We start from the raw sequence: 257412 nt of genomic DNA on the forward strand, positions 1-257412 counted from the left end.
GACTCCAAGGAAACTCCACCCTTAAGGAAGGTTGGGTACAACTTTGACCCAAAGCTTGATAGAGATGAAAATAAAATGTGAAATTATTTTGGCATATTACATCTTAAACAAACTTATAAACACTTCAGTATGAAATCTCTCCCAGATAATAATGGCGGATCATAGAATTGTGCATTTATGTGGCACTCATAAGCCACCACAAAAAATGAAAAAGATATTCTAACTGAAAATAACCAAAGTAAATAGAGACAAGTTGTACATTGACTTAAAATTACTCCTCTCAAAATAATATACTATATTCATCAGTGAAGCATTCTTACATGTCCACAAAATGGATTAATTAGCCATGTCGTGACCACTTCTTTTCTTCTACATAAAGAGAATGTCAGAGAGAGTTCTGAGCATGTATAACACTGAATCTCAAAAAATAACTAACATTAAGATAGACACTGTACATAATACTGCTAATCAAAACCACATTTTTTTTTGACATTTGCATCAACTTAGTACCAAGTGGAATTAATAGAGGGATTCTAATAGCATATAGCCTCGCCATCACCTAGGTTTTCTTTTCACAACTATTCCTTCAAGAATCCCATCAGTACCAAAATTACCTGAGAATTGATGAGGATCTACAGGGCCTGGTAGCTGAAATGTGATTGAGAATTGGCCTGCTGGGCAGAGGTTTTGAGTTTGCATTTCAAATACCTGAGTGCGCATTGATACAGTCTTCTCTCCTGTTGTGGTTATTCCCTGAATAAATACTTTGCCATCTGTGTCAACCTCGCAGCTGAATTCCTCTGCAATCATAAATTCAAAGTTCATTGATTTAACATATTAAGATCTCTTTAACACACTATGCTGCTGCAGAAGTGATTGAAAGACTTGCCAACCCATCATAACAACATAATGTTTAACGATGATCAAGATCTGGTTATAGTACTCAGAACCATTGTACATTGCCAAAACATCAAACAACAGATGCAATTGCCTTCTTTCCTTGTTTCTTTGTTAGTTTTAATTCTTTTTCTCCTTTTCCAATTTTGTAGTGTAAGGGCATGCCATAAGGAGAAATATCAAATCAACATAGTTGTCATTTGAAGTCATATGGCCACATCATCGTATACATAGAATATACAAACCTTTTCAGCTTTAGATAATTTTATTTCATTAACATAATTCTCAAAGCAGTGTAATGTAGAACCCAAACATGAACTAGACATTCCTAAAATAGAGGCACTTATAGCATAGAAGATTAGAACATAGAACTAAATAAATAGCAATCAAGTGACTTAATAAGATTTAAAAAGAAACTTACTATCATCCCTCTTCACACCAGGGAGAGACATACGAAATAGGTAAGAGTCTTCACACTCTCCAATGTCCACAAGTCCCATAATGGGACCAATCTGCCCCATAGCCGCACTTCCTGTCAATGCAAAACCACTGTTGGTAGCAGCCACAATGTTAGACCATTCCTTCTTAGTAGGACGAGAAGGAAGGAATAACGCAGCCGGAGCACCAACTTTAACAGAATCACCTTCACCATCAAGACCCATACCACCATTAAACGGCACACAGCTAATAGGGGTCACAGCATGGGCATGTGGCAGTTGGTACTTAAGATCAGAAAAATCATCACTTTCAGTCACTTTTCGAGAACTAGTTTTCCTACTAGAAGATTGAAGCTCAGGCAAAGGCAATGGGATAATTTTTTTATGCTCAACCTTCACAACTGACTTATTACGCAAACCACTACCATCCATACAATTATATAATCTAGCAACATCTTTGTCCACAACAAAATCCTCCAATCCACTCAATCTCTTGAACCTTTCAATATCCTCTTGACTGAAGAAAAACACTTCCGGGTTATCAATAAACACAATATTTTCAATGATCTTAAACCTATTACCTTTGAACATAGACTGAGGGTGTAATTCAAGTGGGAACAAATCAGTAAACTGAGGGTAATTGCAATTGGAGGAACCTTCCAGCCCTTGAATGAACCGGCGCAAAAAGGTTAACTTTACCGTTAATGATTTATCAACATTCCTAAGTATATAATAGTAAATTCGTTCCAATTCAGATACTTTCATATAAGAATTTGTTAATTGCTCACGTGTGTATGAAGGTAATCCTTCAGCTACTATCTGTAACACTGATTTTTTGTCACCATTGATATCAGGACCAAAGTACGTTCCCATAATGAAGTAAAGGAGAAAACATTGATCATCATTAAGGTTATTGGAATTTAGGTTTTTGGGTTTGGGTTCTAATAGTGCTAAGGTTGTTTGATATTGGTTAGGTTGTTCCATTCTATTTTGAGACTTAGACATGTCACACTAAAACCATGATTCTGCAAGAAAAATAATGAAAATGAATGAAATAGTAATGTAAATGGAAATATTGAATTAAATTGAAGGTATATGGTGTTTGTTTAGAGTTGAAGAAATTAAGTAACAGTGACATTGTTGAAGAGTGGCGAAAAAATAGGAACGGAAGAGTGTAGAGAGAGAGATACTTACATGTGATGTGAGGTTTGAAGAATTATGAATCGCATGCATGCAGTGAGAATTAAGAATGAGAAATTAGAGAAGCTGTTTGGCTCCGAACAGGGGATTTGTGAAGGTGAAATAGAGCACCGTCTGGTAGTGTTAATGGTATGTTGGTGATGCTATGAGGCTTACCTTGGGCTTCGGAGCTATTGGGCTATGATACAAAGCGTGCGTTACATTTACATAGAAAGAGAGTAAGACTTTTTTTCTTTTGAAATAGAAAAAGAGTAAGACTTGTGATACATCATCTTAGTTAATGGTATTTCTTAATTGCCAAAGGGGATAATTAAATCAAGTATTTTTGTCAATTTCGTCTACGAACTATCAATCTCTAACCAAGATCCTGATTCGAATTCAGCCTTGGGCATACAGTAGCGTTAAAACTCTTAGGGAGTGTCTGCCGCCCATTTGGGTTCCACAATGCTCGAGGGATTAGTCTCTGCAGTTGCACGCGGAGGATACCCGGTTTACACCCAAAAATATCTCTAATCAATTTAATCTCTAAACTGAAAATATATATGAATGTAAGGACTACATTGACATTTTATAATATAGGGTCTATTTAGTATATTTTTATAGTTTAGAGACTACATTGAAGAGAGAGCGGTAGTTTAGGGCTTAAATTGATGGTTTGTTAAAAAAACATGCATAAACTTATTTATCATGAAATATTCTTTATTATTGATCTTGAGAAGACTCGTTGACGACAAAGGGAGCGGCTGAGATGCAGTGAAAGACGACTTTGATTCACCAGAGGGGGTGATGTATCTGTAAGGACTCTAATGCTCAATCGAGTAAGGGTTTGAGAAATTTAAAAGGTTCAAATGAGTGAGGTAGCAACAAAAGACGGCGTGGACCGAGCTCAAAGACCTAAAATGGTTAGGCGGTTGCAACAAAAGCAATGCAAACCATGTATCACCGTATGACGGAGATCAAAGGGTCCTGATTTGGCCATGGAATGCTGGTGTAGGCTTGAGCGGTCTCTTGAGCGGAGGTCGTCTATTTCGGCCTAATTAGTAATCAGATTGGGTCTTTGTCCAGTCCAGAACACTTATGCAATATATAACTAGCAATGAGTTTGGGTCCTTCAGAATGGACTAGACCTCCGACAACATAGCAAGCCAAAGTTCAAATCTCAGTTGAGAGAGGTACCCATATTTAGTATCAAACACGCCTCAAATGAATGAAACATATGAGAAACCCAAAAAAAAAAAATGTTCCCAGGTCTTTAAGTTATTACATACCAACATTTGTCGTTAAAAAAATCAGGTATGCAGAGATAATAATAGCAAAAGTTAAATCTAAATAACAATGTAAAAGCAATTTTGTGGGATACCGGAACATGGGGAGATTTTCTCACACCAACATCTTTCTCAATTTGCTCCGAATCACACCTTTAGCTATTTGACAATGTAGTATATTGTTGGTCTAACGATTTTATTCCTCTTGTAGGAAATCACCCCAATTTATTCTCATCTGCATTTGATGATGAAATCACCCATAACTCATCAATTTTCTTCTCTCAAAAAGGTTCAAACTCGTGTTTTTCTCTTCTCAACCATTGTTCTCTTCTACAGGTTAACATGATACTAACATCTAAGCCTTAATTTAACTTTATGCCAAGTTTTGTTGTGTATCAACCCTCCGGTTTCTAGCGGAAATGAGCCCCCTAATCAAATCAAACCGAATGATACGTCCTTCGTAAAACTCATTAACCACTTGAGCTTTTTCCTTTATACACAAGCATACAGTATCAAACTTCGTCTCATTAATTAAGCAAACTTGTCAGTAATGTATCTGATGCAATAATTAATAAGGATGATATTACTCTGAATCTATTGATCAGAAAAAAATGCTACTATGAAATCTACAAGCAGGTCACTAATGTTGCTCAAGGAGGATTTATTCTTAATAGTGACCACTAAACAGGCCTAGCATTAGCAACATTGTAGTTTTACACTTTGCTAACACATTGAGAACAATGTTGCATCAATTTTAAATCACCATCATTCAGTAATACACAATGGAGTATACAAGAATCAACAATTACACAGAACAATCTTTCAAGAGTGATTGAATTGAATCAAACAATAGTGGTGTAGTAAAAAAAACAAAATAACCATGGCTCTCATTTTGATACTTTCCATTTTCTATTTCTATTCTTCAATGCAATTTGTGCAACAGGAGAACAAGTCCTAAACTTCTCAACCCAAAATTTCACATCCTCTTTTCCCAATCTGAAACTCATCATCAAAACAGCCCCCAAGAAAAACCCTAAAAACCAATCCTTTATGACTTTATTTCTTAACAATGAAATTGAAGAAACCCCAACAAAACAAAAGAACAATGACTTCAGAAACAGGTCCAATTCTGAAACCCTAAACGCCCAGAAACCCGCAACACATATCAACACAAACAATGGCAACAAAAACATCTGCTCATTCCTCCTCTTGCTCGATTTGTTTGTTTTCCTACTCCAGCCACTGATGAGACGGTTCACAATCCGATGTTCATTCGAATTGGTTTGTGCGATTTCGCGGACGAGGGAATTAAAGGGTTCTGGCAAGATCTTGAGATTGAATGCGAGTGTGGAAACTAGTTGAAGCAATTTTCGATTCGACGATAGGGGCCATTGTGGTCTTCTAGCGCAGACGATTTGTAGGTTTGTTAGAGTTTGATGGGATTGCGAAATGGCGACGGATTTGGGTTTGAGGAGATGAAAATTGATGTTGAATTTGGAGATTGGAATTGGAAGAGTGTGATTTGGAATTGAATGAAGGGATTGGGTTGTGGAAATGCAGGGTTTCAGTTTCGCCATTGTTTGCTTGTGTTGTGCTTTGTGACCGTTAGCTAGAGCAAGAAGAAATCAAGAAAGGTGTTTGCTTTTACACATTCATTATTTAATCCCATATACTTTTTTGAATTTGGATTCTACTTGTTGTTGGTTGACAATGACATACATGGTTCTTGGCCGTCCGATATGGATCAATGTATAAATTATTTAATTGTGTAAAATTCACTATGTAATCTCAACCGTTTGATCTTAAATTAATGATGAAGTAAATGCAGCATATTTTGATTTTGCTAATTTAAACTGAGAAATCTCAACCATTTGATCTCAATCTCTGTTGATTGATTGTGACATTTGGATATCAAATATCCTAACAAAATAATATGACACTAATGAAACAAGTATGTCAAGACCAACAAGAGATTAGAACATATCTCAAACCAAAATTTTAAGGCATGAATATGAGTTGTTTCTCTTCTAAATCTAACATTTAAGTCATTCATAGTTAATCACTCATGCTTGAACTAAAACACTAACCAGGATTACTCTTAAGAAATAACAAGGCAAAATAGTTGGCACTTTGTGTCTTTTCCAATTTCTTTCACCATCCAAACACAGATTATGCATTTAAGCAAATAATGGAATCTTTTTTAGTAAAAAATTTATTGCAACAGAAAGTTTCCTGACCACAAAATCATATGGCTAGAATCAGTTTTGATTAGCAAGGTGGGATGAGTTATTACTTTGGTACAACTTTGGAAACACCTTAATTGATGAAGGCGATCTGGTTGGAAATGCGTGGTACTACCACTATGTGGATGAGAAAGAATGTAATATTGACTATCTGCTAGGGTATTCTTGCATCCATCTGTCTACTCTCAAATTCTCCATATTAATTCCAATAACTACACTGACATGACGCATAATGGAAATAGGCAACAAACCCTCTTCCATGCCACAAACGCTATGTACAAAGTTACTCAGTAGGCCACAACTACATTAATATTCATCATACTATCTAAAAGATGGACCACTTTTTCTGTCTATATATAGTATTCAATTCAATTTCTATCTAAATAATATTCACCACTAAAACCTTTTCTAAGAAATATTATTATATGAACAAGTTTGAGTTTCCTGGTGTTGATAAAGTAACCATGAAAATTCTTGACTGTGAAAATGTCTTGAGTGGAGGAAAGCGTAACCGATGCGTTGTTCTACCAGCTAATGTTCCTATAGTTGCTGATTCCTTAAAACGGAAAAATCAAAACTGGTAAACATTTTTAACCTCCCAAACATGTCATAATTGAATAATATATATACGTTTTTGCGGAAGATAAATACTTAGATGTCTCATTTTCTTGATGCAGGATTGCCAGGGCAAGTTCTACTAATGATTTAATCATACAAGTTGGTGATTCCAGCTTTCACTTGCATAAGGTGGACCTTTTATTATAAGATATATATCATTTTTTTTATCATAACATGTGTATCAAAATGTGTGCTATGTATCTGATCTTAATTTAGTTATATATCACCATTGGCCATTGCTTTTAGTTATATAACATGTTAAATCTACTTATTTACTCTTTTCTCTGTTTTTACATTACTCATTCACACCAATAAGTACCTCATGTTCCTAATTTCAAACATATCATAACATGTAATATTGTTCATATTTTTAACTATAAATTAATGATTAATTCATTGATTTTCCAGCTTGCCATGGTCTCAAGAAGTGAATATTTGAATAGGCTTGTCTTCAAAAGGAGAAGTAACAACATAGAAGACAATAATCATACTATCCAAATAGACAATCTTCCAGGTGGTAGAAAAACATTTGAGTTAGTTGTCAAATTCTGTTACGGTTGGAAATTCGACATGACATCATCCAACATAGCTTCATTATATTGTGCTGCAAATTTCTTAGAAATGAGTGAAGATATTGAACAAGAAAATCTAATTTCCAAAACAGAATCCTTTCTCACATTTCTAATGTTATCTTCATGGAAAGACACATTTCGTATACTCAAAAGTTGTGAATCAATTTCCCATTGGGCCAAGGAGTTACAATTAGTGAAACGTTGCTCAGAAGCAATAGCTTGGAAAGCATGTGTAATTCCAAAACTTGAAATCAAAGTTGATGCTTGTTGGTGGTTTGAAGATGTATCACTTCTACGTATAGATCATTTTATTGAAGCGATTCAATCTGTCAAAAAACGTGGAATGAAATCAGAGTTTGTAGGTTCATGTATAGAAAATTGGACTAAAAAATGGTTCTCTAAAGTCACACTTGGAATTGATCCAAATGTGACACAGAAACACATGCCAATTCAGTTACATAAAGTTTCAACCGAGTGTTTGATTAAAATGCTTCCAACTGAAGAAAATTCTGTCTCTTGCAATTTTTTGCTTCACCTGTTGAAGGCAGGTATGATGTTGAAAATCAATCATGAGTTGTTGTGTGAGCTAGAGACAAGAGTGGTTTTGATTTTGGAGCAGTGTTGTGTTCAAGATCTTTTGGTTAAGAATCAAGGAGATAAAGATTCTTTGTATGATGTTGATGTTGTTGTTAAAGTGTTACAATCTTATGTTCTTGGCATTTCAAGTAATTCTGCTGCAAAAGTTCACATTGTTGGAAGGTTGGTGGATGGTTATCTATCACAAGTTGCAAGGGATCAGAAGCTCACAGTGGAAAGTTTCAAATTGCTTGTTGAAGTATTGCCACAAAATGCTAGAGATAGTGATGACAATCTCTATAGAGCTATTGACATGTACCTTAAGGTAATATACTAATATTATATAATTTATTCCCGAAGTTTTAAATCACAGTCATATTCGAGTTTTGATCTTTGATATTGCGTACAATCACAGTCAAATGCGGCTGATCCACCTCAATCGTGGTTGTGCAGCAGTTTGGCAACATAAAAATCTATAATGTTGTGACCCAAGTAAAAGTCGCAAACCTTTTTTTAAGTGCATGTTTGGATCAACAATTAGTTTGGCAATATCTCAATGACACCGTGGTGGCACACCATGATTCTGCAAAACTCATGGTCTTCTAAACATGCATTAATAAAACTTTGATTATATCATTGCTATATGAGTACTTCAAGTTCTATTTGTGTGGACTGCGGATGTTTAGTTAACTATTTAATTGAATGGTCCATATTGTCTTGCATTTGTCTCTATGATTATATGGTTGTTGAAATCTGAAAACTTAAAACTTAACTCAATTTTGCAGGCACATCCATATTTGACAGAAGAAGATGGAGAAAATGTGTGTAATGTATTGGAATACCATAGATTGTCACAAGAAGCGCGTCAGCATGTGATGAAAAATGATAGGTTGCCCATGAAATTATCAACAGGATTTGTCCTTTTAGAACAAGTGAACATGTCATGGACAATGGCAAGTAAAGGATCAAATTACCATAGGAGTAAGACAAGCATCAGGATAAGCAAAGATTTTGAAAAGAGACAGATGAATCAGGAGATAAAAGTAATGAGAAAAGATGTTGAGATGATGAAGTCACAACTGCTGGAACTAAATACTTGCAAAATGAAGCTTCAAAAGCATTTGAAGTTATCCACTCGTTGAAGTTATGTACAAACACCTTAACATATAGAGCTTTTCTTTGATGGATGTATTTATCAGCCTCGTTGAAACCGGTTAGTTCAAAATGAAAGAAAACTAGCATAGGGTGTCCTCTCATCCTTCTGTGAATGTTGAAGAGGATTGGCAATAAAATACGCTTTTGGTCTTGCTAGCACTTCTCTCGCGTCAAAAATTATATTGATCGTTTTGTTAGTAAAATATCTTAGTTTTTGGATACTTTTTCAGCCAAGTAAGGAAATGTACGTTTTTTTGGATCGACATGCTACTTCGGACATATGGTGAGAAAAACATATATGTTGATAACATAGGTGATCCACCGTTGACTAGTAATTAAAATCAATCAGAAATTTCAACGACGATCGACTATATTATTTAGAAATAAAAACTCAAGATTTTTTTCATACTTACAACTAAGATAGTGAGTGTATCGTTGTCTTGTTGAGATGAATACTGTTAGCTAGATCTGATTGAACGACAATGATCGATGACATGGAGTCGTGGAAAAATATTCAACGACAGGTTTCTCGGGTTATTTTTGAAAATGCTTTAAAGACTAAGAGCTAGCTTGTTCATGAATTGACATTTTGCCATTTAAAAGTCTAAACGATCAGTGTGCAACAAAGAGACTAATGTTTTTGAAACATGTGAATATAGTAAGGTGCCTTTCTTTTCCTAATCTTAAAGCTAGGGCCATATATTATCGAAATCACTTGGAATCTTAAAGCTAGTGCATGCATAATTGAAGTTATTCTCTCTCTCTCTCTCTGATCTCTACCTTAAATACAACTCAAAACTTGTTTATCAACACACACTCCCACCTATCTCCCACCACTTTTTTGTCAACACACACTCCCACCTATCTCCCACCACTTCTTTGTCATCATGCCTTCAGAAGCCTCCGTGACCGAAATGATGGTTTTGCAGATGGAAGCCGCCTCAATTCTCACCATCACCACCTCCATCCCAATAATTATCGACCGTTCTAGGGCTCCGGCACCGATCCCAGATCGGTTGACAGTTGGTGATGCCCTAATCGTGCATGAAGGGTAAGTTGATATCATGCATTAGGAAACATGACATATCATTATTTTAACTGACGCAAAATACCCCCGCGTGAGTTAACTGACGCAAGTATATAACCCAGCGTGACTTAAGTCACGCTCGGCACATGACTTAAGTCAGCGTGAGTTAAATCACGTTCCTTACACCAACGTGAGTTAACTCTTACGGCGTGAGGAAGATGAGACATACAATGTCATGGCAGGATGGTAATTTTGATGCAAAAGTGAACATAGGGACAATGTCATTCCACTTCCACGTACTCTTTTTAACATATGTAGCCATTGATCTCCAAAACTTTGTTTGGACAAAATTTGCACCATAACTTTGTGAATGCTAGCTATTTTATTGGTTATTTGAACTTTAAATTCTTTTTGCCTTCAGATTCCTATTAATCTAATTCAATGTCGGTTGTTCTAAATATATTCAGACGAGTAGTGTGTAATCAAAGTTTGTAAACGTAAAATACTAATTTACATTTGTATCATTTTAATATTATTTTTTTATTTTAAGATCTCTAACAATTGGTAAATAATGTCTATATTAAATATTATTTTCAACACGCACGTGCGCGCACTAACTTGCACACACACACACACACATACGAAGTTGATTATAGCGAAAAAGGATATACTCTTACGATGTGACAAACCAAAGTTTGATTTATAGCTGACAAAATACTCATATTTAAATATTGTCTGACCACGTCGTATAAAATTATTTTCGATTGAGGGAACTTATGGAATTTTTTTCTTATGTTTGTCTTATTCTCTCTGACACACTTAAAATGTCTCTATTTAAGTTTCATTTTAGGCCTAAAAATACATTAGTCCGGCCCTGCTTCGAATCTTAATATGCCATGTATAATTGAAGTTCTTTTCCTAATCACTTCGAACCTTAAATTGCCATATATAATTGAAGTTCTTTTCCTAATCACTTTGAATCTTAAAATGTCATATATAATTGAAGTTCTTTTACTAATCACTTCGAATTTTAAAGTGATGAATATAACTGAAGTTCTTTTCTCTTTACCTTAAATACAACTCAACAAAAGGATTTGGTTGAGCATCAGAATACAAAATTCCACTCAATACTCTTTTGTCTCTCTCACTGTTCTCAACACGCACTACCACCAATCTTCGCCACTTCTTGTTAAACATTTCCACCACCGCGTCATCATGTCTTCAAAAGCCGCGTCGACCGAAATGGTGGTTCTACAGGTAGAAGTCGCCTCAATTCTCACAACCACCACCTCCGCTCCGGTAATTATCGATCGTTCTACGGCTCTGGCACCGATCACAGATCGGTTGATGGTTGGTGATGCCCTAACTGTGCATGAAGGGTAAGTTGATATCATGCCTTAGGAACATCAGATGAAAACACGACATATCATTATCGGTGCAACACTTATTATGGAGGCATTCATTCAGCAATTCCCCCTTCTTCAAATACTAAAAAGAGAAAGTGTCATTTATCAATGACACTTTGTCTTTCATCTCAATGATTTGCTATATGATGACTCGTTACATTCAAAAGTGGCTCACTCGCCAGAACCAAGCTGGAGGGTGCTATTGTCCAAAGTTCTTTATGGTGCTTTGGGCGGTTAGCTTTGCCTCTGCATTACACATGTTTTGTTGGAAAAGGATAAGGTTATAGCGAGAACTTTATGAGGAATTTAGGAGGAGAGAATATTTGAGAGAATAATTATATATGCTACTTGAAATGATACTTTGATTCTTGTTTGCTTGCTTGGTTTCCAAATGATAAGATCTCCCCTTTTTATAGGTTGCAAGGGAGAGTTCTAGACACATCATAGGAAACTTTCTACACACTTCTCTCAACTACATGCATTTAATACTATTTATACATCCTACCAATCTAGCTCTACACCACTCTAGAACTTTCTATGGGCTACACCACTTATTTGTTAATTGGGCCTAACACTTGATTAGTCCAATGGACCAAATCAAGTTGCGGCTAGGGTTTCACAACTTTTGTGAATTAGGTTAAGCACTCACAAGAAGTCTGTCATGCTTCAACACAAGGGTTCTATTTATAGAATCACTTGTGTGGTCAGCAAGCCAAGCACTTTAGTACACCGTACCTTACAGTGCACCATATTTCACTTAAACAGATTGTACCTTATGGTGGACCGCATTTCTCTATTTTTCGTAAATTAAATAATAAAGTCATATTTAATTATTTAATTACTAATAAGTCTTACTTATTATTTTATAAATAAGTCTTACTTATTTATTTCTCTCATCTATCTGTCCTTTGTGTGTGACCCTATAGATTCCCGTAACATTGACAATAATATTAAATCACATATTTAATATTATAAACAGTGAGCAATATCTAGCAACACATCAATGTTACTCAAGTGACGAGAATGTCATGTGATCTGACGAAACCTTTTATGTGATAATGTTTGTGTGCATAATTACCCTTTTGCCCTTATGTCTATATTGAACACAAGGCATATAATGTCACCATTGTCCAATTCAATATTGGGTCCGTAGACATTGCTCATGTTATGTATGAGGGGAAAATTTCATCTAGGTCACTCATGTCCCTCAGCATGATTTGTGGAGTACCTATCAACCAACTTTATAGTTATCTTGTTACAGACAACGTTTGAATGGTGACAAAACGCTCGACTCCAACATCTAGGGTACATAGTGGTTTCAGTTCAAAGGGTGGAATACACCACCATCACTATGATAATTTTTATGACACTTTTCATAACTTTTACTATGTAGTATTCTCATGGTGGGTCAATCCAATATAAATATTACTCCTAATATTTATATCTATGTGTAGACTTGATAACTCTTTATCCATGATCTGTGAGATGTGATCATCAGTCTATCCACATAATAGTCTCTATGCTTTAATGGTATCCCACTTCTCAATAAAGCTTGACTATGGATACTTTAAGAATAATGTCCTTATGTTTAACGGAGTCTCACAATTAATTTATACTTAATGTTCCATTAAACAGACGAACTATTCTAGGGACTTCATTATTTTGAAACAAAACAAAATCAATAAAGAAATGTCTTATTATTATTATATATTCACAATATATATTTATATCATATCAAGATACAAAGCCAAACCCAATCAATATAGATTGAATATTAGGGCTTAATCCGACAAATTGCTCTTCTCCCAATAAAAAAAATGCTCCCTCCCAACTGAACTTCCCAAAATACTCCCGCGTGAGTTAACTCACGCATGTATATAACCCAGCGTGAGTTAAGTCACGTTCCGTTCACCGACGTGAATTAACTCTTCCACATACTCTTCCGACGTGAGGGAGATGAGACATACAATGTCATGGCAGGATGATAATTTTGATGCAAAAGTGAATATAGGGACAATATCATTCCATTTCCACGCACTCTTTTTAACATTTGCAGCCATTGATCTCCAAATCTTTGTTTGGATAGAATTTGCACCATAATTTTGTGAATGCTAGCTATTTTATTGGTTATTTGAACATTAATTTCTTTTTGCATTCAAATTCCTATTAATCTAATTCAATGTCGGTTGTTCTAAATATATTAAGACGGGTAGTGTGTAATCAAAGTTTGTAAATGTAAATAATTAATTTACATTTGTATCAATTCAATATTTTTTATTTTATTTTAAGATCTCTAACAATCGGTAAATAATGTCTACATTAAATATCATTTTCAACACGAACGCGCACGCGCGCGCGCGCGCGCGCGCGCACACACACACACACACACACATATATATATATATATATATATATATATATATATATATATATATATATATATATATATATGGATTTGCTAGAACACACCCACTAATTTTTATGTGAGAGTGTTTTAGCAAGTTATAACTAAAAAATTAATAAATACACCTTAAGGTGTATGTTGCTATAACACACCTTCTACAAAAAACAAGTGGGTGTGTTCTAGCAAATCCTATAGGAATTTGCTAGAATACACACACTTATTTTTTAGAATGAGTATTTTAGCAAGTGAATAACTAAAAAGTGGTTAAATTCACCTTAAGGTGTAGCTTTGCTAAAACACTCTCACATAAAAACTAGTGAGTGTGTTCTAGCAAACCCTATATATATATATATATATATATATATATATATATATATATATATATATATTAAAAGGTCACGCATTAACAAAGTTGATTATAGCAAAAGATGATATACTTTTACGATGTGACAAACCTCATACAATTGGCGGTACTTTAGTAAATTGCTTCGCTAATTTCAAACCAGTTTTAATGAGCATGAAAACTACCACCACATTAAATAAAAGGATGAGCAATGCTAAACATCACGAAATACTTTATCACATACAATTACCCTTTCCTCCTCCGAAATTGGTAAAAATAAATAAAATAAAAGATAATAAGTGGCATCTCACTTAAGGTGTTGTAACGTCCACTTTCGTTTAATTATTTATTTAATCGAGTTTAGGCAATTATATTATATTTATATAATATATGTGTGAATTTTGTTGATTTGGATGATTTTGATGAGATTATGGGACTTATTTTATTGTTAAATAAAATAAAACTTGAAAATAAAATAAAATATTTAGTTGAGAGCTGTTTTGAGATTTTAGAGAGTTTTGGGGGAGAAAGTGAGATAAGATAAGATATTAAGAGGAGATATAAAAGAGAAAGACCTAGTTTTAGAAAAACAATTGCACGTACGACTGTTTTGGAAAAAGAAGGAAAACCAATAGAAGAGCAAGAGAGACCAAGAGAGGGCTGCGATTTTCTACACTATAAGGTAAGGGTGAGACTAATAATTCAGTAATATTGATTGCTATGATTCTGATGATTAATTGACAAAGTTAGGATTGAATTAGAAAAGTTTTGAAATTAGGTCAAATCCCTAAAATTGATGATCAAACGGTAAGAATTGTTTAGATTGATGTAGAAACTGTCCTATAACCTTAGAATATGTTTAGGATGAGTTATGGAACCGAAACTAGGATTTAAACCATGAGATTAGATGAAATTTTTGTAAAAACTGCATTCTGCCCGAGCCTATGTTCATCGCTCGCCACGCGAGCCAAAACCCCTCACCTCGCGAGTTACATGTCGTAGCTCGCCACATCGAGCAACCCTACTCGCCATAGCGAGCTTGACCAGAGAGCATGTCGAATTCTGAGTTTTTGACTTTTGAGTTGAACCTTAAATGCCTTTGAGTACCTTTAGGTGCCTATTAAAGATTAGAGGATGATTTAGAACAAGATTGAACCTGGAACAACCTTAGTTGGGAATCTGGCTTGTACTCGCCATGGCGAGCAGATGCTCTCGCCTCGCGAGCACTTCCAGAACTGAGTGCATTTGAGAAGTTTGAAACCTGAGTTGCTTGGATTGATTAGGAAAGGAACTTTAGGTACTAATGAGACCTATTTAAGATATTAAATGAGAACTGTGAAGCTTTTATGAAATGTTAAGTGATTATATTGTGATTTATTTATTGATTGCATTTCTTGAATTATTATTGAATGATCAAGAAGTTGTTGAAAATGAATTTGATATTAAGCTGGTGATGTGATCTGATTATGCTGCTATTGTTAATTAACTAAGTTGCATGAGTCTGAATAAGTTGATGATGAACTCCAAATTATTGGATGTATAAGTGATTTAATGATTAAGATGTTTTGTTGATAGAGTCCATGCATTAGCATACATTGAACTTTGTCCTCACCACAATTTGAGCTTTGTCCTCACCACGATTGGAGCTTTGTCCTCCCCACGATTAAAGTATATTAATACTATGATGACGATTGATACCACATGCATATAAGAGGTCTAAGTTGCATTGTCGCATTTGTCGAGTCTAAAGATGTTATGTTATAGATGATGATTGAATGCTGTGATTACTTGATAATTGTTTATCAAAGATGCAATGATGATTAAGACTGTTTATGATGTTAATTATGATTTCGAATTATATTGATTAATATTATTGTGTTATGAAATCTCACCTTTTCTGCTTGAAAATGTTGCTCTTCGTATGAGTAACTTGCAGGTGATCGTGCTTAGTGTGCAGTTTGCTGTCGTGAGTGGCCTTGCCTCACTGAGTCGTCTAGGTCGCTCTGATACGTAACGGGATGGGGTTATATGATATGCATGCTTCATTCTCTTACGTGAACAATTACGTTATTTTTATGATGTTGATTAACTGTTGAGATATTTTGATGGGGCCTACGTGCCAAAACGATTTATGGATTTTGAAATAATTTTCCGCTGCAATGTTTAAGTTATTTTGTTAAATTGTTATTTAACTGATTTAGATATTTTAATGGGGCCTACGTGCCAAAACGATTTATGGATTTCGAAATAATTTTCCGCTGCAATGTTTAAGTTATTTTGTTAAATTGTTATTTAACTGATTTAGATTATGTTTGAATGTGATATCCCGTTTATGTTGTTTGCTCTGATAAATGTTTAGAATTTTTTTTTATATTGAGAAAACGGGGTGTTACAGATGTCACGTCAGCATAGATCGAGTCAAAATTGACATTGGACCAAACTACCACATATACAAAACTTAAGAGATTGTAGTTTTTTTTTTTTTTTTTTTTGAGGGCCAGAATCACAACTTTGAAAAAGTTAGGAGGTAAAACGGTTATTAAGCCAAAAACAAACTACCAAGGTAAAGGGAAGAAAAAAGGGAGCCAAAAAATTGAGTTTCCCTCTCTCAAAACCCAAATCAAACGAATCACAACATTTTCCTCTCACAAAATCTCAATCTCCACCACCACACAATGAAGTTCAAAGCGTTCATGACAGAAACCGGCGTAAACCTACTTGAGAAACGTTTCATCCCATCCCTAGAAAAAACCGCAAAAACCTGCCATCTCTACTTCACAAAAACCCACACACTCTTCCTCCACAACCTCCTCAACGGCGACGGAATCCAATCCATCGCACAATTCACCAACCAACTCCTCTTCGACGATTTCAAAATCTCTTCTCAAAACGACGACCGCATCGCTTTCCTTATTGATCTCTCTCTTCTTCTTCGCGCTCTTCGTAGTTCTGTTGCGGTTTGTTCTGATTATTCTGCTGTTGTTCCTAATCGTCTTCAGATTAAGCTTGTTAAGAAAGTTAATCAGAATTGTACTGTTGCGATGCCGTTTTTGACTTTTGAAACGCGTGGTTTTAAATCTGCTGTTATTCAAGATATTCCTATTTCTAAACCTTTGTCTAGGGCTCAGGTTGTTGAACTTCAGAATGCGCTTGATATGGCTCAGGATATTCCTCAAACGCTTATTCAGGTTATCATCATAATTAAGTCATTGTTTTTTGGAGTTCGATTTTCAATTAGGTCTGATTTATGTTGTATTTTGGTTTTGAAATGTTAGTTAGTTGAAATTAGTGGATTTGAAGTTCACTATATATGAAGCACCGACACACACATGGATACTGGATATGACTTTGGCACGTCGACACCAGTGATAATATGAGAAAATGAATTGATTGCATTTGCATGTAATCACACCTGTCAGTGTATTGTCGATGTCAGACAGTGGCACATGTCAGACACCGGACACACATTCGATCAGAGGTGGTACTACATAGTTTAGTATAGAGTTCAATGGTGACTAATGTATGATATTTCATTGAAATTAGTGTATTTGAAATTAGCTATCAAATGCTATGAAGCACCAGCATAGACACCGTACACGACACGGACATTGGTAAAAAGTTTAAGAAATGAATTAATTGAACACTGTCAGTGTTGTTTCATTGTTGGACACCGCGACATGCCTTCCATCACAAAGTGTCGGTGCTACAGAGTCTGATATAGTTTGATACGGACACCAGTGATAATTTGATAAAAAGGAAATCATTAAATGGAATCTCAATCTCATGTATATGTGTCGTATCGGTGTCCTATACTGACGCGTGTTTAAGGCCAAACGTGCCTTTAAATCTGAAGTGTCTGTGATACATAGCTATAGAGTTCAATCGAGACAAATTTAGGTTGTTTTGACACCGCACATGCCCTAATTATGTGTTTGCTATCATGATAGAAAGTGTCAGAACTGATTATGCCTCTATCTAATGCCATGAAGAAGCAGTGACACAGACCTGAAAGTTAGATACGATGCCAACATTGATATGTAGACACGAGTAATAATTTCAGAAAAGTGGTCCTATGTAATTACACGTGTCTCTATTGGTTGTCGAACACTGACATGTGTCGGTTACTCATAAACACCTTCAATTAGAAATGTTGGTGTTACATAGATCAGATGTGATTTTAGGAATAGTAGTAATTTACATACAATTTTATTTTGAACTGAAAAATTTACATTCATTTTTGCATTAAAGTTGCTTTTAGAAAAATAATCATCAAAACTTCAATCAGTGTTGCTGAGTCTGAAAGTCCAAGTTACTTAAAAAAGGAATAGAAATTGGAAGAATGTGATGTTTCGAGATATTTGTAGAAGAAAAGTAGTTGAAAGATCGAAGCACTATAAATAAACCGAGACAGAGAATATCTTTCCCCCTGCAGATTCTTTTTAGCATGGAATTCAATACTAACGGAATACCAAATACACTCCTCAACAGACTAGAGTAGCTGAAAGAAGAGTGAAATGATTATGGATATGGTCAGATGGCTAAAGGTTTAAAAACTGCCTAAGGGATTTTAGGCTGAAAAAGTTGCTAGCTAGTAGTTACAGCTAGTAGTTAGTTTGTTTTCTGAGTGAGCATTGATTGCTGGTTAGATATTTTTTGGATATACGGGTTAGCCACTAGTAGCAAATTGTTTCAGGTTTTTACAGTCAGCTATAGTTGTTAGTTTAATTATTCAGTTATTTTGCTCAGTTAATTTTTACTTCCAATACAGGTGCCTGATTTGAATCAGTTGCTTAACTTAGTGGATCGGATGAAACATGTGGGTGATGCAGTGAATGTGTCCATAAGTAAGTACGGGGATTTGACAGTGCAGGTTTCAACCACATTGATCAGCCTTGGAGCTGAGTTTCGAAAGCTGTTGGTGATCGGCGAGCAAGCAAATGCCCCTGCTGAGGATCAAAATCTCAGTGCTCAGACGCGGTCCTCAAGGTCAATTTTGAGAGGAGATGCTCAATCGGTGCAGGTGAGTGTGAAGCACTTTGCAAAGAGTCTGCAGTGTCACTTGGCCAAACCAGATTGTGCTTTCTATGGGATTGCTCCCCAGGGCAGTTGTTTGACAGTGATATTCCAATTCTTCATCCCCGGTACCCGTCAGACTGATAAATCAATCAGCTATCATTGCAGGCTTCCTATTCTTGACCCTGGTACTGGTTAAAATTCAACACTCTATCGACCGTGTAAATTCTGTTTGTGATGAGCTTAGCAGTTTATTTGGGGAAATGTCAAGTTAATAAACTAACTACTTGGCATGGTTTTAAATAGAAAATATCATATTAGTTTGATTTGTTTGCTGTACTTAAGGCCACATTTATGTTACATCAGTATAACTTGTATGAGTAAGCGAATGCTACGGTCACAAACTTGGACCACATTAGAATTGTTTTTTGGAGGTGATCGCAGTTTTTATCGAGTTCGAGTTTGTCATTCACATCTCATGTCATTTGTCGGCACCAGGCTTGTGTTAGTATCTTGTTATGTTTGTTGCTGGGTTGCAATTGGATGTGGGGTCATTGGGTGATGGAGCAATTTCTGTGGACTTTTGGTTTTATTGCTATTGCTTCCCATGTGTCTGAGGCGCGTGCATTGTGGCGTGGTGGGTTTTGGTTTTGTTAGTGTTTACTGTTTACTAGTTTGCAGACTAATGTTAGGTTAGGTGTAGTGAGGAATTGGGTACTACTGTATTCCTTTTTTTCTCTGATAGCCTACTTTGTTGTGCCTCTTAAGAAATTTGATTGCTATATAAGTTTATCACCCTCATGTTAAAAGTAAATCGATTAGTTCAAAATGAAAACCAGCTTAGGCTGCCCTCTCCTCCTTCTGTGAATGTTAAAAGAAATGACAACAATATATACTCTTGAGGTCTAGGTAGAACTCCTCTCGGTCAAATAACTACGTTAATATTTTTATTTTTTATTTTTTTATTTTTAATACAAACAGTTTTTAAATGACCAAAAAAATATTCAGGGATGACATTTTTACTAAACCAACCTTAATAACTATCTGTGTTTCCCACAATCTTAGAGTGCAAATGAAGCTCCACCGATCTCCTTAGCTAACTTGTGCCCTTTGTTAGCATTCCATCCAAAGCTCTGCAACATAGGCAAAAGCAAAACCCATTGATTTAGAGAAACCATATAAACTGAGAGGATCTTAACTCAAATTCAATGACCATTAGCTCCATGAAGGACACCACAACCAATCATGATTAAGCCACGCCATCAATGTTAACTCTATCCCATATATAAAAACATTTATAAACTAAAAAGAAACAATTTATAAATAATTTTCATAAAATGAACTGAAATAAAATAAATTGGATAAATAAAGTATAATGAATATTGTCCCTGTCAACATAGTTTAGTTGGCAGGGATAATATATTGTTATATGTAGAAGTTGAAGTTCGAACCTCAGACACCTCATTTATTCATCTTAAAAAGTGAATTTTAGTCATTATATTACTTGATAAAAAAAAAATATAGTTTCATTGAATTTGACTTAGTTGATAGGGATATTACGATATGCAATGGTTGGAGTTCGAAACTCAAAATCTCCGTTTATTCACCTCAACAAGATAGAATGACATGTATATTTCTAGCCACTATACTCTTCACAAAAAAAGTAAAATTAAATAGTCATTTTTTCACCGGTAGTCATCTTCTTGTTTGGTCCCTATTTTATTTTTTTTGGTATTGTGGCCCCTATATATTTATACCATTATACAGCGACAATACAAAAGTAAATTACTAATTAACTATTTTTTAATTGTATATTTTTCTAGGCAAAATTACACTTAACAAATTAAAAAAAAAAAAATTAAATTGAAATTGAAATCTATGCCTAAAATAAAATATTAAATCATAGTAAAATGCACTTTTAATCTCTAACATTTAGAATAATACCAAAAAATAAATAAATTTTTTAATTAATTAATTAATTTGTTTTTTAAAAGATTATTATTATGTTAATTGTTATGCTAGTTTCCCTCAAATTTATTAATTTGGGTAAAGGGGTTCAATCCACATCATCTTCCTCATGTTAAAAGGAAAAGAAAATGCGCGATATATATGATTTGAAGTGGAATAATTGACGATTCCCCACTGACACAGGGCAAGATAATTGTTTGCAGCAGAAACAGGTTAGGATTAAAGGAGAAAGCAATGGAAAATGAATCATCGGCTCCCAATTCGCATGATTCCATCTGCCCAATCTGCCTTGGACCCTTCATTCAACCTTCCTACCTCGATCACTGTTTACACCAATTTTGCTTCAATTGCATTTTACGCTGGATCAAAGTTGTTTCTGGAAAACACTACCATACTCCTCCACCTTCTTCTTCTGTTAAATGCCCCCTTTGTAAGGTTTGCTTATTTCTCTCTCTCCACCTTAGTTATATTAGTAATTTCATTTATCTATCATACTAATCTCTATGATTATGCAGACAGATAATTTTTCTATCATACATGGAGTAGATGGTACTTGCTTTCAACGCCATTATATAAATACCAATCTTCAAGATGATTGGTTTGTTTCACTATCACTTGCTTTTATTTTTAAACTATCTAGTACAAATTATTACAATCATTTTATAATTTGCACTTATATTTGTCCTTGCAGTTTTGTTTTGTCAAGAGCACACAGATATAGATTACAATGCTATTATACTCAACAAGGTTTTCTACTCTACCACCTTTCATTTAACTAATTTCTTACTGTTGTCCGTGTCATTTGATTTGTATAGAATATTTGATATACTTTTAACTCTATGCTTTATTTTTACCTTTTTTGAGTAGGTTGCGTGGAAGATATATTCAATGTATTACAATATTGGAAATCTCGTAAGTATAATCAGCAAAACAACTGGCTTCAAACTTGGTTAAGACGGGAAATTCAAGCTCTTACCCAGGTTAGTTAATTTGTCAGATTAGTGGCTTGTTAGTGTATTCGCTTTCATGTCGGTGTAAATTGTTCACATCCTAACCAGTTATATACTATGTGGATTCACATCATGTTGCATTTTCTTGGGTCCTACTGTTTGCATGTGTCTAATTATTAGTGATTGCATTGTCCTTCATAACTAGTATCACCAATGTAGTCAAACACAAGATTTTAAGTAGGAGTGGCAGGCTGTTGAAAGATCATAAACATGAGGGTCTTAACACGATTTGTAAGACAGGGTCGTAACACGCACATAAAAATTATAATACATGAACAAAATAACTTATAAGCAGCTCAAAAGACATATTCCATAGAAACAACTCCAATGGCCAGCCTAACTCGTTTCTTTTACACGATCCTGGTAGCAAACTCTCTATCCTGACCACAAAATCTGCAAAAACAAACTTTTGTGAAATTGCAGCACGGTTGAGGAGCCATGGCACGTAAGATCATACAATCCTATGACCCAGCATTCGACCTTGACTACACTGAGTACCAAGGTTATTACTATCTTTTGATACAAAATTGAATCCAATTGATGTGAATTCCTAGCGTATATATATTTTGGATTTGAATCTCATATTGAATCCTGATAAATCTCGATTCTTTACAATGAATCACTACCAAAAACTAGTTTACTGTAATCTGCCACTGTTTTTGTTGTTGTTGCCGTTGTATAGTCAACGACTTTTTATTTGTCATTTGATTTATGACTTGAATCTTAAATTGTTGAGATTCGTATATGATATGTAAGCTTATAATTTATCTTATCACTTGTTTTTACGAACAATATCATATTTTTATTAGTAATGTATCTTATAATTCATAATAAGATTCGATTCACAATATGGATCTCGATTTGTTAACCATGAATACTACTTTTTCTTGACTCGTACTTCACTTTGCTTAATCTTTAGGAGGAGGATGTTGACATCATTGTGCACCATATATTTGGTGTGGTCAAAACATCATGGACAGGGTAAGTTTCTTTATGCATTTTAAGTTGATATAATAGTATAAAATTATTTGAATATGAAAAAGAGTGATGTTCTTGTTGCTGTTAATTCTTATTCTCCATTAGAGAGCAGAAGTCTCACATAAAAGAACCTGAAAAGAAACAGGAGGAGTTCATGATGTCAGTCTCTGAAGCAGCTAGGCCTTTCCTGGGAGCAAGAACCGACAGATTTGTGTATGAGATTCAACTATTTCTTGCTTCGGGATTGAATATTGAAGCTTATGATGCGGTTTATATTCAACGATTAGGATGGAGCTCACCCGGGGAAAACACTGAAGTTTCTCAAAATGAGTTGGTTGATCGCACTACTGTGATTCCATACCTGTACATATTTGATGATGACTCTGATGGAACTGAGTAGATTCCTTTTTGTTCTATTTTTCTCATTTGTTTGTTGTAATCCTCGAAAGGCGCGGTGGTAAATTTTACATATATGAAAGAGCGATATTATGGGTTAGGATCCTCTCTAGTTACAGTACAGTTCCCTGTCCAAGGGCCTGAAGTTGTGAACATAAACTTTTAATGGGTTGGTATTATGTAGCAACAATTTTTACTGTCTTGATCTTATGGAGTTCTAAGTTCTAACAAGATTGCTGGAGGATTTATTTTCCGCTATTGAATATCAAAAGCCTGATTCTTTAAGCTTTTACCAGCTAGCTAACAACATTTGTTTATACATCAATTTAGACTTTGGACTTATTTCAACTTCACAAAATTGGCTTATGAGATGAGAATTGACTTAAAACGGTTGGAACGTTAAATGAATAAATTATATGTAAAAAATGCAATAAGAATAATAATATGGAGGAAAAAAGAAACGTAAGTGTTTGGAAAATGAAAATAGTGTAAATGAGTAAAAAGTTAAAATGAATGAAATAAAGAATAATATGGAAAAAAACGCAATATCTTTGTTGGATACACAGAAGGACAAAGCAATTGGAAGGTGACTGTGTCACTGACTTTTGGATTGGCCAATCAAAAATTAGATGTTTGGCTATCCTCAAAACTCAATCATACGGGCAGTGAAATTTGTACTGAGAAGAGAAGCTCCTTAATCAATCATTGTAAGTTTGTAACCCACAACACAAGTGAAGAGGCACTGCTGTTATCATCTGTGAGTGGTTGAAAACGTAATACAGTAGACATGGAAACAGCCTCAGACTATGGAGCATTCATGGAGAAATTCATTTTACCACCAAATTCTTCTTCCCCTGATTTTCCTCTGAATTCACTCACCTTTGCAGTCAAAGACATGTAAGTTTCTTAAGATTTTCGGCATCAAAATTTTCCTGACCTCAAAGTTTACTTTTACTTCATTAACTCGGTGTATTTGAATCCATGTATATTGAACTTGATGAAAGTTTTGGTTTGCTTTTGTCAAACAGATTTGATGTGAAAGGGTATGTAGCTGGATTTGGAAATCCTGATTGGGCAAGGACTCATCAGGCTGCTACTTCTACTGCTCCAACAGTTTTGGCTATCCTGAGTGCAGGTGCCACTTGTGTTGGTAAAACTGTCATGGATGAAATGGCTTACAGGTTCGGTTTTTTCTTTTTCTGTTGGTCAATTTTTTCACTCAGCCTAAAGAATGGTCAAGTTTTATAGTCTTTCTTTAAGCATTGTTATATAATTTTTTATTTTTATTACTGAGCATTATCTTCATGTTGTAAAGGACAGCTTTTATCTCTAAATGACATTTAATGTAAAACAAATGATGATTTATGCTCACTGTCATACTTATATAAATTCCGACTTGCTTGTCTAAATCAAGTTGGAAGTTGTACAACTAATTCTCACTGAAGAAGTAGGTTATGTTGAAAGGACAGGTTCTTCTAAATGTATTTGTCTCTGAATAATGCCACTAAAAAGTATATCTAATCTTTAAATTTCTAAGTTAAAACTATGATTACCTTTGGATCTAATCACAAGGGTGGTGGATACCTCTATACTTGCTCATTTTACTTATAAGCTTATCTGTAGGTATTCTTTATTAGGTAAAATATGAACCGAAGAGTAGTTGTATCTTTTGGCGTCGGGAATGTGCATATGTTAAAAATGGTACTTCTGTTAATTGTATAACACGGTACTCTGCTCTGGCAGTATAAATGGAGAAAATATACACTATGGCACGCCTAGAAATCCTTGTGCAGAAGACCGAGTACCTGGAGGATCTTCTAGTGGCTCTGCTGTTGCAGTTGGTGCAAAGCTTGTGGATTTCTCTCTAGGTCAGCAATTCATCCATTTCATTAGTTGTTTTGAGCACCACTCGGTTAATAATCAGAAGTATTATGTTTTTCCTTTAAATGTAGGAGACTCTTCTCCACCATGGGATTAATAATCTTTAGTTTTTGTTAAAATCATAGGAACTGATACAGGAGGAAGTGTAAGAGTTCCTGCATCGTATTGTGGGATTTTCGGTTTTCGTCCTTCTCATGGCAGAATCTCCAAATCAGGAGTTGTTCCAATGGCACAGAGTTTTGATACTGTTGGTAATAATCCACAATTTTGGTGGCTCTATTAAATCTCTTTTTTTTGGGTGAATTCATTGTTCTAGAGGATATGGAGAATGACAGTCACACTAACACAGTAACATTGACAGCTATATAATAGTACTTTTCATAAATTTTATTTTAAAACATAGAAGTATTGTTCCTAATGGCATCAGTTTTATATATTTTCTTGAGGAATTTAAAATTTAATTTTCTGTTTCTCTTAAACTTCACAATGCTTGAGAGATTCTTTATTCAATCTGATGCTTTAAAACATGCATATATAGTAAATATATGCATTTTCCTTCGAAAATGTAGCTTTTCAAGTTGTTGAGCCCTTATTCTCTAGATTGATATTCTTATTCTCATATTCACATCTAGGATGGTTTGCTAGGGATCCAAAGATTTTAAGTGCAGTTGGACATGTACTTTTGCAATCGCCACGCATCACACCCATTAGACCTACTCAAATTATCATTGCAGAGGATTGTTTTCAGCTTTCAAGTGTTCCTTTCGATGTAGTTTCACGAATTGTCATCAAAGCAATACAGAAGTTATATGGAGGTAAATGCTTGATCATATGTTTTTCTATTAATATCAATTCAGTGTAAGTATATGTTATTTATAAAACAAAATTTGAATGTTTCATCTCCATAATGATGTTTGATATGTATTTGGAACGATTTATTTTACTGATAATTTTCGTTGCTGTATACACTACTGCAGATGGTTTATTAAGGTATGAATTCCTTGGTGAGTATGTGAAGGCCCAAGTTCCGGGTTTGAAGCATTTCATGAGTCAAGAGAAAACAGATCAAATATACAACATTCCATCACTGGCTGCACTTTCAAGTGCCATGCGATTGCTTCAGAGGTATAGCATACTACTCCATCCCTACCTTCAGCAAAGATGACTTTTATTCTTCTAGTGATTGTGGATGTTTCCTTTGGTTTAAATTTAAGTCCTTAATTTTTTTACTATTTGTGACGTAGGTATGAATTTAAGAATAACCATGGTGAATGGATAAATGCAGTCAAACCTGAGTTAGGTCCGGGAATTTCAGAACGCGTATCAGATGCCCTACGCACAACAGAGGAGAATATTGATATCTGTCGTTCTATAATAAGGGAGTTGCGTGACGCTCTTACTTCTCTTCTTGGGGTATTTTTCTCTCACACACACCTTAATCATGCAAAGAAGCAGATTTTTTGAATCCTCAAGACATACTGATAAACAACAGATTAACAAGATTTAACATATCATATTAGTTATTCATTTTAGATGTAACCAAATCACTGCTCCTGATACAAATTCACTTTTTAGTCTTCAAATAAATTTCTAATATGCATGTTATTTTTCATAGATCAATCTCACTTTTGATGTATATATTTGAGTCACTTTTAGTTTACACATTTATTTCAATAAGTCTATTCATTTGTCAAATTAAAAATTACACCATACCTTTAATTTTTGGTATCTAGCACATATGCTTGGTTGTAACATACAATTCTGCATATGAAGATTGTAGTTTCACACAATGAATCTCCTTTATGCACCATTTTCACGATAAAAATTATAGTAGTTTTGTCATCAGTAAGTTAGTCATAGTATACCTTCTTCAAAAAGTTATCTTCATACTACTTATGAAGAATTTGAATCAACTATTCTTTGTCTTCAACTCATTCCAGTTTATGTGAAAATTTCAGGATTTCGGTGTTCTCATGATCCCCACGGTTCCAGGTCCTCCACCTAAACTACAAACAAATTCATCTGACTTGGAAATTTTTCGCGCAAGGGCTTTTAGCCTTCTATCAATTGTTGGAGTTTCTGGATTTTGTCAGGTTGTTCCTATGTTTGTTTGTGAAACACTTCAGACTCCTATTTCTTCATTATTTAAGTATTGACCTTTTTTCTCACAACACTTTGCAGGTAAGCATACCACTAGGGATGTATAATGATCTCCCTGCATCAGTTTCTCTGGTGGCCAGGAATGGTGCAGATGAATTCTTGCTTCACCTTGTGGAGAGTATTTATGATAACATTGAAAAATAGGAACCAGCAAAGCTGACAGGATAATTAAATTACTTTGTTTACAACTGCAAGGGAAGTAATTGTAAGCAAATTTTTATACTCAACTTGAAGTGAAGATTTTTTTTAAGTCTGAAAAACTTTTGAGCAAAAGACATCTTTTAGTCAGTCATTTTTTGTGTGCATGTTTGAGCAATCAATTTTGTGACTTCTTAGTGTGAGTGTCAAGAATTGCAAAGCCAAAACATATACGCCAAAGTCATGACTTACAGTTAGTATTTACTGTAGTATCAAGATCAGTAATCTTTTGAAAATGTTAACCGTGTATATATTCTATAACAAGAGTCAATTCAAGAAGTATTTTGATCTTAATACATAATGATCTGCATATACTTTTACATACATTTCACCAAAAATACATATTATAGGTTTCTACATTAAAAACATACTCCTCCCAAACCCCATCTCTAGCAGCTCAGAGGGGTTAAGAGAGTTACACATTTTGTACCATACTACACTACTATTCTACTGCTGTTTCTCCATTCATATAATAATATCACTGAATCTTCAACCATTCACCACAGTTCCACCTGAAAAAACATGTTAATCATAATCAGTAAACTTCTCCAATTAATTAATATAGAAACATTAGAAACAAGAATTTAAGTATGTTAATTACCATTGGGGTGAAGGACTTGTCCAGTAAAATAAGAGGAACATTGGTTGGAGGCAAGAAAGACATAGGATGGAGCAACCTCAATAGGCTGACCAGCTCTTTTCATAGGCACTTGACCACCAAATTGAGCAGTTTCTTCCTCCTTGAAAGATGCTGGTATCAATGGTGTCCATATGGGTCCAGGTGCCACTCCATTGACCCTTATACCCTTGCTCACCAGCTGAAGTGATAGTCCCCTTGTAAATGCCACAATTGCACCCTTAGTAGATGTATAGTCTAGTAGTTTTGCATTGCCCTTGTATGCATTCACTGACGTTGTGTTAATAATACTGCTCCCTTCTTTCATGTGCTTCAGTGCATGCCTGCATATATTTGCTACAATTGATATATACTTGATGTTTACCGATGAATAAGCAACGTCGTAGATACTATGAATTAATCAAATATAACCACATGTGCTGGACACGTAACATAACTTTTATCAGAAGTGTCGGTGTTACAGACCTGGTCATGAAGAAATATGAGAAGATATTTGTTCGGAACACCCTCTCTAGCCTTGACTCATCAATCTCCTCAACTGATGAGCACTCATATTGCTCAGCAGCATTGTTAACAAGAATATCAATGTGGCCATAAGCATTAACAATCTCATCAACCACTTTCTTGCAATTCTCATCAAACCCTAAGTCAGCTGCTACAGCCATTGGATCCTTAGCATCAGCACTTTTTGCATTCCTTAACATTTCTAGTGTGTCCTTTGCGTCCTTGTCTTCATCACCCTTTACATATGTGAATGCAACCGTAGCACCTTCTAAGGAAAATAAATTGCATACGGCTCGTCCAATTCCAGAGTCACCTCCTGTTATTACAGCTACCTTACCCTGAAATTTAACACAAGAAAAATAACATGTATAAACAAATTAATTAAGTGTTTATGTACATGTATTTATGTATAAACTATTTTTTGTAAAATAATTTGATATTTTTTAATTTTCTAATTAATTATGGATTTTTTTTATTAGAAGATGTCCAGGACATATCATAAGTTGTTTATATAAACATTCTCAAATAATTTTATTTTAACTCAAATAATTACCAATCCAAATATTATAAAAATAAAATAAAATTAATCAACCCAATGATGATCCTCAAAGTTACTATTAAAATAGGTCTATGAACCTGGTCATATAATAGTAAATCAAATAAATGATTATTTTGATACTCAAAATTATAAGCAACAAATACAAAATCCTCAAATGGAAAAAGAAATCTTTCAAATTAAGAATAATTTTCACATTTTGTAAATAAGGTGATTCAAAATGGTGAATATATACTTGAAGTTTGTTTGATGGCTTGTAGTCAGGGCAAGTGAATTGAGGTAGTGGATCCATAACATGTTCCTTCCCAGGTTGTGTGTCTTGTTTTTGTGGGGGGAATTTCTGTTCACCGGAAGCCATTCTTACAAACAAGATTTTGGGAAAAGATATGTAAGGAATTTTCTGAGTTGATGGAATAATTGGAAGAAATTGAGTCTTGTTTTTGGAAGGAAAATTACACAAAGTGGATATGGTTATTAGTGATCTTGATGATGAACAAAGTGTGCGGTTAAACGTATAGTGCGTAGTGAGACACTTGAACATATTGCACGTGTAGCATGGCACTTAATTATCAAAGAAGTTCTTATAAGGATATGAATATGCCACGTGTTAGACATTGGCAAAGAGGTGTTGACGTGTCGTGTGGTTCGAATGTAGTGGACTATATATACATGTGTGTAGAAACTAATTTATCCATAACATTTTCAAAATATTATAGGCTAATTAGTCCCCCTTTGTTTTAGGAATAAGCTAATTAGTCCTTAGTAAGTTGATACACCTGACAAACTTACAATGTAATGTGTTTGTCATGTCACAGTCTCTAATGATATAAGTTAGAAGAGAACCCATGTGATATATTTGTAAATTAGACTGTCACATATTTTAATGTCATATAGCATCTGATGACATGAGTTAGAAGATGAACATGAACTATTTTGAATGAACATATTTAATAAATGTATTAAATTGTCAATTTTAAAAGATAGAGGTGGGTATATTATATATACGTATATTAAGTTAGTTTTCATAAGATTTAGCTTAAATACCTTCTGATCTCTTTTATTCGAAACAAAAGTGAAATATTATTTTTGTTCTTTTTATAAGAAAATTGATTAAATTTCAAGTATGTTTGAAGCTAAATTTCATTTGTACCCTTATTTATTATAAGAGAATATTAAAAGTAAGTAAGTTGGTGGAATAAAGAGTAATTAATTTAGGTATTCATGAAATTTTTTAAATGTAGAAGTGTATTAAATAAAGATGACTATTTTTAATGTATTTCTTTGGTCTTGATATTTTATGCTGTCTTATGTTTTAAATGTAGTAGTTTCAAGTATGTTTTATGTTTTATTTCCTTGGACATCTGTGTTTTAATTGTTTTAATACTGAAGACTTCTCTAATTTTTTACTCCCTTCGGTCTCAAATGTAGGAAAAAAAACAAAAAAAATTATGGTCTCAAATGTAAGAAAAAGTATAGTAAAAGCAACCTAATAAATGCTACTATTCCAATTTTACCCTTGTTAAAAATCACATTCTCATAATTCAAAGCTGCATGCTCCCATACTGTTTCACGTTACCCTATCTTCATGAGTTCAAAAGTCACTTTCTTTTCATACACGTGCACAGTAATTATTACTTAAACCCACTCCATCATTAATTATTACTAAAACATGACAAGGGTAAAATTGGAAAGTTGTATATTTTTTAACATGACTTCAATGTAATCAATTCATTTTCTTAATTGGTGTTTTTTTTTTTTTTGTTCTACATTTGAGACCGGAGGGAGTACATGTTATACGTTAGAGTCTGCCACAAGAAAGAGGAATGTGGATTTTTACTTCAAAAATTGACTTCATTATTAATCATTGGAATTTCATTATACTTCATTATATGTTTAGTAAATGAAATAATTTTAAAATGCATGATCCTTATCTTGTCGGCACCAGATTTCCTAGGAGCAAGAAGAATAATAGCAGCATTAAAGCCCCTCTAGGCTCTAGTTACAAGCAAAGTAGCCATAAAGTGAAGAGTCCCACCACACCTTTACTTAATTACTATATTTCTCAATACCTCTCCGTATGAATAATTTATAACTTCACTAAAATATATTTTGCTGAGTCCTCATTTTATTCTTTTTCCATTCTCCAGACCAACGTTTTTTCCACCATGGGTTTATATATAATGTGTGATGATTGTCTTCCACATTCATATATATGATTATATTGTAGTTGCATATATAGGCCTTTATTTAGAGGGTATTTTCCACTCCAATCCAACAAGTTCTATCAATTTAACTCCATGTTGCATTCTACTACCATGTCCTCTTTCAAACATGGTCTTGGTCTCTACCTTCTTCTACTTGTCTTTTCCCACATCCTCCTTACAAGTCCAGTGACTTGTGCCTGCGGAGGTAATACACTACAGTGTCATGCTTGTTTAATTAATTACTAGTTTAGTCCTTTAAATTTACGAAATAGCAATTTAAGCTCCAAAAAAATATAAAGTCTAATATGTGTGTTTTTTTCTGTCTATTTTCCATGCAGAGAAGGAGAAGGATCTACTTCATGACATCAACACATACAGAAAAGTTCTAAACCTTCCTATCCTAGAGAAAACTGACAAGCCATCTTGTTTAGCCAACAAAATTGCAAATGATCTTGAACATAAACACTGCGAAGAATTTCATAACTACTACCCAAATATACCCGGTAAAAATCCCAAAATTCCTAACTTCGAAAAGAGTGTTGAGAAGTGTAAGATCAACATCAATACCACAAAAGATGGGGTCATTATGCCAATGTGTGTGCCTAAATTGGACCAAGATGATTTGTTTTCTAATTATACTAAAAATAGTCACTTTACAAAGTATTTAAATAATTCAAAGTATATTATAGCAGGGGTTGGTTCTGAAGATGATTGGATGGTTCTTATTATTAGCACTAACACAACTTCTGGAGATTTTTCTTCTGCTAATTCTTTGCTTGTTGGAGCTTGGAAGGGTCAATGGTTGTTGATGACTACATTCTTGAGTGTGTTTGTTTTTATGTTCAACTAAATTGATTTTTCTTTTTTGTTTTGTTTCTTGTGTGCTACATTTGATGGAATTTTCTCTTTTTATTCACATATATTTCTTTGTTATTGGATCAAGATTTTTCTATTTTGTATTTCTTTGTATATTGGATTTGGAGTGTTCTTTATTATTTTTTATGAGCAAGGATTTGTCAATTTCAATCATTTTGTAAATGTGTTGATTCATGATATGCTATCGCAAATATCAATGTACTTGTAAGGGGTCGTATTGATATTGGGATTTGTTTGCTGATATTAGAAAATTATAAATTGTAACCGCATGGTTGATGATGTAAGTATATCTGTGATTTTTTTTTTTTTTTTTTTTACAAAAGAGGGTCAAAGGCCCAACAGAGAACTAAACAATTAATTGAACATGTCTAGAAAAATAAGTCTCAAAAGATCATAAAAAAGAAACCTATGAAGCTTACTAGGTGGAAACTCCAATCTAGTAAAGAAACAACAAAAGAGTCTAAAGAAAGGTTAAAGGTCGCCAGCCAATCTGTACAATGATTATCCTCCCTCCAAGTATGACGAAACTGGATATGCCAATCTAAAGCCAAAAAGTTGCGAATACGCCGCACCAACGTGGGAATGACTCCACTAAAGTTACAGCTACCAGTAACCATATCAATAAGAGTTTTAGAGTCGATTTCCACATTAAGATGTTCTCGCCAAGTCATATCCAAACCAAAGTACATGCCCCACAATTCAGCATGAAGCGCATCACACACTCCAACCTTTCCAATGTAGCCTTTTAACCATCTTCCATCTGATCTGCGAAAAAGGCCACTACACCCTGAATTTTCTCCACCACCTTTGCGAGCACAGCCCTCATTATCTGTGAATTTTTTAATTTACATCTAAGTGAAATACATCTTGTCAAAAAGTCTTAGTGGAATACATTTGTGTTGCCTATTTTTAAGGATTGTGATTAGGGGATTATGATCACTTCAATAAAACACATCAGGACGGTTTGATCTTGATTGAACAGTCCAATTTCTATACTCAAATTTGAGATTAACTAAGAATTATCTGTCTAAATTTGTTGACTACAGTCAAACTTCACTAATATAAATCCCATCTGTACACAAATCGAATTGTTATTGTTTCAGTTTCTTGTCCCTAGTTACTTCTCTCATACTAATTGTCATTTATATAGCAAATGTCAAATGAAATAGGTGAAGGGTTTTATTTTTTTTTCACTTTTAATAAAGATAGAGGAATTAATAAAATCAATCAATATCTTAAAAGTTTTTTTTTTAGCACAAATTTAAAAACTAATATAGAAGTTTTTTTTTATTTTTAAAATCGCGCATTCGGTATCTTAAAAGTTTAAAGTTGTATTTTCAATATAATTTTCATTTTTAAACATGGTATCCGATCCAAAAACAGACTAATTTGAGGAGAATAAAAATTATCTTTTAATTTCTTTCTAATGTTTGGCAATTAAGCTGAAGCTATTAAACGTTTAGTTGCATTTTGTTCCTTGTTTGATAAAATTTTAAAAGAGGAAAGCAAATATTCAGAAAGCCTTGATCCTCAACATGATGGGAATAAGACGGGTTGGGTCGAGTTTTGCTTAAATTAATAAGGTATACGGTGGATCATTTACAATATTGGTCTATGTTAGACATTTTTAATTAAAATTAACAAAATATGTCCAAATTAACTGATAGAGACATATTTAAGGATCAAAACAGACATTTTATTAACCAGGGGACCAAAACAAAACTAAAATATTATTTAGAGGATCAAGGCTCTGTTTGGTAAAAATAGCGGATAGCTGATAAGCTAGCTGGTAGCTTTTAGCTGATAGCTTTTAGCTGATAGCTTTTAGCTGATAAGCTAACTGAAGTGTTTGGTAAAAATAGCGGTTCAAAAAATGACATAAAGGGTATTCTTAATTCATAATAAAAATTATATCATTAATTTAAGTATTTGTAATTTTGTAAACTAATTTTTCTTTAAAAAATACTTTAAATTTATTAATTTAATATATCCTATGTATTATAAATTAAATTAAATTTTATTCACTAAAATTTTATATTATATTTATTATCATTTAAGTGTTTCTACTTTATAAAGAAAATAACATTTACCTCAAAAACAAAAAAAAAAAGGTAGCACTAATAGAGTAATACTAATAAAGAGAATAAAGAAAATAACACTTACCTCAAAAAAATAAAAAATAAAGTAACACTAATAGAATAATAGTATTTTGTTTCGTAAAAAAAAAAACGAAGGTATATATTTTTTCAAAAAAAAAAAAAAAAGTCAGCTGATATATATACAAAAATTAGAATAAAGGGATAATAGTCTTTATTACGTAGCTTATTATAAAAATTGTAATAGATAAAAATACAATTTAAATGAAATAATAAGGGTAAAATTGGAAGAAAAAGTGAGAAGCTATAAGCTATAAGCTCAAACGCTACTTGGAATAGCTTCTGAAAAATAGCTTATAAGCTCGTGAAATAAGCTATAAGCTCATGGAGAAAAAGTGTTACCAAACAGAACTTTTTTTGTCAAACGAGCTTATAAGCTATAAGCTAAAAGCTAAAAGCTCTTTTTTTGGGTTTCCCAAACAGACCCAAATATGCAATTTAGTCTTTTTTTACACAGTGATCCAATTAAATTGTATTATAGCCACATTCAGCATGGTTTTTGCTAAATTTCCTCTCTCCCCTTACAGTTGTTTTTTCAGCGTTCTTCTGTTACCCACAAAGCATCCCTCTTCTCCAACCTTCTCCACTTCCATTGTTTTTCAACCCTTCCCGTTTCTATGTTCTCAATAACTCCCTGGTATAACATAGTTTCTGCATTTTTCTTTTACAACAAAAAGTTTAACAAACTAATACTGCATTGCATCTACGTTGAAATTTTTGTTGAAATGTGAGATCTAGAGGGAGAATGTGAGATCTAAAGCATGCGTTACACTGTCAGGGCACATGCAGTGCACTCTTATTGCTAACTCTTCATGATCAATGTGTAAATAGATAATTGAGTAACTTAATTCCTTGTTTCTTTTTAGACTCTATTGAATAACTTATTTTTTTGTTGCAGATAATTGCATTCTATTCACTAATTCAACCATGTCATCCTTCAAACATGGTCTTGGTCTCTACCTTCTTCTACTTGTCTTTTCCCACAGCCTGCTTACAAGTCCAGTTGCCTATGCCTGGTTTGGCCGTCGAGGTAAATACAAATTTATTTGTGTCATGTTGCATTTGATTTGCTATCATGTTGCGTGCATCTGGTTTATAGTACTGTCAAACTTATTGAATTTATTTTAAAGATAACTTAGTCTAATGTACTTAGCATTGATGGAAAGTTGATTTTTAGATTATTTGATTTTAGAAGTTATAATTTATTCTCCCTTCCGATTAGGCTCCAATGATTTCTTTCAAATTCTAGAGTTCATAATTAGTATAATAACATCTTGCTCAAAAATAAAAGTATAATAACATCTTCTATGCAACCAGCTAATGACTTTCTGGACGTAAATTCTAATCCCAAACTTTCATTGTAACTCGAGCCAAATATTTATTTTGTTAACAGCTAAGTTATTGGTATTCAAGTGTAATTACCAAATATTGTGAAGCCTATGGTTCTTTTCAATTTCCTTTGGACAAAACAACAATGAATTAGTTTTTTTCTTTAGGATTGGTGCCTTTAAAACACATTTTAAGATACCAAAGATATAAACTATCTATTGAATACTTTGTCAATTTATTTCTCAAAATTGAAATTTAGAATTAGTGTGTATATATAATATAGATATTATGAAGATGAAAAAACAGAATCAAATTGAAACGAACCGTATACATAAAATATGTATACAATGAGACAGAAATATGTTTGTTGTTTTGCTAATTGATTTTTTAGAGTAGTATTTTTATATTTTTAATATATTTTCTATTTCTTTACAACAAAAAAAAAATAGTTTGTTTTTAGAAAATATTATTTTTGTGTTACTTTTCTTATATGAAATGCCTGAATTTAATTTTAGGCTTCTGGTGGATACCTTGGTGGAGATGGGGGGATAAGGAGAATGATTTACTTCATGACATCAACATTTACAGAAAAGTTCAGAACCTCCCTATCCTCGAGGAAAACTACGACGCATCTTGTTTAGCCATCAAATTTGCATATGATTTAAAAGATAAACATTGTGAAGACTTTCATGATTTTCATCCTTTACCCAGCAGAAACCCTAGCATTCCAAACTTCCAAAAGAGTGTTTGGAAATGTAACATCACCATCAACACCACAAAAGATTGGGTCCTTATGCGAGTTTGTGTGCCTGGATTGGACGAAGATGATTTGTTTTCTAATTACACTAGAGATAGTCACTTTACAGAGTATTTGAATAATTCCAAGTATACAACAGCAGGGGTTGGTTTTGGTGGTGATTGGAATGTTCTTATAGTTAGTACCAACACAACTTTTTTAGATAACAACACAACTTTCGTAGATATTTCTTCTGCTAGTTATTTGCTTGATGGTTGGCTACTGATGATGGCTACATTCTGGAGTGTGTTTGTTTTTCTATTCAACTAAACTAATTGTTATGTTTCTCGTATGCTGCTTCATTTGATGGAATTTTCTTTTCCTTTTTATTCACTTATGTTATATGCTATTGACTCACATTACTACATGCTTTGAAAATTCAAGTTCAAACCTCCAAGAGTTTGGTCATAGATGATGGATATTGCCACAAACACAGTTGGTAATGTTTTGGATTTGTACTAAAGTCATGACCACTTAATATCTCTTTATGGCATCTATTCCATTGTAAACCACAAACCTGAGTGTCTGTCTATTCCAAGCCAGAGTTGCTATCTTTTGACTATGACCTTCAAGATTTCTACCTGGCTTGGAAGTCTTAGCATCCCAGAGTTGAAGTTGAGAGTTCACAAATCCTGTTGCCACATAATCCCACAGTCACTTTTAACAACTTAGATAGATACATCCGTGGTAACTGAGTTCCAAAAGTATAATTATTTTTCCTTTTGTTTAATACAGTTAGTTATTCCAAATTTAAAACACTTGCTCATTCATCCTTTCTAAAGGAATGTGGATATTTAGCTATATTATGATTTACTTGGAAAAATATGAGAATGCTTAAGGTACAAATGAACTTAAATGATCTCAAAATAAAATAAAATAAAATCGTATTACATCAATTTTTGCCTTCTTCCTCAAAGAAACCCAAATTATTGTAATTATGGAAAAACAAAACTTTACTAAGTAGCAGACATCATGTTCACATAAAGAAATTCAGTATTTCGAATTGATAATAGTTGGTGCAATTGATCTTTACAAAAAACTATATTGTGAAAACTTCTGATTTTACTGATTTGATGGTATGAACATTTCTATTTATATTTGCTCCTCACCAACTTTTGAAGGATACAAATCACATAATTAAAGAGAAATCTACAAAGATTGACAACCAATATAACTTTCAATTCCAGATCAAAATTGTGTCGTTTACAGAAACACGTTTCCTTTAATTGTTGATCCAAAAATAACGACAATCCAATAAAAACAACGAAGTTACATTCACAATCCATTCTAGATGCAGAGCCGTAAAACTGAATAACTAAACCCAAAAAAGCACTGATAAGTTGATCACTTGCAGAAAGTGAACAAACCGAAATAAGTACCAAGCTTCAATCGGAAGAACCGATAAAAAACAAAGAACACAATACATATACATATACAAAATAGTGAAAAAGAGAATGAGAACCACAGTGAACCCAATACATAAGTCTCAAGGAATATCTTCCCAGCTTGTGAGAGCATGTGTGTTTACTTGTCCTGCTTTGAGGTCAAGATCAAGACAGCCAGTCAAATGTTACAGAAAACTTCTTGCTGATATTTTTCCAAAATCCCCGGTTCATGTGTTATCATACCTTTTTTTAATGAGTTTTAGCGAATGATTTAAATTTGAAAATAGGAGTAATTGAATGTAACCACGTGTGTCGCACATTGGACATGCATTCGATTTGAAATGTTTGTGCTGATGCTCTTTTTCAAAACCATTATGATCCAATAGAAAAACAAAATGTTAGTAGGCAATGTAGTATTCATAATGCTGTCTTATTCTAATTGCAAGGTGAAAATTGTTTTTCTATCCTCAAAGAAAAATTGAAGCTTGTTCTTCACTGATATAGCTTTATTACTATTTTGTATCCCCCTACCTTTACTAATTTAATAAAAGCAGTCACGCCTCTTGCCAATTATTACAAATTATTTTCAATTGTCACATGTTGTAAAGTAACCTAACCTGTATTGTCATTCTAATCAATTGAGCATGCTTGTTGGTGAATCATTTTACGAAATTATATATGGCCATATCTTTTCGCTTTACCATTGATTTGTTAATGCCGTTGAACCCTGGTATTCATGTTATACAATACTTCTCAAGATGAGCTTCCAAACGAAAGGAAAATTGTCAAATTATGTGAATATGCAGCCAAAAATCCATTACGCATTCCAAAGGTATTTATTCATTTATTTCAGTCCTGTATGGGAAATTTATTTAATTTTATTCAAAGAAGAGGAGGAAAATAGGATGTGCTTGAATTAGGTCAGTCCAATTCTGAAGTGCACTATTTCTGCCAGATAGCAAAATATCTTGAAGAAAGATGCTATAAAGAACTGAGATCTGAGCACATCAAACTAGTCAAGATCATAGCAGAATCTTTCAATAAGTTGCTATCCATTTGTAAGGCGCAGATGTAAGTTTCTCATGATTGATTCTTTTGTCTTTCCATATTCTGTTGATGTTATTTTATATGCTATGAATTCTTTTCATCAGCTCACTTATGATATTGATCTCCAACATAAAGTTATATTGGACTCTTCTTAAAAGTTTTTAATTTATCGTCTGCATATTGCAGCACATATTTCGCTGTTGATGTGCTTAATGTAACTTCGGAACTCTTGGACTATTCCAAGGATGAGGCTATTCAGGCGCTTGGTTGCTAATCCCTAACAAGGTTCATCTACTGTCAGGTGAATAAGACATTAAACAAATATATTGCTCTTTGCTTATTTGGCTACTGCACGAATGTCATTCTATTAGATCGATGTATACTTGAAAACAAGTCCCTGTGCAGTATGCAAAAATGATATAAGCTAATTCTTTGCTCTTTGCTTATTTGGCTACTGCACGAATCTAATTTAGATCGATGTATACTTGGAAACAAGTCCCTGTGTACTACCGCAATGAATTAGCTGATATCATTTTTGCATCCACGTTCGTGCTACTAACACAATGAATGTGCAGGTAGATTCTACTTACACTCATAACATTGAGAAATTGGTGAGGAAAGTATGCATGCTATCACAGGAGCCTGGTGAAACTCATGAAAACGGCTGTTTGAGGGCCTCAAGCTTGCAATGCCTTTCAGCAATGGTAATTAGTGCTCCATTTGAATTGCTATACGTTTCACTTCTGATTTTGCATGTTTTCTGGAACATAATGTTTCAATTCATGGATGACTTACTTCCCAATGTTTATTTTCATCTAAAATTCTATGGTTGTTTGTTGTGACTTCATTATTGTTTCAGAGTCATCCAGAGGTGCATTGTTTATTTAACTACCTTTTATTCTTTTGGCAGGTTTGGCTCATGACTGAATTTTCACACATTTTTGCTGATTTTGATGAGGTAAGTTATTTTTTATTTTTTTTGGCAGGTTTGGTTCATTGACATACAAACATTCATTTATTATATCAAATGCAGAAAAATGTCTCTTATAATTAGATGATAATATGTGCAGATGTGTCTGCTTATATTGTACTAGTATTGGCAACATTTGTTTCATCAATTTTCATCCTGTTAATTTATCTGTTTCTCTCCTTATAGTTATCATTCAAAAAGGTTTAAGAAGAAAAAATCATCGTCAAAATCATTTGAAAAAACAGTTTTTAAATGGTGAAGACAGAATTATAAAGAGATATGGATACCAAAAAGAGAATCATAATTATACTTAAAAAATGTCATCACAAAAGAAAACCTAATAACTACGTACAATTAAAAAATAATCCTAAGGTTTGTCTAAGATCTTCTGGATGAAACTAGTAAGGTTCTTGATAACATCAGTTGTATCCACATGTCTCCGATTTGATGTTTCCATAAACTCTTGTTGCAGTTGAACAATTTTTGAGAGTTTCTTCCCTTGTGACTACAACAGAAGATCTAGAAGTTGCGGGACGATCAAACTGAATAGGTTCCTTAGGAATACCAAATGAAGATGCAACAGATTGAAATTCTTTTCTATTTACATCATCATCTAATACCTTAGATTTCTTGGAAGGCACTTGATTACTTAAAGGTGCTGATCTCTTCTTTGACTCAGGAGCAGTGATAGCACTAGCTTCCTGTGCTATTTCTTCTTCCATCTTCTTCATATACTCCTTTACTATATCTTTGTTGTCCTCATCGTAATCTTCATACCGAACAGTTGGAGATATGTAATTTGGATTTGCTCTGAGAAAATCTTCAGCTATAATTTTACGGTACTCCAATATGACTTCCTCACTGTCTTCTGGAAAAATGACAGACAATAGAGGCGATGTACCAATAGGTGGAAGTTCACCAATTGCTGTTCTTCTGGTCACTTTCCGAGTAGAATCAGATGCAACACTCTTATTCCCCTTTCTATTTTTCGTTGTTGGTGTGGCAGAAGCTTCTCTTCGTTTTACTTCATTTTCTTCTTTAAGTATTTCCACAACATCACGTGAACGAACTTTCAACCTTGCCAAAGTTATTTGGTTAAAAAGTGGACCAAAAGAGGGTTTTAAAGCTTGTACGATACTGAAGTCTTTGGATCTTTGAAGACTATCAATGATTCCAAAAGTTTCAAGACAACCAGAAATCACTCTTCCAAGGGGGATAGTCTTAACCTTTCCAGACCTTGAGGACCAATAAGCTCTCTTCAAAAAATTAAGTATCAACTCAGGAAGATTGATACTTATCTTTTTGGCATAGTGCCACATGATAAACTTGTAGCTCCGAGTTACTATTTTGGAAGAATTTCTTAAAGGTAAGATACATCCGGAGATAATTTTATATAGAACCTTGTATTCCGGATTCAAGTCCGAATAACTCTTTCCGTTTGGCTTCTCGAAAATTATTCCTTGAAGTTCCTCTTTGATTTCTTCCTCATTCCATTCATCAGAAAACTTTACACCTTCAGCATAACACTTAATAACCTGTGGCAAAAATTCCAAAGAGATTATAGCCACCTTTCCTTGAACATAACCACAGATGCTCCCATTATCAACCCTTGCACTCATCCAAAATTCTTTTACAAGCTCGGTGTAGATAGGTTTCTTTTCTGCACAGAAGTATTCCATCCAACCCATATCCACAAAATTTTCTCTGAAGTCAAATTCATTTGCAGCAAGATCATATAGGTCAACCCTTGGTTCCAGTAGAACTTCTAGTTCTTCAAATTCCATATTAGTAGTTGTTTGTGGACTTCACACGATACTTTGGAAGAAAGGGTTTGGCAAAGCTGTTTGTTCCTTTACCCGCAAACTCTCTCTCTCTCTCTCTATATATATATATATATATATATATATATAAGTAGTTGTTTGTTGCTATTTTTCACTCATATCAGTATATATATATATCTTTTATATATGGATTTAAATCAAGCCTATTTTTCGGTCACTCGATCTCTTTAATTTTGTTTCAAATCTTTTTTAAAATCACTTTAATTTTGTTTCATATCTTTTTTAAAATCTCTTTAATTTTGTTTCATATCTTATCAATTACTAGAGCTATATAAAATAAATTTGTTGTTACTGAATCATCTCAACTAGTATATATTTTCAATATTTTGTTGTTACATTTATAGCTGATACTCTCTAAAAAAAAAAGTAACAAATATCTATCAACCTATGATTTAAATCAAAATTTCTGTTCCTATAAATTAGTATCAACTACTATGATGTTATTTGTGTCAAAAAAACTACTATGATGTTATCTATTCCTATGCCCTAAAACTTTTTGTTCCGCTTAGTCGGCTCAACTATTTATCATATTACAACTAACTTTTTGTTCCCTAAGATATAAATAAGACCATCCCTCTTTTCCCCTTACTCTCACGCACATATATTCATCAGATTTTTTGAGTCCATTCTTTTCCTTCAATTTTTCACCGTGTGGCCTAAAGCACTAACTCTTTTTTCTCTTGCAAGCACTTCGTGAGATCGTAGAGTTTCCGTGCTAGGAAGAAAAAACGCTTAAGGTAAGAAAAGGTTCTAAATTAGATGAATTAAAGGAGTTTTTGTTGTTCTAAAGGAAAGCTTGGTTTTGATGTTCATATATGAGCGATATGTGAACTTTCTCATGTCTAAATATCGAAAGTTGAACTTCAATGTATTCATGTGGAAAATATGATTTTTATGCAATAAGTGATGAAAGTTTTAATCTAAAAAAATTTATACATGCAGTGTCGTGTGTGTCTCCAAGACTTTTGATTTTGAGGCCTTAGGCTAAACTTGTTAAGAGAGTACTTGATAATATAACATGAGCACCATGTATTCGATATTCCTCTTGCTTTGCTAACACACTGACCAATGAATAACTTCTTTTATTTACTTATTTTGCAGATAATTGCATTTTATTCACTAATTTAACCATGTCCTCTTTCAAACATGCATGGTCTTGGTCTCTACCTTCTTCTACTTGTCGTTTCCCACAGCCTGCTTACAAGTCCAATGGCCTATGCCTGGTATGGCCGCCGACGAGGTAATACAAACTTATTCATGTCATGTTGCATTTGGTTTATACGGTCAAACTTATTTTTGTGTTACTTTTTCTTATATGAAACACCTCAATATATTTAATTTTCATTGTAGGCTACTTGTTGATACCATTGACGCATAGACATAGGAGGAGGTATGATCCAGATGATGATCTACTTCATGATATCAACACTTACAGAAAAGCTCTCAACCTCCCTATCCTTGAGAAAAACTACAAGGCATCTTGTTTAGCCAACAGAATTGCATATGATCTAGAAGATAAGCATTGTGAATACTTTCATGATTTTCATCCTTTACCCGGTATCAACCCCGAAATTCCAAACTTCCAAAGGAGTGTTAAGAAATGTGACATCAACATCAACACCACAAGAGATGGGGTCGTTATGCCAGTTTGTGTGCCCGAAATAATGCACGAAAATGATTTGTTTTCTAATTACACTAAAAATAGTCGTTTTACACCATATTTGAATAATTCCAAGTATACATTAGCTGGGGTTGGTCATGATCTTGATAAGATGGTTCTTATAATTGGTACCAACACAGCTTCTGGAGATTTTTCTTCTGCTACTTATTTGCTTCATGGTGCTTCAAAGGGACGTCATTGGCTACTGATGACGACTGCTTTCTTGAGTTTGTTTGTTTTTTTGTTCAATTAAACTGAATGTTATTTTCTGCTCCATTTCTCGTACGCTTCATGCGTTCTATTATTTTGTCAAGTTATTGATTCAGGATTTGCTATCGCAAATATATAGTATACTTCTAAGTGACCTTGAAATTTGATTGTTACATTTTGATGAAGATAAATTATAAGCTCTATGCATTAATATGGGATTAAATTTTAAGTATAGTTTACAATTTACATCTTAGTCACATATAGGGTGTGTTGTTTGTTGCCCATCTATACATATCAATCGAGTTGTTACTGAATTATTGTTTCATTTTTTGAAGTTGTACTCCCTATTCAGGGGTGGCCCTAAGCACGAGTCTAGGGGCGGCAACTCCGGGCACCATAATTCTAGGGGCATCAAAAAATATAGTTTTACTGCCTATATATATATATATATATATATATACTTCCATAAAAAATTGTAAAATGTTAGTTGCCGACAAAATTACATGGGTACTGCAAAGTAATAACTAATAAATGACATTATTAAATGAAAACAGTCAACTACATGTACAAAAAAATATTTTGTTAAAAAAAAAATATACAAAAAAATATTAATTACGTCAATAATTTTAGCAACTAAACCAACGAGTCAGGAGTGAAAAGCAAGTGAATAATCTAATTAAGACACTAAAATTAAAAGAATGATAAGAAGTGTTAAGAATAATAAATATTAACATTTTTTGCCTTTGCATATTAAAAGTCGCAATATTTTTCCTAGTTTTTGAGTCTTCTTTCTTTTTAATTCTTATTCTCTACGACTAACCTCTCAGTGCTCCTTGATTTTCGAATATCAAACCATTAATTGATTTAAATCTTCAATCTTTGAACTCTCAACTTTTATTCGTGGGAAGGGAAAAAGTGAGTAAAAATCCCTTAAGAGACTTTGGATTCGGGGGTTGGTTTTGAATAGGGAAGGTTTGACGCCCCCTACATGACTATGGTACTCCGTAGAAACCTTTTGCCTAACTTATTTTGTGCTAAAATATTTTATTTATATGAAAATTATTGCCTAAGAGTCTAGGTGAAAGAATGGAGGGAGAAGAAGTATGTTTTTTGTTGTTTTTATTTGATTTGGAATGATAAATTCTTTGCCTACGTACCCTAAACGGAAGGGATCAAAACCGTCGTAGATCCACTCAAAAGTTCTTTTTGGTGGGTTGGATTGATTTTAAAATTTTTGAAAAAAAGTTTTTAGAAGAGATAAGAGGCCTCAAGGCATGAGAGAAAATAAGATGAGGTTGGTCAAATTTTAATTATAAGAAATCCAAGTCTAATATGGAGATTAAATTGATTAAGCATTTGATTAAGAAAATAAAAGGAAAAAAAAAACACTTGGGTTAAAATCCAAGGTTTCTTAAGAAAATATTTTTGAAGTTTTATATATGTGACTTTTTTTGGGAAAATGATTTTTCTAAGTTAAATGCAAGTTAAAAAAAAAAAAAACTAGACGCACGACGTAATGTGATAAAAAAACGAGAAGTTTAAGAAAAATTTTGAAGTCCAATCATTAACCTAAGTGTCATTAATTCATTTCGATCCTCGATCGCGGTTATAACTTAAAACAGTAAAAATAAAGTGCACGAATTAAATTACATCAATTCCTAAATACACACTAAAAAATTAATGACAATAAAAATAAATGACAAAATAAAATATGCATGAGAAAATTCTAAATAATAATGCAATTATAAAATAAAACAAAAAAAACAGTAATTAACAATTAAAATAAAACACAATATTTTTTTAAACTTTGGAGAAAAAAAATTTAAGTAAAAGAGGTGCAGAAAGTAAAAACAAACAGCTGTGAAAATAGTAAAACAATATTGAATTTAAAAGAAAATTTGGCCTCAGACTGGATGAATCTGGACCGTCTGACGAATCAAGAGGTCCAGATTCAATCACAATGAAATCTCATCACAGCCATAAGATTTAAATCAAAGAGTTAGAGAAACGAGTGAGCACGGTAAGAGTGAAAGAGAGTATGTTGATGGGATAAAACTGCAAGTGCACGGTCTTACCGAAGTAGTAATAAAAGAGTATCGTTCTGACAGGAAGTTGTTCAATTCAATTAACTTTAGTTGATGATTAGAAGAGAATTTAGTTGCACAAACAAACTATTAAACATAGAACCTTATGTTAGACCTAACTTCTAAAGACAAGTTTCTCTTATGTTCCTCTAGCAATCAAGCCTATTTCGCTGACTTGATTACTATTAGATTTTGGTTCCTTTAGCAACCAAACCTATTTCGCTAACTTGATTACTATTAGAATTCTTAAAGTTTGAAACTTATATGTCTCAAGGATTACAAAGACTATTTCGCTGCCTTTACAATCCTTGTCTAAATTCACTTGTTCGAATATCAAAACTCCACTTTCGTTTTATGAATTGATATTTGAGATGATGGATTAACAATTATCAAACCCTCTACTTTCGTTTCCACAGTTTAATAATGGTTAATTCATGTTAAAATAGTGAATTTAGATTAGAAACTAGGGTTACATAAGATTAGGGTTAAAACTTGGTTTGATTAGGATTATGTCATTAGACTTATCCAACAATCCCAAGACAAGAGAAGTCTACTCACTCATGTTCATCGTAGACATTGAGAAGAAGAAGAAAAGCATAAAATTAAATAACAAGAAAGTAAAGGAAAAGAAAAGAACTTTTATTAAGAAAGACAATTGTCACTTATTGAATTCCAAGAATAAAAGATGAATATTTGTGATGGCTAGCTACTCTATTTATAGTTGACATTCGACTTAAAATCTAAGCAATTACATCACTAGAATGTTCCACAAGCAATTACATCCGACTTAAATATTACTAATATTTATGTATTCTTTTATTAGCATTATATATTGTATTATTATGTTGGTTGTTCGTTTTTAATTTTATATACTCCCTTGTGTTTTTTTAGTGTCACTTTTGTAGAAATTTTTTGTTTCTATTTAACCGTCACTTTCAAAGTTCATGCAATATTAAATGTATTTTACCAATATTACTTTTAGTTATTTATTATAGAGTGAAATATATAATACAATATATTAAATAAGGTTGTTATTGAAAAATGATAAATTATTATATCAAAAGTAGTAACATTTATTGACTGTCTTGATTTGTGTAAAATATCAAAAAATGACAATTAAAAAGGAACGAGAGTAGTATTGAACTAATTTAAAATAATCGATAATTTTCATACTATGATTTTAAAATTTTTAATATATTCTGCAACAAAGATATTATTTTACCGTGTCTGTGCAATATTGATATTAATAAAAAAAAAATATTCTTCAACAAAAAGTAAATAAAAAATATATATCTTATATTTTGGATATGAAAAAACGATTCAAATTAAACCGCATATATTTAGTTAAGATCGGTTTAAATTTTTTTAAAATAGTCATCCAAACTTAACTGAATCACATGTGATTTTTATTTCAGACATGACCAATAAACTCGCATACTACTATGTAACTTACTTTCTGATCCATGACCAATAAACTACATTTGTTTTTGTGAATAATTTAAAAGTAATATATACATACGGTACACAGGGATGAAATAAATAAATTTACTTTTTATCTGGACAAATAATATGAAAGCTGTAGTGGACTAGTTGTTCCATTCAATCAAATGAAATCAAAGTATTCATGTAAATCTATTTTATGATTATCACTCACATTGATTGATTCATAAAAAAATATAAAATGTGTAGTGGTTCCATCATACATTAAAGTTAGCATTAACATTTGCCACTAGAGATCTATCATTCAAAAAGAAAAAAACATTTCTCACAAAAACAAAAAACAAAAAAAAACAAAAAAAACGCTATTCGCACCGAAAGATAGCAGCCATAACCGAGAGAGAAAAAAGCTCAAATCTCTCAGCTATGGCGGAAGATGAAGAAGACGATGAAAGCTTCGGTGACTTCAAATTCGCTTCCTTTCCAAATCAACAATTCTCTTCTACCTCCGTTGATTGGGGAGGTTTCGTCAATGGCGGGACTTCTTCAAAACCCTTTGATCCATTCACAGTTTCATCGGATCGCATTCAGAAGCATGTAAACGAAACCAACGGTGTTGCTGTTGAAGCAAACAAAGCTCGTGGTGCTATTCCGCTTTCAATCTTCGGTGAGGAAGATGATGAACCTGTTGTTTCTCATTCCAATGATTTTTTCTCTAGCAAGAGTAACGGCGGTGGTGCTGTGAAAAATGGATCTGATTTGAATGGTGTTGTTGGAATTAGTGATTTGATTTCCAATTTGTATTATCAGAAGCCGAAGGTTGATTCTCAAAATGGATCGGTTTTGAATTCGGTATCAAATGTTGATGCTACAAATCCAAAGGTTGATGGACCGGTGAACTCGAACTCGAATGGGAATGATTTGAATCAGCATGAGGATGAGGAGGATGATGATGGATGGGAATTCAAGTCTGCAGAATGGGAAGCTGGAAACAATAACTTGAATGTTAAGGTAAATTGGTTGAAGCTGAATTGAATGATGGAAAGTAGTATAAATTTAGCGTTTATATTAATTTTGATTGATTTGTGCTCTTGTAACTTCAAATAATGTGGATACATATTTTTTATGACTTGTTAAATGGAATCTAGTGTTTCCGTGAGCATAGTTAGTTGGTAGAGACTCTGCAATATGCAGGGTCCTTAAAGGGTAAAATTTTAGCCACCAGGCTAATTGACAAAAAAAAAAATGGAAACTAGTTTTAGGAAAGCTTTACATTGTTGTTCATATTCATTAATTTTCATTTGGAGGAAAAAGGACGAGTTGATTAAATTGTAGTGAAATGAGAAGAAAAGGGTTGGAAAGAAATGCATGTGGGTAGTGATCAATTCACTGTTTGGATAAACAACTCAACTAATCCTTAGAGGAAAAGCATTTATCATTTAAGCACTTATATTTGAGCTAATTATATATTCGGAGAGAAAGTATGGTTAAATTGATTTCATGTAAGTTATACGCCGTTTTCTTAAGCTATTATGAAAAGCTTATTGAAATTAGCTAAAACTAGCTATGGACATGTCGGAAGATGTTTACATGAACTCCCTCAAACACAATGTTATTAAGTACTTATGACAGATAAGCCCATGTTCATAAGTCAATCCAAATGTAGCCCAATTTTATAAATGCTTTATGCTTTACTTTTTGTGCTGGTGTGGTAACATTTATCTTTTAGTAATATATTTGGAAGCTATGCATTTTGGCAAGAGATTCATTTCAGGATTCATCACAGTAACACATGTTTGCTTAATTATACAGACCTTTTGTTTTTTCACGTAATGGGTTTCATTTAACTTATAATATGTATTTATTTTTAAAGGTTGAATCGCCAAAGCAGGGTAATAGTGTGGTTGGTGTTGGTGCTTTGTTGGATTCATCGCCTGGGATTTCTGACAAAGTTGGTGAGTGGCACTTGGGGTTTGAATTCAGTCCTATTTCTGCATCTCACAGCCTACAGCCAGGTCCGAAAAGTGAATCAAATGAAACTGGAGCTGGGTTTAATATGTTCAATCAAACTTTAGGGATGTTGGCGAATGCACATTCATGGCCAGGATCAAATCAAACTTTGGTTGGTTGTTTTAAGTTTTAACATAGTTTCCTCATTTTATGCAACATTGTTCAGATTATCAAGGAATAAACATTTACACAATCTAATTGTGAATTTTTGGCATTAGGAAGCACCAAAAAAGGACAATATATTTCCCACTGATATAGAGGCATTCAACGGTAATGGTGGAGCTTCACATAGTTCTATTGACCCATCTCTTGCATCACAATCTCATCAATCTAACGGATGGGGCTTTGGCTTTGATTTCAATTCTAGTTCCAAGGGTGAAGACAGTCTATTTTCAGAGTCATACTTCAAAACCGAAAACAACCACGACGAAATCAACAAAAGCAATGCCTCCCCAACCAATACAAATATTGATTCAGTTGTCAATCTGTTTGAATCAAAGGATGCAGACATGGAAATAGGAATAAAACATGAGGTACTGAATCAATTTGATGTCATATTTTATATATTGTAGGGATTGTCTTGGTTTGATTTTTTTAAAAAGGACATTCCATCTTGAGTTCTTAAACTTTGCTTGTGAATCTACTGAATATTTCTATGAATCAATCTTATGGCACATTATTTTGTCGAATTGTCAGATAGTCTTCATACTTTTTAAACATATTGTCCGTGCTACTGTTCTTTCTATTTCCAGAAGCCGCTAATAACTTCAGAGGATCGTAGGGAAGCCTTGCCTCTGTCAATTTTTGGCGATGATATTCCCGATACAAATGAACATTCTAATTCTCAAGATTTGTCTCCCTATGCACCAGTATCTCCAATGCAGAACAACTTTAATAGTCCTGGTTCCAACTTATCTATCAATGACTTGATCTGGAGTTTATATAGTCAAACTGAAAAAAAAACTTCTCCTGATGTGACACCAAAAGCAAGTGAAAATCACATACGTGTCTCCCCCGAATTATCAGGCTCCAATTTGGATAACAGTGATGATTTTGATGATGATTTTGGGGACTTTAAGGATGCTTCACCTGAAACCCGATTTGCCCAGGAATCTACACAAAACACTTCTTTTAATCATCCTACAGAATTCAATGAGAATGGATTGCAGACTTCCTTGGAAGTTTTAAATTCTGATTTGATCAATGATAATGATGATTTTGAAGATGATTCGTGGGAATTTAAGGATGCTATATCTGGAACAAGTACTCAAGATCAAGCATCTACTATAGATCACAGAGATTTATTGACGCAGTTCTCAACCAAATTAGAACGGTCTGATTGTCTGGAGTTTTTTAGCAAATTGAAGGAGGAGTTGTGCAATAATGTCCTGTTCCATCTTCAGAATCTCAAGGTAGGTAATCTTCTGTGTTCTTTCTTTCATAAAAAATGGATAATACTTACTGGCACTGAAATTATTCACAAACAAATATTCTTAGAAAGCTCAAGATGTTGCGGCTCTTTCGGGTGAAGATGCAAAAGTAAAAGCTCTTGAGGTGGAAATTCAGGTCAGTATATGTACCGGTTTATGGTTATCAAATTTTGTGTCTAATTTTTTTGTTAGGGCTATTTATTTTCCCCTAACAATTGCAACTCTGCAACCTTGGGAAGGGGATAGGGGAATAGAGCTTTCTCCATGAGAGAAGTGGAAAATCTCAAGGTAGATTTCTCAGGATTTTAGCACGAAATCTACCAGAACCCGAAGCCTAGTGTGGCATGGTTATGACTTGTGTTCGTCGTTTCAAAGGCCTCTGTTAAAAGTTAATGTGTGAAGCCATTAGTCAATGTTGTTGTGAAATTGGTCTTCTGCTTGTTAAGTTGTTATATGTGTGTGCATTTCTTTGTCATTAGCTAAATGTATATGCTATTTATGGTTTATAAGCGATTCAGCCCCGTTCCTACTAATCTTGTCCTTTACAGGAATCTTCTGAGATATTGCATCAGCATCATATGAGCGTACCTGTTGAATATCTCTCAGAAAATTATTCGCCGAGAAATGTGAACTTTGATGAGCTTCTTAAAGTTTTGAAGGAGCCAAAGTTCCTACCTCTTGAATCAGAATACCAACTAGCATCAAGGTTGTCTATGGTATGATATAATTTTGAAAATATTGTGTTGTATTTTCAAGTTTTATTCTTTTGTGTGGGCAAATATATAGTATTGTGTGAATTACTGTCCGAGTTTAATAGATATATACTAAATATATAATCACATAACTGATTTTGGCATAAGTAATGTTATTTATGAGCTGTTAAGGTTAATTGAGTGGATAAGGGTTATATTTTTCTTGTTGTATTTTATCGATACCCTTCTTTCTTACTGGACCATTTAGCTTGACAACACTTGTTATTGCATGATCATATTTGTGCATGGATAGGCCGAGACGGATATAAAATCTGCCATGGAACTCTTGAAAGATGCAGTATCAACATTAAGAATTCTGAAGTTGGGATCAGGGGAAGAACAATCTAATTATCTTACAATATGGTCCAAGATTGCCTTCGTTTGTTCTCAAGAGCTGAAACATGGTGCTTATATCTGGAAGGAAGCGGTACAAAAGAATGTCCATGACCAGTTATTATCTATCCCAAAAGGTAAGCTACTTGATTAAATCATGCACAGTCATGTACTGCTGTGCTGCTTATGGAGTATGAATTAACTTCTTCCTTTTTCTGCGGTCCTGGGTTGACATAGGTGTTCAGTATATCCATGCACTTGGAGAAATTTATAGAGTGGCAGAAATCGTTGGAGCTTCAGCCAAACTTCACAAACCATGGATGTTGTCAGGTTCCATAGATTGTACAAGTTTATTTACCCTTTTGAACGAGTGTAATAGCCTGTGGTTGGCTTCAGGACTTGAAGAAGCACTTTCTAGTATATCAAACCATAATAACTTTGACGCGGATGGCATCTCAAGGGAATTAGTTGAATCCATTAAGTACATTCATGAGTTTGATGAGCATGCATTTCAGAGCTATGTCTTCTCAGGAGAAGAAACTGTGTGCCAGTTGTCAGCCTTGCCTGCTGGTTGCATACCAGGTATTTGTTCAATAAGCTTAGCTGTCTTTGAAACCCCATCGATAAAATGTCTTGAAAGTTATGTTTTTAATAGGAAATATTTTTTCAATGTAACAAAGTGTTAACGTGTCTATCGACAATGAGAACAATCTTTTAAGCATGTAAATTTTCCGTACATTTTTCGACAAGTATTGATGCATGGGATTAGGATATCTCTTCAACTTGGCTCCTTTGGCCATCTGCCGCATAGTAGAGATTTGACCTGGGGGAGTAAACTATCAAAACACCTCTAATATATAAGGTGGAACAAAATAAGTTGGAATGGGTCTTTCTGCATTATGTAGTAATAGTTGAATATTGAACACCAATTTACATATGATTTAGTATCTATTTGGATCGGTAGCTCAGAGGCTATGCTTTTTATTAAGTGAAGTGGGAAATGGTGTGATGTTTTTCATCTTTTCATTTAAAAATGGATAGCGAAAATCTCAATTACCTATCATCCTGTTCAGCCTGTAATCTTTTTTCTCCTCTGATTTTTATCCATCAGGGCTAAATTTGGCGACATGGAACGGGAAGCACTACTTCGTCAATCTCGCAAACTTGTGGGGCAATCTAATAAGTTCGGATCCTCCCAAGTGATACCTGCCAATTCAATCAAGTCTCTTAAAACATGGAGATTCTTTCACTAGATTTTTCAGTGTGTAGTTAAAAAAAATTACACTCAAAGAAAAGTCGATCTGAGATTGTGGCAGGGTCCTCTTTTTTTTTGGTTAGTTGGGGTGAGGTGCATTGGCAGCTCGTTAACGGCGAAAGTAGATCTTTGTGGGGGATGAAAGTTATATGGTTGCAGTGCTCTGGAGTCTGATCATGCAAAGTCACCAATTAAGTTAATTCTTTCTTCGATAGGTACCATTCTTTAAGTGGAAGCATTGAAACAATAGCCGGCTGTTACAAGTGTAAAATGTATTACTAGTGATTACAAAGAACTATACTACACACAGTAGAATTCTGGATACGATCCAGTTTTGCAGAGGGAATAATACTGTTTGTTTGTCAAATTATGTTGTTATTTGTAAAGCAACTGGGATTCTTCCCTTAACCATATTTTGTAATACTAGTATTTTGGCATGATTTTATTTAATAATATAAATAATTTGATTGATTTAAATGTGTAACGAACTGTCTTCATTGTGCAGTACCTTGGCTCAATTTGACAGTTTGGAGGGGAAGGGAGAGGGCTTTGGGGGGTGAGAGTTCATTGAAGAATGATCTTGGATGGTTGATTAGTGACATGTGAACTTCACAACCATGAGTTAACTCATACATTAATGGATCTAAATAAAGAAGAGTTAAAACTTGATCACAAATTGACAGTATCACTTTGCACCCAAAAACACATTAAATTCGCTTAGACTGAGGACAATCAAAACTATTATCAACCTATAATTAAATTGAAACACACAATAAATGTAATAGAAGTTGAGAAGTACGTGTGTTGGAGGAGAAGATGTGATGACTCGAATGTTCTAAGAGATTTATTTTGGATCCATATCCAGTTCTGTCAATTTGTTTACGATGTGTCTTGTTGTATTCATACTAGACATTACCTACAAAATGAACAAATATAAACTAGTATAATTGTTTGAAATTGTCGGTGTCACATAAACAAAGCTAACATACTCTGTGGCATTTGCTTATTAGAGAAGTTAAAAAAAAAAATTATTGCATGTAGCTTAATTTCGTAACTGTCTGTGACTAACATAGACCTTGCTTTAATGAATGCACCTGGACTTGTATTTCCATCTTCATTGAATTTGTTTCGTTGGTTACATTGACAAAAATGTCGAGGTTATACACAAACAATATGTATTGAAAGACTGGTAAGAAGGGGTCTTAAAATAGTGGAAAAAAAATGTGTTTGCTCTGCTGATAAGAAGAAGAATAATTTATTTGTTTGTGACATTAGTGTTTCTCTTATTTTTATATTTATTTATCACAAATACTTATCAATGACAAAAACTTTTTTTATTTTTATATTTTTCAATGACAAATACTCGTCTTATGTTTTATTTTTATATTAGTAAAAAATAATAAAAACAATGAAAAATATCTATCTCATATTTATTTGAACAAATTCTTGTCCACAGCAGCTTTGGGTGCAAGAATGAAGTGAAGTAACTTTGGGTGCAAGATTGCATTTCAAAATTGTTTTTCACATTGAGAACATCACAACAACACAAATAATTTATTAAATAGCTCTCAGCGGTAGTTAACTACCGTTGGGCTAAGCGGCGGCTGTTAACAACCACTGGCTTCAGCGGTAGTTAACTACCGTTCATATTGATGAGAGAGAGAGAGAGAGAAGTATCTGCACTCCAATTCACTTTCTTCATTTTTGTGGGTTTGATTCTTCACACTTGTTGTTGTTGTTGCTCTTTTTTAGGAACAAGAATGGGTTTCAACCACATCAAACAAATACAAATAAATTGAATCAATATCAACAAAACCTGAACCCATTTTTTTTCTTTCTGTTTTTCTTCCACTGACATTTTACAACCAAAAATGGTGAATTGATTTTTTTGTGTCTTATGCTTTTCTATTCAAAATTAATAATTTAAGAACATAAATCAATCCTAATAAAATCCAATTGTTAATTCTTCCATGGCAGATTGTGATTGTGCTCTTCAACAAATTTTCATCTTTTGATGGATTTTAAACAAAAGTTGAGATTATGTTTTTTAACAATAAAATAAAAAAAATAATGATTCCAATTTCTAATAGAGAAAGAAATAATAAGATGAAGAAATCATCCCGCAACAACAACACGAGGAAGAAGAAAGCTGAAGAAAGAAATTTGACTCACCCATGTGTTTCTCTTTCCTACAATGTCACAGTTTTCTTTTAAGTTGTATTTTATGAACGGTAGTTAACTACCGCTGGAGCCCAGCGACTATTAACTGCCGCCGCTTAACCCAACGGTAGTTAAGTAAATTACTTGTGTTATTGTGAAGTTCTTAATGTCCGAAAAACGAAAAACAATTTTCATTGCATTTTATATTTAATAGGCCCAACACAAGCCCATTGTTAAAAACCCTAAATCTGCATATAACCTCTTTTCCTCTTCACTACACTCCATCGATCTCATCTCACTGTAATAACTCTACTCTTCCACCCTCCGATTACATTCATTCCCTCGTTTTCATCTTCGCTAGACGGCGACTCAACCCTGAAAATATGTTAGATATCAATCTCTTCCGAGTTGAAAAGGGTCACAACCCTGAAATCATCCGTGAATCTCAACGCCGTCGTTTTGCCAGCGTCGAAGTAGTTGACGAAGTTATTAATCTCGACAAAGAATGGCGAAAACGTAATAATCTCTTCCTCCTCCATTCATCTTCAGTTTACAAATTTCAATGTCATTAACCTAATCCTGTTTTGTTTATTTCAGGTCAATTCGAGTTTGAGAATCTCCGTAAAGAAGTCAACAAAATCAATAAGGAAGTTTCCAAACTCAAGCGAGTAAGCATATCTCAATTTTTTTTTTATTTTCTTTTCGATTTTTGCATTGTTGATTTTTTGTTTCTGTGTGTGTTAGGGTGGTGAAGATGCAACCGAGTTTATTGCTAAATCTGAAGAGATTAAGAAAAAGATAGCTGAAAAAGAGGTTGAGGCTCAGGAAACCCTAAACCTCTTGAATTCTAAATTGGAAACCATTGGAAACCTCGTTCATGATTCTGTTCCCATCAGCAATGATGAGGTTTGTTTTATTTACAATTCTATTGATTTTTTCTTTGATAATGTAGTATTTGTTTGAAATTCATAGGATAATTTATGTTTTAGGCTAATAATCTTGTCGTCCGAACATGGGGTGAGAAAAGAGATGAACCGAAGCTCAAGAATCATGTGGATCTTGTTGACTTGCTTGAGATAGCTGATTTGAAGAAAGGTTTGAATTTATTTACATATTTAAGTCACATTGTTTATTTGTTTTAATATTGTGAGGTTTGGAATGTGATTACTGTTCAGGATGTTGTAATCCTCTTGTTTTTGTAATCACAGTAGCTGTTTGTTTTCATGGTAGCTAGTCTTTTTTGGAGCTATATTTGTTAGCTTCAGGTTCAATGCATGGTGGCTTTTAGGGATCACACAAACAAACGCACTAATAATAAATGTTATTCTTTTTCCAGTACGCTTTCCTTCTAGTTTTCTGCTTCCGTAACTGTTTTATGTGTGTTTTAGGTTAGCTGTTGCACTAATTCATAATTTGTACGATATCTTTCTGCCACTATCCCGAATCTGGACACGGTCAAGTATTTTGATATGATTTAACATGTTGGTTGGGATATTGCATATTATATGCAGAGGCCGGGGTCCGAACCCCGGACACCCCACTTCTCCACATTTAAAATGTGTGAGCTCTGGAGCTCTAGCCACTAGACTACTTATAAAAAAAATGATTTAACATGTTGCTTGATGCCTTAAAATATAATGTAGAAGAGTATAATTTCTTTTAGTTAATTGTGCATCATCATTTTCACTGTATTTGTGTTTCCCAGCTGAAGCTTTTTATGTTAGTTACCTATGGAACACTGTTGTGATTCAACTGCAGTAGCTAAGGCTTTCAATAGTTTCTACATTTCTGGTCATATACCTATTCTGAATGTATCTAATATTTTGTCATGTTGTTTGATGTATAATAGGAGCCGATGTTGCTGGAGGTAGAGGTTTCTATCTCAAAGGAGATGGTGTTTTTCTTAACCAAGCTCTAATCATGTTTGGGCTTAATTTTTTGGCGGAAAGGGGATATACTGCATTACATACTCCATTCTTCATCAAGAAAGATATAATGTCCAAGTGTGCTCAACTAGCCCAATTTGATGAAGAGCTTTACAAGGTAAAATTATCAAGTTCATTCCATTATTGATCTAGGTGTCCTTATAAGAATTAAATTTTATTATAAGACATGTTAGCGATGCCGATATTTTTTAGATTCTTAGTAAAACCTTATAATTTGTTTTTTAGATTCTTATGTTTTATTTTTTTAATGTGCCATACTGCAAATAACATTATTGTAGTGTTTCTTTTTTCTGTTGATTGGTTTTCATTCACCACGACAAAGATAGCTTCTTTGTTTCATTATATTGCCATTTTTCAATTTTTCCTAAGGAATGATTTCCTCACTAAACTTTATAACAAGAAGCATACTGGCATGGTGCAATGGTGGCATTTTTTGTATTATACTCTTTCTGGTATCCATTTTAAGCAGAAGCCCCTAATTTCACACATACTAAGAAATTTGGTTAAGTGCAAGTAATTTTCTCGATCTTGTGAAAAATGTTATTTATTTTTGTGTGTGCATCCTAAGAAGCAATTTTGATGAAAAAATGTTCCATGAGAATAAGAGTCTTTGAAAAAGAAAACTTAGGGCTATTTTAGGAATGCCATCATTAATTATAGTGAAAGAAGTTTTTATTTTTTTGTGGCAATTGAATTTGAATAGTTTCTATATTTAATGATTACATTCGAGACTGGAGGGAGTTAAAGATTATTGAATATACTGTCTGAAATTAAAACTACATAACAAGCTAATATCCACCCCAATTTTTTCCTCTGATTTGAGCTTATCTTAGGATTTTCTTTTCTTCTTTAGGTAACCGGGGAAGGAGATGATAAGTATCTGATTGCAACAGCAGAACAACCTCTGTGTGCATATCATTCAGACGAATGGATCCATCCTACCCGTCTACCCCTAAGGTAACTTGAATTTAGTTACATGTTTAATATTAAAATTGGAAAATTGTTATTTTTAATCTTGGGAACATGCTTGCTGTAGGTATGCTGGATATTCATCTTGCTTTCGTAAAGAAGCTGGATCTCATGGTCGGGATACTTTAGGAATCTTCCGAGTTCACCAGTTTGAGAAGGTGGAGCAGTTTTGCATGACTACCCCAAATGATAATGATTCATGGGACATGCATGAGGAAATGCTCAAAAACTCCGAGGACTTCTACAAAGCGGTATGACAACGTCCTTCATAATGTTCCCTCCATTAAGAACTGAATCCCAGTGTTAGATTAACCCACTGTTATCTGTTATGTCTTTGACATGCCAAACATGTCTAATCAAAGTAATGTTTAATGCATCTTTTTATTTCTTGTAAATTTGAGATATATGATTATTGCCTATATTCTGTATTGGTTACTCATACATTTGTATTACCTCACTTGGTCGTTTTCAACCCAAATCAATAACTTTAACTTTATTTGCCATCTTTTTTATTTTTATTTTCTTCTCTTATGTAATTGCATTTTATTTATTGTAGCTGAACATTCCCTATCAAATTGTGTCCATCGTATCTGGAGCTTTGAATGATGCCGCAGCTAAGAAGTATGATCTAGAAGCATGGTTTCCAGCTTCTAAAACATACAGGGAGTTGGTGTCCTGTTCAAATTGTACAGACTACCAAGCCCGTAAATTAGAAATTCGATACGGACAGAAGAAGGTCAGTATACCTAAGTTCATCACATTGATGGCTTTATTATTTAGTATTATTGTTGAGTCAAGAAATTATTCTAAAGAGAGGAGGATCAGTATGCCTAAGTTCTTCATATATGTTAGAACCTCGTAATATCAATTTATATAACCCATTCTGGAAATTTCTAAATTCTTTCTTTTTCTGCTGACTGGTCTTTTATTGAAATTTTACTTTGCAGAATAGTAAATTTTATCCTTGTTTAATTTTTTTTTTGGAATAACTGTCAGTGATGGCGGTGCTTACTTCTATTTTGACGACTAATATTTACTTTGCAGAAGAGTAAATTTTATTCTTGTTAAATATTTTTAGAATAATTAAGTTTGTGATACTTCAGTTTAGAAGACCAATTTAATTTTTAGAATAATTAAATTTTATTCTGCAGTTAAACTCTGGCTTTATTATTAGTACTGTTGGGTCAAGAAGTTATTCTAGAGAGAGGAGGGGAGAGATGATTCCCTGTATATGTTAGAATCTCGGAATATCAGTTTATATAACGCATTCTTCCTGAAATTTCTAAATTCTTCCTTCTCTGCTGATTGGTCTTTTATTGAAATTTTACTTTGCAGAGGAGGAAATTTTATCCTTGTTAAATATTTTTAGAATAACTGTCATTGATGATGGGTTTACTTCTGTTTAGAATACTAATATAGTCTTCATTTAGACTCATAGCTTAAAGTTTGTCAATGATTGCTACTTGAGCAATATGTTCTTTTGGCTAACTGAATTCAATGCTATTTAATAACTGTAGTTTCATAATTTTAACTGTTAGGCTTTGCCTCTCTTATCCTGTTACAGAGCAATGAGCAGTTGAAGCAATATGTTCATTTGTTGAACTCCACTCTCACGGCTACTGAAAGGACCATTTGCTGCATACTAGAGAACAACCAGAAGGAGGATGGAGTAGAGATACCAGAAGTCCTTAGGCCGTTCATGTTTGGAAAAACTTTCCTGCCATTCAAGAACCAACCGAATAATGAAGCCAAAGGGAAGAAATCGAAGGCCTAATTTGCATTTTTTTTTAGTCAATGATATTTTAGAAGAAATCGTTCGGAATTGTAGGCGATGACCACTGTTATTCCTCCATCATAACCTGTTTGTGCAGAAAAGACATAGATCATATTTTGTAACTCATCAAACCTTGTGTTAAATTCACTCTGTTGTGGTAGCTTATACATTTTGAAAGATTAAGACTCTGGATCAGATGTCCAGTTTTGGTTGAAAAGTTCTGTGACAAAAAATGTCAAAGCATGTTTAATTTTGTTGCTTGAAAAGTGGGATTTGAGTGTATTCAGTGCAAGGGAGTTATGGTTTCTGGGATTAAAATTCTGAAGTCTATTGGTTTCTATCTTGCAGGGCGTTGAAACATGTTCAGTATGATCGAGCTGGTCATGTTCAATATAATCGAGCTGGTCATGTTCCATTTAATCGAGCTGGTCATATAATAAGTTCAATTACGAATTTCATCGGAAAGAAGAGTTCGGTCTGGAAAAGAATATTCAATGTATTGTAGTAGGGAGGGAATGCCGTGGTTTTATTGGTGGCTATTTTCTGGCTGATTTTTTGCTATGATTTTTTTTTTATGCATAATTTTCAACTATGAATAAGAATAATGATTGATTTTACCCTAAAGCTTTACATGTTTCTAATCTGAATCTTAATACAGTATTTTCTATGCGGTCAAAGACTTGAAGTGAATCTTTCAAAAATATCATGTACTGGTTCATTTGTTTTTTATGGATTAACCCTGGTAGATATTGACTGCGAAAGCACTATTGTTTGGAATTGGGGTTGGAGTTGAACTACCTTATCAACTTAAATTCTCCTCTCCAGCCATCAAATCACATTTATATGCAACTCTACGATATTAGATGTGAAAACTGATGATGTACACACTTTGATAGTGAAATGTAAAATAATTGCATATGTTTAGAAATTGAACCTACGATGCTTAAACTCTCTATCTCTCCCATATTATTCTCTCTTTCATCTTAACTATTTTTAAACCATAGGTATACATCAGAAAGATAAGAAGGATTGGGGTGAAGCGACATATCTCTTTCAAATCAATGATTGACACATCAACGATTGTGGCCAATATAAAAATGTGCTTGTTTTTTCTTAAATGATAACTGCACACATGTGCTCTCAAAAAAAAAAAAAACTGCACACATGTCTCTACTGATGATTTGGGTGCTTGTTAACGATTTTCTTTGTCCCACAACTAATATTTAGGTAACTATACGAGACATGTAACCGTGTATCGAGGACTCGTGAATCAGAATTTTTGAATTTGTGTATTAATTAAGAAATTGTACATTATTGTAGATTATAAATGGCAATTCTAGTTCAATAAGCCAAAAATTGATGACAAATTTGTGCGTAGATGAAGTGGCAATCACTATCTCAAACTCATACATAATTATAAGGTTTTGAGTTCTAACTCAAATAAAGTTGTCAAATCTAACAATAATGATATTTATCGGTTGAGATAGGTCTTACGAACAAAAAGATGATAATTCTTATCGATATTATTTGATGCACTCACAACCTAAAACTTTTTTAAATATGTATCCAATCAAATCATGCAAACTAAATATTTATAGACTAACATTAAAAAAAGTGGCATCAAGAAGTGATATGATTGGATGCATTAAAAAGTTTTACATCCTTCTTCTATTACTCAAGCTAACAACTCTTTGGAATTCCTAAAAAAAACTCATAAAAAGTCCACATTTAAAAACAACTGAAGGGTGCCCCTATTTCAGGATTCTTTTTATTTATTTTTGTTTGCCTTTTCTTTTTCACACTTATTGGGGTTTGATAGTAGGATTTTTTTCACTCTTTTCTAATGTAGCAACGTGTCTTCATAGTTACTTCACTTAATATCATAATCGACAATGGTGATATCCACTAAGTTTGACGTCACACAATAACATACTTATGGTCTTGTTAATAAAATGTCATAAAAAATCACCTCGGACATGCAACATAATTTTTTGTAAAAAAAAATATACTAAAATTAATAACGTGAGAGACTAAAGTTTGAAAGAAATTTTTAGAGAGATTAAAAATGAAAGTTGATATATTTAGTGGACAAATAATACAAATTTAATCCTATTTTTTATGGGAGTAATATATGGAACTCAACCCAATAATTTGTAAAATTAGTGTGAAAAAAAAAAAAGTAATTCAAGCTATAATGACATGGCCAAATTCTGAAACTTCACTTTGATTCTGATTGACACTTATGGAAAGTATCTCGTTATTTTAGCATATATTACAAAATCAAAATTATCAATCTGCATTTTACTAATCTTATTGCAATACACGGAAAAGAATCAAAGCCTCTTTTACGAATGGCCATGTTTTTGTTTTTTTAGAAAATTAATAATAAAGGATACAAATTTAGATTTTCTTTTAATTTTTACGAGATATATACACACACATATGTCTGATTTTTATTTCGTCCTTTATTATTTAAAAATTGTAACAAACTAGATGAATGACTATATTTATACTTCCTTTTTATTATTTCAATTATGCCCTTAACAACTTTTTTTATAATAAAGATTGTTATTGGTGTTATTAAAAAAAAAAAATTAGATTATATTCTTTTGTTATATTATTTGTGTCATTAAAATAGATAATCATTATTTCTTTGGTTTGTTATAATCTGAAAACAACAAACATTTATATTTTTAGTTTTAATCAAAATTAAAATTTCATAAAAAAATATATCATTCATAATTTTGAAACGTTAACACAATAAAAACAACATAAAGATGGACACATGAGTACCGTCTCTTCGCTAGTAGTATTTATTATCACTAGACCATTGACCCGTGCTAACGCACGTGTCATTTAAAAAATTAATACTCACTGAAAAAATAAAACACTGTAGTTCGCTTGAATGTAAAAATTGTCGTGAATCAAAGCAAAATGTTAATTACCATAGACTTTGTTATTGTTCCATAATTCTAGTACGTAGTTCCTGTTACTTTAACATAACATATAATTTTAAAAGGGAAACTGAAGTTCGTTGACATGCAAATAGTTTCAATAAGTAAGAAAATGAATAGTACACAAAAAAGTCCTACACATTACGGAAAACTTCTCTGTAGATCACACTTGATGCAACATTGGTATCATCGCCGTCGTCGTCATTAATCAATATCTTTAAACCACCCCTCGAAGTAACCCGTGATATTGTGACGTACAACTGTCCATGTGAAAAATAACAAAGATGAATCCAAAACGACGTCTAAAAATTTCAATAAACAGATAGCTACCTCAGTTGACTCAATCATGCTTTCAATTGTCATTCGGTTAGTGTTCAGCAAGTCATCTGATAAAGACGCGGAGCTGTTCGTTGAAATTTGGCTGACACTTCGGGTGAACTGTATTGATGCATTTTTCATTCTAATAAAAGGGCACCAATGTTAATAGAAGAGTGGTGAGACCTCCAGACAACTTAATTACGACCCAAAAAACTTGCCTTTATTCTAAAGCATATAAAAATGTAAATGGTTACCGTGTCATGTACGCAGCGACATCAAGCAAATCGCCATTAAGTATCAACTTAGTCCCATTAAAGGCATTAGCAACTCCCATAGCACCTAATTTTTTAAAAAATCAACAGCAAGTGAACATAATTTCACATTTCATTGTTGATATCAGCAGAAAGCACAAACTTAAAACACGACATACCTAAATACATGCGTGTCTTGCAAAACTGCAATATCAATATAGTAGGTGTGTCGTTGTCATGGTTGCCAAAAAAGGTCACAATTTTGTCAGCATGCTCACCCCAAAGAGAGCAATGTAAGCGGTTGTTTCTGTAATAAAATATTACCAAAATATCAATTCAGGAACATAAGGTATATTAAAATTATATTACAACCAGGTACAAAGAAAGAGACAAATCTTACTCAAGATCTTTTAAAGTGAGATCAATAACCCTGCTTTTCCTTCCGTCCTTTTCAGTTTCCCTTATATCACCTCTTTCAATTACATGACCAATAACATTTGAAATTACGTATACAAAAGCAAAAACAAATGTATGAAATTCCTAAACGAATGCTTATAGGTAGAAATAATGTACAACACACATTCAGAATTGAAGTCTTACCCGTAGATACTTCATCGGCAGTTGAAGAGAGAATTTCATTGAATGGCTTGAACTCAAAAACGTTCATAGGGATAGCAGGCAAGTGTACTTTGGTAAAAGTTGAATTGTGCATCATACTAAGCTTATGTTTGTGTGAAGTTACCTTATAAGGACTTTCATTAAAACCTACAATTGCATTTTCAAGCTGATATGTACCCCCTTCTTGAACCATGGACCTGAACTTTGCCACCAAATCTTTTCTAGCTGTGGCGTGAATACGTCCACCCTATTGACGACAACAACAACATTAAACAGCTGGTTAAATTACATAACTAAAAAACAACAATGACATTAGTTTAATTTTAAAGCTAAGAGTGCAAACATGCAGAAACCTTTTCATCGACCAGTAACATGTTCATGAAAATGATGCTAGCGGGGACCTTCTTCTCTCGAATCAACCAAATGTGAGCAACTCGCACACACATCTTGAGATTCTTTCTTCCTCCAGAAACAGCTGAGATTGGAGTGTATTTGGCAGACATCATTGGCTTGTTTTTTCCTTTCCAAGAGAGAGGATGCTTATTTAGATTGAGATGGTTTGGCTAATAGGTTATGATATATTTATAGGAAAAAGGTGGAATACGTGTGAGTATGATATGTCGGTTGAGCAATAAAGAGTATTAGTTATCAGGATAAGCACAAAATAGTGGAAAAAAAATTAGGAAATGACCAACATTTTAGGATAAAGATTAATATGAATAAAATGAAATTAATATTGTTGATGGGGCACTTTGTTTTACTTAAGAATTGGCATTTTTTTTTACTTAAGAATTACCATAGTTGATTCGCCAAAACATATTTTAGAGATGTGGATGAAATGTGTAGTAGTTACTTGAATGAGAGGAATTAGGATTTTTAGTTTGTTTCCACCCAAAACATATTTTAGAGATGTGGATGAAATCCCCTACTTATTTGAATGAGAGAAATAAATTTTAGTTTGTTTCCACCAAAAAGTTACTTTAGAGATGTGGATGAAATTTCTTAGTTACTTGAATGAGAAGAATTAGGATTTTTAGTTTGTTTCCACCGAAAACATATTTTAGAGATGTGGATGAAATCCCCTACTTATTTGAATGAGAGAAATAAGGATTTTAGTTTGTTTCCACCAAAAAGTTAGATTAGAGATGTGGATGAAATCTCTTAGTTACTTGAATGAGAGAAATTAGGATTAGGATTTAAGTTTGTTTCCACCCAAAACATATTTTAGAGATGTGGATGAAATCTTTAGTAATTACTTGAATGAGAGGAATTAGGATTTTTAGTTTGTTTCCACACAAAACATATTTTAGAGATGTGGATGAAATCTTTAGTAGTTACTTGAATGAGAGGAATTATGATTTTTAGTTTGTTTCCACCCAAAATATATTTTAAAGATGTGGATGAAATCCCCTAATTATTTGAATGAGAGAAATAAAGATTTTAGTTTGTTTCCACCAAAAACTTAGTTTAGAGATGTGGATGAAATCTCTTAGTTACTTGAATGAGAGAAATTAGGATTAGGATTTTAGTTTGTTTCCACCCAAAACATATTTTAGAGATGTGGATAAAATCTTTAGTAGTTATTTGAATGAGATGAATTAGGATTTTTAGTTTGTTTCAACCCAAAACATATTTTAGAGATGTGAATGAAATCCCCTAATTATTTGAATGAGAGAAATAAGGATTTTAGTTTCTTTCCACCAAAAAGTTAGTTTAGAGATGTGGATGAAATCTCTTAGTTACTTGATTGAGAGAAATTAGGATTAGGATTTTAGTTTGTTTCCACCCAAAACATATTTTAGAGATTAGGATTAGTAATTGTTAGTAATAATGTTAAGAGGAGACGTTACACAGCTATGCTACTAAATTGATTCTAGTAATTGTTACTAATAATGTTACTAAAAGCCATGTTACTAAAATGCTTCAGTAACACAGCCATGCTACTAAATTGATTCAGCAACACAAAAACAAACACAAATATATAAATCAAAAAGCAAAGCAAGCAAGGCTAAATTATTTATGAAATTCAAGGGACATTTGCTAAATTCAAAGACAAAAAAAATAGATGCTTCCAAAACTCTAAGAAACTAAAACTTAAAATTCAAATTGGAAAGGTCTTGCACAATTTATCTAAACATGGACTAATTGTAAATAACATCAAGGTAGATGGTATCATGTGACCCAACCATCGGAGCATCCCCTCTGATCTTCACACCTTCACGGAGCCTGCGAGCTTCCACAAACCTATTTCAACGCCGTCCTATCTTGAAATGTTCATAAGGAATAGTTGCAAAAGTTAGCTCACAAACGGAAAAGGAACAAAATAAGTTAAGGTGGACACGAAAAGTGTATCATACCATACAACCTTTTGTAACATCATACTCAGTTAATTTTTTTCGAAATCAAGAACCATGTCACTAATATTGTGACAATAAGCAAGAAGAGTGTTATTGGGGGGAGATACTCATCGAAAGTTGCTTGCAAATTCATCTTGTCAAGAAGGAAATGCATAGGGGGATCAAAAACCGGGTAGGGGATATTCTTGTGAAACCTATCAGTCAAGTGTATATCAAACTGTCCGTCACCCACAAAAACCAAGGTAATCCGGGCACCAAGATCGATTCCGTAAAAGTCACGAATCGCTTTCCATCCCTTTGTGAGAAAAAAATGCTTCGTTTACTCTGTCAACCAATACTTCAAACTTGTTGGACTTAGGATCAGTCAATATTGCATAACGCCCAATTTGATCTCCGAAATCACCGCCAAACATGTTTGGCAAGCATACTGCACCCTAAAAAAATAACAAACAAAAACATCACACACGTTGATAAAATAGAATGCAAATAATTAAGAATAGATATATTTCGCAAAAAACACATACAACATCAATGTCATATTCAACGATATATGATATGTATTTCAGTCTGAGCTTGTTGATTGCTTTGTCAAGATCAGAAAAAGGGTTTTTCACCAACGGACCTACAAAAGATTAAAAGGGATTGAAAGAATGAATTATACTTTAAAACAGCGATAAATGTTTCTGGAAGCCATGTTGAAAAGAGATTTCGGTTTAGGAGAAATGATTAAAATATATTGGTGAGGGTTTGGAGGAGAGAAAGGTATGGTTTTAAAAAGAGATTTCGGTTTAGGAGAAAAGATTAAAATATATTGGTTAGGGTTTGGAGGAGGGGAATTATGAAATTTGGTTTAGGAGGAGTGAAGTTAGATGGTTAGGGTTTGGAGGAGGAGAATTAGGAAATATGGTTAGGTTTTAAAGGAGGGAAAAGTTGCTAAAATATTAGGTTAAAATTAGGGCAACAAAGCTTTGTTTAGGAATAAGAAGATGATAAAATAGAATGCAAATAATTAAGAATAGATATATTTCGCAAAAAACACATACAACATCAATGTCATATTCAACGATATATGATATGTATTTCAGTCTGAGCTTGTTGATTGCTTTGTCAAGATCAGAAAAAGGGTTTTTCACCAACGGACCTACAAAAGATTAAAAGGGATTGAAAGAATGAATTATACTTTAAAACAGCGATAAATGTTTCTGGAAGCCATGTTGAAAAGAGATTTCGGTTTAGGAGAAATGATTAAAATATATTGGTGAGGGTTTGGAGGAGAGAAAGGTATGGTTTTAAAAAGAGATTTCGGTTTAGGAGAAAAGATTAAAATATATTGGTTAGGGTTTGGAGGAGGGGAATTATGAAATTTGGTTTAGGAGGAGTGAAGTTAGATGGTTAGGGTTTGGAGGAGGAGAATTAGGAAATATGGTTAGGTTTTAAAGGAGGGAAAAGTTGCTAAAATATTAGGTTAAAATTAGGGCAACAAAGCTTTGTTTAGGAATAAGAAGATGTCAAGCAAAACTTCCCTCGAGAAAGAAAAAAAAAAAAAAAAATAAAGCAAAAATTATTTTCCAATTCCAAGTAATTATCAATTAATTTACAACAAAAAAAATAGCGAATTATGTGGTGAAGTAGGGTGCAAGACAAGAAATAAGTCACAAATATATAAAAACCCATCATCGAAATCAAAACTCTCAAACGGCACCGTCTAGTTCACACTTCACAAACACAGTAAGATTTAGGGTTCTTCTTTTCCCCTTCGTTTTCGCTTCGTTACATCGCAATCTCACTCTAATTCTTTTTTCGATTCTAGGTTTTCTTCTTTCTGCATCATCAATGGTGAGAGCTGTACCTAACACCGTTAACCCACATGCTCGTACCGGAGTTCGTATCGTCGTTGCCGGTGACCAAGGGACCGGTAAATCAAGTCTCATCAGCACCGCTTCCACCGAGAATTTCCGTCCCAATGTTGCTCCCGTTTTGCCTCCCACTACGCTAGCTGTTGATCTTTATCCTGATCGTGTTCCTATCACCATCATCGATACTTCTTCTCGGTAAGAAAATTTCACGTTCTTCTTTAGATTCCTTCGTTAGCAACTTAATTACGTTTTTAATATTTTTAATAATTGACGCATGAATCGGAATTGATTAGGTTAAAGTACTGATGTTTTGATTTTTCAAAAGAATTAAAACTGAGAATTGAAGTTACTTTTTGTATCATTACAGCTTATTTGCAGCTTATAGCACATGCGCGTTTATTTTCATAGCAAAAGATAAAATAATTGTTATTGTTTTTGTATATGCTAAAGTATTTTTGACAAGCTATATTAGAAAACTTGTATGCCTTAAAAAGCTTGGGAAAATTGTAATAAGCTGTTTTCATAAATTCTATAAGTTTGCACAAACTATTTCAATAGCAAAAGGAAAAATAACTGTTAAATTGTTTTTGTATATGCTATAGATTGTTTTTACTTTTTACAAGCTATATTGTAGAACTTATGAACTTAAGCCGGAAAAAAGCTTGTGAGAACTGTCGTAAGCTGTTTTCACAAATTCTTTAAGATTGCACAAGCTATTTTTATAGCAAAAGATAAAATAATTGTTAAATTGTTTTTGTATGTTATAAGTTGTTTTTACTAGCTATATTGGAGCATATGAAATTAAGTTGAAAAAAGCTTATGAAAATTATAATAAGCTGTTTTCATAAATTCTTTAAGATTGCATTTGCTATTTTTACAGCGAAAGATAAAATAACTGTTGAATTGTTTTTGTATATGCTTGCTATAAGTTGTTTTTACTCGCTATATCGGAGCTTATGAATATAAGTTAAAAAAAGCTTATGAAAATTTTCATAAGCTGTATTCATAAATTCTTTAAGCTTGCACAAGCTATTTTTTATAGCAAAAGATAAAATGATAGTTAATTTAATTTTTTGTATATGCTACAAGTTGTTTTTACAAGGTACATTGTAGAACTAATGAAAATAAGTTGAAAAAAGATTATGAAAATTTTCATAAATTCGAAAAGCTTGCATAAGCTATTTTTATTGCAAAAAATAAAAAACTGTTAGTTGTTTTTGTATGTGCTATAAGTTGTTTTTACAAGCTATATTGCAGAACTTATGAAAATAAGTTGAAAAAGCTTATCAAAATTGTCATAAGTTTTCATAAATTCTCCAAAACAGTCTCGCAAAACTTATGTTGTTAGTTAAGCTTAAATAAGCCAATCCAAACAGGCCCTAAACAGTTTGGTTTTTGAGCTGTTTGTTGATCAATATAGTCATATTATGTTAAGTTTTTATTTATTTATTGAATTATGTTTATGTTATCTATTTGCCTAATAAGAGAATACATAAAAGCTTACACTGCAATATGCATTTCATGCTTATGTTTTTTCTTTATCTATGTGTTATCGCTAAGGAAGTGTTTACCCTAATCTGAATGTTAACCATTTCACTTTATTGTTTTGTGCTTATTATTGTTATTCTTTTTGCAGTGTTGCGGACAGCAATCGAGTTGCTGAAGAACTACAGCGGGCTGACACCGTTGTCCTCACTTATGCATGTGATAGACCCGAGACACTTGAAAATCTAAGTACAGTTTGGCTCCCTCACCTCCGCAACTTAGAGGTTATGATCTCTCCTGTTCTTGTTTTTGTGTCTTAAGTATTCTATACTCATTGCAATTCCTTTAGCCCCCCTTCCCCTTCCCTAAATGAATAAATAGAATAAAAAGGGACAAAATTAATATGCTACAAGAATGGAAGGGGATGACTTGATATAGGTAGGTATAAACTGCTAAACCAGTTACACTCATCTTTTATGGAAGAACATCTATTCATATGTACTTGTTTGTATATAGTAACTGTACAACTTAATCTAAATTCACATTAAATGCTTGTATTTTCATTTTCAGAGAGAATTAATGATTGACATAAATATTTGACTGAACTTCATGAACAGGTGAATGTTCCAGTTATAGTGGTCGGTTGTAAGCTGGATTTGCGAGATGAAAATCAGCAGGTGAGCCTAGAACAGGTGATGTCGCCAATAATGCAACAGTTCCGCGAGATTGAAACTTGCATCGAGTGTTCGGCATCTAGGCTTATCCAGGTATCTTTCATTCATACTATTGCAATGAGATTCCTCCTTTGTTGAAATGTCATTTCTAAGGTGCTGCAGTTATGTCTTTCATACAATTGTAATTGAATTTTCTTTCTGAAGGTCCCTGAAGTTTTCTACTATGCACAAAAGGCTGTTCTTCATCCAACAGCTCCTTTATTTGATCAAGAAACACAAACTCTAAAGCCTCGATGTGTGCGGGCTTTGAAGCGGATTTTTATTCTCTGCGACTCAGATGGAGATGGTGCCCTAAGCGATGCTGAACTGAACGATTTTCAGGTTTGACTTTTTCCTTCTCATATTGAATGTCAAAACTGTGGCTTGCTTATTATCCAAGTATTATAACATGACACCTTTATTATCTGAGTATGATAACATGACAACTTGCAACTTGATTATTAGCTTGCTAAGATAATTTTATCGTAGGTTAACATGTGTATAAGATTTGTGAAAAATCTAACCAAACTATATACAGGTTAGATGTTTCAACGCTCCTCTGCAACCAGCAGAAATTGTGGGTGTAAAGAAGGTTGTGCAAGATAAATTGTCTGAAGGTGTTAACGAACGAGGACTTACTTTGACGGGATTTCTATTTCTTCATGCCCTTTTCATAGAAAAAGGGCGTCTTGAGACTACATGGACTGTGCTCAGAAAGTTCGGATATAATGATGAAATCAAGCTTGCTGATGATGCAGTTCCACCTTTGAAGCGCACTCCTGATCAGGTGCTTTTTTTATTCTCTTTTTTTCTAGTTGAATCTTGGTCTTGTGAATTATGCTCTTTATATGTTATACCTGTTTGTGTTCAATTTCTTGACAACTTAGATCCTATATCTTATTCTATTCTCTTTGGATTTAACGTTTGCAGAGTGTTGAATTGACACATGAAGCAATTGATTTCTTGAAGACAACTTTTGAATCATTTGATGCTGATTTGGTATGTCCTTTTGCACATGTGACCCTGAATAATTTTACTTTTCTTGCTGCTCCCCAATCATTTTCAGACATTTTCACTACTGACTTTATCGCTGCACAGTTTGCAAATTAACCACATATTTTCCTTCATCTAGGATGGGATGTTGCGTCCCCGTGAACTTGAAGAATTGTTTTCCACTGCCCCGGAAAGGTAGATTGCTATCCTAATATTATGACACGGAATCTTCTGTTGGGCAATTTTTCAAATGTACACACATGACAGGGTGTGTTATATATAATATACTTCCGAGTCTTTGCTTCTTCACTGTTTAAGTCCAGCTATGACATATTTTACATGTGAGGACCCTTGGCAATGTTATTTGATATTTTACAATTTTAAATTGTAGTCCCTGGATCGGAAATCTATATGAGGATGCTGTTGAAAGAAATGCATTTGGAGGACTATCACTTGATGCATTTTTGTCTGAGGTGCACACATCTTCTATTTTTGTCTCTAGTCCCTCTTACATTTTTGTTGAACAATGTTCATAGAAGAGTGGCGGGCTTCTATGTAAAGTCTTATTACTCAATTTAATTAGTGTTTGAGAATCACGGTTGCCTCAGTTTTGCATGATGTATGACTGTATGTCTTGTCTGTGTATCTTTTCAATGCATATAACATTTATTTGCATCGCTGTTGATTTTTTTAAGATATATTTTTTGTTTGAACAATGTTCTTAGAAGAGTGGTGAACTTCAATGGTTAATTTTATCACTCAATTTAAGTAGTGTTTTTTGAATCAAGGTTGCCTCAGAGATTTACATGATGCTTGTCTGGTCTGTGTATTGTTTCAATGCATATACGATTTATTTGCATCACCATTTACTTTTTTAAGATATATATGTTCGTATAAGAGTGGTGGGCTTCTATGGATGGTTTTCTCACTCAATTTAAATTGTGTTTTGGAATCAATGTTGCCTAAGTTTCACATTTATTTGCAATAACCATTGATTTTTTAAGATATATTTGTTGAACAATGTTCGTAGAAGAGTTGTGAGTTTCTATGGAAAGTTTTATCACTCTATTTAAATAGTGTTTGAGAATCAAGATTGCTTCAGTTTTACATGATATATGATTGTATGTATGGTCTGTGTATCTTTTCAATGCATATAACATTTATTTGCATCACAATTAATATTTTAAAGAGAAATTATATGTTTTCTGGGCAGTGGGCACTCATGACACTTCTAAACCCGTCCTTCAGTTTGGAGAATCTGATATACATAGGGTTCCCTGGTGAACCATTATCTGCTGTCCGTGTGACTAGGAAGCGACGCGTAGATCGTAAAAAACAACATTCAGAAAGAAATGTATTGCAGTGCTTCGTTTTTGGGCCTAGAAAGTCCGGAAAATCCGCAATATTGAATTCTTTCATTGGAAGGTATTTTCGTTGTTACCTATAAGAGTCCTGGTAATATAGATTTACTTATTTGGCATCATGTCTTATTGTTGTTGAATTCATAATGCAGGCCATATTCTGAAGCTTATAATCCAACCAACGAGGATCGTTATGCTGTAAATGTTGTTGATATATCCAGGGTAAATGTTGTTGATATTTCTAGGGTACAATGATTACTTGCCTGGCATTTGATAATAACTTCTTACTGTGACAGGAAGACATTTAATTTATTTCACCTTTTGCCGCACCAGAGTCTCCATTTGATGCATTATTTTTTTTTGTCAATCTTTGTATTTATATCTCAAAATTCATGATTTTATTGTTTTGTTTGCAGGAAAACAGAAAATATCTCGTGTTGAAAGAGATTCCAGAAGGTGAAGTTGCAAGACTGGTGGCCGACAAGGAGTCTTTGGCCTCATGTGACATTGCAGTTTTTGTCCATGACAGGTGACCGTTGATATTAAATATTTTGCTGCCTGTGGTGTATATAAATTCGAATATTGCCACTTTTTTCTTTGAATTTTTAGTTCATTTGCATATTTTGAACATACGAAATTAGAAGGCTTTAGAAAAAACTAGATTGTGCATATGGATGAACTTCCTAAAATAATGTTAGGCTGAATACCACAATTTCGGGGTTGATTTTTCATACTCATGATTGTGAAAACCCCCTCCAGTCTCGTTTATAAGCAAAAAAACCTTATTTCACACTAGTTTTACAGTTATTGTTAAATGTAACAAAAACATTAATTGTACTTCAAGGAAATAAAAGGGTTATTGGAAAATAAAAACTATAAATTTAGGATGTTTCCGGAAAGATGTTATTCAACATGGGTGGAAGTAAATAAATTTGCTGATATTTTAGTGCATCAATGTTTGCCTATAAATTTGCTTATAAGTTAACTGTAATTTCATGTTCATGTGATCTGGACCATAAGCAACTCATACTAAGTACCTGGGAAAATTTTCGTGTGATCTGGACCATAAGCAACTCATACTAAGTACCTGGGAAAATTTTCGTTGTATAAAGCTTAGCTGATTAAAAATTTATTTTAGGTCTGATGAGTCTTCATGGAGAGTATCATATGATCTCTTGGTACAGATTGCTGGTCATGGAGAAAATACTGGCTATGAGGTGCCCTGTCTTATAGTTGCAGCTAAGGATGATCTGGATCCATTTGCATTGGCTATACAAGAGTCAACTAGGGTATTTTTCGTTAACTTATTAATTTGCATGATCATATACATAATTGTTGGATGTTTAGATAAATAGAGATTTAATGCGGCGAATGGTCACGTCACGTTTTGGAACTACGATTTCATCCAAAATTTTCTGATATGCAATAATTATATTATATAGCATGCAGTAGTCTATGTATATATGCTTTAATCTTTAAATTGAAATTTGATTAAGCTGATTGAAAACTAGTTTTATTTTTCATTGTTTCACTTTTTTTATATTGTGATGTTTTGAATTTGTGACATTTTTTTTTCCACATTTACATTTTACTGGTTTTTTACTGTATGCCATCTTTGAATGGCAGTTTTAAGCTATTAACTATGATTTTGGAAATATTGCTATACCTGTTTCAAGTTGAAGTTTTATTTGGCTCTACAAATCATCTGGGATTTATCAACTTTGATTTGGCAACCAGCAATTCATTAATTTTCAAACCAACCCATTTACTATCTATTATTTGATTGCTTTACAATTAGACAGTTTCCACTCTTATTACAACGCTTTCGTGTGCATTAGTATAGGTTTGTGTTCTGATATATGTTCAATTAAAATCTGTTAGTTGCAGACCTGTAGCTAGAAACCTGATATTGTTTTATGTCTTTGTTTGCATTTGATCCTATTATATTTGGAAAGATATATTTTTCAACGTTTTCTACTGACTTGCAAGCATAGAGTGATGAGAATACTGTTGTCTTTTCCATCTATGGGTATCATCTACAATAAATGATGTGCCAATAAGCACAGCTGAGTGTTAGAATAGATTGTCAGGAAAAATGTTGTATTCTCATGTCTTCCTTGGCATATATAATCACGGCATATCTTCCTTGTCAAGAAAAAGAGCCACCTTTACAATTAGACAATTTTCACTCTTATTACAACACTTTCACGCACATTTAGTATAGGTCCGTGTTCTATCTATGCTCAATTAATCTGTTAGTTGCAGATTTGTAGCTAAAAACCTGGTACTCTTGGAGTTCATTTTGTGTCTTTGTTTGCATTTGATCTATATATATATTTGGAAGCTACTGACTTGCAAGCTATGAAGCACGGATACGGACACGGACATAGACACTGACACGCCGACACCGCTAATAATTTGAGAAAATCACATAATTCAGTGTAATTATAGGTGTCGGTGTCTGACACGAAACATGTCCGACACGACACGGGGACACGCCTAATCCCAGGAGTGTCCGTGCTTCATAGCTTGCAAGCAAAGGTAAAGAGTGAAGAGAGAATACTGTTAGCTTTTCAATTTATGGGTATCATCTACAAGGAATGATGTACCGATAAGCATAGCTGAGTGTTAGAGGAGATTGTCAGGAAAAATGATGTGTTCTTATGTCTTCCATAGCATATATAATCATGGCATATGTGATTTCTTGACGGTGAAGTTTTTTCAAACAACTTATCTTCGGACATGGCAATGTGTTTTGTAGGTTAGTCAGGACATGGGAGTAGAGGCTCCTATACCAATCAGTGTGAAGTTGGGGGATTTCAACAGTTTATTCCGTCGAATTGTAACTGCTGCCGAGCATCCTCATTTAAGCATTCCAGAAACTGAAGCTGGAAAGACCCGCAAGCAGATTAACAAGATCTTATCGCGATCTCTTTTGTGTGTTTCAGGTATGTCAGTTTTCAGATTGATTTGTTAGTTGTTCATTAATTTCCATTTAACTTCATATGTTAAAGCTGTTCAGTCTTGTATGCTAACTAATAAAATTAGCCTATTTAACCTACTTAAATTTTGGGTGACATGGTTTAATTTGTTCGTGTGTTCTCTCTTTTGGTTTCATAGTTCATTTTGATTTTGCAATGATTTGTCACTTATAACCTTGAGGTGTTATGCAACTGAAGTGGTCGCTATTTGTGATTCAGTTAGCTTGTTTTGTTTCTATTGTGTTGATGATGGAGGACTTTTTCTGAAATCATTATTCTGATTCACCTTGCTGGTTTTGTTTCATTTTTATTTTATTTCTTGTTGGGTAGAGATGGTTAGGTAGGGCCAATGTATTATCTACAAAATCAACTGGTAGCAAATGAATAAATAAATGGCTGTTAACAAGCCCCTACTTTTGCTTCATCTTTTGACTAGTTTTGTTCTGGAGTTCCAAATACTTCAAATTTAAGTCACAAGAAAATATAACTGTGGGTTTTGTTTAATAATTTTATTAATGCATTATATTGCAGTTGGAACGGCAGTGGCGGTTGTTGGGATCGGTGCTTACAGGATATATGCTGCAAGGAAGAGTGCATCTGGTTAAATGGCGAAGGCTTTGTGCATGGGTTGTGATATATACCTTGATCTGGATTTAGTCTGCTCTTTGGCTAAAGGCTTTAACATTGAAGGCTTTTTTAAGCCATCTGCAGTAGAGTTTGCAATATTTTTTATAACTATCACCACCTTCGGTTTAATTTTTTATCAAGGTTGAATTAGGTTAGCACAAGTTTTATACACAAATTATTGGATGCTTCTTCATCTTTTTATTAGTCAGGGCCTTCATGGTGATATATATAATAACGTGTTATACTGTTAAAATGAAAACATCGTCTTGCATTTACCTTTGCCTGAGGTTGACGTTGAAATACATCCTTGAAGCTTATATTTTTTTCTTTCTAAAACGTATTTTTTTCCTCCCTTCAAATGGAAGTGATGACAAATATTATAGTATTTTCACGGCTAAGTTTCTAATTGACATATCTTAACTCTTGTATATAATAATCTTTATCAGTGCACATAATGTAAGAATTAATTCAATGTAAAAAATAGCTTGATTGCAGGGAGAGTTAAATATATTCAATTTCAATTTTTGCAAATGTGTGCTTCACTTTCACTATGAACACACTAAATTCCAGTTGCTCACTCTATTCAATCAATTTAATATTTGTTGAGACGGTATTAATTATAAGGAGAAAACTTAGGTACAATTTTTTAAGTGTTTTTCGTATGGTTCCTAACTAAAAATACATATTTTTTGGATATACTCCCTCCGTCCCTATATATAAGATCCTTTTGTCAAAATCACGGAAATTAAGATAGTGGATATTTGTATTAAAGTTGTTTGTAATCACTATTGTATTTACAATTTTATCCTTTAAGAAATGTTAGTTTATGTTTTCAACATGTTATTTATTGTTGATTGAAGAAAAAGATGTATAATAAATAGGGGCATATATGTAAAGAAATAATTAATGTAGTTGGAGTAACAAACTTTGAGAAAATTATGGATTTGAGGAAATCATGGTATTTTTAGTTAAGAACCATACGAAAAGCATCTAAGGAATTGTACCTAAGTTTTCTCCTAATTATAAATTACTTGTTAATTAAATTTTCAAAGTAGTAATATAATGAGATCTTTTCATCAAGTTATATTTTTGAAAGTCCTTGACAATTGCTTTGATAACCTTTCCTACCCTTGGAGCGCCACTAATAGAAGTATAGAACTATAATCCGGCGACTAGTTTGCAATATTTTCCAGCCACATATTTGCATTTATCACCCTATAAATATTGGATTTATGCTCTATTAAAACTAAACAATTTAGGTGACCAACTAACAAAATATTAGCGCAGATATCATTTATCACTCAATTGGCATGGGACGATTCTCTATCAGTAGTTGACACTTCAGTATATCCTGTCTATTGATTGTTAGATGCAAAAGATCAGTCACTAAACAATGTTACCACACCTCTTAACTTACCCTCATCTAAAATCCAAATCACATATCTAAAACATGATTAATTAATATAAATATGTTACAAAACTTTCACAAATTAATGCAAAACTAATCTGCAACTAAATGGCCTCTAAACCCCCTTCTATTACTTTTCTCATTCTCATGTTTTTCTCAATAACCCTCACACTCTTTGTACTTTCAATGAAGCCCAAAAGTGTCACCAACAACATATTCCAATTGGACAAAAGAAAGCCACCTTGGTTTAATGTCATAGAAAAAAACATTGATAACAAGAGGATTAAGGTAGGTGTAGTTAATATTAATCCAAGATTGAAATTTGATGATATTGGTATTTATGAACAACTAAATGCACTTTATCCACATGTAGAAACGTTGTCTATTGATTTTGATCATGCTGATGAGAGTTTGAAATGGAAAGACTTATTCCCAACATGGATTGATGAAGATGAGAAATATGGCCATCCAAAGTGCATTGATTTGCCAATGCCAATTTGGGAGAGTTATAGAGATGTGAATGTGGTAGTTGCAAGAGTTCCATGTGAGAAAGGGATTAAGGATGTTTTCAGGTTACAAGTTAATTTGGTGGTGGCTAATTTGGTAGTGGAAAGTGGATGGGTGATGAAGTTGGATTCTTATCAACCTGTTTATGTTGTGTTTATTGGTACATGCAGTCCTACGATAGAAATTTTCAGATGTGATGATTTATTGTTTCATGAATCAGGTGAGTATTGGGTGTATAAACCTGACTTGGTGAGCCTTAGACACAAAATGCTTATGCCTGTTGGTACTTGTCAGCTTGCTCCAGGTTATGCTGAAAAAGGTAGGTTTTATTAATTTGTATGTTATATAAAATCAATCATTGAAATCACATTTAATTAGTTGTAATTTCCTCTAAAAATTATGAATATAAGAAAAGGAGTAACATATTTTGGTCATGTGTATATTCTGTATAGGTAAAGAGGTATGGAGAGGCAATTATATATCACAATCAGCAACAATATTGAAATACTACACCATACATGTCCCAAATCTAGCTTATGTGACAGTCCTTCACTCATCAGAAGCTTATGTTTGCGGCGCAATAGCTCTAGCACAAAGCATCCTCGGAAACAATGATAACAACTACTACACAATAGACCTCCTCCTCCTTGCCGATGACTCAATTGGCCACGAGTCCATAAAGGGTCTAAAATCCGCAGGATGGAAGATCAAACACATTCAACGTATCTTAAATCCATTTGCGAAAAAAGGTACATATAACGAGTGGAACTATAGTAAGCTACGAATATGGCAACTCACAATGTATGACAAAATCATCTTCCTAGATTCTGATCTTCTAGTACTAAAAAATATTGATCATTTCTTTGCATACCCTCAATTATCGGCTGCTCCTAACGACTTGACACTTTTTAATTCGGGGTTGATGGTCATTGAACCTTCCATGTGCATGTTTGAGGAGTTGATGAACAAGACTTTGAAGGTGAAACCTTATAATGGAGGTGACCAAGGTTTTTTGAACGAGGTATTCACTTGGTGGCATAGGTTGCCAACAAAGGTTAATTATTTAAAAAGTTTTGAAGGAAATAATAATAATGAGATTATTCATGAGGATTTATATGTGATGCATTACTTGGGTTTGAAGCCATGGATGTGTTATAGAGATTATGATTGTAATTGGGACATGAGAGAATTACATGTTTTTGCGAGTGATTTGGCTCACAAAATGTGGTGGAAGGTTTATGATACTATGCCACAAAAGTTGCAAGCATATTGTCGGCTTACACAAAAGATGGATGAGAGGATATTGCAACGTAGAAAAAGAGCAAGAAATGCTAATTTGAGTGATGGGCATTGGAAGATTAAGGTTAAGGATCCTAGAAGAAAGCGTTATAATAATGTGAATTTTAGAATTTAGAAGCCTAACTTTATGTGGTCATTTTATGACCAAACTTGTTGTTTTTGGTAAGAAATTTAGCATTGCGAGAAACAAATACTAATGTATTGCACTCTTATTCATTTTTTGCTCTTTCTAGAAATGATCATGAACTTTTTCTCCTCACTTGCATTATTTTCATCCATATATGGTAAATTTCAGTGTTGGTTTTTAGTTGTCATTATTTAACTTCGTATACTCTAATTCTATTTTTTTTTTTTAAACTCAATATTACACTTTCATATTTATAATTCTAAAACTATGAATACAAACAGATAGGGAAACTAGAGATGATGCCATGCCATGAGGCAAACAAAATCTTGGGCATAAATATAACTTCTGAAAGAGATAGATACAAGTGAAAAATTAGACACATTTAGTAAGTTCACTTATTAAAATAGGTATCATTAATTTTTCATTTGTGTCTATCTTTTTCATAAATTAAAAATAAATAAAGGATAGATAAATGTAGGTAAGTCAAACTCTTGAAGCTGCCTTAATACTAACTTTGAGAAATTGTCCCCACAAGATAGTATTCTAATTCTATACTATTTCAAGTCTTCAACCAACGTATAAATTTTGTTTTTAACTCCATAAAACATAGTAGTTGTTGCACGTTAAAATCTTTTTAAATGAATGTAGAAAATTGTAACAGATTAATTGGTGCGAATTTACTTTTATCTTTCTAAAATTTACCACTTTTGTAACATCAAATACACATAGTAATGCGTACATTGATTTTTCTGATAGTAATGTTCATTTACTTCTAAACGAATTAAAATATTTATTAAATCAATAGGCATTTTTTTTTCCGTCTTATCAATAGTCATTTTTTTACAGTATAGCCAATAAAAAAATCACAGTTAGGATTAGACCAAAAGATAAAAATGTGGCCAAATTGTAACCATGAGATCTTGTTTTTAGTTCATTTATGTATATCTTGTTTTTAAGCATGAATAATTTAAGTTTATCTTTTGTAATGAATTTAGTATATATTATTTTGTAGAATTTTATAGTACTATTTATCTTCTGAAATGATCCTTTAGATGGAAATCCAGTATGTGGTTGAAAATAGGTAAGAATCCAATAAAACTTGACAGCTGTGTCGCAAACTCGTCTATTTTACACCACCAAAATAAATCTGCAAATTAGGGTTTTATTATCCGATTTTTCCTTTAATAATAAGGCACTGTGATTTTACAGTAAACAAGCTGTTTGTATAAGTTTCTTTAAATAACGAACGTCAATAATTAAAAAAATAAAAAATACACGAATAGGGTAGATTATTAAATTCATTCTTTGGTTCACTTTTAGATGTTTTTAAAAATGCTTTTTAATCTCCATAAATTCGGATATTATGTTATATATATGGATCGGGATTAAAACAAAAAACAATTCGAACCTTATAAAACTATGTTGGACATTTTATTGGGAAATCAATTTTGAGGCTAAAAACAATTTTACTTAAAAGTATTATTTGTAATTTTTTATTTTAAAATTAATTATAACAATAAATTTATAAATCAACTCATTTATGTGAATATATCTAAAACAAAAAACTTAAATACAATTATTTTTAATCAAAGCAAATTTTACATAATCAATTAACTCAAAATCAATTACTGCACCAATCATAACCAAATATACGCTTAAATTAGAATCGAGGGTTTCAAGTAAAAACAAATTTTCTTTTCCTTCAAAAGTAAAAAGGTTAAATTGTATTTTTGTTCCTTTAACTATTTAGGTAGTATCGCTTTGGTCTCTTAATTAAAATTCGATTTATTTTGGTCTCTTAACTTCCCTCCATTACATATTTTGGTCCTTTCCGTTATTCAAAAACGTTAGGTTTTCTTCATCTTCTTCTCCTCTTTTTCATCTTCATATCATCCCCATCAACCTTCAACAACAAGAATCCCAGAATAAAATGAAGTAAACCTAACATTTTTTAATTAAAATTAACGGAAATGACAAAAATGTGTAACAGAGATAAGTTAAGGAACCAAAATAAATCGAATTTTAATTAAGTGATATTAGCTAAATAGTTAAGGATAAAAAAATGTAATTTAGGAAAGTAAAAGCAAAGAAGACAGTAAAGTGAAGCAATCTAGTATGATTTAATAATATTATTATTAAACAATTATGTGAAAAGAAAATAAAACAGTAACAGTATACCTATGTGGGCAACGTTGTTTGTCTGAGACAAAATACACGTGACTCTTACACCAAAATCAAATTTGATCTCTGTCTCTTTTCTCATCGTGCAAACCGACACAAACATTAATAATATCTACCTACATACAAGTCGTGTTCACTAACTAAAATAGAAACACTCAAGTCACACACTAAGTCAATAACACAAGATAAGAAAAGAAGAACAACCTTATTGCATTGTTCATGTTCTAAGTAATAGCAAGTTTTTGTGTTAGATTTTTCATTGTGATAAAGTTATGACAACATCACAAGGAAAAACAGTACTAGATTCTGGTTGGTTTGCAGCTAGGTTGAATGATGTTCATATCACTGGCACACAGCTCACAACTACTAACCCTCCTTCTGGTCCCACTTTACCATGGATGGAAGCTCAAGTGCCTGGCACGTGCGTATCCTCTCTCACTCTTTTGTAGCTTCAACATGCAATGCTGCATCATTTGTTAAATCTTGCTTAAGTATTGTTCTTTATTGATTTGATTTTGACAGTGTTCTTGCAACATTGGTGAAGAATAAAGTTGTGCCGGATCCATTTTATGGATTGGGAAATGAGGCTATTTTGGATATTGCTGATGCTGGAAGAGATTATTACACTTTCTGGTTCTTTTCAACTTTTCAATGTAAATTGGTAGGATTTCTGTTCTCTCATATTAACATTTGATTCAAGTATTGTGATTTTTATATTAACATTTGATTGGATTGGATTGATTTTTCAATATGGAGAAACATTTTTATATCAAAATGTGGTTTATGGTTTAATGGTTTTTTTCTTTCAACTATGGTGGATGCTGCTAATTACTCGACCCTTTGCAGTCTAAAAATCAGCATTGTGATCTGAACTTCCGTGGAATCAATTACTCAGCCAATGTTTATTTGAACGGGCACGAAATGGTACTCCCAAAAGGAATGTTTCGGAGGCATTCTCTTGATGTTACTAATATTCTTCATCCAGATGGTAATAACCTGCTTGCTGTTCTCGTTCACCCTCCGGATCATCCTGGGAGTATACCTCCTCAGGGAGGACAAGGAGGAGATCATGAGGTAATCAATTAAATTGATAATCCAATCCATTAATATTCGTTTATGTGAAATGAATGTATCATATATCAATTAAAATGATTGATGACTTCTGAGATCTGTCATTCCTGTTTTTTTCTTCCAATTGTGTAGATAGGGAAGGATGTAGCTACACAATATGTTCAAGGTTGGGATTGGATGGCTCCTATAAGGTGACATTGCTATAACTTTTGTGGTAACATATTAGCATTCTAGCAATCTCCTAATCATTCTAATATCAACTATGAATAAAAGAATTTGATATTTGTAAGTAATTAAATAACTACAATGTTCACTCCTCCTCTTGACAACATGGAGACAGTTTTACTTTTTCATTGATTTTCACTCTAAATGCAAATTGATGTGAAAGAGGACATGATGTTTAGAATGGAAAATCAAAATAAGGCATCAAATAAGTAGAAGCTCATTATTACCAGTATCACAGTATCACACTGATGTTTATTTAGGCTTTGTTTGCGAGTTTGGAGGGGAAGGGAGGGGAAGGCTTGGGAAAAAAGGAATGAGCAAGTGGAAGAAATAGAGGAAAATGAGAGGGGAGGGCTTTGGGGGTTAACTTTTCTTCATAATACTAAACCCCCCTCATTTTGGGGAACTAAAAAATTGCATTGGAGGAGGGTTTTTGGGGGTTTTGGAGGGTTTATATGAATTTTTCAAATTTAATCTATGTTGTTATATTGTTTTTAAAATTAAAAATATAGTAATCATATGCATTAATTTATCATTCTCTAAAAAACTACACTTTTAAAAAATTTGAAAGATTTCTTCATTTTCCCTCGTATTTTCCACCCCTCAAAGTCTTTCCTTCCCCTTCCCTCCAAACTCGCAAACAAAGCCTTAGTGTTTGTTGTCTAAATTTCCTTTTCTGACTTAACTATGCCCTTCTATGCTCAATGAAGAAAAAAGCAAATATAAGGAAACTTTATCAATAACTGATGCATGCATTGAATTTGATTGCAGAGATAGGAATACAGGAATTTGGGACGAGGTTTCCATTTTTATCAGTGGGGTATGTTGCATGAACTACTTTAGATCCTTCCAAATTATTTAGTTTGTTTTTTTCCATACACTTGTAAGCCATTTGGACCAATTTCAAAGTCTTTCTTTCCTCTTCCTCGTCCTTATCTTTTCAATGTACAGTCTTTGCCCTTTACCCCGAAAGAGAAGAGTTTCAACTTGTCATCTGTTCTTATGCAATTCATGATTAAACATTACCAAACTCCTCTAGTCTAGATCCAATAATGTGTTACCATTACGAGACATAAGTTGGGAACTGTTATGTGTGAAAAATAAAACCAGAATATTACAGGGACATAAGAGAACCATCTGAATTGCTTTATTAATTGTGCTTTCAATTCATTCCATAAATTTTAAAATTTTGAACAGCCATTAATATTTTTATAGTTGATGATACTTCCAGAAGTTCTTTGGTACGATGATTCTTGTGTCTGTGTTTGGTGCAGCCAGTAAAAATAATCGATCCCCACTTGGTGTCATCGTTTTTTGACAATTATAAGAGAGTATATTTGCATGCCACAACTGAGTTAGAAAACCGAAGCTCCTGGACTGCTGAGTGCTCTTTGAGTATCCATGTCACAACAGAACTTGAGGGGAGCATTCACTTGGTAGAGCAGCTTCAAACTCAAAATATTTCAGTTCCAGCAAAATCACGGGTGCAATATACATTTCCCGAGGTCAGTGGCTACATTTATTCTGCTAAAGACCTTGATCCACTGTCTAAATGCAACCTACTTTTAAAAACATGAGAAGAACTTTATTGTTAATTTAGTTTGATAAAAAAAAAAGTCGTACCAAGTAAGAAACTTTTATTTCTTAGCTTCCTGTCTTGGTATATTTATCATCTGTTGGTTTCATGATTTGTTTTTGGACTGCTTTTGTGAAAACTTGTCTGTATTGCTTATGCCACATTTCTTTTCACTTGTTTCCTTATGTTGAGAAAATGTGCAATCCTGGATTGAAAGTATTTTGTATCTTTGTTTTACTATTGATCCTACTTGTGTAATTAGGGGTTTAAGATTTAACTCTTACTTTCAAGTTGTCTGCATTGACAGCTTTTTTTCTACAAGCCCGATTTATGGTGGCCCAATGGAATGGGAAAGCAATCTTTGTATAATGTTGTTATTGACATTGCTGTTAAAGGATTTGGTGAGTCTGATTCGTGGAGTCATTACTTTGGATTCCGCAAAATTGAGAGCCATATTGATGATGCCACAGGTGGAAGGTATGCTGTTTTGTAATATTCAACTTTTTCCTCACTAAAATTCAAGCTTTAAACTGTTTTTATAACTGTTTTTCCTGCATGTATTTTGTTTCATAGGTTGTTCAAAGTCAATGGGGAACCAATTTTTATACGAGGGGGTAACTGGATATTGTCGGATGGCCTACTTCGACTTTCAAAGAAGAGATATAGCACAGATATCAAGTTTCACGCAGATATGAATTTTAACATGATACGTTGCTGGGGTGGTGGACTGGCTGAAAGGCCAGAGTTTTATCATTATTGTGACTATTATGGCCTTCTGGTACTACGCTTTGACTCTTGCTTATATGTGCTGCTTAATACTGTTTTCCTTGTTATAATTTGTTGTGTTTACTGCATAATGCTCATGAAGTTCAATTGTGTTTCATGATTTTAATCTTATAGGTATGGCAAGAGTTCTGGATTACTGGGGATATTGATGGACGTGGTGACCCGGTATCAAATCCACAAGGTCCACTAGACCATGACCTTTTCTTGTTTTGTGCAAGAGACACTATCAAGCTTCTTAGAAACCATCCCAGTCTTGCCCTTTGGGTGGGTGGAAATGAACAAACTCCACCCCATGATATAAACGATGCTTTGAAAAACGATCTGAAACTTCATCCTTATTTTGAACATGTCAAAAATAAAGGGAAACCTGTAGGTGGCTTATCCCCGAAGTTGGGGGATCCTAGCCAGTATCTTGACGGCACACGGATTTATATAGAAGGATCTTTATGGAGTGGGTTTGCAGATGGGAAGGGAGGCTTCACAGACGGACCTTATGAAATTCAAAATCCTGAAGATTTCTTCAAGGATAGTTTTTACAAACATGGATTCAACCCTGAAGTTGGTTCTGTAGGAATTCCAGTTGCTGCTACCATAAGAGCAACAATGCCTTCAGAAGGATGGCAGATACCTCTGTTTAAGAAAGATTCCAATGGCTATGTAGAAGAAGTTCCAAATCCTATATGGAAATACCATAAATACATTCCGTATTCAAAGCCAACCAAGGTTCATGATCAGCTTCAGCTTTATGGTGCTGTAAAAGATCTCGATGATTTTTGCTTGAAGGTAACAGAAAAGAAAACTCTATCCAGGACGTTACTCGTGATGCATTTTAAGTGCTCCTAAATTTGATGTCCTATTGTTGATTTGTATGGTTTTTTATACTCTTATATTAGGCTCAACTTGCAAACTTCATACAATATAGAGCCCTTTTGGAAGGATGGACTTCTCGCATGTGGAGCAAATATACAGGTGTATTGATTTGGAAGACACAAAATCCTTGGACTGGTCTGAGAGGTCAATTTTATGATCATCTACACGACCAAACAGCAGGTTTCTATGGTTGTCGAATTGCTGCTGAGCCAATTCATGTACAGCTTAATTTGGATACATATTTTATAGAGGTTAGTGTCTGAATTAAACTTCTACGTTGGGATGAAATTACAAACATCATTGTATACTATGAATGAAATATATTGGACTCTTCATAACGTAAAAACCGAGATAGGAAGCCAAAGTTATCAAGACAAAAGGATTACAAGTATATTGAAGTGAATATTGAAATAATCACAATTTTCTGTGCAATCATTCTTTATGGTCCAGCTTTGCGTAGTTTCTTGATAGCTTTGTATAATTTTATTTTTTCTTTCTTTCTTAAAACAGGTTATTAATACTACATCCGAAGAATTGTCTAATGTAGCTGTTGAAGTTTCAGTATGGGATCTTGAAGGAACATCTCCATATTACAAAACACATGAAAATATCTCTTTCTTGCCAAAAAAAGTAACACCTATTGCTGAGATGAAGTATCCGAAGTCGAAAAATCCTAAGCCGGTCTACTTTCTTCTTCTCAAACTGTACAACAAGTCAGACAATAGAATTTTATCTAGAAACTTTTATTGGTTGCATCTTCCTGGTGGAGATTACAAGTTATTGGAGCCATATAGGAAGAAGAAAATACCTCTCAAGATAACATCCGAGGTTTTCATTGAAGGATCCACATACAAACTCCAAATGCATGTGCACAACACATCTAAAATACCGGACTCTAAAAGTTTAACATCTGAATGCGGTTCAAACTCACCGGAAACTGTACACAACGGGGCAGGAAAAGAACAAGACGTCGGTTGGTTTAAGAAGATACACAAGCACTTTGCTGGGAAAAGTGATGATGGTTTGAAGGTTTCTGAAATTAATGGACATGATATAGGTGTTGCTTTCTTTCTACATTTTTCTGTTCATGCTTCAAGTAGGGACCACAAAGAGGGAGAAGACACAAGAATTCTCCCGGTTCATTACTCAGATAACTATTTTTCACTGGTGCCTGGAGAGACCACGACTATTAAAATATCTTTTGAGGCTCCTCAGGGTGTCGCTCCTCGAGTGACTCTGAATGGCTGGAATTACCATGGACAAACGATCCACGAGGCTCTTTAGGGATGTAAAAGACAACCTTGATTACTTTAAACGGCATCAGAGAGCTTCATGAGTTGTTTCTTTTTACGTTTTCACAGGTCTAGGCCAACATCTCCGGACAAAAAAAATAGTATCTCCGACTATTTGTCACAGATAAATAATATCGTGTAATTTTTATGTTTCCATTGTTTTGTTTTTCAATTGGAGGAATAAAAAGGAAGGGTAAGATTTCATACCACGGAACGTTTCCTTTCATTTCTAAAGTATGCTAAAAGCAAGTCTCTTTCTTACTTGTGTTCTTCTATATAGTGAAACACATCACAAGATTAATACATGCATTATAGTATATGATACAAGCTGTAAGGTTTCTAAAATTAATTTGAAAAAACACAAATTTACATGAATCACGAATGAGAACAAATGTGAAAGAGCACCATCAATCAAGAATCATCACATAGACTTCATGAAACGGTTAACCGAAGAGAAAACGCCAGCCGCTTTGTCAAACAGGCTTTGTCCTTGCTCTGATTTCTGTTCTTCGTTGTTGCCAAATAACATCTGCGCAACATAGGCAGTTATATGAATGCCAAGTGATCTAGCAAATTTGCTGTTGATGTTTCTATTTATTAAAAAAAAGGAAGAATAATGGCTATCCCAACTATAACCATATATACATAGAAAATGGTTTTATAAGTAATATCTAGCAAGGTATTAAAGATGAAGCTACTAACCTCAATATCTTCAGTATCAGGACGGTTGGCATATTCTTTTGCAAGCAAATATCTATTTGGCCTATCCTTGTCATCACTGAACACTTTCCACATTCTGAAAACCAGAAAGTAGACAAGAAATAATGATGGTCTGAGCTTTACAAATTATATTTCCTGTAGACAATTATCGCAAGCCAAAATTATTTACAATGGTCCAACAATGTGCGAATTTCACAGCTTTAATCCACTTTTAAATCCAAAAGTGGTTTTTCTTATGACTTGTTTTTGGGTGATCTAGGGTTATACTATGCAGAGTTAAGTATGGATGCAGACTATAATGCAGAGTTAACCATGGATGCAGACTATCTGAAAATTAGGAGCAAGGATTGATTGTTATTCATGTATATAATAATCCTTATGGGAAGGGAAAAAGGCCTTACTCGGGATAACAACGAAATACTGCACCAAATGGCATAGGTCGCATATGATAGACAGTTGTAAAAGTGCTGTACATCAAACGATATAAGTTAGTAGTCTGGATTAATCAGAATAAACCAATTATTCAAAATAAATGTATTCAGAAAGTATAAGAAATGAATTCTTATTCAATGAACAATAAGTTACTAACTTGAAGTGAACCTCAGAATTTATCTATTGCTAGATACTCCGTTATATAACTTAAAAAGACGTAAACAAATGTATGATTGTCTGAAATTTAGGAAGTAAACGATACCATTATGTACCTGGTTAACAGTTGAAAAACTATAAACCTACCCAAACGTGAATTTGCAACTTGAAACCAAACATATCTAAATTCTTTTGGAAAGAATTAGCTTGGAAAGCATACCTTAAAAAGTATTGCCTTAACTGCCGTACATTATATCCAACCCCGACATCTTTGCTATACAGGCGTGGATTCCACATGATAAGGGGCCTTGGCTGCAAATATATGAATAGTTTGTATGAAAATTATAAATATTAAAACACAAGAATGCATGGAAATTTCTAAAATTGATGCAAAGTGAATATCTTGCAGTCTATCTTGCTCTCAAGAATGACAAATATGAGAAATATCATTAGTTCTGAAACCCTTGTCATTTATGTTTTTTTAGCTCTATTCTTATGTGGGTCACTGAATTAGAATCTAGTGAATGGAATCAATCACACATATAAAAAGTTTTCACATTTCTATCATGATGAGGAAATTCCATCAAGTTGTCACATGGCTGTTTAAATTTCAGATATCACAAGAATCTCTAACAGAAAATGATTCCGTTAAAGATAGAACCGAGGTCAGAGATTTACTGGATCATCGGAGAGAGTGGATGCAATTTTCTCGACATATTCTAACATCTGATGATCAGGAACAATCATAACCACCATCTCATCACCACTGTCTACAAGCTTTCGATCACTTAAGCTGGAGAAACAGAACAAATAATTGTGCATGTTATAACTATAGCATGACAATAAATACAATGCAAATTAAAATATACTGGACGGAATTGCATCAGCATGGCCTTCAAATTCTCAAGTGAAATGAAAAAGTAAGAATTGAGTGGTTAGAAGCATAGTCCACAGCTATTTTGTCAGAGTAAACAACAAAAGAAAACATAAAGCGTTAATCAATGTGGTGGCAGTCACCTTGCAAAACTAAACAAAGCATCTTTCCACCGATATTTTAGAAGAGCTGCAGCACCGGCATCTGGAAATACGGCTTTAACTTTCTAACAATCAAACTCATGAAACTTAGCAACTGAGTTTCAACTTAAACAATATATGTATTAACATACATATCATAAAACCAAATTACCCACTGAAATATTGTAATAGTTAATTTGTAATTATTTATATTACACCTACTAACCTGACAATTAGTTTCTTGAATAAGTGTATCCAAGAAAAGCCTTGACAATTCCCAGAGCTCCAACTGTGCGCCTTCATCGTCTAAGAATTCGAGTTGAGGAATTAAAAGTTCAACCTGTAATAAAGATGGTTAAAAATTGAATGGAAGTGAAAGAAAAAGGAGATATTGGATTGGAACATACAATGGCTCTCATCCCTCCTGAAGATACAAATGAAGCAGTAGCCTGACTTGATTGTATCACTGCACCCTCCAAGTCTGGAGGTAAACAACTGAAAAATAACAAACAGATTTCAAATAAATATTACTAAAATTGATGGTATGAAAATTGTAAAGTAGTAATACAAATACCTGTCGGTTTCGTCTTTATCTTGTGTAATGATAATTTCTAGTGAGGATGATGAAGGAGGTTCAGGTTCAGGTTCACCTTGGAATTTCTCAAACTTGGCGCGAAGTTTGGAGGTGGAGGTTGAAGAGCGAAGGGAAATTCCATTGGAAAAAGATATGGAAGAAGGTGAGAGTGTTGTTGTTGAGTGGAACTGGATGTTGCAGCAAGTTAAGCTCCGACAACTCATTTTCTCTTTACGTTTTTCTTACTCCCAACGAAGAAAGAAAGGCCGTGGATAATAATTTATTTAGTTTTTTCACAAAAACAAAACGATATTCATTCATTCAAATCGATAGAGTACATCAAATACAAATATCGCTAAATTATTGGTTGAATTTGTAATTGACTGATGTAGATCTTTCAAGAGGAACTGAACAAACCCCGCGACAAAACGCGAAATCAAACGCCCGCACAAGACAACGAAATCACACAAAACACAAAAGGAGAAACTTGATAGATGTGAAACCACTTATTTAGATCGAAAGAAAAGAGGAAAAAAGATGTAGAGGGGTGACTCTAGGTCAAAAAATGACTTAGAACCACCCCTCTTCGATGAACGGAGAAAGAAAATTTAAAGAGAAGTTGAAGTTTCTCCTAAAAAACTGGACAAGCTAACACACGGATAATAATTATTCATTACTATACTTTTTTTATATATATATAAACGAAGTCATTTAAAATAAAAATCAATAATCAAATTAGACCGATGTAACACTTAAATCAATTCTTTCCTAAACATTTCAAAAAAAAAAAATCAATAATCAAATTAAACCGAGGTGACAACACTTACCTCAATTCATTCCTAAACCTTTCAAAAAAAAAAACAATTAATTCGCAGGAAAAAAAAAAAAAAATCTTCCATCAATTCTTTAATATTTTTTTACGAATCATCAACTTCGTCCCTGAATTTTTACGGGTCGGCCAACTTCGTCATTCAATTATGCGAAATTAAGAGTCATACCTGTCCAGCATTTGCAACAACATTTCCTGCAGTTTCTGCATTCCCGGACACAACATTATTCTTGTGGCTGACTTTCTTGAGCATCACTTCAAAAACCCTAAAACGAATAATCAAAACAATTGTCTCAAAAATGCAACAAACACAAACAAAGAACAAGGCAAGCATCAACGATCACAAAAACAAAATAAACAACATGATCAAAACTTAAAACGAAAACACAAAAAAAAACGGACAAAAATAGGGTGAATACGAACACAAAAACTTGATAAACAACAGGAAAGGTGCTACCTTTAATCACAGCCGAACAAACAAACTTCAAAACTGTCAGAATCGTCGGAGATGATGATGATTTTGGAGGGATGAAAATGGAGGTAGTTTTAGCGAGAAGAAGAAGGATCAATGACGTTTTTGATGTTGTGAAATGTGAAGAAGGAGGTATGGGTAATGCAGGGGCAAAATGGGAAAAGCAGAAAAAATAAATTGAAAAGTGAAAACTCAACATTTTCCAATTCAATCAAATTCGTCCCTGAACACGTGGCTTCCTTCTTGCCACGCGTACAAGACAACACAACATGCAAGACGACAGATCAGCATGGCTAACGGAGCACTTGGACGAAGGGACCTTTTTGATGGACGTCTGACAAATTCAGGGACTAAGTTGATATTTCGCATAATTGATGGACGAAGTTGACCGACGCGTGAAAATTCAGGGACAAATTTGATGGTTCACTCATTTTTTTACACGAGAATTCCTTAATTAACAAAAGAAGTGAATTATTCATACGGAGTATGGACATCCTAAAAAAAATCGGATTTTTTGAGATAAATTGGTCAATATTTGAATGCAAATGTCCAATTATTTGTATCTTTGCAGAAACTTTACACCGTCAAAGATAACCACTTGAAAGTACATAAGTCCCTAATTATGCAAGTTTCCAAGTCCACTCATCATTTAGAGGAGTATCCAAAATTGTAAGAGGTGTTATTTGTTGAGTAGCTTGAACAGGATCAGGTGACACCATCGTTGCTAAGCTTTGTAAGTCTCAACCACCATCCTTACATTCATAATTCAGTTTGAGCTTTGTATCTAACTTGGAACATCCTAGCCCACGAGGTGTAAAAACTACAAAGTACAGCTTCACATTCTTTAACTACATTCCCACATACAATATAGTTTTTAAAATTTGAAATTTAACCTCTATATAATTTCAATAATATCTACTTTAAGCATGGAAAACTAAAATTTAGGGTTTTGTGGGAAACTAACTAAATAGTAAAATAAAACAAGTTTGGGTAATTTCATCTACAGAAAATGCTGGGGGTGTGAGTATATATGTGGGGTTTGAGTAATAACTCCTATTTAGAAATAGTCAAACGACCCGAGCCCAATACATGATTAAGACCCCATACCCGATAGAGAAGTTGAAAATCCGCTGTGCACGCTCCTGTCGAATTTAATTGAATATAGCCGTTACAAACTTTTTCCTTTCAAACCTTGTAACCACAATTCAAATTTACGAATTTTGTAATCACAATTCAAGAAGAGTTACTTCACATCTTCACCACCAAACAAACAAACAAAAACACTGTTTCTCTTATCTGAGAAAATTTTCACAAATCCTCGCTTTCATCTTTCAGAATCTTCTTCTTCTTCCTTCAGAAACCCCATGGAAATGAACGGTACAGTAATTTTCACACGATTAATTTATTAATTTCTTTTATTTTTTGATTATACAATTCACTGTTTCTTGTAGATCAAAGCGTTCAAATTCAAATGCTCGCTGAGAAATTTCAACTCTTTGTTCGTGATTGCGAACTCAAGCAATCCCCAAATGCTATCCCCTCTGGTAAGTTCTTGATTCAATTCTTTTTAATTCAACTATTTTTCATAAACCCTAATTAATAATTATTTCTACATTTGATGATTAATTGATGTTATTTTAAATATAATCAGATAATGATGAATCAAAGAAAGTAAATGAAAACTCTGATTCGGTGGATGAAAACAGTATGTCTAATGGAATTCATGAGAATTCATCGGATCTGGGTCATACGCTTCCCATTTTGAAGAAAGTCTTTGATTTGAGTACCAAAGTTCAGGTGAGTAATCATAAGGCAACTTCATCCTGCGTTTTTAAAATTTTTCAATTAACTTATTAGGGTTTTGTTCTGTGTTTTTCACAATTTTAGTTTATTTTGTGAATCTTTCTTGCATTAGGATTTGAAGAAGGAGCATTTAGCCTTAACCGATCATGTGAAAACCGCGACTGAATCCTTTACAAGCCTAGAAGTTTTGAACTCTATTCAGCTTCTTGGTATGGTTCTCATTGAAAACTGAAATAAAATTGTCAATTGAATGTTCTTTTCATTGGCTAGTTTGAGTTATAGTATTATAGATTTTTAGGATTTTTAATAACTGTTGTTATCTAATACTAGGTTCTGAATATGAACTCTTGAAAAGAAAGTATCTGGATGAATCCTCTGAGCGCAGGCGGCTTTATAATGAAATTATCGAACTCAAGGGTAATATAAGGGTTTTCTGCAGATGCAGACCTTTAAGTGAAAGTGAAAAGGCAAACGGGTTTACATCTGTTGTCAATTTTGAATCCACTCTTGAGAATGAGCTTCAAGTCATTTCCTCAGATTCTTCAAAGAAGCCGTTTAAATTTGATCATGTATTTAAGCCAGAAGATAACCAAGGTATAATAGGAGTTACAACTTTTGATATTGTTGCATTGAATTATATTTTTTTTCATTCTTGAAGCTGATCAAATGTGTGTAATATTTAATTATGATGCAGAGGCTGTTTTTTCTCAAACTAAACCTATTGCTACATCAGTATTGGATGGTTTTAATGTCTGTATATTTGCTTATGGGCAAACCGGAACCGGTAAAACATTTACAATGGAGGGAACACCAGAAGAGAGGGGTGTTAATTACAGAACACTTGAAGAATTATTTAGGTTATCTGAAGAGAGAAAGGGTGTAATGAAGTATGAGTTAAATGTTAGTATGTTGGAGGTTTATAATGAGAAGATAAGAGATCTTCTAGTGGAAAATTCTGCCCAGCCTACTAAGAAGTGAGTCCTTAGTTCTTCTTACTCTAATTGGCATTGTAGTTTTTAGTTCCTTTATTTTAAATTTTAAAATAGATAGCCATTTCATATGATCATAATAAAAACAAAATTTGCTGAGAATGCCGATTAGATCTTGCTTTGCTTGATAATGAGTTTGTGAGAAAATGGACATTATTATAGTTTCATTTCACGGTTCTAAGTATGATGTATGACCTGCATTATTATACTTTCATTTTGATGTATTTTTTCTTGAGAAATATCACTGACGAAGAAAACAAATTTCAACTTAAGATTGGAGATAAAGCAAGCTGCAGAAGGAACACAAGAAGTCCCTGGACTTGTTGAAGCTCGTGTTCATGGAACAGAAGATGTGTGGGAATTGCTCAAGACTGGAAACAGAGTCAGATCTGTTGGATCCACCTCTGCTAATGAACTTAGCAGCCGTTCCCATTGGTATGTAATGATTCTTACAGCCAGCCTTATGACATTTTTATATTTTCTATTTTAAATAACTTAATTACTAAATATTTTAACAATATTAAAGATTCTCCTTGAGTACATAATTCTTTATCTCAACGAAAACATTGATCTAGGAAGAAGTTATTGCATACTATAGGTCGTGAAAATGTGGTGGTTTTTCATGCAGCTTGTTGCGGGTAACAGTCGTTGGGGAGAATTTAATCAATGGCCAGAAAACAAAGAGTCACCTTTGGCTAGTAGACTTAGCAGGTAGCGAGCGTGTGGGAAAAACTGAAGCTGAGGGAGAAAGACTAAAGGAATCTCAATTCATAAACAAGTCTCTTTCGGCACTAGGTGATGTTATTTCTGCCCTTGCATCCAAAGCATCCCACATCCCTTACAGGTAATTTTGTTTTCGATTGCTGAGTACATTCTTGCAGAATGGTCCTTCATGTCATTAACATCTGTATCTTCTGTTTGAGACAGAAACTCGAAGCTCACTCATATACTGCAGAGCTCTTTAGGTGAGGTTTCATTTCAGAATTATAAATGACATGTCCCTTTGTGATTTTAAATGCACTGCTACAACATGTGCTTTATACTGGTAGCTAACAATATTTGTCCTGGGATTGAAATGCAGGAGGAGATTGTAAAACATTAATGTTTGTCCAAGTAAGTCCAAGCTCAGCAGACTTAGGAGAGACCATGTGTTCACTGAATTTTGCCACTCGTGTCCGTGGAATTGAGAGTGGCCCGGCTCGCAAACAAGTAGACCTCGGTGAGCTGTTCAAGTACAAGCAAATGGTAAGCTAAAGTATAATTGTGCTTTCAATAAGAATAACCATGTTTTTCTTTAACTATTACTAAAACTCACAAGTTTTTGTCATAATAAAAGGCAGAAAAGGCCAAACATGACGAAAAGGAAACAAGGAAATTGCAGGATAGCCTACAAACTTTACAACTCAGACTTGCTGCGAGAGAATACCATTGTAAAAGCCTTCAGGAAAAGGTATAAATGCAAATTTAAAGGTTTCGTTTTGCTTCCCATAAATGAAACTGTTATGTTTACCTTCATATTCACATATGTATCATACTCATCAACTCTGAAATAATTTTGACAGGTACGGGACCTGGAGAATCAAATAGCAGAAGAAAGAAAAACTAGACTAAAGCAAGAAAGTAGATCACTTGCTGCTGTTTCATCTCAACAACCTCCATCATATAAATACACATCAGCTCATAAAACCATGACCGATAAGAAACCACCACTGAATCCTTCAAATCTGAGAATGCCCCTTAGAAGGATAACCAATTTCTTGCCTCCACCGTCTCCTATACCACCAAAGAGATACACCAATCAAATGAATGGAAAGGAAAATTCTGCTAGAAGGACTTCAATGACAACAAATACTGAAGGTCTTCAAAGACCAAGAAGCAGGGCTTCCATTGCCATGAGACCACCTGCACAATCAACAACGCAGATCCTTAAGCCAAGGAGGAGGGTCTCCATTGCTACACTCCGTCCTGAGCCAACATCTGAAATTACTACTCCACTCCGTACCTCAACTTCAAGGTTTGCCGGTGGAAGCAGTGTATCAGCAGCCATAAGGAGCCAAAGGGGTCGGTATTCAAATTTGTTCGCCCCATTGCCAGCGATTAGACCAACATCGGTTGATTCAACACCAATTTCAGCTAGGGGCAGCAGTAAGTTTATGGGCAGTCCAGTACATGCACAGGGAGGTTCGCGGATGGGTAAGCATCCAACTGCGATTGCACTGCCAAGGAGATCTTTAGTTTGGAGTCCTCTCAGGCTGAGAGAAATGAAAAGCAGCCACCGAAAATCATCACTCTTGCCATCTAAACTGCAATAGACCTTGTTAAGGAGATCTTTAGTTTGTGGAGTCCTCTCAGGCTGAGAGATGAAAAACAAACACCTGAAAATTATGACTCTTGCCACCTAAACTGCAATAGAGACCTTGTTTTATCAATGCGTGCGTGCATATATTTTGTTCTGACTTATAAATCAATTCATGTTCAATTAACCTTTTTCCTTTATAAATCGAAGGATTTATTTGAAGTAGTTTGATATCTTGATATCTTGTTATGATCGTCCATTCAATTTCTGAAGCTGTATGATATCTGATTCTTTTGTTATTTCAACTCTTGTTTGGGTTGTTGTTGGATCAAATGATGTTAAGAGTATTTATTGATCTGCATATATAGTGAAGTGAACCACTCAGGTGAGTAACTATTATAGTGAAGTGAACCACTCAGTGTGTAACTATTTTTCGTGATATTATGATGTACATACAAGATATCCTTCTATATTCAAGATATCCTTCTATAAGATATCTTCTACATGCATACAAGATATCCTTCTATAATAATTTATACACATATTCACGCTACCTAGTTCGGATTAACATTCAAATGTTAACTTAATTTGTATCAAAGGCTAAATACTATTAATTTTTAAATTCAAATTCAAATTATCAATACTTAGTTGTTGGAAGAAATGTAATGTAGTGAGGAAATTGAAGTATTGTACCTCTTATCTTTATGTTCTTCCACGTTTTTTAAGGTTGTAGAAATGGTTGTAGCTCTCATCATAACTTCTAAACCATTGAAAACGTTAAGTTTTATTTCATGACAATTGGTAATATGTTCATCAAGTAACTATAAAAAAATAGGGTAGAATTACTCTTGTCATCCTATAATTTTATTTCAGATAACGAGTTCGTTCTTTATTTTTTTTCCACGGCACTTTTTTCATTTTAATCAATTTGCTTATGGATTTTTAAGATTCAAAACTATGGTTTTATTTTGATATGAACTCATAGTATTCAAATCTATGGTCTTTCACTCACATTTTCATATGAATTTTAAATTGATGCTTGAAAGTCTGTATGCAAATGGATCAAAATGACTAAAATGACGTGAAAAAAAATTTACAAAATCATTATTTAAAATTAAATTAAAGGACGACAAATATAATTTTACTATAATTATCTTTATAATCTCGCATTCAATTTTGTTTATTTAAACGTGTTCAATTTTTTAAAATATAAAAATTATTCTACTCTTAAATTTGTAAACATGTGCATTTAGATTACTCTTTTTTTTTTTTTAAATATTAACAAGTATCTTAATGATATTGTTTAAACATTAATTTTTACATTAAAAATTATGTAGTTATAATTTTTACATTTGTTTGATCTGTATTTTTATGACAAAATTCATTTTCGTGAGTTCATTAAATAATGTATTTAGAACACTTTTTGGGGTCGTCAACTTCAATGTATAATGACAGATAAAATTCAAAGTTTTGTTTTTATTTTTCCTTGATTAATGTGAAATGTTCTTTTTGGGTCTTTGAAGGTGGATCAATGCATGGCTCGGCTTCAAGAACTTCAGAACACCGCAACTGGTGGAAACAAGGTTGTGTCAGGGGTCAACCTTAGCCCACGAAGTACCATAGGTTATCTCAAAACTAGTCTCAGGTGCAAGCAAGAATCACTAAGGTACTTTTTTCTTTGCTTCATGACTCACGATTCATGACTATATTTTAGTTTAATTTTTATTTACTTTTTTACTAATTTTTGTGTTTTGTTACCATGCTGAAGGGTCAAGAATGGTGCCACGAGGAAATCTCCTGTGGGGAAGTTTCCCTCTACACCAAAGACAGGTTAGTTTGTCTTGCAAAACCAAATTAAATTTACTTACAAATATGTCTTCACTCGGACATTATTTAACATTTGTAACGACAGTATTTTGTGTATATTATATATAATATGTCCATTTTATTTTACTAATGAAGCAATAGTTATATAATTTTTATTTATTCATTGGTAAATTAGGAATAGGGACTTGACCGACTTAAATGCTTCTTGCTACACTGTTATTCTTAATTAATTTTGGGACTATCAGTAAGTTATGATATTAGAAATGTCTAGAACAAGAAATAGGAAAACTTTATTGTCTTTAAATTCTCTTAATTCCTTTTTCTAGGCAAAGTTTATGTATATTTCCTTTTGGTGTGCCACGACTAGGTGGAAGAAGTTTAATGAAATTGTTGCACCTCTATTTTAATAATTAATTTATTGTTTAGTTTTGACTTAATTTACATTATTTTATTTATTCGATGATTTATATTATGCGATGATCTATATTTAACCAAGATACATGAGAACTTAATTAGAATAATTCTTTTGATTTCTTCCTCATAATAGCATTGGACCAACTTAACTACCATGTGTTTACTTTCGGTACACAGTGATGCTAGTTAATTGGCATTAAATTCTTTTATAATTTCTTGAGGTCTTATCATAATTCTTTTATAACCATTCCTCTTTTCATTCCCAAAGTGTTTTCACGCCTCCACACCATACTCACCTTATTCATAAACAAACAACTTTTTCGGTTCTTCTTACTCTGAACTCTTGCAGGATCAAAGTGAAGTTTTGGATTCTCAATCTCTTGATTTATATAATATATTTCCACCGATCTTAGAGTCTTCTTCCATGTTAAGGAGGTAAGGGCTTTTTCCCCATACGTTCGTGTTAGGAATAAGTTTATGTTATGAAATAAATATTAGAATATTTAACCATTAAAAAGGTAATGTTATGCATTGTGTTTGAGTTGTTCTTTGATGTATGTGTGTGATTGACTATGATTGAGAGTTTCTGTGATTTATGGGTGTGATTGATTGTGAAATGGAATAGTGTGTTAGTTTTGATCCAAGTACTCTAGCACAATAAATTATTGTTAGTTAGTTTTGAAGATATGTATCATATATTTGAGACATGCATCATGTAGTATGCATGGTAGGTGCCTCCGTGGCTGAATGGTGCCTCCGTGGCTGAACTTTGCCTTCGTGGCTGAATTGTGCCTTCGTGGCTGAATTTATCCGGATCATGAGTCTGCATTTTCATGCATAAAAAGCATTCTTTTTGTTAAGAGAATTTATTATATAGAATTTTATTTAAGCATTCTGTTTGTGTTATTTGGCAACTCTTTAATTAGTTAATGACAAGACTTTCCTATTCACTTGGGAACCCTTATGTTTATACAGGTGAATGGAGGCGAATGTCGTTGCCTGCAATGCTTGTAGGAGAAACTCTTGGAGAAATTTTACAGGCTAGTCAATTTGCAAGAGAAATTGTTTCAACTGTTGGTGACAAAACTCCCTCCAAAGAGGACCCAAAAACTCCAATGTCTCAAAGGCCAAGCAAGAAAATAAACCTTGAAAACACACAACTTAAGTCTAGAAGGAAGAAGGAGAAATAAACCAAACTACAAAATGATGGTTCTCCTTCACTTCAAAGAGCTCGTTCCAGAATCACTTTCAAAGTTTCTCCTCCAAAAGTTAGAGAATTTAATACAGAAAATAACAAGTATTTGTCTTAGGCGAATAGGGTATCTCCAAGGAATAGGACATGGGCTAAAAAAACTATACTTTTCCCCAACCCTTTGTTCAAGTCAACTCATTGTTCTTCATCACGGTCATAGCAGCAACAGTTTTGCAAAACAAGGTCTTCTTTTATTTCAAGAAATAGAGGACCAACAACACCACACAAGTTTTTGATCAAATTTCCACCTTCAAACTCTAAAGTTAAGATCAAAAGCACAACAATTGTGTCTATTTCACCCACAAGACTTGCAAGTTTGAGTAAGAATTCGCCAAAGAGATCGACTGCTGCTAAATTCCGTCGATCTTTCTCTCCTTCGAGACTAGCTACCAGATTAGTTTCACCATTAAGGAGTAAGAAAACTGCCCAGAAAAGTGATGGGATTGTAAGTGGACTGAAACAGCACCCAGTATCAACAATTCAATTCCCTGCTAATAGAAGAATTTAAGGACATATAGACTTTGATTGTATTTTGTCGCTATGGTTTCCAATGTCCATAATTGTTGTATTCTTGTGAGATTTTTTTGTTGTTGAGGACTTCTCCTTGTGTCCATAACATTCTTTCTTCTGTAATATGTTCAACAAAAAATATAAAGGTGTTTCTCTGATGCAAATCTTGTGAGCTTGCAATGTTACCAAATCATAAGCATACATTTCATTTGTCACATAAACTCTATGGACTTCATCTCTCAAAAAAAAAAAAAAAAAATCGATGGATTGCAATTAAAATGGTACTTTCTGCAATATGTATTCTTTCACCATACACCATGTATTTTTTATTGAAAAAAAACAATGATATTTTGTTGCTGCCCAGGATCGAACTGGAGACCTTTAGTGTGTAAGACTAACGTGATAACCACTACACCACAGCAACTTTGATGATAATTTATCCACTATGATAGTTTGTGACTCTTGATCTTTTAATTTAACTTTATATATTTACAGTATAATGTTTTCATTGAAGTTATATAGATTAATTATTATCAACAATATGCATTTTTCGTCCCTTTATTCTTGATTTTAATTGCCCAATTTTTATCTACAGTTTAAAAATTTTAATTAATTAATTATTTTGACCATCTAATTTGATGATGTGGTAATACAAATTCACTCTCAACTATTTATCATTTCAATTTATCTTCTTTTAACTTTATATGTTTGATCATGACTGAATTTAACATTGAAGAATTTCATCAATATTGAAGAATCACAATGAAAATTCTATCAAATTTCTTTTTGGTACAGTTCAAATTTTAATAAATTGTCGAGAAAGCAATATTTTTTTTTAATAATAATAGTAATATTCAAAGAAAATGTAATAATGATTCAAAATATCTAATGCCCATTTTATCAAAAGAAAAAAGAAAATCTATATCCACGCGTATAAGATTCGTGGATTAATTTGGTCCGAAGGTGTAAAGGTTCATCTTCTGAATGGGTTGTTGTTGTGATGAAGACGACGGTGACATTCTCCGCCATCTCATGAATTCTTCTTCATCCACCTCATCCCCACCACCACCACCTCCTCCCACTTCAACAATAATCTCACCAATGAATTCTCATTTCTCCGCTTTATCCTCCACCGATACTCTCCAAATTATCTTCCAGAACCTTCCCATCCCCGATCTCGCACGTGCGAGCTGCGTGTGCCGTGTCTGGAACTCGGTTGCCTCACAAAGAGACCTGGTAACCAGAGCTTTCTTAGCACCGTGGAAATTGAAGGACGTAGTTGGAAACCCGATTTCTAGAAGCTTCTGGAGAGATAATTCGCTTGCCAAATTTGCAATCTCGCATCGTATTGTGCGTGGGGATAGTGTTGCTAGTCTCGCCGTTAAGTACTCCGTTCAGGTCCGTTAGGGTTTTTTACTTTGTTTCAGAAATTGAAATGCATAATTTGTTGTTGTTGTTGTTGTTGTTATTGATAATACACTATGCGCCGGCTTGTGCTTTTGAAAATGATGACAATGAAATTATGGAATCATCTCTGAAATTCAAGATTACGTTTGAATATAGTTCATATGAGATAATTTTATGTATAAAGCACCGAGACACGGACACCAGACACTACACTGATACAGATACATCGTGATGATTTGAGAAAATGAATTATGAAGCACAAATACGGACATGTCAAGGACACTGACACACCAACACCGCTAATAATCTGAGAAAATCACATAATTCAGAGTAATTATATGTGTTGGCGTTGTGTCAGTGTCGGACACGACCCGCGTCTGACACTGGGACACACCTAATGCAAGAGTGTCCGTGCTTCATAGATTGATGCGTCAAAAAGTAGACATGCCTAATCTTAGAGGTTTCTGTGCCTTACAGTCAGGACTAAATTAATCGTTCCTTGTTGACTACTGTGATCAAATATTTTAGGGATATCATTTTAAAATGTTTTTAATTTCATGGACCAAATTTCCTTATCACTGGAATATCAGGTTTTAGGATTAAAATTGTGATAAGCTCAAATCAAATTGTTAACATCTACTTGTTTTGTATAATTTAGCATTTTTCCTATTAAGAATTTATAAACTAGTTGATCTTTTATCTGACCATTTTTACTGTAAGCACTGAGCTATATTTTCATTGTTCTGTTCCTGGTTTTTATGTTTAATGGTTTTGATAAAGTTGGATGATAATTTTTTTGATGTTTTGACAGGTGATGGACATAAAACGATTGAACAACATGATGAGCGATCATGGTATATACTCAAGGGAAAGGTTATTAATTCCTATTAGTAATCCTAATATTCTTGTTAAAAGAACTTGCTTTATTGAGCTGGATGACAATGCAAAACGAGAAGTTGCAGTGTTGTATCCGGATGATGTACCTGACATAAAGAGTAGCTATGTATCAAACAGAATATCCTCAGAAGAAAGCAACAAAAAGGTGCTTGATTCCTTGAAGAGAAGCATGCAAGTTGATAGTGAAACTGCTCAATACTACTGGTCTGTTTCAAATGGCGATCCTCGAGCTGCTCTTGCTGAGTTTTCTGCAGACCTTCAGTGGGGTAGGCAAGTAGGTCACTCCTAGTCTTTGGAAGGTTAATTCAATTTCAACCCTTGTTTGGAATAATCAAGAGGTTTGGTTATATGCAAATGGATGATAATTGATAATAAGTAATCATGTTGGGTAAGGCAGGCAAGTCTCTACTTTAAATCCACTATTATCTAGCTCCTCTCCATCGGAGACTTGAGACTGGAGTAAGTAATTTCTTGTTATGGGATATATATAGTTCAACTACTAATGTGGTGAGATGTGTTCAGAATTTGTGTGACATGTAATTGTTTTCAAGTATATTTATACAAGAAGACAATGTATTATTGTTAAAGCTGCAATTGAAACTGTATGTTTAGTAGAATCAAAACATAAATATTTGATTTAGTTCACACTTTACACTTCTGAGCATCTTTATTTTTAGCACTACAGATCAGAATTAATACCAAGAATAAACTGTTCAAAAAAGCAATGGATACGATGGCACATTATCAATTTATCATGTCTTTTGTTGAGGATCACTTCTTTCCTAACTCTTACCCCAAGTATTATATTATGATAAGGTAGAATTTAATCTAATCAGAAGCTTAGTGAGTAAGATTATCCTGTGACTTCAAGGATAAGGATTTATGGTGAATCAGAATCTATTTATGAAAGGAAAATTTGATATTCTGTTTTCATCTTGTCTTTTTGGAATAATTTAGAATTGCTTTACTGCTTTTGATAAGTTTGTCTTATGCTGTCGGTTGCAAGAACCTTAGGATTCAGAATGGTGAATTGATGATGACAATTGCAACCTTTATTTATTGATTTCAAGTCAGAGAAATGCTATGAACACTGTTTTAACTCTTATATGCACTACAGAGGTGAATTCAAATACTTTCATGTTTCCGGATTGGTAGGCTTTGAAAACTTTGGAGCCTCGTAAACATTTTTTGTCCTTTGATTTGTACCTTTTAACAGTGCAACTATGAAAGGGTGCTCTACTTTTAAATTTTTGATATTTTAGAGTTGAGATAGAATATCAAGTACGAGGTTGAGAGTTGAGACCGAGAGATATGCCAAGTGTTATGGTGTATACTTTAATTGGGAGCTATTTATTAAGATACGTAGGGTGTCAATATTTTTGGCTTATTGTACTGGTAATTAATTTCTGGCACTATGAAAGCATTTGACATAAGGATTGGGAATCTGGGATTGGTAAAAGAAAACCATTTGACATAAGAGAAAGTCTTATCGGTCACAAAAATATGGGCACACCATTAAAGTACACACAACAATACGTTTAATTTAATTATTTTCTCTTTTATCTTTTATTTACTCAACTATGTAAATGTTTGTGACCAAACAAGTATTTTCCTTTTTTTTTTTTAAATGATACAAACAAGTACATTTTCCTTGACATGAAGACTAATGAAACGATGTATTTTTATGATCTTGGTTTCACGTTTCCAAATGGAAGCAAAATATTGAAGAATTAGAAGTGTACTAAACAGATAGAGCCAAACCCAAGTGAAATTGAATAGTCGTTCGTGAGTTAGGCATCGTGGCCCTTGCTCCTTGGGAATGAAAGTTGACTACTTGTTGGATCTTGAGGAATGAAAGCTTAGCTGACTACTTGTTGGTGGCAGCGTAAATGTAACTAGTCCAGAAATAAGAAAATTGATGTTGACACATTTTATAAGGATGAGGCACACAAGTAAAATACATTTTTGCCTCCTCGGCAGTTAACTGTCGAAGAATTCAAAAACCGGCTGCAGTTAACTGCCGAGGTTTTCCTCGGCACCGAGGAGCTTCTGCTACAAATCTGGCAGAAGCTCTCTCATTCATCCATTATTCATCTCATCTTCCAAAAAAAAATCTCAAATCTCTCTCAAAAATCTCTTGAAAACCCAACCAAATTTATTCAACAAAATCACAAGTAAAGTAATTATAATGCTATTAACTTACATTTTAGTTGTTATAAATGTTTTTATTTTTTAGTTTTTGAGTAGATTTACATAGTATAATTCATTTTTAGAGTAAATGTTAGTTGCTTAATTTAGTTAAAATGATTCTATGATGTTTATGTTATAGTTTAAAATTTTAGGGTTATATTTTAATTTGGTGTTTTATATTTATTTTTTTATTTTAGTTTTTAATTAGATTTACATGTTATAAATCATTTTTAGATTAGATGTTAGTTGATTAATTTAGTTAAAATGTTTGCATGATGATTATGTTATAGTTTAAAATTTTAGGGTTATTTTTTAATTTGGTGTTTTATATTTATTTTTTTATTTTAGTAAGAGTATATGATTTATTTTAAGAGTAAATATAAGTTGAATAATTTTGTTATATTTTACGTTATAACAAAAAAAATTATGTTAAACATAAGTTGAATGATTTATGTTATAGTATATGATTAATTTTTTTATTTTAGTAAGAGTATATGATTTATAATTTTAGGGTTATTTTTATGATTTTTAGAGTCTATGTATAATGTGCACATCAAGTGTTTGATGAAATGTTTGAATGAGTTTTTCATTGATTTTTTTTTATTTCTTATTGTGTAGATTTGAAACAATAGTCGTGTGGATTGACGTTCACGCACAATTCAACGGCGGAGAACCTCAGAGGTTGAAGGTTCGGTGCCTTAGTGTAACGTTAAGAGGTCTCAAGGATAAACTGACTCAATTCAACCAAGGAGTCAACCCTAGAGACATAAGGAGGGTGGAATACGTTCGGTGTAAACGTCCAACGCTCGACGAGGGAAGAGCATCATTCACTTGGGTGGAATTAACGAACGACGAAAACGTGACGAGCATGTTTTGGGAGCACAACATGTTCCAGTGGATCGATATGCGGGTGACGTTGCTGAGATCAACTGAAGATATCATCAAAAGTTTGATTCCGCCAGAAGATCGTCATTAGGTACAGAATGAATGCACCTTCCAGCTACAACAGTTGTCTTCCTTTGAATGGGGTAATTCAAACTTGCCAAACGGCAGGATTCCAAGGTTCGACCGACATTCCCATTGTTCCTGTCAAAAGATTAAATTCTTATTAGGCCGGTTTAAATGAAGGTATTGAAGTGTCAAGGAATGGACCTCATTCTTTTGACACTTGAATACTGTCATTTAAATCAAACCTAACAAGAATTTAATCTTTTGAATGGAACTATGGAATGTCGATCGAACATTGGAGTCCTGCTGCTTGGCAATTTTGAATTTACCCCATTCAAAGGTAACACAATTGTTGTAGTTGGAAGGTACAAACGTCCAACTGCAACAATCGTCTTCCTCTGAATGGGGTAATTCAAACTTGTTAAACGGTAGGAATCCAGCATTCGATGAGCATTTTGAATGATGGTATTCAAGTGTCAAGGAATGCACCTCATTCTTTTGACACTTGAATACCATCATTTAAAATGTCAATCGCATGTTGGAGTCCTGTTGTTTAGCAAGTTTCAATTTACTCCATTCAGGGGTAAGATAATTGTTGCAGTTTGAAGGTACATTCAAGAATGTAATGTAATGTGATAACATATATAGTTGAATATGCATAATACATGTTGTTTTGAATGTGTACTTGCAGAAAAAGTACAATAAGGATTCTAGGGTTAAGAATCGTCTATTAGGGTTTAGAATCAATATTCCCTCCCTGAGAGTGTTCTCAAAGGTGGTATTTATAGCCTTTCGTGGGCTTGAGTTTTGGTTGCTTAGTCCCCAAGTAATAGGGGTATTTGTGTAAGGCGGTTTCTAGAAGATTCTAGAGATCATTCTGGCAGCGTTATTGGTAGAGCCCGCCTTGGGCTTCTTGGCTCTTTTCAAGGGTGCTAAAGCCTTTTTGAGAGGTCTAAGAAGCCCTTTTGGAGGTCTTTAAGGTCTTAGGAATATTATGACGGTCCATAATGGAATAATAATTATCTTTTTTATTCACTTTTCGAATTTATTTTTTCATTACGCAATTTTAATTAGTTGAATTCACGATAGATTTAATTAGTTTTTGTACGAATACGCAATTATTCACAACGCGACTTTAATCGAAATTATTCCAAATGCGATTTTATTCTAAGTACCATAATGTTAAACAAAATGTGCGCGACACAAAAATAAAACATAAAAAAATCCAAAATAATTAGGCATTAAAAGTCTTTATATTCATTCTTCCTCGTCGCACAAGTCAACCGGGTTGCCGCTACAGTCCCTGGGGCACCTTGTTTTGGTTGAGGACCAAAATAGCATGTCCTCCCGCTCCTTCTCAACCTCGACTGATTGTACACCGGCACCTTCGAACCCTTCTTTTTTTTTCGGAACCATCACAAACAATTTCGTGCCATGTCATATGTGATTTTTCTTTGTTCTTCTCATCACCCTGAACGTTACCCTGATTCTGATTTTGAGACATATCTACATTAAAAAAAATGGCGATCAAAACCTAAACTAAACAACAATGTCATAAAATCGTAAAATCAAAAACTAAACCTAAACTTAAACTATCATCAAAACCTACACCTAAACTTAAACAATTCTACAACGATTCATCAAAACCTAAACCTAACAATTCAATAAAAGTTCTCTAACAATTCTAACCTAAATTATCCTAACATATCATGAAATCATAAAATCAATAAAACTTATATAATCGAACCTATATAATCGAAATTTAACAAAAAAAAAAAAAAAACAATTCGACCACAAAACAACAATGCAATAAGATTCAAAAAACTTACCTGTTTTTGTGATTGAAATTGGCTTGAAATGGCTTGAAATTGCTGAAAATCGCACCTAGGAGATCAAAAAAATGTAACAATGGAGTTTTGGAAACTCATATGTCTATTATGTTCTTATAACAAATTTTCGGCAATTAACTACAGTCGATTTTTGAATTCTTCGGCAGTACTGCCGAGGAAACAAAAACGTATTTTACTTATCCGCCTCAGCCTTATGAAATGTGTCAACAACAATCTTGAACAAATAATCACATTTGACTCTCTCATGTGAAAATTACACTTGAAAGAAACCATTCTAAAAATAGGATCCTTTTGAAACTTTCCCTTCTCCTCTTTTTATGGAGTCATTTTAGTGCATGTATTAAAAACAGAGTAAATACCTATTTTTATTTCCGACAAAACGGGCAGGTCCAAATATTCTTTTAACAAAAAAAAAAAACCAATTTAGTCCCTTACAGAATTAGACTTGTTATTCTCCGAAACAGTTTCTATCATTGAACTGATTTTGACAAATTATTCTCCGAAACGGTGTCTATCTCATGATAATTTAATTCCATTGTTGATTACATTAGATAAAGAACAATTTGTGTTTCTCTTTGTTAAAAGATAAAGAACGTCATTATTTCTTAAAGAGCCTAGAACAACATAGATCACAATCTCCGATTCTCCGTAAAATAAAGAGTGTCACATGACTATATGAGAATAATAAGATTAAGAATGTTGTAAAGAACCAAACTTGGAATGGAAGTAAGATGTCAGCATCAATGTGTACATGTAGTGGGGTTGTTACTTTAATTGATAATTAAAATATATAAAAATCATATGGAATAAAAAAATACATTCTCATCAACAAATTACATATATATTCTACAATTGTCATCCGCACAGTTTTATTATTTGAACTCCGTGAATAATCAATTCATTATTAATGTTGTGGAAAGTAGTATCATCAATAATAGATAGATAATTTATCATGGTTATAATAGAGGATGATATATTATAGAGGATGAAATCTTAAAATTGAATTGGTTTGACCCTCTTTGGGATAATGGTTTAGACAAATAAATTATAATATTTACATTTTTTTAAAGTATAATATTTATAACTTAAAATTTGAAAAAGTAGTATCATCAATAATAGATAGATAATTTATCATGGTTATAATCTCTACTCTCGAGATAGAAAGAAGAAAAAAAGGTACAAAATAAAACAAATAGAAAAGATACATGGTAATATATGTTATATTTGCAAAGAAAAGACATCAACTTAAAGGTATAAATAATAGGCTAAAATATGGTTTTGGTCCCTGCAAATATGTCTCGTTTTGAGTCCCTGTAATTTTTTTTTGTTGTTTTTGGTCCCTGTAAAATATTTTGTTTTTGAAAATAGTCCCTGTATTATTTTTATTTAATATTATTTTTAATTTCCACCTAGATTAAACACCAAAAGTCTGGAATATTGACATACCCCCCTCTCATTTCGCCCAAAACTTTAAACCTAATTTCAGATCAGATCTTACGAAGAACAAAAGGGAAAACGAAGATGAAGTGCACTTCGAACTAGATCTAGGGTTTACAATCGAAGCAAACTTTCTGCGAATCGAAGCAAGATTTGTGGGTTTCAACGAATTCGAAGCAAAATTGCTACAAATTTTGGGAAGCTACGAACGAGAAAGAGGGTTTCGAATATCCGTTTAGGGTTTCTGCGAATCAGAGAAAGCGAACTGAACGAAGAAGGTTGAAGACGAAGCTTGTGGTAAGTTTACTGATTCTCTCTTTCTCTTTATGCATGTGTGTCTTGTTGTTGTTACTATTTTTAGATGATAAAGAAATGAAGAAATAGATGATAAAGAATGGAAAAAATGTTTGTTGTGGTCCCAAAGTTTTGATGCTAGATTCCAATACCGTACTTTTCCATGTGCAATAGTTCAATTTTTAGGGTTTTTTTATTGAAACTTCTGTTTTGTCTGAGTTGTTTCTATCAACCTGATTTAAACCAATGGATTGCTGACACGTGTCAATCAGATTTTGATTAAAAAATTATTTTTTTTCCACAGATAATGAGTTTGTTTGATGTTGTTTTCCATCATGGTGGGGAGTTTGTTAGGGATGAACGCATGTTTTATAGAGGTGGGGTACAAACTGTTGTGGTTGGTATTGAACAACTGGATGTGTGTGATATTCAGAATACTGTGGTTAGTTGGGATATGAGAAGAATAAGTTTAGGGTTTGGAGTCAAATTGATAAGGTTCCTATAGGGTTTTGTCAAGTTAATGAAGACCATATTGCTGAGGAAATATCTGGGTATTCAATTGGTAATAAAGTAGATGGACATTTGTATATTGAGCACAATTTGATGGATATAACTGTCAAGGTAGATGAACCTAGCTGTCTAGATTTGGATGCAGGTTATGATGAGGAATTAGAAATGGTTAGTAGTGATGATGATGGTGTTAAAGCTGCTAGGTTTGATGATAGTGAGGATGAAAGAACCACTGCTAAGTTTAGGGTTTGGAGTTAAATTGATAAGGTTCCTATAGGGTTTTGTCAAGTTAATGAAGACCATATTGCTGAGGAAATATCTGGGTATTCAATTGGTAATAAAGTAGATGGACATTTGTATATTGAGCACAATTTGATGGATATAACTGTCAAGGTAGATGAACCTAGCTGTCTAGATTTGGATGCAGGTTATGATGAGGAATTAGAAATGGTTAGTAGTGATGATGATGGTGTTAAAGCTGCTAGGTTTGATGATAGTGAGGATGAAAGAACCACTGCACTTGAAGATGGGTTTGAAGAAGTTGAAGTTGAAGCACCTGCTAATGGTACCAACAGAGTCAAAGTTAACAACAAAACAGTAATGATCAAGAAGTGTGGTTCCAAAACACCTATGAAAAAATCACCTAAGAAGAATAATAGTGGTAGGATGACTGTGGTTGCACCAGTGTCTCTTTTGAAGAATGGGAAAAGAAAGAATGTTGTAGATGAAGAAATAGATGGAGATTACCTTAGTGAGGAGTTGGGTAGCTCAGACCCTGATGACTCAGATGATGAGACAATTAAATAAGAATTTTAAGTTCAAGCTAGATATGAAATTTAATACCCTGGCAGAGTTTAAAGAAGCAATTATTGAGTGGAACGTATTAAATGGTTACCAAATTAAAATGCCAAAAAATGGAAGTTATAAGGTAAGGGTGGAGTTTAGGGACCAATGTGGCTATGAAGTTTTATGTTCAAAGGTGGGTGACAAGAGGACTTTTCATATAAAGACATTTGAGGGGCCTCACACTAGTGCACCAGTGTTGGAAAATAAAAGTGCCAACTCAAGATGGGTTGCTAAGAAAGTTGTACCAAAAATGCAAGTTACCAAAAAGATGTTTGTACAAGAGGTATTTAATGAAATGGCTGTTAATTTTGGTGTGGGTGTTACCATGGACAGAGCATGGAGAGCAAGGAAGATTGCAAAGAAAATAATTGAGGGTGATACAGATAAGCAGTATGCAATGATATGGAGGTATGCAACTGAGTTGAAGAGAGTGTGTAGGGATAATAATGTCAAGATAAATGTTGTTGGTCCATCTGCAACTATTCAACCAAGGTTTGGGTTATTTCTGTTTTGATGGGTGTAAAAAAGGGTTCACAGCTGCTTGCAGACCCTTTGTTGGAGTGGATGGTTGCCACTTGAAAACAAGATATGGGGGCCAACTGTTGATTGTTGGAGGAAGAGACCCAAATGACCAATATTTTCCAATAGCTTTTGGGGTATTGAAACTGAGTGCAAGGAAAGTTGGAAATGGTTCATGCAGTTGCTAATGGAAGATATAGGTCAAGATAAGAGATATGTGTTCATATCAGATCAACAAAAGGTATGTTTAGATTTATTCATGTTTTATCTGTATATGTATTCATTGTTTCAGATCTATATATATTTATTGTTTCAAATCTATTAAAATATATATTTTATTATGATCTATGTATATATTTACTGTTATGTAGGGGTTGCTGTCAGTTTTTGATGATATGTATGACAATGTTGATCATAGAGTGTGCCTTAGGCATTTGTATGCAAATTTCAAGAAGAAGTTTGGAGGAGGCAGTCAAATAAAAGATTTGATGATGGGAGCTGCAAAGGCCACTTACTATCAAGCATGGTTGGAAAAGATGAATGAACTGAAGAAGATAGATCTGGGAGCTTGGGAATGGTTAATGGCTGTAGAACAAAAAAAATGGTGTAAGCATGCTTTTACCTTTTACTCTAAGTGTGATGTATTGATGAACAACATATTTGAATCATTTAATGCCACCATATTATCTGCTAGAGATCAACCTATTAAAATTATGGCTGAATGGATTAGACATTATCTAATGAGAAGGATGGAAGCATCTGCCACTAAACTTCAAAAGTGGCAACATAATGTGATGCATACGCCTAGAAAGATATTAGATAAAAGATAACCTTAGCTGCTCATTGGAGACCAACTTGGTCTGGAATAGGTGAACAATTTCAGGTTATACATGGATATAACCGTCAACAATTTATTGTTGACATTGCAAAAAGGAGTTGCAATTGTAACTTTTGGGAGTTAGTGGGAATACCATGCAGGCATGTTGTTGCTGCACTTGGTTATAGGAAGCAAAGGTCTGAACTGTATGTTGATGATTACTACTCTAGGAGTAAGCATGCCATATGTTATAGTTTTGCAATTAATCCTATTAATGGTATGAATATGTGGCGTGAGGTAGAAGCTCTTGAACTTCTACCTCCAGACTATAAGAATGGACCAGGAAGGCCTAGAAAGCTTGGGATCAGAGAGTTTGATGAAAATGGAGCTAGGATGAGAAGGCAAGGGGTGGATTATAGATGCACAAAATTTGATCAATTTGGACACAATCAGAGGAGATGCAATAGTGCTATTCAGAATCCAGAGGCTGCAAAAAGGAAGGTATATTAACACATCTTAATGTTGAATAATTATACTTACTAATTATGTGCAAATTAATGCAACTTATGTCTGTTTATGTTGTAGAGGAAAACACCAAGACAGAAGGCCACTTCAAATGCAACTGTGCAAGATGGTGCACCTGTGCAAGAACCAGCAATGGCTCATGCATATGCTTCTCAACCAAAAATGGCTCTTGCACATGCTTCTCAACCACAAAGGCCTCATGCATCTGCTTCTCAACCACCAATGCACACTGAACCTGTTCAAAGACCACCAAAGTTGACATCTGTTCAAGGACCATCAAGGTTCACATCTGTTGAAGGACCACCAAGGGAAATTGCAAAAAACAAATTTCAGATTGTGAAGACCTTGGGGTTGAAGAAATCTGTAAAACCTAAAGATAGTAGGAAGAGTTCCAGGCTGATGAAATTGAAGACCAAGGCAATCAAAGGTGTTGGTTCCAGTATTGTTGACCCTATGGTCATTGAAGAGTCTGAAGAGGGCACCTTGACTCGGGAGAACGATGGTGTCATAAAAAGTGGGACATGTATAACTGTGTTAAGAGGCTTATTGTAACACCCCGTTACCCAAAATCATTTAAATATAACATAAACATCAGAGTAAGCACCAAACGGGCATGCTACACTACATTTCAAAATTTCTTAAATAGAAAATAAAACTATTTAATTCAACATCTTTCATAACTTCGAAAATCATGCAGCGGAATGTTTGCATTTCACATAACAACAACAACAACGGTTAAGTTCTCCAAACAATATCTTGGCATTAAGTCTAAACAACAATAAATCAACCAACAAGGGCCACATCATTAAGTTCCAAAAATTGATACATAGGAAGGAAAAACAACAATAATAATAATAATTCCCATCTCACGTATCAGAGCCCTAGACACGACTCTTGAGCCACCACCAACTACTCAGGATCACCTACAATTTCAGCACTCAAAAACTGGGTAGCTCGCCTCACGAGCACATCTGCTCGCTATGGCGAGTTCACAAAACAGGTTACTCGCCATGGCGAGTTCAAGGCGAACTCGAGGCGAGTGAAAAGTAGGTGCTCTCGGGAGTTTTGACATTTTTCTCACTCAAACCTCAATTCTAAGCTCCCTATTCATCTTTTTAACTTAAAACTTGCTCCAGTCATCATTAAAATCATTTAGGCACATTAAACCATCCCCAAAACATCTTATAACAACAATTTGAAAATCCAGTTTTGATCTGGGTTACTCGCCACGGCGAGTTGGTCTGCTCGCGAGGCGAGCTATGAAGTTGCTCACTCACCATGGCGAGCACAGCTACTCGCGAGGCGAGCGATGAACTTATGTACGGGCAGAAAACAGGTTTTTCCCCAAAATCCCACTTTTCTTAAATTCACTCCCCAAATTAGTTTACAGATGTGAGTTAACTTACTGTATGCACTCAGAACCTATTTCTAACATCAGAATCACAATCTCAACTCCAATATCATCATTTCATCACCAAAAACCCAAAATCCCCAATTTTCACCAACACTCTGTTAAACTCAAAATCAGAAATTAATGTCTATACTACTGAAGTAAACCTCACCCTTACCTTAATTCAGAATGAAAAAAATAAACAGCAAAACTGGTTCTTGGCTCTAACTTGCTCTTCTCCCTTTTCTCCCAACTTGACAGTTTTCACGTACAGAGCTTTCTAACTTCTATTTTCCTAACTTCCCACTTACTTAACTCCCTTCATTTCACTTAACTCCCCATAATTCTATTAAATATTAAATAACTCCCCAAACTCCAAAATAATTATTATTTCACACTTATTCTAATTATTATTAAAATAAACTATATAATAAAATAAACACACCACATAAATCACCAAAAATCATAAATCACATATAAGACTCTAATTAAATCAAAATAATTAAATATATCGACTAGGGTGTTACACTTACCAAAACTTGTTATGAGAGCCTCCAAGCATGATCGAACAAGTGATTTTGGTTTTATGCTTATGTTTAACTAAGTTCAGTTTAAGACTTATGCACTATAAGTGTTTTTGATTGTATGATTATGTTTGTCTAAGTTCAGTTCAAGACTTATGCACTATAAGTGCTTTTGGTTGTATGCACTATAAGTGCTTTTGTTGAAGTTACAGACTTATGCACTATATGTTATGGCCTGTTTAGAATGATGCAAAGATTACTTCAAACTTTTTTCATAAATTACTTCAAACATAATCATAACATTACAATAACATTAACTTGAAAACAATTACATTAACTTGAACATTACAATGACATTAACTTGAAAACAATTACATTAACTTGAAAACAACTAAGAACATAATCCAAGGCACAACTAGCACAACAATGAGGCCAAATTTTTTCTTCTTCTCAGCTTCAAGCTTCATTTTCAGTTTCTCATGCTTCTTTGCACTTATTTCTGTTCCATGTTCTTTGGTGTATTCTTTACCAAACTCTCTCCCAAAGTCTTTGCCAAATTGTGTCAAAATCTCCACTGTCATTGCACAGTTGTTGCAACCATCATCAAACTTCAAAACAGAAGAACAACCTGGTTCATAGTACTTTCCAGGTTTTTTAAGAATTTAATCAAGTTCATCATCCCAAATGAACAACTCACAACTATACTCAGCCTGTTATAAGTTTCAGTTCGCAACTATTACAAAACTGCATATGTAAGGAAAATTTGAAACACAATATTTACATCTCCAGAAAAATAAAAAATTCACTTACCACTGCAAAAAATCGGCATCTCCAAAACTTTCTCTTGTGATTTTCATCTGTGTTTGAAATCCACATCTTCATAACCTTCTCACAACCGCATATTGGTGGTCGGTTTCCAACATTGTTACTAATTGTTGAAGTTCTGCTTCCACCCATTATAAACCCTAATTTCTCCAATTAAAAATATGAAAGGAGAAGATGGAGAAGAGGAAAAAGAGATGGATATGAAAGTATGGGTCGTACGATGGAGGAAGGAAGAAGAGATGGAGAAGAGGATTGTAATTACGATGGAGGAAGGCGGAAGAGGTGAAGAAGAAGAAGAGTGCAGCTCCGATGGAGGAAGGAAGAGAAATTTATAAACTTACTTTTTTTATTTAAATTAAATTAGTTTGGTAAACCATGAAATCTTTATATTACAAGTGAGAATCTACAAGTTTTTTTTATAGGGGTAAACCAAAAATCCCCAAAATGACATGGGTAAAGCACCATTAATATATATTAATTCTATAAAAAGTAATAATCATGTATATTTCAACTACAATTTTCAAATGTCATATTTTAACTTAAGTTCAATAAACAAAAAAATTAAGCAATGAGAACTCCGGTCGGCTTTCCTCCCATGCTACAAAACTTATGGACGAAATCTTCACCTCCATCTAGTCTAGGCAATAAGCAATGGAGTTGCTTGCTCTTAGGGACAAAGTTTTTAGAATTTACGTCTCATAACAACTAGGTTAGATTCCCACCTGAAAATATTTTAGTTTGAAACTTTTGAGTCCAACCTAATTTATAACTATAAAACTATTATGCTCATTCATTGGCATGCGCTGCCTGTCAGTGTGGGTAGCTGTAACTTTAACTCTACAAACAAGGTCACTTAAGAGAAGTAAGGTGCAGTAGTGGAGGGGTAAATTATAAATTTAGGAAGACTATTTTTTCACCCTCTTTTCATACTCACATTTTTATTATTCAAAATTAACCAGGATTGAGTCTCACACTTTAGATATGAGCGGTTTCATGTAAAATGATGAAGTTAATCTGTATTATGAATTTTACTCCAACTAAATTCTAATTGAATGAAAAACTAACTAAATTACTACCATTTACGTGATAAAAAAATAAAACACTTTAATCATTCATAAAAAAAACAACAAGTAATAATAACACTTTAATCTATCATTTGATTAAATATGTGTAAAAGAAAAATAGTAATCTCTAATTTTCTAAAATTTCTAAATAGAACTCACTATTTAGGTATACAAACATTATATTTTTAAAAAAATTCTTTAAATATCTCTCTATTTGTTAATTTGTAATATTCTTTTTAAAAAAATATCATATTCTTTCACTCTTTCTATCTATAAAAAGCAAAGTAGAGTGGGTTGCTTTTTACAATTCTCACTTCAAAAGCATTTAACACTTAACATCGCTGTTTCTGTGTTACTCTGCCACTTTTTTTCAAGGTTACTGTTTTTCTCGGAAAATGTTGCACAACATTCTCAATGCTTTCACCGGAGACAAAAGCAACCGCCACCAAGTTGAAGGGACGGTTGTGCTGATGAAGAAAAGTGTGTTGGACTTCAACGACTTCACTGCCTCCATGCTTGATGGTCTTCATGAGTTTGTGGGAAAAGGAGTTTCTCTTCAGCTTGTTAGTACTGTTAACACTGATTCAGGTTACTTTATTTCATTCCTATTTTCTCTGTTATTCTTTATGGCTCTTGCTCTCTGTTTTTGCATGTTACTGAACTATAATATTATACTGTTTTCTTTTGTTTCTGTCGAAGAAAAAAACACAAGTAAATCAAGACCTCTAATTTAGTTACTTTTTTAATGAATTTAAATAACTTTATTATTTACATTTAGTCATTTTTTTTCTCCTGGAGAAAACTAATAATACAATTATACATATCAAACTATTTTAACATTTTTTCTAAAACATATTATTTTTTAAAAAAAATATATATACAGAGATCTCATTATTTAGATTTTATTAAACATTTAATGGCGAGTCTGCTGACTTTTAATAAGTCTCTTTTTGTCATGGTGCTATCTGATTTTTATTTTTCATATGTTTCTTTTCTTTGTTCCCAAAAAATATTAATCAGAAATATAATTTTTTTTTGACAAGAATCAGAAATATTATATGTTTATTTTCTTTGTGCCCAAGAAATATTAATCAGAAATTTATATTTATATTTTATTTGTGCCCAAAAATATTAATAAAAAAAAAGTAAATCCCGACCAATAATTTTTTTTAAACTCGGTATCCGATTCAATAATCGACTAATTTGAGGGACTAATCCCACCGTCCACTTGCGGGGGGTCCCATTTAAAGCCAGATCAAAGTTTTGTATGGACTTATCTAGAGGGAATCGAACCTAAGACCTTGAGAGGAACAAATTTCAAGATCCCAAGTTAACCGGTGGACCAACCCAAATGATGTTTTTATAATTTAATTAGTTTTTTTCTCTTAATTTAAATATTCTCTTAATAATTAATTTATGACTTTGCCTTAAATTGGTTTTGCATGATGCACAAGTTTATCATTGTATCAACAAGTCTCTTCATATTTCATTTAATTTAATAATAATTTTCTTTTGACAAGTTAATGATAAACTTTATTAATTCATTTATTTTTTTGTCAAAAAATATATTTTATTAATTCAATTATGAGAATGACTCTCGGCATGATGGAAGACTTGCATGACTTAGCCATAATTTCAATAATATAACTCTCAGAGTTTCTAAATCTGTGTAGTAACATAAAAGATTCTGTTTATTAATAGAGAAAATGTTCTATTTTTTTTTTTCTGAGATAAAATATCAGAGCGAAAAAAAGACATACTAAATTATATCTCTGTAATGTGTAACTTTCTATAAAAATAAATTATATTTCACAAGACTTGTTATTTATTTTTTGTTAGAATCCAAGAAGAGTGTCTGTTTATTTATTTATTTTTTACGAGATTCTAGTATTGTGACTGTCAAGCATGAGTGGTTTCACACCAGCAAGAAGATATGGCAAACCGTAGAGAAAGTGGACCTAAGATGAGGAACAAAAATGGTATACCCTCACATGGTATAAGAGAAAGCGATTGAAACAAAAATAAAAAGTTGAGAGAATGAGTGATGTCATTGACCAATTTTAGAACTATGGTACCAATCAATCTAATTGAATTCTGATCAAATTAGTTATAATAGTAATAATTAATATAATTCTTAATATACTAGTAAACGTGAAATTGTGGGGCATTTTAAGTATTTTTACTGCCTAGTTTGAAATGTATTACTTATTTTGTGGTGTTGAAAAAAATAGTTAGTTGTCCCTCCCTCATTCATCATCCACCATAAAACCGTCCAACCACCTTTTTAGCAAAAAACAAAAACAGAACACAGGAAATAGACAATGAAATAAATACTGAAGTTGTTTGTGAACTGAGTCATGATGTTGACTGAAGGAAATAATTTATTGGAATAAAAAGTTGTCACTGCAATACTTTCACAAATTTACTTTTTTAGATTATGTTCCTCATTTTAATCTTTTTTGGTATAGTATTATCTAAATCTATATTGAATACTTTATCTAAAATTCAAACATATACCTCTGTCTTATGTGAGTGTTGACTTGATTATTAATTGGTGTTTTGATTAGTTAACTCCTAGATTAGGCAGTAACATTTGGAAATTATCTATAATCTATGATGTTAAAATAAAAACTATCAGGAGGAAAGTGAAACTTCAACTTTGGTCTTTGACATCTAAAATGTGAATGATATGATGATAAATAACACACTTAATATTTGTAGAGAATGGATTGAAGGGGAAACTTGGGAAGCCTGCTAATTTAGATTGGAGTACCGCATCAAAACCTCTTTCAACCGGAGAATCAACGTTCAAGGTTTCATTTGATTGGGATGAAGAGATAGGAACACCAGGAGCATTTTTAATATGGAATAATCATGACAATGAGTTCTACCTCAAAAGCTTGACACTTAAAGGCGTTCCTGGTCAAGATGTTATCCACTTTGTCTGCAACTCTTGGGTATATCCTGCTAAAAACTACGTAAAAGATCGCATTTTCTTCTCCAACAAGGTATAACTACAAAGACAACTTTAAGTAATAGTAACTATATTATAGCCATACCTTTGCAATGTATGTTACATTCTCCATCATATTTTGTAATTTCTATTATTTGTAGACATATCTTCCAAGTGAAACTCCGACAACACTACTTAAGTACAGAGAAGAAGAGCTAGAGACTTTAAGAGGTGATGGAAAAGGCCAGCTTGAAAAGTGGGATAGGGTTTATGATTATGCATGCTACAATGATTTGGGAAATCCTGATAAAGGTCTTGAACATTCTCGTCCTATTCTTGGAGGGTCTGCTGAATATCCTTACCCTCGCAGGGGAAGAACTGGCAGAGAACCTGCCAAATCAGGTTAGGCTTCTATTTTTGTTGTTTTGTTCTTCATTTATGTCTTTATTTTTTTGAATATTTTATAATTGAGACGTTAGCGGAACCTAATGTCTGGCTTTCTAGAATCACACTAATAATTTGCATGATAGTATACTTCAAATTTGCATTGACCAATGTACACTGCCTTAGATTGAAATTTGGTTAGTCAAGACAAGGTAGTACATTTTTGAGTTATATGCTTAATTACTCAATTCTCAGTTGTTTGACCTCTGTTATGTCTAATCTAATGAATCTCATGTTACAATGAAATTAACTCTAAAAGCACTTTTAATTTGACCTTTTGAGCTTAAGAAATGCAAATTAACTGAGTAGGCTTAAACCACTCTTTTTCTAATATGGAGTTATGAATGGATATTGTTGTTATCCTGCAGATCCTAATTATGAGACTAGGCTGGATCTTGAGATGAGCTTAAAGATCTATGTTCCGAGGGATGAAAAATTTGGTCACTTGAAGATGTCAGATTTTCTTGCTTATGCACTAAAATCTATAGTTCAAGTTCTCAAACCTGAACTTGAATCTCTATTTGATAGCACCCCTAATGAGTTTGACAGCTTTGAAGATGTACTCAAACTCTATGAAAGTGGGATTGATGTGCCTGAAGGCTTACTTAAGGATGTTAGGGAGAACATCCATGGGGAGATACTTAAGGAAATCTTGAGAACTGATGGGGAAAAGCTCCTCAAATTTCCACTGCCTCAAGTGATTGCAGGTACTATATACATGAACATTTCTAACTCAACATGTTATCTTACAAACTAGAATATAGAAAATCATGTATTTTGTAAAATCATGATTATTTAATACTAATGCTCTTAATGATGTGGATCTAATTTTGGAGCAGTCGATAAATCTGCATGGAGAACTGATGAAGAATTCGCTAGGGAGATGCTGGCTGGTGTAAATCCTGTCATGATTTGTAGTCTCCAAGTAAGTTTGCATGTTTATTATTTTATTAATGATTGGATTCATCAAAAGAGTTAGACCTCTCTTTTAATTATTAAATTAAATTTTCCAAAACATTTTAAGATCAATATCATATCTTAATGAAGAATGGACTATAATTTCTTTTTTCACATTATCCCCTAAATAACCGCAGGAGTTCCCACCAAAAAGCAAGCTAGATCACAAAGTCTATGGTGATCAATCCAGTAAAATAACTAAAGAACACATTGAAATTAATCTGGACGGGCTCACTGTGGATGAGGTAATTTTGTGAAAGCTTCAAGTTTGTTTTTCCTTCTACTCGATGTCAAGATGCATGGTATTTATTTATTTTTGTTTGAATAGGCAATTCGAGCAAAGAAGTTGTTTATATTAGATCACCACGACACACTGATGCCATACTTAAGGAGGATAAACTATACCTCAACAAAGACATATGCTAGCAGGACTATTTTGTTCTTGCAAAAGAATGGGACTTTAAAGCTACTAGCCATTGAGTTGAGTTTGCCACATTCAGTGGGAGATCAATATGGTGCCGTTAGTAAGGTTTACTTGCCTGCGGAGAAAGGTGTTGAAAAGTCTATTTGGCAATTAGCCAAAGCTTATGTTGCAGTAGTTGACTCGGGGTATCATCAACTTATTAGCCACTGGTATGAAGAAACTCAAATTTCAGTTGTGTATACAGGTTTTCTCAACAAATTGCAAAATTACGTGCTAACTAGCAGCAAAAAACCTTTAACAACCACCACTTATTTCTTATGTACTATAACCATCACTAATTTAATTATGTGCATGAGTTAATAAGTATAAGATATACCTATTATATAAGTAACCATACAATCATTAGAGTACCTCCCATTTGAGTCAATTTCCTAAATCAATACCATACCAAACACAATCTTAATTAGTTCGTACATTATTGCTATTTAATTTTGATTTTTACATGTATGGCAGGTTGCATACTCATGCCGTCGTAGAGCCATTCATCATAGCTTCAAATAGGCGTCTTAGTGTACTTCACCCTATTCATAAGCTATTACATCCTCACTTTCGTGACACCATGAATATAAATGGACTTGCAAGGCAGATCCTCATCAATGCTGGTGGTGCACTAGAGTCTACTGTTTTCCCATCAAAATATTCTATGGAGTTTTCATCCTTTCTTTATAAGGATTGGTCTTTCCCTGAACAAGCACTGCCTGAAGATCTTCTCAAGAGGTAAAAAACCATTCAAGCAAAAGACCATTGCAAAAAAAAAAAAGTTAATATCATGTTAAATTATAATATTAACTTTTCCAAAATAAGTATAACATTATAACTTGGATTGTATCATGTTAAATTATCTGTGAAATGAATATTGGTGTTGATCAATTGCTTCACCTCTTCAAATTTCAGAGGAATGGCTGTTAAGGACTCAACTTCGCCATACGGTCTTCGATTATTAATCGAGGATTACCCTTATGCAGTTGATGGACTGGAGATTTGGTTTGCCATCAAGACATGGGTTAAAGACTACTGCTCCATTTACTACAAGGATGAGGACTCAATCAAGAAAGACTCGGAACTTCAATCTTGGTGGAAGGAAATAAGGGAAGAGGGTCATGGTGACAAGAAAGATGAGCCTTGGTGGCCAAAGATGCATACTCTCGAAGAGCTGATTGAAACTTGCACTATTATTATATGGATTGCTTCAGCTCTCCATGCTGCAGTCAACTTTGGACAGTATCCATATGGAGGCTATCCACCGAGTCGTCCTTCTATGAGCCGACGACTCATGCCTGAAAAAGGAACTCAAGAGTACAATGAACTTTTGGAAAATCCTGACAAAGCTTTTCTGAAAACAATCACTTCACAGTTTCAAGCTGTTCTTGGTCTTTCACTTGTGGAAATATTGTCTAGGCATGCTAGTGATGAGGTCTACCTTGGACAGAGAGACACTCCAGATTGGACTTCTGACATAAAGGCATTGGAGGCTTTTGAGAAGTTTGGCAATAAGCTTGTTGAAATTGAGAAAAGGATTGGGATAATGAACAATGATGAGAAACTGAAAAACAGGTTTGGTCCTGTTAAGATGTCATACACTTTGCTTAAACCTACTAGTGAAGGTGGACTAACTGGTATGGGGATTCCTAATAGCATCTCGATTTAATATGGCTAAGGGTCTTGTATTTAGTTATTTTCTTTGTTAAACAATAATAGTGGTGGTGAACTTGGTAATTTTAGATTATATTTTAGAATAGGCAAGTAAAGTCTTTTTACTATTTATCTTCATTATGGTGTGCTAAAACTTGCTATAGAGTATCATACTATTTTCTTTACATCAGTGAATATTGAGTCAGTATTTGAGTTCAGCAGTATAATTTCTAACATCTACTTTACTTATCTGGTTGTTGATGAGTATGTACAATGACCCTCTTGAAATTCATTGACGATGAGACAAAATATCTAACCTTTATTTGAGCTTTGTTTGCTTTTAACAAAGGATTTGAGAGGAGGAACTAACTGGATTAGAAGAAATGAAAACAGAGAGAAAATGAAAGACAATTATTAGAGATATTAGCAGTTGGTGCTTAGTCTTGTCAGTCTCAATCATAGACCTCAGTAGTTCAAACTCGGACTTCAAAGAACGAAACTCGATTTAAATGTGATTAGTACTATCATTTTCTTCCAATGTTACTTATCTGGTTGATGAGTATGTACAATGACCGTCAAGAACTTCATTGACGATGAGACCCATTCAGCTGCTCTCCACCCTTCTTTGAATCCTCTTTAGGTAACTCGTTTGATGGTTGATGGTGGTTAGTAGTCAGTACCTATGTAATCACTAAATATCTTGGTTCAAAAAAAAATAATTTGATTTGTATGTACGAACAATGTAAAATTATTTTACACATTTATCCAATCAAATTATACCATATAGATATTTATGAAGATAATTTAGAAACTGACCTATAAAAGTGACACTATCTTGTATTTTGATTGGAAAAGTTATTTTACACTGTTAGTGTATAAAATTTAATCTCTAAAAAACTACTATATCTCGTATAAAAAAATTATTATTTCTTTAAATTTTATTGGGTCAAAAGTGTGAGGAAAGAGAATAATTTAGATTCCTTAAAAAAAAAATTTAGATATTAAATTACATTAATCGTATGTTATTTAAGAAAAAAGTAAATAAAATAAATAGTATTTTTAAGACTAGGAAAAAGCTTCACCCCTAACTAAAAAAAAAAAAAAAACTAGGAGAAAGCTTTCTATGATTCTTTTTTTTTTTTTAAATGCCAGTGGGTATCTCCGGTAAAGGTGGACATGGTTCGGTTTGAGATGAAAATTAAACCAAACTGAACTGTTAGATAAATTTAAAATAATTGATTCGAAATAAACTATTTGAATTTCGAACTGAACCGAACTGTTTTAAATTAAACCGAATTGTTTCGACTGAATTGTTATTATTGGTACCATTGAGGAAAAAAAAAAAAAACCAGACAAAATCGAATTTCATAAGGTAAAACTGAACCGAACTATTTCAAACCGAACCGAACTGTTTTGAACTGAACCGAATTATTTTAGTTCAGTTCTAGAATTGTTAGTAATGGTTCAATTTTTTTTGCTTTGGTTCGGTTTGGTTTTTTTGCCCACCCTTAATCTTCAGATGAAATTCATCGCACATATGAGACGTGCGTTTAACGAGTACACTTGTAGATAAAACAAAATAATATTTCAAATACTCGCTAATATTTTTAAACAAACTATCCATCATTTAATTGATAGATTATAGAGATGATGCTAATGGTATTCGTATCGCTCGATATCCATACACATTGATAAATTAGTAAAATTATAATAAAATTACTGATTTCCTATATATAAACTAGCATGCATGAAGGAAGAGGGCATATCAAATGAGATGATAGTTATAATGAGATGATGAGAGGAATAAATATATTTTTTTTTGAAAAAGCCAAAATGAAATATATAACAAAGCAGTCCCTAGAGCACAAGGTGTGCCTTAGAGACTACCATAGGAACCAAGAGTTACAACAATTACAAACCAACCCAATCGGACTACGTTAGCCAATACCCAAACAAACAAGAGGGCTTAACCACCACTGTTGGGTACCAAAAACAAAGATAGCTTTTTTAGCTTTCAACCAACCTAAGGACAACATCTTTACCTTGTCTAACAAACGAGGGATGGGAGTTATAACATTATTAAACAGACGATTATTTCGTTCATTCCACACAACCCAAGCACAAAGTAGCCAAATAAGTTGCATAAAAGAACGTCTAGAAACAGCACCACCTGTCAAATAAGTAAATTGAAGAAAATGATCTGAAATATTATCGGCATCCACCCCCGTGCAACCAATCCAATCACGCACCATATGCCAAAGCGAACCAAAAGTGTTACACAACAAAAAGAGATGTTGAGCCATTTCAGGATGACCGCAACCAGCGACACATAAGGACATATCAGGCAACAACACTCGTCGAGCAATCAAATTAGTCTTCGTTGGTAACCGATCCTTGAGGAGTCTCCATGCAAAAACTGAAACCTTCAAGGGAACCTGTTTGTGCCAAACCAACTCCGCATCAGTAGCCGCGTCAGAATGGTCCTAAGAGGTTAGCACATGATAAGCACCACGAACAGTGTATCCATCTGAAGGAGCAGGAAGTCAAACCCATATATCTGAAACATTTGGAAACAAGAGAACATCAAGAAGTAAAGCCCTACACTCCTCATCTCCTTTCCCTAACCCCCTCATCAAGAAGTAAACCCATCTAAATATTAGCCATAGGATTAATATCTACGGATGAGATGAAATTACTCATTAAATAATGTACTCACACGCTATCCTCCTCGTCTCCTTTCCCTAACCTCCTCATCTCCTTTCCCTGACCTGCGCTATTTTCCCTTCAGATTCACTAAAAATAATGGTTAATTTGTGAATGATGACAAATCAAATTAATTTCCAATTAATCATTTTCTGTTCTAATTAACAATAAATTCCAGTTTGCAATATCCCAACATAAGATTTCCCCATGGCTTTGCAATTACCAAAATTAAAAATCCCTATTTGGTTTTTTAGTTTTCTTTCATCAATTGATCAAACATGCTTTTGAGTCTGTAAATAAACTTTAGCCATGGCTTTCTAGTTAATGAGGTCCGCAGTTAAAAAAGCTATGGTTTTCCGATTAATGAGTAAATTTAAGCAAGATCCAGATCCGAAATTGAAAAAACAATGGTTTAAAATTGATATAGATTAAGAGAACGAAAACATTGCAATAATTTCTTAAGATAATTAGTGAATTATTGATTAGAGCATTCTAATGGATTGAAGATCTGGGAAGAATTTTTTGTGATAGAAAGATCAAGGAAGGAGAAGGGCGTGATTGTCAACGAGGAAGGGGATGCGTTTGTGAAAAATCAGGTGCAATTTAACTTATGGTGAAAGTTTTAATCTACACCGTACAATTTAATCAAGTGGCCACTATTTGTTCCTCTCATCCTCTCATTATAACTACTTCTCTCACTTGATATGCCCTCCATGAAGGAAACCTTAACCTAATATTCTAATTTATGTTTATTGTTTGATTAGTAAATTTGATGTCACAGTGAGAGCACAATGCACTCATTATTTTTATAAGTTTATATTTTTTTTTTTTGTCATAATGGGAGGAAGAAATAAATTTAGGCTAATTCATTTGACAAAGAGTTAGTTCATATCTGCATGGATGGGTTTGGGGAAGGAGATTATTGATTCGAAACCGAGATAAGATAATCAACTAACTTATTTGTTCACCAATAATTTTATCAAATATTATAGATTCAATCAACTAACTTATTTATCATCATCGAACTTATCGACTATCTGTTATAAGTTGGTTTATCAATATCAAAATGTTATCAAACAAAGTCTAATACCATAATGCCTATCAAACTTAGAAAGAAAAAAAAAAAAAGAGCAATGATATTTGAACAACCATTTTGTACAACCTTTTTGACAACCTTCTTTTTCTCTCTTTTTATTGGTCAAAAACAATGGAGAGAAAAAGGAAGAGAGAGAGTAAGAATATAATGTGAGTATGAGAGAGAAAGTTGTCTAAAAGTTTCACAAAATGATTGTACAAATATCATTTTTCTAAAAAAAATCTCATAAAACAAAAAATAATTTCAAATAAAAACCATGTGATACAAGTGTTTTACATAGGCTGAGTAAGAAGCATCTAGAAGTATTCATTTTTGAGACGAATACGATACGAGGCGATATCAACAATACAGAAAATTTAGGGTAAATATTTACAAGAATCTTTTTTAAAATTTCAAATATAATCCTATGCAACCGAGCATTCAGTTACATCCAACAACGTCTATAACCTGAACCGTTGATATGAACAACGCACACACGCGTTCATCGATCGACACTACAATCCAAATCCATATTCGATCAACGATGCACAATGACGTAAACACTCAAAAAATCTGATTGGGTAGAACACCTTTATATTCAAGTTTCGCGGCAACGCTTCTTTTCTCTATTCCCTATCTCTCTCTTTCTCTCTCTCTCTCTCCCTCTCTCTCTAAACCCTTTCTCTTGTTTTCTCTCTCCTCGCCGTGAATCGATTTAACCTACAATCGGTAACAGCCGCGGAATCACTTTCACCCTTGGATCTGTAAGCTACTAGGGTTCGATTTCCAAATTCATTGCATAATTTACGTTATAATATCTTTGTTAATTAATTTGATTCAATTTGTTTTATTCTCTCTCATTTTGCTTTTCTCATTTTCTTCATAATGTTGTCAAATTAAGTTCTTCGATGCTGATTTTACTTTACTCATGCTGTTATTTGTTTCTCACTGTGTACTTGATTCGGTTTTTTTAATTTTTTTAAAATTGATTTTGAGGTGAGTGAGGGTTATTGTTTTACGGTTTTTTTCTTGATGATTTGATTGTTTCGAAACACGAAGAAAAATTGTTGAATCTGATGCGATTGTGACAAGTTTTGGTGTGAAGATGTGTAGTTTTGTTGCTTATTGATATTATTTTATTTTTTAAAATTTTGAAGCGATTCAAATTGTTGTTTATCGTTTCAGTTTTGAAGTGTTTGAGGTGAATGGCAAAAATCTTGTGCTGTTATTTTTTTCCTGCGGTGCACTTGATTCGGTGGTTTTTAAATTTTTCTGTATTTAAATTAATTTTGAGGTGAATGAGGGTTATTGTTGTGTTTTTATTTTTATTTTTTTATGATTTGATTTTTGGGAAATATGAAGAAAATTGTTGAATCTGGTGCAATTGTGAATCAAAATGTTGTTTGTTGTTTTAGATTCGAAGTGTTTGAGGTGCATCAGAAAAGTGTTATGCTGGATTTTAGTATTTAAGATTCGGAGTGGGTTTTTTAACTTAACTGTTATGTGTTTGCTTTTGATTTATCCACCTCTTTCTGTCGATATTATGAGTATTGTTTGTGAACTGCGTTGATGCACTTGAATCTTTGGTCTCTAGCTGTATTTCCGTTTATGTAAGATCTATAGCTTGTGTGTAACTTTTGTCGTTTGAAAATGACGTTTAGCATGTGTGTAACTTTTGTCGTTTGAAGATGACGTTTGATCGACAAATTAAACAAGACAAAATATAACACATGTTCTATTTTTATACCATATATGATGCATTTTTAAAAACAGAATAGAATGTGACACAGGGTTAAAAATATGCTGCATTTTAGTTCCACTTTTTGAAGAGAATTAATTTTAACGATTGGGACTTCGCCTGTATACATACCACTTACCTAAGCCTTCATGTTAATTACATGGTATTCTTTAAGAGAAATTTATGTGTTATTTTTTATTATGCAATGTTGATCAGTAGCTCACTAGCTGAATTTTAACGAAACTTATATTGCTGTTTGTGACTATTTCTTTTTGTTTCAGTATACATAAAGGATCAATGGCACCGACCAGGAAATCCAGAAGTGTGAATAAGCGGTTTAAAAATTCAAATGATATTTCTCCTGAGAAAGATGGAGTTGGCTCAAGTAAAAACAAGCAACGGGTATATATATTTGATAGCGTTTTTTGATTTCGAAACATGAAGTAACATGGCACATAATAAAATACAGCACTGCATCCTGCATGGTATCATATTGCAATAATAGTTTCTATTAGTGGTAGCTCTTGGCTTTCACTTATGCACTAATATTGATGTCAGTATTAGTGCAGGTCACTAGATACATTGTATTATCTTTTAAATTATGTTGCATCGGTACAGGAATTTGTCATCTGTTACATCACAATACACAAGTTCAATTTTTTAAAAGTTAAGATATTAGTATGTCGATATGTATTGCATAAAATACATTAATTTATCAAAGTTTGCTACTTTACCCGATAACTTTGAAGAAAACCTGACTACAAGAGCCATTTATGTTTTGAGAGGAAATTCGGGAGAATGGACTTGGATTTAAGTCTTTCTGTTTTGGATTTTTAAAATGACATGATTTCATGGGTTGTTGGGTATTACACCAAACAAAGGATATACCTCAAATACAAAACCAAGTGCATCATACCTGTATTTCTATTGGCTATGGATACATGGTAAAAAAATCACCAATTTGGAGTATCCATGCATCATGCATATTAATTGCTGTCCATTATAGTATGCGCTGAACATGAACAAGTTTAATCTCCTGTTTAAACCTCACATTGTGAATCCTGTTCAATGCACAGAAGAAGAAGTTGTCTGATAAATTGGGATCTCAGTGGAGCAAGGGGGAACTAGAGCGATTCTATGAAGCATACAGAAAGCATGGTAAAGATTGGAAGAAGGTGTGCTTTTGTTTTGGTGTTGTTTTCTCTCTCTCTTGCTTATTCATTTCAAAACTTGAGGACATTTTGGTTTTCTCTTTCATCTTCATATCATTACCATTACCATTTTAAATTACAGCGCTTGTTATTATTCTCTTTCATGCTGATTTATTTAAATTTCCAGGTGGCTGCCGCTGTTCGTAATAGATCCATTGAAATGGTGGAAGCTCTTTACAATATGAATCGGGTAAATCAATACTATAGTAACTTATTCTGTAGTCTTGTCTCACGAGCCGTATTGTATGCATGATGCCTTTAGGTTTAGAAATTAGGTATTGTCTGGGTGCATGTATTTTTTTCCTTAAGTGATTTGGCTTAGAAAAATTAGATGACACTATTGTATGCATTAATGGATATCAAGCCATCATGAACTGGATTATTAATGCTGTGTAGATCTCTTGCGTTAAGTGCCATTGAAACCACTATTTGTGATTAACAGGCATATCTATCTCTACCAGAGGGAACGGCTTCTGTTGTTGGCCTCATTGCAATGATGACAGATCATTATAATGTCCTGGTAAGGTCAACATTATTTTTTTCGTTGTGGTGTAGGTCTTCCTTTTTTCCTTAACAAAATTTCTAAACAACTTTTGGTCTGGAAATATCTTTTAGAAAAGCAAAATATTTTCAGAAAGATGGGTGAACATATTCTGTTCAGAACTAAATTTAATGTTATCTTGTTCTTTGCCCCGATGGTCAGACCTCACTTCTGCAGTATAGTATTCCCATCTCTATTTCTTCAGCAACTATCCTGACATTATAAATGATGTAGTTCATGCTTACACTTGGATTTACATCTCTCTTATGTTTGTTGAGATGGGTTGGTTTCTGGGGAAGTTGTATTCTTCTGAATTGAGATTTACTTTTCTGTACCTGACATCGACAGGAAGAGAGTGATAGTGAAAGGGAGAGCAATGATGCACCAGGATCTCGAAAACCTGTGAAACGAAAGCGTGAAAAACTTCAGCTTAATGTCTCAAAGGATCCTGTCCAGTCTCAGTCTGTAACTTCCAGTGATGGTTGCCTCTCTCTACTGAAGAAAAGACGCATTGATGGTAAGATACATGTCGTAGTCTCACCACTCTTTTTTTTTTTTTTTTTTTTCCCCTCATCAGGGAATTGGGTTTTTGGTTTGCCTTTAATTTGTGTATAGTTAGTGCTCAGTTTACTGCAGTCATGCAATACAAAAACAATGCTTAGTTGGCAGCTGTTAGTAAAGCTGCACAGTCAGTTAGTTATGGTCTAGAATATTCTAATAACAGTAATTTGTAAAGTTAGTGGCAACTGTTATAATTTATTACAGAACTTGACAGTGTAAACAGACTAACAGAGCTATGATAACCTTCAGCCTGTGTTTGTAAGGCTGTTTGTACTGCAGTCATTTCAGATTAAATTCAGTATCATTTTGTTCACAAAATTGAGATTCTCAAATTCTTTCAAACTCAGTTCTCTAATAATACCTTTTCCACCCAAAACTTAAGATTATATCTTACTTTTTCAACTTAGTTGGGTATTTCACCGCGATCTTCATCATATATTAGTTGCCTTTGTTCAGATTTGTTATTCTGTTAGTTGTGCTTGTATTCCTGGTAACATATTTTTCATACTCTGTAAGATATTCTGCACTGGATTGTAATATTGATGGCTATTCAATTAATCAGGTCTGCAGCCTCGTGCTGTTGGAAAAAGGACACCGCGGGTCCCAGTTTACCACTCTCAAAAGAAAGATGATAGGGAGAATTATGTTTCGCCTAACAAAAGAAGCTTGAAGTCTACTGTTGATGGTAATGATGACGAAGTTGAACATGTAGCTTTTGCACTAAGCAGGGCTTCACAAAGAGGAGGCTCTCCCCTAGTTTCTCAGACACCACGTAGGAGAGGAGAACAGAAGTTCTCTCCTGCTCAGAGCCGGGATAGAATGGTATTCAATTGTGCTGCCATTATATAGTGTTTGTTGGCTATATTTTTACTTCAAAATGAGTAAATGTTCTGAATGTGTGAATAAGTGCAATATTGATGGCTATGTTACTTGCTTATGTTTGATATATTTTAGTTTTAAAAGTGATATTTTTTTGTAATTTTTCAACTAGCGCCAAATGTCAGAGACAGCTCGTGCCAAGTTTCACAATGCTTCTGTGGATGGAGAGTTTTTGGAAGGTAGTCTTGAAAGCAGGGGAGCTGAAAATGGAGAATATGTTAGAGATACTAGTTCCTTGATGGATATGGAAGGAACGAGCACTGCTGGAGTTCCCAAGGGAGGAAAATTTTACAGAAAGAAAGAAAGAGTGGAAAATGTTGGAAATTATCAGCTTGATGATGGAGGAGAAGCATGCAGCGGCACTGAAGAAGGGCTAAGTTTTAATTCTTTGAAGGAAAATAATATGGAGGTAACTAACGAAAAGCTTGAGCAATTCTCCCCAACAAGTCAGCGGAAAAGAAACAAAAAACTCCTCTTTGGAGGTAATTCTGTTAATAGGGATGTCTTTGGAGGTAATTCCTTTTCCTGCCTTAACCTTAGGCCATAATTAATGTAATAATGGTTTGACTTTTGCAAAAAAATAATCTTTCATTTACTTCCACATCTCTCTTAATTGATATTATTCTGTTACTTTATAAACAGATGAAATCCATGCCTTGGATGCTTTGCAAACTTTGGCCGATCTATCTCTAATGATGCCGTCTTCTGAAGTAGAATCTGGTAAGAATAAATTTTTTGATATATTTTACTGTGTCTTAGACTTGGGGTTGGGTCTAACAGAACCCTACAAAACCGGCTTGCAATGCAAGGACTGTCCACCACTTATAAACACATTTTCATGCCATAATACGGGACCTCTCAACACACACGCGCGCGCGCGCACACATACACACACCCAAAACTAGACATCTGGAGTGTGGGCCGATAGGGAGTGGCTCAGTGGATGTTGGATAGGGCTCTAATACCATCTTTGATTTTGGGTTGTGCTTAACACTACCCTACAAAGCCAGCTTGTAAGGTGAGAAGTGTCCACCGCTTATAAACACATCATCAAGCCACTTCTCATCCAATATGGGACTTCTCAACATAACTGAAGGTTTTGTCAAAAAAAAAAAAAACATAACTGTAGGTGAGACACAAATACCGAGAGGGGGGGGGGGGGGGGGGGGGGAGGAGAGAGAGAGAGAGAGAGCAATAACAGTCAAAATTCTTTTAATTTATTCAACTTTTCCTTGCCCGTCTAGAATCATGTGTCCAGTTGAAGGGAGAAAGAATGATGGTTGATAAAGATGATAAGTCTGCTTTACCCGAATCAACATCAACAAGCCATAAGAGAAATAAAGTTAAAATTCGTGCGGTCCCTGGACCTGACACTTCAACGTTCAAAAAATCTAAACTCAAGGATATAGCAAATGATACCAATGCTCTCTCTGAATCAAAAGATCAGCTTCCATTTGCTGATAAAACATGGAAGAGAAAGCCAAAGTCCACGGTGTCAAAGGCAAGTATAGTTTATTCCCTAATCGTTTTATCCCGCACATTTTATGTTGTGTTTGGTCTGCTTATTATTTCTCAAAAGTAATATTTCTTTTACTCAACAAGCATTTCTCTTGCAATTAATACTTGTTTATTAATACAAAAAAAAATAGAGGACAGAATTTTACAAACTAGAACAGAAACTACATCATTAGGTATACAAACTAGTATTAGAGGATGATATGAAAATAATTTAAATATCTATCTCGATATTAGAGTATCAAGATAGTTGGTGCATCACTACATGGAGTCGCCAAAAGCAGCATGAAATTCGTAAGTTATAGTTGAACTGATAATTGTCGATATTGACACCTTAACAAGAGTTCTAACATAGAACATCATAGTTATATGTCAAGTTTAGATAGTGTTTATCACTTCATCTACAAATTAGCTATATGTCAAGTTTAGATAGTGTTTATCACTTCATCTACAGATCAAACAAAAAAGAACGTGGTCAAACTACAAAATAACGTGGCCAAATTATACGAGGCTGTAATGAATGGTGTCAAGTTTAGATAGTGTTTATCACTTCATCTACAAATTAGCTATATGTCAAGTTTAGATAGTGTTTATCACTTCATCTACAGATCAAACAAAAAAGAACGTGGTCAAACTACAAAATAACGTGGCCAAATTATACGAGGCTGTAATGAATGGTGTCTTTAGACCATGGAGTAGGATCCTTTCTTGTTATAGTAAAATAAAACAAATTTAGACCATTGATTATCTCTTAGGATTAGTCTTCCTATTTCTTAGTTATTATTATCATGATTTATTTCCCTATATTATTAGAATCAAGAGTCTCTTATTAGTATGAATGAGTTTGTTTTAGTCTTTTGTATTTAATAACATCAATCCATAATTACAATTCAAAGTATTTTCTTTTCTTTTTCCTTCATCATCTAAAACCCTTCAACGTGATATTAGAGCAGTACCCAGTGTTGTTAAACAACAGAGGCCGTTGTTGTTCCGTGGTACGCTATTTAGTACAAATCGCTATTTTCTGTGATCCACAATTGACAACACTTGCAGTACCATCTTCCAAAACCTGTCTGTCAGTATTCCACTGTCCTCCAAAGTTTGGAACTTTACTAAAATTTGGAACTCCATTCTTTTTATCAGTCATACACAAAGTGTGAGACATTTTTTCACTCCTAACATTTCTATTTATTACCCATTTTTTCTATGATCTCCTCTATTGTGCCGTTTCGGATGTATTTTAAAATGCTTTTTCTGCTACTGCTACTGCTGCCACTTAGGAAAATTTTCCAATAACTTCAACAACCGAAATCACCACCGCCAAAATCCAGAATCACATATAATCGATCCACACACTCGAAGATTCATCCTGATCAGTTGAAGCTTGCGCCAAATGCTCCATGTTTTTTATGGAATCTTTGTCTTCCATGTATTCTGTTAGATCTCTAGCCACTCTTTGCAATTCAAAATGCATTCACATGTGTATCCTCATTTCTTTAATCCGTCCTACGGTTGGGCACATGTCTTTGACAGTTTTTGTGGACATTGTTATACCATATTTTCTTCCTATTCACCATACTTTGTCCATATGCACCTTTTGAATTCTCTCACTACCATTTACAACAACCTAATTCTCTTTCAAATTTTATTTTTTCAGTTGAAGCTTGGTTTGGATGTCTATTTTTTTTTTATTCTTTCAACGATTGCTTTCTGGTAGGAATTTTTCCCGCTGTAAGAATTTTCAAGGAGATTATGTGGTGGATCCATAGGTTCCATGCTTATATATGCAACGCTACAGCCATCACCTACATTTTGTGGAAACAGTAGTTTGTTCCAAAAATACTGTAAATCTTAGTTACAGAGAGTGTTTGGGCGCACATTGTGCTCTAATCATTAAGTGGTTATCATTGACCATTGTGATTTGCTGATATAGGTATATCGTTTGTCCTTTGTTGTTGGTTGAACCACATTCGGTTCCCTGTCTCTCTTCTCTCTATTCTTTGATCATTTACTGTTTATGTTAAACTCGAGTTCAAACACAATTCGGATTCTGATTGTAATTCATCATTATTTATGAATACACAAGGCTTAGGGTTTGTCTCTCAAGCAATTCAAATCACCTTATTCAACTACATTATATAGTATGTGTCCAAATGTCGTTAGCTTCTCATTGTCGATATGCTTGGAGTGTAGTTATAAGTTATTACATACTTATTAAAGCTGTTCCATGTTCTCTATAGGCTGTAGATGATGAGAAAAAAACGGTGATTAAAGGAAAATTCACTGATCAAGTTTTTGCCTCACCAAAACAAATAAAGACGGTCAAACCTTCTGAGGTTTTACTGCGTGCTGATCAGAAAGGTTTTGCAGTATCAACTTCTGAAATTCCACTTTTAAGTGAAGTTAGTTCACCAACTAAAAAAAGTAGACGCAAGATGATTTTTCAGAGACCATCCATGCGTAAAGAGAAGTCTTATGAGAATGTATTGAAAAGTCAACCTAATAAGCACTCTACCCAAAAGGTTCAAGCTTTTTCATAATTTAATTTGACTCTGCATTCTAAAGTTTTGAGGGGCTTCAAGGTTTCTTATTTTTTGAAAGTATTATAATTTTCTTTGTAACTTGCAGGAAAAGCTTTCTAGCTGTTTGTCATCTTATTTGGTTCGCAGATGGTTTACTTCTGAATGGTTTTATAGTGCACTTGATTATCCATGGTTTGCCAAAAGAGAATTTGTGGAGTACTTAAATCATGTTGGACTAGGGAATATCCCAAGGCTAACTCGTGTTGAGTGGAGTGTCATAAAAAGGTTCAAAATTCAATTGTAGTTGCTATAATTTTCTGGTTAACCTTGTGAATGTTAAAGTATGTAATTGTAAAGGACCTACTTGACATTGCAGTGCTGTACTTGTTTCTGCAGTTCCCTTGGCAAACCACGCAGGTTTTCGGAACACTTTTTACATGAAGAAAGACAAAAACTTGAACAGTATCGAGAATCGGTGAGGAAACATTATTCTGAGCTGCGGAATGGTATAAGAGATGGACTTCCAACTGATTTGGCAAGACCATTATATGTTGGACAACGTGTAATTGCCATTCACCCCAAAACAAGAGAGATTCATGATGGTAGTGTGCTTACAGTTGACCATGACAAGTGCAGAATTCAGTTTGACCGTCCCCAGTTAGGAGTTGAATTCATCACGGTATTATGATTTATTATATGGCATTTTTTGAATATTTTTTAGCAATTCTTTAAGATGTAGTTTAAAACCTATGATCAAAATCAGCTCCATTACCATATATATACAATCTTTACATGTCACATGCTTAATATTGTAATAATAGCAAACAATAAGAAGTGGTGCCTTGTGCTATTCTTCTATGCACGGTGTCCAGAGAAAGGTCTGACCCACTCTTGGTTTATAGTAGCTGGCATTACCTTGCATTTGCTAGAGGCTAATTCCAACACTCTAACCTGTGGCCTCATGGTTACTCATTAGAAACTCAAAGCATTGTGTCACGCCTTCCTTTCCTCTCATTTTTTTTTTGTCTCATTTAATGCAATTTCCTTGATAATTTACCTTTATATGCAACATACTAAAAACAAACAATCTAAAGCTTTAAATATTTTTTCTTTTAATTGAAGAAAATTAGCATGGTATTTTTAAAATCTGACAACAGTTTCCATATTTTCTTGTTTTTGATGAGTGGGGTTTTTTGTTCAGGACATTGATTGCATGCCTTTGAATCCATTAGATAATATGCCCGAAGCTTTGAGGAGGCAGATTGGTGCCAGAAAAGCCTCTTTTACGACTATAGAACCACATATTAATGGAAATTCAAGTTTTGGGGGATGTGAAATGCATGCTTCACCTGTGAAGGTACGCCCCTCTTCAAGTGCTTTAGTTAAGCAAGGAAAGGTTAGATTTCTAACAAGTATCAAAATGTTTTAATATTATGCCTCAGAATTACGTTTTGGTGCTTATGCTTTTATTTTAAAATAACCTGTACATTGTAGTTATTTTTATTTACCGACTAAGTTTTGTTCCTTTCCTTTTGCCTAATGGACAAGCCTTGACATACATTCTCATTGTTTTGCACTGCTATGATTAACTGGATGAATTTAACTACCTAATCAAGTTATCTGACTTCCTAAGGCTTTGTTTTGGAGTTTGGAGGGGAATGAATAAGAGGCTTGGAGGATTAAGTAGGAGGAAAGGGGAAGGGAGAGTAATCCCCCCACCTTTTATGGAGGTTTCTTTTTCTTCATTGGATCAAAACCCTTCAATATGGAGGATCTCAAAAAAATACATTAAGGGATGACTTTGGAGAGTTTTGGAGGGTTTTGATTTAATTTTCAAATCCTTCCCGTCTTTTGCAATACTCTCAAATGAAAGAAAATAGTCAATCATAGATATTCACTTCCATCCTCCCCAAAAACACTATTCTAAATAAGGTGACACAGTGAAAGACTTCCCTTCATTTCTATGCCTCCTTTTGCTTCCAAAGCCCTTTCCCTCCTGACTCCCAAATAAAGACTAAAGAAATGCATTAAAGATCCAGTAGTGGCTCTCTTGAATCTTCCATCACTTTCACATGGTTTATTAATCCTAATTTTCACTGTCATGGTAATGTTAATGACGATACATAGATATATTAGGTTTTCTACAAATAATTCTAATTACATAATTTCTTTAAAAATTTACAGGTGGATGCTAACCATGTCACTTCCCAGGCCAATATTGGTAACCTCTGTGCACAAGCTGCCTCTGCTCAACCGTGTAAAGTGATGCAACATCAATCTAAAGAAGCTGATATACATGCACTTTCTGAATTAAAGCGTGCTCTAGATAAAAAGGTTTTTTCTTTACATTTTATACACATGCACTTTTTTAATTAGATCATGCTCTAGATAAAAAGGTTTTTTCCTTACATTTTATCCTCCCAAATTAATACTTTTTTATGCAGTTCTTTTGGAAAATGTTTTACATTTTATCCTCCCAAATTAATACTTTTTCCTTACATTTTCCTTGGTTAGATATGGCCTTGTTCTTACTTTTTTCAGCTACTCTTACAGGATACACTATTAGCAGAGCTTCGAAATGCTAATAATGGCATATTGGAAAACCAAAATGGCATAGAATGTTTAAAAGATTCTGAAGGTTTCAAGAAGCATTATGCCACGGTACTTGTAGAGCTAAAGGAAGCCAGTGGACAGGCATGTGGCTTCCTTTGATTATTAATGTCATTACAACATTCTGTGTTAACCTTGAAGCAACATTTGATTGGGTTATATTGTACAGGTTTCTGATACCATGCTTCAATTGAGGCAACGCAATACCTACACGGAAACCTCTCTGCCACCATGGATGAAGCCCAAAGCAAATTTCGAAGGCCATGATGACCTTCCTAATATGTTGGATAGTTCTATGACACAAGAGTCTAGGTCAACTGTCATTGAAATCATTAAAGGATCCAGGCTACAGGCACATGCAATGCTGGATGCTGCATTTCAGGTATGGATGCTCTGTGGATCTTATGTCCCTCTGCTTTTGCAGTCAGTCATTATGAACTATACATAAATGGTCTTTTCACATCTTGTTTCCTCCCTATTTTAGTGACCTGGGACCATTTTGCTGTTCTTTTATCCTAGCAAATTATTCTCATTGTTCATGATCCGGTATTTACTTTTTATCATAAGCACTGATGCTTGTTTGTTTAGTTGCAAAACTTAGAACAGTCGCAGTAGACATAGAGCTCTAGGCTGTAGTGGGTCGCATTACTCCTTGAACACTGTTCAATTATGGGTACAAGCTCTGTCATTCTAAAGAACTTCTGACATATTTTGATGCTATAATTCAGGCATGGTCTCAAGCTACAAAGGAAGGTAAAGATGCTATTACGAAGATTGGGCAGGCATTGGATTCTATTGATTATCAGCAGTTGTCCTCCAAGTACAGGTCGCCTGTGATAAGGTCTCAAGATCAAGTGAATGGCAGTTATTATCATGCTAATCAGTCGACTTGCAGAGCATCAGAGCCTTTACTTAACGATGCATCTGGTCTGAAACTGCACAAAGATTCTGACGAAGTTGAGATTGAAATACCATTTGAGCTCATCACTTCATGTGTGGCTACATTAACCATGATTCAGGTAATTAAAGACATGTCAAACTTGGCCTATTTCACAACTTCCCATCTGATTGTAAAGTTAATGTTTTCCTTGGCATACTCTTCAAAAGAGTTTTGAACAGCACATCTTTGGGGGCGTGCACCTATTTTAAATGGTGAACAGGTGCATCATGATACTATGAAAATAATAATTTTTTTTAGTGACGTTTTTGTTCTCTTCCCCATTCTTGAATATACAACATATATTGGTATGCATTGTTGAATCAATCTTGCTTTCCAAAATTAATCTTTTTATCGTTTAACTTGCAGAGTTGTACTGAACGGCAATACCCTCCAGCTGATGTGGCTCAGATATTAGATTCTGCCGTTACCAGCCTACAACCGTGCGATACTCGAAACCTTCCTATTTACAGAGAAATTCAAATGTGCATGGGAAGAATTAAGACCCAGATTTTAGCTCTCATCCCTACTTAATTATATCTTCTCTCCAGAATTTTTAGTTGTATAGAGGATGCTAAACCATTTAGTTTGTATCACATAGGTGCTCCTTGCCCCTTACTTAATCTGTATTTTTTTAATAAAAAAATTAAGTATTTAATATGTTGAAAACCCAAAAGCTGTTGATTAATAACGGCAATATTAATGGCTTGTAGTATCTAAGAGCTACTGAATAGGAGCTGGCACATACCGGTTATCTATCTACCCTTGGTGTGAAGGCTACATAATTGTTGATTGACTAGCAAACTTAGCTGTCTTACCATCAATTCGTGAAATTTTCTTGTTTTGGATATCCTTTCTGAAGAGCTGCATAGTCTCCTCTTTGATGACATTATTAATGTCTAGGAATGTGCATTTAGGTTTTTTTTTTTCTTTTCTTAATTCAACTTTTGCCCTTTTTGTAACAATTTTTTTTTTTTACTTTTATTCTATTTATTTTTAAAGTCTTTGGGTCACTCATGTTTGAATATTTGTTTTTAGGTCTTTTATTTTTATTTTTATATGCAATTGATTTTAACTAATTCAGTCGTTTGATTGATTAACTTTGTTTTCCTTTCAACAACAAAAAAATAGTGTTAATTTATTTTAAAGAAATAATGTTGAGTTTCATGATATTTTCTTGTTCCAAGATGAATTTTATTAAGACTATTACTTTTTTCACCTTGTGTTTCTCGTGTTTTATTTTATTTTTCCTGAAAATATGTACCATTTGCTAGGATTATATAATTTGAAACATGTAAAAGTTGAAGGCAATAATATAACCTTTTTTAGGTTTTTCCAAAATTTCAAAATATATGGTTTAGAAATTACAATCCGAAAACTTTCATAATAGTTCGGGAAATATAATTTGAAATGTGTCAACCCCCTTGAAGATTATTTTTAAAGGCAAATTGTAGTGTATAAATTGACACATTTTGGCGGTCTCCCTGCTGCTCAACATCAACCTTGATCACGGGTCCGCTGCTCAGGTGGTCTCGGGATATGTATATCATTTAATGTGTGGATGTGAAATGGCAGAATACCATTTAATGTATCCAATTGTCATCTCCACACTAGTCATGGCAGGCAGGAGCCCAAATCATGCAGTCTCATCCTACAATCAAGATGATGTATGTAGTGATTAAACCTAAAGCTCTCTCATCTCAATGTCTTCTATTTCTTCTATTTACTTCATCGATTTTTCGAAAACCCTCCCCTCCGGACCCTCCTGGTTAGTACCATTAAGAATTTTATGTCTTTGAATTTCAACTTTATGTAAAGTTTATTAGGCATCAAACAAATGTGAATGCTCATTCTCTAGTAAGAACGACCAATTCTTAACTTAAAACACCACTTGATTTGTTTTCCTATTGTATTTATGCAGTTATGGTTAAGGGGATGAGTTGAGTTTGTTTTGTCAAAAAAAAAAAAGTTTGTTTCTATCAAAAGAAAAAGTAAGAATTCTACGTAATTACAATTCTTTAAGATAAATATATTTAAAAAATACATGATACATGCGGTTATAACAAAAGTCAACAAATATTCATATAATATGAGATAAACACATCATTTTCATCCAAAAGAGTGATAGCAAACTATTACTCTTCATACCGTAGATATTCACTTTTGATTTTTAGTTTTCAAGAGAAGTAGATAGTGCAATTGTTTTTAGTTTTTTATTCTCAAGAGAAGTAGATAATGCAATTATTTGTATTAATATTATTTGCACGCATTAAATTAACTTGGAATGAATTTGATTCAAAGAGTTTCAACTTTATAAGGAAAAGAAAGAAATTGAAGAAGTCAAAAATATGAATCAGTGTTTTTTTTTTTTTTTTTTTTTTTATATATTTTTTTATATTTATTTGTTTATACATATACATAATTTTAAATGAATGGATAATGCCTTCATCCATAAAAATAATTCTTAGAATATTAATTAAATATTTATTCATCAAAGAAATCACGAGCAGGTTCAATTTTTACACAATAGATGACATATGGGTCAAGTTTAAACTCCCATTTAAAAACCTAATATTTAATTAAAGAAAAATATTCTTTTGATCCCGATGTTATGCTATCTACATTCTACACTAACCTAAAATTGATATTTTTTTCTCTAATTTCACATACAACTGGAAAATGAATTCCAATTTTAAATTGATCTTTTTAAGAGTGTGTTCTCTCTACAAGTAATAATATCCGTTAGATTATAATAAAAAAAATGTTTAATTAAATATAATAAATCAAAAATAAATTTGTCAAAAAAATATCAAAAACCAAAAACCATGATTAATTTATTTGTTAATAATATTCAACCGCAAATAAAATAGATAACTAGAGTTCTCCCTCCTTCCAATTTCATCCTAAAGAAAGTGACCATTAAACATAGTTTTTCAAAGCTGCCAAAACAGTTATCCTCCCATTCCAAACTAACTAACCCAACAATAATTTGAACACATCACCTATGGAAATGATCCCTTCCACACTCCTGCAGGCAGACTTTACGACCACAACTTCTCCAACACCTGCATTTTAGTTTTAATGTATGAAGATAATAATAATTAGTACATATATAATTATATATTGTTGTTCATGCTCAGATAAAGGAAATCTTTTGTAATACATATAGATATAGATATAGCAACATTTTGATAAAGGAAAATAAAATAAAACAAAGACAGTACCAGAATTAGCCAAGCATTCCATCACCACGTGCAATGGATCGGACCTCAAACACGTTGGAAGTATAAGTCCGTAAGGACATTTTCCATTTTTTCTCAAATTCAATGCCTGCGGCACAAAAAAACTTCATATCTTAGGCTATGCAATTGTGAGTTTCCGAGTTCAAACCCGATAAATATATCCAGTTTAACAATATTAGCATTGTTATTTAGTCTTTACGAAGGAAAAAAAAACGACTTCGTTTCACCTTATACTAATTGAAATTTAATATTTTATATACCTTTCACTTTATATTCAATTTAATTTTTTTGTTAAAAAAATTGAAGTTTAGATTTAATATTCAAACACAAGTTTATACAAATATAACCATGTTTCATTAGTTCATTATTGTACTTCATACAACTTGTATAACAAGATCATGTATAAATTTAATGTTGTTGGTTGAAGCTTCCTTAATCAACAAGTTATCTATCAATACAGGCAGGCCCATATAGAGAGGAAAAGAGAAATTACCTCAGAGATATTAAAACTATCCAGGCTTATCCTAGCATACATTTCACATCTAGCCAATGCAGTAAGATCACTGTGAAGAAAATAGCAATACATAAATAAGCTTCCAAAATGTCTAGCTGTTCTTAGCACAAGGAAGAAAAGAGTTTCTACCTTCTTGAATATACATCATATAATGAACCAGAATCATCCACAATTGGTATTGAGCTAACTTCAGCTGCAAAATGAAGTAAAGATAGAGAATATTCAATGTCAATAATACCTTTTGCTTCTAACATGGATATCACTACAATAACAAACACAAGTACCATTCACTGCCTAAACAAAAAAGAGACTTGGCTGCTATTTTGAAAAAGAAAAATTATCACCTTGATTCATTAGAGAGATAGCAGCACTAAGAGAGGCATTTGGCCTTAGCGTTGCAATTGGCTGTTTATTGGATTCCCCCACTTTTGGCGCCCATGTACCCAAAGGTATCGAACCAATTGGTAGTTGAAGAACCGGCAAAGAGCCATAATCGTTCTTGAAATGCTTGCATATACCTGAAAATTAACTCCGTACATTAGTTCCAAACCATTTATGCGCATTGCCAATAAATGTGAAAGCTTACATTTTATTATTTCTGAGGGAGAAGTCATATGTAGCAGCTGAGGAGTTGACCCGCCCTCGGAAGAAGAATGCATAATAGCAACTACTGCCACCTTGTATTGCAAAAATTTTAAAACGATGTCTTCTAGTCTCTCAGAGGGCCTAGCCTGCAGATTAAAAATAAATATAGAATGAAATACTATAAAATCATAAATAATTAATGTAAATTTTCTACGCAAAATTGGGAAATTGATTTGATGAGCAAAAAATTTCTAACAAGTGTTGAGGAGCTTACATCAACAAAACTCCAAGGATATGTTTTCCCATTACTATCAGTTCCACATTGCTGTAATTTTCTCTCTATGCATGCTGCTAAAGTATGTGTCTCAGGTCCTTCATCAGTCAAAGTGGATCGATGACTCTCCGGCTGAAATTAAGCATGTTAGATGACTCACATAATTTACAAAACCATGCATGTGCTTAAAAGATAGAAAACCAATCATTGGTGTTAATAGAGATTAGCTTGGCAATAATTGTATATATGGGCTGCACACTCAATATCTTATTTACAGTTTGATTATGTTAAATCGATAAGAAAGGAAAAGATCTAGCATCGGGTGCAGGTTTTATGGAAAAAACTTTCAAATGACAAAACAAACCATGGCATTTGTGAAGGACTAGAAACACCATCAACCATTGAGAAAATAGAATAAAAGAGAAGGTTTGTTAGATAAATTAGGGACTTTTGGTCTCCTATGCATTGTCAATAAGACAGAAAAAACTACTAGACCGAAAGCCAAAAAGATCATAAGGGAAATTGATGCTGGAACAAGGACACAATGAGGAAAGGAAACTAAAGATAGGACACCGAACAAAGGATGGTACAACCTATATACCATTTTTTGCACAAAATCTATATACATTGAAACAGAGATTATTTTGGAAAATATAGTAGCCTGATTGCTATCTAAGAATGAGGAATCATCACAAGACCATATCTTCTACTATAAGTGAATATTCCAATAATGTATTGAAGGATAACAATTGATCAATCACAATAATATGCATGATCATGATACCAAACATACCATATAAATAAATATCCAAAATGGAAGAACTATAAATCATTTTTCAAGAAGAAAAAAGCATCAATGATAGCTAAAAAGCACATATTTCAAGGCTTGATCTTCCTACATAAAATGATAGATTTTTAGCCTAAAATAATGATAATAAAATTCAATGGTGATGACAACAATTTCAAATCAAATTAACATAACTAATTATGCCTAAATGGTAAAAAATATTTAGCATAAATCAACTTGTCATCTGCCTTGTAATTTCTTTTAACTTCACATGGACTTAAGTCTCAATGTCATACAATTTTCCTTTTTCAACCATTTTTGCCAATTGTTCATTTTTCATTCAATTATATTTACCAAAATTCTTACGAACCTCTTTCAGTGCTTGAATAATGTCCATTCCACTAAGAACTCCAACAAACTTGCACTTCCTAGAATCCCACACAGGAGTCAAAGATACTTCCTGAAAGCATATATTAAGTTACAATATATATAGTGAACACAAGGTAAAAGTCAGCATCAGATTTAACATACATTGCATGTGCATGGATGCGTGCTCTTATTTGAAGAAGAATTGATGAATAACACCTCATGTAAATAGTGTAATGAAGGAGGGGAGAACTTACCTGTTCATAAAGAATATGAAATGCTTGCTTAAGTGATAAATCCATATTCAAGACAATAACCTGAAATTATCTTAAGCAAATTAGATAGCTTCACAAAAAATCAGATAAATTGCTATTGATTGGAAACATTGAAAAGACAAGGGAGAGAGGGGTATCAAACCTTGCCAGACTCGGGAAGCAAATCATTAGCAGTATTTATTGACATATATTTATATATGTGGTAGCGAGACACAAGCAGAGCAAACTCTGGTGTCCTAGGAAAAGCTCCCTGGAAAAGCTCCAAGGTTAAGGTACTTTCTTTTACGTAGCATAAATTTCAATACTAGAAGGATTATGAAATCTAATTTAACATTCATTTGATAAGAGAATATAAGATTTGAAATTTCTGGCATCTTTTTTTCAATAAAAGAAGAATTTTTAGAAGGGAAAGTTTACATACAAACTCACCAAAACAATCATCAATTGAATAAGGCTATCTAATCCCTTTCACCAATTAAATTTTTTAAATTGGTATGTCATTACGCTTCTTCTATTACTTCAGATTCCGAAACTCCCTATATATTTTTTTTAGTTCTTTTAAACATTAAACGTAGTTTTGAACCTGAGAAGTTTACGAATTACAAGACTATAAAAGCATGCACGTATGCTACCTGGAGAAAATAACACACCATTTTGACGATAATGTTAATTATTACTAACATTGTTGACCTATATATATAACACACTTAAGAATCCTTTTCAAGCAAAATATATGCAACAAACCAAGGGGGCATAGATGGGAAGGGAGAAAAAACATACCATGTGTCTATTGACATTAATAAGGTGCATATGTGATCTACTAGGCATTCCATGTAACATATATGGTTCTGCCACCGAAATAGTGTTCACTGTGTCAGTGAACCCGTTTATAAATGGCTGCTGCTCATCGTGCCGCCACACACCATCCACACAAAACTGATACTGCACACAAATTAACATGAATCAGATATCTTTATCATATTATGCAATGTTTAGAAGCATTTCAGTTTTTCCATGAAATGTTTGATATTGCGCCAAATGAGTAGATTTAAATTTAAATACCAATACTTAATAACTGCGACAAGCCAGAATGTGAATGCATCATTAAAAAATTAAATGACAAATCTAGAGTAGATTATCTGTTTAATGATGATTGTTTATGCTGTTGTATGTAATGAACATCTTGTACACATAATTGATTTAAACCAAACTTGCCTCCCTTTAAACCAATCTTCATCCAAACCAACCTCCATCCATTTGTTGTAAATCACAACAAATGAAATGACCAAGATACAAACATTGCATGTAAAGCAATAGAAAAAGATAAATGTTAGTACAGATCAGGAAATTATAGTACATAAACATAATTATTTATATTGTTTTGATGTTGTTTCAAGATGTAATGAAAGAGTTGAAAAGGAAGTTGTTTCAAGAGATTATTTTGAACTTGATCCTACTGCCCTGCGAATAGAAAGCAGGACAGCAAGATCAATTTTAAAACAACCTCTTGAAACAACTTCCTTTTCAGCGTTTTCATTACACCTTGAAAAAACATCAAAACAAATAAATAATTGTGTTTTTTTTTTTTACTATAATTTTCCGATTTGTATTAACATTTATCTTTTTCTATTGTTTTACATGCAATGATTGTATCTAGATCGTTGCACTTGTTCTGGTTTATAGCAAATTAATTGGAGGTTGATTTGGACGGAGATTGGTTTAGAGGGAGAAAAGTTATTATTTTTTTTTTTTTTTAAGAAATGTGGGAGTGTGAGTTGCTGTCCTGGTGATGCAATAAAAGGTACAAAGGTAATTTTGGAGTGTCTAAGAGCAATTTTAGAAGCTTAAAAGCAATATTTATGCCTTTTTCTATGTATCAAAATCTTAATCACACAAATGTGGTTTAAAATAAAATAAGTCATTTACAAGCAATATGAGAAAACAAACTAAATGATCCCATCCCCTCCATGATCTCCAAAGAGAGAAAAATGGTATTCCGATCAAAGTTAAAGATTATTGACCAAACGTAAAGCACATTGATATATAAATATTTTAAACATAAATAATTTTTTTTTCCTCAGATTTTAAAAATTCATATAAAGGCCAAATACCGTATGAAGTTCTGGAGTCAAGTAGCAAACAACTTGAAATCCAGTCGGGCGGCCTTCAATTCGAGACATTGGTAAATTTGTTGACCATCTGTGCATACACAAATAACATAATATTAAGTGATATCATGCAATAAACAAAAAATAACAACAAAAATGCTATCAAAACGAATCAAAGGTGACAACAACATACATCTACCATGTTGAATAAACTATACAATCAATAAATAAATAACATGATTAAGCTAATTCTAGTATGTAATAAACAACATAAAAAAACTTACCAAAAGGAAACAAAGTGACAGCAACATACATCTACCAATACCATGCTGAATAATCCATACTCAAATAATTTTCTAGCTAGAACAGGTACTCAAAACTTTTTATCATTTTTAGAAGAAAAAAAATTCTTTCAAATTATAATTTTTTTTAAGAAAGTTGTGACAAACGTGCTCTAATTCTAATAAAAAAATTGTTACCCAGTGAAAGAACCGCATAGAAACGCGCTTTCACCTCCATGAGGCCAAACAAACAAGTGAGGAATGGAAAAAGGTTGAGGATCAGGTACTGGTACATCACTGCTACTTCCATTTCCTCCTCTACCTGCAGCTAATGAACCAGACATTTCAATCTCAAATCACAAACAACTGAACAATTGAAGCAACCTTTGATTACTAGGTAGTAGCAAGAATTTAAATGCTTTGTAAAATAATGTAGCAAATAGTGTGACAAAGTTCATATTTATATTAATTTAGGTAGGAGAAAGAAAACGTAAAAAGTATAAAGTTTGCATTGTGAACTGTGCTATGGTAATGATTACAAAATTATCAATCAAGTGAATGAAAATGAGACGTAGGAATCAAAATATTGCAGAGTTTTAGAAAACGGAAGAATAAAAAGAAGAAGAATACAAATAAACACAGAAAAAGCGCTTAACCGTATATGGATGCATGCTACTGTGAACTGTCCTCTAACTCAAGCTTCTTGTTGTTTGGCATAGCACTAAAATGAGTTGTTTCTGATTTTGAGGCTTTCCAACGGCTAATAGAAGATGATGAACTTTTGTTTTGTAAGTGGACATGGTTTTTTCCTTTCTTTTGTGAACCGAGAGTATTCTCCGCATGCAACTGTAATATTAATGTCTTGAGTCAGGTAGGAAGGTACGAAACTCTCCCTCAAAAGAATTTAACATTGCCACATTCTCATGTTTTGATTCGAACTAATTTCTGACTAAGCTGAAAGAGATTCTTTATCATTTCATTTAAGTGTTTTTGGATCCAAATTTCATCACTAAGTGGAAAAAATATTTATGAAACAATAAGTGAAAACTCAAATGTATTTAGGTACCGTTTGACCAAGCTTTTTTTCAGTCTAAAAGCTACTTTAAAACAAAGTTAAAATAAAGTTCTTTAAAGAAAAAGTTAAAGTTGTTTGGTTTCTTTATTTTTTTTTGTTCTAAATTTATTTTTAAGTTAAAAGTTGTTTGGCAAAATATTGTACAAAACTTTGAATTTATTATTTTTTTGGTGGTGTCTGGGGTTCGAACCCGTGACCTTGTATATATTTATGCATTGACTATATCAACTGAGCTAAGCTAAAGAATAGTTTGTTTTCTCTTTTCCAATTATACTGTATAACAAATTTTGTTATAAGAATACCATATTTTTGGTGTCATTGAAAAAGATATGTTTAGTTTTTTTAATAAGAAAGAGATATGCATAGTTTGTTACAATATAAATGTGTAAAATATATAAGTATAATTTTTTTAGGCATCTATACTTGTACTTTTAATTAAAATCAAAATTTTATAAATATAATAATTGTACGCATTAGGCAACACTAAAAAAATTATATGCATTAGCGTAACAAAAAACATACATACGGACATAAAATATTATTTCAAACGCTAACGTGTGTGTGTATATTTGTGAGGTTGAAGAAAGGGAATAAAAATATTTGGTGTCATTCAATGACAACATGAATAAAAATATTTGCGAGGTTGTGATAATTAAACGATATTAAAATTAAATATATAAGTGATAAAAAGATAATAAAATTCCTTCAACAATAGATAATAAAATTGATCCTTCTTTAAAAAAAAATTATATGAACCGGTTCAAAAAAAATTAAATGGAAGAAAAAACAAATTGAAATATAATATTAAAAAATAAAAGAAAAGGTTGCCTGCGTGAATTGAATAGAGATGTTTGTGAAATAAATTACGGAGAAGTAGTTTTTTTGAAGTAGCATTCAACAACTTTGGTTAAAGCTCATTCCGTTCAATTTTATGCATTCTAAAAAAAGTACTTTTTTTCGAAGGTACTTTATTGATATTGTGTTTGGCCTATCTTCTTCTTAAAAATATAGAGAATCTGAAGAAAAAAAGCTGGGTCAAACGGTATCTTAGTCTATAAAACAATACTGGCTTAAATACATTTGATTATCGGTTAAGCAGATAATCCACAAATTTTAAGGTATCCATTAAATAATTTAATTATGATTATCGGTTAAAATTTCTATATACTTTATCCGTGAATATCTTTTAAGGTACCCACCCCGAACCATGGCGGATTCTATCTGTTAATACACAATTATACAATGTTTGATTTATTTCAATTGTACGTTTTGTTTTGCCATCCCTTAGTGATATATAGCAACTTTAGAACAATTTTATATAATATTTGACATTAAAAGTTATAGTAAGTTTCTTATACCAACAATATACAATGTTTGATTTTTTTTTTTTTTTTTTTGCTAAAAAAAAAAGTGAAATATGTTTTTGTCCTACATTTTAATAGATTTTGAAGAATATACTTTTCAAAAAATGCTTTAAAAATCCCACATTGTACTCTGTTACCGAAATTAGTTCATTATCATCTATTTTATTGTAAGACTGTTGATGTGGCATAAGGGTGGGGCCCATTTCGCGTTTTATGTGGCATGTGTATTGCAAAAAAAAAATCAAATCTAATTAAGTATCTTCTTAAAAATATAGCGAATTTTAGTTTTAGTCCTTACACATAAAAACATGATATTTTTATCTTAAAAAAATTGTTTAACTTTTGCTCCATAATGACAAGTTTATGTTCATGTTTATGTCAATTTTATGACCCCTTTTATCTTCAAAGCTTGTTTAAATTATGTCAATCTATTATGGCCAACTCATGTTCAAAAAAAATGTTAAAATTAGATTCAATAGGAACAAAAAATGGAACAAAAATTTTGTGAGCGTGAAAATATTTTTTATTTTATTTTTAGGAATTAAAGTCAAAATTCGTTATATTTTTAAGAACGTAAATTTTATTTAACTCTATTATTAATTATTGTGGTGACGCACTGACTCGCGAAGTTACATGGTGACTTGTTGGAATTAAGATAATTTACTTGTAATGTAATAAAATTTTAAAAAGAGAAATGATATTTGTACAACATTTTTGACAACTTTCTTTCTCATACTCACATTATGTTTTTACTTTCTCTCTCTTGCTTTAGTTGTTGTGTCAATACCTCTTTTTTTTTTGTAAATTTATGATTGTCTCATAAAAATGATTGTTCAAATAACATAACTTTTTAAAAAAATAGAAGAATGTAATCGTTATTTTTATCAAGTGAGTAAATTAAATTAAATTTAGGTAAAAGAAATATACATTGGATATAGATAAATTAAATTTAATCGTTATCACTCAAATATGTCTATGTTTTTCACATCAATGCTAGTCAGGATTTTAAATGGACAATTATTATTTGGAATAAAGCCTTCCAAATCTCTCTTGATATAGAGATCAATTCATAATAGATCGAGTGCATCCATAGGAATGTTTGATGAGAAGGGGTTGCAATCACCCCTCAATTTATAACTTGTACAACAAGCAAGCATATTTTTCTCATCATCTGTTTTTACAATGCCATTTTGCTTTGTCATTATGGATTTGGTTTTGCTCTATAATCAATATTAATAGCAACTTAAACTCAACTATGGATGTTTCAGATGTTATATGTATTAAAGGTTGGAGCATTCAACTCAAAATTGTCATCATTGCAGCTATTCTTTAAAATTGTCAATGTGATATGGATCAACAAGAATAACCAAAAATTCAATGATAGGAGACCTAATTGGAGCACAATCATTTCTATGATAATTGCAAATGTATAATTGTCTGGTAATCACGTTACTCTTTCCACATGCCCCTCAATGATAGGTTTTAAAGTATTAAAAGCTGTCAATGTTAACACTCATCATTCTAAGGCTCCAAGAATCAAATAAATCGTATGACAACCTCCCATATTTTGTTGGTTGATGTTTAACACACAAATGGTACTGCTTTGGAAAACCCTAGCTCAATTGTTTGCGAGAGAATTTTCAGAAACAATAGGGGAGCTAATCTTGGTAGTTTTGCAATCAATTCTACCTCAACCATCAAGTCACCTCATAACGTTCCTTCGTAGCTAAGGAACAAATGGAAGAATTGTCTTGGTAGAATCAAAAGTATGATTTTTATGATTACTCACATGTTTTAATTGAGAATTTATTGTGCAAATATGATAGCTAATCTAAGTTTATTTTTACAAAATTATATTTGGTGGAACGACATTCCTTCAGTTATAAGGAAAAAGTTTTCTAAAAATAGACTTGGTCTTCCCTATTTTAAGTTTTGTTAGATCTTTTGTATGTATTTGGCTATCGTCCACCTCTTTTATTTTTCTTATTATATTATGGTTACGATTTATCTTGCTAGGCACATTTTTTGTTTCATTTTTCTTAAAGGATAAAGTTGATGTCATGTTTTTGTAAAAGTTTTTCATGTTGAACATGCCAATGATCATGTAGTTTGACTAATAATTCACCGATTAACCAATAATTCAGGGGATTGATTGGGTCATTCAATGACCCGAGTGTTAAAATACAGATGCATCATGAGTTTAAACAACATGAGGGTTAGATAACTCAACTAGTTTAAATTAAGAGGAGGTCCAGAATTCGGGTCTTGACAACGAGAAAAAACAATAACAATTAATATACTAACATTTGCCATTAAAAAATGAGTTTAAACAATTTATGTTCTTTTAAAAAAAGTTAAATTATGTTTGAAGTTTGTAATAGTTATTTTGGTCACACATAAGCCATATAAGTTTGTAAATGTTTTTGATTTAGCCCTTTTGTCACATCATCGATTTTTTAACGTTTAGTTAATGATAGAAGAACTAAATTGAAACATTTACAAACTCAAAAGACTTGAGTGTGACCAAAATAACTTAAACGATGAATGTTTTATAAACTTCAAACTTAAAAGACTCTCGTGTAATTTAGATAAATCAGAGCGCCTAAACCACGCCACGTGGACAACATTTATTAACTAAGAAGAGATGAGTAAAAAAGAAGAACCGCGCGTCACAACGAAAAACCCTGTGTTCCCTCTCTCCATCGTCGTCGTCACCATCGTTCTCTTGCAGTCGCCGGGAATCATTACCTTTGCATATTAATCACTCCGGCAATGGCTGATTTTCAGACTTCTACCCACCGATCGAAGTGGATCTTCTCTCCTCAAAAATTGATTGAGAAATATAAAGCTGCCAATAAGAGAGCCAAACAAACCCTAGACACCTGTGGTGCTACTCTAATGGAAGTTGATGTTGATGGCTCTTTAACATATCCTCAACCCCACCCCAATGCAAACGATAATGGTCAACATTTATTCTCAAACTTCATTCTCTATTTTTAATTTTTAAATTACTTTGTTCACAAGAGTTGTGCTGTGTTTCATGTCAGGTGAAAAGCATTCTCGGATAAAACCTCTTAGTATTGAAGAAGAACAAAGTATAAAGGTATTTTATGAAAATAAGCTACAAGAAGTGTGTAACAATTTTCATTTCCCTCATAAGATCCAGGTATGCAATCTCTTCTGTCTTAATTGCGGCGCCACTGTTTTTCTGTAATCAATATGTTGAAATAGTTTATGTTATACAGGCAACAGCCCTCATCTTTTTTAAAAGGTTCTATCTGCAGTGGTCTGTCATGGAACATCAACCAAAAAATATAATGTAAGTTTTGCTTCATGTATTGTATTTGTTTATTTGCAAAATTAAGTAGGAATTTAGACTTTTTGGTTGTTACGATGAACTCGTATCTAGTTTATTAGTTGTTTGAAAATGTTGGAATTGGTTAGGTTATTGTACCTGATGCACTGCTGAGAGATGGATTGGTTTTCTCGTTTCATTGATCTTTTTATCCCTTTGAACGGTTTACTTGTTTTTCATGATATCATTTGTTTGATTAGGCTTGTGGTTTTTGTTGGTTATAAATATATGTTGTATTTATTATTTTATTTATTTGTTAGGATCCTAGATTCTTTAGATAAGCTCATTCAATTTTGATTTGATCCCGATATTATGTATGGGATTGTGTTTGTTCTACCTCTTGTATGTATATACTTGTAAATAATCTCTTATGAATGATATGAGAAATATTCAGATTTAATGTAATTCGCAAAGTTGGCGTTGGATTTGTATGATTTATCTATTATTTGTTAAAAGTTTGATTTATTCATTAGCTTCTTAGTAACACAGAGGAAACTTTTGTACAGGTTGACCTGCATATATGCTGCTTGTAAGATAGAAGAAAATCATGTATCGGCTGAGGAGCTTGGTAAGGGGATTTCACAAGATCATCAAATGATTCTCAATAATGAGATGATAGTTTATCAGGCACGGAAAGGCCTCAAATATCAATTTGTTCTAGTTTTTTATTATATTATATTTCTTTTAACCCATCAATGACAATAAACCCTGGTTATGCAGAGTCTGGATTTTGATCTTATTGTTTATGCTCCATATCGCTCAGTTGAAGGTTTTACAGATTCTATGGAGGTTCGTCTAATTGCCTGTGTGGAATTCTTTTTAAAAATGTCTACAATTTCGTGCATTTCAAAATAAATCTTTTGCTTCTCTCATTTAATTTCTCTGTTAATAATCCTATGAACAGTCTACCATTAACACATTTTTTAATGGTTTTATGGTGAACTGAAATTTGTGACTATGGTCATTGATAGGAACTTTGCATTTCTGGTGAGGACGAGCTTCAAAAATTCAAGGTACTAGTCTTTTTGTCCTGCATAATAATCAGGCTGAGCACAATGTTGTGGTCATTAGTGGATGGAATGTTTTTGGCTTATGGTTTTACATATAGGAGGGTTCTCCGGTACCATTCCTCAATTTTTTAACAATTAGTGGTCATTACTTAATACTTGTCCAGGATTGAGATAGTTTCAAGCTTTTGGAACTGTAGGCAATCTCAACCATAAAAATCTTTTACTTCTATAAGTGACGTGATTGCATTTTAATCCGTTGTATTGAGAACTGCACACATGTAGTTTCTTTCTAGAATGTAGACGAGCTCATTCTCTTCATCCATGTGTCTTGTCTACTTGTAACATAATGCAATGATTTATGTTTCAATTGAATGCAATAAGTAGCAGAATGTTCCAATGCCCTCTTGAACATAAAGGGCGCTGTAGCATCCTCTGCCTCTCTGTGCGCGCGCACCCACACAGGCGTGCACACGACATGTCAAGTGAGAGGTGCAGGGGTCAATACTCATTCAGTCCTATGTGAATGATCAAAATTAGAATTTCATTTCTCATACTCTCACCCAATATCTTCCTATATATTTGTATGCATGATGTAGTAAGCATTCATGTAATGTAATGCTTGTTTCCTCTATATTCCCTTCCCTCTTTTGGAGCAATATTTTCTATCTGTTCAATTCTTGTTCATCTCTAAGTATAAAGAAATAGCTAACTGTTTCATGATACTTTTTCTCCTGCTGTATAGGCTTTGCAAAACACAGCAAGACTGGAAGTTGATAAAATGATGCTTACAGATTCACCACTCTTATTTCCTCCTGGGCAGGTATTCTCATAATAGTCTGTAAATTTTGTAATTCTATTGTTAGATTTAATATTTTTGTGACAAGAATAGCTTGTATCTTTCTGATGCAGTTGGCCTTGGCTGCTCTGCGTACGTCAAATGCACTCCATACAGTTGTTGATTTTGATAGGTACTTGTTTCACATGTTTATTTCTGATAAATTACCCCTCAGACCCCTAAGCAGTTTCCGTTAATAATTTCATAATCACGTGACAACAAAATGACCTGCCTGGGGTTGGGATTTTAGTATATTCTTTGACCATGATTAATATGTCTGCTGACATTTACTCCTACACTTGCACTTGCAGTTTTCTGAGCAGAATTTTCTCCCATCAAAATTCTACGCACACAATGACTGAGCTTCTTGAATCGTTGGATGCAATTGATTCTTGGGTAATTGTTTCTCATCCTAGTAGCTGTCACTCAACTGAATTATTGAAGTGTAATTCCAAATTTCCATGTTTTATTAGCTTGGTAATTTGGTTTTATTCTGTTTACATGGACCAATGTGGCTTCGGCTATATATGCAGGTTAGAAAATACAAAAGTCCTTCAGAGAAGGAATTGAAGCACATCAACCGGAAACTGAAGTCTTGCTGGGGCCATAGCTCTCATGACGAGTACTTCCTTTACCCTTTTACATAGAATTGCCTGTTTGAGAGGGATTTTCGTGTTATTATATAATAATTTTGTATTGCCTAACAGGGGAAAGAAGAGGGAAAAGAAATCAAAGCACAAGTCCAGAAAGAGCTCAAATGAAGCACTCAATACATAGTCTACTCTAGTTTTATATTCCGTTTAATTGAGGCACTCATCTGATTTTTGTAAGGGAGTTTTTTTTTTTGGGGTTTCCATTGAATATGAAGGATGGTATGTTGAAGAGTTATTTATCTTGATTTTATTGAACACACACCGACATAATGGACAGACCTTGTCCGTTTAGTTGGATGAAAGATGTAATTTAAAACATTTGTTTTATGTGGAGAGGAGGGGAGCGAAATTCCTCTTGAGCCAATTTTAGCAGTCAAAAGTGATAATTCTTTTGGATACAGAAAATATTTGTTTAAAATTTCGACTTTTTTTTAATACATTGCATAGGTGACAACAGTAAATTTACACATTCACTTCATTAAAATTCTTCTCTTGTCGTACCAAAAACAACACATAAAATCACTTCCCTCCCCTCTCATCGGTTGAGTCAACTGGGCTCAAGTGGATAGGTAACATTTCTCTCACTATAGGTGTACAAGAGAATTAGTGATTGACCAAGAATCTTTGGAAAACTACTGCAACAAGCTTACTAGTGAGGCTGATTTTGGAATGTTTCCTGCTTCGCATAGGTCTCTCAGTTGCCTTTTGCATGGCATTTACACCCACAAGGAACTAGTTCATGTTAAGAATATGGTTTTTGATTATGCCGTTCATATTACTTGCTTATGGTGTTTCTAAAGTGCTTCTGTGTTTTGCCATTGCCGCAACATGTTATATTAGCTAGCCAATGTCGTACACTTACCTTACCAAATTAAGTACTGTATACGGTATACTATTCCACACGACACGGGCGTTGTACTTTTCCCCCTCTTTTAACAAAAAGCGATGGAAGTGTGCGTGTACGAGGGAATAAAATGTAAGTTTTCATCACTATTGAGGACATCGGATGAGTAGGATTTTGTAAAGCATATGGAACTGGCTTGCAGACAAAGATTTCAAGCTCTTTCAAGTGAAAGGTGATTTCGAATCTCAAATTGACATACTAACATGGTGTGTTAAATCAATGGAAGCTTGCCCATCATTCCTGGCGGGAGAGCAATATAAGTGCATAATGGCTCACCAATTTTAGTTTTTTCTTTGAATGACTTACATGTTAAAGTTCTTAAGACTCTTCAAGGTGAACTTAATAGTGTCATTCGAAACTTGCATGCTTAAAAATGTTAGCGTAATTTTGTAATTCTTTTCTTCTTAGATTTTTGTTGTCTCTTTTGCTATTAATTAATTAACGTGACAATCATTTTTTAATATCAAAAGAGACATCCATCTTTTTGGTCTGGTGGAGAATTGAATAATGGAGAGCTAAAGTAATAAAAATAAGAAATATTTTGGTCCGTTTAAATGTGAATGTGGTGTAAGAAAAAGGAATTAATAGTAATGGGTATGAAACCGGGTCAACCCGGTTAAAACTTGGGACCAAATTCGGGTTATTCACCCGTTGGCGAATATAACTCCATTTCCCGGTTCCCGCACTGTGAAGAGAGAGGTGGATGTTCTTGAAAATGGTACTGTGTCTACTCTCTACGAGCTTCACCGTTCCTTTACCCGTAAACAAGGTAGGTAACTTTTCTCTCTTTGTAAACATTCATTATGAACTTCCCAACTTCGTTTTCAACTTTCCGTGTTTGTGTTGCACACTAATTTATACCATAATCCAACTTTTGACTGCTTTTTACCAGGGGTTGAATAATTTAGATTATGCTCTCACTAAATTTACAAGGAAACCAACAATTACTACAGGTTTTTTTTTTCCAATCTCTCACTCAATACTTCATATTTATAAAAATAAGTACGATGTTGGATTTTCTTTTTGCGTAGAAATTATCTGTTCTGGTAGCATTTATTAATTTGTCAAAATTGAACTTGCAGCCTGTGTAATCATTCATTTTTGTGTTGGTAATTTTTGCTTCTTAGAATTGAATTAGTAATTGTTAGTATGGAATTGCTATTAACATTTAACTGGTTAGGTTGGTTGGATTAGAGTTTTGAATATGTATCTTAACTTTGGAACATGTTCTTTTCATGTTTAACAAAAGAACATGTTTGTAGAAGGTGTTTTGAATTTCTAGTTTATGGATTGAGGTCATTCATTTGGATGACAAATAAAAGCATATCTTTTGAAAAGAGTAGTGATATATTTGAACAACCATTTGAAATAACTTTTTTCTCTATTTTCATTGGTCAAAAGAGATGTTATTTCTCGATTGGAAATGTTATTTGTTGGGGTGTGTGTGTGTGTATATTTTTTTTGGCAAGTTTGTTAATTGTAGAGTGGAATAGCTCAATCATGCCTTGGATGGGGCATGCAATTGATATTTCAGAATTATCCAGGGTCTGATCTTGATGGAGTTAATTTTCCCTCCCCTACTGCATAGTGCATACAGATATTCATGTGCTTCTATCTGTCTTTTGCGTATATTTGTGCTAGCTTCAACTTCAGGATTCAGATATTTGCTAATTTTGGCTGGTAGATTTTGTAGGATTGTTTTGATTTTTGAATACTTGCATCATGGTTGTCCTTAGCCTTCAATATGACAATATAAATTATAATTGCAGCTCAAAATATTATAGGATCTTGCATCTCAAATAGACACATATTATTCTCTGAAGGAAGAGGAAGCTGTCACCATTGCTTCATGTCATTGGCAAGACTTCTACACGACTCATACTCTTATAAAGGGAATGTAAATTATTACACTAAAATAGTTATATCTGGTTATTGGGTGGGCCCTGATGTTGATGATGGCTGGGGATTTGTGGAAGCTGTTATTGATCAAATAACTTGATCTTGTTTGTTTTGGACAAGAGTTGATTTTGCTTAATTTCTTATAGATGTAGGTCGCAGTGTGGCTCTTGGTAAGCTGTCCACTGTTTCTGGTTTTTAAAGGCTCCACAAACTAACTATTTTTCCCCAGAAAAATTGAGATTATCGTGTATAAACGGCTACTGAAAAGACATCTAATACTGAAACAGTTGTTGATGAAACATTTTTTCAACTATAAGTGAATTCAGGTCAAGCAGATTTTACTCACAGAACAAAACTCTGGAGATTGTCCCTTGATTTGGTTCTGAATTTTGATTAATTTCGGGAGTTTGTAACCGATATCTAGCTATCTTTGGTTCAGTCAGTGCAACTTAATCTCCGACCACTTTATCACATTACCTCCTCATGTCCTGTCTTTCACAAAACTTTTCCTTTTTTTGCTTCACATTTTTATCCTCGATTTAGCATGTTACTGTTTTTGAGGGTTTGGAACAAATCACCTATACACAAATTTTACCAACTCAGAGATCAGATCAATGTAATGAAGTCTGGGCTTAATTTATTTGTCCTGCCATGGTGGAGTAGAAACCAACAGAGTCACGTGAATCTTGATCATCAAATTTTCATCTTCATTATTAATCTTGCTCCGTCTGTAAGTTACATTGATCTATTTACTACTCTTGTTTAGGTTTACTTTACAGTGTCAAAACCGATCTTAAGTGTGGCAGCAGAACCAATACCTTATTAGAATTCATGTTTTGTCCCAACTCATCCAACTTGATTTCATGATTTTTAGCATGTTTGTTTAGTGAACTCTACTAGCTGTTGCTTTTGTGCCACCACGGATTCCTACCGTGGTTTTCAAGTTTACCAAACATAAGCTTCATAACTTGCATAATAATTCTGCATTCGTATATACTTTTAGAATTTCTGGAATGAATCTAAGAATTAAAAGAGTAAATCAATTCTAAGATTGTATTTCAGCGCACTTACACATTCATCAATACCATACAGTGTATAGCAAGAGCGTTGGATCTAAGTTCACATTTTCTCTATTCAAGGGATCCAATTAGTACATTGTATTGAAAGTTATGAACTCATTCATTTGCCTCTGTCCTGAAAAAGCGGTTTGCCATATTATTGGTTACCAAGCTACCTCAAAAAGAAAGCTATGCAGTTAGGTAGGTAGGAATGAATCTCGATACCGCAATTTCATGGTCGGAGCAAGTGGGAACAGTGTGATCATATGATTATAATCGCATGGTTACTGGTTTTAATGTATGCAATGAAGCTCACGAGGACAACAATGCAGTTTTTTTTTTTTTTGTGGTCGAGGTTCAAACCTAGACCCTACATATATTATGTATTATCCTTAACAATGCAGCTATTTGACAATACTACTTCCGTCGTTAAATATACTATCTATTTTGCTAAATCATGAGAATTAAAAAATTGATAGTAATATTAAATTTGTTACTCTATTCCTTTTTATTTTTTATTTGTTTTTACTTTTTTACACAAACTAAGGCGACCAATAAATTTTGTATATTTGACCGATAAAAGTATGATACCATTAAAACAAACAATCACAATTCAAAGAAATCAATAAAATCACAATTCAAAAGGATAAAGACGGAAAAATAAAACGTAAACAATGATAGTAAGATATTTGTTAACGATGTTTGACCAATTGTGTCTACATCCTTGACCGCATATAGTGGCTGCAGTTTCTTTGTATTAAAGAAGTGGATTTTTGGAGTTTTTTCTTTCTATTATACCCTTATTTCAATCCACCAATAAATTCATATTTTTTTGAAACACTTTCTTTTTTCAATAAATTTGATTAAATATATTTCTTTCGTAACAAACAATTAATAAACTTTCTCTCTCCAACAAACTCCTTTTCTTTTTCGCACTATCTCTTCCAAAACAAATAATTTTTTCCATCATAATTGTTCTTCTAGTTTGCACTTAAATTATTTAACATATTACCATCTTATTTATAACATTTCTATTCTACATGGATCTATTGTAATAGACTAAAAGTTTGTTTGAAAAGAAAAAAAAACCTTGTTTAAAAAAAATTAATTTTTCGAATAGATACGACGGTTCAATTATTATAGGTAACAAAAGTTTGTTGTTTGTTTTTTTTTTAAAAAAAGAACTTGATTAAAAAATAATAAACTTGAATTTTCTAAATACATGATTAGTTTTATTAAAAAGGAGTATGAGTAATTGAGAAAGTGTATACCTAACAATTAATACCTTAAAATATCAAAACGACGGTTATAAAAAAATTGAGGAGTATATTTTTCTAATGACGAAAATAGAGTGTAAAACGTCGTGAGAAACCTAAGACATCTCAACTAAATTGACACATCAAAGGTCCATATATCATTTGTAGCAGCCTAAAATTAATGAATATAAAGAGAACAAAGCTTAGAGTTAAAAAAAAAAAAAAACAATGAAATAAGGTATCGTTCTGTTGTAAATTTTTGTGGAAATTATTATTATTATTTTTTTGGGTAGTTTGTGGAAATTATTATTACTATTATTATTAATTTATGGTACATTTGGTGCATACAGAGCAAACTCTGGCTTTAAACAGACCCCGCAAGTGGGCGGTGGGATTGGATACCAAGTTTTAACTAAAAAATAAAAATTATGGTCTCGGTTTTATACCCATGTTTTAATTCAAAATAAAATTAAAAAAATTAACTGTCTTCCTTTATATCTCTAATGTGGCAATAACACTTCTTGGTCAAAGCTTAATTCTCTCAACAAAGAGAAAAACTCTACTATCCCTCACAAATTAATGTGTTATTTCATGAAATATTTCAATGCTTGAAATTAAATCTGTTGTTTCATGAAATATTTCAAATTATACACCAAACATCAAAGACAGATAAGTTTGTTGATCTCATTATTTTACTTATACTTAATTGATCCTTATATTTATATATTGATTATTGTTATTTGTAGAGATATTATTCTTTTTTTGGTACATTTGCTTAGATATTCTTATACCTGATTTTACAACAATCTTAAGGATTTTCTCATGTCGTTTATCAAATTTATCTTGGTGGAGAAACTATAGAGAAATTGAGAGTTGTCAATGGACTTCACCAATTTGGATTCCGAGTTTCTTCGCAAACAGTGGGGGCTCTTTCTATATTCGCCGAAACGTACAGGTTCCATATCTCAGATTTTGAAGAAAAATAATAAATTAATAGATACAAATGGTTTTATTGAATGTGGTTAAATTTGTCCTTGTGCTCTTTTGATATGGCTATTTCGGTTTGTTGTATTTGTGTGTTGGTGAGTGAGTTATGACTCATAATGTGTATTAAAAGATAAACTCAATTCTAATTAGTTGTATGTGCTTTGAGGATCCATTTATTTGACCGTTTTTCTTGGGCCAAATATCAGTATATTTCAATTCATTTGAATATGTTGTTTGAGTTTACCATCACCAACCATATTTTGTAGTGATCTAAGTAAATTGGTGATATGGAGAATCATGTTGTGTGTGTTTTTGAGCTTGTGTCACTGAAAAATGTTTCCCATTGTGTAATCAGCGGTTTCTAGTATATTAAAGTGAAATGAGTATTTTTTTTGTTTGATATATGTTATGGAATTCAATTCTAGTGCATGATAAATGCAGAGATCTTATTATTTCGGCAAGAATAACATTTTGTTAGACTGTATAATAAATTTACACATGGAATCATATTTACCCAATGTGCGGTTGTTGCTTTGAATTTTTCTAAGTAGATGTATATAAGAAGGAAAATGCTAGATATCAAGAATGATTTTATAAGAAAAATTCAAGAATAACATGGCACAATAATCACCTTTAGATTTCAGTCTCATTTATTAATCTTTCATAAAAAAAAGATACATAACACCCACCACCCCATGATTTCCGGCCAGACTGAGATTTTATTGGTTAACATTAATTTCAGGACTATTTCTTGATAAAATCTAAGGGTGATTATTCTGCCATATCATTCTTGAAATTTTCTTGAAAAAATCTTTCTTGATATATAGCATTGCTCATATAACAAATCTATCATTAAATTTAGGCTTAAATGCTATTTTGATCCCTTAACTATTTAATTGGTATTATTTTGGTCGCTTAACTAAAAAAAAAGATTGTTTGAGGATTTTAAGTTTTTTTTAGTCTCGTTTTGGTCCTTTCTGTTAGGTTTCCGTTAGTTTTAATAAAAAAATGTTAAGTGTGGGCACGTGTCACCTTGTCATTGGCTCTGAGATTAATAATTTTTTTAATATATATTTTATTTTTTTCGTAAAAAATTCCCAAAACCAATGACAAGGTGACACATGTTACTTTGCCATTGGCTTTGAGATTATTTTTTAAAAAAATAATAATTTTTTTTTTTGTAAAAAAAAAAACTCAGAGCCAATGACAAGGTGACACGTGTCCATGAGTTTACTTTTTTTTTAAAACCCTAACAGAAGGGACCAAAACGAGACTAAAAAAAAACTTAAAATCCTCAAACAATCTTTTTTTTAGTTAAGGGCCCAAAGCGATACCAATTAAATAGTTAAAGGACCAAAAGAACATTTAAGCCTATATAATTTTTTAGATGCTATCGTTTGAAATTTATTTAAATAATAAAAATATAAATATTAGTATCTACGTAGTTGTTACATGATTCTGTTTGCATAAATAATACAAAACAAATCACGTATTGCGAGGAAAGATAAAGAATATTTAAAAAAAAATGACAATTATTATATAGAATTTTTATTGAGGGGATTATTACATGGAGTTTTTTCGCCTATTTTTTTTTTATTCTATTTAAAGGATGGTAGGGGAACAAACTCTATGTAATAACCCCCTTAAAAAAAAAATTATATAATAATTGTCACCTTTTTCAATATTCTTCGTATTTCCTCACAATACGTAATTTGTTCTGTATTATTTGTGCAAAAAGAATCATGTAACAGCTACGTGCTAATATTTATATTTATATATTATTTAATGTAACAACTACTTTTCTTCATTATTGTGTTTTTGCCAAAATGGTCTTATGTAGGGATAGAGGTTTTATGGACAAATTATAAATTAAATAATTTACCCTTTTCAAAACAAATAAGGAACATCAACAACATTAATTATTTTAGTCTCTCATTTTTGTTTTCATCTATTTCTTTTCCTTTTCTTCTCTTTGGCCTCATTTTTTCATTTATTTGTTCACATCTATTTTTTGTATTTTCACTACTAAAAAAACGTGATTTAGAGACGGATTTTCGGGAGGGAAACTAATCCCTCACTAACTGTGACGGATTTAGGGACGGATTTTCGAATTTCTCACAAAACTTGAGTTGTCAAACACTAGTAACGGAATTATCTAAATATCTGTCACTAAATATCCGTCACAAAATATCCGTGACTAAATCCCTCACTAAAACCATCACTAATATAAATTACATATCTCTATCTAATGTATCCCTCACTAAAAACCCCACTAAATTCATCAGACAAAATTGAATTATTTCCCCCTTATTCATTTTCACGTTTTAGTTTCCCTCCTCTCATACTAAAACATTCCCCCTCTTTTTTTGCAGAAATGCATAACATAAAAGACACTTTTACAAACACAAAAGTACAAAAAATTATATGCCTCTAACTATTATAAAAAAAGTATTGTACATCTAAATATTTATATATACTATATGAGGAGGGATCAAATTACACCAAAGTAATGTTACACCGTGTAATATAGTTTTACTCGATTTACATTTTTTAAATTTGATTGTTAGATTATAAGTTTATATCATGTATCATCCATATAAGATTTTATAGAAATCAAAATTAACGGTTTATTCAATTTTATATAACACCATTTATTCATTTGAATGGTTTCCATCATACACACAAGAACACCATCTTAAAGCTCCATCCAACTTACCGAGTCATGTGCTTTTCCGAAGTAAACCTTGAAAATCAAACATTTCTTCTTGTATCACTTTGCTAAGTCCACCACTTCATTCAACAAGAACAGTAGATCACCATCTTAAAGTAGTCTTCCTTTTATGGAATCCATCACCAAAGAAATCCTATTAACTAGGACCTTGGCCACCCACTAATAAATACTTCCAAGGACTAAGATTGGACAAAATTCCTTAAAAGAATGAGAATCTAGAGCCTTTAGAATCAAGGTAATGAAATAAGCTGAGATACTTTTAGGAAGGCAATCATTAAGTTGAAATTGAGGTTTTTAATTCATTTGGTTTTGAGGTTTTTAATTTATAACTACATATATGTCCTCTGACTTTTGCTCTTTAGTGGTGGAAAGCTAGTTCTGAACTCCTCAGAACTCATCTCTACCAGTGTATGCATGTGTGGGTGTGTAGCTTGTCAGAGAGGACACAACATAAGAGAGTATATATAAGGCATAATTAAATCGATAGTATAGTTGAGAAGTGGTCCCAAATTCCCAATATAGAGAGGAAATGCTAACTGAAACCCTAATTCTGACATAAGTTTCAAACTGAGAGTTAATGACTTTGCTGTCAACTTAATTTAATGGGAGATGATGTCCTAATACATCATTTCAAATTAGTAGAATGAAGCATGCCTGAAATTTGATTGGATTTTCACGGTTAATTATGCAAATTAATGAAAAACGAGATAGTGGTCCCCGGTTTTAAGGTTAGGATACCAAAATTCTAGTACATGTATGCCAGTTTGTTGATAAAACTTTTCATTGTTCCTGACTAGCTACAATTTATATACTTGTATTTTGATTATAAACTATGGTTATATATCTGCAGATATATACACTCACTGAGGCCAGGACTATATTAACCGTTTGGGAGAGGTAAAATTAATCACAAGCATAATCAAACGCATCAATAAACATTGCAATTAATCAATCAATCTTATAATGGGTTGGAGTAGCCCTTTATACTTTCCATTTAATAATTTTGCTTATGAAAAAAAGATAGGCTAATGTTTTAAGGACACTTTTAACAACTGCTGAACTACAAACTAAATTGGACTAAAATGGTGATCTTGACCAGTCCTGACATGGTAGTATATAAAATCACTAATTAACCGAAGTTCTAAACTAACGATATATATATTCTGAAAATGATACGGATTTTGAAGGCACCAATGGATCTATAATCCAGCGTGAGGGAAAGTTCTGCAGTGCCAAAAAAAAATACAAGAAATAGCAAGATATATATAAAACAAAATTAAAAAGATGGGAAGAATTTCACTACGAAAAATAGGTTAAATTGCGAGCTGGGAAATTTAGAGAGGCCAGGAAAACATGAAATTCTTATAGTGTTTCAACTCAATTCAAAACCTAGCAAAATTTGAACGATATTAGTAAGCTGGATCTAGATTGGTCAAATTTACTAACCCTTACAAAAATTTCCCAACATTCTTTTTAAAGACATATTTTGCTAATTAATTACAACAATCTTCACAATAATCTCATGGAATTATATAGGATTTCGATTTCGAAACATACCTTCTGCAAAAATTACCTTTAATTTGTGCTAATTAGCACAACTATATATGTCTTGATCAACATATGCTCAGAGCAGATTAAACATCACAGATCTATATATTAATGTTTTTATATCAATGATGTACTATATCCTGTTCATTCTTAATAGTTTATACCATAAGAAGCACAGAACAAAAAAAAACAAAAAAAAAATACAGTGCTTTATATCAAAGATAGAAGAAAGGAAAGCACCTTAATTTTAATTTGCAAGTAAATTAATTACCTCACATACATCCAACAAAATTAGAAATGTTCTTCTTCATTGATTCCATCTTCAGAAAAGGAAAGGAACTACATATTAACTCCAAGATTGATTTGAAGGAGCAAACCCTACTTAAAGATACTCTAGAAAAGCATGGATTTTATGAGTTCTCTTTTGTAGTCCAATCCGTAACGAAATAGAAGCAAAAAAAACATTTGACTTTTAAAACCCTTTTAACTGCTTGTATTTTCTTACCGATGACTACTATGTTTGGTACTTGGATTTGTTGCATCTTCTTCAAACTTGTCTTTTGCAGTTTCATGAAGTTTGTTCTGATTTATTCTAATAAGTTCAGCTTGTCTGAATTTATACAAGTACCTTCCAATAGCTTCAGCATAGTTGTCAAACCCTAACGAACACAGAGCCCAACAGATATCGTCCCCATTAACGGTCTTGCGATTCTCCTTGTGACACTTGTCAGATGCTTCACCTGTCACGAAACTTATGAATTCTGTCGCACATTCTTGCATCAACTGTTTGCTTTCTTTTGAGATCTTTGCATTGGGAGGAAGATTTTGCTTCATTATTCTACCCACATTCGCTATGGGCAACGTTTTATCTCCCTCATCGTTCATTTCTAGCTACTATTACATCAATTTAGCTAGTAGTGTTTTTTTTTTTTTTTTTTGTTCTTCTGAAAGAAACCCTTGTTTTCTTCATCTTGTGGAAGACTTGCTTTAAATAGATTGTCTGATTTTACATGTGTAAGTGAATCATGTAATGTTTTGTGAAACACGATACGAATGTCACATCACATGTAAAAATTGTTTGTTAATTTGGACCAAGGTACAAATGTGTGTAGTGTGTTGATTATAATTTGAAATTTAGAATAATATAAAATTATTTAGAGGTGTCATAACAACTATGTAAAAATCTAGAATTGATTTAATTATTAAATATCGGGGTTGTCTAATATGGATCAAAGGGTGGATTCTCTTATTATTTTTACAAATTTATTGACTTTAAGTGATAATTCACTACTATTACCCTAGGTATTATAATTGGATCTAGAGTTACTCTCTTCACTAAATAATTGTTTTAGATACATCAGATTATGTAATTGTGACAAAGAATTTAGTGGTCGATGATGCTTTTGATGACATTAGTTTTGTCCTAAAAAATTAGGATTTTGTGTTAGATAAACGGTGCTCTTGAATTAAGAAATTGGTCTTCGTCTATTTTGCTAAATTGTTGCGAGCATAGAGTCATTAATTGCAATGGCTAGAACCTCGTTTACCAAATAGTGACAAAGAGAGAATTCAACCAATCCTCTGGAATGCTTTTGATCATCATATATTTCAGTTAATTTACTTTCAAATTCAAAACCAAAGGTTATGTGAATCACCTTAATTTATCACTTAAGTAAAACAACATTTGTTGAGTTAATCGATATATCGTAATCCCTATGGATATGAATTTTTATTAGCTGACGATATTTTCGTATGATTGTCAAACCTTTATCAAGTCCACCAAAGAATGAGGAGGCTAAGGACGAGGAAAATGTTGCTTCCACTTCAGGAGAAGGTGGTGCTTTAAAATATATGCTCTTTGGAGAGCGAGGAAGAATCTTGGATGTCAGACTATGGAGCATCCTTTTAAGCTACTTCACATAAAGAATTCATCGAGAATTATGTCATCGACAACCTTAGAAAAGTTTACATTAGAAATGAGTAATCTTGTTACATTGTGGACAAATGTGGAGTGGAGATTAAGTTGAATGAGTCTATATGAGAATAGAAAAATATCAAATATATTCTTGCCCTAACAAGTCAATAGGCCATTTACGGCTACGCAACAGTGTTCCACGGTAAAAAGAGTGGTTCTCTTTACAAGATGGTAGAAATAAGGCATTTGATTGGAATTGAAGAAAATGAAAATCCCAAACTATGGCACCAAAGACTAGACCATATGAGTGAGAAATGGATGAAAATCTGACTTTTTTTAACATCTAAATTTTTATTAAAGGAGGGAGAAAATTATAAAGAATATGTAACCCAGAGAAAAGTATAAGGGATATATAATAAAAAAAAAAAAAAAAAAAAAATCCTGTTCAAGAGGTAAGACAAAGAAGTGTTTTAAACAATCACCCAGGTTTAAGATCTCACTTTGATTAAATTTCAATTTAGAGTCAAAGTTTTATTAGTTAAGGCACTAGTGGACCCTACTGTCATTCCACTTATATCCATATTATTTTATATAATTTTAACAAATGGAGAATAAATATAATATAATCCAATTATTCGTACTATTCACATAAGTGGAGCACGTTGTTATACCAAAAATAAATAAGTGGATCACATTCGTGTGTTTTCATTTTCTGGGACAGATGAGACCTAAATGTACCTAAAAAGAAGTATTTACGTACCATAATGTTTTATTATTGCTCTTTATCATTAATAGACTATGTTTTGACAAACTTTCGGTGCTCGCGATAGCATTTTTTTCTTCTATAAATTCGAATTTAGTAGGTCTAAATTCTTTATGTAACTCGAATTTTCGCTAAGCATTAACAAAACTAAATTGATGCTTCTATACATGAGCTGGATTAGTCGTCCACCTTTGATTGGTCAGAAATCAGTATAAAAGCAAAAAAAAAAACAAATTGATGCTTCCTCCACACACAAAAAAAAAAAAAAAAAAAACAAATTGATGCCTAGATTCTCAACATTAACAATAATCAATATCAATATCAATATATAGAAGTGCTACACATTGTATTTTTTTCTTTCTAATTCAACTCTCATTCATTGAAACTATTTTATTTTTAAATTATCAATTAAGAAATTAGTTAAATCTCATTAAAATAGGAATAATCCACGACAATAGTAAAAGAACAATTGACAACAATATTGGACACTATGGAAAACCTTATTTTGATATTACTCATAAAAAATATTAGATTTTGGAGTAACATTTTTCAATTCCACCCTTCATTTACTTATTTTTTATATTTTATCGTTCTTTACCAATAAAAGCAGAAAGATGGACACATTAGTTCCCGTCTTGACACTAGTAGTATATAAAGGGGATACAATTTTTTGGATTGGATTTTTTTTCTTTTATTTTTACCCTACATTTCCACTATTTTATCATTTTTATAATATTATTTAAATTATCAATTATAAACTTAATTAAATCATATTAAAATAGGAACAATTCACAATAATAGGAGGAAAAATTTCCAACAATAGTAACAATATTGGACACTATAAAAACATTATTTTGACCTTATGTATAAAAATATTGTGTTTTGATATAATACTTTTCTTCCAATTTTAACTTTCACTTAATTATTTTTTACTATTTTATCATTTCTTTCCAATAAAAGTGGAAAGACGGACATGTCCATCTTGACTTTAGTAAATATAAAATATTTAGTCATGCACAATTTTTTTTTTATCGTTTTACAAAAGAAAGGCTATGACATAATATTAATGCTTAAAATTACACAAAACAAATATAATGACTTCAAAAAATTTGAAAGCAAAAATAAAGTAAATTTTAGTCACCTCTTATAAGATATGAGAGAAATTACATGTGTGCAATTACATGGGTCTCCGTTATTAATCTCTACCAAAAAAAATGGGAGAAAAGAAAATATTTTGTGTAATTTATGAAATCAAACGAGACAAACACCTCTTTACATCATCTTCTAACAGAAGCTTCAAAGCAGGAGGGGTACCATCAATAAAAATACATTTTTGCAATGAAAGTACAATTAAAATCTAAGAAAGAGTGCTCGAGATTGAGGTAATGTAATATCACGAGAAAGTGGGATTTGAGTTTTGATTTGTTAAAAATTTACCAATAATTTTTTTTCAAATGATATACTTGGATTAAATTAGTTGGTTAGTAAATAAAAGAATTAATAAATAATGCAATTGTGATGTGTGTGAGATTCGTAAATTAAATGAGATGAAAGAAGAAGATTCACACACAAAAAGTTATACCGAATCATTCAATGTGAGATACTCCAGTTCTCACAATACCATTGATAATTTCCACTATCTAATTGTGATTCGACTTTATCTCAACTATACCTTTTCTTAAATCACTTATGGATCTATACAATTACTTTGTTTTCACCACTTGGGCTACATATTAGTTTTGACTTAACTAGCTTTTATATTTTCCAATCACTATAACACTTAGTATTCTTTAAACTATTTAGCTATTTCTTTTGATTTATGAGATATTTGAAGCCTTTATAAAGAACTCAAGAAAAGAGTTGCTGCTTGATTATTATTTTTAATGCACAAAAGATGAGGATATGAAAGACTCGTAAAGTTTCTTGATAGCTTAAAATCAAGTTAGTGAATTTTTATTTAGTGACTCAATGTATTCTTCTTTGCATAACCTTTCTACTTATAGAGATAAGCAATCCTTGCTGATGTGATTATATTAGTTCTGCAAGGGTGTGGTAGATTAAAGAGTTTGTCACTTCATTTGAAGTCTTTGCAAATGTTGCCTAAATTCTTAGAACGTTCTTCAAGTTGAACAGCTAAGCACATGCATCCTTACTTTTGACAGCAATTCTTCAAACAACAAATGGCAAATGGCAAATCAAGAGCAACTTTGCCTTCCCCTTTTCCTAACCACTAAAGATCCAAATCCTGTCTTGAGTTTTCTGCAACGTATATCATTTCTCATACATACAACAATTCGCTTTGCAATGGTTACTTTCTTCATTTACAATGTCTGAATCAGTTGCACGAAAAATCATATAGTAAAGGGTCGAAATCTTTTTGTTGGATTGAAAAACTTAAACCTAATATGTGAGAAGAAGAAGAATGGTAAACTTTATTGAATAAGAGATACAAATCACAATGAGCATGATCCTATATATAGAGAGGATTTATGCTAACTAATTATGGTTACTTGATTAGCAAGTAACTATGGTTCAATTTAATCTCTAACTAGCTAAGTCGATCATATTTAGCTAACTTGTAGCATAAACAACTAACAACAAGCTAACTACTTAAAGTTTGAATTATAGTACTTACCCTTTTGAGCAAATACAAAAAAGCAAATAACATGCTATCACTATCTTTTAATTTTTTTACTCTTTTTTTCATAGAAAAAAGAAATGCAACGGCCCCTCACTTTAACATTATCTTTCTAATATTTACTCTTTATTAAGTAAAACTTTACACCATATTAAAAATGGATTTCACATAAAGTGGAAAAAAACTATATGATTTAATTCAATAAAAAAAAAGTTAGTGTTGAAATGATTGCATGTTTTAGAATTCTTCAATTTAGAATACTTACTATCAACATTCAATTGTAAGAAAAGTTTTCTTTAATGATACATACGGGATATTTCACACCTTTATTTTTTCTTTCTTTCTAGATTTGTGAAAAGGATCTTTACTACTAGTATCCATAATAAATTCTACAACATGCATTTGTCATTTGATATTATTCAATGTTTATTCGTCCGAAAGACCTAAAATAAAATTCAACAAAATAACCTCAATTGTAAGGCGGATTCTCACTTTTCAACCAGGTTTTCTCCACACACGCTTCAACATATAACGGATCATGCAAGATTTTTATATAAATGTAACATCCTTGATGACTTTAAGTATTCTTGATTGACCTCATAAACCAACATGATTCCTTTCAGTGGATTTTGTCCTCATTTGCACGCTTAACTATGGAGTTTAGGCTATCAAAAAGAAGATGTATCTTGTTGGTGTAGATACTAACAATTATTGTAAATCTTTCTTTAATCATGCAGTCCCTTACCCACATGATTTCAGAATCCCTCTTATTATGATATGAATAAAATCTAACCTAGAAATAAAATAAGTAAAGCCAACAACCTTTCAAAAATATCAACAATCCCCAACAATGGGGCCAAAAACATGATGACTAAATTTGGCAAGTGCATCAAACCTTTTTCAAGTAATAAAGTAGTAAGTAAAAGTGTCTCCATATGGATTGTTAATTCAACTAGGAAACTAGATAAACTTATTAAAACAGTAAATAAAAAGCAACTAAAATGGGGGGAATTTGCAAGTTTGATTTGATTGTGCAAAGTGTTTGAGTTGATTGCAAAAAATTAAAGGGTTTTGATTACAGAGTTTAGCAGCGATTAGGATTCTAGATTTCCCTATATTTCCTTTTGTATTAATGCAAGAAATTATAAGTTATGAGATAAGAGTTCTATTTAAGTCATTAGTTCAGTGGGATCTAATGTCCCTTTAGATGTCAAGTTGCTTATCAATCACTCTAATGTTCATACGTGATATATTGGGTATAGGATCATCAAGCCTACAAGGATCTGTACGCGATTGGATAGTTAGTTAAGGCGGGGACTTACTCTCTCACATGTAATTGAAACATATGCATGGTATAAATTTTGAAATTGTCATCTAAAAGAACAACTTATGCCTACAAATCATAGAATTTCACCACATACTCTTACTTGTCCCTGGTGGATTAAATTGATATGTCTAACTCTATCTTACTAAGGGGAAAGAATAAAGTAGATCAGAATAACTTATGTAGCCTATTTCTATGTTCAGTCAGAATTTTTTAGTGTGTCCACTACCAATAATTCTTAAAAGCATTAAGCCTTTTGCATATAAAAATTAAATAGATCTCAAACCATAATTGAATAAAAGACTTGAATTAATTTGACCCGACAATAAAATAGAGGTTCATCATAGAACCCTAATCAATAGGTGTTTAGTTACGCATGGTAACTAAAGACAAATTACAAAGAAATAAAATGTACTCTAAGAACAATGGTTGAGAAGAGACTCCTATGTTGATGTTCCTAGCATTTGACTTCCTTTTGAATGCCAAGTTCTGACTGATAAATTGTGAATGAGAACTCTTGTATTTATAGGTCATTTTCCATTTGAGTTTGAGTTGAAAAACTGGGCTTTTTCCCAAACTCGCAGAGAAACAACATTTTCCCAACCTAGCACGCGCGTTACCAGAAAGTTAGAAATTGTGTTTTTGTACGCTGTTTCACACACCCGGGCGCATGGCTTCAGTTTTTAGTGTATTTTTGCCTTTTTCTTCGTTTTTTTTAGTGTTGTCTTCCTCCAAACTTGTTTTGGGACTTGGGACAAAATTTCTCGAACCTGTAATTTCTTTAGAGACTTTTTGAATCTCCATTTCTCGTCTTCCTAATTCTTCATAAGGTGTCTTGATTTGCCGAATTACATGATTTTTCAATAAAATACTTATAAAACACCTACGGTTTTATTGGTTTAGGCAAGAACTAAAATTACATGACTCGATATGAAAATATTACAAAATGTTCCTTAAACCATGATCAACTTGCCTAAAACTCATCTTCGTTAAATCAAATCATTACTAAAATGACTGAAAAATATACTGAAATAGAACGTAAAATGACTTGTTATCAATGGTCTGGGCGGCGTCACTACTGCAGCCCTTGCCCCTACCGCTTCTCACTTTGCCTCCACTTCGTCATGTATGCCCGTTCACGCATAACGGATGTAGTAATGGTAGGTATGTAGCGTCTAAGTCCTTCAATGCATTGGTCCATATTGAAACAATCATAATGACATATTTAAATCAACAAAAATACGCAAAATTAAATATAAAAAACAATTTTCAGCATATGTTGAACATATTTGGATTATATAATTCAAAATCATAACAATATGATTCAGATTATATAAGTCGGGTGTGTTCAACACCTAGAAGAAAATAAATCAAATAAAAGAACAATGGATCCAAGGAATGTGTCCTTACCTTGTATTTGATGTTTGAAAAGGCTTAAAATGTGATAATTTTGAGAGAGAAAAAAAAATCTTCAAGAATCATACAATATGTTGTGGTTCGGATTTTGGATGGTGTAAGAGTAGTTAGGGAAAAATTCAAAACCTTTTGAGATTGGGGAGGATTTATGGTTTTGCTTATATATAGGATGAGTTTGGATTATATAATCTTGATATTTTTTATTTGGATTATATAATTCAACGAAAGTAAAATCGAAATTGTGGAGGGTGTGTGAGAATGATAGGGTGAGAAAAGAAATTATCTTAAAATGACAAAGTGTTTTTTGGAGCTGCAATTGAGGAGCCTAACAATCCCTTTAACTACTGGGCCATCTTACCAAAATTAGAAAATTCCTTTTCTCACATGTTGTTTTCTTAACAACTCAACTTGTTTCAGTCTTCCATCCTCTTATTAAAGTTGAAGCAAAAACAAAACCAAACATTAAAATTCACTTTTGTATTTTTTTTCTTATTATTTTCTATCTCAATCCGAAGTGTTAGTAATCCACTAGTAAATAAAAAGATCAATGCATTCTTTAAAAAATTAACCTTCATGTAAAGTTTCATTTTGACTTACTACATTATCCGTCTCTAAAGATCGGATCCTCTTAAAAAAAAAAAAATTAAAGTATAGTTATAAAAAAATACCAATTATAACAATTTACATTTTATAATTTAATATATAAATTTAGAAACGAAAGTATTTAAATATACATCAAGTTCACAAGACTTTAATTACCCGAAAAGATAAATGATAAAAAAAAATAGTTGAAAGAATAAGTAATCATAATTATAGTTAATTATGGATGGTTTAAAATGTGTAGACCTTTTAAAGCCACTCGAGTGTTCCAAATCACATACATAGGAGGCAATATAATCCAGGGTTCTGTTCAAAAGTATATCCACTTTACTTAATCATTCATTTTTGTTACCACTTTTATCATTGAAGTATCAATGGAGGACAGTAAATATTTTTTTCCTTTCAATTTTGAATTATCAAGAATAAAAGAAAAAGAGTGTAAAAAGGTTTGAAAGGTGTAACAATCATTGCACTTCCAACTCAACCGATCTCACTCACTAGGGTTTCTTTTTATCATTATTTACGAAACACCAACAAAAAGAACATGCAATCTCTATGGGATCTCACCATACCATTTTGAGTTTACTTTTTTTTTTACAAAGGAAAAAAGAAATCTTCAACATCATCTCTATCCCCACCCCCAATATACCAAAAGACAAGGAAAGAGAATGATTATCAAATATGTAAAAAGGAAAAGGAAAAGCTTTGATAGAAAATGTTACTTTTAGCAGTTCAAACAAAGACATATAGGCAGTTGCACATGACAAAGGAGCAAAGCATTTGGGCAAGTTCATATCATTTGCAACTACATTGGTCCCATATGGGAATTTTAAACATAGCCTCCCATGACAAGGCCTATGAAAATTGTTTTTCACGCTTCTAACAAAGCTGAAACACACCAGAAAAAGACGTAAATGTTAATCGGCAATTAATTGCCGCCGATTAAAATCCATAAAATTGCATGTCACTTTTAAATTTGAAATGGTCAATCCAAAGATAAAAGCATGCTATGGTATCCACAAATGAGAGAATACTTATGAAACAATTACAATGTCAAAATAAACTCTATCCTTACATTAAAGTGTTTCACTCATATAAACCAGCCAACAAACACAAAAATGTTACGACAACATGATAGTTACATCATTTATATGCAAAGTGGGATCCAGATAGAAAGATCAACCATAATACAAGTCCTTACAATAAGAAATTTAAGTCCAGTTAACAAATTATGAAAAGCCATGATACATGCCTTTAGAGACATGCACGAAAAAATATTTATATAATTGATATAACCTGAAGTATTATTGTCCCACATGTGCCAAGTGCAATGCAACTACCTTCACTTATTTAAATCATGCATGAAAACTTTTGCTTAAAATGATTGATTAGTATCTTTCATCCATAACACTATTATTGCCTTTACAGAGTTAGGGACCTTACCGTAGAGTGGACACAGATTAAACAAATTATTCCCAGCACCCTCGATCTACGTGAAGGAAAAACAAAATTGATTTATTAGTGCTAAAATGAAGGTTGCAAATTCGAATTCAGCTGATGTATTTGGAGAGAGATAAATTTAAATTGTTTTTTTTTTAAATAATAAATTTAAATCGTTTTATAAGTGTTTTTTAAATCTGCATGTATTTTCTATTTGGATTGGAACTGCATTCCCTCGCCCCCATTGTTTTACCATAAACGGAAAAAAGGAAGCGAAAAAAAAAAAAGGCTAATAATTATTTTTTTGGCACATTAATAGTGATTCATTTATACACTACAAAAATGTTAGTTGTTTTACTATTTTTGCAATGTTTTTTACAAAGCACTATTTTTGCAAATAAATTGGTGAATCAGTCAATACTATAGTAACAAAAAAAATCCCTTGAACAAACGTAAGTAGTTAATGAGCCGTACAAATGACAAATTGTTCGGGAGAACATGAGTTTAATTTATGGGTAGAAGAATTATTGATCAACTTTTACTTACTTTCCGACCAAATTTTAGATTATCAAACCCAAGGAAAAAAAATCCTTTGAACACCTTTTTTTTTTTATATATTTCATTAGTTATTAAAACAAATACAATGACATTATTATATTTATATTTATTGCTTTTTTATATAAAGAAAATAATAAATCTTATTTCATGAGTAAATTATATTCGAGAGACTATTTTGAGTATTACATATATAAGCACTTATTTCAGTTAGAATTTAAACATTAGTTTCTCACACTGTGAAGGTCTAATCCCTTGCCCTGGACCTTTTACTAATTTAATGACAAATCCTATTCCGAGCAAATAAAATAAGTAAAAATAATAGAAAAATTGTACTAGACAATACAAACGAATAAAACACTAATTCTCCGAATAGGGCAACAAGAAAAAAGAAAAAAAACAAATCCGATGGTTTATTCTTTACACAAAGAATGTCCTTTCTTTGTATCATTATGTGAATTATATGTGAAACGGAAGTTTCGTTTGGTTATTCTTAGAATTTGTATTATTGTTTGTATTCGTAGATTGAGTGTGTTATTCTATGTCTGCTTCGATAGCATATGCAATAATCATCGATGATAACAAAGTCCATGATTTGGATATGATGACAAACTATACAAGCAACGAAACTACAAAAATGCCGTTACTTGTTTCGTATAAATATAGATAGATAGATAGATAGATAGCTTGTCTTGACCCCATCTTACCCAATTTTCAACATTCGATATTGTTTCCTCCTCTCCTATTTGTTTAACTTATTTCCTTTTACCTTATAATAATAAATAATTTGTTTGGCACAAATAATAATTAGTAATTTGTCACTAGTAAATCTAATAATAGTTTATTTGAGTATTGTATGAACTATGAAGTGTGGCTTGTGGAAACGACAATAACATCGGCTACATGCCTATATATAAGTAATGTAGTCTCTTATATTATTGTTGCTAGTGGACGACATTAAAAAGTTTTCAATCTTAATCAACGGGACCTAATGCTCTAAGTTATCAAAAAGGAGTGGGACCAATGAGTCATGCCATGGCTCAAGATTTACAGCAAATATATATGTTTGTGTTTTTTATTTTTATAGAAGTAATTTCTTTTCAAATTCCGGTTGAGAAAAATACCTACATTTTATTGCTCTCGAAAAGTATTATCTTCAACCGAATGTTGATTGTCAAAAAAAAATCTAATTATGTTTGGTTTGCAAAAAAAAAAAAAAGTTTAAATTTACATTTTTTTTTCCAACACATAATATTCAGATTCGTCAATTGACCATTAGTAGAAAATTACACATGAATTAAAGACTAGCCGACAACAAGCTATGTTGCTAGCCTTGCCAAAATCAATCTTCTTACAAACTACATATGTAGATCTCACAACATTGTTATGCATGACTTTTTGAACTCATCGTAGAAGATTCAAAGCCTCTCATGTTAGAAAGCCAATAGTATCAAATGCAAATTACCTAAGAGAGTTTAGATGAGATGACACAGGTCTCTTCTAGTTTAACCAAGGTCTCGGGTTCGAATTCAGCCTTAGACATGCAACAACGTTAAAACTCTTAGGGAGAGTTTGTCATCCATTTAGTTTCCAGAAAAAAAAAATGCAAATTGTATAAAAATATGTCATTGTGAGAACACGCTTTCTCATGTTTGATCTCTTGGCTTTAAGAGTTACTTGTCCCGTAGTAAAAGACCCGACCCTCAATCTCGCAATTGGGAAAACTTCAGTCCTACTTCATATATTATATAATGATTCATAAACTAGTTACTTCATATTTGAAGAAGAGAGTCCATGCACCAAAATGTCGTTGGTCTCACCTTAAACAAGTGATATGCTCTTCTGTATTCAGAAAAATTGATGAAATGGAAGAATTCACTTTTTTTAATACAAAATTTCTCTTTTAGACTACTTAACAAGTGCCTTAAAAAACACTTATAAAAGAAGAATATTAGAACAATCTTTTTTTTTCTAGTGACTTCGTTCTTTATTTCATTTGAGAGAATCTTTAGAAAAAGAATATATTTATGTCATGTTTGATAAATATGACGTTTCTAGTAAACTAAAAAACGTTTAATAGCTATTTTACTTCAATATCTCCTATACAAAACAAACTAGGGCATTTTTTTGGGACAATTAAGGCATTTGTTAACATTACCTTATTTTTAAATACTACTATAAACATAGATATTGATCATGTTAGTAAATATTGTTTTTCATATCATCAATCATCAATAATAAAAGGCGAAAGATTTGGGGGCTGATCACCTTGACTTGTTTATGTTTAATTTTTCATGCCCTTTTTCATATAATATGTGTGGTCTATTACATATAAGAAGTTGGGTTTTGATGGTGTCCTCCACCTCAATGACGTGAATAATTTTAATGCATCATTAATCAATTGCTAAAAAAAATAATCAGATGGTGATCAATTTAGAGATTAAAAATGTCAAATTGATCACTAAATCGATAGTTAACATTGACAACATTTGGTAAATTGATCTGTAAATATGTCGCAAACTTATTTAGCGACCAATTACAACATTTGATAAATTGACTATAATAACTTGTCAATTGTCATTAATTTAGTCGTATAAGAAAATAATTGATTAGACAAGTGCTCTGAATAGTTAAATGGCTTCATTTTGTCAACATATATTTCATTGAAGAGAAAAGAAGGTGGAAACAACCTTTCACCTTTTTATTGATATGAAAAAAGTAACATTTATTAACACGATCAACATCTATGTTTATAAACTTTATAGTAGTATTTTTTACTACTTTTTTTTTTTTTACCTCAAAAAAAGTAGTATTTAGAAATAAGGTAGTATAGTGTTAAACAAGTGTCTTTACAACACTTGTTAAGGAGCCTAAGAGAGATTTTGTATTGAAAAAGTTATCTTTTTAGCTTTTAAAAATTGATTACATAAATCCTCCTTATCTACTAGTATCCTCCAACACCACTTTCCTAACAATGAAATATTAAATTCATGTAACCTCCGCACTCCTAACCCTCCATCCTTCTTTGGTAAACAAACCGAGTCCCAATTAACCCATGAAACTTTCCTAAAGTCCTCACAACCCTCCAAAAAAAATCTTTTAAATAAATATTCAATAGAAGAAATTATACATGCAGGTGCCTTGAAGAAGAAAAGAAAGTAAACCGGAAGAGATGTCATGACAGATTTCAGGAGAATCAAACGACATCCCAACGAGAGAAATTTGCTTTTCCAATTTGACAGTCTATTAACAATTCGATCAACCACATGTTTCTAAAACTCTAGCCTCCTTGCATCCCCACCATAGGCAGCCCCAGGTACACAAAGGGTAAACTTCCCACACGACAATGCATCACCATAGAAGCCTCATTAAACCACGAATCAGGGACATTAACTCCCGTCAGCATGCTTTTGTGAAAGTTTACCTTCAACTCAAACACCTGTTAAAAAATAGTCAACACCGCCCTCATGGAACGAAACAAATCATTTTGAGTTTTATTGGTTTGATTTGAATTAAATGTAGAAAAGAAAAAATGAATCAATTTAATAATTGATTTGATTGACTATTGAGGTTCTTGGATATTCACTTGTTTGATTTTTATACCCTACATACTTTTAATGAAACAAATCATTTTGTTTGATTTTTATTCAAGAATATCTCTATTTAGCATGGTTTGATGTATGGATGTGCTTACACTATTGACTCAATAGTATTGATGAGTGCAAAGTAATTAATCTCTTTATGTATATTTTATTTTGACAAGGTCGTTAGAACTAAAACACAAAATTTTCAAATATGAATGATGATTTTGTACTCCCGGGACACGCAGAGGAGAAAAGAACGTAAAAGGACGGTGGCCATGCCCATGACAGCGCATTAAGATGGAATTGTCACTTTCTTTCGTTATTAGAAAGTTTTAAAATTAATAATTTGTTGAATGAGTTTTTAAATAACCTCAAAAATTGTCATTTTCATAAAGAGAAACGAAGATAGATACAAAAGCTGGAGCCAATAAGTGGTTCAATATTGTTCATCATTCATCTTATATGTACCAAAAAGGCGTACGTGATAATATAGCATACCTGCAGTTCCAAAGTCCCATCAATACGACATATATTTTACTACTTGCCAAGAGGAAAAAATCATCTCAAGAAGGAACGAGGATAGCATGCGTTCGACAATTTGGTGCATTTACGCAATCCATACACTCCTAAGATTACACTAATGACTACGTGAATGCATCAAAATTTCAATCGTAGGTAATCTGGTTATCCGAAGGAGAACCAAAATATATGCCTAAAAATTAATTTTTGAGTCTGATAAAGAAGTAAATTATATTTTTTTTCAAAATATATATATATAATTTCTTCAAAGGAAATTATACATGTAAACGGAATTTTCTCATGTTTCTGCTTTTTTAAGATGACAAATGACCATATTCAATTTTTACAATAGACTAAATAATCGAACAAAAATTTGCCAACCAAAAATGGAAAGATCAAACCAAAATATATACTTTTGACTCAAAGTGATATATAATATAGGTTTAAATACTCTTTTGGTCCTTTAAGTATTTAGTTGGTATCGCTTTGCTCCATTAACTAAAAAAAAAATTGTTTGAGTACTTTAAATTTTTTTTTTGTCTCGTTTTGGTCCTTTCTGTTAGGTTTCCGTTAGGGTTTAAAAAAAAAAGTTAACTCCTGGACACTTGTCACCTTGTCATTGGCTCTGAGATTTTTTTTACAAAAAAAAAATTAATATATTTTTTTTAAAATATATATTTAAAAAAAACAAAAGCCAATGACAAATTGACATGTGTCACCTTAAAAAAATATATATATATATATTAAAAAATAAATTATTAACGTTTTTTATATACTATTTTTTTTTATCTATAAAAAAAAGAAATTTTTATATATTACTTTTATATTAAAGTAATTATTTTTTTAATATTTCTTTTTTTTTATAAAAAAGTAAAAAAAAAATCTCAGAGCCAATGACAAGGTGACACGTGTCCACACTTAATGTTTTTTATTAAACCTAACGGAAACCTAACATAAGGGACCAAAATGAAACAAAAAAAAACTTAAAGTACTCAAACAATCTTTTTTTTAGTTAAAGAACCAAAACGATACCAATTAAATATTTAAGAGATCAAAAGAGCATTTAAGCCTATAATATAGAATTTTTTGAATATCATATTCACCATTTGTGGATCTTGACTCTTGCCTATCGAGTAATACATTATACTGTATACTAATACTGATTGAATAATAACAAACAACCGTGTCTATAAGAAAAAACAGAGATATAAAAAGTAATGAAAACAAATTTGTATGACCTAAATCTATGATCAAATAGTAACCTATGTTTCATGATACTTCTCGTTGAAATCTCTCACTTCAAGTTCAACTGCTGTGTCAAAGAAAAAATTAATTGATACATAGTCTCTCAATGTAACGTTTTACAATAAAGTGTTTACATTATTTTGACTAAGTAGAAATATTTATGTCACTTAATATTTATACTTTCATAAGAGAGACCACCACAAAAAATAAATAGGATTGACACCAACTACCACTTACCAATATCACACGCCACGCCACTGCTAAGTATATTCGAAACTAGAAGCATTTCAAAAAATCCATATAATTTAATTTTATTATTGTAATTATCAGGGGTAATGAACTATAGGAAATTACCCCAAACACACGTGAACAGAAGAATTTTTGTATTATTGTGGGGTCATTTTCGAGAATGATTCGATCAGAGTCCACCCGTGACAGGGTAAGGTTGAATTCGTAATTATACACTCTAGGCGGCTGATTCTTGTCTAGAGTGGCAGCTTTGCTATTTTGATGAAAGGACAAGGGTGATTTAGGAATAATGACGTTCTTTTTAAAATATCCTCAGAAACAGACAAACTTTCCAACTTGAATCCCTCGTCCTCTAGCAACATCAAATAAAATATAAATTGAACTTTTAAATTAAACTATTTAAAAAATTACACTAGTAAGGTGCCCATAATACCCTTCATCTAACCATATAATAAGAACAAGAAATATTTGCACACATATATTTTATGACATAAGATTAATTAAAATGATATTTCTTGCCACAACTAATTAACATATCTAGATTTAAACATAAACCCAATGTACTTATTCACTCATTGTAAAGATATTTATAACTAAATCAATTCTTCATTTGAGAAGACCATTTTATGATGCGATTATCTTTAAACACCCATAATTCACATACATTCCTTTAACATATCATTTTTCTCTCTATCTCTCTCCTCTTATCACATTATTCTCTTTATTTATTTCTCTCTCAAAGGGTCTATAAGTATTGAGTGTATACAAACCATTTTTCTTTATGATATTGAGAAAAACCGATTTATAAGTTGAGGGTTGCCTCTAACTATAAACTCATATTCAAGCATTATCTTATATAATTTGCGACTCTTAACAATTACCCCCAATTATTGAGAAAAAATAGTAAATATTTAAAATTTCTTCTTCAACTATTATATGAGTTATTATGTACGATCTAACTCAATTGAATTGATAATGTAATATTGTTAAGTTGAACACGTTTATCCATGTTCGAATTCAAAACCATGTAATATTGCTCACTTTTGGAAGAAAAACAATTGAATTATATATAATTATATACATCCAAAAACCCATTTGGGTTGACGTAGTGGTTGGCTTGGGGTCTTGAAGTGTGCACCTCTCAAGGTCTCAGGTCTTTAAATGGGACTCCCGCAATTGGACGGGGAATCGCAGTCCTTGGAGTGGTAGATCGAGTTTTCCAAAAAAAAATATATATATATATACTATATATATACATCCAAAAAATTAAGTGAAGGGTATTTCCATAATATGAAACAATGTTAAGGGCATATGAAGTGCTACAAAAAACAGTGCCTGAAAAGAGTAGAATACATATTTTAATTACAATGCAAATCCAAAGCCTGTTTCTTGTATTTTTATGCCAACAAGCACCCCTCATCTCCACACCATAAAAGGAGGAGAGTTTCCTGGTTTTTGTCTTCCTCTGGTTCCACAAATCCCATCTTTTCTGTTTCAATTGAGTAACCTTTGTCTTTCCATAGTTTCTCAAGAGTAGTGAAACAAACACTCACTAGTTTGTAATAAACTAAATAGAAAAAAAAGGGAACATTTTTCTACTTCCTTTTTCTTAATTTGGCTATGTCAAACATCACAAGTTGTGATAGTGGGAGCTTCTCTACAGAGAATACAAGAGAAGATGCAGTTAAACAGCAACAAACTGATCAAATACTTGGTCAATTTCATAGTCCACATTCTCATACTTCAACTACAACAAATAATAATAATAATAGCAATGGTTCTAACACAGATTTACAACCACCTCTTAAGAAGAAAAGGAACCTACCAGGAAATCCAGGTAATTCACTTTTTATTCATAAACAACCATCTTTAGTTAAGTTGACTCGTTTTCTTTAATTTTTCACCTTTTTTTTGCATATTGATTCTTGTATTTCTTCCCTTGCTTTTATTAGTTTTGCAAGATTTTATTTATTGAAATATGATAATGAAATCAAAGTTTGAACCGTACATAATTATTGTTATTCATGGCTTGCACATACCAATTCAAAACATCATATTATATGACAATAATTATGGTATATATTTCATTTGTTGTATTTCTTCAATCCTCTCATTGGTTAATTCTAAAAATAGAAAAAATAGTGATGCATAGTTTGCTACTAAAATATGTTCCAAATGATCTTTGTTTCAAAAAATTATATCTCACAAAAAGGCCAATATCAGGTAAAAAAAATAGACAATGGCAAGCTTAATTAATTAAGTGCATTTAATTAAGACATTTCTATAGGCTCCATGAAATTAAAGGATAAGCCTTGATCTGGTAAAAAAAAGAAGCATGCTTAATTATTCCTTTAAGTGAAGACAAAGATCTATATAGTGGGGATATGTTTAATTAAGTCAGAATATATATAATTGATATAGCTAAAATAAATGATGAATTATTGGTGTGTGTAAGTAAGTAGCTAGGAGAAGAAGAAACTCAATTATTGTCTTGCCAATAATTGTTGTACACTGTTGACTTTTGTTGACTCCTATTTTTTCTTTTTTCTTTGTTTCACACATAGTACATATTAACGTGTTTAATATGTTTGGCACAGATCCAAGTGCTGAAGTGATAGCACTATCACCAACAACACTAATGGCTACAAACAGATTCGTATGTGAAATATGTAACAAGGGTTTTCAAAGAGACCAAAATCTTCAACTGCACCGAAGAGGACACAACTTGCCTTGGAAGCTAAAACAAAGAACTAGTGCAGAAATTAGAAAGAGGGTTTATGTTTGTCCTGAACCTTCATGTGTACACCATAACCCTGCAAGAGCACTTGGTGATCTTACTGGAATTAAAAAGCACTTTTGTAGAAAGCATGGTGAGAAAAAGTGGAAATGTGATAAGTGTTCTAAGAAATATGCTGTTCAATCTGATTGGAAAGCTCATTCCAAAATATGTGGTACAAGGGAATACAAATGTGACTGTGGAACCATCTTTTCCAGGTATGTGAATAAAAAAAAAAAAACTTGTGGTTTAATTTGACTTTTGAACAGTGTTTCTTTCTTAGTTTCTTCCACCAGTTCAACTTTCATGCACTAGCTGTCGTTTACTAATAATAATAAATAAAGTGTGTGCGTGCCGTTTTGGCAGCTAAGAATAAGATAGACTAAGCTTTGACCACATACCCTATGAACTAGTATGAAGTATATATATGAACTACTTTTCATTTGAGTTTTTCTTCTTTAACTTTTTGTAGTTTAGGTTTTATGGGTGTGATGATATATTTAGACATCTATAATTTTTTATCATTCATTCAATATTTCATTTTCTTTTTATTATTTTTTTCTATTACATCATTAATATCTTATATGATTTTTTCTAAAAGTTGTATAATAGATTTTTGGTGTACAACTTTCTATATAATAAGAGTTTTGGTTCGATACATTGTCACCATAAAACTTTCTACACTGTCAGGAAATCATCATCATTCATATGTGTGATTTTAAAATTAGTTATGATTGAATAAACAATATATATATATATATATATATGAATTAACATTTTATACTAAAACTATATATATTTATATACAAACATACGCTTAATGTATATATTAATCATCAACAATAACAAAGTGATCCTTAAAATATTAAGATGTTTTAACAAATTTTTGTTAGTAGTTAAACAAATTAACTATTAACATTTAACTATAAAATAAAATTGCTTAGCATTTGATCATTTATATTAATATGCATAAAGAAAGTGTTCATTGAGTACAATTATAGGTCACTACGTGTATATTATTAAATTTATTTGGCTCAGTCAAATAAAGTGTTCCTACATATGTATGTATAGCCTAGGTGTATAAAAAACATTAGTCTTTATTTATTATTTCATAATACCCATGCAGGTCCTCATGTCATGAGCAATTATATATTTCATATTTAACTTACATTCACCTGGCTAGAGAGTTTCTTATTAATTGATTTATTTACTATATGCAGAAGAGACAGCTTCATTACCCACAGAGCATTCTGTGACGCATTGGCTGAAGAGAACAACAAAGCCAACGAAGGAGTACTATCAAACTTGCAACACCAACCAATCTCAAATCTCGTTTCTTCATTACCTTTAAACCCCATTAATAACCCTCAAATTTGTGGAACTGTATCAGAATTCAACAACCATTCAGATCACAAGCTCCCATTATCATCCCCTCATGAACTCATGTCCATGTCTGTGCCACCAAAACCCTTCAATAACAACATATTCACTAGAAGCCTTTCATCATCAACTTCATCTCCTTCTCTTCAACTCAGTTCAAATAATTCACTCAATAATATCTTAGAAGAAAATGGATCACTCCATTTATCTGCTGCAACTTCACCTCACATGTCAGCCACTGCATTGCTACAAAAAGCTGCTCAAATGGGTGCAACTGTGAGTAATAATAATGCAGGTATCATGACTGATAAAACTACCGTTGCTACGAACATGATGGCGCCGCCGCAGTTTGGTTTGGTGCAACAACAAGGACATGCTTTCATGAACCACTACATGCAACAGCAACAACAACATTACAATAATAATTTCAATGCAAATGGGATAATAAATGGAGGTGGTGTTGGAATGAATGGAGTTGATATGTTTAATGCTATATTGGATCAAAGTAAGGCTTTATCGAAGATCATTGAACAAAACAATCAAACTCAAAGCATTAATAGTGTTGTTGGAGGTGGAGGAGGAGGTGCATCAAGTAATAGTAATAATGTTATGAACATTAGTGGAAGTAAGGGTGGTGGAGATGTAATGACACTGGATTTGTTGGGGATAGGAGGAGGAGGTGCACATAGTAATTTCTATGGAGGTGGTACACAACAACAGGCAGAAAGTGCAGCAGCAGCAGCAGCTGATGAGGTTTGGAGAAATTGGTCAACCAAGAATGGAGGGTTTGAATCTTTTTCAGCAACAAGCAACATTTGAAAACACCACCTAGTTTGGTTGGGGGGGAAGCCAAGAAATACTTAATAAATAGTATTCAACTTTTTGAATTAGTGGGGTTGCTTTAATTTTATTTTCTGTTTTTATTTTTAGTATTATTTATTTGACTACCCCACACCCCCCTTCCTTCCTTTCGACCATGACATGACACATCAAATCATTGATATTAATTGGTCGATTTTGTATTCATGACAAACTAGCTAGCCAGTGTAAGTGTTATGTGTAGACTCTTATGATGGTACCATAAATCTGTATTCAAATGTTATAATGGCAAATCATTAATTATAAGAATTCCCTGTTCAATATTCACGTTTGGATTTTCTTTCACTATACACATACGTACATATATTGCCAATGAATGCACAAATCAAAATGTAGTGTAATGGCTCTTGAGACTTGAGAACCCAAAGGAATTGAGAGCCACAAAAAACTAGATAAGGGCAATGCTATCCCAACCAATCAAAATCCACCACTTGATTATTTATTTTCTTATAGAGGATGTAATGTAATACATGTTACGTTACGTGAATGAAACCAACATATAATAATAATTGTGACAAAGTACTATATTGTTGTTACTTATGACATAAAAGAGTTGAAAGATGGCAGTGCAACTGCGACTGCAAACGAAGTTTGGAGCATGGAACAGAAATTGCATAGGTGTAACACGATGTTCGAGTGATAGAGAAGAAAAATTGAAAGTTAAAGAAGCAGTAGTGTGGTCTCCTGCTGAGGAATTGGCCAAGAAATTTGAGCGGCGGCTTCTTGTGGGAATAGGTTCAGCTTCACTTGTAGCTTTAGGTGCAAATTTTGGTGGCATCACTAGTTTTTTTCTTGGTTTGTCACCACAGAATGGTCGTAAACTGAAGCTGGATGTGCTTTATCCCATAGGAGGCTACACACGTTACATTGACACAAGAGAGGGGTTCGGTAATTTATTTATTTTATTCACTTTAGCATATTATTATATTCATACATTAAAAAGCATGCTAGTACATACATTTAATTAATTGTTAATTTGGGATGATTTGGATGGCATATTAAAATAATCAGAATTTATATACCCGGTGAATTGGGTTGGAGATCAGACACTCCTGTATCGAGCTGCTAAAAGAAGAGAAATGGAACTATCATTGGATCCTCCTCCGCTGAATTTACGGCCACGTTCTAATGTCAATGAACCAGTTGTCGCATTTGGTCCCCCGGGTTCCAATGGTGAACTCAATGTCAGTGTTATTGTTTCCCCCGTTGCTCTAGACTTCTCGTAAGTATCCATCCATTACTACTAGCTACCACTTCACTTCACTTGTTAGTTAATTGGAATATAATAATTTCACTTATTTTCCATGTGCTTATTGAAAACTTGAAAACAAGGATTACTGAAAGCGTGTGGTTTTAACTTTCAAGGATTGAAGCATTTGGAAGCCCTGAGGAGGTGGGGGAAGCTGTAATTCGGACCATAACAGGATCGGGGCAACGGCCAGATGTGAAGGGAACATTGGTAAAATCAAGTTTGAGAGAGGATACTGTTCGAAATGCCAAATACTACGAGCTGGAATTCAGAGTTGAGAGTCCTTCGTTTAGGCGACACAATGTTTGTGTCTGTTGTGCTCGTGGTGGGAGGCTCTTCACGTTAAATGCTCAGGCACCTGAATCAACCTGGCCAGGAGTGAAGCCAGATTTCTACACAATTGCAGATTCATTCAATCTCACAACTTAGTGATTCAGTTGAAGCTTTTATGGAAAATAACAGTGGGTGGAGGTGGATCTCCAAGAGACTGGGGCTAGGACCTGGGAGTACAAATAAAATTTATATCCAGTAGGTCGAACTTGTAACTTTTATTTTGTTTGCAAAGCTAAGGTTTTGATTTGCTTGGCTACATAGGTTCCCAAAAACTAATGCAGTTTCGGTTGTTTTTTATCTGAAAGGTGCCTGGCTGATGCCAATTCTGAGCCCCAAACATTTCTTAATTTAAGTAAAAGGTCAGAAATAATTTTGTGACTTCATATATATTACAAAATTACATGTTTCTATTGCACTTTTTTAAATAAATTACAGATCTGAAATCTCTCGTTACATGATTCTCTATGTCTAATGTCAGTAACTATTATACACATTCAACAATTATCTACGTATTTGATCTACTACACTGAAACATACTAACTTTTAAAATACTGCTCAAATACAGTTACTGTACATGACTACTTTTCTGATTTGAGACTAAGCTAAATGTGGATGTTCAAGCACAAGTTATCTGCCTCTGCTTAAACATTTTCTCGTAGTTCTCAGAAACCATTGCAGTCAAATTAGGGTCTCCATATCCAATCTCTCCACCAAGTCTGGTAAAACAACAATCAAGCAAATGAATTTATTTTCTATTTCAAGATGTTCTAAGATGAAAAAATGGGACAGAACACAGAGAGGCAATGGGCGGGTAGTGGGAGAGAAAAAGAGATAATGCAATTAACCAGTAAAGTATGAAATTTACATACTTTGGGTCAAGTACAAGTTTCTGAACTTCTTTGATTGCTGAACTTGCTGCATAAAGAGATATCTTCCCCACCTGCATAAATGTCCAAAAATAAGTTAAGGACTTGAGATCTACGTGTCAATACAATATAAATGATAGGCATTATTTAAAGGAGAGAAAAATCGCACGCAAATGGTAATGAGAAAAAAGAGAACAATTATGTGCAACTATTTGCTTTGCTGACCTCCAAAACTTGAAGTTTTGCTTCATGTTCATTAGGTAGACGGCGAACCTCCTCTGCCAATCTTACAGCCTCTCCCAGGCTTTCAGGAGATAAGAAATCAAGGGCCAACTGAACAGTGGACTGAAATTTTCAAAATATAGAGATGATCACATTACTACGACAAATTGGACACAGGAGAGTTCACAACGCTTTCATAAAACAAAAGGATTTCAAGTTTTATTTATCGAATTAAATAGTGTGATAATTGTATGGGCAGTTGTAATGAATACAGGCCAATCTATACAAAATATGGTTAAAAACCGCAGTAAATTAGTATGTTAGTCCAAAAAGAACAGTAGTGTAAATGTTATTTTAGTTATTATAATTCCTAAAGAGTTGACCCCTTTAGTTAAGACTTAAGAGTTCAGGCCCTACACAAAAAATTCATATTATAAATTATATTGGCCTCCTTAAGCTTTGTCCATATCACATTAGTTTAACTCCCCTCTAATGGCAAAGGCAGGTTTGTATAATTTCTAAATCAAAAGACAAGAGGGGTAGGTGCATGTAATTTGGGGAAATCTTATGAAGATCGGTGTTATTAATCTAAGAAATATTCCATCTCCAGTCAAGCCAAATACTTAAATTGTGACCTCAGTACACAAGAACGTAGGTGCAACTCCAAGCTCTTAACCTGCAATTGTAAAGTTCTTTCAACAGACAGATGGGGTAACATTAACTTTGGGTTTGTGAAGGAAAACTCCACCCAGAAAAACAACTACCAAAGTTATCAAAGGACTTGTATCAATATACTAATAGATCATCAACAGAACATAATAAACAAAGTCAACTAACACTGTTAATTGGTTTCAATTTCAAATAGGCTGAACGGGAAAACTACAAACTAACTTAGGCATTCATATAGGATACTTCCTATATAATTTAAATTACATGAGTTATGCTACTATCAGCACTGACATATCACTCTTTAACTCAGTTACTAGATTAAATATTTCGCAATAACTATATAGATAAAATTAAGGGTCTTGCTAACAAGTGCCCTTAGGGCACTTGTTAAGGATACAAAAATGGAAATAATTGGTAAATTTTTAAGTAGAAAAAGTTACTTTATAAAATTTCAATGCATTGAATGCACCATTTCCAAAACAAAATTTCTTCTTTGGACTTCTTAACAAGTGCCCTTAGCCCTAAGGGCACTTGTTAGCATTTCCCTAATATTATTAATAATGGTAGACACTTAATCAGATGAAAATTTCATCCTTTGAATGTAGTTCAAGTAACGGGTATAAAGTGAACTAACAAGGAAAATGAACTCACCTGAACATTTCTTGCTTGAAAAGGGCAACCAGCAGGAACAAATATAGCTTCCCCCAAATTCTGTTCAAATGACCACGGCTCCACTCCTACTTAGGAAAGACAATAATCACATTAGAAAGGAAGAAGATAAATAAAATCAATTATTTTCCGAAATTTTAGTCTACCCACAATTTGGCACAATAGTATTAAGCTTTTATTGATAAATAATGCATGTGTTCAAATTTCTCTCAGATACCTCAATTAGACCTCATAGAAGTTCTTTTTGCCTGAAAATGTATTTTCCCATTATATTTGTGGCAAAACATTGAAAAACATAATGAAGACTGTAGACAGATACTGACACAGGATGCATCAACCCAGTAATACAGGAAAAGCATGTGATGAATGAAAAGTAAGGATGAAAAGGGAAAAGAGTTTTGAGCATTTTGATGGGAGATGACAGCTAAGGGAGTGACCTAAAGATTTGGAAAGGTTTTTGAAGACAGGAAGGGGATAATGTTCCCACTGCCCCAATCACCGCCGAAACGGAGGACGGGGGAGAAGATAAAGTGTTTATTGGTAAATCTCATTTATCTTACCTCCAAAAAAACTTGGTAACAATTTCACTAATTTCCTTACATAATCAAACAAGAGGAAGTTACTAACTACACCCTTCCCTTCCTCTTGGCTCAAAACTTCAAATATAGCACGTCAGGAATGGTTCTCCTCGTATTCACTTCCCTTCATAAATAATTAAACTCCCAAACAAAGGGAGTTGAAGGGGAGGGGACCCTTGACACAGCAGTTACCATTGCCACCATGTGACTAAACGATCACAGGTTTGAGTCGTGAAATCAGCATCTGGCAAGTGCAAGGCAAGGGTTCCACAATAGGTCCTATATGGTGGGAGCTTATAGTCCAAATAAGAAGAATTATTTTGTTCAGCTTCCACCATTGTTGTTGCCCACCATTAAAATAAACTGTAGAAATTGTCAACTTTGTGGGAGTGATGAAGTCCAAATGGGAGGGACACTATACAGTTTCACCTGCTCCAGCCTAACCAACTACTACTATATCTACCGCTTAACAATTCATAACAACAAAATTAAGATCTTACCAAATTCTTCCTTCAACTTTCTTTTATGGTGCCGGTCAAGAAAAATAGCTCCACCATAAAGAGGCCATGTAACCTTGAATCCAGGGTAAAATTACCATCAGCAACAAAATATCAAAACAAGTAATATAACCAAAAAAATGGCATGAAATGTCATTTCAATTGTTTTGTAAGACTTAAAATTTACTTACTATATCATCTGAATTCCCAAACTCCTTCCAATGCATTTTCAAATATTCAGTCACCTTTGGAACATCCTGCCGACGAAAGACATCCCAAAGAACTCCAGGATGTGTTATCTCAGAGACGTCTCCATTTTCTCTTAATGGAATTTCAGAATTGACCAAATTCCCTTCAGCACTAGAATAAACTTCAACCCCTTGATCCATAGTCGAATCTTTCTGGTCTGATTCTAAATCCAGTCCATTAATTTTTGTATAAAAGGATGAATCGGGTGAACTCGCTCTTGAACATATATCTGGATCCCCATGAGATTCTTTCTCCTCAGATTCCTTAGAAGTTTTCTGCATCATTTCAACGTTTGTCCGCTGCCAGTCCTTCAGCTTTACTTCACTTGAATGAACCAAAAGGTACACCTGTTGGAAAACAGTAAATTTAGTGTAAAAAAAACAGTACGGTTGTTACTTCACTCATATAGCAAACTACTTTCCTTTTCTTTCTTCAAATAAATCAAAATTCTAACATTTCACTCTAGAAAATGTAGCAGGAAAAGGAGACAGATAGACAAAAATGTAGTAGTACTTTACAGTGTTTGGGTAAACAGTTCACATGTTTGGGCATTTGAATTTAAACGGCACAGTGTTAACAATCGAAAGCTGCGGATGTATAATTACAAATATAATAAAGGCTTAATTGCACTTGTGGCCCCCTAAGTTAATTATGCAATTTTGAGCCCACACAACCCCCCCCCCCCCCCCCCCCCCTTTTGTATTTAGTAGTCCCTAATGTGTATTTTGACCTGAAAAATGCTGACATGGTCATTCTTTACAGGTGCCGAATTGTTATTGGACAAATTGAAATTTAAGAACTTGACTAAAAATGAATATTAGTAAATAAAAAAATGAGGGTACGTGATAGAATCTCCTTTTCTTCATCACTTCACTCTCATATGCTCTCTTTCTTACTAAGAGAGTTCTCTTCATCTCAAGACTCAGCCCTTCCTCACTCTCATGAGGTATTATTCTCTTCAATTGCTCCACATTCTTGCAATGTGCAAATTCCCTCACAACACAAACAAAAAAAGGGACTTACGGGATTATAATTTCGGATCAGAATTGGAACTAAAAAATAACTAGATTTGATAGATATAAATATAAATATAGATTATAAACAAATAGAAAACGAGAGATTTTTACATGAAAAGAAGAAATCGAAAGTAGAAATGAACGAGGATTGTTGAATAATATATGGTTTATAGAGAAGAAGAGGAAGAAGATTCGTAAACACAGTGATGTGAGTTACGCAATTAAACAACACCATTATGGACGAGCATGAAGGTATATATGGGTTCAGCTATTGCTTAGTTCTCGGTTTGGGGACAGTCACATACCCTCCTCACTTTTGAGGTTTTCTTTGTAATTTACTAAAATTTACTTGTTAATCAATTTTTTAAATTTCAGTACATCCAAGAACAATCTAACCACCTATAAAAATTGGCCATGTCAGCATTTTTTGGGTCAAAATACACATGAGGGTCTACTAAATGCAAAAGGGGGTAAAAGTGGGGGATTAAAATCACACAATTGAAACTAAGGGCGTCATACACTTTAAAATTTGTGGGGGCCAAAAGTGCGATTAAGCCTATGAATATAATAAACAGCTTGCATGCATTTATCAGAAAATTTAGAGAATAAATACATAACTAAGCATAAATTAACAGTCAATTATCAAATTAATACACTTGAAATTTAAACCAAAACTATAATGAAGTTGCAGTTTGTAAAATAATATGTATCCACTCAAACTCAAAAGTGCATATCTTGGGTTAATGAGGATGGAGAAATATACCATGTCACGCATATTGAAGTGGAGTTTTGTCACAGAATCACCTCTGCCAAGTTCGTCACTAATCCCATAAGATATATATATCTTGGGTCCTACATCATTCTGCAAGGAGTAATGAGGCAATTTAGCTGCAACATTAAGAAGGCCCCACTTGGAGTGTATATACTGAAGTAAAGGCAGTTTGCTGATAAATTCAGGTCTTTGGTACAAAAGAAATTCTTCAGATGCACGAGGTGTAGGCCAATCCTTCAGCTTCAATATTTGTGGCCAACCATTTTCAAGAATACGCCCCTCAGAATATCCTTTCATGAACTGATTAAGCTCGATATCAATCTATCAATAGAAAGAAAATAATCAGCTATAAAGTAGAGTAATTTAAAAAATAATCAACTAGTAAAGACAGAGGCAATAGAAAATCAATACAATTTCAACTGCCAAAAAGAGATCTACAGATGTGTACCTCGGACCCATCTAAGCAATCTATGGCCTTAACCATTCTGTTATCATCTTTCATATTCTCATCTGTTGTCTCAAGAATCCCTCTCCATATGACCAATGGGTCCCAGCTTGAAATTGATGACCTATCAAATACTTGCTTAACGATGATGGGCTCACCAGTTTTCCAGTGTGTTCTAAACATGCCAATCCCATCAGTTTTGAGTTCTTCAGATGTTGGACAATAAAGATAATTATCATTGCTAGCCTCTCTTTGAGAATATTGGCAAAGTCTGAGAGCATTCAATCCGGTTTCTGGCGGACCATCAGCATCACTCGTTCTGCATCCACTAACCATTTCCTCTACATTTTTTACCAATTTTGCGACCCAATTCATCTTGAAAATCCGACTTAAATTTAATGATGAATAACCACAACCACCATACTCCTTAGGGGGGCATGGAATACTTCCATTGTCATTGGATCTCCAGTGAGGAAACTTGCTTAATATGTTTCGATCAGTAGTTTTTGCATGCTCAGTTTGAGGTTCTTCACTCTGATGTAAAGTAGCTTCCCGAAGATCTCGACAACAAATAAGGCACAAATCATATGAACAACTTGGGCAGCGTCGATGATAATCAGTGATAGGTATCCTACATAAATTGCTGCAAGAAAACAAAACAACATAAATAATTAGCCATATACTACAAACAAATAGGGAACATCTTCTCATGATGCTTCTGCACCCATAAAAACCATCAATTTCAATATAAGTGTCATAGATGTACCAGCACATCTGCTCGTCTGCATTCAACTTTGTCCTTGGAAGATCTATTTCAGCACCTGTGAAAGAAACCATTATTTCCACGTCGTCAAATACTAGTACACTCAAGAAAAAAGTAAAGTACAGTCAAATACCAACGGCAGTTCAAGGCTGCAAGCAAACCCAAATAAACTTTAAAATACATCTTACCACGCAACTTCTTTTCAAGTTCAACTTCAAAACATTGTTCTCGGTGGATCTGCTTTACCACGGGAAGCACTGAAGAGAGCAACACGTGCAAATACTGTAACTTATCCAGTACAGGTATCTCACGTATCCGAACCTTAATATCAGCAAAACCATAAATTTTATTGACCAGAAAAGGAATTGCATATGCAAAACTTTGAACGTGTGCATAATCAAATGGTATGCTAGTAACTCTCAAAGTACCTTTATTGAATTATCACTCCGTAAGCAAATTTTACAATTGCATATACCACGACATGCAGGACATATCTTCTGAATTTCATCCAATGGAATGTCGGAATACCTGTAAAAAGCACACCATAACATGCAGTCACCATCGGGAAGTAAGGAGTGGTGAAAAAATCAACCGAAAGAAGGTATCTTCACTAAAATTGCGTGCTCACCATGTTGATATGCAGCTATCACAGTATCCTCTCCTATCACACTTAAGGCACCAAGTAACATCTTTAACATTCTTCCTACACTGATGGCAAGTCTGCCCGCCAGTTTCTTGAGAAGAATCCGATGTTCCATTAGAAAATTCCTACAAAGCAATTTTCAAAAAGCAACCTTTCAGTTCATCAACCTAACAAAACACTACCTCAGTTCCTAAATATAAGACCCTCTTGAGAAAATTCTTTATCCCTTTTTATAAAACCCCCTCTAAATTTTCAAGTGCATTAATTATTTCTTTACAAACATACCCCTAATTATTTTACATCTTTTTTGGACAATCAACAATAAATACTATTGTTAAAACATAAACCAACTCTCTCTCTCTCTTGAAGGATAAACCTTTAAGAACAATACTACTTAATAACTAACAAATTTAATACTAGTATCAACTTTGTTAATTCCAGTGATTTGGCCAATAGAGTCCTATATTTAGCGACGGAGGTAGTAGCTAGCCTAACCATACAAAACTTACAGTGTTGACATCAACATCCATGCTCCTGCCTGTCATTTTCCCAGCAGAATCGTCACCAGAAGCATGCTGTGAATCATTCGAGACCCAATTTTCTTCAAACAGAACAGCATCCTCATCAGGCGAAACATCACCACCATCACCAGGCTTGGAAACATTATTACCAGAAGAAGAACCAAGAACGCCCTCAGGAGTATACCGAAACTGATTCTTAGAAACCTTATCAAACAACTTCTTTCCAGAGGAAGTGGAAGAACGATGATTATTATTAATCGCAGTCGAAAGCGGAGCATCAAAATCATCACTCTTACTCTCCAAATTAACATCAGAATCAGGCTTAGATTTCTTGAGATTAGCTCTCATGGCGGAATTGGCTGCTCTTTTCTTCGCTTGAATGTAATGCTTCTCGCAAACGGTTTTATCTGGCATCGACATGGCTGTGCATCTCCATTGCTTCCCGTCTGATCTCTTGCAACGTAAATCGTCTGGAATTCCTACATTCTCATCGATGTTGTTGTTGTTGTTCGATCTTGCTTGATCCATTCTCTCTGAACAAGAAGAAAGTCACAATTGAATTGAGAAATTAAGTGAATTGAACTAAACCCTAGATAGAGAGAGAGAGAGAGAGAGAGAGAAACCCTAACGCGAAGTAGAGAGAGAATTGGGATTGGGATTGGGATTGTGGTTGTGGTGAGTTTGAAGGAAAAGGAACGAACCTGTTATTGAAAGTTGTTACGGTGTGAACATTTTGGGAATTTTTGTTATGTTGAAGAAGCGACGTCGTTTTAGTGATGGAATGCAGAAAGTAGATGGGTGTTTGGGTGTGATAAGAAAGTAGTAGCTTACTGTGTCTGTCTGTAAGTGCAGGCAGAAAAAGAGAAGGGATCACCATTCTTGCGTCTGCAGTATTATTTGGGATCATAGGCAAAAATAACACTAATATTTTTTACTTTTTTTTTGACTTTTTTCTTTGACAAAAAAACAGTTTTTTTCAGGAAAAAATAGTTTTTTTCACTTTTGTCACATACTAAAATAATCAACTAACTTTGTTATTTTTTATATCATTATTTATTTTTTTCCTATAATATATTTAATTTTTTTTATCATATTTCATTAATTTCACTCTGATAAATAATCAAGGTTGCATTGAGCTTTAAACACAACAAGTAAACGTATTGAAATTTGTCAAAGAAAAAAATAAGTAAACATTGAAAATTATCCTCTAAATGTGACAGTGGAGAAATTCGTTAGTTAAGTTAGTTCGAGTTATTATAAACCTATAAAATCTCTATAACTTTATTAAGATTTATCATTGATGAAATCACTAGAAATGTAAATATTTTGAGAGCTTTGATTTATAAGTATTCTTACTATAACAATTAATGTAGTAAAAAAATACCATAATAATAAATCTCATATCTGAAGATTGTATTTTTAGGGTTGGATTCGTGCCTAGATCTCTTACCAAGTTGAAAAAAAATCTTCATATGATCATGTGCCTCATTTATCAATTTTGCCGTCTTAACTCCAAATTTTAGATAAAAAACTCTTTAGTAATATGGGAGTTTTCTCTTGATTGAAACTCATTAACAATTTGAGTCAGATATATAGTTTTGATTCATCAAAAAAAATTCTTCCTTTTACTAATACTTATGAATATGTGTATGATCCATCAATATTTTTTAAATTGATATTGGTATATATATATATATATATATATATATATATATATATAGAGAGAGAGAGAGAGAGAGAGATATTTTTAGGGATCAAAGTTCTCCGTTTATATTTTTCTTTTTTAATGAAAATAGACAGTGAGATCAAGAGAGATAAAGAATTAGGAGAGGAAATGATAAAAAAGATATCTTTCACTTATTTGAAGTGTAGAACTACTAGTCTAAAGGTTTATAGTTTGAATCATGAAGGAAGAAGTGGAGGAGACTATTAATCTCCTTAAAAAAGAAAAGAGACTATTATAACGTGGAAAATATTTGAAGAATTTATCAAAGCACCCTAAAACTCTTTTCTACCAGTTCATAAAAATAAAAAAATAAAAAAATAAAAAAAAGTCTTCCATTTGAGTTGTAGTCTATACTTTCTTCCATTTCGCTTTTCTCCTTTCTTTTTCTCCCAAAACCTACCGTTCCCTTCAAAAGTTCCAAATAGATGCTTGTTAGCATTGGCCTTAAAAATTTACATTAATTTTCTCAATGTCATTTAGCTTCCAACTTATCCACTTAACACAAACTCTACTAACTTGAATTAAGATAAGCATCTCGGGGAGCACTCAAAATAAATAATCTTAATCGAATTTATAATTATAGAGGTCATCTGGCAATATGAAGGGACTTCACTATTTTGATCTACAATATTTGGAAATAACATTACAACAAAATTGTGGAGCCTCTTCCAAGTTATAAGGCTCTGTACGAAAAGAGCAACCCTATCAAATTGCCTTTGTCTTTTTGTGTTTTTGTCTATCACCATTGCTTTTGCCATTGCTTGCACCGTCCTTTTTAAAACCTTTGTGCGGTTTTTTTGATACCTGAAGAAAATTGTAATCCATCAGTTATATACAGAATACAAAACAAAATACAAAGAAAGTACAAGACACTCTCATTGAGTAATTTTAGATACCATTTTTTACACATGCACATAAAATATAATAGCTCTATTCAAAGGTTATTTTCATCTGTACAAAGGTCCAGCTGTCCACAAAGTTTTATAGAGGATCATACCCCGGCAGAGATGGCCATCAGAGGGTCACCGCCTTTCCTTGATTTTCTCTTGGATCCCCGTCGGTGATTATTATTTCCCATTGCATCTCTTGTAAGCTTAACCATTGCCCTTGCTTCTTTTGTTGTTTTGTCTATTAGGTAATCTGGGACATCGCGAAGGTGTGGAGGAGGAGCAGTTTTGCTCAAAACTTTGTCATGTTTCAATAGATCTGCTCAAATAAAATTTCAAAGGTTGAAGTTTAACTTCTTCAAACATGAAAAAGGCAAAAATAAATGCTAACAATACATACAGTAACAATAAAATGAACCAATAACATTACCTAAGTCTCTTGGATTAGTTTGAAAGTGAGCCGTCAGCCTAAAATGGAAAAACAAAGGTGAGCAGGAATGGATTAGAAGATCAAAAAAAGTTAAGATCAGAGTTACAAATCTCGAGCATAACGCATTCAATACCAGGGACTTACTTTGCAGAGTTCAAAATTTCATTCCTCAAATCCTGGGCTCGTGATTCTCGGACAGCAATTTTAGTTACACTCTTTGCAACATCCTGCAAAACAATGCCAATCATCAATACAGTTTACAAAGCAGCTAGAGTGCCAAAATATCATCTATATATTTTCATTTGAAATTAAAAAAATAACTGCAAAGACGTGGAAGATGCTAGTAAATCTAAATATTCGCAAGTCTAACAGAGACAGAAACGACATGGTATTCAATCATAAAAATAATGTTTATTGTTTGACTGAACACAAAGGGGAAGACTGTGTTTGGTAGCTAGAATCAGAGAAGATAGATCAATTGGTTATTTTAATACCCTATTATAATCCAATGTTTGTTAAGTCAATGTGACACGATAGGATAACCTTACCGAGTAGGCTTGCCCTAATACTAACATATACCCTAAGGAGCTGGATTTAAGATGAATGGGATAGTATATTATTTTCCCTTTCCACCGTTGTATGTGACTCCCTCTCCCTTCTCCTCCATGACAACACACGCTGCCGGATACCTTCCACCACCTCCATCCAGCACCCTCCGCCAATTCTAACACCTTGAGCTGAAGCTGCCACAAGGTACTCCCGATCGCCACCTGGCATTATCCACCACGACCTATGCTATTCCAAAGCTTGTTTTTGCTTCCCAGCTTCGTCCACTGGTGCAAAACACCGCTCGCTATTCGTCGCCCAACACCATCGCCAAAATCACTTGTCATCACCACTTGACACCCTCCATTTTTTTTATCATACAGTATCATCATTGTCTAGTACCCACCTCAAAAACAAAATAGGACAACGGTGACAGAATACTGTGTGTGCATCAGATAGGAATAGGGTATCCTTGTCTAGTCCACCTCAAACACAAAATAGGGAACAATGACATAATACTGTGTGTGCGTTAGATAGGAATAGGAAAAGATCCATATTAAGCCCATACCCGTTCCTATTCTTATCTGTATCCTATCATGGAAACCGTATGAGGCCTAAAAGTATTGAAACATAATACAAGATGAGATAATTTCATTTTTAAACTAAAGATTCATAATCAGTTTTCTTTTGTTTCACAAAAAAAATATTCAAAGCTCTCATTGGTTGATGCATCGATGATATTTTTGTTGAGAGTATGGGGAAACGATAACTCACCTCAGCCCTATACCGTAGAGATTCAACTGCACTCTTGGTGAGTAAGGGAAACTCTGCAATTGAGTTTGAGCCGTTGTTTTCATTGTCCCCAACAAAAGATCTTACTTCTTCAAAGGTATCCATCTCATCTGTAGAAACCTACAAGGAAACAAGGAAAATCTAAATGTCAGGGTTATGTAGCTTGGATGTCAATAGTATATACCAAAAGAACAACACGGATTAGAGAGCAAAAAATCAAAGAGTCGCAATACTTTGCAAAATTTACTTGGTGGAAAAGAGGAGTTTTGTTTGTCTTACAAACTTACCAAGGAGATAGAAGTACCAGAACTGTATGCTCTTCCCGTGCGTCCAATTCGATGTACGTATCCTGTCACACTGCGGGGCATTTCAAAGTTTATAACCTGTTCATCAGCAAGAGAAAGCAGTAAGTAAATGATTTCAGTGAACATGGCAATCTCCATGGCAATCTCCCAATGAAACGGAGATATGAATCAGAAGATGAAATCTACCATGGTATACAACTCTTATTATAATTACACATGTAGATCAATAATAATTTCAAACATACACACCAGACAAAAACATGTCAGAAAGAGATATAAGAGTTGGCATGCATACCGTGTATACATTTTTGAAGTCAATTCCCCTTACTACTCCGAATTCAGAATCTAATTTTAGCTTTGTATATTTTCTAGACTTTTTTGATCCAACAATATTTTCCTTAGGTGCTTCATCCTTCTCCGTTGACTGGCTGATATCTGTCGCAATTAGATAATCAAATAGGCCGGCATTGAATTCCTGATGAAAATAAGCTCATCAAAATCATGTAATAAAATGTCAAGCGTATATCTATAAATAAATCAATGAATGAATGAATAATAATAATAATAATAATAATAATAATAATAGTAATAGTAATAATAATAATAATAATAATAATAAATCCACGTTTAAGAACACGAGGATTTATATTGTTCAAACATCTAATGTTTTTCAATTTTAATTTGCAAAATGCCATCTAATTTTCAATTAATTATGCTCGGAGGTTTTGATGAAAACAAAAAAGTATTCTATAAAAACTTGGCAAAATAGAAAACAAGATGACATTTTGGTAATTACAAGTAAAAATAAAAAAGAAAATAGAATATGTTTCTCCAAACCAAAATCACCATAAAATAGAATATGTTTCACTAGTAGGAACATGTCATAGAACTGGGTTAAGTCGAAAAACCTTAGCAGCTATAATACCAAAAGACGGAAGTGGATAAAATTACATACCTCAAGAATATGGAGACGGGAATTCTGAGGCAATTCAGCATTTAAAACAGCCGACTTGATCCCAAACTAGAAGGATAGAGAGGGCAAAGATTAAAAAATGAGAGAGGAAGAAGTGATGAAAACAAAATAACCTCAGATGCAAAACTATAAATGTTCAGACTGGTGGAAGGAGTGTGGTTGAGGAAATAATTGTAACTAATAAACAAGATTTTCCTGAGTTGAGCAAAACTCCAAATCATTTTGAGCAGACATATTTAAGGCAACAAAAAATTCAGATTACAGAAAATATGCTTATTGATTATTATCCATTAAACTGATGCAGTCTAAATATCAATGTGAATTGTTAAAAAAATGTGCCAATATCAGTATATGACATGTAGTATGATATAACATGTAAGATTGGATGGATTAAATTTAATTGATGAATACAAAAAGATGCAAATGCTGTCAATAATCATCTATACCAAAATCTCAAGCTGTTAAATATAGGTTCTTGAATGGTTTTACATCTTAGAAAGCCCTCTCACATAAGAACTATTTGAGCTTTAATCATGAACAAAGTCATAGGTCCACTCTACCATGTGATAAAATTTAACTTTTATTACAAAGAATGGGCATGACCAAGTTCAAATTCTTGACCACTTAGAAATATAATCTTTAATATAATGCCATTGGCCAACTATGCCGGGTGCATAAACCTGTTAGGTGAAAACTTATCAATGATAAATGTCTGGCACATACCTTCTCCAAAAATAGTTTCAATCTGAAACTCGTATCTATGTTATTAGTGAATATCAGAACTTTCTTTTGGACTAACTCCAACTTCAACATAGCAAGGATGTAGAGCAACTTATCATTGGCAGGACAATAGATCTGATAAAAATATTCAAAGAAAATGGTTAAAAGTGTATCAGCTACACAGGAAAAAATGTTGAACCAGAAGAAAAAATATGTAAATGAAAGAAGTATATTGGAAAATAATAATATAATTGTAAAGCTCTTTTCCTACTTAATTAAACCTTTCCTTGCCAAAAACTATGGTTCTTAACCTCTTGGTCTGATACAAGACAGATCCCAAATATAGAAAAAAGAAGGCGGTCTCCCGTCTCCAAAGAAAGATATGATACAATATATAAAGATTTAACTTCACCGCAATTAACATTACAATATCAAGAAGACATGTAGAAAATTTATAGAATGTCTTACCCAGAACTGCTGAACATTTTTAGGGATGACCTCATCCTTACGGTTTCCCACTTCAGGCAGAGTCAAGATAACGGGGTTGTGTAACATCAACTTTTTTAGTTTGTCAACATCGTCACTGCAGAAGAAAACATTTCGTTAGAAACAATTGCAAATGGACATGATTCTACAGAAGACTAATCCTAAAATAATATCACATAACGGTCATTCATACACAGCAATACACTAAGCCAGTACAAGTTTACAGAGATAAACACTTCTCCGATAGAAAGTATATTATACAACCTTCAAAAGTGCAAAAAGATCATTATGCCAGTTTCTAATTTCTTAATATGAACTATAAAGAAATGATGGGCTAAAACTATTAAATAAAAAGCTTAATAGCAGTTTTGGCCCCCTATGTTTCAAGAAGTTGCGATTTTGGCCCCCTAACAAAATAAAATACAAAACTGCCGCTTAAGAATTTACCCCTTTGCAGTTTTGGCCCCAGGCCAATTTTGACCAAGTCAATGCACACGTGGACGCCACGTGTGTAACTTTTTTAATTAAAAAAATATATTTTTTAATTTGTAATAATTATAAAAATAAAAATAAAAATACACATGTGGCGTCCACGTCAGCTCTGACTTGGTCAAAATTGGCCTGGGGGCCAAAATTGCAAAAGGGGCAATACTTAGGGGGCAGTTTTGTATTTTATTTTGTTAGGGGATCAAAACTGTTATTAAGCCTAAATAAAAATTTAAAAAATTGAGGAATGAGGGATGTAGCATCCACGTCCACATTATATTACAAAGCATCTGAGCAAAAAGATAATATATATATATATGATAAGAGGGTGAAAGACAAATGACACACCTTGATGTTGCAGACATAAGAAGACACTGGCAACTTCTGGGTATGTGAGGTGTTAAAGCTTTTATGTCATTTTCATACCCATATGATAATAGAAGATCTGCCTGAAAAGATTATTTTGGATACCGATCAGGTCATGGCACATAGACAATTGGAACAATTAACAACTGTTCAATGTCTACTTGAATTGGCATGAATAAATCAAAGAGTTTTAGTCTCCCTCTATTATAGCTATTTGAGATTCAGGTACCCCAAATAATTTGAGTGAAGTTTATCTCTTAAAAAAAAATTATGTCAGTGATTAAATCTCTCCATCATTTTCCTTCCACTTAAAACCTCAAATTCTGCTTTTCTAGTCAAAACAAAATTTAAACCTTCTTACATCCAAAATATCAAATTTCACTCAATAAAAAACAAAACTGAATCATTTTTTTTTATCAAATCTTCATTACATTTCTTAAAGTTCAAAACTTTTGCCCTTGTTTTGACATAAAATACATAATACACTATCAAACATTTTGGATAGAAAATAAAACTGGATTGTGATTGAACTAAACACGGTTTTGATAACTAAAAGTCGTTGGTTCAAAATAACTTGAGTTATCAAAATCGTATTTAGTTCAAACTAGAGAAATCAAAAGTATAGATAATCCAAAATTAAAATTAACAATAATTTGGATATCAAGTTGTGTAACTATTAACGAAAAGAAGTAACATTAGGTTTTATCTGATTCACCTCATCAAGAACTAGAGTTTCAAGAGAACCATTAATGGATGCTGCCTGAAGTACTGAGTTAGACAAACACTTGGCTATGCAAGCAGGAGTGGAGATTAAAACATCGGGAGGCCCAACCAATGCTGCTTGCTGCAAACACAAATTTTAGACCATTAGAACAATCATCAAACCGTATTCTAAAATAAATAGAATTCATAGTATTGACATTCATATTTGAACCTACTCAGAGCTGGAGACACTTGTATCCCTTCCAGCTCTATAGTAAATACAGCTCTAAATCTAATATTTACGCATGGTGGGGGTGGGGGGGGGGGGGGATAAGATAAAAGTGAAGGAAGTTCTCACAGCCATGTAACTTAACAAGGTAACAAACTTATAAATTACATGTAAGTTTGCTCAAAAAATCTTTCGCACTGATGCACACAGTTGAAATGTGCAGTTCATCTTTTTCTCTCGTGTTTTTTATTTAATAGTGATGGAGTAAATACTCAAACTGATCCATCATAAAAGATACTGAGTGTGGCTTGATCGCTAAGAAACGCAAAATACCAATTTGGTCTTTATAATTTTTACAAGTGAGTCAAATTAGCCATTTTTAGAATTATTTTTTTTTCCAAGACATTTTAATCTAGGGCCTAATTCGATCAACATTGTCTCATATTCACCATTTCTAATCCAAATTGGGGTGCTAATCATGGCCCCTCATGACGTTAAATTCCTAGCTCAGCGCCTAAAGCTACCCCTTAGTAAGTAACATTTACAATAACAAAAATCATAAAGAGCATAACGAACCAAGTCAGTAGCAAGCATATTGCTATTCAACTGCACAGCTTTGAGCGGAACTTTGCATAGCTCAAGGAGTGACTTCACTTCCACATATATCTGAAAAATCAAATATCAAAATATAAAATCAAGAAATAGCTAGATTTATATACAACTGAAATGAACTAAATCAATTAAAAAAGCATGAAAATTGAAACACTGTAAACAAAAAAGCACTGACAATTATAATAGAAATTGAAACAAAGGAATGCACCTGTTGGCATAGTTCACGACTAGGTGCGAGAACGAAAACATTAGGAGCTAGTTTCTTCCTATCAACATTAGCAGTAAACAGTTTCTGAAGCAATGGAAGAAGATAAGCAAGTGTTTTTCCAGAACCAGTTTTTGCGCGAGCAACGACGTCTTTACCTTCGAGAATCAACGGAATAGCAACGTGTTGAATTGGAGTAGGTTTCTCAATTCGTTTCTTCAGTAAAGCGCGAACGAGACGTGCGTCTAACCCTAGCTCTTCGAAGCTTCGGTCCTCGTCTATTTCTTGTTCTGTGTGCTCACGTGTGGTTTCATTCGAGTTTTTGGTTGCTCCGGCGGCCATTACTGGTTGCAGCTAATAGAAGGGATAAGTCGTTCGGAAATTGAATGTTCACCGGCGAAATGTAAATGCGGTCTCGCCGAGAAGGAAGAAGAAGACGAAGCTGTGTTAACTTTAGGTCAGTGCTGCCTCCTTCGTTTGATTTGTGCCATAATTTGGGTTTGGGCCTAAAAAACAAATCCAAAATTGTATCCTTCATACCCCAACAATTAGACCTTTACCCCCCTACAAGTTTAAAATATCTATTTTAAACTTGTTAGCATTTCCCTTTAAAAATAACCACATTTTGCCCGCAGCGTTTTACAAAAACCACTTTGTTTCAAGCATAGAATAGACAAAGTCAAGTTGGTCTTTACTTAAATAGATCATATCTAGTTGGAAAAATAGTTTGAGTCTGCCATATTACTTGTCAAATATTTTATTTTAAACTTGTGTTCACATTTCTAAACTCTGATAAGGCTTATTAACATGTTTAAATCTTGTTTTATGCTAAGGCTTTGAAAAGAAAAAAAACACATTTGACTTACTTCTAAAGCAGATAATTGTTGAGGCAAAATCCATGATTAATTTTAAAGATAATAAACTTTAATGATTAAGGATTAAATGGACTTTGATTAATTCCTTGGTATTTAACTTGTGCTCTTGAGTGTTTTACTAAGACATGAACAAGGTTTGAATAATACCAAGATACATTAAAACAAAGGACATTGAATCCATGAACTAATTTTGAAATTCAGAAAGTTGATCAGAACGTTCTGATGATAATTCAGAAGGTTGTTCTTAAGCAAACCTAAAATCATCAAGAACATGAAGAACATGCAAACTACAACGTGACATAAATATATGTCCAGGAAAGTACAATTGCATGGATGTAATGGCTTGGACAAGCAAAAGTGTCAAAAAGGTCTTCAAGGTTCATTCAAGACTATGAACACTTAAAGTTCTAGGAATATTCCATAGAGGATATTATCATATATGTTACTTTATTGCACTTCAGTTATGTCTCTGCTATTATAATTGATTACATCAAAAGTAGTCTTACAAATCATCCTAAAGTAAGAGCAAATGAAACATTCTGATGGTCAGAATGTTCACTTCTGCACATGCTTCCAGCTATGAACAGTGTAGTTGGTAGAAAGAAGAAAAAGGTAGCAAAAGGAGATATTGCATCAGAGATAACGTGTACTCTGAACAAAATCAAGCAAATCTCCTAGAAGCATAGGCCTGAAGATTGCAGATCCACTATCTCTCTCCTGCACCAAGTCCAAGACAGATTTGGTAACGTTATCCATCAACTTTTGATGATGCATATGGAGAAGTTACTTTTTGGTGGATAAAGCCCAACAAATCTCATGTCACGTATTGGATAAACCCAGAAACTCATCAAACATTCATCATTGATGAACCCAGATGAAGAACATCATGAACATCAACAATCTGATGAAGAACACGGCAACATTCTGATGTTCATCATGGGAACACAACAACATTCTGATGGTCAAAATGTTCACCCAGATTTTCAAGTAAAAGCTTGTGGGGCCTAGGACACGGGCATAACACCATTGGGCACCTTACAACGACTATATGAGCCCAAAGACTCTATAAATAGATATCAAGGCCTTAGCAAAACTTGCACCATTGCAAAGCATACAGGAAAACGACTTGATTTTGTTTGAAGCTCTTGCAATTGAAATTGATCAATCTCTAAGGCTCTTGTTTTCTTAGTGCACATCAATACTCTTTGTTATCTCGTGCAAAGATAACTTTCTTCTTCCTCCTCCTCTGTTTGATTCTCAAACATTCAAACTCCACACAAATTGCAAAGCATACAAGAAAAACAACTTAAGGTTGTTTTGAAGCTTTAGCATCTGAATTGATCATCACTGAAGATTCTTTATATCTTCTTGTAGTGTAAATCAATTATTTCTGTTATCTTTTTAAAGATAATTTTTCCTTCCTTTCTTCTCTTGTCTGATTTCAATCATTCAAGCTCCAAACATCTTGTAAAGTCATCTAGCTTTAGGGGTACTAAAGTGTTAGTTTGAGCTAAAGGTGCAAAAGTCTAAGTGGGTAACTTAGCAAGAAGAAAAGAAAGTCTCGTCTACCTTTAGGGGTACTAAAGTGTTAGTTTGAGCAGAAGGAGCAAAAGTCTAAGTAGGTAACTTAGCAAGAAGAAAAGAAAGTCTCAACTAGCTTTAGGGGTACTAAAGTGTTAGTTTGAGCAAAGGTTGTAAAAGTCTAAGTGGGTAACTTAACAAGAAGGTGCAAGCCTGCTGAGGCTTAGAGAATACAGTTGATGTAATTGTTCAAGTGAACAAGATTGTAAAGTGCAGGATTTGAGAGGTTATCTATAACATCGTAGTGGAAACTCTCACAAGATTGTGAGGAGTGGACTAACCCACATTGGGTGAACCACTATAAAAAAAAATTGTGTTCCTTCTCTCTTCCCTATACTCTTTAATTACAGTATACACAACACACACTTACACATTTACTTTATTAAACTGTTTTTGTGTATGAACTTCATAATGTTCTGAAGTCAGAATATTAACTTAACTATTCCAAGTAAACTACTTGAGAATCACTTTTAAATTTCAGTAATTTTTAAAGGGTCACAATTCAAACTCTCTATTCCTTGTGACTATTTTATCTACTTCAATAACATGCCAACAAATAGCCTAAAATTTGTGTTAACGCTTTTTTTTAAGAACTATTCTATTTTACACACACTATTGTGTTTTGATTACATATACACGTGAGTCTGACATGCCTAATAGATTATTTAGAGAGTATAAGTCTTATCTATTTAAAGAAATAGGCTTTTCAAAGAGCTTACTAGGAGCAATGAAGCCAATTTATTTGGTGTTGTGCGTGATTTGACACTACATATAATCGGGTTACGATTGTTGAACATAGCTTGAGTTTATCGTTTAATTTTAAAATGAAAACAAGCAAAAGAATAAAACCTTATATGCTTCTTAAATAATTTTTTTTCTTAAGTTACCATGTTATTGGTACAAAAGTTTACTCCGTCGTTGAGTATTGACTAATCTTCGTCGAAAAAATTCTATGGCAGTAAGGTGAGATTTCCCCTTCAATCTTGCATTGTTTAAGTTATCGTAAAGTTTGGAGAATTTGTGATGAGAATCAAAGAGTTATCTTTAATCAAATCTTCTGCTGTCCTCGTGAGCTTAACTCAGTTGGTAGGGACAAAATATAAAATATGCAAGGTCGGGATTCAAATCCTGACCACCACAAAAAAAAAATCAACTGAATATTTTATTAAAAAATTTATAAATAAACAACTTATACAAGTGTGACTCATCTAAAAACTCTTTTTAGTTTTTTTTTTTTGTTTTTTGTGGTGGCCTTGCATATATTATGCATCCAAATCTTGTATATATTATGCATTAACCATACCAACTGAGTTAATCTCACGAGAACCGTATCCTTTTAGTTTATAGCATTATTATGCTCCTCCTTTTCGTTCAACCCAGATTCCAAATCCCACACTTTCTGTTCTAATTGGATTAGGATTTTGAAGGACAATTTTTGTTTAAAAAAGTCTTAAGGATTTTAAAAGACTTTGCATGATTTTAATGGATTTCAACGGATTTACATCATAAGATTTTAAAGGATTTGAAATTTTTTTATGAATTTTAAGGATTCACTGGAAAGAAATTATTATAACACACTCTCTTTTACAATATTCTCAATACAGACTCTTTTATTTATTTTTATTTTTTAGGGAGAGAGAGAGGGGGGGGGGGGGGGGGGGGGAGGGAGGGGAGAGAGATACAAGAAAGAAAGAGAGGTAGAGAAGAGATAGAGAGAGATGAATAGAGGAGAGAGATAAAAAAAATCTTAAGAGAAAAACAATCTTAAGAAATCTCATGTTTTTATGAGAGACTTTTTCATGCTAAAATTTCACTAGAAAATCCGACAAAATCCATCAAAATTCAATTTATAAAACAATCTTTAGAAATTTGAATGATTTTGAATATCACAAGACTTTTTTTAAGTGATGAAGAATATTGATTGAATACCACAAGACTTCTTCTAAATGACAAAGAGTCTTAATTGAATACCACAAGACTCTTTTTAAATTGCAAAGATTCTTGAGAATTGTTGTTCCCACATTTGATAATGTTGTGGCACACTAGTAAAATACGATTTTGCCCCCTCGACAGTTAACTGCCGAGGAATATGTTTCATCAGATGAAACAGCCACCTGATCCCCCTACATACTTTTTTCATCATCAACTTCATTTCCACCTCCTTTCAATCCCCAAATCCAATATTTTTTTTTATCAATTCTTGATCCAAAATCATCCAAGCATCAAGCATAGGAGGTATCAACACACTTTTGACGTAAAAAAACAAGTATTGTGCATTTTATTCGATTGATTTTTTGGTTATGTTATGGGTTTCTACGTCAGTTACGTAGAATCCTGTCATGGGAATCCTCGGCAGTTAACTGCCGAGGAAAACTTCGGTAGTAAGGTGCCGAGGAAAACCTCGGTAGTAAGGTGCCGAGGAACTCTTGTGAAAAATTTTCACAACGAAAAAATGGCAGCTACTGCCATTTTTTCTAAAAAAAATTCTTTTGTATTTTTTTTGTTTTAATTCATTATGGCATTGATGTTTATGCATTAGTTAGTTGTTAATTCATATATTTATGTGTTATTTAATTATAGTAATGGTAGAGAACGCGGAAGATGTTCCGTTCCGGAAGAGACAAAATAAAATTTTGTCGAAATTTCCGGAGATGTCAAACCGCCTAAGGTTGAAGCGAAACCAAACATTGATGGAACTTCCGTCCATGTTGAAGCTTCAAAGTATGTTGGCGGCTCCGGTGTCCTCCCATTTTAAGCCCACGAGGTCGACACGGCTAGGTTTTTTTCAGACGGCGTTAAGTCGAAAGATAGAGATGAATTGCTTGAGTGGGCGTGTCGTCAAGCAAAAAAGACGGGATTTACAATTGTTACACAAAGATCAGGCTTGATCAATCCAATGTTCTGCCTAGTGTGTGAAAGGAGTGGAGCTCACAAAGTGCCGGAAAAAAAAACCGAAGCATGCGAGAACGGGCTCAAGAAAATGTGGGTGCTTGTTCATGATTAGTGGATATCAAAGTAAGCAAACAAAGGAATGGGGATTGAACATTCTTAATGGAGTTCACAACCATGCGATGGAGCTGGCTTTAGAAGGACACATTCTTGCCGGTAGATTAAAGGAGGACGACAAGAAGATTGTGCGTGACTTGACCAAGAGCAAGATGCTTCCAAGAAATATTTTGATACATTTGAAGAACAAAAGACCACATTGCATGACAAATGTGAAGCAAGTGTACAATGAACGTCAACAAATATGGAAGGCAAATAGAGGTGACAAGAAGCCGTTGCAATATCTAATCTCGAAGTTGGAGGAGCACAACTATACTTATTACTCAAGAACACAAAGTGAAAGTACTACAATCGAAGATATCTTTTGGGCTCATCCAACATCCGTTAAGTTGTTTAACAATTTTCCAACGGTTTTGGTTATGGACTCCACCTACAAAACCAACATGTACAAGATGCCAATGTTTGAGGTAGTTGGGGTCATTTCGACCGATTTGACATATTTGGTTGGGTTTGGATTTGTGACACATGAGAAAGAGGAAAACTTTGTTTGGGTTTTAAAAATGTTGCGTAAACTTCTTTCGTCAAAGATGAATATGCCTAAGGTGATTGTTACCAACATGGATATGTCTTTGATGAAAGCGGTTGCAAATGTTTTCCCCGAAAGTTATGCAATGAATTGTTACTTTCATGTGCAAGCAAATGTTAAACAAAGGTGTGTCTTAGATTGTAAATATCCTTTGGGAAAAAAGGATGGGAAAGAGCTGAGTAATCGCGATGTTGTCAAGAAGATAATGAGGGCATGGAAAGCTATGGTTGAATCGCCCACTCAGCAGTTATATGCAAATGCATTAGTGGAGTTCCAAGATTCATGCAGTAATTTTCCAATTTTCAAAAATTATGTCATGACCACCTTGAATGAAGTGAAGGACAAAATTGTTAGGGCATGGACAGACCATGTGTTGCATCTTGGTTGCAGGACCACCAACAGGGTCGAATCGGCTCATGCTTTATTGAAGAAATATTTGGACAATAGTGTGAGTGATTTGGGTACTTGTTGGGAGAAATACATGACATGTTGTTGCTTCAGTTCATTGCTATACAAACATCCTTTGGTCACAGCGTTAGCGTGTTGGAACATAGATTCAAAGATGTCACTTTGTACTCGGGGTTAGGTGGTCATGTGTCTAGATATGCTTTGGACAACATTGCTTTGGAAGAGACACATTGTAGGGAAACATTATGCATGGACAATGACATTTGTGGTTGTGTTCAAAAGACATCTTACGGGCTACCATGTGCATGCGAAATTGCTACTAAACTCCTTGAAGAGAAGCCAATTTTATTGGATGAGATATACCACCATTGGCTTAGGTTACGTATGGGCGAAGAAAGTAACGAAGTTGGTTTTTGTGTCGATGTTGAGTTGAAGGCTATTGTAGAACGTCTAAAGAAAATCCCTTTCCAAATGAAGCTTGAGGTCAAAGAGGGTTTGCGGCAGTTGCATTTCCTGAAACCACCATTATGTCTCCACCACCACGAAAGGTACCAACCAAGGGAGCAAAGAAAAAAGTCGACATTGCGAGGTCTAAAGGAGAAATTACATCGACTAGTCGGATCCCTTCTTCGTGGGAGGTTGTTGATTCCCAAAATCCGGATAGCCAACCGTCACCATCACCAACAACATCATCATATAAAAGGAAAAAAGGTGCCCGTCTTGGTAAAACATCACTTTCCCCACTTCCACCACCTACTCGGTATCCAAAGCCTAAGGCTATCCCGGTTATGAGTCCTATTGATTATATTCCACGCTTCATGCTTCCATTTATTGAAAAAGTGGTGGATGTTATCGGCGATGGACATTGTGGATTTCGGGCTATAGACGAGTTCATGGGCTTGACCGAAAAAAATCATCTCATGATCCGTACACATCTTATTCAAGAGTTGATAGATCATAAAGATGATTATGTTGAAGTATTTGCGGGTGAGGATCGTTATAACTACATTTTAAACGGCTTACGTCCTCCCGCAAATACAAAAAGTTGTGCACATCTTGTTGATAAGCGGTTGACTTTTCCGGACATGGGACACATTGTTGCTAATTATTACAAAATGTGTGTGGTCGTGTCGACAAATCTTGAAGTTGGAAACTCAGAATCTTTTTTCCCACTAGGAGGGCCACTACCGCCGGGTAATAAAAAAACTCCCATCTTGTGCCTTGGGGCAATTCCGAATCATTTCGTTCTTATTTATTTGAAGAATGGTTGTACACTACCTCCATCATCTACGGAGTGGCACAATCACAAGAAAGAAGATGCGGTGACTTGAGAAGATGAGTATTTGGATCAACATGAGTTGTTCCGAAAGCTCATGGCTATTGAAAGTGGAAACAAACCGTCGAAAACACAAAAGGAGTCAAACAAAGCGGCGCCTATTTTGTTGGACACTCTCGAAAAACCAAAGCAACAATTTGAAGTTATTGCGGAAGATGAGGAAGATTCTATGTCACTTGATCTTCTCCAATCACTTACCCTTTAATGAGTGATTTTTTTGTCGGTGTTAGTCCTTTTTTTTTGGTAGAAATTACACCGACATATATTTTGGGGTCGAAATTGTAATGCCAATTTTTTGTGGCCAATATATAAGTAACACTATGTAATTTATATTGATATATATATATATATATATATATATATATATATATATATATATATATATATATATATATATGATAATATGACTTTTATGTGGTGAAACTAGTGCAATACTTATTTATAGCTTATTAATGTTTACGCATTTGATTTATTCGTTATTACATTCCATTTAATTTTGTTATAATCTATGATTCTTTTCTTAAAGCTTTTTTCAAGTGAGACATGTCTGAGGTTGCACAAATTGAAGGGCGTGTTAGGCACTCCGCGTTTAAAAAGACGGTTAAGGTTATGATAACGCCGACGGACTCTCTTGACGATTTGAAGGCACAACTTAACACTTATTTTGAGCATCTTGGTGAAAATCAATATACACATCACTTGTTTGGTCAAATGCCATGCATAGACCTAGGAGAAGATAGAGACGAATACGCATGGAAAACGGCAAGCTATATGCCTTGGCTTATTCGCGACGATAGCGACATAGGATTTATGTTTCGGAATATGGTGGAAGATAATATATTATATATGTATGTTCGTTCCATATGCAATTGCGTTGAATGTAAGTAGAGATTTAATTTAATGATGTGTAATGAGTTGTTTAATTATGGACACTTTGTAACATTTTGATGAATTTCAAACGTTTGTGTAATTTGAACCAAATGTTGGTTTAATTTAATTATGGACAATTGTAAAAGATATTGTATTTATCTTGTTTATATCCGAGTTTCAATGTTGTATGAATTATTTTACCTTTGAAAATACTCTGGTTTAATTACAGTAAAATTTGACCGAAAAAATAGCTTGGAGATGTTCTATTTATCTCAAGATTCTTGATTCAAAACTTTTTTTACAATAAAAAAGTCTTTTAAAATGTTTTTTTGGTTACAAAGTCTTTTAAAATGTTAATCCAATACATCCTCCCAAGTTCTTACCAATATAGCGAAAATTTCCAGATTTTCCATTTCGCACTTCACACTGAAAATGGTACGTTTCCTATTCTTTCACACCTTCTCCATTTCTCATCTCTTTCTTTAAACCTCACTCATGACCCATCTTCACAAACACCAATCATCCGTCACCAAATCAACCGGCGGCACAAATCCCCATAATCGCATACCTACCAATCCATCGCCGGAGCTCGGTCCAGCTTACAACATCAATGCTCACATTTCGCCAGCAGTAACTTCAACACAACAGTTTAGGGTTGGGGTTTCTCCGGAAGCAGAGAGAAACGATGGAGTTTCAAGGGTTCTAGGGCACAGTTTCGAAGTGGGTGATTTGGTTTGGGGAAAAGTGAAATCTCATCCATGGTGGCCAGGGTACATATGCAACGAAGCTTTTGCATCTTCTTCAGCACGACTTGGCAAGAAAGAAGGGTGTGTGTTGGTTGCTTTTTTTGGTGATGGAAGTTACCGTTGGTTTGATCCGGTTCAGCTTATTCCCTTTGATGAGAATTTCGCTGAGAAATCGAAGCAGGTAAAGTTGAAATCTTTTTCCAATGCAGTGGAAGAGTCTGTTGAAGAAGCTGGTAGGAGATGTGCTATTGGTTTAATGTGTAGATGTAGGAGTTTTGAGAATTTTCGTCCAACTGAGGTTGAAGGGTATTTTCGTGTTCATGTGCCAGATTATGATTCTGGAATCTATTCTGTAGCTCAGATTAGGAATGCGAAAAAGGGTTTTAGACCCGCCGAAACACTTGCTTTCATTAAGAAATTGGCTGTTGCTCGACATGGCGGTGATGACAGATGTTGTAACTTTGCTAAGAATAAGGCTACTGTGTTTGCTCTTCGACGGGCAGTGTTTGAGCTGCATGATGAGAGTAATGTCGAGGCTGTTACAGCGCAGCCACTGTGTACTTATGATCCCCAAGCTAATCAGCTTGTAATATATTCTGAAGCTCATACCAGGAATGAAAAAAATGGTTTTAGACCCGCCGAAGCACTTGCTTTCATTAAGAAATTGGCCGTTGCTAGACATTGTGTTGATTGCAGAAGTTGTAGCTTTGTTAATAATAAGGCTGTTGTGTTTGCTTTTCGACAAACAGTGTTTAATCTGCATGGTGAGACTTATGTTGAGGCTCTTGGTGCGTCACCATTGCGCCATTGTAATCCTCGGACTAATCCACTTGTTCAGCCTTTGAGTCATCCTGCTAACGGTACACTCTCATTTTCATTAGGTTTGACTCCCATTTGCATATTTGGTTAGATTAGTTTTCAAGTCAAAGGTTTTGAATTCATGTTCTTTGATTTTCTTGTTAATCATCTAATCAGTTAGATATTTATATTCTAGTAAATATAATATAAGAGGGAATTTCAATTACAGTACAAATTACAGAATCTTTGTTGGCACACAAAATTGCATAAATCTCATGCTGTTATCAGTAATTGTTTTCAATATTTCCTACACAAATCTTTGGATACAGATAACAGATTGAAAACATTGTGGTAGTTTTGAATTAACAATGGAAACAGAAAACGAAAATAAAAAATATTTTCTCAAAGTATTCACTAAAAAGGTTGCAACCACACAAGACATAACAGGGCATGTTTTCCCTTTCCTTTTTTTCACTTGTTAACTGCTAAAGGCTACCTTAATCTTAGCCTTTTTATTATCCCTTTTCCCTTCGAGATGCCGAATACTTATTTGAAACCATGCTATTGGAATCTGTATAACTTCATAAGTTTCAACATAAATCAATAAATAAATATTTAGACAAACAAATTGTGAATATCTTTATTCAATTTTGCCCCCCTAATGTAGAAGGGTACTTTTATGTTCACATGCCAGACTATATCCGTGGAATCTATTCCGAAGCTCAGACCACGAAGGAAAAATATGCACATGAAGCGTCTTCGGAACCAAAGCACAAGAAGCGTAAGGGTAAGACTAAGGCCCTAACATTTGTTAGTAGAGATATTTTTGCCAAAGATATTTTGAAAGTTTATGGTGATGAGAAACAAAAGATGAAATCACAACGAGCTGAAATATGTGGGAGAGTTTGATTGACTTTTGATTGTTGGATTGCATGCACCAATGAAGGTTATATTTCGTTAACTGCTCATTATGATGATGTGAATTGAAAGTTGCAAAGTAAGATTTTTGCATTTGCTCACATGGAACCCCACATAGTGGGCGAGATTTAGCATAAAGCTGCTGGAAACGTTAGATGATTGAGGCATTGAAAAGAAAGTTTTTTCCATCACTTTGGATAATGCATCTTCAAACAACAGTATGCAAAACTTTTTGAAAGAATATTTAGGGTTGTCAAATAGTTTGTTGTTTGATGGAGAGTTTTTTCATATAAGATGCTCAACTCACATCTTGAACCTCATTGTTCAAGATAGACTCAAGGTAGTTAGTGATGCATTGCATAAGATTAGACAAAGTGTGGCTTATGTTAGAGAACAAAGTAGAACATTACAATTTTTTGAATGTGTTAGGAATGTTGGTGATATTGATACTACAATCGGATTGTGTTACTAGATGGAACTCCACTTTTTTTTTGAATGTGTTAGGAATGTTGGTGATATTGATACAACAATCGGATTGTGTTACTAGATGGAACTCCACTTTTAGAATGCTTCAGAGTGCGATTAATTATCGTCGTGCTTTTTATAGCTTAAGTTTGCGCAATTCAAATTTTAAGTGTTGTCCTACAAGTGATGAGTGGAGAAGGGCTGAAACAATGTGTGATATTTTGAAGCCATTTTACAATATTACAAACTTGATATGCGACTCTTCATATCCTCCATCAAATTTGTACTTTGGAGAAATATGGAAGCTAGAGTGTCTTATAAGATCTTATTTGACAAATGAAGATCTTTTGATTCAAAACATGGCTGGAAGTATGAAGGAAACATTTGATAAGTATTGGATTAACTACGGTGTGGTCTTTGCATTTGGGGCTATTCTTGATCCAACCAAAAAGTTTAACTTTTTGAAATTTGCTTATCAAAAACTTGATCCACTCACCGGTGAGGAGAAGTTGAAAATGGTTAGGATGACTTTGGAGAATCTTTTTGCCGAGTATGTCAAAAATGGGATTCCTTCTAATCCGAGCTCTTCTCAAGTCCAACCAAAAAGCTATGAATGATGTCATTTTCAAATGATGTAAGTTCATATATTCTTTCTTTATTCTATTTCTTTTATCAACTATTTTGTTTTTGTTTCTATGAATATTTTGTAACTTGGTTGGGTTGGATCATTTGCGGGAATTTGAATATGATGATAGCCAATCAAGTACCAAGATTGGAAAATCTGAATCAGTAGAATTTGATAGGCTGTCTTATTCTTCAAATTCCTACAAATGATCCAACCCAACCAAGTTACAAAATATTCATACAAAAAAAAAAAAAAATTAATAAAAGAAATAGAATAAAGAATATATAAACTTACTTCATATGAAGATGACATAATTCGAGTTTCTCCTCCATAGCTGGGTTGGACTGAAGAAGAGATCGGATTAGAAGGAATACCATTTTTGACTTACTCGGCAAAAAGCTTCTCCAAAGTCATCCTAACCATTTTCAACTTCTCCCTCACTAGTCAGTGGATCAAGTTTTTGATAAACAAATTTAAATAAGTAAAGCTTTTTGTTCGGATCAAGAATAGCCCCAAATGCCAAGACTAGTAGTCATTTCAATATTTGTCAAATTTTTCCTTCATACTTTCAGCCATTTTTTGAATCAAAAGATCTTCACTTGTCAAATAAGATTTATAAGGCACTCTATCTTCCATATTTCACCGAAGTACAAATTTGATGTAGGAAATGAAGAACCAGATATCAAGTTTGTAATATTGTAAAATGGCTTCAAAATATCACACATTGTTTCAGCCCTTCTCCACTCATCACTTGTAGGACAAAACTTAAAATTTGAATCATGCAAACTTAAGCTATAAAAGGCATGATAATAATTAATCGCACTATCAAGCATTATAAAAGTGGAGTTCCATCTAGTAACACAATCCGATTGTTGTATCAATATCACCAACATTCCTAACACATTTAAAAAATTGTAGTGTTCTACTTTGTTCCGTAACATAAGCCACACTTTGTCTAATCTTATGCAATGCATCACTAACTACCTTGAGTCTATCTTGAACAATGAGGTTTAAGATTTGAGCTGAGCATCTTATATGAAAAAACTCTCCTTCAAACACCAAACTATTTGACAACCCTAAATGTTCTTTCAAAAAGTTTTGCATATTGTTGTTTGAAGATGCATTATCCAAAGTGATGGAAAAAACTTTCTTTTTAATGCCCCAATCATCTAACATTTCCAGCACCTTCGATGCTAAATCTCGCCCACTATGTAGAGGTTCCATGTGAGCAAATGCCAAAATCTTACTTTGCAACTTCCAATTAACATCAACATAATGAGCGGTTAAAGAAATATAACATTCATTGGTGCATGCAGTCCAACAATCAGAAGTCAAGCAAACTCTCCAACAAATTTAAGCTAATTGTGATTTCATCTTTTGGTTATCATCACCATAAAATATCATTGGCAGAAGTATTTCTACTAACAAATGTCAGGGCCTTAGTCTTACTCTTCTTGTCCTTTGGTCCAGAAGACACTTCTTGTGGGTACCGGTGGAATTTCCCTAGCTTGGCTCTCAATTTCCCCATCAACACACATTTCATGACTACTACTATCATTTAATATTTCAAGCACAAACAGATTGTAATTCGTACAAAATTATAATTTCGGTTCAATTTATTCATTCACTTATTTATGGATGTTTTTCTTTTAGGGGAATTATGTATGGATGTTAATTACTGCCAGATGGATATCTAGCAGATTGCTCATGTCTAATTATTCTAGAATGTTTTGTTGGGATAAATTAAAAGAAAGAATAACTTGTGCCTAATTGATATGTTTCTAATCCTTTTTTTATGATGGTTATTATGCTTTGTTCTCCAGCTCCTTCGAATAGTCCAGTAATGGTGGAAAAACATCAAGGTAAAGCCGTGGAGAAGCATGAAGACACATGGTCTACAAACCAGGATGGTGTAGCTTCAGCTAAAATATCCAAAGTAGCTTTTGATGACAAGGGCAAAGAATCTTCAGAAGAAAAGACCAAGAGATTTGAACCCGTTGATGCTGCTAGTAAAAGGCCATTGGTTATGGCATTGCCAAGCCAAATTCACGAGACATCTCATTGTATCCTTCTAGAAGGCAAAAATTCTATTGATGTTAAACATGATGGAAATGTAATACTATTAGTACCTCGTGATGGAGGTGAAGCCATGGAGAAGCATGAAGACACATGGTCTATAAACCAGGATGGTGTAGCCGAAGCTAAAATATCCAAAGTAGGTTTTAAAGACAAGGACAAAGGATCTTTAGAAGAAAAGACCAAGAGATTTGAACCTATTGTTGCTGCTAGTAAAAGGCCTTTGGTGATGGCATTGCCAAGCCTAATTCACGAGACATCTCATTATATCCATCTAGAAAGCAAAACTTCTATTGATGTTAAACATGATGGAAATGTAATACCATCAGTACCTCATGATGGTGTGCTGAAGAAGATAAATGTTCAAAAGCGACCCACAGATGATTTGAACTCTGAGTTTTCTGCTGTTGGTGAAAAAAGAAGAAAAACAACCTCGAGCCATGTGGAGAAACCTTCTACTTCTGAAAAATTTGCACATCCGTCAGGCAAGGTTGATGTTTCAGCCAGTAAATTTCTGCATGTGTGTAGAAGGCTTCTTTATGAATTGAAAACTATTGCTTTAGATCCTTTTCATGGTGTTAAAAGAAAGATCCATTCAATTGTTATCAAGTTCTTTTTGCGGTTCAGATCTCTTGCTTACCAGAAATGTTTGCTTTTATCGCCACCAACAAAGAATGAAGCTCCTGAAGTCCGTGCAACTAAATCTCCTGATGATCATGCCAGTGCTTTACTGCGTATGAAGCCTGTAAAACACATTGTTCAACCTGATAATCCAAGTAAAGCTGCGCGAAAAAGGGCTGCCACTGATCGCCAAGAAGAAATTGATGCAAAGAGATTGAAGAAAATGAAGGCATTAAAGGCTAGTGATACTGAGAAGAAGGCTGCTACCCAAGCTCCACCCAAAGTAGTTAAACCAGGCTCAACAGGGAAAGTGGAACGTCCAGCTATGCGGTTTGAGCCGACTGAACTGACCATCAAATTTCCTCCTATGACATCGCTTCCATCTGTTGCAGAGCTGAAGGCAAGGTTTGCTCGTTTTGGGCCTATTCACCAATCAAGTCTCCGTGTCTCTTCTAAGTCCTCTACATGTCGAGTTGTATTCTTTCGCAAGATCGATGCGCAAGCAGCACATACATTTGCTGTAGCAAATCAATCCTTATTTGGCAATGCAGATGTGAGGTATTTCCTTAAGGAACTGGAGCTTTCTTCGCCTAATATCTCTGAAGTTGCAAAGGCAAGTGAAGACATTGGTGCCAATGAAACACAACCCATTAAGGACCCTGCAGTGGTTCAGCAACCCCTTCCAAAGCCAATGATCCATCTCAAATCCATCCTGAAGAAGAAATCTAATAGGGATGTGTTAGGCCAGGGAACCAGTAAACGGACACAACGTGTAAAATTCATGTTAGCTGGGGAAGAAAGTAGTAGGGGTAATAGAAATAACTCCAATCTTGATGATGGTAGTGCACATTCTAGTGTTGCCAAGGGTTTTAATACTAAGAACGTTCAAAAGGTCATTTCTCAACCATCTTTGCCCATTCTTCCATTTCATACTCAGTCTGCTAAAACCACACAGCATAATTTGCATAATTTCGAAATGGCACCGATACATACTCCCAATTTTACAAACACGGGTGCATCAACTTCCACAACTACAGTTGATATATCACAACAGATGATGGGTCTTTTGACAAGGTGTCACGGTGTTGTTACTAACTTGACGAGTTCAGGCTATGTACCCTACCGTCCACTATGATAAAGTGGCATCATTTAGATTAGTTTACCAAATCCAATGCAAGAAAAATGAGGACTAGGTTGATTGCGGAGTATTTACTCGAGGAAATGCAAGAGAAGTTTAATCTTTGTTCAAGTTTTTTTTTTTTGAGGGGTTTGGGTTATGAAATGCAAATGTACTCTACATTGAAAATGACATCTTAGTTATTTTACCTGCCTTACTTTTCTGTTTCCTTAATTATTACTCCAATCATTTTCAATGTCGGGGTTTTTCCTGCTTCTCATGTTCTTTTATGGAAATAGTTTCAAAACATTAATATTAACTCCCTAAAATAAAAATTAAATGATATTAACTGTTTATTAAGTTACTAACTCACTTGATATTTTTTATGTCAAGATTTAATATCTTTTGAAAATGGCTGATTTCAGATTCTGTGGCAAATTATGGTTTTAAACAAAGTAGTATATATTTACATACTAGACATTATTCTTGTGTGACCTTGATTAATGATTATGCTACAATCAGTCCTACTCAATGCATTTAGGTTTAGCTGTTCTTGACATTTTGCTCCATTTGTTCATAAACCAAAAGTTATTTACATTTCTATATGAACCAAATGTAATATATTATATGTAAATAATGAAGAATATAAAAAGAATATTAATGTCCGTCTTTCCGCAAAGTATTTTTTATTTTATATTTTATAAAAAGAATATAAACTTTTGGTGACTTCTTTCTTTTCAATATTACTCTTATTTAAACTATTTTATTTACAATATATTCATTACTTATTTAATTAAATAATCAAAATTTTCAAATATGTATACTTTCATATAGAAAGATACTACTTTTTACATAATATTTTTTCTTCCAATGTTAGCATTCGTTTAAACTTGTTTCTACCATTTTTTCTCCTTACCAATCAAAATAAAAAATTGAGACAAATGCAAAATATAAAAATACTTCAATTATGTGGGAATAATGAATAAGTGGCAGAGCATAGGTACAAACTACAAGATTACAAGATCAAAACAAGAAAATGTAGCATTTTAATTAGAAACATGACTACAATTGTTCTACTCTATAATTATGCTCATTGTTTGATGTGTTATGACAATATGACATTGTCGTTCCACAATGCTTCTTGTGCTTGTTGAAGTTGTTGTAGTATCTGCTCCACAATTGATTCTGTTTCAATATTTGGAGGTGGAGAAGGAGGAGATGGAATGTTGTCCCTATAGAGAAGAGGGTGAAAATTTCCATCCCATGAGTTATTAGTAGTAGTAGTAGTGTAAAAGATGCTTCTTCTTTTCCTTATTTTTGATAACTTAGCACTTTCTTTAATTCGAATGAAATGCTTTTGAGCATGGCTAGCAACTTGAGTTGTAGTTTTTGTACCAACATGTTGTGCAATCTTTATCCATTTTCCCTTGCCATACTTCTCAAACCCCTCCAGAAATAACCTATAAATAACAAGTTACAATTTAGTCATTAAAACAAATATAAAAAGTAATGTTCTCCAAATCTTTTTATGGATTTCTTATCATGCATAGACTCATTCACGTACATGAACAAAAATAATTAAAGTAAAAAAATTAAACAAAATCACGTGTAAAGTTAATTACTTTCTGAAATAATTATAAGTATATACCTGTGTTGTTCTTCATCCCAATGATACTGCCCTTTATTGATCTTATTCACAAGTGGAGGAACTTTGTTTTCATCAGCTGACACATTCTCTTTTGAAATAAAACCATCTGAGTGTGTTGGAAACTTGACATGATCAGCATCAATGAAGGCTAAGCCATTATCATCTGTGTTTTGGTAGTTCTGCTGATTTGAAGAATAATGATACATTCTTGATTCTCTTTTGTTTGTTTGTTTGTTGCCTTCGGAGTTGAAGGATTTCTAACGAGGTTTCTCTTCGAATATTTCAAGGTCTCACAAGTTTCTCTGCATTAAATACTTGTTCGTACGTAATATCACGTATTTTTCTCTAGATCTGTTACGTTACGTTGTTTTAAACCGTCATATCTACACTTGGTCAAAATTATCTTTAAACAAACTCATCCTTAATTTTGGAAAATTAAATTAAACTATCAGATATTCTTGCATCAACTCTCACCGAATACATCATTCTTACACCCAACCAATAAAAAAATGACCCATATTTTAAACTATATAAAAAAGTGTGATTTTAATTAAGGAAATAGAAACAAAAATGGTCATGAGTGGTTCGGTTCTTGTCGGTTAAAAAGAGTGGAAAAAGGAGAGACAAATATTAAAAATAATGAGAAAAAGTTCTGATATTAATTCTTTTTATTATTTTAATGAAGTGTTAGATTTTAATTGGTTGGGTGTAAGAATGATGTGTTAGGTTTATTTGTTATTTTTTATTTTTGAAAGAAGGTTTATTTGTTTTTTTTGTCCCCCTATTATTATTTTTTGGTACAGTTGTCCCCCTATTAATATTAGGCTTAATTGCACTTTTGGACCCCTATCTTTTCAAAAGTTGCAGTTATGGACCCCTAACTAATTTAAATACAAAACAGCCCCCTATGTTTTGATTCTTTGGCAATTTTGGACCCCCGGTCCATTGTTGACTCGGTCAACGCTGACGTGGCACCCTAAGTGAGGTGCCACGTGTCAATTTTTTTATTTTTTTTTGCCTTGGGGGTCTAAAACTGCCAAAGAATCAAAACATAGGGGGCTATTTTGTATTTAAATTAGTTAGGGGTCCATAACCGCAACTTTTGGAAAGATAGAGGTCCAAAAGTGCAATTAAGCCATAATATTATATCAAACTAGCGAAAAGACGGCACTCAGGTGTTCGTCTTTCCGCTCTTTTTGATATAGCGGAAATTTTACACATGTTAGCGCAATAAAATGAGTAAAAAGATTGGCACGTGAGTACGCATCGTTTGTTAATGTACTATATGACGCATTCAAAGATGAAAAAAATGGTCTTTCTTCATAAAGTGTTTGAGAAAGTTTTTTTTTCTTCTTCTAAAGCAGCAAAGAATCCTCTCTTCGTTTTAGTAATAACCATTTTAAAGCAAATATTTTACTCATTCTTGGATTCCCTAACACGTTACTTGATGCATTACACCAAATTCCTGGCCTTTCATTGTAGGTTGCTCTATTGCCAGTAGCTCTGCTTTCCAAAATCTTCTCTCGTTTTCTCAATGGCACCATTCATATTACTAACTAGCAATTCAAATTATTACCTCTTTTTGACACAATGTCAACATTCATTAGCTATTTACTCATACTATCGATAAGAGCTCTTGTCGTTTCATGTCTTACACATATACTATCGATAAAAAAACACAATGTGATGTTAGTCTTTGTTAGGAGTTTTGTTTTGAACGCCAAAATTCCATTTAAAAAAAAAAAACAAGCAACTAAAAATGTAAATTAAATCATCATATGATATAAGAGTTTAAACCCAAAACTAATAAAAGAGTTAGTGTATATCAGACATGTATCGATCACATAATAAAAAGTACTACTACTAAATTACCAAACTAAGTACTACTACTATAAACCTCTAAACCCAATTAAGAGTTTTTGTCAGGCAAGACTCCCATCCAAGCAGGTGGTAACATTCCCGTTTGCTCATGGACAGTCTTAAACAAAGGTGGCAACATCTTGTAGACACCAGCAACTTCTTTCATACCACCTGCTTCACCCCCATTAGTCCAAATACTAATCTTAGGCTCAAGTCCTCGTATTGCCTCGGCGTTAATCTTAGCAATCTCTTGAAACATGCCACCATTTATCATCAAGTAATCCCTCACAGCTGTGTAGTCGTTTCCAAGTGCATTAAGAAGTTTACTTACATACACCCCTTGAGCTTGTCCAACTGTCACAATTCCCTCTGCCTCCTTTTTCTTTGCATAAAGCTCTGCTTCAGCTGCTTGTTTGCTAGCATAAAATGTTGCATCTGCCGATGCTTTCTGTGCTTCTGCCTCTGCCTTCTTCTCATACAGAATTGCTTCTGCCTCTTTCTGTTTTTTGTACAGCTCCCAGTTTGCTTCTTGCACCTACACCATCCAAAGTTTTAATCACCAAAAACTTAAATTATATTAATTTATTTTCCTATCAACAGCTATTAATATATTAATCTTATTGCTATAAAAAATGAATCAAGTTATATATATTTGCATGGACTAAACTAACCTTGGTTTCATATTGAACACTAGCTTTGCTAAGGAACTCTGCTTTAAGCTTTTCAGTAGTAGTCAATGCATTCATCCTCTCAACTTCACCTTGTAACTCAGCTTCCCTTAGTTTCACAGCCTTCTTCGCCTCGACTTCAGCCACCTGAGCCGCCTTGGTCCAAGCCGCTTTCTTCTTAGCCAACTCAGAATTAGCTTGAGCCACTTCAGCCTCTCTTTGATTCTCAAAAACTTTCACTTCAGTCCTCACTTTAATTCCCTCCTTCTCACCCTCTCCAGCTCTCTGCATTGCAATAACCTTCGTCTCTGCATCAATTTTCGCTGCATTCTGCAGCGTTTGTCCTTCCCTCAATTTTGAACCAATTTCACCTTTCATCTTAGCTTCTGCCACGTCAACCCTAGCTTGATTCTTGGCTTCCATCTGCGTCTTTTGACCCAAATATGAGAAATACTCATGACCGCGCACATCCACCAATTGCTTAACATTCGCATTGTAAATCAATAATCCGAATTGATTCAACTCAAGTTGAACTTTGTCGAATACTTCTTGTTTAAACTGTTTTGTTCCTCTGAAAACCTCCTCCATCGTCATGGAAGCAGCGAGGACACGTGTCTCCCCTTCGATGATTCCTTGAACAAGTTCATTAACATGATTGGAGTGTCTAGCATGCGGTGAAATAAGTTTGGCGTATTTGAGAAGGCTTTCCTTATCATCCACACGAGGACCAATAGTGAAGACAGCGGGGAGAACAAAAGGAAGTTTCTCCGCGCTCATAGCTTGAACTTCGAAGGTGTAGTTTACCGGTGAGAGGTCCAAGACAGAGCAGGATTGACCGGGAAGAATCCATGCTTTCTTTGCAAGTTTGATGTCTTTGATCAGAATACCTGTTATCACAAGGTATTCTGATGCTTTCGCGACCCGGTAAATTTTCATGGTTTTGATTTCGACAAACTGAATTTGGTTACAAGAAAATTGAAACAGCACGAGAGAGAAACGACGATTGTGAAAATCGATCAGTAAGTTACTGTGTTGTTCTTTATGGTCTAAGGTACTTGGTAGGCTTTGTATATATAGAGAAATTTGTTAGGTTAAACCAACGCGGTAATTATGGAAAGGAAAGTAGTGCGAAAGAGTGAATAGTTATAATTTGTTATCACTACCACAAAAAGTTATAATTTGTTATGAGATATATATTCTTTTTATTTTTAACAAAATCATTGATGTTTTTTAGGAAGGAAAAAGGAAGTATCCTATACAATTTTATTGGTTATGTTATTTGGGTTAATCCAATCCATATAATATAGGTTGATTTAGGCATGGCAATAGGGCGGGGTGAGGATGACTTTTGTCTTCCTCATTCCCATCCCCTCCTATCATATACTTATCCGTTACATATCCAACGGAAATGACGAATTAAATCTCATCCCCGTCCACAATAGGTTCGGGTATTTCCGCCGCATCCCCGTCCCCGCAGTGAATCGTCTTTTTTGATAAAAAAAAGTTTTTTTAAACTTCAATAGTAATATTGTAATACATTATCGAATAATTTGCGCTCATTTTAACATTTTCTTACCGAATAATTCGGTTGCTCCTTTAACCATCAATGAAAATTCTTATATCATGATAGTTATCAAACCAAATAACATGACATATCATTATCAACCCCATCAACAAAAACAAAAACATGACCTTTCTACATTCGGGTGTAGTTTGAGTATGGGTTCGAGGTGGGTACATCTATCCCCGTTACTCGTATAATGAAATCAGGGAAAATCCAGTCAAATCAGGAAAAACCCGTCAAATCAGGATTGGTTTCGGCGGATATCCATGAGCACGGGTTTTGTTGCCATGCCTAAGTTGATTATGATTTTAGCCAATGTAAATAAGTTTGTTTAGATTTTACCATATAATTGTTGTTACTTTTTCTAAGTCTTTTTTCGGCACTTCTTGTGTTGCAAGGACTTGGTGATTTGGTTAATATAATTGATTTTGACTTCTTCGGAAAAAAAGATCAATATTCACTTTTTTGGTGCCAAATCATATCACCATTTTTAGGACAAAAACATGAGTTGGGACCAAAATTGTAACAAATGTAAAATTAGAGGACACAAAAGTTTGATTATAAAAAAGTGGACAATTTTCACGAACTTAATAAATAGAGGGACCGAAAATGCAATTAAGTCAAACTTTTATTATATAGAGATGACTTTAAGATTAAGTTGTATTGTGAATTCGATCTCAAATTTCACAACAATACAAACTATATGATGTGTGGAGCAAATATCAATGGCAACCAATAACCAAATGTAAATAACCACAAGCAATAACAACAATCTAGATCTAATCTAGAAAACAAGTGCATAGCAAAATCACACTCTAACCAAAGGATAAACAAGATAAAGAGAGTAGAGAAAATAGACAACAACACGAATAGATTGTTCACCCAGTTCGGTCCAACCATGACCTACTATGGAGAAGAGATTAATCTCTCCAATCCACTATCAATGAGTTCTTACAAAGAGATGCAAAATGGATTACAAGAAATTAGCTTCAACAAGCTCACAAAGAACAACCCTAATTTCTACCCATTTTCCCAATCTCACCAATGAACAAGACACTCATGATTTTCACTCTCCCAAGGTGTTTACAATTGTTTCCCAACTCTAGAATCTAACCCCAAAAAGAGAACCAACCCATAGCCTTTGATTTCACTAAGGATCTTCTCTTTTGGTTTCACAAGACTCACCCAAGTTGCTCACAAATGACTCTCCACTCATGTGTTTCCCAACCTCATGAATCTTCCTCAAAAGGCACCAACCCTTTTCCCAAGAGCCCCCTCTTTTGGTTCTCCAAGATTCACATCTTGAAGCTTTGAACCTCACCCAAAGACCCTCAACCTTTAGTAAAACCCTAAAAGTTCCCTCCTTTGGTTTCCATGAGATTCACCCAGCTTACTCAACAAAAGGGTCAAAGAATGCTTATATTGTGTTCAGATCCGGACAAAATTGTGTCACGATTTCCCAAATCGTGACACGTTTGGTGCGTACGACCCAAGGTACAACCAACCTTATCCTGAAAACTTGCCCTGCAAGGCGAAAATCGTGTCATGTTTCCCGAAAATCGTGTCACGATTGGACACCCTGCAAAACATGCTCACGACATTGCAAAATCGTGACACGCCTATGAAATCGTGTCACGATTTCTCTGTTTTCTAAAACACAAATTGAAGGCACTTTACAACAAGTTGAGTTAGCCCGTAAAAATAATTTTTTACTTCTAAATTAAATGTTATATGGTATCATTAAAAAAAGATAAAATTTTATTTCAAAAAAAAAAACAAGAAGATAAAATTTATATTTTATTTGATATATTATTTGTGTCATTGAAAAATATAAGTATGATTTGTTATAATTTGAAAGTTACAACTCACCAACATCTAAATATATTTTTCCTCATTCAAAAAAAAAAATTATATATATTTTATAAAATCACAAACATCTATACTTAAACCCATAGTTTTAAAACCCGGCTTGGACCGGCCGGTCTGACCGGTTGGACCGTAAACCGGTGGTGTATCCGGTTTGAGTTGTTTATCAGATCGGTCATGCAATTGAACCGGTTAAAACCGGCTTGGCTCGGTAAAAACCGGTGACTCGGCCGGTTTTCTGAGTCAATCCGGTTTAGTAAATTTTTTTTTCAATTTCTGTCATAATTAGTCATTAAGCCCACGAATTAAGACTAATTAATGCTTGGTTTAATGCTTCAACAACTTGGACTTTTGTAGAAAAATCTGAAATATGAAAAAATTGGGGACAATAGGAATCGAACCGCGGACTTTAAAATGAGTAGTTGAAAGCTTAACCACTACAACAACTTCAAATCTTGGTTATAAATTGAAATATATTATGTATGTTAATATATTATATTTTAATTTTATCACAGCCTAGAACACATCATTTTTTTTTTTCTTTTAAAAAGAGAAAATAATTGTTAAATATAATATTTACACGATAATAATAATATACACATCATTTTTTTTTTAGAAAATCTACATATTATATTAATATTAATATATATGCAAACAAAATCTATTTCCTGTCATTAAAATATAGCTGTAAAAATATTAATATACATATTACATGTCAGTTTTTTTAGTTTTTAAATGAACGAGTCACCGATTTAATTCGATTAAATAGCTATATAAGTTTAATCTCAAGACCGAGTTATCTAACCGAGTTGATCCGGTTCAGTCATGCGGTTCGACCAATGACCCAGTGGTTCGACCATTGACCCAGTAACCCAGTACCCATGCCGAGTCGATGATCGAGCCGAGTTTTAAAACTATGCTTAAACCTATATCAAATTGTGAAAGAAAATAAATAATTAAATACTTCAACAAAATATATAATTTAAATAAAATTCAAAATTATACAAAAAAATTGGTTATAGTTTGCATATATGTTAGCACAATAAAAAATACAAACAGACGGACATGAGAGTGCGGGTCTAGCATACAGTGAGACTTCGATTTCAACACCAATGGTTTATGAAAAAAAAAAAACTACCCCTCTCAATTTCAGGGTGATTAAGAAAATTAGTTAAATATCCTAAAAAAAATATGGTTAAATGCAATTATTTTCCTATATTATGTAAAACACAAGTTAGATTTACTAAAGTATCTTTTTTGATTTTTTTGGTTCTGATATCCTTGTTGATATAGGTAATATAAATAAGTGGGTAAGATCACAATTTCTTTTATCGTATTTTTCAATACATGTGAAAACAAAAAATGTGACAAATACTGTGAGAGAGAGGGACTAAAAAACATTTTGAATGAGGTGAGAACATAGTTATTTTTTTGGACTACAAGTGAGAAGTATTTATTTAAACGTGTTTATCATTAAATCATCCATGCATCTAAGCTATTAATTTCTCAATAGTAATAGTTTATTTTTTCGGACTAGGATTGCATAATGACGTTCCAGATCGTATCACTTGGGGCGATCATCTTGACGACATTTATACAGCAAGTTCGGGATATTCCTTGTTCCTTTCTTCTCATTCTGAAGACCTCCATAATGATGACATCTCTTAGAATTGGATTTGAAAAATGAAAGTTCTAGAGAAAATTAAATTGTTCTTTTAGGCCGCTAGTCATGAGCCGCTCCCCACTGAAGCACATTTACACCGTTATGGTATGACTTTGTCTTCTTCGTACCATAAATGTAATGATCATGTTGAAGATGTTTTGCACTGTCTTAAAGATTGCTCTCTGGATGCATGTATGTGGAGATCCTTGTGGTACAATAGTACTGCTTTCTTCCATGAGTTACACACTCACTTATGGCTCAAAAGCGGTCTTCGTCTCTCGGACCTTATTTTTGTTGTAGAAATCTAGTGTATCTGGAAAGCACAAAATGTGATGTGTCTTGGTAATAAGCAGGTTAGATATCATCAATTACAACACAATGTTGGGAGCTATCTTAGTTCTCTCTTGATGTCCTTTGGTGACAGTGTTCTTTCTCATCCGCCACAACGATGGACCTCTTGGCACTCTTCCCATATGGAAACTACGATTCTCAATGTTGATGGAAGCAGTTTCGATAGTCCCGGTCGCTCAGGCTTTGGAGGTGTTCTTAGCGATTCGGACGGTGCATGGCTTTGTGGATTCTTAAGATTTATCAGCATTCAAATAATTTGCATGCGGAACTTCTTGCGATCTTGCATGGCTTGAAGTTGTCGTGGAATAGAGGGAACCAAAACGTGATTTGTTACTCTAATCTCCTGTATGCTATAAACATAATTCAATCTTCTCTCAATGCTTGACATGTTTATGTAGCTATCATTAAATGTATCAATAATCTCCTTAGAGTGTGTTTGGATGGGGTAATTAAGAAATTTTGAAGAATTTAGAATTCTAGGTAATTCAAATGATTCAATTAAATTGCTTTCATTCCTAAATATTATTGTTTGGATGGAATAATAAAAAAAATATTTTCATATTTTTTGGCAACTTTTATAAATTTTATTTTTTTGGGCCAAATTTGAAAAATAAAATTAGGGATCAATTTGCAAATTTCAAAAAGTTTGAGGGGTCAAATTGAACTTTTTTTATAAATTTATTGGAGTCAAATTGAAAATTTTGGAAAACTTGAGGACCAAAATGCAAAATTTGAAAATTTCTAACAATGAAGAATTTTGAAATTCTTAACTTTTAGGTGTCATTTGAAATTCTCTAAATTTAACTTGAACAAAATACTTCATAAATTTCTATCATTTTGAAAATTCTTCAAATTATTATCCGAACAATGGAATTTACATCAAAATATTTGAATTCCCTCAAAACATTACATTCACTCAAAACATTCCCTCATCCAAACACACAATGTTCTTTGAAATGTGCATTTGACCCACGCCCTTCGAGAGACAATTAAGTGTGTCGACTTTTTTAGTTAAGCATGATGCCGGTCACAACCCTTCTTAGTACAGCTTGGAGAGCCCCTTCCCAAACTAAGAAGATTTACTTATTACTTATGCGTCCGAAGTACGGTTCTTAAAGTTGTAGCATATTTTTCTTCATTTTTTTGTTTAGTTTTTTTTTTGTTGTATTCTCCATGTACCAAAAAAAAAAAAAAAACTATCACAGAAGTTTATTTTAATCTTATTTGCCAAAATTATTTGACCATGTTATATGCCAAAGTTGATGTCCTCGTGAGCTTAACTGAGTTGGTATGGATAATGTATAATAATATGCAAGGTTCGTGGTTCGAACCCCGACCACCTATTTATATAAATAGCGGGAAAACCCGATCCATGTCGATAATATAATATAAAATATTAAATTATGATTATTTTTTTACTACAAAATTACCTTGAAGGACACTAGAAATATTAAAACACAATGGTAAGATAGAAATGTTAGTTTTTTTTTAACCGACAACTGAATCCTAACAAAAAACAGAATTTTGAGGTTGTTAAAAGGATCTGTCAACGAGTGTTCCAGGGGCATTCTTTAAGCATTTTAAAAATAGTAATTATTTTTAAAAAAAGTTAAATGTTTCAATTTCCAATACATTGATTACACATTTTTTTCATAAATATATATTATTTATAATCTTTAAAGAGTGACGCAGGAGACTTGTTAACATTTCTCTTATTAAAATAATAACATTTAGAAAGATATTCCGTTTAATCTTTTTATTGACAAAAATATAGCTAAAGTAGTTTCTTTTTTTTTTTCTTTTTTTTTTGAAAGGGCTAAAGTAGTTTCTTAATTAACTGTACATATAATATAACATGACATCAATGTATACGTATATATGTCCCTTGAAGAAGAAGTAAAAGCAACCCAACCCAATCCAACCCAACCAACCAACCTCACCTGGAAACATAAACTTATTACTAAACATAGCTTCTTCTCTTCTCTTCTCTTTTTCCCCCAAATTCAAGAACCCTAATTTTTCAATTCAATTTTCAAACCCTAATCTTCAATTAATTAATGTCTCAAACCTCTCAAACCCTAATGCCTCTCGATTCCGAAGAATCACCATCCTCAACCCCAATTCCAACTTCCCCAAATCCACCCCTAAATTCCACCTCCAACGTCCTCCACCTCTCCTTCAACCAAGACTCCGGCTGCTTCGCCGCCGGCACCGATCATGGCTTCCGCATCTACAACTGCGACCCCTTCCGCGAAATTTTCCGCCGCGATTTTGGTCCTAACGGCGGAATTGGCTTAGTCCACATGCTATTCCGTTGCAACATCCTCGCTTTCGTCGGCGGTGGATCAGACCCACGTTATCCAGCAAACAAGGTGATGATTTGGGACGATCATCAATCACGGTGTATCGGAGAGTTGTCGTTTCGTTCGGAGGTGAAAGGTGTTCGTCTTCGTCGCGATAGAATCGTCGTTGTTTTGGCGCATAAGATTTTTGTTTACAATTTTGCTGATCTTAAAGTTCTTCATCAAATTGAAACTATTGCTAATCCTACGGGGCTATGTGAAGTTTCACATGTTTCGGGAACTATGGTTTTGGCTTGTCCTGGGTTGCAGAAGGGTCAAATTAGGGTTGAGCATTATGCTTCTAAGAGAACTAAGTTCATAATGGCACATGATTCGAGAATTGCGTGTTTTGCTATAACCCAAGACGGACGTTTGCTTGCTACTGCAAGCTCCAAAGGGACTCTTGTTAGGGTTTTTAATACCTTGGATGGTTCTTTGCTTCAAGAGGTAGATTTGAATTTTTTGCATTTTCATATTCTGATGCTACATATATCTAAAAATTTGTTTTTTTAGTTTGTTTAGTAGTTTAGTTTATTTTTCAGAATTTGTTTGTTAGTTTTGTTACTAGGATTTGAAATACTGCTAGAAATATAGGTTGATTGTTTTGAAATGTTGGTTATGTTGTTGTTAGTCCGACCTCATAAAATGCTATGGCAGTACAGCGGACAGTGGGATAGATAGCCGTTATTGCAAAGACTAAAAAATCAGTGTACAAAGTAGGCATAAATACTCAAAAGATACACAGAATTAAAGAACCTTAGGTTCAGAGCAATAAAACATATAAACAGAGAAGAACATAAAACTGAACAAAACAAGAGCAAGAACACGACAGAATGAAGAATAGAACATTTTTACACTTGAAAGGGTTTGAATTGACATTTACACCCTTTAAAAACAACGATTTTAAAAAAAGGATTTGAGGAATTTCAGTCCAAAACCCTAATAGTGGCTGCGATAGCGGTTTGGGCCGCAATTTGCGGCTGCCACAACCACTATTGTTTGACACCATATCGCAGGCCAAAAGCGTTGTGCTGAATCCAGCACGGCTACGCTATTCCGCTATAGCGTGATATTGACAGCATGGATGTTGGTTGGTTTTTTTTTTTCCTTCTGTTTTGTGTATATGATGAGTTCAATTGTTTTTGAAGTTTGAATGGGAATGATGATTTCAGGTACGGAGAGGTGCTGACCGAGCCGAGATATATAGCCTTGCCTTCTCTTCCAGTGCACAGTGGTTAGCTGTCTCAAGTGACAAGGGAACCGTTCATGTCTTCAACTTGAAGGTTGATTCGGGATTGCTGGGGCACGACAGATCGCATACTACATCCGAGTCTAGTCCTACTAGCCCGTCGGCGGCTTCGTCTCTTTCATTTATTAGAGGTTTGTGCATTTGTCCACTGTTAGTTATTCATTCATTAGTTATCATGTATGGAGATTATGTTTTTTTAAGTAACTGTTGAACAACCATAACGCCATTTGTTGTTGCATCAGCCCAGGGTTTTGTTTGGTTTGGAAATTATGGTTTTTGATAGAACAAGTTTTTGCTTGCAATTGTCCTAATTCTGTGTGTTTTGTAGGTGTGTTACCTAGGTATTTTAGCTCAGAGTGGTCCGTGGCTCAATTTCGCTTGCAAGAAGGTTTACAATATCATGTTGCCTTTGGTCATCAGAAAAATACAATTGTAATACTTGGCATGGATGGCAGGTATTTCAGTAATGGATCATCTCCATGCCTTTTTTAGTTCGTTGTTTCGTTCTTTTTCCTTGTGTTGCTTAGGGATATTAGAATTATTCACATAGGACTACTAGCATGGTGGAAATATGATTTGAAAACTGAACTTTTAAAAATTTACTTACATACCCGTGTGCACTACCCTTTAAAATTGACATAGGCTGACAGCATCATCAAGATTTGTACCACTGGTAGTCTTATCGTAGCAGAGAAATCAGGTTAATTTCTAGAGTCATTGTGAATATAATAAATTATGCTTCTTTTTTTCTTTTAGAGTTTAAGGTTCAAATGCTTCTTCAATATCAGCTCCAAACAACTAGCTGCATGATTATATTTTACCACTGCTCATGTGTATTTATTAAGTTCGCATCACTCCCTCTATCCCTGATCAAGAAAAAATAAATTTAGACATCACTCCTTCTAATCCTTGATCAAGAAAAAAATAAATTTAGACATGTATAGACTCATTTAACCAATTGCCCTTAATTCATTTAATAAAAATAAAATTCATTTAATACATGCCTATAGTTGTTGTAAAGGTAGTATAACGTTAAATATGCTTAGTTTTATATTGTTTTTTTCCAAACATCCTAAGTTTTGGGACAACAATAAAAGTCATAGTTGCTGTGGAGTTATAACGTTAAATATGCTTAGTTTTATATTGTTATTCTAAAACATCCTAAGTTTTGGGACAACAATAAAATTCTTAAAAAAAACCTTAGGTTTGAGAGGGAGGGATTATATCTTAAAACAAATATATAAAACCGGGGTCATATTTTAGATGATAAACTTCTACCATATCGATTTATCATCATTCATCATAATCTTTCGCCTGCTCTTTTTTCCTGAGAATTAAAACATCTGATGCAATTGTTTATTGAATTGTTAATGCAGCTTCTATCGATGTCAATTTGACACTGTAACTGGTGGGGAGATGACACAACTCGAGTATTACAATTTCCTAAAGCCAGAAGAGACATTCTAGTATGAGTGCATGATTCTGTATATATCTTCGGTGGCATTGATGTGAATTTTATTTCGATTTCCATTTACCTCGTTATTTATAATAACCTTAAGTTGTAAATATAGTATATGCAAAGCCAGTAATGTCATCCAATCCTTTGCTGTGTAGATATATATTAAAGCTTGGTTGTGTCAATTAAAATTGGCTCAAGATTTGAACTCTGAAAATAATTGTGTCAGAAATATTCTAGGTTTTGTTATGCTACTTATTTTCAGAAACATTCTAGCTTTTCACATACAGTGGGTCTGTTTGACTATACTACCTTATAGCCTATACGTTCGTATGACTAAATTTAAGAGGCTAAACTGAACTTTTTGAAATAAGTTAAGAGATCAAATTGACCGGTTTTAAAGTTAATGGACCAAATCAAACTTTTAAAATAAGTGAAGGGACCAAATTGGAATTTAAGTTTAAAATATTACTAAATTCTAAATGCTTAAATTGATTGGTTTTGTAGTAATTGATATAAATTTTATTCTGAATTAAAAATTTCTTTTTATGTCATTTAAAATTTATTAACTAGTTGAGTTGCTAAATTTACCAAACATTTTAATTAGTTGATCAACTATCATCAATCATAAGCTATAAATTATCCACTACTTTTATCAGCCTTGGTCTTAAGTTCATATTTGCAATTAAACAAAAATCTTCACGCATTGGCGGTCATTCGTCATGAGTAATTTTAAACTTGACTATCAACAGTTCAAAGATTTAAATAAATAACATAGTTTATCTCAATTGAAAGTTTACTTGATTGAGATTCATAATGCTTTGAATATAAATTTCCTTGACTAAAAGTTCAACAACTTTCAGCGAATTAGCTAAATACATAAGACTAAATTTGCTCACGGGCGAATAACATCCAAATCTTATTAGGAAGAAGTAAGTATCCATGTCTTCCATCCAGCATCATCATCAGTCAGAGACATTTTTTTGTTTTGTTTTGAAGACGTTAAAATAGAATTACAAACCAAAAGGCCAAGACTTCCCAGCACAATATGTGTCAGGAAGAAAATCTGAGGCAATCTGTAATATCTAAAAGTAAACAATGTGGGATGAGACCTACTCAGTGGGTTTCTACTACACCACAAGTGACCTCCAATCATGTTAATCATAACATATGTATATATTAATTATTTGTTCTTAAACTTCTTCTACTCCTCTTTGTGCTGCAAAGTCCTAAGTTCCCATTGCATGTGAGGTTCTAAGAATTGGAATGGAGAACTATGAGGTTTGGTGAGGAAATAAGGATTAAACTCAAGCTTTGATGCTCATAATTTGTAGAATGTATTGTGAGTATGGGAAATCAACTCATTAAATATTAGAAATTAAATCCGAATTCTTGAGCAATTAAAATTCCTTGAATAATCCCTTTTTTGTGATGTGTGCATTGCTTAATTGAACTAGAAATCCAAACAGGTTAGAAAATGGTAATCATGCAGAAAAATTCTGCAATTTGATGCCCTTACATGGACAGAAATTACTGGGTTTTATTCCTTACGTGATATGTAATGAAAAGTAAAAACTAAGCAACAAGAAAATCTAATGAACATTACAATCCGCATGATGATCTAAACCAAACTATGGAGAAAAATATAGCAATTCAAGCACCTATAGTGGGGCCAAAGCCTTAGCTCTGTGTATTGGTTGTATCACTAACCATATGGATTGCATCTGGGAAAGATCTAATGGTTTTAAACTGAATTGACCTCAATTCAACAGCAAAATCCAATGCTTGATTCATGTTTTGTCGAGCACCTGCTAATGCCTCAACAACCTCTGCATTGGTCAGGTAAGAGGCGATTATGTGACTCAATATTCTATCATGTCTTTCTTGAAATCTCACTACTCTTTCTTCTGCTTCTTCCAAAGCCTCCCTTATGATTTTTAGTTTTTCCAAAGTCATTTGTTTCCTTTGCCATCTCTTGAGGTTTGGTACACAAAATATGAACGATGCAGAGAAGCCTATTATGGCGAAAACGATTTTGCCAATGTCCATGACAGATTATGGTTATGCTTCATAGAGACATAAGAGTAATACAATGCATACACATATACTTTGCTTCGTTTTGGGGTTACTACATTTCTTCAACTTGAATTAATTATCTTTTCTTTTTCTACTTTTTCTTTTCCTGCCAGCTTTAATCCATTATCACCAATTTTGCATGGTAGATGTTGAGCAAACAAATATTCTTGATTAAGATGCAATGGCATTCAATTCAATTCAATTCAATGTAAGCACAAGAGGGTGTTTTGATCAGTTTCAAAGGCATTTCCACCAAGTATTATTGTCTTGATTAAGATGCAATGGCATTCAATTCAATTCAATGTAAATTACATATTCATAAAATAAAAACACAACCCATCCCTACAAAGTAAGCACAAGAGGGTGTTTTGATCAGTTTCAAACCAAGGTGGGAGGCGGAGCACAAATATTTTAAAAAAGAAGAGTAAAGAATAAAAAAATGTTGCATGCATGTTACTTTTTTGAGAGTTTTGCTGATAATCTACCCCGAGAAGTCCTCAAATCAGGTTTTGTTTTTCTAACTCTCCTCTTTCTTTGCTTTCTGGGGTTCTGCCGCTTCATTGGACTTCTATCAACTTGCATTCTTTCTAGACGCTGACGACGGATCTCAGGATCAGCCCAACCTTTTCCCCATTCTGAGAATGAGGAAAACGGTTTGTCAGTTTTTGTCTCAAGTAACATATCTGCCTCAGGGTAAACATAAAAAGTTTCTTCAGTTATGGACTTCACAAATTCCAAACCTAGTTCTGTTAAGTCCGGGTATTTTATCTGAACATTTGTCTGCAATTGTACAGTGGAAAACTTGAGGTCAAATTGCAGTTGAATTACCAACGCGCACGGAACAAGGTCGCATATGCGCAGATAAAGATCATTATGTTACATTACCTCCTTGTAGGCTCACTGCGCAAATGTTTATATAATTTCTTTAGTTTCAGTGACAACAAATTCAACACTTTCAACAAATAATTCAATGAACATGCAATTTTATTAATAATATCAATATACAAGGATGGGTTATTTCTAGTTGAAGCAAGTATACCTTGTCATCTCCTTCCCTGATATATCCTTTAGCTTCCAAAATTCGAGTAAGGCCTCTCCACCACAGTATATCAGTGGTTAAGAATTTTTGAAACTGCGTATGACCATCATATATGGAAGCAATTAAAATTTGTTTCTTGAATTCGTAACAACATAAAGCATCCACCAGAACAACAACTCAGTGCAAGCTGATAATTATACACAGGTTTACCTGCTCCCTTATACTTCTAACTAACGTCGTTAGACTTGGCCTCTCTCCTAGTCTTCTATCCTTGGAATTGAAATGGATATCATCATTATCCGAGGAATCCACGGAATAGCTACGTGCCTGAAAAAATAGCATTCATGACACATCAGTTTCTTTCCACTTATGCAGTACAGAATGCAATCTCTGGTCCATGACAGTTTCATTCCATAAAACAAAGTATGCTGTAAAAGTCAAAGGGTCAATATTTGGGTATAAAAGTCACATATAAGACACAAATGCAAGTGTAGTTGGTCTAATACAAATATCAAACTGAAACTATTAGACATACATTTCCGGCCAGCATTATAGTTTGCAGTAAAATACAAGCCTCCTCTTTTAGATTCAGTCTTTGAGGTGGTCCATTATTGCAAACATCACATCTGTATGAAAGTAGGTTCATCATGAAAATGAACGTGTAAAGGCTAACATGAATATATAAATGACTCAAAACTAAACACTCTACCAATAAATACAACCACAAGATAATCCTTTGATTACAAAAGAAAGCCGATAAGCTAATGCAATAAACAAGGTAATTCAATACGGACAACTGGTTCAATTTAAAATACAAAGGATTTCAAGTTTCTCCTATTTTAGAATAAATTTTCACTTCGACTGAAGCTTAAACTGTTATAGATAAAAAAAAATTGGTGGTGTCTGGGGTTCGAACCCTGGACCTTGCATATATTATGCATTGTTCCTACCAACTGAGCTGAGCTCACGAGGACAAACTGTTATAGATAATTAAACAGCAAGGCATTGAGACAAGACTTGACATACAAGAGACACTTCTGATGGCTGAAATCCTCTCCGAAGTATTCTACAAGTATCTTTGCTCGACAACATGAAGTATTCATTCCATATCTGCACATATACAATAAGATTTAGCCCTAACATAATATCGGAAAAAAAGACAAAGATACATTCATCATGGCAAACCTGAAACAATCAGACAACATGATATATGCTTGTTTTGTCATATCTTCACTTCTACGACTTGGCAAAAGTGATGGCTTCCTTGCTAGGTTTGCATATAGAACTGGTTGAAAATGGGGGCCAAATACAAGAGCAAAAGAATAAAACAACAAGCAACCTACTTATTATGTGAATCAAAGGAGCAACATAAGTTCAAAATTCAAAAGAGAATAAGAACGGAAAATTGCATCACCAGGTAAAAATTATAGTCCAGTATAATAAAACTTACTGCAATCTGCTAATTTCCCATCTCGACCAGCCCGTCCAGCTTCTTGGTAGTAGGCTTCCAAACTCTAATAAAATTACATGTAAAAATATTTTAGGTATCTCCAAAACAACTTTTTTAGAACTCAGGAAGCAAAAGTATAAAACATGGAATGCACAAGAAAATACAGATAAAAACTTCAATTATAATTGATTATGTCAAGAAAAAAGTATTTGAAAAAAAAAAAAGACCTGCGGCCAACCATAGTGGATGATTCTTCTAACATTCGATTTATCAATTCCCATTCCAAACGCTATTGTTGCAACAACAACCTGAAGATGATAAAACACAAGCACAACATGTGAAACCTTAATTTCTGAACCCAGCATATAAAACTGTAGTATTAAAAGATGACATACTAAAACTGATAACTGACCACGTTAATTCAAATAAAAACCTTATAAGTCCCTCTTTAAACTCCCACACACCCCAAAAAACAAAAAAGTGAGTAGTTGAGTTAAAAAAAATTGAACTGAAACATCTAAAATATTCTGTTCAGGCACCAGATCCATACCTCTAAAGTATTTTCATGAAACTCTTTATGAGTCCTTCTTAGATGCAACTTGGGCAGCTGGAGAAAGAAATTGAACTCGTAAATTGGTTTCAAAGATCATCAAATGGTGTCAGGAGAATGTGCAGCAAACATTTTTTATATATCATAATGCAAAATTAACTATTGAGCTTGGTTCAATCAAAATCTACAATGGAGCATGCAAGAATAATTGAAAATGAGAAACAGAAGAAAAATAAAAATTATAAATTTTTCTACTTCCCAATACTTCATCATATGGTGTCTTAGAATTGAAATTCTCTTGCCAAGACATGATCATCCTGATTCATTCAAAATATAAACAACCATCTAATTACACAAGCTGGATATAATTATACTGCATACCCCTGCATTATAAGCGGCAGCCTTCACACCAGACTTGCAGAGATACTTGGCAATTCTCACTGTATCTTTTCTGGTGGGTACATATATAATTGTTGGTCCTTGTCCCAAAGGCTCCTTAAGCATTTTGAGTCTTTTTTCTGGTTTCGTAGGTGTATCAATTGTCTCAGATAACTCACATTGCTTGGGAGGAGGTTGCACACAAAATTCACCACATGTAACTAAAAGAGCCAAAACATACAATTAGGAATCTTAAATGTAGTGACGGATCTAGGAATTTTACATAGTGGGGCCAACATACATAGACAATTATAACATTAAACAAAACATTGAGCAATTTATCATTTTCTATAATAATAACGAACAAAACCCACTTGGGTTGGTCTGGTGGTGTTGGCTTGGGACCTTGGAGTGTGCTCCTCTCAAGGTCTCAGGTTTGATTCCCCCTGGTACAAATTTTGGTGGGCTAGTCCATACAGAGCTTTGCTCTAGCTTTAAATGGGGCCCCCACAAGTGGACGGTGGGATTGGACCCCTAGGATTAGTCGGCCCTTGGGCCCGATACCAAATTTTCAATAAACCAACAAACAAACAACGTTTATTCATTTTCAGACCCAAAAAATAAAATAAAAAATGAACAAACCACCATTTTGGCCTTTGAATACGTGAGGCACTGTCATATAGTTCCTGAATGTATTGAAATTGCAAACATATCCTCAAGTGTATCTTAATTAGTCATTTTGGGTACTCCAATGTGTTTTTTGTTAATCTTTTGGTCCTCAAATCTGTTTTTTCGTTAGTCAATTTAGTCTCTAAAATCACAAACAAAAGAAACACTCGGAATGCATTTGCAGTTTCGATACATTCAAGGACTATAATGACAACATCTCACACATTTAGGGAACAAAATAATTGTTTACCCTAATATTAATATATTAATATATGTACAGAACAACGGTGGGGGCAAATGCCCACACTCGTCCAAACGTAGGTCCGCCCCCTGCTTAGAGCTACTACTATAGTACTGAAAATGCTCAGTTTCTAAATTAAACATGACTAATTATTTGTAATGAACTATGAGAGAGCAGAAAGATCAGTACCATCCAAGTCATCCGCACTTTGAAAGACGTCAACATCATTTTCCAGGAACTCAATTGTCAGTTTTCTTCTTTTTTTATGATTGCTGGTGTTTCCAGAGTGCATTACATTAATATCCCTATCATCACAGTCATCTTGGTTGCCGTCCACATCATCAGAAGAAACACTGTCTGTATCAGAAGCATCAGAGCTAATGGAAACACCATCTGCATCACCTGAGGTGAAAGCTTTCTTATTCCCACCATATACTTTAATCAATTCATGAAAATCTTTCTCGTAAGAAGCCCATGATGTTCTACTATGCTTTACCTGATTGAAGAGCAGTGAATTTGAAGTGTTATGGAGTAACAAGAAATATAAGTGTAGGAATTGTCATCAACAAACTCACCATGAAGCGTAAATTAGGTCGAAAAAATGATGTGAGAACAACACTTGTATCTTTTGACAAACGCAGTGATTTTAAAATGTCTTCTCGAACTCTCTTTGTAGCTGTAGCTGTCAACGCCATCATGGGTATATCAAATTTCAAGGATTTTAGCTTGCCAGTAGTGAAATTTTCCCTCAATACAGACAGTCGGCTGAAACAAGAGAAGGCGTTTTAAAAACATATCATACTTACAAACAGTAGAATAAATACACAAACAGGATAAACGTGATATGTTGATAGTTGAAATAATCAACTAACAAATCAATTGTTCTTAGGTTCTTTGATCACACAAACCAGAGGCTATGATAATTTAAGATGTCGTATGCACAATAATTGATACATAAACAATGAATAAATATAAGGGACAAAAATAACAAACCTGTAAGCTGGACGGAAATCATGACCCCATTTAGAAACACAATGTACCTCATCAATTGCAAACAAAGCAATACCACGGGTTTCAGCAAGCTTCTGCAACGGTTGAATCAATCTACATTGAATTGTATTATAAATACCAAACATGAGAAGAACAAAAAGACAGCAAATGTTGACTTCTAAAATACAGACTAAGCTTCAAGACCCCTATGACCCTAACCATACCTTAGAACTGTTTCTGGACAAATATACACTATACTATACATGCCTCTCATTGCTTTCTTTTCAACAGTATTATCAGGCTGCCCAGAGCCAAGAAAGCAAGCACTGATTCCATGTTTTGTTAGCTTTAAGCATTGATCGTGCATTAGGCTTATTAAAGGCGAAATCACAACCACCACTTTCCCAGTTAACAATGCAGGAATCTGAAAGCATAGAGATTTCCCTGCCAAAAAGTAACACTATGAATAGATGCACAACAGCTGCACAAAACAGAGCAAGTATGAACAAATAAATATAGCAGAAAAGACATTTAAACTTTATCTAGAACAACCAAATTCAACAACTTTTTAAATAGCTAAATGTGATTAACCTAGATTTTCAAGTGTTCAAATTCACAAACAGTTGAAACGCCTAAAATTGTGGTTAATTAAGTTAGTTGATGGTTAATGAGTTATCAAGTTTTGACATACTCATTAACCACTCATTGAACTTCTTTAACCACGTGTGTGAACCATTTAAAAAGTTGTTGAATTTCGTTGTCTCAAATTGTTCAAATAACATTACTGTAAAGATAAAGAACAAAACCAGATCCAGTTGCAGCCAAGACAAGACAATCTCTATGATCAATCCAAGCAGAGAGAGCTTCCTTCTGAAAACTTTTCAAAGATGAAAAACCAAAATGCTTTTGCAACAAAATGCTAGCTTTTTGCTGCCAATCAGATGCAACATCGATAGCATGAGCTACTGCGGAATCATGATCAAATCCCATTCGCGGTAAGAACTCTTTCTCCTTGTGCTCTTCCACATCCTCATCATCATTATCATCATCAACGACAACAACATTTTTGTTTTTCTCATTGACTTTACTACTAGATTGAAAATAATGGTTGATTGTTCTGGACTTTGGAACTTGAAGAGAAGATGAAAAAGTTCGTTTTTTGAGAGCTTTCCCATTATTTGAAATTGATTTTGTGACATGGGTTGTGGATGGTTCACGGTTACTGCTGCTACTATTACTAGTATTGAAGATATGCTCCACAACGCTTGGAATCGAAGGACCCACTACTTTTATTGCTTCGAGAATTTGGGAATGCTGGAAACCCATTTCAACCATTTCTGAAATGACTTGATCGGAAGATTTGTTGTTGGAATCCATCGCAATGCTTGATGAAAAATGTTCAAAACGTGAATTAGGGTTAAAAGAATCCGCTTTTGATTTTGGGGGAAAATTGAAATGTCGCAATGGGTTTTCGAATTCTACGAAGGTTTCATTGTGTTGAGTGTCAGATTGTAGGGTTTGTACTAACAGAAGAGTGAAGAATTGGGAGAATGAGAGCGTAATGCATACCTGATTTGAAACGATGAACTCTTCAATTGTTCTGATAAGTTACAATCCCGCCAAATCTACTATTTCTTGATATTCTGAAAAGTTTACAAAAGAGGAAATTTTTTCAAAAAACTATTCGAGGTGTTATGATTAAACTGTACCTGATTTTGACGTTGAATTTGGGTTATGATTAAACCGGGTCAATTGGACGGTTCAATTAAGTTTTTACTCACAAATCTACGCATTCTATACTATGGAATAAGGACCATTTTCCTTCATATTTAAAGTACTTTTGTGAATATGATAGGGTTTAACTTCAACTCAAATTTATAAGGTGGGCACAACATAATAGATTCGGGATATGTTCAAATACTATTTTAGAAGTTGAAATTTGTCAAAAATCGATTTACTTTCTCCAGCCTTAATTATAAACATTTTCTTATTTTTTTTAGGTTCATTCAATATATGATATATATGGTCTATATTATATGCATATACATCATTTATTCAATATATAAAAAATTGCTTATAGTTAAGACCATGGAGAGTATAAAATGGGAGTTATTAAATCAAAGTCTTATAATATTAATAAATTATGGGTCATGCTAACTTGTGCAATAAGATCACATGTTAAGATTTCTAAAAATAGAAAGTATTTATTAAAAAAAATTAAATTTCAATCTTTTGAAAAGTAAATTAGTACAATTTTCAATACAAAATTTACTATTTTTGGTATCCTAACATGTGCCCTAAGGATTATCTTTGATATTCTAACATGTGCCTTAAGGACATATGTTAGCATTTTCCATAAATTTTTAAGTGGTTTCTCGAGAGGTACATGAGACTAAACACCCCTCGTCCACGTGAGCTTAACTCAATTGGTATGAATAATGCATAAAATATGCAAGGTCCGGGGTTCGAACCCCGACCATAAAAAAAAAAAAACACCCCCTCACATATAGCGTAAATAAAAGGTGTTGCATGTAATAATAAAGCTAACTAGAATTGCCACCATTAAGGGCTAGACAATGACAAAGTGAAGCTACCAATTATTGAACACATATGGTCATTGGTCAGGACGTCATCCACCCTCCTCTCCCAACACCTTAGAGCATTGTCAATGGTGTATGGATTTTTCTTGGACGCATTGCTATTTTTACCTTTTCAATTTCACCTCATCTTTCAAGTTTCAACCCAACAATTCCAAAAAGCTTACTATTTATAGTTCCACCAATAATTTGGCATCCTTATATTTCAACAAACGACTCATTTACTTGTCTTTTATGAAACAATAATTCATTCACATAAGAGATGAGAGAAGCTTATCTATAGAAGCATTGCAACTATTTAGATACTATACACTTTGACAAAACTCAAAAGTAGGTACTAGCAATATAAAATAAAGGTAAAAGAATATGAAGTCCACATATACCAAAACTCCATAAAATGAAATTAAAGTTACACTCAAGTTGTTTAAAAATTTCAATTAATTCCTATGAACACATGCATGAAATTAAGTGTAAGTAAAGTCTAAGTCTAATCTATCTAAAAGGAGCAAGAGGGTTTGGGGTACGTGGAGTTTTAGACCTTCTAAGCTCTTTACAAACATTATCCAACATTCCCATAAAATCTCTCACAATAACAAATATCCTAAGTGGATTATCCTCCTTACTAACATCTCCATGAAAATATTCTGTTATTTCTTTAACACGTGCTATCACTCTATCTTCATCTCCTCTTAACTCCTTCAAATTTCCATCCACATATTGCAAGAACAACTTCATAGACATCACAAAATTATGACACATTTCATCTTCATGCAACTCATTTTCCACTAGTTGTTTCAGCCTAACCATTCCATCGTATAGATTTGAAACAGAACTAGCAAGAACATCTAAGTCAATTGTTGCTGTCTTTTTAACATTGTACAATTCAGTACTTAGACCAGACACTAGTTCTAGTCCCATTTTTCTGTAATCTTCTTCTTTCTCTTCTTCTGTTCGGTTTTTGTTACTTTTTTGGCTTATTTTTCCCATTATGCTATCTGAAACTCTTATTCCTTCTGAACGAACAATCTCTTGAACAACAAAGTGGAGTAAGGTTGTTTTGCCATCGGTTCCTTTAACATCTGCAAGCTTTAGTAGAGCATCGAGTTTAAATGCTCTTGCACCTCCCCTTATCGTTCCAACGTTCATGCGATTTCCTGTTTTGAGTACTGCTTCTAGAAGTTTCAAGAAGAGTCTGCTTGATCTTAGCTCCTTGCATGCCTCCTGGTATATATAGGACATTAACACAAGGTTTGTGTGAGAATGTTTAAGCCATGTAACACCGACACTTCAGATTAAAAGCGTGTCCGACACATATGCACATGGTGACATTTAAATATTTCACTTTCTCAAATTGTTACAGGTCTCAATGTAGTTAAGTATATGCTAGTAATGCATGTCCATGTTAAATAAATAGACCACCAATTTAACATCTTAAACTAGTGAAATTCAGGATGATCTTAAAGTTAAAAATCATTGGACTTGTGAGACAATTTGAGACTAAACTAACTGGCTCAAAAGATCTATGAGGCTCCGACAGAGACACAAATCAGACAGTGAACACACCTTCGATAAGAGAAAATGTAAGTAATTAAATGTAACAACATGTATCGGTGTCATGTCAACGTTGATACTAACATGTGTCAGACACTGAACACATCTTCAATTCGATGTATCGTTATTTAAATGATCAATAATGATTTTAATTTTTTGTTGATTCCAATAACCAAACTGTCCTATTTTAGGACCATAATTTCAGAGGCAAATTGATTACACTTTTTTGAAATTGACTAAATTGATGCTGATATTTTGTTTGCAATAGGACAAGATCATATGGTTAAATATTAAATTTTGGATACATGGTCACTTACCTCTAGCATTGAAAATGAGTTCCTTAGGTGAACAACTTCATCATCAAAAGTCTCTTTATAAAGCATTGTTTCTACTCTTTGAAAGGCAAATGGTACACAAAGTACTGCCCTCACAAACTTTTCGGCGGACCCCAATTCATTGATGTTGCCTTTATAATTGAAGAGCTTACCCTCTTCTTCCTTGGTAGGTACCATTTTCACCAATGCCTCTAATTGTTGCAAAGACAATCCCTTCCCTGCTTTTTCAAAACAATTTAATAACATCTTTGACAATGTTGACTTGACCATAAATTGTCTTCAAAATATGGTATAAAAACCACATGCTTCTACAGTTCTATAAACCAAAATCATTGTTCAATTTTACTTTGTAACAGTAATGTATATTATTAATAATTCATAGTATGGGACAAATTGTTTTATTTGCAGCATGTTTATGACAAATTGAACTTTGGAGTTTGGAATATGTTATTAAATAATAATTTTAACACGTAGATGAGACTTAATTATTATGTGTGACAAGTGTTAATAATTAAAGAGTACTTTTACCTTGCATTAGTGCATCACATACTTGTTCAGCTGTCACATTCAGAGCTTTTGAGAGTATTGTTATGTTCTGCAACCTTTTTGGATCAAGTACATGCTTGCTTGGTGATGGTGTTTTACTCTTGCTTTCATCATTGTTAATTGAACTTTGTAAATTATAGCCAAAAAGTGACTCAATCATTTCCTCATCCAACCTGATTAAAAATTCATGATATGGTTAAAAACAGTGAAAAATAAATAAAAATGAAGAATTCATTTTCATATAAATAAATACTTCTAATAAATTTGAACTTACTCAAATGAACTTGATCTTAATTTGTCCCAAACCATTGTACGATTTGGTGCAGCTCTTACTTTGTCCCAATGAAGTGGTTTGAGTTTAGCCAATGGTGTACCATCTTTACCAAGTGGTGATTGAGGGAATTGATATGGTGGAGGAGGTGGTGTTTTTGCATTTTTGTTGCTATTTCCTCTTGGAAATGGAGGGGGGCATGGTGGTGGTGGAGGAGATTTTGTAGGGTTAGATGAAGAAGGAGAAAATGAATCTTTTTCAGGACTAAGATTTGATCTTGAAGAAGTTTCTGAATTTACAGGAGAAGATAAGGTATGAGATGTCAATGAGAGTGGAGAATGAGATGAAACTCTAGATGAAGTTGTTAATGAATGTAAAGTAAAGAGTGGCATTTTCAATGGTGGTGTTGGTGGTGGCGGCGGAGGAGGAGGTGGAGAGGAATTAGATGTTTGTGGACATTGGACAAAGGTTTCATTTTCAATATCTTGGTCTTTTTGTTTTGGACTATAAGGTGGTTGGTGAGAATCATTTGTGTTTTGTGGAGAACTAGGTAATTGGTTTGGTAATAATGAAAATGAATTTTGAGGTGACAATAACAAAGATTGTGTGTCACTTAGGCTACCAGCTGAAGCATTAGAAAGTCTTGTATTTGATTGTGAATCAACAAATGAATGAAAGCTTTCATCTTCTGATGAATCACAATCTTCATGAACAATTTTATCAACACATTCATGTTCATTTTTTATTACTAGTTCTTCTTCATGAACAGAAACAATTTCCTTAGTAAAAGAACTACTAACATTATTGTCACTAGTCTTTGTCAAAGTACAAGCATGTTGTTCAACATCTTCACCTAATGCATCAAGATAGAACAGATCTAGTCCTGGATTTAAACTCACCTTGCCTTTTGTTTTTCCTTTGGTATTGCTGCTGCAAAGAGGCATTGTTCTTTTTGGTTTCTTCTTTTTGTGATTTGTGAATTTTTTCCTGCAGAATAAGATTAAGCCAAGAGAAATAACAAATGCAGCAACTCCTACAGAAACAAAAACAGCTACTAGTATTCTTTTGGTTCTGCCTCTATCATCATGATGAAGCTTTTTAGGTGGTTGATTCCAATGAAAGTGATGCTTTTGATGATAAGAATGAGGGTGAAAGTGCATTACTTGAGAAGGTGTTGGAGCTGGAGCTGGAGCTTCAACTTCAGCTTCAATGTTTTGTGATGGAGAAGGTGATGGTGTGAGAAACTGATCAGAATCAGAATCAGAATCACCATTGGATTTAGAAGGTACCCTTTTGTGGAAACTCTTTAAACCAAGTAAAGATCTAAACTTTTCAACTATAAAACCTTGTTTCTCTTCATTCTCATCTAAACCTGAGATTTTCTGAACCTGCTTCTTTTCATTTTCTTGTTCTTTCATGTAATAGTTATCTTGTAAAGTATGAACATGGAAGCTTCCAGCTGCATTGATTAAAGCACCAACACTCAAAATGTGAGTCCTTTGTGATGATGATAAAGGAACCAAGAGTGTGATAATGATGATGAAGATCATGGTAAGAAGCTCAGAACCACAACTCATTTTCTTTTTCTTTCTTCCAACTAAAAGTTAATGCAGCTTTCCTCTTATAAAAGCTTGTTTCCTTTTTGTTTTTTTCATAAAAAAAAATGAATATTTTTTCATTTGGTTAGTGCTGGTGAATGAAAATAAGATCTGAAACAGTACTGTCTTTAATGCTACTCCAAGCAAAGCAGGGAACCCCTGAACCTTTGGCAGTTGTAGTTGTACCAGGCCTTCTTTACTTCCCTGTTCCTACACTCTTATCTCTTCTTATCATTAATAAATTCTACCCTACAATAAGGCACTGTTAATGCATATGCATACTAAACCTGTTTTGGAAAATCTTTCTTTCTTTACACTTTGACTTAATTCTTTTGTCTTGTATGCTTTTTTTATCATGTATGTATTTGTCAGAAAAGTTATGCAATATAAGCTATGATGCACGGCCACTCCGTAGATTAGGCGTGTCCAGGTGTCACACACGATACTGATACTTGTAATTACACTAAATTATGTAATTTTCTCAAATTATTAGCAGTATCGATGTATCAGTGTCTGTGTCATGTCCGATGTTCGTGTTGTATCCGTGCTTCATAGAATATAAGTATATTATTATAACACTCTACCAACATGCACCTTGTTGCTTTTTAGCATTATAATTTGATTGATGATGATTCAAAAGGTTTAGTATCTGGGAATTGAGACATGATCTTTGATGTTGGATGGATCATAAAACTTTTTAGTAGTTAAAAGTTATTTAATCAAAAAATTGTAAATGTGGACTGCTGTGGGGTCATGTTTTGTTGGACTTGCCTAACACCATATACGGGTGATTCTATAAGATTTCTCCAACCTCTTATTTATAAATCAACATCAATGGTTCGTAAGGTGGGGACAAATTTCCCCTCACCATAGAGAAAACAAAATATGTTCTAAATTGATGCATTTAATGGTTTAGATTTATTGCAAAGTATGTTGTAAAATTTAAGAAAAATGTATGTAAGGTTTAGTTGACAATAAAAAGTGTTAATGTTTAGATTCACCTAATTAAATATGCCAAATCTACTAGGAAACTTTTCTTCAACATTTCACGTGAAGACATATATGTAATGCTAAAAGCAAGATGTGATTGTTTGTTTAATAATGAGGGGCCAAAAAGAGTATTTGTCTTATTTTTAATTGATTGCTCACTCTCAAGTGTGTTAATTTGGTATTCTTATATGGTTTAAAATAAGTTATTTCCCATTCACATGTTAGTTGTAAGGGATTTTTTAAAAGAAAATTGGATTAGAATCATTAGCCACTTGAGTAGCTCATAAGAACTAACTAGAGAGAGAGAGAAGGAAAGAGTGAGGAGTAGAAGTGGAATTTAGAGTCAAATTAACAATAGCATGCACATATACTCAAGTTTTGCCATCTGCTAGCAAAACCTGCTGTGTGTCGCATTCCCAATTAATTTGTGCTGTTATGGTATTCGAGAAAGCAAATCAAATGTCCCTCGGTCCAAGGCAATGCAATTATTTACCATATAGTAGTATATTTTAAAGAGTGATAAAAAATAAAAATAAAAAGTATTCTTCTTACCATATATGTTAGCTTATTTTATTACGATAATATTGTCCCAATCTTTTGTAAGAGCATGGGTATTTCTGGTTTTGTATTTAATCTGATATGTGGATTGTTAAGGGTGTGTTTGTACTTCAAAAAAAAGGTGCCCTACTACTTTAGCATTACACCAGGCATCATAAATTTTAAATAAAATTTAAGATCACAGTTGTAATAATCAGAATTTGTTGAGTTAATTGATAATGTAGAAGAGGATATAAAGTTGGCCTTATGGTTGGAATTTGGAATGCTAAGTTAAAGAGTTGGTGATACGGAGATTGAGGATTAATTTGATCTCCACTCTCAATAAAATATTAACAATACTAATATGGTCTTTAAGGAACAAGTTAATAAATTTAAGAATATGGTCTTTTGCAATCCCTCAAAAAAAATAAAAATTAAGAATATGGTCATTTTGCATAATTGTGATCATAAAGGCAAAAAATCTTGACATCCTTCCTGGACATAATCACAAAAAATATTATTTGGTACCTTGAAGTTATGTTTCTTACTAGGTATATTTATTTTAAAATAGTCAAATATAAAAGAATGATATGAAATTAAGTGATTGAATGATTGATATGTATCTAATTCGACATGATGGGATCTAAGATCTACGGTCCGATGATTGTTGCGGAGGCGTTGAAGTGGTTAAACTTTGAACAACAACTCATTCTCTTGCGAAGGGGAATGGTATACATGCAAACACTCCAACTAAGTATAAAATGCGTCAAATATATACAAGATTTTTATGGTAGAAAAGTGTGCACCTGGATGGAGTCTATTGGATTAAGGTTTTTGGTCTTTCTAACTCTAATCCGAACAATTGTCCAGGGACACATGTGCAGAGATTAAAGATGGTTTGGAAGGATCCAATCCTCTGAAAAAATGGATCTTAACCTGGTCAGAAACAACAATATTCAACAAAACTTTTAGATACTTAAAGAGTATTCATCTAATCACAATTGTGGATATATTTTTTAAAATCTCATGTGGATGGGACCATTCTATTAGCATGTGATGAACCTTTAGATATAAGTAAAACAAACTCTTAAACTTGAGGGCTGAATAAAGTTTGGAAGTTGAAATAACATTGCAACAACATCTTTGATCAAATATTACAATCCTTGTGTTAATTTTTAAGTGAAGAAAAAAGGGAAAACTTCACTAGAAAAGGAACGAGGGCCCATGACGTGTTGAAGCTTCAAATGATATATAATTGAGGTCCGACATTAACAAAGAATATTGCAAGTGTTGACAGAGTATATGGGACAAGAAGCAAAGGGGTGAAGAGAAAAAATAGTGAGAATCCTATGCAAAATATACATTGTCTGTCGGAAATACTTTTATACCCAAAAATTTTAATATGCTTCATGGTTTTTTCTACATTCCCCTTGATGAATTGGAAATAATTAACCTTTTTTAAAAAAAAAAAAAAAATCTCTTTTTCTTCATTTTTATTTATCATTGGGGTAAACTACATCGAAGGGTAACGTAAGTCTCACCTTATCTTTAAGTTCGTAAATTGAAACATGATTGTTTTGTTTCCGTTCTTTTCTTATGAAAATTTATTTTTAACATCAAAATTATGATATATAATTTAAAAATCATTTTTTAATTATGACTGTTTCATCCCAACAAATATTGAGGCTTAAAACGACTCTAAGAGTGATGTCTTTTTACAATTAATATTTTATGTAAATTTTATTGTTGGTATTTTTTGAGTTGCAAGATTGTTTATTAAATTGTAATAATTGATTTTATTTAACATTCTATTTTTTATAGATAATAAAGCCAGCTCATTTAATCTTTGTTTAAAAATTATCTATCTTACATAAGATTTTATTAATTGTAATTTAAAAAAATTAAGTTCTGCAGAAACAACACTTATCTAAATTGTTAACATTATCCTATGAGAAAGAAAAGCATTTGGAAAATAATCAATTCTTTTTACATAATTAAGTATGTTAATTGTTGTAAAAGTTTTTAACTGTATAATTTATTTTAAAATGTTCAGTTCAGTAAATAAATATAATCCATCAATTTTTGAGTTTTTGTTATGTCTTAATGAACGTTCAATATTAAGACAAGAATATTTTAACTTTTCATTAACTAATGACTTTAATTTCTCAATGCTAAATAAAAATAAAAATAATACTGTTATACAATTAAAATTATTCAAAGCTATTTTGAAAATAGATAATTGTTTTATCTATTATGTATAAGAAATAATCAATTTAAAATGATTCTTCAAAAGATCAAATTGTTTCTTTTTAAGAATCATTTGTTTTTCACGAAATTTGGGTTTCATATCCATTTCAAAAGCAATATATTTATTAGAAACTAGAGCATTTTCAAAAAAATCCCTATATTTTTCAAAAGAAAATGTAACTAGACCATTCAATTGTTTTGCATCATCGATGCAATATCCTTAGATTGAATGTTTTACTAACTAAACTTAAACTTACTGCGAACAATATCTCATACCAAATAGTCATTAACATTGTCAAAGGTTTTTCCAAATCAAGCTTGAAACTTGAAAGCAACATCACCCTTCTTCTTAGACTTCTATATACCGTGAACAATTTCTTGTAAATAATAACATTGTCAGAGGTGTACCGTTGATTCAAAATAGTTTCTCCACAACAAATGAATTGAACGAACAATCTAGGATACGAGTTAAATCCGTAAAAGGAGTTCTTAATTGACGGTTTTACGTGTAACATGCTTTAAGTTATAGATCATAGAAACATGCGGGATTTTTTAATATGTAAGGAGGGAAAAGATACAATGCACAAAGGTTTACAATGCATCGATCATAGAAACATGAGGGATTTTTTAATATTGTATCGATGATGCAAAAACAATTGAAATAACTAACTATTACAATGCATGTACATCAAGTGTCCTCTAAATTCCGAGAGACTTTTTTTTTTATAACTTCATTGATGTATAATTTCTCTTGTGTAACTTTTCTTTTGAATTTGAATCCTTGGCGCCTACGGATTGGGTAACTGTTGCTCTTGAAACTTCTTGAGCAATCTTTAAGTGACAGTTTTCGGAGGTTACATCATTTTAACCTTTAGAAATAACAGTTATCTTCAACAATTTATTGTAGCTTCCTTGATACGTTTGATTCCAAATCATTTCTCCATTCGAAGTATGTTTCGCTTGAAACATAAATTTGATTTTTTAGTGTAACATGTACCCTTACAATAATGATAGGGACCAATAATGGAGTCAATGAGAGGACGAAGGCAGTTAACAAGGACTTTGGTAATAATTTTGTAGACTAAGTTGCAAGTGCCTATGGGAAGGTCAACTTTAGAGATGAGAGCAACAATAGTTTCAAAGATAATGGGGTTGAATTAACTAGTGGTGAAGGAGCTATGGACAAGGTTGAAGTAACCAGTGAGGTCTACTATGTGTCAATATTGCTTAAAGAAGATACATTGAAAACCATCAAGACCAGGAGCTTTGAAAGGTTTTATGAGTTAAA

At 33.3% G+C, this 257412-nt stretch overlaps 33 protein-coding genes, 1 non-coding gene and 1 pseudogene across 46 annotated transcripts; 23 read left to right on the top strand and 12 right to left on the bottom strand.

The window, feature by feature from the left end:
* Positions 1 to 271: 271 nt before the first annotated feature.
* On the bottom strand, positions 272 to 2725 carry LOC11410748 (increased DNA methylation 2). Its single transcript, XM_003591037.4, has 3 exons — positions 2529 to 2725; positions 1319 to 2359; positions 272 to 800 (listed from the first exon to the last, which is right to left on the bottom strand). Exons 2-3 carry the CDS (start codon positions 2337 to 2339, stop codon positions 556 to 558), a joined length of 1266 nt encoding a protein of 421 aa, XP_003591085.1. The 5' UTR covers positions 2340 to 2359; positions 2529 to 2725; the 3' UTR covers positions 272 to 555.
* A 3719-nt stretch (positions 2726 to 6444) lies between these two features.
* On the top strand, positions 6445 to 9184 carry LOC11410749 (root phototropism protein 3). Its single transcript, XM_003591039.3, has 4 exons — positions 6445 to 6622; positions 6720 to 6789; positions 7069 to 8133; positions 8594 to 9184. Exons 1-4 carry the CDS (start codon positions 6468 to 6470, stop codon positions 8948 to 8950), a joined length of 1647 nt encoding a protein of 548 aa, XP_003591087.1. The 5' UTR covers positions 6445 to 6467; the 3' UTR covers positions 8951 to 9184.
* A 7512-nt stretch (positions 9185 to 16696) lies between these two features.
* On the top strand, positions 16697 to 19653 carry LOC11408723 (uncharacterized). Its single transcript, XM_003591043.4, has 2 exons — positions 16697 to 17331; positions 18912 to 19653. Exons 1-2 carry the CDS (start codon positions 16819 to 16821, stop codon positions 19353 to 19355), a joined length of 957 nt encoding a protein of 318 aa, XP_003591091.1. The 5' UTR covers positions 16697 to 16818; the 3' UTR covers positions 19356 to 19653.
* Positions 19654 to 21208: 1555 nt separating this feature from the next.
* LOC11406437 (uncharacterized) lies at positions 21209 to 23761 on the top strand. 2 transcript variants are annotated; one of them, XM_003591044.4, is made up of 6 exons: positions 21209 to 21559; positions 21640 to 21722; positions 21816 to 21871; positions 21992 to 22104; positions 23054 to 23115; positions 23218 to 23761. In XM_003591044.4, the coding sequence occupies exons 1-6, from the start codon at positions 21359 to 21361 to the stop codon at positions 23510 to 23512; spliced, it is 810 nt and encodes a 269-aa protein (XP_003591092.2). In that variant the 5' UTR covers positions 21209 to 21358; the 3' UTR covers positions 23513 to 23761. The 2 variants fall into 2 exon arrangements, with proteins under 2 accessions (XP_003591092.2, XP_024638312.1); XM_024782544.2 differs by having other exon boundaries at positions 21212 to 21554.
* A 304-nt stretch (positions 23762 to 24065) lies between these two features.
* On the top strand, positions 24066 to 28013 carry LOC11406438 (amidase 1). Its single transcript, XM_003591045.4, has 9 exons — positions 24066 to 24405; positions 24537 to 24689; positions 25252 to 25376; positions 25515 to 25640; positions 26022 to 26204; positions 26367 to 26514; positions 26634 to 26802; positions 27348 to 27482; positions 27571 to 28013. Exons 1-9 carry the CDS (start codon positions 24296 to 24298, stop codon positions 27691 to 27693), a joined length of 1272 nt encoding a protein of 423 aa, XP_003591093.1. The 5' UTR covers positions 24066 to 24295; the 3' UTR covers positions 27694 to 28013.
* A 5-nt stretch (positions 28014 to 28018) lies between these two features.
* Positions 28019 to 29977, bottom strand: LOC11405925 (glucose and ribitol dehydrogenase). Its single transcript, XM_039829387.1, has 4 exons — positions 29680 to 29977; positions 28850 to 29226; positions 28349 to 28707; positions 28019 to 28259 (listed from the first exon to the last, which is right to left on the bottom strand). The coding sequence occupies exons 1-4, from the start codon at positions 29800 to 29802 to the stop codon at positions 28237 to 28239; spliced, it is 882 nt and encodes a 293-aa protein (XP_039685321.1). The 5' UTR covers positions 29803 to 29977; the 3' UTR covers positions 28019 to 28236.
* A 1578-nt stretch (positions 29978 to 31555) lies between these two features.
* LOC11407486 (uncharacterized GPI-anchored protein At3g06035) lies at positions 31556 to 32745 on the top strand. The gene is made up of 2 exons (XM_003591048.3): positions 31556 to 31853; positions 31987 to 32745. Exons 1-2 carry the CDS (start codon positions 31742 to 31744, stop codon positions 32496 to 32498), a joined length of 624 nt encoding a protein of 207 aa, XP_003591096.2. The 5' UTR covers positions 31556 to 31741; the 3' UTR covers positions 32499 to 32745.
* Positions 32746 to 35167: 2422 nt separating this feature from the next.
* Positions 35168 to 37117, top strand: LOC11406439 (uncharacterized GPI-anchored protein At3g06035). Its single transcript, XM_039829400.1, has 3 exons — positions 35168 to 35317; positions 35579 to 35710; positions 36525 to 37117. Exons 2-3 carry the CDS (start codon positions 35608 to 35610, stop codon positions 37073 to 37075), a joined length of 654 nt encoding a protein of 217 aa, XP_039685334.1. The 5' UTR covers positions 35168 to 35317; positions 35579 to 35607; the 3' UTR covers positions 37076 to 37117.
* A 5322-nt stretch (positions 37118 to 42439) lies between these two features.
* On the top strand, positions 42440 to 43993 carry LOC11412078 (uncharacterized GPI-anchored protein At3g06035). 2 transcript variants are annotated; one of them, XM_039829394.1, is made up of 3 exons: positions 42440 to 42785; positions 43150 to 43288; positions 43399 to 43993. In XM_039829394.1, the coding sequence occupies exons 2-3, from the start codon at positions 43195 to 43197 to the stop codon at positions 43959 to 43961; spliced, it is 657 nt and encodes a 218-aa protein (XP_039685328.1). In that variant the 5' UTR covers positions 42440 to 42785; positions 43150 to 43194; the 3' UTR covers positions 43962 to 43993. The 2 variants fall into 2 exon arrangements, with proteins under 2 accessions (XP_039685328.1, XP_003591101.1); XM_003591053.3 differs by lacking the exon at positions 42440 to 42785 and having other exon boundaries at positions 42813 to 43288.
* Positions 43994 to 47705: 3712 nt separating this feature from the next.
* LOC11415657 (uncharacterized) lies at positions 47706 to 53672 on the top strand. The gene is made up of 9 exons (XM_003591054.4): positions 47706 to 48450; positions 49313 to 49561; positions 49668 to 49982; positions 50202 to 50861; positions 50947 to 51015; positions 51428 to 51595; positions 51885 to 52101; positions 52202 to 52546; positions 53076 to 53672. The coding sequence occupies exons 1-9, from the start codon at positions 47866 to 47868 to the stop codon at positions 53165 to 53167; spliced, it is 2700 nt and encodes an 899-aa protein (XP_003591102.1). The 5' UTR covers positions 47706 to 47865; the 3' UTR covers positions 53168 to 53672.
* A 1944-nt stretch (positions 53673 to 55616) lies between these two features.
* On the top strand, positions 55617 to 60692 carry LOC11426408 (serine--tRNA ligase). Of its 2 annotated transcripts, XM_024782569.2 has the most exons (10): positions 55617 to 55895; positions 55977 to 56047; positions 56124 to 56285; positions 56369 to 56474; positions 57229 to 57422; positions 58179 to 58282; positions 58362 to 58545; positions 58851 to 59030; positions 59859 to 60049; positions 60417 to 60692. In XM_024782569.2, the coding sequence occupies exons 1-10, from the start codon at positions 55763 to 55765 to the stop codon at positions 60571 to 60573; spliced, it is 1482 nt and encodes a 493-aa protein (XP_024638337.2). In that variant the 5' UTR covers positions 55617 to 55762; the 3' UTR covers positions 60574 to 60692. The 2 variants fall into 2 exon arrangements, with proteins under 2 accessions (XP_024638337.2, XP_003591104.2); XM_003591056.4 differs by lacking the exon at positions 60417 to 60692 and having other exon boundaries at positions 55619 to 55895; positions 59859 to 60334.
* Positions 60693 to 68194: 7502 nt separating this feature from the next.
* LOC11410750 (mitochondrial Rho GTPase 1) lies at positions 68195 to 76857 on the top strand. The gene is made up of 15 exons (XM_003591058.4): positions 68195 to 68294; positions 68377 to 68617; positions 70059 to 70191; positions 70525 to 70674; positions 70786 to 70962; positions 71159 to 71407; positions 71551 to 71619; positions 71753 to 71808; positions 72005 to 72086; positions 72827 to 73038; positions 73127 to 73196; positions 73391 to 73503; positions 74113 to 74263; positions 75736 to 75922; positions 76487 to 76857. The coding sequence occupies exons 2-15, from the start codon at positions 68400 to 68402 to the stop codon at positions 76558 to 76560; spliced, it is 1941 nt and encodes a 646-aa protein (XP_003591106.1). The 5' UTR covers positions 68195 to 68294; positions 68377 to 68399; the 3' UTR covers positions 76561 to 76857.
* A 1241-nt stretch (positions 76858 to 78098) lies between these two features.
* On the top strand, positions 78099 to 80041 carry LOC11408724 (putative UDP-glucuronate:xylan alpha-glucuronosyltransferase 4). Its single transcript, XM_003591059.4, has 2 exons — positions 78099 to 78816; positions 78950 to 80041. Exons 1-2 carry the CDS (start codon positions 78099 to 78101, stop codon positions 79909 to 79911), a joined length of 1680 nt encoding a protein of 559 aa, XP_003591107.1. The 3' UTR covers positions 79912 to 80041.
* A 2179-nt stretch (positions 80042 to 82220) lies between these two features.
* LOC11410041 (mannosylglycoprotein endo-beta-mannosidase) lies at positions 82221 to 88133 on the top strand. Its single transcript, XM_003591060.4, has 11 exons — positions 82221 to 82525; positions 82627 to 82765; positions 82951 to 83178; positions 83308 to 83366; positions 84172 to 84220; positions 84675 to 84905; positions 85284 to 85453; positions 85550 to 85754; positions 85877 to 86545; positions 86656 to 86883; positions 87143 to 88133. The coding sequence occupies exons 1-11, from the start codon at positions 82377 to 82379 to the stop codon at positions 87914 to 87916; spliced, it is 2901 nt and encodes a 966-aa protein (XP_003591108.2). The 5' UTR covers positions 82221 to 82376; the 3' UTR covers positions 87917 to 88133.
* Positions 88129 to 91092, bottom strand: LOC11408725 (uncharacterized). Its single transcript, XM_003591061.4, has 9 exons — positions 90821 to 91092; positions 90654 to 90741; positions 90473 to 90586; positions 90250 to 90332; positions 89911 to 90025; positions 89453 to 89544; positions 89046 to 89111; positions 88627 to 88720; positions 88129 to 88453 (listed from the first exon to the last, which is right to left on the bottom strand). Exons 1-9 carry the CDS (start codon positions 91042 to 91044, stop codon positions 88346 to 88348), a joined length of 984 nt encoding a protein of 327 aa, XP_003591109.1. The 5' UTR covers positions 91045 to 91092; the 3' UTR covers positions 88129 to 88345.
* A 2191-nt stretch (positions 91093 to 93283) lies between these two features.
* On the top strand, positions 93284 to 97542 carry LOC11407487 (kinesin-like protein KIN-14S). Its single transcript, XM_003591063.4, has 12 exons — positions 93284 to 93498; positions 93573 to 93665; positions 93773 to 93918; positions 94037 to 94133; positions 94255 to 94518; positions 94619 to 94898; positions 95187 to 95348; positions 95542 to 95757; positions 95841 to 95878; positions 95995 to 96158; positions 96250 to 96363; positions 96476 to 97542. The coding sequence occupies exons 1-12, from the start codon at positions 93486 to 93488 to the stop codon at positions 97223 to 97225; spliced, it is 2337 nt and encodes a 778-aa protein (XP_003591111.1). The 5' UTR covers positions 93284 to 93485; the 3' UTR covers positions 97226 to 97542.
* Positions 97543 to 98644: 1102 nt separating this feature from the next.
* LOC11407488 (microtubule-binding protein TANGLED-like) lies at positions 98645 to 101465 on the top strand (annotated as a pseudogene).
* A 98-nt stretch (positions 101466 to 101563) lies between these two features.
* TRNAV-UAC (transfer RNA valine (anticodon UAC)) lies at positions 101564 to 101636 on the bottom strand. Its single transcript has one exon. It is a non-coding gene; the product is annotated as a tRNA-Val (tRNA).
* Positions 101637 to 102094: 458 nt separating this feature from the next.
* Positions 102095 to 104266, top strand: LOC11440777 (F-box protein At1g55000). The gene is made up of 2 exons (XM_003591066.4): positions 102095 to 102610; positions 103431 to 104266. The coding sequence occupies exons 1-2, from the start codon at positions 102197 to 102199 to the stop codon at positions 103803 to 103805; spliced, it is 789 nt and encodes a 262-aa protein (XP_003591114.1). The 5' UTR covers positions 102095 to 102196; the 3' UTR covers positions 103806 to 104266.
* A 13284-nt stretch (positions 104267 to 117550) lies between these two features.
* LOC11426409 (probable linoleate 9S-lipoxygenase 5) lies at positions 117551 to 123952 on the top strand. Its single transcript, XM_003591072.4, has 9 exons — positions 117551 to 117843; positions 119977 to 120263; positions 120370 to 120610; positions 121021 to 121359; positions 121492 to 121577; positions 121747 to 121854; positions 121938 to 122242; positions 122547 to 122810; positions 122988 to 123952. Exons 1-9 carry the CDS (start codon positions 117651 to 117653, stop codon positions 123739 to 123741), a joined length of 2577 nt encoding a protein of 858 aa, XP_003591120.1. The 5' UTR covers positions 117551 to 117650; the 3' UTR covers positions 123742 to 123952.
* A 4165-nt stretch (positions 123953 to 128117) lies between these two features.
* On the top strand, positions 128118 to 140956 carry LOC11426420 (protein ALWAYS EARLY 2). 5 transcript variants are annotated; one of them, XM_013613588.3, is made up of 19 exons: positions 128118 to 128267; positions 129523 to 129643; positions 130318 to 130416; positions 130580 to 130642; positions 130895 to 130972; positions 131342 to 131510; positions 132117 to 132376; positions 132546 to 132945; positions 133076 to 133153; positions 133678 to 133934; positions 136189 to 136470; positions 136577 to 136755; positions 136867 to 137149; positions 137672 to 137866; positions 138655 to 138804; positions 139024 to 139164; positions 139250 to 139462; positions 139809 to 140099; positions 140387 to 140956. In XM_013613588.3, the coding sequence occupies exons 2-19, from the start codon at positions 129539 to 129541 to the stop codon at positions 140549 to 140551; spliced, it is 3408 nt and encodes a 1135-aa protein (XP_013469042.1). In that variant the 5' UTR covers positions 128118 to 128267; positions 129523 to 129538; the 3' UTR covers positions 140552 to 140956. The 5 variants fall into 5 exon arrangements, with proteins under 5 accessions (XP_013469042.1, XP_013469041.1, XP_013469040.1 ...); XM_013613587.3 differs by having other exon boundaries at positions 139024 to 139131; XM_013613586.3 differs by having other exon boundaries at positions 137672 to 137827.
* A 2034-nt stretch (positions 140957 to 142990) lies between these two features.
* Positions 142991 to 148793, bottom strand: LOC11415665 (sucrose nonfermenting 4-like protein). Its single transcript, XM_024775063.1, has 13 exons — positions 148648 to 148793; positions 148172 to 148259; positions 146841 to 147002; positions 146203 to 146310; positions 146043 to 146102; positions 145790 to 145879; positions 144633 to 144764; positions 144360 to 144504; positions 144118 to 144291; positions 143903 to 143966; positions 143753 to 143822; positions 143242 to 143347; positions 142991 to 143082 (listed from the first exon to the last, which is right to left on the bottom strand). The coding sequence occupies exons 1-13, from the start codon at positions 148791 to 148793 to the stop codon at positions 142991 to 142993; spliced, it is 1437 nt and encodes a 478-aa protein (XP_024630831.1).
* Positions 148794 to 153537: 4744 nt separating this feature from the next.
* On the top strand, positions 153538 to 157141 carry LOC11415666 (cyclin-H1-1). Its single transcript, XM_003591075.4, has 11 exons — positions 153538 to 153850; positions 153936 to 154054; positions 154134 to 154207; positions 154750 to 154870; positions 154964 to 155032; positions 155215 to 155256; positions 155996 to 156073; positions 156163 to 156221; positions 156400 to 156484; positions 156622 to 156710; positions 156796 to 157141. The coding sequence occupies exons 1-11, from the start codon at positions 153661 to 153663 to the stop codon at positions 156863 to 156865; spliced, it is 996 nt and encodes a 331-aa protein (XP_003591123.2). The 5' UTR covers positions 153538 to 153660; the 3' UTR covers positions 156866 to 157141.
* A 1093-nt stretch (positions 157142 to 158234) lies between these two features.
* Positions 158235 to 159875, top strand: LOC112422038 (uncharacterized). Its single transcript, XM_024784757.2, has 3 exons — positions 158235 to 158414; positions 158538 to 158598; positions 159415 to 159875. Exons 1-3 carry the CDS (start codon positions 158349 to 158351, stop codon positions 159642 to 159644), a joined length of 357 nt encoding a protein of 118 aa, XP_024640525.1. The 5' UTR covers positions 158235 to 158348; the 3' UTR covers positions 159645 to 159875.
* A 7460-nt stretch (positions 159876 to 167335) lies between these two features.
* LOC11410051 (nuclear transcription factor Y subunit B-4) lies at positions 167336 to 168056 on the bottom strand. Its single transcript, XM_003591076.3, has one exon. The coding sequence runs from the start codon at positions 168007 to 168009 to the stop codon at positions 167626 to 167628; it is 384 nt and encodes a 127-aa protein (XP_003591124.1). The 5' UTR covers positions 168010 to 168056; the 3' UTR covers positions 167336 to 167625.
* Positions 168057 to 184691: 16635 nt separating this feature from the next.
* Positions 184692 to 188674, top strand: LOC112421321 (zinc finger protein GAI-ASSOCIATED FACTOR 1). Its single transcript, XM_024782647.2, has 3 exons — positions 184692 to 185209; positions 185970 to 186366; positions 187369 to 188674. The coding sequence occupies exons 1-3, from the start codon at positions 184993 to 184995 to the stop codon at positions 188345 to 188347; spliced, it is 1593 nt and encodes a 530-aa protein (XP_024638415.1). The 5' UTR covers positions 184692 to 184992; the 3' UTR covers positions 188348 to 188674.
* A 161-nt stretch (positions 188675 to 188835) lies between these two features.
* Positions 188836 to 190367, top strand: LOC11408732 (psbP domain-containing protein 7, chloroplastic). The gene is made up of 3 exons (XM_003591079.3): positions 188836 to 189295; positions 189419 to 189629; positions 189773 to 190367. Exons 1-3 carry the CDS (start codon positions 188968 to 188970, stop codon positions 190083 to 190085), a joined length of 852 nt encoding a protein of 283 aa, XP_003591127.1. The 5' UTR covers positions 188836 to 188967; the 3' UTR covers positions 190086 to 190367.
* A 9-nt stretch (positions 190368 to 190376) lies between these two features.
* Positions 190377 to 198790, bottom strand: LOC11405620 (lysine-specific demethylase JMJ25). Of its 2 annotated transcripts, none has more exons than XM_013613590.3 (14): positions 198601 to 198789; positions 197888 to 198432; positions 197364 to 197503; positions 197164 to 197263; positions 196924 to 197056; positions 196739 to 196793; positions 195976 to 196615; positions 195519 to 195848; positions 193682 to 194086; positions 193494 to 193566; positions 192398 to 192483; positions 191081 to 191200; positions 190859 to 190929; positions 190377 to 190705 (listed from the first exon to the last, which is right to left on the bottom strand). In XM_013613590.3, the coding sequence occupies exons 2-14, from the start codon at positions 198425 to 198427 to the stop codon at positions 190606 to 190608; spliced, it is 2793 nt and encodes a 930-aa protein (XP_013469044.2). In that variant the 5' UTR covers positions 198428 to 198432; positions 198601 to 198789; the 3' UTR covers positions 190377 to 190605. The 2 variants fall into 2 exon arrangements, 1 of the variants encoding a protein (XP_013469044.2); XR_003011573.2 differs by lacking the exon at positions 190377 to 190705 and adding an exon at positions 191713 to 191753 and having other exon boundaries at positions 190855 to 190929; positions 198601 to 198790.
* A 1237-nt stretch (positions 198791 to 200027) lies between these two features.
* LOC11405934 (DEAD-box ATP-dependent RNA helicase 16) lies at positions 200028 to 207861 on the bottom strand. The gene is made up of 14 exons (XM_003591081.4): positions 207368 to 207861; positions 207124 to 207213; positions 206332 to 206460; positions 205599 to 205699; positions 204747 to 204861; positions 204282 to 204413; positions 203541 to 203606; positions 202881 to 203060; positions 202568 to 202663; positions 202263 to 202400; positions 201087 to 201169; positions 200943 to 200980; positions 200623 to 200831; positions 200028 to 200429 (listed from the first exon to the last, which is right to left on the bottom strand). Exons 1-14 carry the CDS (start codon positions 207704 to 207706, stop codon positions 200331 to 200333), a joined length of 1815 nt encoding a protein of 604 aa, XP_003591129.1. The 5' UTR covers positions 207707 to 207861; the 3' UTR covers positions 200028 to 200330.
* An 8493-nt stretch (positions 207862 to 216354) lies between these two features.
* Positions 216355 to 223648, top strand: LOC11411076 (uncharacterized). Its single transcript, XM_003591084.4, has 2 exons — positions 216355 to 217632; positions 221402 to 223648. The coding sequence occupies exons 1-2, from the start codon at positions 216522 to 216524 to the stop codon at positions 223408 to 223410; spliced, it is 3120 nt and encodes a 1039-aa protein (XP_003591132.2). The 5' UTR covers positions 216355 to 216521; the 3' UTR covers positions 223411 to 223648.
* A 730-nt stretch (positions 223649 to 224378) lies between these two features.
* On the bottom strand, positions 224379 to 225296 carry LOC11410052 (transcription factor DIVARICATA). Its single transcript, XM_003591085.3, has 2 exons — positions 225041 to 225296; positions 224379 to 224852 (listed from the first exon to the last, which is right to left on the bottom strand). Exons 1-2 carry the CDS (start codon positions 225244 to 225246, stop codon positions 224498 to 224500), a joined length of 561 nt encoding a protein of 186 aa, XP_003591133.1. The 5' UTR covers positions 225247 to 225296; the 3' UTR covers positions 224379 to 224497.
* A 1523-nt stretch (positions 225297 to 226819) lies between these two features.
* Positions 226820 to 228594, bottom strand: LOC11408733 (flotillin-like protein 6). The gene is made up of 2 exons (XM_003591086.3): positions 227572 to 228594; positions 226820 to 227435 (listed from the first exon to the last, which is right to left on the bottom strand). Exons 1-2 carry the CDS (start codon positions 228502 to 228504, stop codon positions 226950 to 226952), a joined length of 1419 nt encoding a protein of 472 aa, XP_003591134.1. The 5' UTR covers positions 228505 to 228594; the 3' UTR covers positions 226820 to 226949.
* A 6314-nt stretch (positions 228595 to 234908) lies between these two features.
* On the top strand, positions 234909 to 238317 carry LOC11416663 (autophagy-related protein 18a). The gene is made up of 4 exons (XM_003591089.4): positions 234909 to 235801; positions 236527 to 236734; positions 236932 to 237058; positions 237980 to 238317. The coding sequence occupies exons 1-4, from the start codon at positions 235070 to 235072 to the stop codon at positions 238068 to 238070; spliced, it is 1158 nt and encodes a 385-aa protein (XP_003591137.1). The 5' UTR covers positions 234909 to 235069; the 3' UTR covers positions 238071 to 238317.
* Positions 238318 to 240360: 2043 nt separating this feature from the next.
* On the bottom strand, positions 240361 to 247317 carry LOC11415668 (ATP-dependent DNA helicase Q-like SIM). Of its 5 annotated transcripts, XM_039829442.1 has the most exons (17): positions 247162 to 247317; positions 247022 to 247095; positions 246259 to 246836; positions 245677 to 245896; positions 245456 to 245566; positions 245038 to 245227; positions 244652 to 244958; positions 243556 to 243773; positions 243175 to 243231; positions 242852 to 242932; positions 242625 to 242688; positions 242360 to 242513; positions 242201 to 242284; positions 241710 to 241800; positions 241385 to 241501; positions 241175 to 241267; positions 240361 to 240915 (listed from the first exon to the last, which is right to left on the bottom strand). In XM_039829442.1, exons 3-17 carry the CDS (start codon positions 246827 to 246829, stop codon positions 240589 to 240591), a joined length of 2685 nt encoding a protein of 894 aa, XP_039685376.1. In that variant the 5' UTR covers positions 246830 to 246836; positions 247022 to 247095; positions 247162 to 247317; the 3' UTR covers positions 240361 to 240588. The 5 variants fall into 5 exon arrangements, with proteins under 5 accessions (XP_039685376.1, XP_013469050.2, XP_003591139.2 ...); XM_013613596.3 differs by lacking the exon at positions 247162 to 247317 and having other exon boundaries at positions 246259 to 246930; positions 247022 to 247138; XM_024782684.2 differs by lacking the exon at positions 247162 to 247317 and adding an exon at positions 241021 to 241035 and having other exon boundaries at positions 240777 to 240915; positions 246259 to 247149.
* Positions 247318 to 248416: 1099 nt separating this feature from the next.
* On the bottom strand, positions 248417 to 252747 carry LOC11410053 (formin-like protein 11). Its single transcript, XM_003591092.4, has 4 exons — positions 250756 to 252747; positions 250464 to 250654; positions 249918 to 250153; positions 248417 to 249270 (listed from the first exon to the last, which is right to left on the bottom strand). The coding sequence occupies exons 1-4, from the start codon at positions 252327 to 252329 to the stop codon at positions 248542 to 248544; spliced, it is 2730 nt and encodes a 909-aa protein (XP_003591140.1). The 5' UTR covers positions 252330 to 252747; the 3' UTR covers positions 248417 to 248541.
* Between the last annotated feature and the right edge of the window lie 4665 nt (positions 252748 to 257412).

The sequence above is a fragment of the Medicago truncatula genome, chromosome 1 (genome assembly GCF_003473485.1).
Source record: "Medicago truncatula cultivar Jemalong A17 chromosome 1, MtrunA17r5.0-ANR, whole genome shotgun sequence".
NCBI lineage: Eukaryota > Viridiplantae > Streptophyta > Magnoliopsida > Fabales > Fabaceae > Medicago > Medicago truncatula.

Excerpts from the sequence above, each read along its gene's own strand:
- LOC11410748 (XM_003591037.4), bottom strand. The coding sequence starts at position 2,339 with ATGTCTAAGTCTCAAAATAGAATGGAACAACCTAACCAATATCAAACA. Across the intron at positions 801-1,318 it reads TGGTGTGAAGAGGGATGATA|AGGAATTCAGCTGCGAGGTT; the intron begins GTAAGTTTCTTT and ends TTATGATTGCAG.
- LOC11410749 (XM_003591039.3), top strand. The coding sequence starts at position 6,468 with ATGAACAAGTTTGAGTTTCCTGGTGTTGATAAAGTAACCATGAAAATT. Across the intron at positions 6,790-7,068 it reads CCAGCTTTCACTTGCATAAG|CTTGCCATGGTCTCAAGAAG; the intron begins GTGGACCTTTTA and ends TTGATTTTCCAG. Across the intron at positions 8,134-8,593 it reads CTATTGACATGTACCTTAAG|GCACATCCATATTTGACAGA; the intron begins GTAATATACTAA and ends TCAATTTTGCAG.
- LOC11408723 (XM_003591043.4), top strand. The coding sequence starts at position 16,819 with ATGAAGTTCAAAGCGTTCATGACAGAAACCGGCGTAAACCTACTTGAG. Across the intron at positions 17,332-18,911 it reads TTCCTCAAACGCTTATTCAG|GTGCCTGATTTGAATCAGTT; the intron begins GTTATCATCATA and ends CTTCCAATACAG.
- LOC11406437 (XM_003591044.4), top strand. The coding sequence starts at position 21,359 with ATGGAAAATGAATCATCGGCTCCCAATTCGCATGATTCCATCTGCCCA. Across the intron at positions 21,723-21,815 it reads ACCAATCTTCAAGATGATTG|TTTTGTTTTGTCAAGAGCAC; the intron begins GTTTGTTTCACT and ends TTGTCCTTGCAG. Across the intron at positions 22,105-23,053 it reads AAATTCAAGCTCTTACCCAG|GAGGAGGATGTTGACATCAT; the intron begins GTTAGTTAATTT and ends CTTAATCTTTAG.
- LOC11406438 (XM_003591045.4), top strand. The coding sequence starts at position 24,296 with ATGGAAACAGCCTCAGACTATGGAGCATTCATGGAGAAATTCATTTTA. Across the intron at positions 26,205-26,366 it reads AATACAGAAGTTATATGGAG|ATGGTTTATTAAGGTATGAA; the intron begins GTAAATGCTTGA and ends ACACTACTGCAG. Across the intron at positions 27,483-27,570 it reads GAGTTTCTGGATTTTGTCAG|GTAAGCATACCACTAGGGAT; the intron begins GTTGTTCCTATG and ends AACACTTTGCAG.
- LOC11405925 (XM_039829387.1), bottom strand. The coding sequence starts at position 29,802 with ATGGCTTCCGGTGAACAGAAATTCCCCCCACAAAAACAAGACACACAA. Across the intron at positions 29,227-29,679 it reads AGCCATCAAACAAACTTCAA|GGTAAGGTAGCTGTAATAAC; the intron begins GTATATATTCAC and ends GTTAAATTTCAG. Across the intron at positions 28,708-28,849 it reads TCATATTTCTTCATGACCAG|GCATGCACTGAAGCACATGA; the intron begins GTCTGTAACACC and ends AAATATATGCAG.
- LOC11407486 (XM_003591048.3), top strand. The coding sequence starts at position 31,742 with ATGTTGCATTCTACTACCATGTCCTCTTTCAAACATGGTCTTGGTCTC. Across the intron at positions 31,854-31,986 it reads AGTGACTTGTGCCTGCGGAG|AGAAGGAGAAGGATCTACTT; the intron begins GTAATACACTAC and ends TTTTCCATGCAG.
- LOC11406439 (XM_039829400.1), top strand. The coding sequence starts at position 35,608 with ATGTCATCCTTCAAACATGGTCTTGGTCTCTACCTTCTTCTACTTGTC. Across the intron at positions 35,711-36,524 it reads TGCCTGGTTTGGCCGTCGAG|GCTTCTGGTGGATACCTTGG; the intron begins GTAAATACAAAT and ends ATTTAATTTTAG.
- LOC11412078 (XM_039829394.1), top strand. The coding sequence starts at position 43,195 with ATGCATGGTCTTGGTCTCTACCTTCTTCTACTTGTCGTTTCCCACAGC. Across the intron at positions 43,289-43,398 it reads CTGGTATGGCCGCCGACGAG|GCTACTTGTTGATACCATTG; the intron begins GTAATACAAACT and ends TTTTCATTGTAG.
- LOC11415657 (XM_003591054.4), top strand. The coding sequence starts at position 47,866 with ATGGCGGAAGATGAAGAAGACGATGAAAGCTTCGGTGACTTCAAATTC. Across the intron at positions 49,562-49,667 it reads CAGGATCAAATCAAACTTTG|GAAGCACCAAAAAAGGACAA; the intron begins GTTGGTTGTTTT and ends TTTTGGCATTAG. Across the intron at positions 50,862-50,946 it reads TCCATCTTCAGAATCTCAAG|AAAGCTCAAGATGTTGCGGC; the intron begins GTAGGTAATCTT and ends AAATATTCTTAG.
- LOC11426408 (XM_024782569.2), top strand. The coding sequence starts at position 55,763 with ATGTTAGATATCAATCTCTTCCGAGTTGAAAAGGGTCACAACCCTGAA. Across the intron at positions 56,048-56,123 it reads AAGTTTCCAAACTCAAGCGA|GGTGGTGAAGATGCAACCGA; the intron begins GTAAGCATATCT and ends TGTGTGTGTTAG. Across the intron at positions 56,286-56,368 it reads TTCCCATCAGCAATGATGAG|GCTAATAATCTTGTCGTCCG; the intron begins GTTTGTTTTATT and ends TTTATGTTTTAG.
- LOC11410750 (XM_003591058.4), top strand. The coding sequence starts at position 68,400 with ATGGTGAGAGCTGTACCTAACACCGTTAACCCACATGCTCGTACCGGA. Across the intron at positions 71,408-71,550 it reads TGAAGCGCACTCCTGATCAG|AGTGTTGAATTGACACATGA; the intron begins GTGCTTTTTTTA and ends TAACGTTTGCAG. Across the intron at positions 73,039-73,126 it reads TTGAATTCTTTCATTGGAAG|GCCATATTCTGAAGCTTATA; the intron begins GTATTTTCGTTG and ends TTCATAATGCAG.
- LOC11408724 (XM_003591059.4), top strand. The coding sequence starts at position 78,099 with ATGGCCTCTAAACCCCCTTCTATTACTTTTCTCATTCTCATGTTTTTC. Across the intron at positions 78,817-78,949 it reads TCCAGGTTATGCTGAAAAAG|GTAAAGAGGTATGGAGAGGC; the intron begins GTAGGTTTTATT and ends TATTCTGTATAG.
- LOC11410041 (XM_003591060.4), top strand. The coding sequence starts at position 82,377 with ATGACAACATCACAAGGAAAAACAGTACTAGATTCTGGTTGGTTTGCA. Across the intron at positions 82,526-82,626 it reads GAAGCTCAAGTGCCTGGCAC|TGTTCTTGCAACATTGGTGA; the intron begins GTGCGTATCCTC and ends TGATTTTGACAG. Across the intron at positions 86,884-87,142 it reads TGGATACATATTTTATAGAG|GTTATTAATACTACATCCGA; the intron begins GTTAGTGTCTGA and ends TTCTTAAAACAG.
- LOC11408725 (XM_003591061.4), bottom strand. The coding sequence starts at position 91,044 with ATGAGTTGTCGGAGCTTAACTTGCTGCAACATCCAGTTCCACTCAACA. Across the intron at positions 90,026-90,249 it reads GCTTTGTTTAGTTTTGCAAG|CTTAAGTGATCGAAAGCTTG; the intron begins GTGACTGCCACC and ends CTGTTTCTCCAG. Across the intron at positions 88,454-88,626 it reads CTGATACTGAAGATATTGAG|ATGTTATTTGGCAACAACGA; the intron begins GTTAGTAGCTTC and ends TATGTTGCGCAG.
- LOC11407487 (XM_003591063.4), top strand. Across the intron at positions 94,519-94,618 it reads TAAGCCAGAAGATAACCAAG|AGGCTGTTTTTTCTCAAACT; the intron begins GTATAATAGGAG and ends ATTATGATGCAG. Across the intron at positions 96,159-96,249 it reads TGTTCAAGTACAAGCAAATG|GCAGAAAAGGCCAAACATGA; the intron begins GTAAGCTAAAGT and ends TCATAATAAAAG.
- LOC11440777 (XM_003591066.4), top strand. The coding sequence starts at position 102,197 with ATGGGTTGTTGTTGTGATGAAGACGACGGTGACATTCTCCGCCATCTC. Across the intron at positions 102,611-103,430 it reads CCGTTAAGTACTCCGTTCAG|GTGATGGACATAAAACGATT; the intron begins GTCCGTTAGGGT and ends ATGTTTTGACAG.
- LOC11426409 (XM_003591072.4), top strand. The coding sequence starts at position 117,651 with ATGTTGCACAACATTCTCAATGCTTTCACCGGAGACAAAAGCAACCGC. Across the intron at positions 122,243-122,546 it reads CATCAACTTATTAGCCACTG|GTTGCATACTCATGCCGTCG; the intron begins GTATGAAGAAAC and ends CATGTATGGCAG. Across the intron at positions 122,811-122,987 it reads CCTGAAGATCTTCTCAAGAG|AGGAATGGCTGTTAAGGACT; the intron begins GTAAAAAACCAT and ends TTCAAATTTCAG.
- LOC11426420 (XM_013613588.3), top strand. The coding sequence starts at position 129,539 with ATGGCACCGACCAGGAAATCCAGAAGTGTGAATAAGCGGTTTAAAAAT. Across the intron at positions 132,377-132,545 it reads CTCAGAGCCGGGATAGAATG|CGCCAAATGTCAGAGACAGC; the intron begins GTATTCAATTGT and ends TTTTTCAACTAG. Across the intron at positions 136,756-136,866 it reads GAGTGGAGTGTCATAAAAAG|TTCCCTTGGCAAACCACGCA; the intron begins GTTCAAAATTCA and ends TTGTTTCTGCAG.
- LOC11415665 (XM_024775063.1), bottom strand. The coding sequence starts at position 148,793 with ATGTCTGGTTCATTAGCTGCAGGTAGAGGAGGAAATGGAAGTAGCAGT. Across the intron at positions 143,823-143,902 it reads TATGATGTATATTCAAGAAG|TGATCTTACTGCATTGGCTA; the intron begins GTAGAAACTCTT and ends TTTTCTTCACAG. Across the intron at positions 143,083-143,241 it reads GGAATGCTTGGCTAATTCTG|GTGTTGGAGAAGTTGTGGTC; the intron begins GTACTGTCTTTG and ends ACTAAAATGCAG.
- LOC11415666 (XM_003591075.4), top strand. The coding sequence starts at position 153,661 with ATGGCTGATTTTCAGACTTCTACCCACCGATCGAAGTGGATCTTCTCT. Across the intron at positions 155,033-155,214 it reads GTTTTACAGATTCTATGGAG|GAACTTTGCATTTCTGGTGA; the intron begins GTTCGTCTAATT and ends GGTCATTGATAG. Across the intron at positions 155,257-155,995 it reads ACGAGCTTCAAAAATTCAAG|GCTTTGCAAAACACAGCAAG; the intron begins GTACTAGTCTTT and ends CCTGCTGTATAG.
- LOC112422038 (XM_024784757.2), top strand. The coding sequence starts at position 158,349 with ATGTTCTTGAAAATGGTACTGTGTCTACTCTCTACGAGCTTCACCGTT. Across the intron at positions 158,415-158,537 it reads TTCCTTTACCCGTAAACAAG|GGGTTGAATAATTTAGATTA; the intron begins GTAGGTAACTTT and ends GCTTTTTACCAG. Across the intron at positions 158,599-159,414 it reads GAAACCAACAATTACTACAG|CTCAAAATATTATAGGATCT; the intron begins GTTTTTTTTTTC and ends TTATAATTGCAG.
- LOC11410051 (XM_003591076.3), bottom strand. The coding sequence starts at position 168,009 with ATGAACGATGAGGGAGATAAAACGTTGCCCATAGCGAATGTGGGTAGA.
- LOC112421321 (XM_024782647.2), top strand. The coding sequence starts at position 184,993 with ATGTCAAACATCACAAGTTGTGATAGTGGGAGCTTCTCTACAGAGAAT. Across the intron at positions 185,210-185,969 it reads GAACCTACCAGGAAATCCAG|ATCCAAGTGCTGAAGTGATA; the intron begins GTAATTCACTTT and ends TGTTTGGCACAG. Across the intron at positions 186,367-187,368 it reads TGTGGAACCATCTTTTCCAG|AAGAGACAGCTTCATTACCC; the intron begins GTATGTGAATAA and ends TACTATATGCAG.
- LOC11408732 (XM_003591079.3), top strand. The coding sequence starts at position 188,968 with ATGGCAGTGCAACTGCGACTGCAAACGAAGTTTGGAGCATGGAACAGA. Across the intron at positions 189,296-189,418 it reads TGACACAAGAGAGGGGTTCG|AATTTATATACCCGGTGAAT; the intron begins GTAATTTATTTA and ends TAAAATAATCAG. Across the intron at positions 189,630-189,772 it reads CCCGTTGCTCTAGACTTCTC|GATTGAAGCATTTGGAAGCC; the intron begins GTAAGTATCCAT and ends TTAACTTTCAAG.
- LOC11405620 (XM_013613590.3), bottom strand. The coding sequence starts at position 198,427 with ATGGATCAAGCAAGATCGAACAACAACAACAACATCGATGAGAATGTA. Across the intron at positions 197,264-197,363 it reads GATAGCTGCATATCAACATG|GTATTCCGACATTCCATTGG; the intron begins GTGAGCACGCAA and ends TGCTTTTTACAG. Across the intron at positions 191,201-192,397 it reads TTCAAGCAAGAAATGTTCAG|TCCACTGTTCAGTTGGCCCT; the intron begins GTGAGTTCATTT and ends TGAAAATTTCAG.
- LOC11405934 (XM_003591081.4), bottom strand. The coding sequence starts at position 207,706 with ATGGCCGCCGGAGCAACCAAAAACTCGAATGAAACCACACGTGAGCAC. Across the intron at positions 202,664-202,880 it reads ACTTCAAAAATGTATACACG|GTTATAAACTTTGAAATGCC; the intron begins GTATGCATGCCA and ends GCTGATGAACAG. Across the intron at positions 201,170-202,262 it reads CTCTACGGTATAGGGCTGAG|GATGTTGCAAAGAGTGTAAC; the intron begins GTGAGTTATCGT and ends ATTGTTTTGCAG.
- LOC11411076 (XM_003591084.4), top strand. The coding sequence starts at position 216,522 with ATGACCCATCTTCACAAACACCAATCATCCGTCACCAAATCAACCGGC. Across the intron at positions 217,633-221,401 it reads TTTGAGTCATCCTGCTAACG|CTCCTTCGAATAGTCCAGTA; the intron begins GTACACTCTCAT and ends TTTGTTCTCCAG.
- LOC11410052 (XM_003591085.3), bottom strand. The coding sequence starts at position 225,246 with ATGTATCATTATTCTTCAAATCAGCAGAACTACCAAAACACAGATGAT. Across the intron at positions 224,853-225,040 it reads TGGGATGAAGAACAACACAG|GTTATTTCTGGAGGGGTTTG; the intron begins GTATATACTTAT and ends TGTTATTTATAG.
- LOC11408733 (XM_003591086.3), bottom strand. The coding sequence starts at position 228,504 with ATGAAAATTTACCGGGTCGCGAAAGCATCAGAATACCTTGTGATAACA. Across the intron at positions 227,436-227,571 it reads GTGTTCAATATGAAACCAAG|GTGCAAGAAGCAAACTGGGA; the intron begins GTTAGTTTAGTC and ends TGGATGGTGTAG.
- LOC11416663 (XM_003591089.4), top strand. The coding sequence starts at position 235,070 with ATGTCTCAAACCTCTCAAACCCTAATGCCTCTCGATTCCGAAGAATCA. Across the intron at positions 236,735-236,931 it reads GTCTCTTTCATTTATTAGAG|GTGTGTTACCTAGGTATTTT; the intron begins GTTTGTGCATTT and ends TGTGTTTTGTAG. Across the intron at positions 237,059-237,979 it reads ATACTTGGCATGGATGGCAG|CTTCTATCGATGTCAATTTG; the intron begins GTATTTCAGTAA and ends TTGTTAATGCAG.
- LOC11415668 (XM_039829442.1), bottom strand. The coding sequence starts at position 246,829 with ATGGATTCCAACAACAAATCTTCCGATCAAGTCATTTCAGAAATGGTT. Across the intron at positions 242,689-242,851 it reads TCCACTATGGTTGGCCGCAG|AGTTTGGAAGCCTACTACCA; the intron begins GTCTTTTTTTTT and ends TAATTTTATTAG. Across the intron at positions 242,285-242,359 it reads ATGTTGTCTGATTGTTTCAG|ATATGGAATGAATACTTCAT; the intron begins GTTTGCCATGAT and ends GTATATGTGCAG.
- LOC11410053 (XM_003591092.4), bottom strand. The coding sequence starts at position 252,329 with ATGAGTTGTGGTTCTGAGCTTCTTACCATGATCTTCATCATCATTATC. Across the intron at positions 250,655-250,755 it reads TTAAGATCAAGTTCATTTGA|GTTGGATGAGGAAATGATTG; the intron begins GTAAGTTCAAAT and ends ATTTTTAATCAG. Across the intron at positions 250,154-250,463 it reads ATGTGATGCACTAATGCAAG|GGAAGGGATTGTCTTTGCAA; the intron begins GTAAAAGTACTC and ends TTGAAAAAGCAG.